Source organism: Mustela lutreola, chromosome 10, assembly GCF_030435805.1.
Source record: "Mustela lutreola isolate mMusLut2 chromosome 10, mMusLut2.pri, whole genome shotgun sequence".
Classification (NCBI taxonomy): domain Eukaryota; kingdom Metazoa; phylum Chordata; class Mammalia; order Carnivora; family Mustelidae; genus Mustela; species Mustela lutreola.
This window is the reverse complement of record NC_081299.1, coordinates 34980730-35269087: the sequence shown is the minus strand read 5'-3', so window position 1 is coordinate 35269087 and position 288358 is coordinate 34980730. Positions and strand designations below refer to the sequence as shown.

Sequence of the window (288358 nt, the reverse complement as noted above, 5' to 3'; positions counted from 1 at the left end):
ATTTTTTAAAAAGATTTATTTATTTGAGAGAAGGAGCAAGTAGGGGGAGGGGCAGAAGGATCTCACGACTCTGTAATCATGACCAGAGCTGAAACCAAGAGTTGGACGTTTAACTGACTGAGCCACCCATGTGCCCCAAGTATGAAGGATTTCTTTCTTTCTTTTTTTTTTTTTTAAAGATTGTATTTATTTATTTGACAGACAGATCACAAGTAGGCAGAGAGGCAGGCAGAGAGAGAGAGAGAGAGAGAGAGAGAGAGAGAGGAGGAAGCAGGCTCCCTGCTGAGGAGAGAGCCCGATGCGGGGCTCGATCCCAGGACCCTGGGATCATGACCTGAGCTGAAGGCAGAGGCTTTCACCCACTGCGACCCAGGTGCCTCTGAAGGATTTCTTAAACAAGACACAAGAAGAAAAGCACAAAACACGAAGAAAAAAGTTTATCTCATTTTGTGTTAAAAATCATGTACATCAATGACTTCATAAAGTGAAAAACTAAGTGGCAATTTGGAGGAAATTACTTGTGACTCAAATATCCAACAGAAGATATACATTTAGATAATGAAGAATTACCAATCAACACCTAAATGCTGACTGTGTTAGTTTCCTAGAACAGATTGCCATAAACCGAATAGCTTAAAAAACAGAAATTTAGTTTCTCACAGTCCTGGAGGCTAGAAGTTCAAAATCAAGGTGTCAGCAAGACTAATTCCTTTTAATGTCTCTAAGGGAGAATCCTTCCATGCCGCTCTCCTAGCTTCTGGTGGTGGCCATCAATCCTTGGCATTTCTTGGCTTGTAGTTGCATCACTCCAATCTCTGCCTCTGTCTTCACCTGGTCTTATTCCCTGCGTCTCTGTCTGTATCTTAACATGAGCTTCTTAGGACACCAGTCATAATATTTGGGGCCCATCCTAATCTAGTATGATGTCATCTTAAATTGATTACATTCTGCAGTCTGTACTTCCAAGTAAGGTCTCATTTTGAGGTCCTGGTGGGACAATAGTCAACCTCCTACAGTCTGCCATCTGAACCCTCAAATTCACATCCGTTCCATATGCAAAAAAAATTTATCCCATCTTAACATCCCCCAAAGTCTTAACGTATTCTCGTATCAACACTAAACCTCAAATTTCATAATATAAATAATCTAAATCAGGTTTTAGTGAGACTCTGGGTATGGTCTACTCTGGAACAGAATTCCTCTCCATCTATGGACCTGTGTACTTAGAAAATAAGTTGTCTGATTCCAAAATACAATGGTGAGCCAGACATAGGATAGATATTCCCATTCTGAAAGGGAGAAAATAGAAGGAATAAGAGAAACTAGTTGTCTCAAGCAAGTTCAAAACCTAGCAAGGAAATTCCATTTGGTTTCAAGACCTGAGAATCATTGTTTGTGGCTTGACCTGCCCTCTGGGCTGCAGGAGGCCTCTTTAGCCTGTGCCTCTGGGTCCATCTCTTTGTCCTCTGCCTCTGTGTCTACAGGACTGCACTTGGAGTCATTCTTCCTTTTACTTAAAGCATAGCACATATTTGCAGTTAAGTACAGCACATTTCCTGCTGGTGAAATCTTTGATGTCTGACAGCCTTTCTTCATTTAGTTCTGTCTCTGGCCCCTTCAGTCCAAACTGACAGCATTTCTGCTGATATACTATTCTCAAAAAACTGTGTTGATCTTCCATATATGTCAACGGGATCCACACCGTTACATAAGAGGGTTCTCCAAAGATTCTTCTCAGAGAATTCATTTCTATTCCTGGATTCTGCTGAGATGGTTGATTATATTCATAAGTCACAAATTTAATCTCCTCAGCAAAAGTTTATCCAGCTACACTCTTGGTTCTGTTTCCAGGACACACTATCTGGATAGGCTGAGAAATCTCCAAATCATCAAGTGCTTGTTCCTTTTTGTTTAATATTGCCTTCCTCAATTTATCTGTTTCCTCTCACATTTTACTATATAAGCAATAAGGAGAGCTCTGGCCGCACCTTCCATACTTTTTTGGAGATTGTTTGAATTAATATCTAAGTTCATTGCTTACAATTTCTACTTTCCACCCAACAGTAAAACATAATCTAGCCAAGTTATTTGCCATCTTATAACAAGGCTTGCTTTTCTTCCAGTGTCCAGTAACAGGTTCCTCATTTCCTCTGAGATCTCACCAGAAGCACCTTAGTCTCTAGATTTCCAAAACAGTCTCTTCAAGGCAATTTACCTTTTTTACCATGTGCCTCAAAATTCTTCTAGCCTCTACCCATTACCCAATTCCAAAACTACTTCTGCAATCTTAGGTATTTGCTATAGCAGCACTCTGCTTCCTAATACCAAAATCTGTATCAATCTGTATTAGTTAAGGTTCTCCAGAAGTATAGAACCAATATGGGAGATAGGGGAGAGGGGAGAGAGAGAAGCAGGCTGGAAACATAGGCAGGAGTTGATGCTGCAGTTTTGCATTCTTGAGACAGAATTTCTTCTCTGGGAAGCCTCAGATTTTGCTCTTAAAGACTTTCAGCTGATTAGATGATACTCACTACATTAATGGGGGTAATTGACTTAAAAAACTGATAGTTAATGTCAACCACATCTACAAAATATCTTCAGAACAATACCTAGATTAGTGTTTGATTAAAAATGTAGTACAGTACTCAAGTTGACATATAAAACTAGTCATTACAGCAACCACAGAATAATGGACAAATAATAACAATAGCTAATTCATAAAAGAAGAAACCCAAATAGTGAATAGCACAGTAAAGTTTTACAATCACTTAGAAATTTAGATATCTGGGGCTCCTGGGCAGCTCAGTCAGTTAAGCAACTGCCTTTGGCTCAGGTCATGATCCCAGGGTTCTGGGATTGAGCCCCACATTGGGCTCCCTGTTCAGAGGAGAGCCTGATTCTTTTCCACTCCCCCACCACTTGTGGTCCCCCCCATTCCATCAAATAAATAAATAAAATCTTAAAAAAAAAAGAAATTTAGATTTCTGTATAAGTAGGTGATGGATCAGAAAACAGGAACCATTTTATGTTTTCTAGGTATGAAAGGTTTAATATATGAATTAGGGCCTTATACAACCATTGGAAGAGCAGGAGAGTAAAGGTTGGAGAAACCACCATCAAAGATCAGGTCCTACCAAGAAATTAGTAGTTCTTAAGGGCTTGGTGAGAAGGTGCCATAATTCTCAAGAACCTGAGAGCCAATTGTCCTAGTCTGCAGAAGTGAAGCAGAAACAGGTAGCATTCAAGAGCTTTCTGGGAAGCTACTATGCTTTCATGCCTTCCCACATATCTGGCTGTAACTGACTTCAGAGAAGAATGGTATCTTCTTTGCTACTCTCCATTTCATCTTGGAGAATATATCTTTACATGCCTCAGATTACTAGACCCCTGGAAAATTCATCAATGCAACAGTTTCCTTAATTTTTATAATGTTTATTTTCTGCCCTCTGGCATGCATGTGTCTTACAAGGGCTTCTAAGGTAATTGCAAAACAATTTCCTGTTCATTAGGTATAGTCAGCAAGATGTTATCAAGGTAGTGAAACAACTACGTATGGAAGTTGGTTATATAATACAGAAAGATGATATGACCAAAGTCTTTATACAGTCTAGATTATGACGGAATTGGAGAGCTGACACAGACTTGAGACAAGATAATGAAGGTGTATTGTTTCTGCCAAGTAAAAGTGCCCTGCTCTGGTTATCTTTGCCCATGTGCACCCCCCAACCCCCATGCACACCAGAACAAAAGAGATGCCTGCCTTATCTCTTAACAGTGAAGAGCTCCATTTGGCCTCTAGCACTCTTATCACACATTGAATTCAGGAAGTGCATTGCAATGACAGCATTTCCCACTGTCTTGCAGAGAATGGCGATACCGTGCCTTTCAGGGATGCTAGTGCTTCCTTCTCAGTGCATTTTTCAGTCTGGTGAAAGGAGTGTATTTTTTTAAAAGATTTTATTTATTTATTTGAGAGAGAGGGAGAGAGAGCATGGGAGGGTGGTAGAAGGTCAGAGGGAGAAGCAGACTCCCCATGGAGCAGGGAGCCCAATGCAGGACCTGATCTTAGGACTCTGAGACCATGACTTGAGCGGAAGGCAGATGCCCAACCAACTGACCCACCCAGGCACCTAAAGGAGTGTATTTTTAAGACTGCTGTAACTGATCATTTTGCCATCTTCAAACCAGAAGTCCTATCCCTTGCCCTTTTCAAACCACTTAATCTGGCTTTCATTGCTATCATTCCAGTGCTCTTATTAGGATTACTAATAATCTCATGTTGCTAAATCCAAGGGACACTATAACCTTTAGCAGCGATAGCAGCGCTATAACCTTTAACAACTTCTTTTCTTGTCTTTAATATTGCCATTCTTTTTTGGAGTTCCCCGTACATCTCTGCTTCTCTGTCTTAAGCTTGGCTCTTCCGCCACCATTCATTCTTTAATGTTAGGGTGCTCTAGGACTATTTCCTCAGCTCTTTTCTTTTCTTGTCACATAAACTATTTTCCTTGGATCGTCTAATGCATCTCAGATTTTTTTTTTAAGTTTTATTCATTCGAGAGAGAGCGCACGCACAAGCAGGAAGAATGGCAGGCAGAGAGAGAGAGAAAGAAGCAGGCTTCCTGCCAAGCAAGGAGCCTGATGTGGGACTTGATCTCAGGACCTGGGATCATGACCTGAGCCAAAGGCAGCTGTTCAACCGACTGAGCCACCCAGGCGTCCCACATCTCAGGTCTTTACTTGGGTTGTACCCTCCTCCTAGAATACTCTTCATCCCCTTGCTGTCTAATTAATTTTTGCTAGTCTTTAGATGTCGACTTAAATGTCACCTCCTGACTCTAAGACTTCCTTGATGCCTTGTACAAGGTTAGGAACCCTTTTGAACACTCAGAATTTTCTCTTTACAATAACTACATTTCTAATGACTTATTCATGTCTTATTTCCCATTAAATTGTAAGCACCTTGAGAGCAGGAGCAGTGTTAATACCTAACACAATGCCAGACATGTAGGTGGTGCTCAATAAATATTTATAGATTGTTCATAGATGTATATGTAGCAGTAAGGGTCAAGTTGGATTTCTTTTTCTTTTTTTTTTTTTTTAAGATTTTATTTATTTATTTGACAGAGAGAGATCACAAGTAGGCAGAGAGAGAGGAAGGAAAGCAGTCTCCCCGCTTAGAAGAGAGCCTGATATGGGACTCGATCCCAGGATCCTGAGATCATGACCTGAGCCGAAGGCAGTGGCCAAAACCACTGAGCCACCCAGGCGCCCCGTCAAGTTGGATTTCATCTCAAATTGCTGAACAGCTGTGGTCCAACCTTATTTGTTGAATAATATATATATTACCCATAATTTATAATACCTTCTTTTTCTTATATTCTTATATACTAAGTCTATTTCTAGGCAATATCTTCAATCTCATTGCTCTATTTACATGTAAATATGCCAACATCATGCTATTTTTAAAAATAAACTTTTATAGGGTGCCTGGGTGGCTCAGTGGGTTAAATCCTCTGCCTTCAGCTCAGGTTGTGATCTCGGGGTCCTGGGATCGAGCCCCGCGTTGGGCTCTCTGCTCGGTGGGGAGCCTGCTTCCTCCTCTCTCTCTCTGCCTCTCTGCCTACTTGTGATCTCTGTCAAACAAATAAATAAAATATAAAAAAAAAATAAACTTTTATTTTAGAATAATTTTAGATTTTCAGAAAAATTATAAAGAGAGTACAGAGAGCTCCGATATAACCCTCACTCAGTTTCCCCCATTGTTAACATCTTATGTTAATTACCATGGTACATTTGTCAAAACTAAGAAACAAACATTGGTACATTATAATTAGCCAAATGCAAGACTTTGTGTTTCACCCATTTTCCTATTAATGTCCTCTTTCTGTTTCAATCTAGGGGATTTAGTTGCTATGACTTTTTTTTTTTTTTTTAAAGATTTTATTTATTTATTTGACAGAGAGAAATCACAAGTAGATGGAGAGGCAGGCAGAGAGAGAGAGAGAGGGAAACAGGCTCCCTGCTGAGCAGAGAGCCCGATGTGGGACTCGATCCCAGGACCCTGAGATCATGACCTGAGCCGAAGGCAGCGGCTTAACCCACTGAGCCACCCAGGCGCCCCATAGTTGCTATGACTTTTTAAAAATTTTATTTTTTATATATATTTTTTGACTTTTTAAAAAGATTTTATTTGGGGTGCCTGGGTGGCTCAGTGGGTTAAAGCCTCTGCTTTCGGCTCAGGTCATGATCTCAGGGTCCTGAGATCGAGCCCCACATCAGGCTCCCTGCTCAGCAGGGAGCCTATTTCCCCCCCTCTCTCTGCCTGCTGCTCTGCCTGCTTGTGATCTCTCTCTCTGTGTCAAATAAATAGACAAAATCTTTAAAAAATATATTTAAAAAAAAAGATTTTATTTATTTGACAGAGTGAGACACAGCAAGAGAGAGAACACAAGCATGGGGAGTGTGAGAGAGAGAATCAGGCTTCCGGCTGAACAGGGAACCCATGCGGGGCTTGATCCCAGGACCCTGGGATCAGGACTTGAGCCAAAGGCAGAGACTTAACTACTGAGTCACCCAGGAGACCCTATTTTTTTTTTAACTTTTTAAAAAAGATTTTTGTTTATCAGAGAGAGCGCATGAACATACACAAGCAGGGGGAACAGCAGGCAGAGGGAGAAGCAGGCTCCTTGCTCAGCAGGGAGACTGATGCGAGACTCTGTCCTAGGATCCTGGGATCCTGACCTGAGCCAAAGGCAGCTGCTTAACTGACTGAACCACCCAGGAGTCCCTAACTTCTATTAGTCTCTCTGGTCTATTGTAGTTTCTTAGTCTTTCCTTGTTTCTCATGACTTTGATAGTCTTGAGATGTACTGGCTAAATATTATGTAAAATGTCCCCAAATCTGAGTTTAATGTTTTTCTCATGATTAGACTGGGCTTATGAACTGTTGGAAAAAATATCACAGAGGTGAAATGCTCTTCTGCATATCCCATTGGGGTAAATGATAGACAATATCACTGATGATGTAAACTTTCATCACTTGGTTAAGGTCATGTTTGCCAAGTTTCTTCACTGCAAAGTTACTATTTTTTCCCTTTCCTTGCCCTACCCTTTCATAGAGAGTTAGTAAGTATAGCTGACACTTGTAAGGGAGAAGGCAGAAATTAAGTTATGCATCCTTGAGGTGGAATCTCTACATATATTATTTGGAATTCTTCCTGTTTTATAGTTTTTAAAACACTTAAAGTCTCTGTGAAGAGAGAATCATCACTCATTTTTTATTTTATATTCTTCCAGAAGATGCTCAAATTATCTTTAAATCATGTTATAATTAAAAACTTAATTTGATGATGATTAGAATTGCACTTAGAAATACATTAATTGGGAAAGGATTGACATCCAGGAATATGGTAATATCTCTGTTTAGTCAAATCTTCCTTTATATCTCTAGGAATTATTATATGCTGATAATAAGTTCTGGAAGCACATAAATAGATATGCAAGAATCTGCTTTGTAGTTAGACACTGCAATCCTGTGGCTTCAGAGTCTGTCTGAAGACCGAAATAATGTCCAGGTTGCCCCAGGGAAGAAACTTATCAGAGATAGAAACTTGAGGTTGTTACTCAATTTTGCTACATCAAAGTAAATTATACAGGGGTGCCTGGGTGGCTCAGTGGGTTAAAGCCTCTGCCTTCGGCTCAGGTCATGATCTCAGGGTCCTGGGATAGAGCTCCGAGTCGGGCTCTCTGCTCAGCGGGGAGCCTGCTTCCTCCTCTCTCTGCCTGCCTCTCTGTCTACCTGTGATCTCTGTCTGTCAAATAAATAAATAAAATCTTTAAAAAAAAAAAAAAGTAAATTATACAGAAAACACAATTATAAAACCTGAATGAGGTTTGGGGAAAAGACTGATAAAACCCATAACCCATATAGTCCTGAGGTCAGGGACAAGTTTTGATTAATCTTTTTATTCCCCACTGCTAGGACACACTGGCACACAAAAGTTCTTGTTGAATGTCTGTTGAATAAGCAAATAAATCAGTGAATAAGTATTCACTTAAAGTCTTGGCCTTGGGATGCCCGGGTGGCTGAGATGGTTTAGTACCTGCCTTTGGCTCAGGTCATGATCCCAGGGTCCTGGGATTGAGTCGCTTCTCCCACTGCATGCTGCTCCCCTTGCCTGTGCTCTCTCTCTCTCTGACAAATAAATACATAAAATCTTTAAAAAAAAAAAAGTCTTTGGGGTGCCTGGGTAGTTCAGTGTGTTAAGCCTCTGCCTTTGGCACGGGTCATGATCTCAGGGTCCTGGGATAGAGTCCTGTATCGGGCTCTCTGCAAAGCAGGGAGCTTGCTTCCCCCGCCTCCCCGCCCCCCCGGCCTGCTGCTCTGCCTACTTGTGATTTCTGTCTCTCTGTCAAATGAATAAATAAAATCTTAAAAAAAAAAAGTCTTACTCTTAAACTCTTGACCACAAAAGATGTGGTTTTTCTTTTTTTCAGCCTTAGCGATAACTGTTTTTTTTTTTTTTAACTTAACTTGTTTCTTTTAAAATTTCAGTATAGTTAACATTTAGTGTAATATTAGTTTCAGGTGTACAATATAGTGATTCAACATTTCTATACATTACTCAGGACTCATCATGGTAAGTGCACTCCTTAATCCCCACCAGCTATTTTACCCATCCCCCACTCACCTCCCCTCTGGTAAACATTATTTTGTTCTCTATAGTTAAGAGTCTGTTTTCTGGTTTATCTCTTTCTTTCTTTCTTTGTTCATTTGGTTTGTTTCTTAAATTCCACCTATGAGTGAAATAATATGTGTTTATCTTTCTCTGACTGACTTATTTTGGTAAGCATAATACTCTTTAGCTCCATCCATGTGGTGGCAAATGGCAAGACTTCATTCTTTTTTTATGGCTGAATAATAGTCTATCGTATATATACCACATCTTCCTTATCCATTCATCTATCCATGGATTCTTGGGTTGCTTCCATAATTTGGCTATTGTAAATAATGCCGCAATAAACACAAAGATGCATATATATTTTCAAATTAATTGTTTTCTTTCTTTTTTCTTTTTTTAAGATTTTATCTATTTATTTGACACACAGAGAGATAAAAAGCAGGGGGAGCAGCAGACAGAGGGAGAGGGAGAAGCAGGCTCCCTAAGCAGGGAGCCTGATGCAGGGCTCAATCCCAGAACCATGGGATCATGACCTAAGCCAAAGGTAGAGTGAGCCACCCAGGCATCCCCAAAGATGTATTTTGATCATTGTATGTATCATTTTGATCATTGTATGTATCATGATCATTGATTATTGATACAACAGCTTCCATGGATGATTAGTTTTACATGCTTATATTATTCGAATGATCTGTCACTAGCTTTTTCATTAATGTCAACAATATTTACATTCAAGTTGAAATGATGACAGAGTCACTAGAAATGGCATAAGTCTAACAGCATTGAAAGTATGCTTACTGGGGCTCCTGGGTGGCTCGGTGGGTTAAAGCCTCTGCCTTTGGCTCAGGACATGATACCAGGGTCCTGGGATCGAGCCCCGAGTTGGAGTTGGGCTCTCTGCTCAGCGGGGAGCCTGCTTCTCCCTCTCTCTCTGCCTGCTGCTCTGCCTGCTTGTGATCTCCATCTGTCAAATAAATAAATAAAAATATTTAAAAAAAAAAGAAATATAGGGGCACCTAGGTGGCTCAGGGGGTTAAAGCCTCTGCTTTCGGCTCAGGTCATGATCACAGGGTCCTGGGATGGAGCCCCGCATCGGGCTCTCTGCTCAGTGGGGAGCCTGCTTCCTCCTCTTTCTCTCTCTGCCTGCCTCTCTGACCACTTGTCATCTCTGTCTGTCGAATAAATAAATAAAATCTTAAAATATATATATATATATAATTCTGTAGAAGATTACATTTAGAAGGCAGAATATAAAATCACATTCAGGCTGTGATTATAACGATAAAACAAATTAAGCTTGCCCATGGTAACAGGCATATATTGTTTAGTAGCATCCTTTCTCTATTTTTCCTAAGAGCACTTTTTTTTTTTAAAAGAATTAGGTATTTATTTGAGAGAGAGTGCAAAAGCACATGCAGGGGTGGGGTGGAGGGAGGGACAGAGGGAGAGGGAGAAAGAGTGTCAAGCAGGGTCCATGTTGAGTGCAGAGCTCTACATGGGGCTCTATCTCACATTCCTGAGATCAGGACCTGAGCAAAACCAAGAGTTGGACACCTAACCAACTGTACCACCCAGGTGCCCCTCCTCTGTTTTGTTTTTAAAGAAAGCAGTTCTTACCAGTTCTCAGCCATGTAGTGGGTCCTGATAATTCAGGTCAACTGAACTTCATCTCCCTGGCCATAGTGGTTGGTTCATGGATGAGGAGGTAACCCAATCACAGCCTACTTGCTAGGGCTTGATGAGGTGTCAGGATGTAGGATCTAGACCTTTGCAGCTATTTTGCTATACTGGGAGGTACTAGAACTCCCTTACCATGTGGGACCTGAGGATAAAGCAACACAGTGGTAAGCACAACAGAGTAGATGAAAGAAACTTGGTACTTACTTGGTGATTTAGTTTGAGCTGCTAGGTCAAGCCTCATCTGAAGCAATACTTTTAATTCTTTTATCATTTAGTTATTTGCAAGTGAAATATCTAATAGATATAGAGACAGGACAGGAAATGTGGGAAATAAAAAGGGTTTTGGTTTGTTGCATTGGTGGAATTGAGAGTAATTTTTTCCTTTTTTTTGATTTCTGCTAATATTGTTTTTTTTCCCCCCTGCTACTAATATTGTTTTTATGACTCATACCTGACAAAGGTTCCTGGATGTTGGTAAAAACTCTCAGAAGACAAAAGTCTCAATAGGCATAGTATTAAATATTTACAACATAGCTATATATTTTCAAAGATTTTATTTATTTGACAGAGAGAGATATCACAAGTAGGCAGAGAGGCAGGAAGGTGGGGGGCGGAGAACCCGAGGCGGGGCTCAATACGGGTCTTGATCCCAGGACCCTGAGATCATGACCTGAGCAGAAGGCAGAGGCTTAACACACTGAGCCACCCAGGTGCCCCAATTCTCTTCTGTATTAAGCATGAATAAGTAGAGGGCTCAGTGTTGGACTACATGCCTTCAGAATGGAAGCAAGGCCACTTCACAAGTGCATTTGGTAAATATACAACTTACTGGTGGTCTAGTTTGTGGCACTTTTCAAATCTTTTTTTTTTTTTTTTAAGATTTTATTTATTTATTTGACAGAGAGAGAGAGATCACAAGTAGGCAGAGAGGCAGGCAGAGAGAGGGAGGTAAAGCAGGCTCCCCGCTGAGCAGAGAGCCCGATGTGGGGGGCTCAATCCCAGGACCCTGAGATCATGACCTGAGTCGAAGGCAGGGGCTTAACCCACTGAGCCACCCAGGAGCCCCTTTTCAAATCTTAACAGAAAAAAAATGGAGACTATAAAAATTAAATCTAGGTTGATTGATTTTACATAGTGTTGGTACACTAGGAGAACAGAATGAGACTGCACAATAGACATTTCATAAGGAATCGTACTTCTTCATTTTCCTCTCAGATCCCTGCATTGCTGCCAGCTCTGTGGAACACCAACCCTACCTCTTAGGAGTCAAGGCTGAGCCTCACTCTGTGGCATCCTCCTTTATAAAGTATGATGAAAGGTAGTACCTTACCTCCTTCAACTGTCAAAAAGCTGCATCTCAAAGATCCTTTGGTTTTTGATTACTCAGAGAAGAGGGGGAATACAAGACAGAAGAAAGACTCTAGGGACAGAGAGAGGAGTGATAGTGTCAAGAGCCACTTCAAGTAGAAATGCTTAAAGTGAAGGGAACTAAGAAATGACAAAAATGCGTTAAGCCTTCATAAAGACTGTTTACAGTTTGTAAAGGAAACACAAACATCTTTAAAACGTTATTGGAGGGGTGCCTGGGTGGCTCAGTGGGTTAAAGCCTCTGCCTTTGGCTCAAGTCATGATCCCAGGGTCCTGGGATCGAGCCCCACATCGGGCTCTCTGTTCAGCGGGGAGTCTGCTTCCCTCCTCTCACTCTGTCTGCCTGCCTCTCTGCCTACTTGTGATCTCTGTCTGTCAAATAAATAAATAAAATGTTTAAAAAAATAATAAAAAAAATAAAATGTTATTGGGGTATGTTTCCTAACTGGAATTTAAATAAAAGCTTGAAAAATGTTATTGCGTTTTGTTAATACTGTCCCCAAAATACAGTACAAATACATTCAACTAACAGAGTAACTATATGGGTGATGACAAGATAAGACCTTGTAATTTCAATTCCTCACTTTGTATGCGGACATTAATCAAGGTGCCTTTTGGGTGTGCTGAGGAGCAGAGCCACTCTACCCCCTCTAAGGGCTCTGTGTTCATCTTGTTTATAACCTTCATACTGGGCACTTTGAGGTTGTATCTTTGATTCAATCAGTTGATTCCATCACCAAAGCCTTTATCACTTCTCAGTGAATCACTATCTCTATTAATATTCATGTTTAAAACACTTAAATATGTAGGCTCTATATAGAGACCACAGAGCAAAAACCTGCATCTGCTTGAACTAAAACCCAATAAATAGTTTTAGTGAGTCACAGAATTTGTAGGTTCTGAAAATGTGAGGTTTCTCTTGGTTTGTTTACAGAACTTTCATGTTTTTAACAACATAAATTATGTCATTTATCTCATGCCTCCCTACTGCCCCTCCAGCACCCAGATTTTCCCTCTCAAAATAACATATAACAGCACTTTGATTTTATTTAGGTATGTGAAAAACATTTTTTGAGTGCTCCTTTTATTCAATCCCTGACTTCTAAGTCTTGAGCCTGCTGAAGGGTATGGATAGTAAACAGACAATTTCCATACAAAGTGACAGTGATAAAAACACTATGCTGTTTTAGCCCAGGAGAGGGAAAGGTTTCCAGGCCATAGGACAGGACAGAATAAACGGGAATTACTCAAGAAAGGAAAGGGCGGAGGGCCTTTTGAGGAAGCAGCTGTACAGACTTGAGAATTAAGTTCACAGAACTAGGTACTTGTTGTTAATTTAGCAAGGCTGTATCATAGCTGGGGAATGGAGTCGGGGTGGGTCAAGGAGTAGTGGAAAAAACATCACTTTACTCATTGTTTTTTCTTTCTTTTTTTTTTTTTTTAATAATTTTTTTATTTTTTATAAACATATATTTTTATCCCCAGGGGTACAGGTCTGTGAATCACCAGGTTTACACACTTCACAGCACTCACCAAATCACATGCCCTCCCCAATGTCCATAATCCCAACCCCTTCTCCCAAACCCCCTCCCCTCGGCAACCCTCAGTTTGTTTTGTGAGATTAAGAGTCACTTATGGTTTGTCTTACTCATTGTTTTTTAAACTGTACAAGACTCATGAACGAGTCATTAAGACAATGTATTTTCTGAAAAAGGAGAGAATAGAATAGAAAATACCAGAATGCTTCATAGGTAATAAGGCTAACTATTAGCATGTCAATCTGTTGTTTTATAGTTGCGTATATAGTATATAGTGTGTGTGCACCAAGTTACAATGTAAAATGCATTTCTTAGTGCAGGACACGGTGAAAAAATTGAAAGTCACTGTTAACAGTACAGAACATATTATTTATATCTGACAAGGTAGTTTTAGGCATTCTATGCTTATTACATGGTCCTGCCTCCATTTTTTTGTCATTTATTCATTCATCAAATATTTATCAAATACCTATTTTATACTCAGTGCTAGTAAATTCCCTGAGAGAAACTCACAGTCGATGGTAGACAAACAGCTACTGTTTTTTTTTTTAACTTTTAAATTTTTTTTTTAAAGATTTTATTTATTTGACAGAGATCACAAGTAGGCAGAGAGGCAGAGAGAGAGAGAGAGGAAAGCACGCTCCCCGCTGAGCAGAGAGCCCGATGCGGGGCTTGATCCCAGGACCCTGAGATCATGACCTGAGCTGAAAGCAGAGGCTTTAACCCACTGAGCCACCCAGGCGCCCCAAACAGCTACTGTTTATCACAATCCTTAAGGTGTGTGTTGTAAACCACCTACTTTGAAATCCTCAGGGGAAGTACTTATCAAAACACAGGTTAAGGGGCGCCTGGGTGGCTCAGTGGGTTGGGCCTCTGCCTTTGGCTCAGGTCATAGTCTTGCCGTCCTGGGATCGAGCCCCGTGTTGGGCTCTCTGCTCAGTGGTGAGCCTGCTTCCCCCTTCTTCTCTGCCTGCCTCTGCCTACTTGTGATCTCTCTCTCTCTGTCAAATAAATAAATAAAATTAAAAACAAAAACAAAAAACCCCACACCGGTTAGGACTCTGCACCAGACCAACTGCATCAGAATCTCTGTGTAGGACCCAGGGCCTACACAGGGCCTGCAATTTTAAAGGCCTGCAATTGTAAAGGTCCTGCAATTTTATTTTATTTTATTTATTTTTATTTTTTAATTTTATTATTTTTTAAAGATTTTATTTATTTATTTGTCAGAGAGAGAGAGAGAGCAAGAGCAAGCACAGGCAGAGTGGCAGGCAGAGTCAGAGGGAGAAGCAGGCTCCCTGCGGAGCAAGGAGCCCGACGTGGGACTCGATCCCAGGACGCTGGGATCATGACCTGAGCCGAAGGCAGCTGCTTAACCAACTGAGCCACCCAGGCGTCCCTATTTTTTTTATTTTTTTAAAGATTTTATTTATTCATTTGACAGAGAGAGATCACAGTAGACAGAGAGGCAGGCAGAGAGAGAGAGAGGGAAGCAGGCTCCCCGCTGAGCAGAGAGCCCGATGCAGGACTTGATCCCAGGACCCTGAGATCATGACCTGAGCCGAAGGCAGCGGCTTAATCCACTGAGCCACCCAGGCACCCAGGTCCTGCAATTTTAATTAGAAATCCCCCCAAAATCTTATATACATTCAGTTTGAAAAAGATGCATTTCTTGAGTGAATGATGGAACCAACATTGTGCTCAACACATTGTTCTCAGCCACATGGGTCCTTTTTCAGTTCCTTCAAGAATCCAACACCTTTGTTCCCACATATCGTTGTTCCTAGGACTGAAATACTCTCACTCTTCCCTGGTCCATTTTAATTTACCAAATAGGCCTCAGTTTAGGCGTTACTTCCTTAGGAAGTCTTCCCCCAAATCCTAGGCTTCAGAAGGGGCTATTGTTACATGCACCCTTGTGGGAGACAATGAAAATGGCTATTCCCCCTTCAAAAATAAGGGGCTATTAAGGGTCCCTTCCATGGACCTCCAGCTGTTAATGCCTTCAGTTCCACCTCAGCTTTTGAGAGGAGGTTATGCTCTTCTATAGCCTCAGCCAGTGACTAAGATTGTGGTTTAAGAGCCTGGCTATTTCTGTCTAATATGAAAGTCCTGTAATTCGCAGTCTTTGTTCTAGAGCTCCCCATTGGACTGGCAAAGAATTTGACAGATCTGTATTGCGATCTTCATGGCTCCTCTTGCCCAATCCTTATTTCTGCCTTTTCCTTTCGTAGGTCTTACTCCCAATAAGTGTTTTGCCTTTCTGACTCCATCGCAGCATTCCTTCTCAGGGGATTCAACTGCCATTCTTGTCTTGGTATTGTTGGAAGAAAGAGACTGAAGGAGAGAGGCATAAAACTAGGTTGTAGAGCTAGACAAAGCCACAATACACAGGACTTGATAGGCCATACTGAGCATTTTTCACTTTGTCATTAGGGCAGTTGGAAGTCAAAGCATATTTTTAAGCAGACTAGGGAAAAGTGGGGAAAGTGATCAAAAGTAAATGTAGGAAGACCGCTCTGGCTATTGTTAGTTAAAAAGGCTAGAGGCCTGTGGGACTGAAGACAAGAAGATCAATAGTCATGCTGTAACTGGAGTCTAAGAAGAGGGAATAGTGTCTTGGACAAGGATGAACCAGAGACAATGAAGATTTGGAAGATATTTAAAAGTAGAATTTCCAAAATTTGGTGATTTATTGGATATGGGTGGTGAGGGAAATGTAAAAGTCAAGGATCTCTGGTTTGAGTTATTGTGCGGAAAGTAGTGCCAGACACTCATACAGGGAGTCTTGTGGAAAGCAAGTATGGGAGTTCAATGTTGGACATGAAGAGTCTGAGATGCCCCTGGGATGTGAAAGCACCACAGAGAGTTAAATATATTGTTCTGGAGTATGAAGTGAAATTTAGCTGGAGAAATCTATTTGGGAGCCCTTAGCACATAGATGAGAGCGAATGAGATCACTCAGGAGAGGTACGATGTGTTGAGAGAGGTCCAAGACATTGACCTAGGAAAACTCCAGCATATGGGGTTCTGGTAGAAGATAAAAGGTTAGCAAATGAGATTTAGGCCAGGGAATATGGAGTCATAGAAACTTTGAGAAGCTTTTTGATAAGAAGGGGATATTAAATGCTACTTAGTGTCCAGGGAAGATAAGGACTGAAAACTATTCTTTTGTTTGTGATATGGAGGTCATTGGTGATCTTAGTTAAGAGCCGTTTCAAATGAAGTGGTGGAGGTGGAAGCCAGACTGGAGTGGCCAAAGAGTGAGGGAAATGGGAAGAAGGTGACAAAATTAGTGTCTTTTTTTTTTTTTTTTTAAGATTTTATTTATTTATTTGGCAAAGAGAGATCACAAGTATGCAGAGAGGCAGGCAGGGGTGGGGAAAGCAGACTTACCGCTGAGCAGAGAGCCGGATGTGGGGCTCTATCCCAGGACCCTGAGATCATGACCTCAGCAGGAGGCAGAGGCCTTAAATCACTGAGCCACCCAGGCACCCCTGGTGTCATAATTCTTCTAAGAAATTTGTTTCTGAAGGGGAGGGCAATAAGGCAGAGTTAGGGAAAATGTGTAATAAAGATTTTATATTTTTTTGTTTTTAGGACAAGAGATTTTAGTGCGGTAAGTTGATGTAAAGGAGCCAGCAGAGAAGATAGAAAAGAAAATGATAATCAAAGGCAAGGTGGGACCGTGGGGGTAGAGGGCAGGACTCTAGGACTCAGGCAGAGGGACTGACACTGGAGAGAAGAAATGCCACTTCTTTCTTTGGAACAGGAGGGAAGAGAAAGATGTGGATGTGGATAATAGCAGACCTGCAGGTTTAGTGGTGGGAGGAACTCTTTGTGATTAGGAGACAGGGAAGGTGGAAGGTTAGAGAGAGTGGAGAAGGAGGTTTTAAATAGTCTTTTAGGTAGTGGGGAAAATGAGTTTTTTGACAACAGAAAATGTGGTGGGCCCAGCTAATTTTTTAAACTTTAAAAACATGTTCTTTAGGGCACCTGGGTGGCTGAGTTGGTTAAGCGACTGCCTTCAGCTCAGGTCATGAACATGGAGTCTCAAGATCGAGTTCCGCACAGGGCTCTCAGCTCCATGGGGAGTCTGCTTCTCCCTCTGACCTTCTCCCCTCTCATGTTCTTTCTCACGGTCTCTCTCTCAAATAAATAAATAAAATCTTTTTAAAAATGTTATTTATTTATTTATTCTTGAGAGAGGGAGAGAGAGTAAGAGAACACATGTTTGGGAGAGCAACTGGGAGAAGGTGCAGGGAGAAAAGGAGAAAGAGAATCTTAAGCAGGATCCATGCCCAATGAAGGGCTCCATCTCACAACACTGAGATCATGACCTGAGCCCAGATCAAGAGTTGGACACTTAACTGACTGAGCCACCCAGGTGCCCCACCTGTTCTAGAACGTTTTATAAATGTAATCATACAACATGTAGTCTTTTGTGTATGGCTTCTTTTGCTTAGCAGTATAATCATGACATTTATCCATGTTGGTTTATGTATCAGGAGTTTGTTTCTTCATACTTCTTTCTTTTTTAAAAAAGATTTTATTTATTTATTTATTTATTTGAGAGAGAAAGAGAGAAAGAGACCTGGGGGAGCAACAGAGGGAGAAGGACAAGCTTGGCCTTTGTGCTGAGTGCAGAGCCCAATGTGGGGCTCGATCCCATGATCCCGAGATCACTACCTGAGCTTAAATCAAGAGTCAGACACTTAACTGAGCCAGGCATCCCTGTTTCTTCATATTTCTGAGTAATTATAGGAATATTCTATAATTTGTTGATTCATTCAATTGTTGAAGGCTATTTAGGTTGTTTGCTGCTTGATGCTATTATAAATAAAGACTCTATGAACATTTTGTACGGTCTTTTTGTTGCTATGTATTTTTCGTTCTTTTGGTTAAACACTTAGGAGTGAAACTTCTAAATAAAGAATAGGTTTATGTTTGAAATTGCCTAGCCTTTCCCCAAATTGTTCCATTTTTTATTCCCACCAACAATGAGAATTCTGTTTGCCCCACACTTTTCAATATTAAATGATGACAGTTTTAAAATTTTTAACCATTGTACTAGGTGTTAGTGGTATTTCATGGTGGTTTAGGTTGGCATTTTCTTGGTGAGAATGGTGTTGAATACTTTTTCTTGTGCATATTGGCCTTTCATATATCTTTCTGAATGGTCTGTGTCAAAAATTTTGCCTATTTATTAACTTTAGGAATCCTTTATATATTTTGAATATAAATCCTTTGTCAAATATATGTTGTATGAATATACTCTTTCATTATGCAGCTTGCCTATGATTGATTTAATGATATTTTTTGAAGAACAGAAGTTTTATATTTTGATGAAGTCCAATTTATCACTTGTTTTCTCTTCTGATTACTTCTTTCTGTGTCATGTCTAAGAAAATTTGTCTGCTCCCATGTCTCCTATCTTTTTCTAAAAGTTTTATAGTTTTATGGGGTGCCTAGGTGGCTCACTTGTTAAGCATCTGGCTTCGGCTCAGGTCATGATCCCGGGGTCCTGGGATGGAGCCCTGTGTTGGGCTCCCTGCTCCTCCGCGGGAAGCCTGCTTATCCCTCTCCCACTCCCCCTGCTTGTATTCCCTCTCTCGCTGTGTCTCTGTCAAATAAATAAATACAGAAAATCTTTAAAAAAATAAAATAAAAGTTTTATAGTTTTAGATTTTCCATTTAGTCTGTCATGAATAAATTTTTGTATATGGTATGAAATAGGGGTTGAGGTTTAGTTCCTTTATATGGATAATCACCTTTTTTGAGGACTATTTATTGAAGGGATTTCCTTTTCTTAATGGATTCTTTGGTACATTTGACTCATCATGTACATGTGAGTCTATTTATGGGTTTGCTATTCACTTCCATTGATTTATATGTCTTTATGTCAGCAACACACTGTCTTAGTACTCAAGTTTTTTTTTCTTTTAAAGATTTTATTTAAATGAGAAAGAGAGAGTGAGCAAGAGAGAATAGGAGTGAGAGACAGAGGGAGAAGCAGACTCTCCTCTGAGCGGGAGCCCAACATGGGGCTCCATCCTGGGACTCCAGGATCATGACCTAAACTGAAGGCAGGTGCTTAGCTAACTAAGTCACGCTGGTGCCCCAATACTGAAGTTTTATAGCAGGTATTGAAGTCAGGTAGTATAAGTCCTCCAACTTGTTTCCTTTCCCAGGATTGTTTGGCTCCTTCTAGGTCCTTTGCCTTTCCATAAACATTTATGAAACTGCTTGTCAGTTTCTAAAACCACCACCATCAACAACAAAAGACACCCTGTGTGAATTATTTGAACTAATTTGGGGAGAATTGTCATCTTAACAATATTGAGTCTTCTGATCCACAAATATGATGTATCCATTTATTTAAGTTTTCTTTAATTTTTCTAGTTTTTGTAGCTTCCAGTGTACAGGTTTTTCATACTTTGTTAAACTTATACTTAAATATCTGATGTTTTTTGATGTTACTGAAAAGTAAATTATTTCACATCTTATTTTTGACTTGTACATCATGCATGGCATTGATCAGACATTCTGAGTAACTATGGGACTCATACTATGGGGCTGTTCTAAGGTCCCATGGCTAAGTCCCAGTTTCAGGAAGGTGGCCTAGAGATTGGATACTCCCTAGTAATCAAGGTATTCTTTTTTTTTTTAGGATTTTATTTATTTATTTGAGAGAGAGAGAGAGAGAGCAGGAGCAGAGGGAAGGGCAGAGGGACAAGCAGACTCCCTGCTGAGTCTAGAGTACAAGGCAGTCTGATCCCAGGACCCCGAGATCATGACCTGAGCTGAAGGCAGATACTTAACTGACTGAGCCACCCAGGCGTCCCCCCAGTTTTTTTCTATACCTGAATTCTATAGGGGCAGCCCTGACTAGGACCGAGTTGTCCTTCTTCTTCTTCTTCTTCTTCTTTTTTTTTTTTTAAGATTTTATTTATTTCTTTGACAGGGACAGATCAGAAGTAGGCAGAGAGGAAGGCAGAGAGAGGAGGAAGCAGGCTCCCTGCCGAGCAGAGAGCCCGATGCGGGACTCGATCCCAGGACCCTGAGATCATGACCTGAGCCTAAGGCAGAGGCTTTAACCCACTGAGCCACCCAGGCGCCCCATGGGTTGTCCTTCTTAAAGGAGGAGAAAAATAGCATGTCAGAGGAGTTCTCTTCTCTCCTATGTGATATCATTCATTGGCAAGAACCACTACTCTGTATCTTTCTGAGACCCAAGACAAGGGTAGTTACTACCCTTTGTTCTCCACCACTATTTTCAGGGAAGCCTCTGAAACAGGTCATCATAGTAAAAGAATTTATTCCAATGTTACACTGCATCCTTGGTCAAAAATGTATCCCTTTTTTCTATTTAAGTACACATGATTATATGGCCAATATACATTTCAAGGAAGCTGATTCCTTACCCCCCGCAGCCTGCCGTCTGTTGCACTCATATATCTAAAGTGTGGTTAAGCCCTGTTGAGCTTTATTCTGACTGTGTCACATTAAACTTTGGAGATGTTTTAAGTCTGTGAAGTTGAGATGGGAACCATTATGAAAAGCTAATGTGAATGTTCTGTTTACTCATGGCTTTTATATAATTTATTCATGCTCTCTTAGGCTAGCAAAATAATTCCCATGTTATTTTAGTATTTCTAATTAACCAAAGTGAACATCACTGATGAATGACAGGGTCTCTCAACTGAAGGATGCCATTATGCTGAAATCAGCACCACTCTGGCAGCAAAGGAAAGACTCTAAGCCTCTTCTTGTACCCTGATGAGTAACTTTCCAGATTCTTAATCTGCTCGTAGTTTTTGTTCCTGGGAGAAAAAAAGATAGCAATTTTTTTTCTAATATGTCTTCAACCTATATTTTAAAATGTTTACTCTCAAAAAAACTGTTTACTCTTGTAAGAACTTGTGGCCTAAAAGGCAATTGCATTTGGTGTAACTACAAAGTGATTAGCTAGCTAGATAGTTTCCATAAGGAATCCTGAGGTCATCATGGACAACACTCTACTCACCATTTGAATAATTTGTTAAAAGGGGATCTGCATGGGCATCAATGGAAGACTTATGGTTTGAACTTAAAAAAAGATAACTAATTAATAATTTAGTTATAAATAGATGCGGAAAGCTGAATAGCATGGTTTAGGGGCCCCCAAAAGATTCACCTTCTAAAGTGTAAATCATAAAGTGTAACATTAGCCAAAACAAAGGTATGAACTTACTCAGTTCATTGATTCTAGATGTACCTTTTATGCCAAAAGTTTTTTTTTTTTTTTAAGATTTTATTTATTTATTTGACAGAGTCGGAGAGACAGAGCGAGAGAGGGAATACAAGCAGGGGGAGTGGGAGAGGAAGAAGCAGGCTCCCTGCCAAGCAGGGAGCCTGATGGGGGGCTCAATCCAAGGACCCTGGGATCATGACCTGAACAAAAGGCTGAGCCACCCAGGTGTCCCATAAAAGTTTTTGATATATTCTTTGATGAATATATTACTTGTCTATTTCTCTTTCTTCAGATCTTCCACTTTAAACCAAGAAGAATAAGCTTACTGTAAAAACATGATTTTTTTGAGAAACTTCCCATGATTTATGTGACTCAATCATGTTTCTAATGCTGCTTTTCTCATAGCACTATTTCTCCCTTTCTCTTTGGACCTAAAGTATCTATTATCACTAATAATGACTGCTAGTGAATTTTAATAGTTGTTATTTCATTAAAAATAGTTGTTTGTTCTTTAAACCCTCTCCTCAACATTTTCGCTTAGTCCAACATCAGTGTTTTTCCTAAATGGTTGGTAACTGAAACAAATTAAAACCTACTAGGTTCCCTCTTCTCAAATAAACTCCATGTCCCCTTTTATTTTCAGCATTTAAAAGTCATATTGACTTGAGAAAGTGTAACCTGACACTCGTGGAGACAACTGGTGAGTGAGGGTAGCATGTTTAAGTGACAGTGAGAGACTACTTTGTGCTGCCTACCTGGTTTAGGTGGTGGCAGCAACCCAGAAGGAAGGAGTAGAGGGGAGAATTTCCTGAGCAGTGGTAAACCTCTTACCATCCCTTTTTACCCTCTAGTAGAGGGATGGGCAAAACCTAAGACAATATAGTTCCTTTTTTTTCATTTAAAATTATATTTATTTTTAAAGAAGATTTTATTTATTTATTTGATAGAGTGAGAGTGAGAGAAAGAGAGAGAGAGGACAAGCAGGGGGCAGAGGCAGAGGGAGAAGCAGGCTCTCCACTGAGCAGGGAGCCCAATGCGAAGCAAAACTTGATCTCAGGACCCTAGGATCATAACCCGAGTTGAAGGTAGCTGCTTATTGACTGAGCCACCTAGGTGCCCTAAAATTTCTTTTTTTGAAGCTACATTATGGATTTCAAAAAGTGACTGACATACAAAAAGCTGTACATATTTAATGTATACAGCTTGATGAGTTTGTAGATAAGTATACATCAATGAAACAGTCATTATAGTTTATGCCATAAACCTATCCATCATGTCCAAAAGGCAGGACTTTGAGGAAACTAGCCTTGTTTTGCTTGAAAACCTGACAATAACCTGACTAATGATAGAGGCCTTGCAAGGGGTGTGCATCTTCTGTAAGAAACACCACAATCATACTTGGTTCCCACTAGAACCATAGGTAGGGTCAAATTTCAGTCTACTCTAGGGGATCTGATATACAATATGGCCTAGAAAGGAGTAGATAGCATATTAAATGAATTACCACAAGATTTATCTAATATATACATTGTTAGCAGAAACCTGGAAATGTATTGTAGTAGATTCTAAGGGTATCAGACCAAAGAAGATATAACATAACTAGATTAGGAAGAATTCATTGATATGGGGCTACTTACTAGAGAGTCCAGATTTAATGTATTAATTTATGCAAATAGAGTGGCTCTAACAGCTTAATGGGCTGGTTAACTAAAATTTTCGCTCACTGGTAGCCTGTTGAATGAGGTGGGTACCACAGCTTCACTGGCCTGGAGTAAAGATGGGTATCCAAGACTTAAGGTGACAGGAAGGTTAGAGTGGATTTATCTTATACAAATGAAATGCTCATCCTCCATATATAACTCCTGGGGAGGCCTGGATGGCACTTCTGCCACTAGGAGATTGAAAAATACATTAGTGAGAAGAGAAATACTAAGTATTGAGACATACATTAGAGAGGTTTGTGGTTGCTCTCCTTTGTGGGAAAGGTATGACCATGCAAGATGCTGCCATTGTGATGAACTCCCTGATTTCACTAGAAATGGTAGAATTCCAAGTAGCAGAGTTCGAGTGGCAGCACTTAGCCATAAAAGACAAGGTGGGTATGTTTACTTTAAAGGACAGGAGAGATGTGGTAGGAATAAGAATGCTCTGGCCCATAGTGACCTTTGGTTGTGGCTAATTGATCATGATATCCCTTGAAGTAAAATGAACAGCCTGGTCTTTACTGGGTGGCCAAAAATCTGACTTGAGTTACCACAATGGAGAGTCATGGCCTCTCACTCAGTTTCCAGACTTAAGTCAGTTCACAAATGTAGAATCCTTTGATTGAATGGGAGGTTTCCTTCCTATGAGGATTGATCTTGCAGCATTGCTGCATGAACACATCATAAATCTTCCTCCAGGCCTTTTCCAAAGGGATATTTACCCACTTGCTAGAGTGTCTATGCACTGGAAAAAAAGGAATATCTAGATCTTTCAGGTATTATTAATGTTAACCACAGGGGATCCAAAATGACACTGTGGCTCATAGTGGGGACTATGATTGGGAGGTGATGGATGAGAATCTTAGCATAAGTTAAGGTTGGACCAGTTTGTCCATAAACATATCCAATAGTTATTTCCCCAGTTCCTGAAAGTATAATTGGAATAAACCTGCTTATGAGAGCCATTGTGGTAGAAAGGCTAACGCTCTCTATCAAAACAACAAACCAGGTGTAATGCTGCATCCCTGTAGGAACTATAGACATTGGTATCACTGTCAAAGACTTGACATGTGCTGGGATGCTGATACCTATCACATCTACATTTAACATACCCGTTTGGCCTCTGCAGAGGTTGGATGAATCTTAAAGACTAGACTATCTGGTTAGGAGAGGACACCATGAGAGGATAGGATTTTGACTTACAGTATGCAGTGTATTGTTGAATCAGAGACCTTTATATGGTGCTGTCTCCTCCATATCCAGAATCTACAACCCAAGGGGAGGATGGTTCCTCTCACAATTAATACCTAGTAACAAACTCAGGATTTTTGCTTCCTCTTTCAGCTACTTTGAGTTCTGCTGGTTTGGAGATCTTTGTTTCTAACAGGAAATTCACACAATAATGTTTCCATTGAATTAGAAGATGAAACTCCATTTGGCTATTCAGACCTTTTATGACACTCAACCAGCAGGCAGATAAAAGAATTACTCTACTGAATGGTTATCCCTGATTACCCTGGGTAAATCAAGTTGTTGCCACATGCAGTAAAAGAGTGATTCTGGAACCCAGGGATCTCCTGGGGCTACTTTTAATACTCCCAAACACAAAGTAAAGGTTATAGGAAACTTTAGCAATCAAAGGCAGGACTATTGGAGGGTAATTCCAAAATGAAGGATCAGATCACCCTAATGTATAAAAGACCAGAATGGTTACCATGGTTAACAGAAGAAGGAAGTCACAGATATTAACTATGGCCTCAGGACCAATTGCCAAATTGAGGATTTGTGGTAGCTTTGCCTGTTTTCTCTTCACTGATTATGTGTAGTATATTTATTTGTATATTTAACTATTTTCTCTTTCCTTTTTCTCTTTAAATTTTCTATACAAACTGATGTTGGCTAACTTGTTAGGTAGAAAGAGTTATTTTATTGTTTTATGGAAGTTTGAATGTATGAAGAAGGGTGTATATGGAAATTAAAGGGATGAACTGGGTAGTTATTAATTTATTGTTTCTTAGTTCCAAATGCGCTCTTTGTTGTCACATTTTTGATAACAGAGCCTGTAAACTTTGTCAGTTAGCTTGATATTAGACTTTGTCAATAGAGTTCTGGAGGGACACTGTAATTCATAGGAGAAAGGTACTTGATTTCCCGATTCGAGTGAGCTGTTTTTTGACAACACGAAGGAAGCCTAGTAGTACTCACCTAGCAATCATCATGGACTAGCTGTGACCTGCACCCCCTCAGCATATTTCTTGTTCACCCAACAGATCTGTATCTGATTTGAAACTGATTTGTATCTGATTGATACAAAGGGAGTTAAATTCTTGTGCCCAAATTATCAGCTTGACATGAATTCCTCAGTCTTAGTTTAATGTAAGTTTTTGGGTTTTTTTTTTTTTTTTAAAGATTTTATTTATTTATTTGACAGAGAGAAATCACAAGTAGATGGAGAGGCAGGCAGAGAGAGAGAGAGAGGGAAGCAGGCTCTCTGCTGAGCAGAGAGCCCGATGCGGGACTCGATCCCAGGACTCTGAGATCATGACCTGAGCTGAAGGCAGCGGCTTAACCCACTGAGCCACCCAGGCGCCCGTTTTTGGGTTTTTTTAAAAGATTTTTAATTTATTTATTTGACGGACAGAGATCACAAGTAGGCAGAGAAGCAGGTAGAGAGAGAGGAAGGGAAGCAGGCTCCCCGCTGAGCAGAGAGCACGATGCGGGCCTCGATCCCAGGACCCTGGCATCATGACCTGAGCCGGAGGCAGAGGCTTTAGCCCACTGAGCCACCCAGGCGCTCTGTAAGTTTTTTTTTAATGTAAGATTTAAAATTGCTTGCCTCTATCATCATAACTGATGTTTGATTCTCTTTTTATAACTTGTTTTATGTATTTGGCTCTTATGCTTCCCTGATATTTCCTTTATTTACTTTTTTGTCCTTTTATTAAACCAGACTTCCAATTAAAAATGGATAATTGGGGCAGACACAATGCACTTGTGTTGTTTTTATTCAGTTTAATTCTTTGCCCTTAATCTAGCAAGAACTCTGGACTAATACTGCATAGGTTCAAATAGTATCTCTGCTATTTAACAACTACATTAGTTTGTTACTTTCTGAATCAGTTTCCTTACCTGTAAATATATATGAAGAATTTAGTTTAGTGTCTGATGCATAGTAAATGCTCAATTTATGTTAGTTATGAATATTTTTCTCCTTATCTCTTACCTATCTCCAGCCTTTTATTTGCCATGGGACTTTTGAAGATATTGAAAAATATTTCCAGTGAAATTCTGTGGTTTGCTTCAAGTACAGAAATCTGAGAAAGAACCTGAACTCGGCTCATGTTTGAATTCTGGCATATACATATTTGTTTGCAGGACAGGATTTGAGGGAGAGTTCATAGAGCACCTGAGAGAAAAACATCACGAATGAAGAAATCTGGTGCAGGGGCTAGACAACATGACAAGTCCCGGAGAATGGTGGCTGTAGGGTGCCCTGGGTGGCTCAGCTAATTAGTTGACTGCTTTCTGCTCAGGTTATGATCCTGGAGTCTCAGGATTGAGTCCGCATCAGGCTCCCTGATCAGCAGGGAGTCTGCTTCTCCATGTGACCCTCCCCCCTCTCCTGCTCTCTCTCTATCTCTCTCAAATAAATAAATAAAATCTTAAAAAAGAAAAGAAAAGAAAAAAAAACTCAAAAGAGAGAAAGAGAATGGTGGCTGTAGAAGTTGCAGGTGTGGGGAAATTGTATTGACCATAATTTCATCTAGCCCTTTCCACCCCCTTCTGGAGTGCCTGTGTGTTCTAGAAAGAAGAGAGCTGAATGGAAGAAAATCTTGAGTAGTAGGGGCCCATCAGTTCTGCTGAGCTGCTGGTTCTAGGAAGTGGAATGTGCTCTCCTGTTGGATCGGCAAGGGGAGGAGTATTAGAGGTTGGGGTAAGGCAGCATTGTCTGTGTAGTATGGAATCCAGCAGTCTGAAGGAAGGCAGCTACCATGTAGACAACAGACCATGGGCAGCAGACTACTACTAACAGAGTAGAAGAATATATGCTTATGTTCTTTTTTTTTTTTAATTTTAGTTATTTTAGAGATGGGCAGGGAGTAGAGGGAGAGGGACAAGCAAACTCCCCACTGAGTGCAGAGCCTAGTGTGGGGCTTGATCCCACGACCCCGAGATCATGACCTGAGATGAAATCAAGAGGGGAACACTTAACCAACTGAGCCAGGCATCCTTATATGTTTCCCTTCTAACATAATACACATACTGCCTTGTATTACGGTTTCTTATGTTTACATGTCCTCATTTCTTTCTCTCCTATTCAATCCTTAAGAAAAATCTGGTGTATGAACCACTACAATGTTAAAACTTAATCTCTTAATGGTCAAACACAATTTTTTCCCTATCTTCATTTTATTTTGCCTCTTCAATGTTTTTGTTTGTTTGTTTGTTTTTTAGATTTTATTTATTTATTTGATAGAGAGAGAGATCCCAAGTAGACAGAGAGGCAGGCAGAGAGAGAGGGGGAAGCAGGCTTCCCGCTGAGCGGAGAGCCCGATGTGGGGCTTGATCCTAGGACCCTGAGATCATGACCTGAGCGGAAGGCAGAGGCTTAACTCACTGGGCCACCCAGGCACCTTGTTTGTTTTGCCTTTCCTTTTTTTTTTTTTTTTAAGATTTTATTTATTTATTTAATAGACAGAGATCACAGGTAGGCAGAGAGGCAGGCAGAGAGAGAGAGACAGGAGGAAGCATACTCCCTGCCAAGCAGAGAGCCTGATGTGTGGCTCGATCCCAGGACTCCAGGATCATGACCTGAGCCTAAGGCAGAGGCTTCAACCCACTGAGCCACTCAGGCGCCCCTTGCCTTTCCTTCTTAACTTTCATTCTTCATTTGGCTTATATGATTTCATTCTCTGCTTCTTTTTCTCCACTCTCCTTTGTTCATTTCTTCCTGTGCGTCCACCTCTTAAATGTTCGTGATCATTTGATTTTTCTAGGTCTTTCCCGTCTGCCCCACTCCCTAACTATACATTTGCTCAGGGTGATCCCATTTCTTCCATAAGATTCCAACTCCCACCCTAAGCCGGACCAAATTCTCCCTTGTCCTAAGTTACTCTCTTGAGCTTCAGTCCATTTATACCTAGATGTTTCACAAGCACTTCAAGCCTAATATGTCCCAAAGTGAACTTGTAATCCTTTCCTTTAAATCTCTTAATCCTGAATCTTCTATTTTGGTTATAATTTTTACTATACCATACAAATTAGAAACCTGGAAAACATCTACTTTAATGTCTTTCAAATTTTCTTAATTGCTCCAAGTCTGCCTAGTCCACTTCCTAAATAGCACTTAAATCTGCTTCAACATTTTTCCTAACCATTTTAAATTGCTTTGGAACATTCTCTTTGCAATTATTTTCTCTCTTCTCCACACCATTGTTCATCCTATTGCTCTCCCACCAACCCCACCCAGCTCCTTACTATACAATCTAATCTGGTCATTCCCTGCTTAAAAATCTCTGCTGTGTCTACTGGATAAAATTTAAGCCCCTAGGAATGGCTTAAAAGGTCCTTTACCAAGTGGTCCTAACTTCCTCATGTTCTAGTCAGTTCAAACTTTTTGCCTTTTGGCTCTTTCAAATCTAGAAACCTCAATTCTGGGAAATTTTCTTGAAGTATTTCATTAATGATTCCCTCCCCTCTGCTTTTCCTAATTCTGATGTTGTAACATTTGGAGTGGTCATCTAATTTTTCATCTTTTCTCTCTTCTTTTCCACCTTTAACTCATTTTGCAGTACTTTTAAGGGATTTCTTCAAATTTATCTATTAACATTTGGATTTCTGCTATCCTGTATTTAATTTCCAAGAGTTTTTTAAAATTGTTTTTTTATTGAGGTATAATTGACATAATACATTATATTAGTTTTAGGTATACATGATTCATATTGCAAAATGATCACAATAAGTCTAGTTAGCATCTATCACCATACACAGTTACAGAGTTTTCCCGTATGTGATTGTTAAGATTTTGTTAAGAATTGTTAAGATTTACTCTCTTAGCAACTTCCAAGTGTGTAACAAAGTAGTAACTACAGTCAACAGGCTGTACATTACATCACTATGACTTATTTACTTTACAACCATAAGTTTATACCCTTTGATACCCTCAAACCCAAGAGGATTTTTTTTTCTTTCTGAATGCTCCTTTTATTGATTTATTAATGACATCCTATTCTTTTTTTATAGATGTGTTCTCTCTTTCTCTGAAGAATTCTCTTTTTTCTTTTTCTTTCTTTTTTAAGATTTTATTTATTTATTTGTCAGAGAGAGAGAGCATAAGCAGGGGGAGGAGGAGGCAGAGGGAAAAGCAGGCTCCCTGCTGAGCAAGGAGCCCACTGCAGAACTTGATCCCAGAACCCTGGGATCATGACCTGAGCTGTAGGCAGAAACTTAACTGACTGAGCCACCCAGGCATCCCGCCCTTGAGGAATTTTCTTCTCCATAAAGAGGCTTTATTTCCTCAGAATATTTTTCTTTTTTAAAAATTTAAATTCAAATAATTAACATATAATGGATTATTAGTTTCAGAGGTAGAGTTCAGTGATTCATCAGTCTTATATAATACCCAGCCCTCAATATAATATGTGCCGCCTTAACATCCATCACCTTGTGATCCTATCCCGCCACCCTCCTCCATGCCAGAGATTTTTGTTGTTGTTGTTTATTGTTTGGTTGTTTTGATCTATGTCTTTCATATCAGAGGCTTTCTTCAGAGAGATGATAATTTTTAGTTGTCTGTTCATGATTACATGTTAAAGAGCTCATTGGAAGCTTTAGCATGACTTTGAGTCTCCCTGTGGACAGACCTGGACAAGCTGTTTGTTAGGAAACCCCTGATGTTGTGTCTTTTGGTTCTTCTCTTAAAATAGTAGAATCCTCAGAAAGGAGTCTTGCATTTCCTGCCTGAGGAGTAGCGGTTAAGCTGCTTCCATTGCTCTGGAAGCAGTGTTGGGAATGAGTTAGAGACACCTCAGCGTTTCATATACATGGTCATTTGATCTCCCTGTTTTTGCAAGGCACCCCAAACCTTAACTTTACCTGGAATCCCCTAATCCAGAGGGCCTCATCACATCTCCAGAAAACCAGTTCCAGACTCCTGCGGTGATAACAGAAGGACAGTTATACAGCCGCATGGAATTTGGGAGAAGACCTAGGGAAGGAGTCACTTCTCAAACAGGTTTTTACACAATCTTTACTTCAGCCACTGTCCTTTATCCCTAGTTGGTGCTGCGGGTTTTCCTTAATAAATGGACTTCAGGGCATTAAGGATATAGTGGTGAGGAATGTATCACATTTTTCAAGAAGTGTGATAATGAAGAATGTGAAATAGAACAGAATTCAGGGATAACTGAGGAGTCAACTGGATGGATGCTCCTTTCCCCTCAGTGTGAGAGATTTTGTACATACTGGAAAGCAGAGTGCAAAGACCCAGTGGAGAGAGAGAAATTGAGAACACTTGAAAAACTGGGGATAATTGTGGCAGGAAGATCCTAAAGGACCTAGAGAGGTTAAGATTGAGGATATAGGCAAAGAGTTAATTTTGGTAGGAAGCAAGATGAAAAGAAGGCGGAAAGGAAGGTTGTGATTTTTAGAGATGGAAAGGAGGACAGATGAAGACTGGCCAATGGCTTATTGTTTTGTAGAACAGGCAGACAGCTTATCTAATGAGGACAGGTTGAGAGCTTTAAGTAATCTTTTTTTTTTTTTTTAAGATTTTATTCATTTATTTGACAGAGAGAGACACAGCGAGAGAGGGAACACAGGCAGGGGGAGTGGGAGAGGAAGACGCAGGCTTCCTGCCTAGCAGAGAGCCCCGTATGGGGCTTGTGCTCAACCCCAGAACCCTGGCACCACGACCAGAGCTCACGCCCAACGACTGAGCCGCCCAGGTGCCTCTTTAAGTAGAGTCCTGATGAAGATATGGAATACATACTGTGGGAAGTAGGTCAGAGAATTAACCAAGTTAAAAAATACTTTAAAGCAGAAATTAGGGATAAGAGATTTTGCTTAACATATCCGTGCAAACTTCCTTAACATATGGAGTATAAAAGAAATGCCACAAATTCCCAAGATTCCACAACAATTGCCATCTTTCAAGAAGACTCACTGTGATAACTATAGTGACAGTTCTTCCTGTTATCTCCTTGCGAGAAAGATTCTATTTGAGAAGTAACCAATTTAAAGACAAGATGGTTAGTTTAGCAGCAGCTACACTATAGTCCAAAGCAGGAACACAACCTATCTACTCCACAGGTATATATATTTTGGCTGAATGATTAGAAGAAAGAAGAAAGAAATTTGAGATCAAGTTCTTTGGCTCCTAATTATACCCTGTAGAATGGAAGAGGCAAGAAATGGCAAGAAGAAGCTGGCATCCTTGGCTTTATCCTGGATAAAGGACTAGTTCTGGGTTCTTTGCCTTTGATATGATTGCTCTTCCCTTGGATCCCTCCTTGACCTGCTTTCTATTCTTAATCTGCTGAACAGTATTCTCGGGCTGCCCTCTAGGCAGAGTCCTCACTATAATGTGATTTCTAAGGAAGCAATGCTGTGAAAAGCTGAACTTTTTCACAAAGCCTGTGGAAACTGAACTTGTAATGAATAGGTGAAAATTTGGCATAGTACTTCTTTTTTAAATTGTTTTGTTTGAGTATAGGTGACACATAATGTTACCTTAGTTTCAGGTGTACAACATAGTTATTCAATGTCTCCATACATTATGCTATGCTCACCACAAGTGTAGCTACCATCTTTCACCATTCAACACTATTACAATATCATTGACTACATTTCCTAGACTGTATCTTTTATTTGCATAACTTCCACATTCCCTAACTGGAAGCCTGTATCTCCCACTCCCCCTCTCCCATTCTGTCCCAGGACAGTATTTCTTTAATGATGTTGATTCTCATTTGGCTTCTAAAAAAGTCAGTGACCCATCACAGGCAAACTCTCAGTGGAATTTAAAATCACAGTGTGGTTGAAGTGATGTAAGTGCTGTTGCAAAGCAGAGGGAATTGAGTAAAAGTCTTTCAGATGCTCATCACAACAGTTTTTCACAGCATATTTTAGAGGGTGATTAAGAGCAAAGGCTTGAAGTGAGACGTGGTTTTGAATTTTAATGTACCTTAACTGTGTGTGATCTTGGGCAGGTCAACCTCTTCAAACCTGTTTCCTCATCTGTAATAGCTGAAATGTTGTGGAACCTGCAAGGTCAATAAGGTTAATAAGTGAGATAATATAGTGATTGCATAGTATATTGTGTGGCACATAAAAAGAACTCAACAAAAGCTAGTCAATATTATTATTTTAACCCTGTAGTAGAGTCTTAACTAAACTAGCTAACCTGACTTTAACAAGGTGACTTTCTGCTTGGTTCACTTCTTACACATCTACATGACAGGGGGCTCCTTTAATCCACCTGTAAGTTCACTTATGTTCCAGATCTTAAGACCTATCCAGTTCCTAGACATGGTCAGATCAGGAGCCCCAGGGCTAGGAGCTCAGTGACTCAGGTCTAGAAGTCTTGTTCTTGATCTCTTTTTGTGTATGGTTCTGGTGATTATTCTCTTTACTTTTCAGAAATAGGGGCAGATCTAAGTTTTGTGTGGCTAGGAATCTACAATCTTGGGGGTTCTTTTTATGAAAAAGCATACAGGGTGGCGCAGTCAATTAAGCGTCTGACTCTTGGTTTTGGCTCAGGTCCTGATCTAAGGGTTTTAAGATTGAGCCTCACACTTGGCTCTGTGTTCAGCACACAGTCTATTTGAAACTCTCTCTCCCTCTCCCTCTGCCCCTCCCTTCTGTGCACATGCTCTCTCTCTCAAATAAATAAATCTTAAAAAAAAAAAAAAAGAAAGAGAACATAAAATTACAAATAATAAAATTAAGTATAAAAACAAACTGAAGTCACTTCAATTAAAAGTAATGCACTTTAAAAAAAAGATAAATAATGATCTTTTGCCTTGTTTCTAGAGCTGAGCCAGTTTCCAGACCTGGAACCTATTGAATGAAAGATGACTGAATTCCCAGGGAGAAGGGCCCTACCACACCACAGCAAATCCATGTCATAACGATTTGCCCAAAAACCTCTGGCCATTTATTTGAATAGCTACATATTGAGGAAAGGGGACTATCCAGACATTTTGAGAACTTTTGGAGACAGGATTTGAATTGGTATTGATTGATACCCAGAGATCTGAGATGTCACATGATCCCCATGGTAGAGAGTAGGGGCACACGGAGGCCGGGTAATAAATGGAATCCTGGACAAGTTCTGAAGTACAGTGGGTCCACAAGAGACCATCTGGTCATTTCTAGTTACCTCCCTGGTCCTTAACATGCAGTTGGGTTAACTCCCACATTGAGTTCTTAGCCTGTGGGATAAATTTTCGTAGTGGGAAAGGCCAAGTGTAAGCCTCTGAAAATGCCCCACCTCTGTGCATCCTTAGAGTGGGAGTGCTGGGGGATAGAGATTAGGGTCACATTTAAAGATCAAAAGGATCAAAAGACGCACAGGATGGTGATCCCTAGTATAACTCCATGTAATTTGCCAGTGTGACCCTTCCAGAAACTAGAGGGATTTTACAGGATGCCTGTAGATTGCCACAAACCTAGGCTGGTTGTTAGATTACTCAACCAAGTAGCAGCCCCAATTGCAACTACTATACTCGACATGGTATCATCGCTAAATTGGATTAATAGAGGCTTAGGTTCATAGTATGTAGCCACTGAGTTGAGAAATGTATTCTTTTCTATTTTAATCAAGAAAAAGGATCAGAATATGGAACATAGTTCATGTATTAGGGTTCTTCAGAGAATGAGAACCATTAGGATATACATATATACACATTAGGAGACATATATACACACTCTGGTATTCCTTTTCCCCTGTAACTGTGAACAGACACATGAAAAAATTCTGGGATTACTAATTGCTCAGAACTCTAAGGGTTTGGGTCACACTATTTTTTTTTTTTATATTTCTTTTTTTTCTTTTCTTTTTTTTTTTTTTTAAATTAGGTTATTTACTTAAGGCCTTTTTTTTTTTTTCTTAAAGATTTTATTTATTTATTTGACAGAGAGAGATTACAAGTAGGCAGAGAGGCAGGCAGAGAGAGAGAGGAGGAAGCAGGCTCCCTGCTGAGCAGAGAGCCCGATGTGGTACTCGATCCCAGGACCCTGAGATCATGACCTGAGCCGAAGGCAGCGGCTTAACCCACTGAGCCACCCAGGCGCCCCATTGGGTCACACTATTAATCAAGTTCAAAGACCTCCTGAGGTGAGAGCTAAGAGTGAAGGGAATTCAAAATAGGTAAGTTGAGGATGAAGATGAGTATACTTTTGGCCCCAACACCAACTTCAGCAATGAGGGTTGTAGTTCACTCCACCAACCTTCCTCTTCTGAGTTTCCCCTCAATTACAGAACCACAGAGGGTCTGTTTCCTGATCCTGCATGGAGAAGTAAATCTGTGAGGTACAAGGATGGACTGTGGTAGTCATGAAAGTGTTCTTAGATCTCTGGCTATGGGTGTGTGAGTGTGTGAGTGTGTGAGTCTGTGATACTTTATTGGCCATCTTAGCTGCTATGCTCTAAAATCCATCCCTGTATTCACCCAGAGGCCATGGTTTCCACAGGTTGCTCCACTGACAAAATGTAGAAGGAGTACTAAGGCAGGCCTGTTCCTGAGAGATGCAAGACTCTTCTGATGGGTGACTTTGCTCTTGCCTAAGTTTCTTAGAACTGCACTGCGACCTAAGACCCTTTCACTCAACCTTCCTTCCTTTTCTTTCTCCTCCACCTGCAATGAGGCCTGATGGCTCTTACAGGATTCCCTAGTTCCTAACTACCTCTCCATGTTCCCCATCAAGCATAACCTCTAATAAATGCACATCTAATCTTAACTAACACACACACCAAATGTCCATCACAGAGAGAAGGGATAAGCAATGTGTGCTACATTTATGTAATGAAATACTACTGAGAATTAGAACAAACTGCTGATACACAGGAATAACAAAGATGATTTTCAAAGACATGCTTAGTGAAAAAAGCCATATATAAAAGAATTCATACTTTATGATTCCATTGAACAATGGTTCTCACTGGGGGAATGGATATTGACTAAGGAAGGCATATGAGGGAAACTTTGGAAATGATAGAAATGTTCTTTAAAAAAAAATGTTTTATTTATGAGAGAGAGAGAGTGAGTGAGCATGAGTTAGCAGGGGGAGGGGCAGAGGGAAGAGGCCGACTCGATGCTAAGCCGGGAGCCTGATGTGGGGCTTGATCCCAGGACCCTGAGATCATGACCTGAGCCTAAGGTGGACTCTTAGTGGACTGAGTGACCGAGGCGTCCCTGATAGAAATGTTCTATATCTTGATCTGTTTGTTGGCCCCATGAGTGTGTACATATGTAAAAAGTCATCAAGCTGTATGCTTAAGATTGGTTCATTTTAACACATATAAATTATATCTTAATAAAGTACTGAAAAAATAATAACGTGATTTATTAGCTCATATAACTGGATGTCAACAGGCATGGGGGCTTCAAGTAGGTTTGATTCAGCTGTTCAGCAGCGCCATCAGAAATCTAATTATTTTCTGTCTTTTCCATATGCCTTCTGGTATGTCAGCTCCAACCCATTTCTAGCTTTCTCTCTGTATACATGACATGCCACCAACGATCTCCTTTCCTATGGCAAGACACAAGAGAATTGCTTCTACAGGCTCTCATAAAAGAGTGAGAACAATTTTTTCTGGAAGTTGCTTGCAAGCCACATGTCTCATTGGCCCCAAAGAGTTACACTCATTCCTGAACCAATTTCTATGACCATGAAAATGCCATTCACTGATTAACTTGTATCTGCTTATCTCGGAGTGAATCCCTTTAAAGTGGGGTACGGGATTATTCCAATCATTTAGACAAGTTGGAGCTAACCCTTGGAGCTAAATTCCTCTAATTTTATGGCTGTTCCACAACTGAAGAGGGGTGTAATGGGTGAGGAGGACAACCACAACGTCTACTGTTGTGAAGAAGAAATATGGCAGAGTTGGGTAATAAGTCCAATCGGTTCAATATTGTTTTAATCATGGGTTTCCTTTCCATTTCCCAAATACCTTTCCCTAACCCCAGTCCATCCAGTATTGAATATATACCCTATCAAAGTTAACATTATTAGCAAGCACAGGTGTTTACTTCTACTTCTTAAATGGAAACTAGAATAAATTCCATTATTAAACAAATGACTCTGGATTGCTTACGGTTTGCTTGCTGGATGCCCCTCACCCTCATCTTAGCACTGATTTTTGTTCCATTCCTGAGGGGCTGAGGACGTTTCATAAATGCAACTTTAAAAGATTTGTTTTAAAGGTTGGCTCAAAATTTTCCTCACATCAAAAGAGCTGTTTTAAGATGTCATATATTCTTCTTGGTCATTGATTTTAATATTTTTGTTTTTACCCTGGACATTGCAATGCTGTAAAAGAAGTATTTTAGACTCTCACAGTCTCTTTGAAATGGGTCAATTCTCTCACTAGAGGAGAGATCAAACAGAGTAATACAGGCCTGGAGCCACTGCTTTATATGGCCCCTTGGTGAGAAATAGAAAAAGGCACCCAGATGCAACACTTTAGGTGCAGAGCTGGGCAAACGGACTGCAGGCTAGATTTCAGTCCCTAGGTCTAGATGCCATATGCCCTCTACAGGACTGTATCATCTTCATCTCACATATTACCATAGCCTCCTAACTTATCTTCTGCCTGCAGACTGTTAATTCTCTTCCCCATTCATCCTGCACACTTCTGTCTGATTAATTTTCCTCAAATACTGCTTTTATCATGTTACTCTCCTGCTTAAAACATCTTTTTTAATATCCTTCAGCCAACCTAAGAGAATTCAGATCCTTTTTTTTTGGTCTTTACCTTTTTTTAAAAAAGTTTTTACTTTTTTATTAAAATATAATGTATTATTAGCCCCAGGGGTACAGGTCTGTGAATCATCAGGTTTACACACTTCACAGCACTCACCATAGCATACACCCTCCCCAATGTCCATAACCCAACCACCCTCTCCCTGCCCCCCTCCCCCCAGCAACCCTCAGTTTGTTTTGTGAGATTAAGAGTCTCTTATGGTTTTTCTGCCCCCTGATCCCATCTTGTGTCATTTATTCCTTTCGTATCTCCCAAAGCCCCCATGTTACCTCTCAACTTCCTCATATCAGGGAGATCATGTGATAATTGACTTATTTCACTCAGCATAATACCCTCTAGTTCCATCCACATCATTGCAAATGGCAAGATTTTATTTCTTTTGATGGCTGGATAGTATTCCATTGTATATATATACCACATCTTCTTTATCCATTCATCTGTTGATGGACATCTAGGTTCTTTCCATAGTTTGGCTATTGTGGACATTGCTGCTATAAACATTCGGGGGCACATGCCCCTTCAGATTACTACATTTGTATCTTTAGGGTAAGTACCCAGGAGTGCGATTGCTGGGTTTTAGGGTAGCTCCATTTTCAACTTTTTGAGGAACCTCCATGCTGTTTTCCAGAGTGGTTGCACCAGCTTGCATTCCTACCAACAGTGTAGGAGGGTTCCTCTTTCTCTGCATCCTCGCCAGCATCTGTCATTTCCTGACTTGTTACTTTTAGCCAATCTGACTGGTATGAGGTGATATCTCGTTGTGGTTTTGATTTGTATTTTCCTGATGCCAAGTGATGAGGAGCACTTTTTCATGTGTCTGTTGGCCATCTAGATGTCTTCTTTGCAGAAATGTCTGTTTATGTCCTCTCCCCATTTCTTGATTAGATTATTTGTTCTTTGGGTGTTGAGTGTGGTAAATTCTTTACAGATTTTGGATACTAGCCTTTTATCTAATATGTCATTTGCAAATATTTTCTCCTATTCTGTCAGTTGTCTTTTGGTTTTGTTGACTGTTTCCTTTGCTGTGCAAAAGCTTTTGATCTTGATGAAGTCCCAATAGTTCATTTTTGCCCTTGCTTCCCTTGCCTTCGGCGATGTTCCTAGGAAGAAGTTGCTGCGGCTAAGGTCGAAGAGGTTGCTGCCTGTGTTCTTCTCAAGTATTTTGATGGATTCCTGTCTCACATTTAGGTCCTTTATCCATTTGGAGTCTATTTTCATGTATGGTGTAAGGAAATGGTCCAGTTTCATTTCTCTGAATGTGGCTGTCCAATTTTCCCAACACCATTTGTTGAAGAGACTCTTTTTTCCCATTGGACATTCTTTCCTGCTTTGTTGAAGATCAGTTGACCATAGAGTCAAGAGTCTATTTCTGGGCATTCTATTCTGTTCCATTGATCTATGTGTCTGTTTTTGTGCCAATACCATACTCTCTTGATGATGACAGCTTTGTAATAGAGCTTTAAGTCTGGAATTGTGATGCCACCAACTTTGGCTTTCTTTTTCAACATTCCTCTGGCTATTCGAGGTCTTTTCTGGTTCCATATAAATTTTAGGATTATTTGTTCCATTTCTTTGAAAAAAAAAAATGGATGGGATTTTGATAGGGATTGCATTAAACTTGTAGATTGCTTTAGGTAGCCTAGACATTTTTACAATATTTGTTCTTCCAATTCATGAGCATGGAACATTTTCCCATTTCTTTGTGTCTTCCTCAATGAGAATTCAGATTCTTTAATTAGCATTTTAAAGTTTTGTGTGATCTCTCTCAAGTCTCCTTTGCAGTCTTTTTCTGCTACTTCTCCCCACAGTCTTGGTGTTTCAATCAATATAGAGTACTTGCTGTTCCAAAACACATTTTACATATTCACAAATGTCTTATACACCTCATTATTACCACCTGCATTTATATATTTATGTGTTTGTTTAATGTCTGTTTCCCAAACTGGACTATAAACTCTACATTGACTTTTGTATTTAAGGCAAGAAAACAATAACGTTAACATACACAAACAAATATTGTTTTAATCTGAACCAGTGTTTAGACTGATCTTGAAAAGAACGGGCGGGTGTCAACAATGGCCTCATATAGCTGTCAAAAACACTACTGACCTCTCTTTACTCCACACAAGCCAAGTATCAACAAGGTCTTACTTTAGGTCTCACTATTATTCCACCTGCTGGTATTTCCAGTGTATTATCGTCTAAGTCACCGCTGTTTTCCCTTTTCCTTCTCACCTTCCCCATCTCCTTCATCTTATTCTTGGCCTCTTTTCCTTTCTTCCCCTTAAGTTTCACTATTTGACTATAGCCAATGGAATGGTTCTCATGCTTCACTGAGAAATCTGATTGCTTATTCCCTTTTAAGTAAATCAGTCTGAGAGCTCCTTTCTGACCAAATTTGAGTCCCTGTCCAGGAAACAGAATATATGTTCACTTTGATGCTATCCTTACAAAATCCTTTGGCTCTTGGTAAAGACAAGAATGTGTGGAAATGAAATTTTACTGGGCTCAGAATTCAACAACATGGATTTGAGTTCCATCACTCACTTGCTATAAAATTGATTAACATACAACTTTTTGAGCCTTTCTTCATAGGTAAAATGTGGATAAAGGTCCTAATGGGTTAGGGATGAATAATAGAGTTTACTAACCAGCATTTAGGGCTTTAATTTTGATTTGAAATAAGTATTAAATTAGTATTTTTGGTTAACACAACTCTGTGAATTTTCTTCAACACTGCTTTATTTCTCAGCTGAAAGTGTAAAGCACTGTATCCATTTTAAATATCATTATTATTAGATGTCCTTGCTTCCTTATCTTTTGGCAGCTTGCTCTGTCAATTTCCAGTCCCAAATCAGGGCCAGACTATCTTAACTAACTTAGTATGCTTTGTTACATTTAACTTCTAATGCCTCACAAATAATGGCTTATTCATTTTATTTGTTTCAAAATGGCAAAAATGTAAACAAAGATGTATCTTCATAGTTTGTCAAAAAGAAAATAATCTTGCTACTCTAAGGTATAGCGTTGATATTAATAAATATTCATTGTATCAATTTTCAGGAACAATATACAGGAAGAACTTTATTTATTTAGAAGCATTTTATTCAGCAAAATTTCTCTTTTCCTACTGTCATGTGAATTGAGGTCACTAACAACTAACTCATGATGAGATTATTGGAATAGGTTCCTGAGAATTTTCGATGTTTTCCATTTTCCCCCTTCAAATAGATTCTCTACATTATAGCCAGGTCATTCACTCATTCATTCATGGAATGTTTACTGACAATCTATTATGTACTAAGTACAAAGCACAGACTAATGGGAGGAAAGATGTGAAAAAACAGAAAATAAGTTATATTCAGTTTTATAATGTTATATAGATTATTTAAAAACCTTGGTTTCCCATTCCTCATTCTGTATACTCAACTTCAAACTCCTTACCTGGCATTTAAGATTATCCAAATTTGGCTTTCAAAGACCCTCTAATCTTTATTTTCCATTTTTATAGTCAAACATATTTTAAAAAACTTCTAAAAGCAAAACAAAACAAAACAAAAAAACCTGTTCCATTAGAATGTTTTGTATTGGGATGCCTGGGTGGCTCAGTGGGATAAAGCCTCTACCTTCAGCTCAGGTTGTGATCCCAGGGTCCTGGGATGGAGCCCCACATCGGGCTCTCTGCTAGGCAGGGAGCCTGCTTCCCTTCCTCTCTCTCTGCCTACTTGTGATCTCTCTCTTTCTGTCAAATAAATAAATAAAATCTTTAAAAAAAAAGAATACTATCACTTTCTAAAAAAAAGGAAGAAATGTTTTGTACTTTTCAAAGCTTTTGGGTTTCCGTTGAAGTAGTTCAACCCAATTTAAATTCCTTCTGTAAGTCTTTGGGCCTATTTGAATCCTACTTATTCTCCAAGATCAAGATGAAAGAAGACTCCAAGTGATCTCCTCAAAGTGATCCTTCTTCTGGTTCTCAAAATAATCACTCTTTCTTCAAGTCACCTGACAATCCTCTGAGGCTTATTGTACCTATTGCTTTTTTATAATCTTTTAGTCTTTACTGTTATTTGACTTTTCCTGTGTTTCACCTTATCTCACTAACTGGATGTTAAGGTACCAGAGTGAAATTATTTCTTGTTTAATGATATCTTGGAAAAGATCTAGCAATCACTAAGTCCATAAAATAAATATGAGTAATAGTAAAATATTTAGTTTTTAAAAAAAGATTGGCAAAGAAGACCCATATTAAATGAAGAGATTAGTACATTTATGAAGACTGAATTATAAAGACATTAGCTGTCCCCAAGTTAATCTAGAAATTCAATGTAATTCCAAGAAAAAAATCCCTTTAGGATTTTTTTGGAACATAGTAAAATTGATTATAACGTTCACAGGAAAGGATAAGAATGTGCATGGACAGCTAAGACAAATTTGAAAAATAAGGACAAAGAAGGGAGAGTCATCCTACCAGTTTTCTAAACATTTCCAAATTTATAAAGTTACATATTACCAAATTAAATTATTAATTAAAAATGTACTGTTGTAATAGGAAGGGGTAAAAAGGTAGTGAAACAGAAAAAAAAGGCCCAGAAACAAACCTATAAATATAAGATAATTTGGCACATCACAAATCAATTCAGGAAAGCCTGAACTATTTTGACAAATGGCTTTAGAGAAATTACCAACTCTCCCCATAGGAAAAAGAATTAACATTATATCCATAGTAAGAAAAAAAATTCTACATGGGAAAAAAGGTCAAAAAGTGAAAAAAATTTTAAAACTAGAAGAAAATATAGACTAGGTAAGGCTTTCTCAAATAATACAAAATACATGCAAAACTTAAAAGAAAAGTTAGGTAATTTGATGTGATCAAAATTTAAAACATCAGTATAGCAAAATATAATAAACATAATAAATTTAAAAGACAAAACACATACTGGAAGAAGATACTTGCCATACATATAATAAGGAATTTCTATCCAGAACATATAGAGTACTACAAATCAAAAAAGTATTAAACAATCTAATAGAAGAAAATGATCTAATTAGGCAATATACAGAAGGGGATGTATTATGGCCAAAAATACGTAAAACGATGCTCAACCTCACCAGTAACCACAAAAAATAGAGCAAAAACACTTTTTGTTAATGAAGCTGTTAAAAATTAAGTCTGACAATATTGTGTGCTGCATATCGGTGAGAATATAGGGAAATAGTATTCTTACTCAGTGCTGGTGGGAGTTGGTTGTGGTAGCTAATACACAACAGGCCTTTCAGTGATCCTTTCCTCTTCTTTGGTGTTCATGCTTTTGTAGAGTCTTCTCCCACACTGAGTCAGAAGTGTTCTGAGAGAATAGAATATGGTAGAAATGATGGTGTGTGACTTCTGAGATTAGGTCATAAAAAGCATTGCAGCTTCTAGCTTGCTCTCTTGCTTAATTGCTTTGGAGAAAACCAACCCTGTCAAAAGGATATTCAAGTAGCCCATTGCAGAGGCTCCCATGGAGAGGACCAAGGCTTTCTGCCAAGGGCCAGCACCAATTGCATACATCAAATGCATAAGAATCAAACTTAACTCTTTAAAAAATATTTATTTATTTATTTGAGATAGCGAGAGAGCGCGAGAGTAGGGTGGGGCAGAAGGAAAGGGAGATGGAAACTTTACCAGATTCCATGCTCAGCAGAGCCCCATGCATCACCCTGCGATCATGACCTGAGCCGAAACCAAGAGTCAGACACTTAACCAACTGCTCCTTCCAGGTGCCCCTCAAACTTAACTTTGTTAAAGTAAGTGTTTAAGTAATATTTCTTCCTATGTTCCAACTTCTATTAACCATCTTTATCAGCAGTTGATTAAATCAGAGTAACATATTCATTGATTCAAAAAGCAAGTACTTTTTGAGATCTTCTATGTATAAAGCATTATGGCAAGTGATAGAGATAGAGACAGAGATAGGCCCTTCCTTACAAAGAAATGGTTTCTGCCATTGCATGTCTCACACATGTACTCTAGTCAGGCATTTAAGATATACTCAGTGCTGTCCTCCCCCCAAAAAAACTGTAAGTTCTAGGAAGGAAAAGAATAAGTGCCATAGAAGTCTATAATTGTGGTACCAGATTTAAGGAGGAGTAGAGATTATGCTATTTCACAGCAACCAAATAAGGTATCTCTAGATGTAAATCCATTTACACATATAAATAGATAAGAGTACTACATATATACTCAATTTGGAATATTTGTAATTCTTACAAAAGTTAATATGGGCATTATTACTAGCTCCCTTTACAAATCATTTAAGTGAGTCATGACTAGGATCACACAAGTAGGAAGTGTAGGAAGTGCAGGAAGTGACTGACAGCCAATTCTGCCTCTCTAGCCTGTGCTCTTTCATTCTGAGGTTATAGCAAAACCAAACTACTTTGGCTCCTTTGTCTCCAATCATTTACTCTCTTCTTATTCTTACTTTATACCCTAGAACTCTTTCATTTTAAAGGGAGGTAGCAATTACAGGAACTCTTTTTTTTTTTTTAAAGATTTTATTTATTTATTTATTTGACGGAGAGAGAGATCACAAGTAGGCAGAGAGGCAGGCAGAGAGAGAGAGAGGAGGAAGCCGACTCCCCGCCGAGCAGAGAGCCCGATGCGGGACTCGATCCCAGGACCCTGAGATCATGACCCGAGCCGAAGGCAGCGGCTTAACCCACTGAGCCACCCAGGCGCCCCAGGAACTCTTAATATAGTTCTTGGAACATTTTAAAGTTGTAGAGATTAGTCTGTCAGCAAATCTGAAATGAGTTTTTCTTGCTGCTTACAACTCACCGTTGTTCATGGAGAAGTTAGCGATGAAGGTGCCATTCTTGAGCACCCACTTGAGGATACATTATAGTGAAGAAAATAGAAATGATCCTGGCTCTCATGGAGTTTACTCTCAGTTGGGCAGTCAGACATTACACAAATATATAAAAATATGTGTACAATTTGTTATAAGTAATATAAAGGTGTAAACAAAACAAAACAAAAACCGAGTCAGTGAGGGAACCATGCAAGACCTAATTTAGACTGGAGGCAGAGGACCAGAGAATTCTACCAAAGCCACGCAAAAAATTGTTTTGTTTCCTAGGACGCAAGGTGCTAAACCCGCCAAAACCTGGGAGGGAGCAGCCGCCTAGGCGGTGAGATCTTGGCGCCCCACTGTCCAGTCACCGGCTGGTGCAACTTTGCCCGGCTCTGGAGGGGACCGCCAACTTTATTCTACATTATTGTGGCATGAGGAAAGTTTCCATCATTCGAACACTTGCTAGTGTTTTCCTAGCATCTTTCTGCCGGCTCCTCGGCTCGGCCGTGACAGTCTCCTGTCTTGTTAATTCTACCATAGCAGCCTGATTTTGAACTTTCCCTCTGCCTGTGCCCGGTAAGCCTAGAACTTCACGGAGGCGGCTCCTCCGAGGGCTCGCGGCCTGGCCATTTCACTTGACCACACAGTGTACTCCTCTTTGGCCAGGCAGGTGGGTTAGAGGCGCGCGGGCCGGCGACTGTGCCCGGTGCTCCTCGCCCCTAGGTGGCCGTCGGCCCCGCGCAAGCGCTCCGCGCGCGTTCTGGACTGTCGGCGCCTGGCGCGCGCCGCCGGCCGGCGCTCGCTCCCGCCCCTTCTCGCGCCCGTGGCGGCCCGGACAGCGCGCGCCACCTTACGCTCGTTCTCAGGACGCCCTCGCCGGTCCTTGCGGCGCGCGCACGGGGCCGGCCCAGGCTCCCCACTCGGGGCGGCCGGCTCGCGGGTTTGCTCGCCCCGCCCCTCCCCCGGCGCCGCAGTTGGGCGCTTGCGCGGGGCGCGTGGCCGTGGCCGGGGTCTCCGCCGCAGCCGGTGCCGCCGCCGCTGCCGCCGCCGCCTCAGTCAGTCAGTTCCCAGCAATGGCGGAAGGAGGTGAGCGAGAGGAGCTGCTCTCTCCGTCGCCGGTCTCTCCGGCTAAGCGCCTATGCTCGTGGCCCAGCCCGCAGGCTCACCACCCTCGCGGTTCGCCCGGGGCGGCCAGCGGTGGGGTGGGGGGCGTCGGCGGCAGCTGCCTGGCCCCCGGGGCCCGCCCCCACCTGCAGCCCGAGTCCTTGCTGGACTGCGCCGCCAAGACGGTGGCGGAAAAGTGGGCGTACGAGAGGGTGGAGGAGCGCTTCGAGCGGATCCCGGAGCCCGTGCAGCGCCGCATCGTCTACTGGTCTTTCCCGCGGAATGAGCGGGAGATCTGCATGTACTCCAGTTTCCAGTACCGTGGCGGCCCCGGCGCCGGAGCGGCTGGCGGCGCCGCGGGGGCTTCGCCGGCCGAGGAGGGGCCGCCGCCGCCCCCCGGGGCCGCCGCTCCGACCGGCTCCGCCCCCGGGGCCGCCGCGGCGGGGGCGTCCGCCGGGCTGGGCACAGCGGCCGGAGCGGCGGGCGGCGGCGGCGAGGGGCTGCCGTTCCGCCGGGGCATCCGTCTGCTGGACAGCGGCTCGGTGGAGAACGTGCTGCAAGTCGGTAGGTAGTAGCCCGGCTCCTCTCTGGTGCCTGGCCTTCTTTTCCGCAGGTGCCTTCTCTCTGCAAGGAGCCCGGGGCCAAGATTCCAGCTTTCTGCCCAACTCTTGTTCCCCTGCTGAAGGACACACTAGTCACATAAAAAACTTTTCTCAGCATTTCATTCAGGTCCACTGCTGCTCTTTCCCCCACTCGCCCTCTACCCCATTTCTTTTTGTTCGAAGAGCGAATAGATCTCTTTTTTACTCTCACTTCTACACCCCACACCAAAGCAAAGGGATGGGGGAGGAATGCCTTTTTGGATGTAATGATTTCAGAAATGCGTTTTTCTAATTTAAGTTTAGAGAGAAGAGAATTCTTAGTGAATCTGGAGCAAGCAGTCTTACAGGCTGTTTGAGGGACAGGCTGTCAAAGGCAATCTGTAGTCTTTACAGATTGAAGCTGGGTATAATTAACTTTAAAATCGGAAAAACATCAACAAAATATTGTGCATTTCAAACAAGTAGAATTATACGCTTTAATTTTTTTCCCCCTTAGACCAGTGGTACTTGGGAATCTAGGCTGCGGACTTAACAATAACCGAAGATGGAAATGTGACAGCTCTCTTCTCCACACCCCCACCCAAGGAAAAAAAAAAAAAAAAAGCCACACAATCTGGAGTGGGGGTGGGGTCTGTCTTCCTTGTCAGACTAGGGTAAATCAAAAGCTGGTCACGTTGGGTTTTTCAAATGCTTCTCATTTAACAAGTCTTCGGATTTGCTTTTGTTTTATCTTTTTGTTGGTGGGAAAGTGAAAAATTATTTTTTTTCTTTTACTCCTCCAGATCTTCTAGTCAATTTGTTAATCTTACTAAATACATAAATACAGTAGTAGACCTGTTATGTGGAATGGTTAGGGAGAAAGGGGGGAAAATGACATTGTTTAACATTGAATTGCTGTGTGGAAAATTAAAACACTGATTTTTTTTTTCTATTCGGGTTATTGTAGCTTTCTGGACATGCACATTATGCATTTTATTGTACAGTATATGCTTATATTTATTGAAAAAATACTGATTTTTGAAAGGAGTTGGAGAAAGGTTGTTTTTAGAATTAAATAAGTACTGAACACATACACAGGCATGCCAAACATCTAGCTCTCTTTTCCCCAGGTAAAACTAATATATTTGAGATTTTTTTCTTTTAAAGAGTGGTGCATTGTGGTGTTTCATATAAAGTAATCTACTTATGGTTATTGAGAATCATTGAATCTTCTGTTTCTTTTTAAAACAACAGTGTACCACAATTTGTTTTGCAAATGTGAAATGTAAATTTATCTAAATTTATCTTGTGTCCGAATACAGTGACAATGGATTGAGAAAGTTTTATTTGGAAAGGCTAGCTAGTGCTTTGTGCATTCGTATTTTTGAAAGAATGAGTTGAATAATCAGATAATTAAAGTGTACAACTTGAGTACTGAAATACTGAAAACATGAAAATGAATGTAGACATTATTAATCTGCAAACTTTATTTTTATGAGTTTAGATAAGTTAACTTTTAAGATTCTTGTTTAAGATATCTTAAATTGAGAAGTGTCAATTTAAGTGGTTGTTTTATAGTAAGGGATGGATTTGAAAGAATTTTTAAACTTGAGGGGGCAAATGAGGGACAGGAAGAGTTTTAAAGAGGTATATATTTTGTAAATGACTATAATTGTCAAATTCCATATAAAATCAGATTTTGTGGGTGATGCAGGTCATGTTTAAATCAGATATTTTTCTTTCATGGTATGATAGTTGGCATGCTTATTGGGGTAATGAGCTCTTGTATGAGAGTTTTGGGGTCTGGAGAAAAGACACATAAGCACGTTTTCTGATTCTTACTGTGGATTTCATAGATGAAGATAGGAGAATTAATTACTTACTTTAGTAATGCTATTTGAGAACCATGAGCTGTGTAATCTTTATTTTTCTTACTTTAATTTATGCTAATGAGTGTGAAAAAGGATATTCCATTCCTCACATTTTGAGTTCTGTATCTTAGCATGAATCACCATTTATTATGTGAAATTAAGACTCATCCCTCATTCTTAAACTTAAAATATGAGTATGTGACTTAATGTACAGGATAGGTTTTATAAAAGTATTGCCAAGAGACTGGTGAGGAAATGATTTAGATATAGGAAGATAGTAATAGTGTTTTTCAGTTTATAACTTCAAACTCAGTTTAATTACTCAGTGGTCCTAATTTTAAAATGCTACATATTTCCTTGATGTTGGTAAGGCAGAGTTATAACCTCAGAATTGGGAAGTTACTGAAGTCTAATGGTTTAGAAAGGAAAGGAGTTTAGGGTATTTTTATAACAATACTCTTTTTAAAGGAAACGATTCATAAGGAGATTTAAATGGAAAACAAAAAGACCTCAAAATTAAAAAATGTAAATATTTAACAATGAAGAAAACAGCACAACACAAAACAAATTTTGAAGGAAAATAGACAATAACAAAAAGACCTGTGCAAAGAGTAGGTATACTACGTTCGGTAACTTCTGATTACTTTCTACATGGAATCCGGTAATGGGAAGTCATGGGCTTGTTGAAAAGCAAGTACTCTGTAGAAAACGTCAGATTTTGAATCAGAACTGAAACTTTCCCAGCTTGATGTAAACAAATTGGAGAACTATAGGCTATTATGCTCAAAGGATGCATTTCTTCTACATAACAGTACTGAATCAGAAGTATTGTTCCTTTTAAAAAGGGAAAATTGTAAATTAGTCTTTTCATGTACATCTGTAAATTTACGGCTGTGTGAAAGACAGTCTGATCTCTCAGTTATTATGAAGGCAATAGAGTTCAGATGTTTTAGGTATTTGCATTTTTAACCTGTTTAAGAAGTCCATGGAAATTATCAGTAGTATAGACTTTGGAAAAAAATACTTATTCAGGAGTCTGTAGATGGTATAAGAATGGGATGATTATAATTTACTAATAGTTTTAAGAAGTTGACCTTTTTTTTGCAATTCATCATATCTTAAGTAATTTATCTGCTTGGTAAAACTTAAGTAGGTTTGTGACTTCTCAGGGAAATCTGGATTGATTCAGGGGAAAAAATCATTAACATGACTAAGAGGAAGTATCCAGGGGTCTTTGGATGGTCTGACAATGCTCTATCACTGAACCTAGGTTGTAGCTGTTGGATATTCACCTTATACTAATTCTTTTTGCTGTTCCATTCCTTTTGTTCAGTACATTTTCTTATGTCTGTTATATCTCACAAATGCTGTTAAAAATAAATGCAACTGTGTTTTTTTTTAAAGCTTTTTTTAAAGCACTAACAGTTTTTCTCTCTTAAATGCAGAAATATTTATTTGGATGTTTAGATTTTAAAAAATTAGGTAAGAGCATTCAGTGACCTTCTGTGCTGGTATATCTTAATGATATAAATTCTTATATATTGTTATGTATATTCTTATGTTATATCTATTATATATTATAATTTACATATGTATCCAAAAATTTTCATAGATTATGACTGTTGATGTCAACAAAACCCCATATTTTTAGTCCCTACATTTTCTATAAGTATAATTTGCCCTTGGATAGTCTTCAAGACAAGAGCCACAATGCTATGTACTACCTTACATGGAAGAAGTATAATTACAAAGACAATAATAATTAGAAGATCCATTTCATAGCTTAGATATCAAATAATAAGTTTATAATTATGAGAACTTGTACATTATCAATAAACTATGAAATTTTTCTATAGTACAGCTTTTGTGAAGTACATTGTGACAAGTATTACAGTTGTTGATTTTTTTAAAAATTTATTTATTTGATAGACAGAGATCACAAGTAGGCGGAGAGAGAAGAAGGGAAGCAGGCTCCCCGCTGAGCAGAGAGCTTGATGCGGGACTCGATCCCAGGACCCCGGGATCATGACCTGAGCCAAAGGCAGAGGCTTTAACCCACTGAGCCACCCAGGCACCCCTAGTTGTTGATTTTCGTATATGATTTGTTTTGATCTGTATTTTGGGGGGGAACAAAAGATATTCTCATCTAAAAAGCTTTATAGCATTGTATGTAAGTTAAAGTAGTTGTAAAATCATAATAAAATTCATGTGAGGAAAAATGAATTTATGTTTAAGCTGTTTGAGCACAGAAGGTAGCTGCATACTTTAAGGGATATGTGGAAAAATTTTTTAGAGTAGAAACTTACCAAATTTTAAAATCACATTACTTTTTTTAAGCAATGAGTTCTCTCCTTTTACCTCCCCCTAACACATCACACAAACATCTTAATATTTAATAAATATTTGTTGAATAGGGAAGGTTAAGAACAGACGTCTCAGTGTTATAAGACTTAAAAAAAAGAGCGAAGCTTAAATTTTTAGTATTTGTGTGTTATTAGAGGATATGGGGAAACTTCATACCTGTGCATATTAATAAACTGATAGCATTAAGTAGTATCAATGTTACATTTGTGTGTCTTCTATGTTTACTGTTTTGTGTGAAGGCTATGACTTAGCATTTTCTTTAGTTGAAAGCTTTAGATGAATTATTATTGAAGGTAATTTTCTCAAAGAGCTTTAGATTTTCAAAATTTTTAAATTCTAGTTAATTAATATATAGTGCAGTATTGATTTCAGGAGTAGAATTCAGTGCTTAGAGCTTATAGATTTAAAAGATAATGAGTAAACTAAAAGATAGTGGATTTTATTTTAGAGGTTATCTATTTTAGAAATTAAAAAAATATATATTATTGAAGTATGAATACAAACTCTAAATTTTGAAGTGAAAATGCTAGAAATTTATTTATGCCTATGTGAAACAATTTCATTTCTCTTGTTTCAACAGTGGCTGTTAAAAATTAAGATGTTAACTGTCAGTGTTCTACTATGGTGATGGTTATATGAATATATGTAAATGTTAAAATATATAGAACTATTCCCAAAAAGTCAAGTTTACTATATTATACCTTAGAAAATCAAGGCATTAATGTATCTATAAATTAATGAATATATAAGAAAGACACTGAAAACGCTGTATTAGTATCCTGTGGCTGCTGTAACAAAGTGCCACAAACTGGGTGACTTAAAACAGCACAAATTTATTGGCTCACAATTCTGGAGGCCAGAAGTCTGAATCAACATATGGAAAGGCCATGCTCCCTCTGAAACCTATAGGGGAGTCCTTCCTTGCTTTTTCTGGCTTCTGGGGGTTTGGAACTCTAATCTTTGCCTTTGTTGTCATATGGCATTCTTCCTATGTGTCTCTGTCTTCACGTGGCCATTTTATAAGGATAGCAGTCATACTGGATTAGGGGCCCACCCTGCTGCAGTGTGACCGCATTTTAACTAATTACATGTGCAATGACCCTGTTTCCAACTAAGGTTACATTCTGAGGTACTGGGGGTTAGGAATTCAAACATACCATTCTTAGAGGGACACAATTCAACTCATAACAGCTTCTCACACTTACTTCTTGTTGCATAATAGTTTCATGTGAATTTTAAACTTTTTTTATATTGGCTATGGTTTTATATTGGCTATGGTTTAAATTAGAAATTACCACATTCATTTTATTAGGTAAGCATTATTTCAATTTAATTGATTAAGTTTGCATGATTGATATTATTTAATATTTTTAGTACACGTGAAACTTTTTTGTTGAGTAGGTGGTTATTTAAAGGTTAAACCTGTCATTTTTAAATAAAAAATGATGATTGTGCAGTACAGCAGTCAGGAAATACATGCAAGGATGAACAGATTACTGTGAGGGTTTTTTTTTTTTTTTTTTTTAATGTGTATCCTTTATAACTTGTCTTTGGAAATAGGTAACCCTCAAAGCATATGAACCTTTTCTTTTCTTTTTTTAAAGATTTTATTTATTTATAAGAAGCAGGCAGAGAGAGAGGGAAGCAGGCTCCCTGCTGAGCAGAGAGTCCAAAGTGGGGCTGATGGGGGCTTGATCCCAGGACCCTGAGGTCATGACCTGAGCTGAAGGCAGAAGCTTAACCCACTGAGCCACCCAGGTGCCCTGCCTATGAACCTTTACTTAACCTGTTTCCAGACCTCAAGTTAATATGGTTTAGAATTAGTGTTTGTTATTAGAAATAGACTACAATCCATTCCAGACCACTTTTTTTTTTAATTTTTATTTTTTAAAGATTTTATTTATTCATTTGACAGAGATAGATCACGAGTAGGCAGAGAGGCAGGCAGAGAGAGAGAGAGAGAGAGAGAGAGAGAAGCAGGCTCCCTGCTGAGCAGAGAGCCCGATGTGGGAATCGATCCCAGGACCCTGAGATCATGACCTGAGCCGAAGGCAGTGGCTTAACCCACTGAGCCACCCAGGTGCCCCTCCAGACCACTTTTTAAAAAAAAGATTTTATTTATTTATTTGACAGAGAAAGAGAGACGGAGAACACAAGCAGGCAGAGTAGAAGGCAGAGGGAGGAGGAGCAGGCTCCCAGCTGAGCAGGGAGCCTGACACACAACTTGATCCCAGGACCCTGGGATCATGACCTGAACTGAAGGCAGTTGCTTAACCAACTGAGCCACCCAGGCACCCCAGATCACTTTAAAAAAAAAAAAAAAGGTTTTATTTAATTCATTTGTCAGAGAGAGAGCGAGCAAGCGCGCGCGCAAACAAGGGTAGCGGCAGGCAGAGGGAGAAGCAGTCTCCACACTGATCAAGGAGCTCGATGCAGGACTTGATTCCAGGATCCTGGGATCATTACCTGAGCTGAAGGCAGACACTTAACTGACTGAGCCACCTGGGTGTCCCTTTCCATTCCAGATCACTTTTATGTGAATTTTCTACCTTGTAGTTTATTCATAGGCTTATTTCTTTCCTGATAGAGGCAGCATGCTTCTTGGCCACTTTTAACGTATCATTGAACTAGTATGCCAGGGAAATTATACTCATTTTAATACTAACTTTAGTATTGTATTATATTATGCTAAATTACTCTGGTATTTTTCATGATCATACATAGCCAACTGATTAATTTTTGGTTTTCAGTATTGAAAAAATTGTTTGTCCCCTTAATGTATAACGTGATATGCTGTAAGTTTGTGTTCGATAAATGTTTATTGAATAAATGAGTAAATTGCTATATGACTTTTTTATATTTATATTTTTTATATTTTTATATTTTATATTTTTAATGTATTTTATATTTTATACTTTTTTATATTTATGTAGTATGGACATCTCTCTTCATTGATTTGTATGTAATAGGAGCCTAGGCGATACATTGACAATTTATAATTTCTGATTTCTGAAACATTACATAGATTTAAAAAATGCCACTTATTAACTAATTCTTGATTCATTCATTGAATTTTTTGGTAACGATTATATTTAGTTTAGAGAGAGTATGTGTGTGAGAATAGGGGGAGGAATACAAGGAGAGAGAGAGAATTCCAAGCAGTCTCTGTGCTGAGGGTGGATCTTGATGTGGGGCTGAATCCCACAACCCCAAGATCACGACCTGAGCCAAATCAGAATCCCACACTTAACTGACTGAACCACCCAGGCGCCCCTCATTCATTGACTATTTAGTTACTTGTTTTGTGTAAGGCTCAATAAATAACCATTTTCCTGATTTTAGTGGACCTCATTCCAAAGTATTTTGTATTTTCCTGCCTTAGAATATAAACCCAAGTTGGACACTAAAGCCTAAGGGTCTAGGGACTACATTATGTTGACATTTATGTAGGTGGGGAGTAATAAACTGAGTGGGTACTTGACTCTAAGAGATTCTCTGAAACCTATTTTGAGGTTTTTTTTTTTAAACTTTTTTTTTAAAGATTTTATTTATTTGACACATAGAGATCACAAGTAGGCAGAGAGGTAGTCAGAGAGAGAGCAAGGGAAGCAGGCTCCCTGCTGAGCACGGGACTCGATCCCAGGATGCTGAGATCATGACTTGAGCCGAAGGCAGAGGCTTTAACCCACTGAGCCACCCAGGCGCCCTATTTTTGAAGTTTTATGTTTGTGGTTTTTTTGGTCATTTGCTTGTTTCCCATTGTAATGGAGTGACAAATGTGGTATGCAAGGCAGTATAACATTGTTACCCTCTTTGAAAATAGTTGAATCAAAAAATGAAATACCTGTTGGGGCACCTGGGTGGCTCAGTTGGTTAAGCGACTGCCTTCAGCTCAGGTCATGGTCCCAGAGTCCTGGGATCAAGTCCCATATTGGGCTCCCAGCTCCATGGGGAGTCTGCTTCACCCTCTGACCTCCCCTCTCATGCTCTCTCTCACTTTGTCTCTCTCTCTCAAAATAAATAAATAAAAATCTTAAAAAAAAAAAAAAAAAGAAATACCTTTAACCCTTGTGCTTTTCTTGCTTTAGAACAGTTATTTGTGTACTTATTTTCATTTAGTCCTCAGGGAAATGCAAATTATAACATAAGGAGATACTACTACTACCACTACTACTACTACTATTACTACACACACACACCCAGTAGTATGGCTAAAAATAAAAGACTGCCAATATCAGTGCTGGCAAGGATGTGGAGCAATTAAGAACTGTCTTACCGTATTTGTAAGTATGCAAAATGATACAGTCACTTTGAAAAACAAGTTCTTATAAAGTTAATCATACACTTAATCGTAAGATTCAGGAACCCTATTCCCCTTTTTTTTTTTTTTAAAGATTTTTATTTATTTATTTGACAGACATAGATCACAAGTAGGCAGAGAGGCAGGCAGAGAGAGAACGGGAATCAGGCTCCTTGCCGAGCAGAGAGCCCGACGTGGGGCTCAATCCCAGGACCCTGGGATTATGACCCGAGCCGAAGGCAGAGGCTTCAACCCACTGAGCCACCCAGGCGCCCAAAGGAACCCTATTCCTAGATATTACTTAGAGAATTGAAAACATCTGTTCATAAAAAGACTTGTACTTGAATATTCAGAGCAGCTTTATTCAGAATAGCCTTAAGCTGGAAACATCCCAAGTGCCTATCAGATGGGTAAATAAATAAATTGTACATCCATACAATAGAATACTATTCAGCAATAAAAAAGAATAGACTATTGATAGCCTAGAAGCATGGATGATTCTAAAAAGCATTAAGCTCGGAGCACCTGGGTGGCTCAGTCAGTTAAGTGTCTGCCTTCGGTCAGGTCATGTTTAGTCCCGTGTTGGGCTCCTTGCTCACAGGGAGCCTGCTTCTCTCTCTTCTTCCAGCTCAGTGTGTGTGTGCTCTCTCTCTCTCAAATAGTAAAATCTTTAAAAAAATAAAAAATAAAATAAAAAACATTATGCTAAATAGAAGAAGCTAGACCAAAAAGAGTACATGTGACACAGTTTCATGTATATGAAATTTTAGAAACCGCAAAGCTATAGTGACAGAAAGTAAGTCAGAGGTTGCTAGGGTACAGGGGAATGGGGTATGAGGAAACCTTTTTGGGTGATGGAAATGTTCCATATCACGATCATAGTAGTGGTTACATGACTGTACTTGCTTGTTGAAATGGTGAATTTCATACACTTAAAATTGGTAAATTTTATGGAATGTAAATTATACTTAAAAAATTTTTATTTTAAAGGAAAGAATAGTGGGTTTCAACCACAGTTTCACACTAAAATCACTGTGGCAGATTTTTTTTTTTTTTAAAGATTTTATTTATTTATTTGTCAGAGAGAAAGTGAGTGAGAGCGAGCACAGGCAGACAGAGTGGAAGGAAGAGTCAGAGGGAGAAGCAGGCTCCCTGCGGAGCAAGGAGCCCGATGTGGGACTCGATCCCAGGACGCTGGGATCATGACCTGAGCCGAAGGCAGCTGCTTAACCAACTGAGCCACCCAGGCGTCCCTGTGGCAGATTTTTTTTAAAGACAGTGTCCATCCAGGACTCACCCTAAATTAATTAAATGAGAATGAGGATTCAACTTCAGAGTTTTAAAAAAAGTTTTTAAACTTACTGTACGCAATCAAAACATTATGTCATATTTATTACACAAATGTTACGGACCACGTCATCTTTCTTTTCTACTTCAATCTATTCTGTTTTACCAATTTTTAGGTTTATTTATGGACTTCAAGGAAAATTATTCTCTTACCACTTAAAGAATTTGTGCCTGTATTTTGGAAAGGTCTCATGCAAAATTATATAAATTCTTTGTCATTATCACCATCAGAAGACACTTGTCTAAATGTAATGCCAATGTATAATTTTCTTCATGTTTGTTCACTTATTCATTTGTGAAACATATTTAACATTTTATTAGAAAGATTATTTATTTATTTATTTATTTGACAGAGAGAGAGATCACAAGTAGGCAGAGAGGCAGGCAGAGGGAGAGGGGGAAGCAGTCTCCCCGCTGAGCAGAGAGCCCGATGTGGGGCTCAATCCCAGGACCCTGAGACCATGACTGGAGCAGAAGGCAGAGGTCCAACCCACTGAGCCACCCAGGCGCCCCATATTTAACATTTTTTAATGTTCTGTGCCACATAGAACATAATTTCTAGATTTAAGGAGAACATTGTTTAATGTAGGATATACATGTGAAATGACATTTAACACATTTCATAATAATAGAGGTAGTTACTATGGAGGCAAAGAGTAGGAAGTGATTAACTGAAGAAGTGGGGACAGCTGGATGTATTGCTCTATTTTTTTTTTAAGATTTTATTTATTTATTCAACAGACAGAGATCACAAGTAGGCAGAGAGTCAGGCAGAGAGAGAGGAGGAAGCAGGCTTCCCACTGAGCAGAGCTCCTGATGCAGGGCTCAATTCTGGGACCCTGGGATCACAACCTGAGCCGAAGGCAGAGGCTTTAACCCACTCAGCCACCCAGGCACCACTATTGCTCTATTTTAATAGAATTCCAGTTATAAGAAACATTGAAATTATATCTTATATTACAAAAAAGTTTGAAAGCAGCATTTATTGCTTATAAGTTAGATTAACCCTTCACGAAATTTCCTCGGTATTGACATTTCTATGCCCTGTAATACTCTAGTCCATAGTGATTCAAAAGAGTAACATCGGCAGGAAGGAAGATGACAGAAAAATACCAGCTGTTAATCCTTTTTTCTCAGAATAATTTTACAGATTTCTGTCTTTAGAATAGCTTTGTTATCTTCATATAATCCCCCCTTTTCCTTTGTTTTTTAAAAAAAGTATTGCTTCCTTTAAGTATAACTATACGATAGAGCCAATCAGCAAAATGGATTTTGGTCTATCCATTCGTTATCGGTAGTCTGTAAGCAACAGAGAATGTATAATATCTTTGAAAGCCTTGGAGATAATTATGTTTTTTTCCCTATTCATTCATGGTTTTATTGAATGGAATCCCTCAGCATTAATACATTCAGGAAAAGCCAGCCTGTCAACACCTGATAAACTGACATGACTGGCAAGCATCATGTACACAGTTGATGTTAGCAATATAAAATTCTTTCTCACACTATTGTTCCCTATTGCAAAAAAAAAATTTTTGCTGGTTTTTTCTCTCACTCAATATTATGTTATTATATTCTTTGCTACCATATATATCTATCATATATATTATTATATATATTACCTAATATGATACAGGGTATATATTATATAACATGATAATATTATATATTATCACATATATGCAGGGTCTATGCAGTAGGTAGCCTCAGAATTCTGGCTTCTTGCTCTATCTGTTTCATTACCTGTAGATGGACAGAATGATGATACCAACCATTGTTTTGAGGATAAATTATCTTCTTTTTTTAAAGAGAATGCCGTGTGTGCACCTTAATCAAGGAAGAAGGTGAGGGGAGGTGGGTGGGGGAGAGGTAGAGAGAGAATCTTAAGCAGGCTCCATGCCCAGGGCTGAGCCTGAGGTGAGGCTCCATCTCACAACCCTGAGATCATGACCTGAGCCGAAATCAAGAGTCAGACATTGACCAAGTGACCCTCAGGATAAATTAATAGGTAAAATAATTAGAACAGGGCCTCGCACTTATTAGGTGCTATGTAAATATTTGGTATTATTAATATACTACAATTACTGAAAATATTCTGTATTTGTTACCTTTCCTTCTTCAACATTCCCCCGGCTTCTGAAGCCTTTTCAGTCTGACTTGTGCTTTCATTCAGTGTATTAAAATTGATCTCTTAAAGGTCACCAGTGACCTCATGATTGCCAAACACAGTATCCTTTTTCCAGTCTTCATCCTTCACTACCTCTGTGTAGAGTTTTCTGTAGTCTACTGGATCTTCTTCTTCTTCTTCTTCTTCTTTTTTTTAAAGATTTTATTTATTTATTTGACAGAAATCACAAGTAGACGGAGAGGCAGGCAGAGAGAGAGAGGGAACAGGCTCCCTGCTGAGCAGAGAGCCCAATGTGGGACTCGATCCCAGGACCCTGAGATCATGACCTGAGCCGAAGACAGCGGCTTAACCCACTGAGCCACCCAGGCGCCCCATGCATCTTCTTCTTGAAATACTTAGACTTCACTATTTTGGCTTTCTTTTCACCTTCCTTCTTTTTTCTCTTATCACACAAAATTGAGATGTATGTTGGGGTGCCTGGGTGGCTCAGTGGGTTAAAGCCTCTGCCTTGGGCTCAGGTCATGATCCCAGGGTCCTGGGATCAACCCACCATCACATTGGGCTCCTCTGCTCAGCAGGTTGCCTGCTTCCCCCCTTTCTCTCTGTCTGCCTCTCTGCCTACTTGTGATCTCTGTCAAATAAACAAACAAATAAAGAAACCAACAAACAAAAATCTTTAAAAAAATTGGGATGTATGTTTTGCCCTAAGCTTGCTTGCTTGCTTGCTTTTTTTTTTTTTTTTTTTTTTTTTTAAGATTTTATTTATTATTTGGGAGACAGAGAGTACGAGTGGGGGTTGGGGGAAGCAGGCTTCCCGCTGAGCAGGGAGCTCAATGCCGAGCTCAATCCCAGGATCCTGGGATCATGACCTGAGCTGAAAGCAGCCATGTAACCTCCTGAGCCACCCAGGTGCCCTGCCCCAAACTTTCTAATTTAGCAATTTATTTATTTCTATAGCTTTAATTACTGTTTTATGAATGCAAGATAGCATCATATAATGTAGTGGTTTAAATTTTGTTTAAAGTAACTCTACTACTCATTTTCAAAATTAAATCTTAGATGGTATTTCAGGTTTTGCAGCAGAAAATTTGAGCAGTTGGAGGATTGGGAAGGGACCCACAACTCAGTCAGCGAGGCCAGCTTCTTTTTGCCCCTGTGAAGCACTTCTAAATAATAGTGTTGGGATTTGAAGTTAGGAGATCTGCCTTGGTTTTCTTTTCTTTTCTTTTTTTTAAAAAAAGATTTTATTTATTTACTTGAGAGAGAGAGACACAGCAAGAGAGGAACACAAGCACACAAGCAGGGGGGTGGGGTGGGAGAGGGAGAAGCAGGCTTCGCATCAAGCAGGGAGTCCGATGTGGGCTGATCCCAGGACCCTGAGATCATGACCTGAGCTGAAGGCAGACACTTAACGACTGAGCCACCCAGGTGCCCCTCTGCCTTGGTTTTCTCAGATATAAAAGTGTCAGGATTTTTGTGAGATTTTAAAATAAAGTAATATATGCGGAAGCACTTTATAAATGTCATTGTGCAAATAATATAACTTTTAAATCTATGGTGTTTCTCCCTCTGGAATTCAAGATCAGCATATATATTTGCCTGTTAGATATTTCTAAATGATTACTCTACTAGCCACTGAAAATCAACATGTCTGGTAAAGGATTAACATCCAGAATATGTATATATATACACACATTTATGCATATGTATGTATACACACACACACGCGCGTATATATGTATATATCTATACACACACAATATACATATTATATATTTTAAGACTTTATTTATTTGAGAGAGAAAATGAGAGACAGCATGAGACGGGGGAAGGTCAGAGGGAGAAGGAGACTCCATGCGGAGCAGGGAGTCCAGTGCGGGACTTGTCACCACATTGAGTCACCCAAGCATCCCAAATGTTCAGAATATATTAAGAACTCCTACAACTCAACGACAAAAACAATGGGCAAAGGAGTTGAATAAATATTTCTCCAAAGAAAGTAAGCAAATGATCCATAAGCACATGCAAAGATACTTAACATCACTAGTCATTAGGGAAATGCAAATGAGAACCATAAGGGACATCCCTTCATATCCATTAGGATAGCATATATAAAGAAAACCAAAACACAGAAAATAACAAGTGTTAGTGAGCATATAGAGAAATGGAAATCTTGTGCATCACTATTAGGACTATAAAGGAGTGCAGCTGCTGTGGAAAGTGGTATGACTGTTTCTCAAAAAATTAAACATAAAATTATCATGTGATCCAACATTCCACTTCTGGGTATATACCAAAAGAACTGAATGCAAGAACTTGAATAGATGTTTGTACATTCATTTTTTTTTAAAAGATTTTATTTATTTATTTGACAGAGAGAGATCACAAGTAGGCAGAGAGGCAGGCAGAGAGAGAGGAAGGGATGCAGGCCCCCTGCTGAGCAGAGAGCCGGATGCGGGACTCGATTCCAGGACCCTCAGATCACGACCTGAGCTGAAGGCAGCGGCTTAACCCACTGAGTCACCCAGGCGCTCCTGTACACTCATGTTTGACAAAAGCATTAGTCTCAATAGCCAAAGGTGGAAGCAACCCAAGTGTCCATCAACAGATTAATGAATAAACAAAATGTGGCATAGACATAGTATGAATATTATGTAGCCTTAAAAAAGAAGAATCCTGATAGATACAACATGGGTGAACCTTGAAGACATTATGCTGCTTTTCAGATGTATAAACTTGGATGACAAGTTACTTAACCTCTTTGTGCTTCAGTTTCTTCATCTATAAAATGGAGATGCAATACTATCTCAGAAAATTTATATCACAGTTAAATGTGTTAGTGTATTCAAAGTCAGCTTGGAATTTCTTACACATTTTAGGGGTATTGTGAATCTTAGTTCTCTATCTTTTCTCCTTTCCTGCTTCCTAATAGTCTATACCTCTATTTTTTGTTTTAAAGATTTTATTTATTTGATAGAACAGAGAGACAGAGCATGAGCGGGGGTGAGGGAGAGAGGGAGAGGGAGAAACAGACTCTGTACCTCTGTTCTAAAAAGTGCCATTTCCGTATCTACTTAGTTGAAATTAAACATTCCTTCCACTTTAGTCCTATGCATTGATCAGCAGTTGTTTGAGTTCCTATTATATTCTAGGCTCTGGTGTAGCCATTGGAGACATGGCAGTGAATAAAACAAAGTTCCTGCTTTCATGGAGCATACATGTTAGTGAGGCGACAGACAACACTTTCCATTTTCAGTTTGTGTTTTAATTGTTACAAGGTGTTATCTTTCCTTCCAGTCTGCAGGTGTTTCCAGGTAAAGGACTGTATCCTGCAATATATTTAGCATCTAGCACCACGCCTAGTAGGTTTCAAAATGACCTTTTAAGAGGTCTTTGTGGAAATGAATTGCAAACATTATCTTGTTCATTTCTATGACTTCCTTTTTTTTCCCCTCAAGATTTTATCTATTCTTTTACTGAGAGAACGTGCATTTACATGCATTAGTCAGGGGAGGGGTAGAGGAAGAAGGAAAGGGAGAATCTCAAGCAGACTCCATACTGAGTGCAGAGCCCATTGTGGGGCTCAGTTGCACAACCCTGAGATCATGACCTGAATCAAATCAGGTTTGTTTCGTTTCTTTTTTTTTCTTTTCTTTTCTTTCTTTCTTTCTTTTTTATTTATTTGACAGAGAGAGAGAACACAAGCAGGAGTAGTGGGAGAGAGAGAAGCAGGCTTCCTGCTAGCAGGGAGCCTGAGGTGGGCCTTGATCCTAGGACCCTGGGATCATGACCTGAGCTGAAGGCAAACACTTAATGACTGAACCACCCAGGAGCCCCAAGAGTGGGTCGCTTAACTGACTGAGCCACCCAGGCACCCCCTATGGCTTTCATAATAGTGATTTCCAGCACTGGCTGCTTTACACTTTACTCAGGTCACTTGAGGAGCTTTGGTAAAATACAGATTTTGTGCTTCCACCCTTGGAAATTCTAGTTAAGTAAGATTGGAATGGGATCCAGGAATTTCTATTTTTGATAAGCTGTCCAGATTTAAATGTTTGGGAACCATTGCTCCATAGCATTTAGTACAGTGATTTACATAGAATGTGCTTAGTAGTGTTGTTTGAATTGATATATTGATTGACTTATACAGTAGCTTGTTTCAAATTATGTTTGAAACTTGTGGGTCAAATCGATTTAAACAGACTGGATTCAGGAAAGAGTTACATGAAAAGTCATTAAGCTCAGTAATACTACAATTTGCTGTTAGGAAAATCACCAGTATCTATCCTTTGTTGTTTTATTTTTTTTAATTATTTTTTATTTTTTTAAAAGCTTTATTCATTTATTTGAGAGTGGGCACAGGGCAAAGAGAGAGGGAGAGAGAAAATCTCAAGCAGCCTCCCCAACTGAGTGTGGAGCCCAGTACAGGGCTGGATCCCATGACTCTGAGATCTTGATCTAAGTCAAAATTAAGAGGATACTTAAGGGATTGAGCCACCTAGGCACCCCCTTTGTTGTTTTTAAATGCTAGTTCTCAACGTATTTACCCAAAATAATTCTCTACATTTTAATAGATATGTAAGTTTCTGAAAAGCATTGACAAATATAAAAGGATTTGAACAGTTGTCTTTCTCCGATTGACTTATTTCGTTAAGTATAAGTCAATTGGAGAAAGACAACTATCATATGATCTCCCTGATATGAGGAAGTGGAGATGCAACATGGGGGGTTAAGGGGGTAGGAGAAGAATAAATGAAACAATATGGGATTGGGAGGGAGACAAACCATAAGTGACTCTTAATCTCACAAAACAAACTGAGGGTTGCTGGGGGGAGGGGGGTGGGAAGAAGGGGGGTGGGGTTATGGACATTGGGGAGGGTATGTACTATGGTGAGTGCTGTGAAGTGTGTAAACCTGGCGATTCACAGACTTGTACCCCTGGGGATAAAAATACATTATGTTTATAAAAAATTAAAAGAAAAAAAAGGATTTGAACAGAACTGTTAAGTTATCTCTGTGAAGAGGAAGGGGAATGAGTGGTGACCAAGAGGAAACTTAGTTAATCTATATTGCTTGAATCATTTTATGATGACAACCTATTTGTATATTTCTTATATAATAATATAATTAAAATAAGTAATAGATAATATGATTTTTTCAGTTGCTTTTTTTTGTTAACCATTTTTAGACTTTTAAGTTTAATGATTTAGAGAAATGTTATCTTACTTTTATAAACGTCATTTAGGTCAGGGGGTTCTTAACTGGGCATCTATAAATAGCTTTCAGAGATCCATACATTTTCAAAATTCTTTTTAGATTTTACAAATGGTTATGAAAAATCCCCCCGCTTTTTAAAGTTTATTTATTTGGGACACCTGGGTGACTCAGTCAATTAAGTGTCTGTCTGCCTTCGGCTCAAGTCATATTCCCAGGGTCCTGGGATTGAGTCCCACATTGGGATCCTTGCTCAGAGGGGAGCCTGCTTCTTCCTTTGCCTGTTGCTCCTCCTGCTTGTGCCCTCTGCACCCTTGTCTCTCTGATAAATAAAATCTTAAAAAAAAAAAAAAGGTTGGGGCACCTGGGTGGCTCAGTTGGTTGGACGACTGCCTTCGGCTCAGGTCATGATCCTGGAGTCCCAGGATCGAGTCCCACATCGGGCTCCCAGCTCCATGGGGAGTCTGCTTCTCCCTCTGACTTTCTCCTCACTCATGTTCTCTCTCACTGTCTCTCTCTCAAATAAATAAAATCTTAAAAAAAAAAGTTTATTTATTTTTTTAGAGAGAGTGTGGGGATGGAAGGGCAGATGGAGAGGGAGAGAGAGAGACTATCAAGCAGACTACCCATTGAGCATGGAGCCCAAAGCAAGGCTGGCTCCCATGACCCTGAGATCACAACCTGAGCCAAAATCAAGTCAGATGCTTAACCGACTGAGCCACCCAGGTGCCCCTAGATATGAACATTTTTCGAAGAAGACAGTTCGTAACTTTCATTGTTCATAATATCCCTCAAGGGGATCCATGACTCAAGTAAGTTCAAGTGGTTCCAAAGTAAGGAACCACTAATTGTTTATGTAGAAGAATCTGCTTTATTTGATAAAAATTCTGTGATTAATTCTTCAGTTGCCTTTGAGTCCCGATGTATATAATATGGGTGAATGTGAGTTAATAACTTTTTTTTATTCTACCCATTTTCAGATTATGAATAGAATAGTTTATTTTCTTAAAAGATTAACATGGCTCTGCTGTTGCTACTTCTACTAGTTAAATATTTCAGTTTCCATATCTCTGACATTTCATCTTTTTCTACTCCTTTCTAATGCTGCTGTATTAAGTTACTTTTTTGTTTGTTCGTTTGTTTCAATAGGATGATGACTGGGCATTATTATACCACAGACAGCTGAAGTTTAATGATTTGCGCTTGCTGAAATGAAGTAATATCCTATGAGGTTACTGAACAGAGAGGCTATAGCTACTTTATGGAATTGGTTTTTTTAGATTATATTTCCTGGGAAGCAGACTCTGAGATGGAGATTGGCTTGCAGGAGGTTTACTGAGGAGCAACACTTGTAATGGAGTAAGGGATGCAAGATTTGGAGGGCAGAGAGACTGAACTAATGGAATTGCCTCAGAGACTTTAGTCAATCCTTTGGGGAACTCTGGAGCTAGTGTGATATTTAAGAGTTATTTGGAATTAGATGTGGGCTGACCTGAGGGGAGAGGGCATAACCTTCGGTGGGGCAGTTTCTGTGGTAAAGATGAGATGAAACTACAGTTTCCTTTCCAGCTTCGGGAAGTGCTTTCAGCAGATGGTTTCCAACTGTCACCTGGTTCAGATCTGTCTACAGTTACAGAGAGCTGCTTTACCTAAGATCACAGTTTTCTAGGGGCAGCTTGCAAATGCCAAACAAGGTTGGATAAAAAGGTCCAGTTAATTTAGTCTAAAATGAAGGGGTGCCTGGGTGGCTCAGTGGGTTAAAGCCTCTGCCTTCGGCTCAGGTCATGGTCTCGGGGTCCTGGGATCGAGCCCTGTATCGGGGCTCTCTGTTCAGCAGGGAGCCTGCTTCCCTTCCTCTCTCTCTGCCTGCCTCTCTGCCTACTTGTGATCTCTGTCTGTCAAATGAATAAATAAAATCTTTAAAAATAAATAAATAAAATGGAGCTCCCTGAGAAGCAGTACTTGCTGTAAGAGCTGTACCGGATGGTCAGGCCTGCATTGTAGTTTGACTTCTTCTTAGTCCTGCTTCTGCTGCCTTTCCTTCATAGGTAATTGATTTCTGTTAAGTGTCTTGCATCGTAAACTCCATCTCAGTGCCTGCTTTGAGAGAACTTAATCCCTGATGCTTTGGTTGAGGGCAGTTTATTGAGCAGGATTTAGTTGTGAGCTGCTAGGATCCTGGAGTTGGAGGAACACTCCAGGCAGTTAGAGGAATGAATGTCTTGGTCTTGAAGGGGGTGTCTGGTCACTGCACTCCTTGTACCTCTTGTATTCGTTTCATATAGCAAATTCACACCATGTGGAAACAGCTTCTTGGCATTCTGTTTGGCTTCTTTTTCTGAGAACTCACAATAGTAAGGTTAGTGGCTTAATGAATTACAACTGCTGCCACTACAGCTTGTCCCTAGATCACACTGATACTTACTGTCTCCCTCTAATCTCCATTCTGGATTCTTGGCCAATATCTCCACTTGTCTAGACGGCATACCAGATGGGTGACTATCATAATTGAAGAGTCTGAGCCTCGTTACCATGCCTCTTTAAGGCCTTGACCACTGTACTTGTTCATTTACTGTCACAGTTGGACAGGGAAATACCAAGAGATACCCCGGTGACAATCCAGGTGCTAAATGTCATCTGTTCCTTTATGCTACTTTTCTTTGTGTTGGTGACTCTATTTTATTTCACAAATACCATATGTTGCTAAGGTAGCATATTATGTGATTAAAATCAGGTCTGTTATTTTGGTTTTACAGATCAAATATTATGTTGAATTTACTTTATTAATGTTTCTTTGATATATTATCAGGGTGCTAATTGCAGAGGTTTATAGATTGTCAGCTCTTGTGTTGCCCCTTGCACATATTACTAATATATTGTCAGAATAATGAGCAACAAAAGAACTCACACAACCAAAATCTTAAGTTTTTATTTCTAGTATTGTAGCATAGTTTCATTTAGAACTTTATTTAGTAGTGAGTGGTTTTCTAGCACCTACTCCCCATTACCACTTAGAAGTTAGAATTGAAAAACTATGGAGGAGTTGGAGTATAATTTACTGCAGTTTTATAGCCTTATGATAAACATGCCATTTTTAGTGAACCATCAATACAAGATCATGTTGCTAACTTGTGATAGGGAAGGCAACTAGTAAGTAACAAGTAGCATTGCTAACCTTTTTTAGGAAGCTTTAAGCCCCATGGGTGCCTGATGAGGGCTTGAAGACAAGAGTGTCAGCAGTGTCCTTGAGAAGACTCAGTATGTTGGAACTGGGGGCTCTCACAGCAGGCTTTCTGTCTTTTTTTCCTTCACACTTTTAGTAAGATATAATTCACATAACCACATGACTAACCATTTATTTTATTTTAAAGCCTAAAAAAAAAATTTATTTATTTATTTTTAAAGATTTTATTTATTTATTTGACAGACAGAGATCACAAGTAGGCAGAGAGGCAGGTAGAGAGAGAGGAAGGGAAGCCGGCTCCCCACTGAGCAGAGAGCCAGATGCGGGGCTCGATCCCAGAACCCTGGGATCATGACCTGAGCTGAAGGCAGAGGCTTTAACCCACTGAGCCACCCAGGTGCCCCAAGAGATTTTATTTATTTATTTGTCTTTTTCTGTCTGACTTATTTTACCTAAAATAATGCCCTCATGGCCCATGTTGTCACACATGGTAGGATTTCCTTTATTTATGACTGAACGATACTCTTTTGTATATATGTACACAGACCACATTTTCTTTATCCATTCATACCTTGATGGACACTTAGGTTGTTTCTACATCTTGGCTACTGTAAAATGCTGCAGTGAACATGGGAGGGCAGACATTTCTTTCAGATAGTGATTTCATTCCTTTGAGTTCCAGAAGTAGGATTGCTGGGTCAGATGGTAGGTAGTTCAGTTTCTAATTTTTTGGTGAATCTTCATACTGTTCTCCTAGAAGCTGTACCAATTTACATTCTTACCAGTGGTGCACCAGAGTTTCCTTTTTCCATATCCTTGATAACATTTGTTATCTCTCTCTTTCTCTCTTTTAAATAATAGCCATTCTTTTATTTATTTATTTACTTATTTATAAAGATTTTATTTATTTGTTTGACAGAGAGAGAACACAAGTAGTCAGAGAAGTAGGCAGAGGGAGAGGGAGAAGCAGTCTCTCCACAGAGCTGGGAAGCCTGATGAGGGGCTTGATCCCCAAATCCTGAGACGATGACCTGAGCTGAAGGCAGCCACTTAACTGACTGAGCCACCCAGGCACTCCTTGATAATAGTGATTCTAACAGATGTGAGATGATATCTCATGGTGATTTTGATTTACATTTCCCTGATGAAGTTGAGCTCCTTTTCATGTACTTGCTGGTCATTTGTATGTCTTCATTGGAAAAATGTCTGTTCATTTCCTCTCTCCATTTTTTAAAAACTGGATTGTTTGTTTTTCTGCTATTCAGTTGTATGAGTTCCTTATATATTTTGGATATTAATAGCTTATATGATATATAGTTTGCAAATATTTTGTGCTATTCTATAGGTTGTCTTTTCATTTTGTTGATTTTCTTTTGCTGTGCAAAGCATTTTAGTTTACTTATTTTTGCTTTTGTGTTTGTATTTTTGGTATCCAAAAGATCATGCCAAGAACTATGTCAAAGAGCTTTTTCCATAAATAAATAAATATAATTTTTCTTTTTAAAAGTAGGCTCTATGCCCAGTGTGGAGCCCATTGTGGGGCTTGAACTCACGACCCAAGCCGAGATCAAGAGTCAGATGCTTAACTGACTGAACCACCCAGGTGACCTTCCCTGTATTTTCCTCTAGGAGTTTTATGGTTTTGGGTCTTATGTGTAATTTCTTTAATTCATTTTGAGTTAATTTTTGTAAGTGGTATAAGATAGGCGTCCAGATTTTCTTTTGCATGTGTATATCCAGTTTTCCTAACACCATTATTAAAGAGACTGTCCTTTCCCCATTGAATATGTTTGGCTCCCTTGTCAAATATTAGTTGACCATATATGCATGGGTTTATTTCTGGCTTATCGATTCAGTTCCATTGGTCTATTTTTATGTAATACCGTACTGTTTTGGTTACTGTTGTTCCTGTTTTTCAAGATTGTTTCGATGTTCTGGTTCCCTTAAGTTTTCTTATGAATATTAGGATTAACTTGCCAATTTTTGCAAAAAAAAAAAAAAAAAAAACCAGTCAGCTGGGATTTTGCTAGGGATTGCGTTGAATCTGTAGATATATTTGTGTAAGTGTTATTGTCATTTGTATTAGTTGTTTGTTGCTGCTTAACAAATACCACAAACTTAGTGGCTTAAGGCAACACAGTTTTAATATTTTATAGTTCTGGAGGTTAGAAATATGAAATTTGTCTTGTTGGGCAAAAATCAAGTTGTTGATCAAGTGTCCATTGATAGATAAATGGATAAAAAAATGTAGTAAATATATAAAATAGAATATTATTCATCCATAAAAAATGCAATCTTTCCTTTTGCAACATGGACGGACCGAGAGGATGTTATGTTACGTGAAATAAGTCAAAGAAAAATACCAAATGGGGGTGCCTGGGTGGCTCAATGGGTTAAAGCCTCCACCTTCAGCTCAGGTCATGATCCCAGGGTCCTGGGATCAAGCCCCATGTCGGGCTGTCTGCTCAGCAGGAAGCCTGCTTCTTCCTCTCTCTCTGCCTGCCTCTCTGCCTACTTGTGATCTCTGTCTGTCAAATAAATAAATAAATAAATCTTAAAAAATAAGAAAAATACTAAATGATTTCACTTATATTTGGAATCTAAAAAACAAAGCAAACGACATACTGAACAGATTCTTAAATACAGAGAACAAATTGGTAGTTGCCAGAGGGGAGGTTTATTGGGGGGGGGTGGGTAGGCAAAATAGATAAAGGGATTAAGAGTTACAAACTTCCAGTTATAAAATAAATAAATCATGGAGATGAAAATTATAGCATAGGGAACATAGTAATACTGTAATAATATTATACGGTGACAGACGGTGACTATACTTAATGTAGTGAACTTTGAGTAATGTATAGAATTGTTGAATCAATATGTTGTGTACCTGAAACTAATATAACATTGTATGTTAATTATACTTCAATTAGAAGAAAAAAGATGTTAGCAGAGTTGTGTCCCATCTGGAGGCTCTAGGGGGAAATCTCTTTCCATGGCTTTTTCCAGCTTCTAAAAGCCACCTACATTCCTTGGCTCATGGCTCTTTCCTCCATTTTCATAGCATATCACTGCAACCTCTGCTTCCATTGTCACACTTGGCCTCTGACTTTAAGCCTCTTGCCTCCCTATTATAAGGACTCTGTGATTACATTGGGCCCACTCAGATAATCTGCACATAAAAAAAAAAACCAAAGGGAGGGAGCGGGGAAGAGAGAGAGAGAGCGAGCAAGTGTCTGCACACACAAGAGCAAGGAGAGGGAGAGAAGCAGGCTCTCCGCTGAGCAAGGAGCCTGATGCAGGGCTTGATCCCGGGACACTGGGATCATGACCTTAGCTGAAGGCAGACACTTAACCAACTGAGCCACCCAGACACCTGGATAATCTGCACATTTTAAGAACCTTAGTTTAATCATATCTGCATAGTTCCTTTTACCAGATTCTGGGGATTAGGACGTGGACATGGATATATTTGAGTGGAGGGCATTATTCTGTCTACCATACTATTTTAACAGTGTCTGGTCTCTGATTCATGAACATTGGATCTTTTCCCATTTACTTGGGTCCTCTAACTTCTTTCAAAAATGTTTTATACTCAGAACAATACAAGTCCCATACTTTCTTGGTTGAATTTATTCCTCAGTGTTTTATTCTTTTTAATGCTATTATAAATGGAATTATTTTTTAAAAATATTTTTTATTTATTTGAGAAAGAGAGCACATGGGCTGGGGTAGGGGGAGGCAGAGGGAGAAGGACAAGCGGGCTCCCCACTGGGCAGGGAAGTCCCATGCGGGGCTCAATCCCAGGATCCCAGGATCATGACTTGAGCCAAAGGCAGACGCTTAACTGACTGAACTACCTAGGCGCCCCAGTGGAATTGTTTTCTTGATTTCATTTCTAGGTTATTCATTGCTAGTGTGTTTAAATGTAATTGATTTTTATATAAATAGATCTTGTACCAACCTTGTTGAACTCATTTATTAGTTCTGTCAGTAGAGATCATTTTTTTTCTTTCCAATCTGGAATGTGTGGTCCTTATTTTTGCAGGTCACAAAACTCAGTGTTGTTATTTCCATAGAATGCATTGGACTAAGGGAGATTTCTTGCTTTTCAGTGAACTTGGAAATGCTTCTTTTTTTAAAAAATTAACATATAATGTGTTATTTGCCCCAGGGGTACAGGTCTGTGAATCATTAGGCTTCCACATTTCACAGCACTCACCATAGCATAATCCCTCCCCAATGTCCATCACCCAGCCGCCCTATCCCTACCCCTCACCCCCCAGCAACCCTCAGTCTGTTTCATGAGATTAGGAGACTCTTATGGTTTGTCTCCCTCCCAATCTCATCTTGTTTCATTTTTTCCCTCCCTACCCCCCAGACCCCCCACCCTGCCTCTCAAGTTCCTCATATCAGAGAGATCGTATGATAATTGTCTTTCTCTGATTGACTTATTTTGCTGAGCACAACACCCTCTAGTTCTATCCACATTGTTGCAAATGGCAAGATTTCATTTCTTTTGATGGCTGCATAGTATTCTATTGTATATATATATACCACATCTTCTTTATCCATTCATCTGTTGATTGGCATCTAAGTTCTTTGGCTAGTTTGGCTAGTGTGGACGTTACTGCTATAAACTTTCGGGCTCACGGCCCCCTTTGGATCACTACATTTTTATCTTTAGGGTAAATATCCAGTAGTGCGATTGCTGGGTTGTAGGGTAGCTATATTTTCAACATTTTGAGGAACATCCATACTGTTTTCCAGAGTGGCTGCACTAGCTTGCATTCCCGCCAACAGTGTTGAAAGGATCCCCTTTCTCCACGTCCTCGCCAGCATCTGTCATTCCCTGACTTGTTAATTTTAGCCAATCTGACTGGGTGAGGTGGTATCTCATTGTGGTTTTGATTTGTATTTCCCTGAGGCCAAGTGATGTTGAGCACTTTTTCATGTGTCTTTTGGCCATCTGGATGTCTTCTTTGCAGAAATGTCTGTTCATGTCTTCTGCCCATTTCTGGATTGGAGTATTTGTTCTTTGGGTGTTGAGTGTGGTAAGTTGTTTATAGATTTTGGATACTAGCCCTTTCTCTGATGTGTCATTTGCAAATATCTTCTCCCATTCTGTCAATTGCCTTTTGGTTTTGTTGACTGTTTCCTTTGCTGTGCAGAAGCTTTTGATCTTGATGAAGTTCCAGTAGTTCCTTTTTGCCCTTGCTTCCCTTGCCTTTGGTGATGTTCCTAGGAAAAAGTTGCTGCAGCTGAGGTTGAAGAGGTTGCTGCCTGTGTTATCCTCAAAGAGTTTGATGGATTCCTGTCTCACATTGAGGTCCTTTATCCCTTTCGAATCTAATTTTCATGTGTGGTGTAAGGAAATGGTCCAGTTTCGTTTTTCTGCATGTGGCTGTCTAATTTTCCCAGTGCCATTTGTTGAAGAGACTTGTCTTTTTTCCATTGGACATTCTTTCCTGCTTTGTCGAAGATTAGTTGACCATAGAGTTGAGGGTCTATTTCTGGGCTTTCTATTCTGTTCCATTGATGTATGTGTCTGTTTTTGTGCTAGTACCATACTGTCTTGATGATGACAGCTTTGTAATAGAGCTTGAAGTCTGGAATGGTCTTAAGTGTTCTTACCCCTCATATACATGTATACAAATGGTAATTATATGATGTGATGAATATATTATTTAACTTGATAATGGCAAGCATTTCACAATGTATATATGTATAAAATCATATTGTACATCTTAAAAAATCACATTTTATGCAGCTTAAATATATAGAATTTTTATTTGTCAATCATATTTTAATAAAGCTGGGGAAAAAGTGTTCCTCCCTTCAAAGAATTATTTGAAATGTACTTGCAACTTTTATGCAAGTGTGATATTGTTTCAAAATAAAAAGAAATATGATAATTAATCTTGTATGAATTTTATTTAATAGTAAGTGCTTCCCCATTATCTATTTACTTTGAGCTGCTCATGAGAATATTTTTTGTAGTCATGGAGATAAAAAATACAGCATGAGGAACATAGTCAGAGGTATTGCAGTAATGTTGTATGGGGACAGATGGCAGATATGCTTGTGCTAAGCATAGCATGATGTATAGACTTAATCAAATTACTGTGTTATACACCTGAAATGAATGTAACATTGTGTGTCAACTATAGTTGATTCAATTTTTAAAAAAAGAATATTTTTTTTTGTTTCTTAGCTTATAATTCAAATTTCCAAAGTTATTTGAAGAAGAATTACTCTTTAATGTTTTAGTTTCATTTCATGTTCATTTTATTTTTATTTTTATTTATTTATTTATTACATAAATTAACCCATTTATTATAGGCTAGCAATGTTTCAAATGGTGGCGCTTCTACTGGTTTTTAAACTCCTTCAGTCTTCTGATGGCAGACTTTACTGTGACAGCAGAAGTGGTGTTAAAGGTCCAGGCGCCACCAGTGATGGTTTTCATGCAGGAGCCACAATGCCATATCCCCACAGTTTGTCTTTTCATCTTGGTTTTGCCACAGAAGGAGCAAGCGTACTTGACATGCTGGCTTATCTCAATCTTCTTCACCATCTTTCTGAGGGAGGCACCATAATGGGTCCCATATTTGCCCACGATTCCGACCTTCTTGGTGCATTTAGCCGTGTTGCTGCAAACTAGGTCTGAGAGCTCATGTTCATTTTAAAGGTTAAATTATCAACAGTATGAACTTATCATTCATTTTAAGTAATAGTTGGTTATTTCTTATTCAAATTATAATCTAAATTTTTAAAAGATTTTGTTTATTTGGCAGAGAGAGAGCATACAAGCATAAGCAGGGGCAATGACAGAGGGAGAGGGAGAAGCAGGCTCCCCACTGAGTAGAGAGCACGATGTGGGGCTTGATCTCAGGACTCTGGGATCATGATCTGAGCCAAAGGCAGGCACTTAACTGACTGAGCCACCCAGGCGTCCCTAAATTTTAAGTTTTTGTGTCTTTCCTGAATGTATGAATTTATAGTCTTCTAACTTTACATATGTATCTATTTTCCCCTCCCTCTCTAGAGAGAGAGCACAAGAGTGTGTGAGCCGGAAGGAGGGGCTGAGGGAGGGGGATAGAGAGAATCCTAAGCAGGCTCCACACCCAGCATGGAGCCCAACACGGGGCTCAATCTCATGACCCTAAGATTATGACCTGAGACAAAATAAAGAGTCAGGCAGATGACTGAGCCACCCAGGCACCCCAGTCTTCTAATTTTTTAGTTTTGTGAATATTGGCATTTAATGTAATCTCACTTTTTTGCATAACAGTGGCAATAACAAGAATATTAATAGCTAATACACAGTAAACATTTACTGTGTACTAGCACTGTGCTAGGTCTTTAAGATGTTTTGCGTTAACTTAACTTTTTTTTTTTTTTGAGAGAGAGAATGCATGCAGGGACCACATGGGGGGTTGGGGGGCAGAGAGAGAATCTTAAGTAGGCTCCAGGACCAGTGTGTAGAGCCCATGTGGTGCTTGATCATGACTTGAGCCAAAATCAAGAGTCAGATGCTTGACCAACTGTGCCAGCCAGGTGCCCCTTAATTTAACTCTTAAAACAATCTTCTGAGGTATGTACTGGTATGATCCCAATTTTACAGATGAGGATATAATGCCAGCATAAGCAGCTCATGAAAGTTCCCATAACTGGTTAAGTGGTGGAACTGAGGTTAGAATTCAGGCATTCTGATGCCTGGGTTTAAGATCTTAATCATTATGTTATATTCAATTATATATATAGTGAAAAGTAAAACAACCAGTTTAAATCCAAAGAGTGATTGCGAAGGGGGAAAAAGTCAGTCAAATGAAGACAGTATATATTGAACTTGTTTTCTTTGCTGTCCATAAAGAAGAAAATTCAGGCATAGATTTTATATAGTGCATTGCAAATCTTTATTACCTTTAATAACACACAATCTTGCCTTTTGTATTATATCACATATTTAATGTGCAGACCTTTTAAAAAAAACTAGGTGGTGTTGTACTAGAACCGTAACTCTACTGTTGAGCCCAATATATTAAATTCGTATAATCACAGACCTATTATGTATTCATTTAAATTGGATGTTTATAATTTTAATACAAGGAAATAATTCACTTTGTAGTATAGATAGAACAATCAAACAGGTAACTTCATAAATGGAGAATATGTTATTGATTTTATTCACTTTATCTTTATTTGGCTTTATGATTTACCCATAGCAATTTAAATATTCTCAGTCTTTCTTGTGTTACAGAATTTGTTAGAAAGCAGTAGGTTTTTACAGAGAACAAGAAGAGGCAGAACATTTGGAAGTTTTACTGAAGAGTGGTTTATAAAACTAACTTTAAAAAAAAAAGATTTTATTTATTTGACACAGAGAGAGAGACAGACAGACAGACAGTGAGAGAGGGAACACAAGCAGGGTGAGTGGGAGAGGGAGAAGCAGGCTTCCTGTAGAACAGGGAGCCTGATGGGGGGGCTTGATCCCAGGATCATGACCTGAGCCGAAGGCAGGTGCTTAACCAACTGAGTCAAACAGGCGCCCCTATAAAACTAACTTTAAGAATGATTTGGATGGCGGTTGTAATCTAAATATGTGGCTCATTTGCTAATGGCTCCAAACCCTGTGATTCTAGGAAGATTATAAGGTCACATTGTGGGAGAAAAAATGTAAACCAGTTTTTGTAGCTCCTTTTGTGGGATGATAGTTTCCCCCAGAGTTCAGCTGTAGGAGATAATGTACCTGAAGGTGGTTGTTAAAATATACAGTTCTGTACTGATATAAATAGTGAATTTTCTAAGATCATATGTGGTGAATTTGCTGCAGAACTGTACATTAGCATTTTTTTTCAGTTTTCTGAATAGTAAAATATTTCTTTTTTTTTTTTTTATTTTTTTTTTATTTATTTTTTTTTTTTTAAAGATTTTATTTATTTATCTGACAGAGAGAAACCACAAGTACACTGAGAGGCAGGCAGAGAGAGAGAGAAGGAAGCAGGCTCCCTGCTCAGCAGGGAGCCCGATGCGGGACTCGATCCCAGGACCCTGAGATCATGACCCGAGCCGAAGGCAGTGGCTTAACCCACTGAGCCACCCAGGCGCCCCAAAATATTTCATTTTTTAATAATATATTTTGGTTTTAGCTCACTGCTCTAAGAGTGTATTTGGAGTACTAATTTGGCACTCACTTCTTCAGATATATTCTGTTCCCTTTAGCCAACATATATGCTATTTATTTTCAACTGTATTTTATCTTCTTTTTTTGAACAGATTAATTTTGGGGGAGGGAAAATACAACTATTAATATCTGTCAACAAATATGGTCAAAATAAAATATATGAGCACAACCTGAACAGGATCCTGTTGATCCAGCGTCACAACCATTGAGCTACATTTTGGCTCAGTCATTGAATGGATCATCTTTTCTTTCTTTCTTTCTTTCTTTCTTTCTTTTTTTTTTTTTTTTTTTTTTGATCATTATATCTAAGTCCACACCTATGAGCATTCTTACAATATGATTTGGTTTCCTTCTGAATTTTGGATATTATGGATTGGGAGGATTTTAGAAGAATCTTTAGGCTGAAAAACTGGTATAGTAAAATTTTTGATTCTTTAAAGCAGCATGTGAGTGGAAAAGGTGAACTGTTACTTGAATACCTTCATTTATTTATTTTTTTAAATAGCTCCATTTAAATCTCTAATATCTTTTGCCTTTATAAAAAGGTTATAGATACCATTGGATTTCCAAATAATTGTGTAAGATTTTGCTAAAATAATTGCTAGCCAGTAGGTTAAATAACTTTTGAAGTGTATTTGTTGAATTACTCTTAATAACTGAAAAGTGGTTACAGGGATGTAATGCTCCATGCAGTATTCCCTCAGCTTTTTCTAGATAGAGTATAGGTTAATGTTCATTCTCACAAAGCCCCTTAGATCATGCTTTATATCTTTTTAATTATACGTTTGTGCGTTTGTGATTCTTTTGGGGTTATGGAATATAATAATATGAAATATCCTTTCATCATATGAGAACAGACTGAACTATTTCTGTAAGAAGTGTAGCAGTCAGCAGAGCTGCAGCCAGAGAGGCTTTCACACTTCTGATAGGCTGTGAAACTGCTCAGTGGATTTTGGTTTGAGAGACAATATCCGTTTTAAGTTAATCTTTGTGAGATACATGTTATTGTAGACAATTCAAATTCAATTGACTTTCTACCCTTAGAACAAAGAAATACCACACATTAATTTTTTCAACATAAAATTAAATGTTTTTTTAAAGGGATTTTTATAAGCCAGGAGGAGAGGCAGAGGGAGAGCAGACTCCTCACTAAGCAGGGATCCCGATGCGGGGCATGATCCCAGGACCCAGGGATCATGACCTGAGCTGAAGGCAGATGCTTAACCGACTGAGCCACCCAGGCGCCCAAACATAAAATTAATTTTTGAGTCTTAGCTGCTGTGGTATAATTCTGAAGCTTGTTGAAAAAGCAACAGAGGAGGGTATTTGGTATTTTATTAAAAAAATTTTTTTTTAACAAAGCTTGATTATAGGGAATTAAAAATGTATATGCAGGAACATGGGACATTCTAGAAGCCAACATGAAGTAGTTGTGTTCCATTGGCAGAATTTTTCAGTAAATGATATAACGGTTAATTGAATAAATCCTTGTGTTGTAATTTCTTAGTTCTACACTACACTGTTAAGTGATTTTCCCCCCCAAAATTACATTTAGAGTAGATATGACAAATGAGTGATTTCTAAATAAAACCCAGATTGCTATGTTGTAAGTTAAATTAAATACTTTTTAATAATCATGTGAAATAGGGGCGCCTGGGTGGCTCAGTGGGTTAAGCCGCTGCCTTCGGCTCAGGTCATGAAGGTCCTGGGATCGAGTCCCGCATTGGGCTCTCTGCTCAGCAGGGAGCCTGCTTCCCTCTCTCTCTCTGCCTGCCTCTCCGTCTACTTGTGATTTCTCTCTGTCAAATAAATAAATAAAATCTTTAAAAAAAAAATCATGTGAAATAATGTAAATTTGATACTATGCTAAATATTGGTAGTTCTCCAATCATTTTTTAAATAATTTTTTATTTTTTATAAACATATAATATATTTTTATCCCCCGGGGTACAGGTCTGTGAATCACCAGGTTTACACACTTCACAGCACTCACCATAGCACATACCCTCCCCAATGTCCATAACCCCACCCCCCTTCCCCCAAACCCCCTCCCCCCAGCAACCCTCAGTTTGTTTTGTGAGATTAAGAGTCACTTATGGTTTGTCTCCCTCCCAATCCCATCTTGTTTTATTTATTCTTCTCCTACCCCCTTAACCCCCCCTGTTGCAACTCCACTTCCTCATATCAGGGAGATCATGCTTAGTGAAATAAGTCAAGTGGAGAAAGACAACTATCCAATCACTTTTTTAAAAAAATATTTATTTATTTGACAGAGATCACAAGTAGGCAGAGAGGCAGGCAGAGAGAGAGGGGGAGGCAGGCTCCTTGCTGAGCAGAGAGCCCAATGCAGGACTCCATCCCAGGACCCTGAGATCATGACCTGAGCCAAAGGCAGAGGCTTAACCCACTGAGCCCCCCAGGCACCCCTCTCCAATCATTTTTAATTTAATAAGTTATTTCATGTCCTTTGTTTGAGTGTATAAGATGCATTTCTTTCTTTCTTTTTTTAAGATTTTATTTATTTATTTGACAGGCAGAGATTACAAGTAGGCAGAGAAGCAGGCAGAGAGAGAGAGAGGAGGAAGCAGGCTCCCTGCTGAGCAGAGATCCCTCGATCCCAGGACCCTGGGATCATGACCCGAGCCGAAGGCAGAGGCTTTAACCCACTGAGCCACCCAGGCACCCCAATAAGATGCATTTCTAAAATTAAAACTGTCTTCTAATTTATGTATCTGCCTATTCTTACTTAGGACTTCAATATTTACTTCCCAAATGTGATTCACTGTGTTTCTGAATGAGGTGGGAGGGATTATGATTAATTCCATTACTGCTGAGGATGCAAAAAGAGTTATTTTTCAAAGTAGTTTAAACAGCTTGGTTTCATTTTAAAAATTACATACTAATTAATTACAACAATATATCAAAGTTCAGAGGAAAAGGTAAAAATCATCTGAACATTTATCCAGACAGCCTTATCAGTAAACAGGCGCAGAAATATATGCATATAATTTTATCTAAATAGGCTCATAATAGTATGTACAACCTTTGTGTTGTTTTAGATCATTTGTTTAAAATGAAATAAATAGTTTACATACACATACACATAGATATTGCTGAGTTTTAGTATTTCATCATTTTAGAGGAATAATGTTATCTTTAGGAAGATTTAAAAATTTCTAGTGCTTATATGTATTACAGGTTTTAAGTTTTTTTTATTCACTACATACCGTGCATTAAGATTTGTGTTGTGGGGGCACCTGGGTGGCTCAGTGGGTGAAGCCTCTGCCTTTGGCTCAGGTCATGATCCTAGGGTCCTGGGATCCAGCCCCACGTCAGGCTCTCTGCTCAGCGGGAAGCCTGCTTCCTCCTCTCTCACTGCCTGCCTTTCTGCCTACTTGTGATCTCTGTCAAATAAATAAATAAAATCTTAAAAAAAAAAAAGATTTGTGTTGTGGGAAATGCTTAAAGTATTCAGTTCCTATCATTTAATATGGATTATCAGTACAGTAGAACTTTTCTCATTCATTTATTCATTCAGTAATAGGAGTTGAATTAGTTGAAACTATATATTAAGTTTGTAATGTGGGCTGAACTATGATAGGCAATAGGGATATAAAAAGAGAATGTCTTGGATTTGTTGATGGTAGGGAACAATTGGAGGTACCTGATGAGAAAAGTTACACAAAATATATGAGGAAAGAATCCGGCAGTTCTGTGTCATTAGAGTCAAATAAAAGAAGACAGTGTAGCCTGGTGATAAGATTAGGGCTCACATTCCAACTGTTTGTGTCACTTACTAGTTCCTTGGTTTTGAGTAACTAACTCCTTTAGGTGACAACATTCTTTTCTCTAGTATGAGGCTATAATACCAACTTTTTCCAGTTGTTAGGACATTGAAAGTTACTATATGCTAGGCTCTGTGCTAACTGCTCTCATTTATATGTTTTCCTACTTACTTGTATGGTTGGATTTGAAGGAGATGTAGAGAAATTCTTCAGATGCTGGTGGGGTGGGGAAGTGAATGTAAGAAGAACATTCCAACCAAAAGGAACTAGATGTTCAGCTTGCAAGTGTAAAAGGATGTGTAAAAGAACATCATGTTTGAGAAATGATGAGCATGTGTGTGAAGGCAAAGCATAGAGAGATGAGAGTTGAAAGTGGAAATTTAACTTGTGATGATCGAGGGTCTGTCTTTCTAAGCAGTTTGGGCCTTCTCCTGTAAGGCAGTTTGTGCAAATTCAGTTGTTCATGGGGAACCAAGCAGCTAAGGTAAATGAGTCAATTGGACTGGGTAAGGACTCCAGTAAACTCTGGGAAATCTCAGATCATATATGCGCTGTCCTACCTAGGTGTCCTCTCTCCTGCTCCAGCTGAGTTTTGCTATGTGCAGATATGGGCCCAGTGTTGCTAAATTTTCTAATTTTTTGAAGTGAAACCAGATATCTATGTTTTTAGCGTGAAATCTTCCTGTGTTCAAAACACCTGTGTATGGGGGAAAACCCTACAATTTATGGGTTCTGCTATAGAAAGCTGGGAAGCCATACTAGCTTTTTAAAATAAAAAGGGTAATTGGGGGGCACCTGGGTGGCTTAGTCTTTAAGCATCTACCTTTGGCTTAGGTCATGATTTCAGGGTCCTGGGATCGAGCCCCGCATTAGGCTCCCTGCTCAGCGGGAAGCCTTACTTCTCCCTCTCCTAGTGTTCCCTCTCTCACTGTGTCTCCCTCTGTCAAAGAAATAAATAAAAATCTTTTAAAAAGGGGAGGGGGTAATTGACATGGCCAGATTTGATTTTGAAATAGATTATTCTCATCTCAGTGTGGAGGGAGATTGGGTTATAATGAATGAACACAGAATGGCACAGAATGTAACAGAAAATGTGAGAGAAAAGAAGGGGCTAACCTAAGGCAGTGGCATTAGGGCTAGAAGAAGAGATGAATCAAAGTCAGAATTTCAGTGCAGTGCTTCCCTGTATTGTCCCTTTCATGGACTATTGTGGATTTACCATTTGGAAAGGTTTATGTCTTACAAGCAAACTGTATTTATTAGCAATCATATTACCATAAAATTTAATTGTCACTTACAGGTTCCTATAGGCACAAGATGACTAGTGCATACAACATTGAGTTGTGCAATCCTAGTTCATAGTAAAAAAAACAAAATGAAACAAAAACAAAACAAAACCCCGAAATGTAAAAAATCCAAACCCTGAAATTGTAATTAGCTTTTGTAGCCTTACTGTAAGTATGAGCACAATAGGGAAAAGTGAATGTGTACAATTCCTAATTACTACTCAAATTAAATCTAGCTAAAAAGGAAATATAAATGAGTTTGACAGGCGGTGTTACACTCTGAATGAGAATACACATCTTCTAAACAATTCATTGTATCAGTCTCAAACATTTTGGTCTCATGAGCCCTTTACACTGTTAAAAATTACTGAGGACTCCCACAGAACATTTGCTCATGTGGGTCATTACTATCAATATTTGCCATATTAGAAATGAAAATTTAAATAAGGGGTCTGCTTTGGAGTTAGATCTCTCCAAGAAAGTGTCATTTATTTATTTATTTGAGAATTTACTTATTTATTTGATGGACAGAACACAAGTAGGGAGAGAGGCAGACAGAGGGAGAGGGAGAAACAGGCTCACCGCTGAGCAGAGAGCCCGATGTGGGGCTTGATCCCAGGACCCTGGGATCATGACCTGAGCTGAAGACAGCCGCTTAACTGACTGAGCCACTCAGGTGCCCCAGAAGGTATCATTTAAGCTGAGATCTGAACTTGATTAGCATACTTTAGCAACAACAGTAATAACTAATATTTACTGATGACTTACTATATTTAAAACTGGCAATGATAGCAGTGATATCAGCTACATAATATGATTATTATTTTACAAATGAAGGAAGTGATATTTGAAAAGTTAACTAACTTGACTATTAAATTATGGGAACAGAACTTGGATCCACAACCTGAAATTTTATAACAATAAATAAAATAGGAATGGCAAACAATAAAGCAAGTTCTGCACTATATAATAAGTCTTATTTTTAGTAAATAAGTAAATAGGTAAATAAGTAAATAGTAAATAAGTGAATAATAATAATAAATAATAAATGCACTAACTTATTTATACTAAGTTATTAGTATAACTCAGAGTATTATTGACATGTTGAAATTATTCCTAAAAATGCTTTTGTGTTAAACCTTTTTTTTTTTTTTTTAAGATTTTATTCATTTGAGAGATGGGGGAAAGAGAATACACGCACAGTGGGAGAGGGCAGAGAGGAGCAGAGGGAGGTGGGAAATAGAGAGAGGGAGATAATTTCCGGCGTACTCCATGCTGAGCACGAGCCCAATGTGTGGCTTGATCCCACAACCTGAGATCGTGACCTGAGCCCAAACCAAGAGTCCAATGTTTAATGGACTAAGTCACCCAGGTGCCCCTGGGTTAAATCTGTTTTTATGTGAATTTTTATAAGAGATGAAATACTACTAACTGGCATAGATAGGAGTCAGTACAATTGTATTTGCAATGCCATGTCATTTAAATATTCCATGTAGTACAGCAGATACTGTTAGCACAACACAATTTGGATTTTTCACCTTTTTCTTTACAGTTTCACTTCCAGATGAATTTCATTTGATTCGACTACTTTTAGATTAAGTTTTATTTTGAATATGTTACTGAACTCAAATAAAAGAAAAATACATTATTCTTTTCGCAGGAGCCCTTATTCTCTATGTCTTCCACTATTACCATGATTTTTACTGATGTGAAAATTCAAATTTTAACAGTTTTGCAGTGTAAAAATTGCCACTCAGCTCTTTAAGGCAGCAACTGCCATATTATCATAGAACTTAAGTCAGAAAAGGATTTTAATTTTTTTGAAGGATTTATTTATTTATTTGTCAGAGAGACACAGCACGAGAGGGAACGCAAGCAGGGGGAATAGGAGAGGGAGAAGCAGTCTCCTTGCTGAGTAGAGAGCCCGATGCAGGGCTGGATCCTAGGGCCCTGGAATCATGACCTAAGCCAAAGGCAGATGCTTAAGGACTGAGCCACCCAGGCACCCTGAAAACCTTTTATATGCCAGATACAACATTAAAGCCCATTGTCTAAATCACCATAACAACCCTGTAAAGGTATTTTATAGATGGGAAAAAATGCCCCCCTAAATTAAATACCTCATTCACATTCCAACAACTAGTTTTAGATAGAGCCAGGATTTAAACCCAAGCGTATTTGATTTCAAAGTTCTGTCACATTAGTTAAAAACTGTAAGCAGTTTGGTCAATAAATACTTGTCACTTGGGAGATAACATTTGCCAAATATGTTTGACAAAAGATTGGTTTTAAGATAAATAAAGAACTTTTGCAGCTCTATAATAACAAGACCCAACATGATACGGGCAAAAGGTGTAAATAAACACATCCTGAAAGTTTATATACAAATGGCTAATGAACCGGGTTACCTGGGTGGCACAGTGAGTTAAGTGTCCGACTCTTGGTTTCAGCTCAGGCTGTGATCTCAGCCTTGTGAGATCATGTTGGCTCCATGTTCAGTGCCTAGTTTGCTTGAGATTCTCTCCCTTTCCCTCTGCCCCTGCCCCTGCTCGTGCTCCTCTCTTTTTCTCACTCTTTCTTGCAAATAAAATAAAATCTTTTTAAAAAACCCAAATGACTAATGAAGACATTAAAAAACACTCAACATCATTAATCATCAATGAAATGTAAGCTAAAACCACAGTGAGACGTTACCGAATTCTTGTCAGCATGGCTAAAATTAAAAAGCCAAATATTGGCAAGGATGTGGAACAATCCCAAGTCTTATACATTGTTTTTGGGAATATAAAATGTTATACCTGTTTTGGGAAAAGGTCTACACATTCATCTATGCGATCATCCAGAAATTCTACTCACGTATTTACTTAAGATAAATGAAAGCACATTTCAACAGTATCAACAAAAAACCTTGTACAAGGATGTTTATAGCAACTTCAGTCATAATAACCCCCAAATGGAAACAGCCTAGTTGTACATGAACAGAAGAATGGCTAAATAAACCTGATATTTATATATGGACTACTCAGCGGTACAAAGGAGCAAACACCTGGGACATCTGTGTGGCTCAGTTGGTTAAACGTCTGCCTTCGGCTCAGTTCATGGTCCCAGGGTCCTGGGATTCTGTTTTGCATCTATCTCTTGATCGGTAGGGAGGCTGCTTCTCCCTCTGCCTGCCCTGTACTTCCTGTTTGTACTCTCTCTCTCACTCTCCCCCTCTCTCTGTGACTAATAAATAAAATCTTAGAAAACAAAACAAAATACATGATACATGCAGAAGCATGAATACACCTTAAAAATATTAAGCTGAGTAAAAAAAGCCTCACTTAAAAGAGTATATGTTTGTTTGATTTTATTATAGGAAGTTCTGTAACAGGCAAAACTAATCAGTAGTTTAATAAAATCAGGACACTGGTTGCCTATGGAGGGGATTGGCTGGTAGGAGGCATGAGAACATTTTCTAGGGTAATGGTAAGGTTCTGTGTCTTGATTTTTTTTTTTTAATTAGTTTTTGGATTACTCATTGCAAATGCATGTAAGTACAATTAATTTTGGGATGTTGATCTTATAACCTTATTTTTTTTTAAAGATTATTTATTTATTTATTTGACAGAGAGAAATCACAGTTAATCGGAGAGGCAGGCAGAGAGAGAGAGAGGGAAGCAGGCTCCCTGCTGAGCAGAGAGCCCAATGCGGGACTCGATCCCAGGACCCTGAGATCATGACCTGAGCTGAAGGCAGCGGCTTAACCCACTGAGCCACCCAGGCGCCCTGATCTTATAACCTTATTGACCTTGGTTATTACCTCTCAGTAGTTTCTGTGTAGATTCCATAGGGTTTTCCCTGCATAAGCTCATGCCACCTATGAATAGTCTCAGATCTTCTTTTGCTCTTCTTTGCTCACCTAACTCCTACCTATTCTTCAGTCTTGACTTAAATAGAATTCCTCAGAATCTAACTTGGAGTCCCTCTTCCCATTTCTCTAGGTGAGGTCTCCCTATTATATACCCTATACTTCAGAGCATTTCTCATAATTATGTAAAAGTATGTAATAATACTTGTTTAATGTCATCTTTTCCCCTAGACTGTAGGCTTCATGAGGATAGGGACCATGCCTTTCTTGTTCACAAATATATGCTAGGGATATATTATAGGCACATATCATATTAACAAAAAAATATGTATCCATCTTGGACAGCCACATGCAGAAAAATGAAACTGGACCATTTCCTTACACCACACACAAAAATAGACTCGACATGGATGAAAGACCTCAGTGTGAGATAGGAATCCATCAGACTCTTTGAGGATAACACAGGCAGCAACCTCTTCAACCTCAGCTGCAGCAACTTCTTCCTAGGAACATCACCAAAGGCAAGGGAAGCAAGGGAAAAAGTGAACTATTGGGACTTCATCAAGATCAAAAGCTTCTGCACAGCAAAGGAAACAGTCAACAAAACCAAAAGACAACTGACAGAATGGGAGAAGATATTTGCAAATGACATATCAGATAAAGGGCTAGTATCCAAAAGCTATAAAGAACTTACCACACTCAACACCAAAGAACAAATACTCCAATCCAGAAATGGGCAGAAGACATGAACAGACATTTCTGCAAAGAAGACATCCAGATGGCCAAAAGACATGAAAAAGAGCTCAACATCACTTAAGCTCAGGGAAATACAAATCAAAACCACAGCGAGATACCACCCATACCAGTCAGAATGGCTAAAAATAACAAGACAGGAAATGACAGATGCTGGCGAGGATGCGGAGAAAGGGGATCCTTTCAACACTGTTGGTGGGAATGCAAGCTAGTGCAGCCACTCTGGAAAACAGCATGGAGGTTCCTCAAAAGGTTGAAAATACAGCTACCCTATGACCCAGCAATCGCACAACTGGGTATTTACCCTAAAGATACCAATGTAGTGATCTGAAGGGGCACATGCACCCAAATGTTTATAGCAGCAATGTCCACAATAGCCAAACTATGGAAAGAGCCTAGATGTCCATCAACAGATGAATGGATAAAGAAGATGTGGTGTGTGTGTGTGTGTGTGTGTGTGTGTGTGTGTGTGATGGAATACTATGCAGCCATCAAAAGAAATGAAAACTGGCCATTTGCAACGAATGCAAATCTTCTAGTTTGTGGATGGAACTAGAGGGTATTATACTGAGCGAAGTAAGTCAATCAGAGAAAGACAATCATCATATGATCTCTCAGATATGAGGAATTTGAGAGACAGGGCAGGGGGTTTGTGGGGGATAGGGAAGGAAAAAATGAAACAAGATGGGATTGGGAGGGAGAGAAACCATAAGGGACTCTTAATCTCATGAAACAGACTGAGGGTTGCTGGGGGTTGGGGGTAGGGATAGGGTGGCTGGGTGATGGACATTGGGGAGGGATTGTGCTATGGTGAGTGCTGTGAAATGTGTAAGCCTGATGATTCACAGTCCTGTACCCCTGGGACAAATAATACATTATATGTTAATAGAAATAATTAAAAAATATGTATCCATTTATTCTGTAGATATCCATTGAGCTTTGCCATGAACCAGGTACTCTTTTTAGTTATGGAGTTACAGTAGTGAACAAAACAGGAATAAAAAAATCTCTGCACTCGTGGAATTTATATTTAAGAGCTGAGACACAGACAATTAAATAGTCAGGTGGTGGTAAATGCAATGGAGAAAAATGAAGTGGGGGAAAGGAAGATGAATAAGTAGTGCTGAGGCATATAGTGAATTTGTCTCTTTGCCCATAGAGACATAACAGGGATTTAGAGTCTGGGCATTGAGGGATAGCCTAGGAGCTCTAGACTCCTTGGACAGGTGGGGCATAAAGGATATTACGAGATTAGTCCTGAAAGTTTCAAGGCAATTAGTGAAGCTATATGAGTGTTGAGCAAGGGAAGGATGGGGAATCTTGCTAGGATCACACAGAATCCTGGGTTCCTTCTGTTTCTCTTGCAGATGGTGGTATGGAAGTTTTTTTTTTTTTTTTTTTTTCCCTGCTGTTGTTGTTGTTGAAGATTATATTTACTTATTTGATAGACAGCCAGAAAGGGAACACAAACAGGGGGAGTGGGAGAGGGAGAAGCAGGCTTCCCGCTTAGCAGGGAGCCCTTTTTGGGGCTCAGTCCCCATGACCTGAGCCAAAGGCAGACACTTAAGGACTGAACCACTTTGGCAACTGGGTGGTATGAAAGTTAAACTGATTTTTAGATAGAGCACATAGAGCTCTGGGTGTTTTTATTGATTGCTGCTGATAGATTTAAAGTACGAACCGTCAGCAAAATCCTACGGGACAGTCTGCTTAGCTTTAATCTCTCTCTGCTCTTGAGAAACTCACAATCTGGTTGACAAGACATATATGGGAAAAATAATTGTGATATAAAACAATGTAATAAAAGTGATAGAAATGTCAATTGCTACAGGATGGAAGAAAGTGAGAATAATTGCAAGAAGGTGTGGGGGCAGAAAGGAAGCTGGAAGGTGAAACAGGGTAGAGGAAGGTAAGATTTCAACTAGCAAAAGTGGTAGAAAGTACATTTTTTTTAAAGATTTTATTTATTTATTTGACAGGCAGAGATTACAAGCAGGCTGAGAGGCAGGCAGAAAGAGAGGAGGAAGTAGGCTCTCCGCTGAGCAGAGAGCCCAATGCCGGGCTCGATCCCAGGACCCTGGGATCATGACCTGAGCCGAAGGCAGAGGCTTTAACCCACTGAGCCACTCAGGCGCCCCTAGAAAGTGCATTTTTTAAAAAAAAGATTTTATTTATTTATTTGACAGAGATCACAAGCAGGCAGAGGCAGGCAGAGAGGAGGAAGCAGGCTCCCCGCTGAGCAGAGAGCCAGATGTGGGGCTCGATCCCAGGACCCTGAGATCATGACCTGAGCTGAAGGCAGAGGCTTAACCCACTGAGCCACCCAGGCGCCCCTAGAAAGTGCATTTTTAAGCAAATGAACATTTCTATTTGAATGCCTTTCTTCTACCTCAAACTTAGCATGTGTAAAGCAGATGTTTTCCACAAACTCAGATCTCCCCCCCATTTCCTTACTTGTAATTATTCTCTCCAGAGAATAATTTAAACTGTGAGCCTTGTGACAGCTCTCTCCTTCTAAAATAATAAAAGACTACCATTTATTTATTCATTGCAATATCCAGACTTCGTACTAAATGGTTTACATTATGCAATTTGTATGGTCTGCTTTACAAAACTCTAAGTGAAAATGCAGTTCATCTCTTGTTTCCCTAATTTAAATTATGACCAGCCCAAGTCCCTATATACTGTACTTAATAGAAAGATCAATAGCATCCTTTCCCATAATGTCTGAAATACAGACACTTCCCTTTCCTCTGTATTGTCTGAAAGCATCAAAGTGTTTTTTCACTCCAAACAGAAGGTATAACTGATTTCCACTTCTAAATAGGGAGGAATCTTTGTGACTCTCATTTGGCTATTACAGATGGTACAGATGTCAGGTACCTCCATAATCTGGTGCTGCCTATCCCCACACAGCAAAATTTCTTTGGGACAGCTTTTGGTGAAGTCCTTTCAAATGAGGATGATTTCATGGACAAGTTTACTCTCTTAGTTTTCCAGTTGACTCAGGGTGTTCCTTTCTATACACTTTTAATTCCTAGTCTATTTGGGCATAAAACACAAACTCTTCTTTTATAAGGCCCTGTTGTAACAGAGAGGTTGTACTCAGGTAAGTTCAGGTATCCTCTCACTGTAGAGCCCGCAACCAATGTCTCTTGATGAGAATCCCCCAAGAACAAGGCAGTTTTTTTTCTACTACCAAAATGCAAAATGTGTCATATTGTGTCGCTCCCAGAGTCTTTGTTTGTTTGACAATTAATCCTCCCTGGTAACCGGGAATGGAGGGATCTAGAGTGTCGTATCTATTCTTTTCTTTTTTCTTTTTTTGAAAGAGAGAGTGTGAGCACGCATGTGCAGTTGGGGAGGGGGTAGGGAGAGAGAGAATCTTTTTTTTTTTTTTTAAGAGATTTTATTCATTCATTTGAGAGAGAGCACAAGCAGTGGGAGCTGCAGGCAGAGTGAAAGGGAGAAGCAGGCTCCCCACTGAGCAGGGAGCCTGGGATCATGACCTGAGCTAAAGGCAGACACTTAACTTCTTAAATGCCTGAGCCACCCATGCGCCCCCAGGGAGAGAGAGAGAATCCTAACCAGGTTCCATTCCTAGTGTGGAGACTGTTGCATCAGGCTCCATCTCATTACCCTGAGATCATGACCTGAGCTAAAATCAAGATTAGGCACTTAACTGAGTGCCCAGGCAGCTCAAGACTGTGGGATCTATTCTTTCTTTCTTTCTTTTTTTTTAAAAGATTATTTACTTATTTATTTGAGAGCGAGCAGAGCAAGCAAGAGAGAACACAAGTGTGGGGGGTGGTGCAGAGGGAATGGGAGGAGCAGGGAGTCTGATGCTGGGCTCTATCCCAGGACCCTGGGATCATGACCTAAGCCAAAAGCAGACGATTAACCGATTGAGCCACCCAGCATTCCATATGGTATCTATTATTGACACATAATGTTGTGAGCCCAAATAAAATTGGTGAACCTAAACTTTTAGTAGTACCAGTCAGCCTGATTATGTGATATTTAACAGTGTCTTGTCTGGTCTGTATAGCAAGATGGATGAATCTCAAAAACACTATGCTTAGTAAAAGAAATTCTAACCAGAAGAATATACACAGTATGGTTCCATTCAAATGAAGTTCTAGAATGGGCAAGGCTAACCTATGGCAAATAAATAAATAATAAATAAAATTAGTATAGTTATTGTCACTGAAGCAGTTAGGGTGGTAGAGATTGACTAGGAAGTGGCCTGAGGGAACTTTCTGAGATGTGTTTATGGTACCCCTTTGAAATACTGTTAGGGTCATTTGTTCCTGTTTGCATTCAATTTTATAGAATCTACCCCCCCATCTTTGTTGATTCAATTTTATTTTATTTTATTTTTTAAAAGATTTTTAAAATTTATTTGACAGAGAGAGAGAAAGAAATCACAGGTAGGCAGAGAGGCAGGCAGAGAGAGGAGGAAGCAGGCTCCCTGCTGAGCAGAGAACCTGATTCGAGGCTCAATCCCATGACCCTGGGATCCTGACCTGAGCCGAAGGCAGAGGCTTTAACCTCCTGAGCCACCCAGGCACCCCAATTCAATTTTATTTTTTGAGGTTGTAGAACATTATGAACATGTTTGTGTAGTCAAAACTATGCAAACATGCTCAAGGGTTGTTACTTTCCATCATATCTCTCTACCATTGTAGTTAATTTCACTGTTCTTTTTTTTTTTTTTTTTTTTTTTTTTTTAAATTAAAATTTTATTTTATTTTTTTTTTTTTGTTTGCCCCCTGAGTTTTTTTTTTTTTTTTTTTTTTATAAACATATATTTTTTATATACATATATTTTTATCCCCAGGTCTGTGAATCACCAGGTTTACACACTTCACAGCACTCACCAAATCACATACCCTCCCCAATGTCCATAATCCCACCCCCTTCTCCCCAACCCCCTCCCCCCGGCAACCCTCAGTTTGTTTTGTGAGATTAAGAGTCACTTATGGTTTGTCTCCCTCCCAATCCCATCTTGTTTCATTTATTCTTCTACCCACTTAAGCCTCCATGTTGCATCACCACTTCCTCATATCAGGGAGATCATATGATAGTTGTCTTTCTCTGCTTGACTTATTTCGCTAAGCATGATACGCTCTAGTTCCATCCATGTTGTTGCAAATGGCAAGATTTCATTTCTTTTGATGGCTGCATAGTATTCCATTGTGTATATATACCACATCTTCTTGATCCATTCATCTGTTGATGGACATCTAGGTTCTTTCCATAGTTTGGCTATTGTGGACATTGCTGCTATAAACATTCGGGTGCATGTGTCCCTTTGGATCACTACATTTGTATCTTTAGGGTAAATACCCAATAGTGCAATTGCTGGGTCATAGGGCAGTTCTATTTTCAACATTTTGAGGAACCTCCATGCTGTTTTCCAGAGTGGCTGCACCAGCTTGCATTCCCACCAACAGTGTAGGAGGGTTCCCCTTTCTCCGCATCCTCGCCAGCATCTGTCATTTCCTGACTTGTTGATTTTAGCCATTCTGACTGGTGTGAGGTGATATCTCATTGTGGTTTTGATTTGTATTTCCCTGATGCCAAGTGATATGGAGCACTTTTTCATGTGTCTGTTGGCCATCTGGATGTCTTCTTTGCAGAAATGTCTGTTCATGTCTTCTGCCCATTTCTTGATTGGATTATTTGTTCTTTGGGTGTTGAGTTTGCTAAGTTCTTTATAGATTCTGGACACTAGTCCTTTATCTGATATGTCGTTTGCAAATATCTTCTCCCATTCTGTCAGTTGTCTTTTGATTTTGTTAACTGTTTCCTTTGCTGTGCAAAAGCTTTTGATCTTGATGAAATCCCAGTAGTTCATTTTTGCCCTTGCTTCCCTTGCCTTTTGCGTTGTTCCTAGGAAGATGTTGCTGCGGCAGAGGTCGAAGAGGTTGCTGCCCGTGTTCTCCTCAAGGATTTTGATGGATTCCTTTCGTACATTGAGGTCCTTCATCCATTTTGAGTCTATTTTTGTGTGTGGTGTAAGGAAATGGTCCAATTTCATTTTTCTGCATGTGGCTGTCCAATTTTCCCAGCACCATTTATTGAAAAGGCTGTCTTTTTTCCATTGGACATTCTTTCCTGCTTTGTCGAAGATTAGTTGACCATAGAGTTGAGGGTCTATTTCTGGGCTCTCTATTCTGTTCCATTGATCTATGTGTCTGTTTTTGTGCCAGTACCATGCTGTCTTGATGATGACAGCTTTGTAATAGAGCTTGAAGTCCGGAATTGTGATGCCACCAACGTTGGCTTTCTTTTTCAATATCCCTTTGGCTATTCGAGGTCTTTTCTGGTTCCATATAAATTTTAGAATTATTTGTTCCATTTCTTTGAAAAAGATGGATGGTACTTTGATAGGAATTGCATTAAATGTGTAGATTGCTTTAGGTAGCATAGACATTTTCACAATATTTATTCTTCCAATCCAGGAGCATGGAACATTTTTCCATTTCTTTGTGTCTTCCTCAATTTCTTTCATGAGTACTTTATAGTTTTCTGAGTATAGATTCTGTGTCTCTTTGGTTAGGTTTATTCCTAGGTATCTTATGGTTTTGGATGCAATTGTAAATGGGATTGACTCCTTAATATCTCTTTCTTCTGTCTTGCTGTTGGTGTAGAGAAATGCAACTGATTTCTGTGCATTGATTTTATATCCTGACACTTTACTGAATTCCTGTATAAGTTCTAGCAGTTTTGGAGTGGAGTCTTTTGGGTTTTCCACATATAGTATCATATCATCTGCGAAGAGTGATAATTTGACTTCTTCTTTGCCGATTTGGATGCCTTTAATTTCCTTTTGTTGTCTGATTGCTGAGGCTAGGACCTCTAGTACGATGTTGAATAGCAGTGGTGATAATGGACATCCCTGCCGTGTTCCTGACCTTAGCGGAAAAGCTTTCAGTTTTTCTCCATTGAGAATGATATTTGCGGTGGGTTTTTCATAGATGGCTTTGATGATATTGAGGTATGTGCCCTCTATCCCTACACTTTGAAGAGTTTTGATCAGGAAGGGATGTTGTACTTTGTCAAATGCTTTTTCAGCATCTATTGAGAGTATCATATGGTTCTTGTTCTTACTTTTATTGATGTGTTGTATCACATTGACTGATTTGCGGATGTTGAACCAACCTTGCAGCCCTGGAATAAATCCCACTTGGTCGTGGTGAATAATCTTTTTAATGTACTGTTGAATCCGATTGGCTAGTATTTTGTTGAGTATTTTCGCATCTGTGTTCATCAAGGATATCGGTCTATAGCTCTCTTTTTTGGTGGGATCCTTGTCTGGTTTTGGGATCAAGGTGATGCTGGCCTCATAAAATGAGTTTGGAAGTTTTCCTTCCATTTCTATTTTTTGGAACAGTTTCAGGAGAATAGGAATTAGTTCTTCTTTAAATGTTTGGTAGAATTCCCCCGGGAAGCCGTCTGGCCCTGGGCTTTTGTTTGTTTGGAGATTTTTAATGACTGTTTCAATCTCCTTACTGGTTATGGGTCTGTTCAGGCTTTCTATTTCTTCATGGTTCAGTTGTGGTAGTTTATATGTTTCTAGGAATGCATCCATTTCTTCCAGATTGTCAAATTTATTGCCGTAGAGTTGCTCATAGTATGTTCTTATAATAGTTTGTATTTCCTTGGTGTTAGTTGTGATCTCTCCTCTTTCATTCATGATTTTATTTATTTGGGTCCTTTCTCTTTTCTTTTTGATAAGTCGGGCCAGGGGTTTATCAATTTTATTAATTCTTTCAAAGAACCAGCTCCTAGTTTCGTTGATTTGTTCTATTGTTTTTTTGGTTTCTATTTCATTGATTTCTGCTCTGATCTTTATGATTTCTCTTCTCCTGCTGGGCTTAGGGTTTCTTTCTTGTTCCTTCTCCAGCTCCTTTAGGTGTAGGGTTAGGTTGTGTACCTGAGACCTTTCTTGTTTCTTGAGAAAGGCTTGTACCGCTATATATTTTCCTCTCAGGACTGCCTTTGTTGTGTCCCACAGATTTTGAACCGTTGTATTTTCATTATCATTTGTTTCCATGATTTTTTTCAATTCTTCTTTAATTTCCCGGTTGACCCATTCATTCTTTAGAAGGATACTCTTTAGTCTCCATGTATTTGGGTTCTTTCCAAACTTCCTTTTGTGGTTGAGTTCTAGCTTTAGAGCATTGTGGTCTGAAAATATGCAGGGAATGATCCCAATCTTTTGATACCGGTTGAGTCCTGATTTAGGACCGAGGATGTGATCTATTCTGGAGAATGTACCATGTGCACTAGAGAAGAATGTGTATTCTGTTGCTTTGGGATGAAATATTCTGAATATATCTGTGATGTCCATCTGGTCCAGTGTGTCATTTAAGGCCTTTATTTCCTTGCTGATCTTTTGCTTGGATGACCTGTCCATTTCAGTGAGGGGAATATTAAAGTCCCCTACTATTATTGTATTGTTGTTTATGTGTTTCTTTGATTTTGTTATTAATTGGTTTATATAGTTGGCTGCTCCCACGTTGGGGGCATAGATATTTAAAATTGTTAAATCTTCTTGTTGGACAGACCCTTTGAGTATGATATAGTGTCCTTCCTCATCTCTTATTACAGTCTTTGGCTTAAAATCTAATTGATCTGATATAAGGATTGCCACTCCTGCTTTCTTCTGATGTCCATTAGCATGGTAAATTCTTTTCCACCCCCTCACTTTAAATCTGGAGGTGTCTTCGGGCTTAAAATGTGTTTCTTGGAGGCAACATATAGATGGGTTTTGTTTTTTTATCCATTCTGATACCCTGTGTCTTTTGACAGGGGCATTTAGCCCATTCACATTCAGGGTAACTATTGAGAGATATGAATTTAGTGCCATTGTATTGCCTGTAAGGTGACTGTTACTGTATATGGTCTCTGTTCCTTTCTGATCTACCACTTGTAGGCTCTCTCTTTGCTTAGAGGACCCCTTTCAATATTTCCTGTAGAGCTGGTTTGGTATTTGCAAATTCTTTCAGTTGTTGTTTGTCCTGGAAGCTTTTAATCTCTCCTTCTATTTTCAATGATAGCCTAGCTGGATATAGTATTCTTGGCTGCATGTTTTTCTCGTTTAGTGCTCTGAAAATATCATGCCAGCTCTTTCTGGCCTGCCAGGTCTCTGTGGATAAGTCAGCTGCCAATCTAATATTTTTACCATTGTATGTTACAGACTTCTTTTCCCGGGCTGCTTTCAGGATTTTCTCTTTGTCATTGAGACTTGTAAATTTTACTATTATGTGACGGGGTGTGGGCCTATTCTTATTTATTTTGAGGGGCATTCTCTGAACCTCCTGAATTTTGATGCTTGTTCCCTTTGCCATATTGGGGAAATTCTCCCCAATAATTCTCTCCAGTATACCTTCTGCTCCCCTCTCACTTTCTTCTTCTTCTGGAATCCCAATTATTCTAATGTTGTTTCGTCTTATGGTGTCACTTATTTCTCGAATTCTCCCCTCGTGGTCCAGTAGCTGTTTGTCCCTCTTTTGATCAGCTTCTTTATTCTCTGTCATTTGGTCTTCTATATCACTAATTCTTTCTTCTGCCTCATTTATCCTAGCAGTGAGAGCCTCCATTTTTGATTGCACCTCATTAATAGCTTTTTTGATTTCAACTTGGTTAGATTTTAGTTCTTTTATTTCTCCAGAAAGGGCTTTTATATCTCTCGAGAGGGTTTCTCTAATATCTTCCATGCCTTTTTCGAGCCCGGCTAGAACCTTGAGAATTGTCATTCTGAACTCTAGATCTGACATATTACCGATGTCTGTATTGATTAGGTCCCTAGCCTTCGGTACTGCCTCTTGTTCTTTTTTTTGTGGTGAATTTTTACGTCTTGTCATTTTGTCCAGATAAGAGTAAATGAAGGGGCAAGTAAAATACTAAAAGGGTGGCAACAACCCCAGGAAAATATGCTTTAGCCAAATTAGAAGAGATCCAAAATCGTGAGTGGGGAGAAAGGGGATAAAAAGAGGTTCAAAAAGGAAGAAAGAAAAAAGAAAAAAGAAAAAAAAAAAAAAAAAAAAAAAAAAAAGAAAAGAATTTTTTTTTAAAAAAGAAAACACCTAAGAAAAATGTAAAAAAAAATATATATATATTAGATAAACTAGTAAAAAATCGTTAAAAAAGAAAAAGGTAACAGTTAAAAAAAAAAAAAAATTTTACCCGAAGGCGAGAAAAAGAAAAAAAAAAAAAATGAAAAAGAAAAAATTAAATTAACTGCAAGACTAAAAAAAATCACAGGAAAAAAGCCATGAGTTCCGTGCTTGGCTTTCTCCTCCTCTGGAATTCTGCTGCTCTCCTTGGTATTGAAACCGCACTCCTTGGTAGGTGAGCTTGGTCTAGGCTGGATTTCTTGTTGATCTTCTGGGGGAGGGGCCTGTTGTAGTGATTTTCAAGTGTCTTTGCCCCAGGCGGAATTACACCGCCCTTACCCGGGGCCGGGGTGAGTAATCCGCTCGGGTTTGCTTTCAGGAGCTTTTGTTCCCTGAGCGCTTTCCGTAGAGTTCCAGAGGACGGGAATACAAATGGCGGCCTCCTGGTCTCCGGCCCGGAGGAGCCGAGAGCCCAGGGCCCCACTCCTCAGTGCGCCCTCAGAGAACAGCGCCCAGTTACTCCCGTCTGCCTGACCTCCGGCCGCGCTCCGAGCTCACCGAGCCTGCGACCGGTTCAAGGTAACACGGAGCTGCGAGCTTACTGTCGGCTCTGTCTCTGTAGCCGGCTTTCCCGTTCCAATACCCGCAAGCTCTGCGACACTCAGACACCCCCGATCCTTCTGTGACCCTGCGGGACCTGAGGCCACGCTGACCCCGCGTGGGCTTCGCTCCGGTTTAGCCTCTGGAGCGATGTCCCTCCGCGGAACAGACTTTTAAAAGTCCTGATTTTGTGCGCGGTTGCTCCGCCGCTTGCCGGGAGCCGGCCCCTCCCCCCGGGGTCTATCTTCCCGTCGCTTTGGATTCACTTCTCCGCCGGTCCTACCTTTCAGAAAGTGGTTGTTTTTCTGTTTCCAGAATTGCTGTTCTTCTTCTCTTCGATCTGCCGATGGATTTTCAGGTGTTTGCAATCTTTAGATAAGCTATCTAGCTGATCTCCGGCTAGCTGAAGCAGTCTCAGCTTGCTACTTCTCCGCCATCTTGACTCCTCCCACTGTTCTTTTTTTTTTTAAGATTTTATTTTTTTATTTGACAGACAGAGATCACAAATAGGCAGAAAGACAGGCAGAGAGAGAGGGGGAAGCAGGCTCCCTGCTGAGCAGAGAGCCTGATGGGGGCTTGATCCCAGGACCCTGGGATCATGACCTGAGCCGAAGGCAGAGGCTTTAACCCACTGAGCCACCCAGGCGCCCCTAATTTCACTGGTTTCTGGTTTGGTCTTCCTCTATTTCTTTTATCAAAAATAAGCAGCTACATTTATGTAGTTTTATTTCCCAATTCTTTATCACATTTTTATGTGATTTTTATTTTATTTTTCTGAGTAGCATGCTTTATTTTCATTAAAAAATTTTTGCTATAGAAATATGGTGGACATACAATGTTAGTTTCGGGTGTATGGCATATCATTTGGACAATTCTGTACATTATTTAGTGCTCACCATAAGGGTAGTCACCATCTGTCAACATGCAATGTAATTACAATAATATTGACTATAATCTTTATGTTGTATTTTCATCTCTGTGACTTACTTATTTTATAACTGGAAGTTTGTACCTCTTAATCCCCTTCACCTATTTTGCTCACCTTCCTCACACTCCTGTTTGGCAACTATCATTGTTCTGTGTTTATGACTCCGTTTCGATTTGTTTATTTATTTTGTTTTTTAGATTCCACATGTAAGCGAAATCCTATGGTAGTTGTTTTTCTTTACCTGACTTATTTCACTTAGCGTATACCTTCTAGGTCCATTCATGTTGCCACAAGTAAAAAAATAACATAGTTTATGTACTCTTTGGAAATTTGCTTGCTCCCCCCTTAATATATGCTGGAAATCATGCCCTATCAGTTAATAGAGATTTTTTTAAAAAATAACTGCACAGTTCCTTAAGGAATGTACACATTATAGTGCTGTGGTTTATTCAGTCAACCTCCTATGTTTGGGTATTTTTTGCTGCAGTGCATAACCTTGCACATGCTTATGTAGGTATTGTTGTAGAATACATTCTTACTAGTAGAATTGCTGGGTCAAAGGATAAAACTGCATATGTAGCTTTGTAGTTATTGCCAAATTTTCCTTCAAAAGGGTTATACCAGTTTCCATTTATATTGACTAAATACTCAGGACTAAATACTCGGAATAATAGCAGCAGTTAATGAGTGCCTATTTCCACATGGACTCACCAAGAGAATGAGTTGTCTTACTTCTAAATTTTCACTCATCTAATGGGTGAGAAATGGTAGTCAGTATTTTTTTAATTTGTATTTTTTAAATGAGTAGAGTTGAACATCTTTTCATATATTTAAAGATCATTTAAAAATTGAACACATTTTTATATCTTTCTTTGTAAATTTTCTGTTCATGTCTTTTCCCATTTTTTCCTCAGTATTTCAAAGGGCTTGTGAGGGACATTTGCTTCAAATTTTAGAAGGGTTTTTGTTTTTTCTCTCAGTTTTAATTTTTTTTAATTTTTAAAAATTTTAAAAAAGATTTTTATTTATTTATTTGACAGAGATCACAAGTAGACAGAGAGGCAGGCAGAGAGAGGAAGAAGCAGACTCCCTGCTGAGCACATTGGTCCTCCCAATGTGGGGCTCGATCCCAGGACCCTGGGATCATGACCTGAGCCAAAGGCAGAGGCTTTAACCCACTGAGCCACCCAGGCGCCCCTCCATATGAATTTTAATACAACTTGTCTAGCTCCAGAAAAAAAAAGTTCATTGGTATTCATTAATTTAGGGCAATTGTGGGATTGGGCATACTAATTTAGGGCATACTAAAATTTTGATGATGTTGAAACATCCTAACCAAGAGGGAGAAGCAGACTTCCCACTGAACAGGGAGCCTGATGTGGGGTTCTATCCCAGGACCCTGGGATCATGACCTAAGCTGAAGGCAGGCTCTTAACCAACTGAGCCACCCAGGCGTCTCTGTTTAATGGGTTCCTTTATATAGACTCGAACATTTCTTAAGTTTATTCTGAGTATTTAGTACTTTTTGCTGCTGTTGTAAAGGGAGTTTTATATTGTCTTATTTTGTTGACTTTTTTCAGAGAGCCAGAATTTTAATTTATTAATTTCATCAACTAATTTCTGTTCTCTTCCTCATTAATTTCTGCTTTCATCATTATCTGTTTACTTTTTGTTCTTTTTCTAGATTTTTGATATAGAAATTTAATTAATTTTCATTATTTTCTTTTTATTGGTATAGATATTTAATGCTATGAATTTTTTCTTTTGATCACTGCTTTAAGGGGATGCCATAGATTCTGCTATATAGTGTTTTTGTTGTTATTTTTCAGAAATCCCATCATTTCTGTTTGTATTTCTTTCCCATGTCACTCAAGAGTTATTTAATAGAAGACTTTTTCCATTTTTAGGTCAAAGGGTCTTTTTGTTTCTTTAATTTTGTTGCTTTATAATCATAGCATGCTGTTTTAACACTCCTGCTTTCTGGAATTTACTGGTGTTTTCTGATCAGTTTTTGTGAACATTCTATGTGCACTTGAGAAAAAGGTATTATTTCTATTACAAGAGTGTTTTATTTACACTGATATATCTGTATCTATCTTTGTGGGCTCTCATTGATAGATCTTCCTATATGCTCCTTCTTTTTTTAAGATTTTCATTTTTTTATTTTTTCATTTGCTAGTGGGAGAGAGCACAAGCACCTAGGAGGGTGTGAGTCAGAGGGAGAAGGAGAAGCAGACTCACCGCTGAGTAGAGAGCCAGACACGGGGCTCAATCCCAAGACCCTGGGACCATGACCAGAGCTAAAGGCAGATGCTTAACTGACTGAATCACCCAGATGCCCCTCTATATGCATTCTTTTTTTAAATTAATTAAAATTTTTTTTCTATTAACATATATTATTTGTTTCAGGGGTATAGGTCTGTGATTCATCATTCTTACACAATTCACAGCACTCACCATAGCACATACCCTCCCCAGTGTCCATCACCCAGCCACTCCATCCCTCCCAACCCCTTTCCCTCCAGCAACCCTCAGTTTGTTTCCCGAGATTAAGAGTCTCTTATGGTTTGTCTCCCTCTCTGGTTTCGTCTTGTTTCATTTTTCCTTCCTTTCCCCTATAATGCTCTGTCTTGTTTCTCCAATTCCTCATATCAGTGAGATCATATGATAATCGTATTTCTCTGATTGACTTATTTCACTTAGCATCATACCCTCTAGTTCCATCTATGTCATTGCAAATGGTAAATTTCATTTTTTTGATGGATTCATCATATTCCATTGTATATATGTACCACATCTTCTTTATCCATTCATCTGTTGATGGACATCTAAGTTCTTTGGCTAGTTTGGCTAGTGTGGACATTGCTGCTATAAACATTCGGGTGCATGTGCTTCTTCAGATCACTACATTGGTATCTTTAGGGTAAATACCCAGTCATGTGATTACTGAGTCATAAGGTAGCTGTATTTTCAACTTTTTGAGGAACCTCCATGCTGTCTTCCAGAGTGGCTGCACCAGCTTGCATTCCCACCAGCAGTGTAGGAGGGTTCCCCTTTCTCTGCATCCTTGCCAGCATCTGTCATTTCCTGTCTTGTTAATTTTAGCCATTCTGACTGGTGTGAGATGGTATCTCATTGTGGTTTTGATTTGTATTTCCCTGAGGCCAAGTGATGTTGAGCACTTTTTCATGTGTCTTTTGGCCATCTGGATGTCTTCTTTGCAGAAATGTCTGTTCATGTCTTCTGCCCATTTCTGGATTGGAGTATTTGTTCTTTCGGTGTTGAGTGTGGTAAGTTCTTTATAGCTTTTGGATACTAGCCCTCTATCTGATATGTCATTTGCAAACATCTTCTCCCATTCTGTCAGTTGTCTTTTGGTTTTGTTGATGTTTCCTTTGCTGTGCAAAAGCTTTTGATCTTGATGAAGTCCCAATAGTTCATTTTTACCCTTGCTTCCCTTGCCTTCGGCAATGTTTCTAGGAAGAAGTTGCTGCGACTGAGGTTGAAGAGGTTGCTGCCTATGTTCTCAAGGATTTTGATGGATTCCTGTCTCACATTGAGGTCTTTCATCCATTTTGAGTGTATATGTATTCTGTTGTTGGTCGGCTTCACCTTTTATTCTTATTATTGGTCTCCTTCACCTATCTTTTATTAAGAGTGGTATGTTAAAGCATTCTACTACTAGTGTTTCTATCGATTTCTTATTTTTTTCTTTTGGTGTTTTGCTTTATATGGATGGGTTTTGTCTTCATTTTAATTTTGGCTTTTAACATTGTAAAATATCTTCCTTTGTTATATTTAATAATTTTGGCCTAATTCTGCTTTGATAACAGAATTGCTTTGTTATTGTTTCCATTTCCTCATTAGTTCTTTGCTTCTTCTTCTTTTTTTTTTAAAGTATTTCTAAATCTTGTTTTAGATGTATACTTATATGCAACATAGATTTAGATTTTCTTATGAGGCCGTTGAAAATCTCTTTCAATAAGCAAATTAAGCCCGTTTTCAAAAAAATTTTTATTTAAATTCAATTAACATATAAGGTATTGTTGGTCTCAGAAGTAGAGGTCAGTGATCATCAATCTTAAATAATACCCAGTGCTCATTACATCATATCCCTCCTTAATGTCCATCACCCAGTTACCCCATTCCACCACCCCTCTCCCCCGAGCAACCTTCAGTTTGTTTCCTATGCTTAAGAGTCTCTTATGATTTGTCTCTCACTCTGCTTTTGGCTTGTTTTATTTTTTTTCTCTCTTCCCTTATGACACTCTGTTTTGTTTCTTAAATTCCACATATCAGCAAGATCATATGATAATTATCTTTCTCTGACTGGCTTATTTTGTTTAACATAACACCCTCTAGTTCCATCCACCTTGTTGTAAATGGCAAAATTTCAATTTTTAATGGCTACATAATATTTCAGTGTGTGTATAAATACCACATTTTCTGTATCCATTTATCTGTCGATGGACATCTGGGCTCTTTCTATACTTTGGCTATTGTGGATGTTGCTGCTATAATCATTGGGGTGCACATGGTCCTCTGGATCACTACATTTGTATCTTTGGGGTAAATACTCAGCAGTGCAATTGCTGGGTCATAGGGTAGCTCCATTTTCAACCCTTTGAGGACCCTCCATACTGTTTCCAGAGTGCCTTCACTAGCTTGCAGCTTCTCCTTTCTCTGTATCCATACCAATATCAGTCATTTCTGGAGTGGTAATTTTATTTATTCTGAGGTACCACCATGTGAGGTGGTACCTCATTATGGTTTTTTGGGTTTTTTTATTAACATATAATGTATTATTTGTTTCAGGGGTACAGGTTTGTGGTTCATGAGTCTTACATAATTCACAGCACTCACCATAGCACATACCCTCCCCAGTATCCATCACCCAGCCACCCCATCTTTCCTAACCCCCACTCCTCCAGCAACCCTCAGTTTGTTTCCTGAGATTAAGAATCTCTTACGGTTTTTCTCTCTCTCATTGAGGTTTTGGTTTATATTTCCCTGATGCTGAGAGATGAGGAGCACTTTTTCATATGTCTGTTAACCATTTGTTTGTCTTCTTTGGAGAAATGTCTGTTTATGTCTTCTGCCCATCTCTGGTTTATTTGTTCCTTGGGTGTTGAGTTTGGTAAGTTCTTTATAGATTTTGGATACTAGGCCTTTATCTGGTATGTCATTTGCAAATATCTTCTCCCATTCTGTCAGTTATCTTTTTGGTTTTTGTTGACTGTTTCTTTTGCTGTGCAAAAGCTTTTGATCTTGATGAAGTCCCAGTAGTTCATTTTTGCCTTTGTTTTGTTTGCCTTTGGAGATGTGTCTAGCAAGAAGTTGCTGTGGCCTGTGTTCTCCTCTAGGATTTTGATGGATTCCCGTCTCACATTTAGATCTTTAATCCATTTTGAGTCTATTTTTGTGCCTGCCATAAGAAAATGGTCCAGTTTCATTCTTTTGCATGTGGCTGTCCAATTTACCCAACGCTATTTGTGAAGAGACTTTCTTTTTTCCATTGGCTATTCTTTCCTGTTTTGTCAAAGATTAGTTGACCTAATTGCTGAGGTCCATTTCTCGGTTCTTTATTCTGTTCCATTGATCTATATGTCTGTTTTTGTGATAGTACCATATTGTCTTGGTGATTATAGCTTTAACCCACTGAGCCACCCAGGCACCCCGGTGATTATAGCTTTGTAAGAGAGCCTTGAAGTCTAGGATTGTAATGCCACCAGCTTTGGTTTTCTTTTTCAACATTCCTTTGGGTGTCCGGGGTCGTTTCTTGTTCCATACAAATTTTAGGATTATTTGTTCCAGCTCTGTGAAAAAAGTTGATGGTATTTTCATAGGGATTTCTTTGAATATGTAGATTGCTCTAGGTAGCATAGATATTTTAACAATATTTGTTCTTCCAATCCACGAGCATGGAACATTTTTCCATTTCTCTATGTCTTCCTCAGTTTCTTTTCTGAGTATTCTGTAGTTTTCTAAATACATATCCTTTGCCTCTTTCCTTAGGTTTATTCCTGCATATCTTATGGTTTTGGGTACAGTTGTAAATGAGATCAACTCCTTAATTTCTCTTTCTTCTGTCTCATTGTTAGTGTATAGAAATGTAGCTGATTTCTGTGCATCAATTTTATATCCTGCCACTTTGCTAAATTCCTGTTTGAGTTCCAGCAATTTGGGGAGTCTTTTGGGTTTTCCACATAGAGTATCCTGTCATCTGCAAAAAGTGAGAGTTTGACTTCTTTGTTGATTCACATGCCTTTTACTTCTTTTTGTTGTGTGATTTCTGAGGCTCAGACTTCAGGTACTGTGTCGAACAGCACTGGTGATAGTGGACATCCCTGCCATGTTCCTGACCTTAGGGGAAAAGTTTTCAGTTTTTCCCCACTGAGAATGATATTTGCTGTGGATTTTTCATATATATTGAGCCCATTTCCACTTACTGATGTTACTGACACATTTAATCTCAAAGCTATTGTATTATTATTTATGTTTTAATTTGCTGTATTATATACTGGGAGCTTTTCTTTTTTCTATGCCTTTGTTCTGTTAAGATTTCTGGCATGTGAAAATGTCTGTTTTTTTATATTCTAGTGGTTATCGTTATATTTATACTTTTTTTTTTAAAAGATTTTTGTTTATTTAACAGAGAGAGATCACAAGTAAGCAGAAAGAGAGGCAGGAGAAGCAGGCTCCCTGCTGAGCTGAGAGCCCGATGCGGGACTCAATCCCAGGACCCTGAGACCATGACCTGAGCCAAAGGCAGAGGCTTTAACCCACTGAGCCACCCAGGAGCCCCTGTATATTTATACTTTTTATCATGCCTACAATGTTGTTTTAACTTAGTCTTCTACTTTTTGGTTTGTCAGTTTTTTAATTTTTTAAAAGACTTTATTGTTTTTAGTTTATTTTTTAGTTTTTATATTTATTATGTTACGTTAGTAACCATACAGTACATCATTAATTTTTGATATAATGTCCCATGATTTATTGTTTGCATATAACACCTAGTGCTCCATGCAATATGTGCCCTCCTTAATACTGACCACCAGGACTACCCAAACCCCCATCCCCCTTCCCTGTGAAACCTTTAGTTTGTTTCCCAGAGTTCATAGTCTCTCATGGTTTGTCTTCCCCTCTGATTCCCCCACTCTTCATTTTTCCCTTCCTTCTCCTAATGTACTCCATACTATCCCTATGTTCCACAGAGGAGTAAAACCATATGATAATTATCTTTCTCTGCTTGAGTTAGTTTACTTAGCATAATGTTCTGCAGTTTGATCCATGTTGATGCAAATGTTGGGTATTCATCCTTTCTGATGGCTGAGTAAAATATTCCATTGTATGTATGGACCACATCTTCTTTATCCATTTGTATGTTGAAGGGCATCTCCGCTCGTCCACAGTTTGACTGTTGTGGACATTATTGCTATGAGCATTGGGGTGCATGTGGCCCTTCTTTTCATTACATCTCTATCTTTGGGGTAAACACCCAGTAATGCAATTGCTAGGTCATAAGGTAGCTCTATTTTAATTTTTTGAGGAACTTCCACACTGTTTTCCAAAGTGGCTGGACCAACTTGCATTCCCACCGACAGTATAGGAGGATTCCCTTTTCTCTACAACCTCTCCAACATTTGTTGTTTCTTGCTTGTCAATTTTTGTCATTCTGACTGGTGTAAGGTAGTATCTCAATGTGGTTTTGATTTGAATTTCCCTGATGCTGAACGTTTTTTTCATGTGTTTGTTAGCCATTTGTTTGTCTTCTTAAAGACTTTATTTGAAATAATCTCTACAACCAATGTGGGGCTTGAACCCCCCACAACCCTGAGATCTAGAGTCACATGCTCCACTGACTGAGCCAACCAGGCACCCCTGTGGTTTGTCGGTTTTAAATACCCTTTGAATTTCAGTGTTACCTTTACCATAGTTAATAATCTTATTTTACTTTCCACTTTATCTCTTTTTCCTCCTAGAGCATAAAGTGTATTACATTTTTATACCATTTTGTCCTAACTTTTAAAAATATAAAAACTTTTACTTATTTTTATTAAGATGAAATTCATACAGCACAATCATTTTATTACTTATTTATTTATTTTTAAAGATTTTATTTATTTATTTGACAGATCACAAGTAGGCAGAAGCAGGCAGAGGAGGGTGGAGGGAAGCAGGCTCCCTGCCGAGTGGAGAGCCCAATGCAGAGCTTGATTCCAGGACTGTGAGATCATGACCTGAGTCGAAGGCAGAGGCTTAACCCACTGAGCCACTCAGGCACCTCAACACAATTGTTTGAAAATATACAACTTAACGGGAATTTGATACATTCACAGACTTGTGCACCACTGCCTTTCTCATATTATAATACTTCTTTATCACCAAAGGAGAATACCGTGTATTTATTAAATTATCATTCCTATTCTCTGGAACCCTCTAATTTGCTTTGTATCTATGGATTTGCTTATTCTGGGTATTTCATGTAAATGAATCATCCCATATGTGACCTTTTGTGTCTGGCTTCTTTCTCTTAATATTTTCAAGTTTACCCAAGTTGTAGCATCATACCTTTTATTTTATGATTGAATAATATTCCATTGTATGGAATACCACAATTTTATTATCCATTCATCAGCTGCTGAATATTAGGTTATTTCTACCCTTTGGCTGTTATGAATAACGCTTCTATAAATATTTGTATACAAATTTCTGGGTGGTCATATATTTTTATTTTTCTTGGACATATACCTAGGAGTGTAGTTACTGGGTCATATGGTAATTTTGTGTTCAACTTTTAAAGGAGCTGCCAAATTGTTTTCTACACTGGCTGCACCATTTTATATTCTAACCAGCAATGTAAAAATGTTTCTCTTTCTTTACATTGTTGTCAACACTCCTTATTTTCTGTTGTTTTGATTATGGCCATTATAGGGGGTGTGAACACTGTGGTTTTGATTTACATCTTCTTAATTATCAATGATGTTAAATGTCTTTTAATGAGGGGCACCTGGGTGGCATAGTCAGTTAAGTGTCCAACTCTCGGTTTCAGTTTGGGTCGTGGGATCGAGCCCTGCATTGGGGTCTGCACTCAAGTGTGGAGTCTGCTTTGGACTCTCTCCCCCTATCCCTCTGCTCCCCCATCCCCCCCCCCACTAGCTCGTGTATGTGCTCTCTCTCTCTCTGTGGAATAAAGAAATAAATCTTTAAAAAAATATTCCAGTTTTTTAAGATTTTATTTACTTATGTGACAGAGAGATAGAGCCCAAGAGCACAACTGGGGGGAATGACAGAAGGAAAGGGAGAAGCAGGCAGGGAGCCCCAGGCAGGGCTTGACCCCAGGGCCCTGGGATCATGACCTGAGCAAAAAGCAGATGCTTAATGGACTGAGCCACCCAGGTGCCCCAACCCAAACATTTTTTAATGAGTTTCTTTATAGCCGCTTTTTTTTTATGGTAGTCTAAAAATATCATTAATTTGTGTTTTTACATGATTATTTTTTACAGATTTTATTCATTTATTTGACAGAGAGAGACACACAGTGAGAAAGGGAACATAAGCAGGGGGAGGGGGAGTGGAAGAAGCAGGCCTCCTCCCAGATGCGGGGCTCGATCCCAGGACCCTGGGATCATGACCTGAGCCTAAGGCAGATGCTTAACAACTGAGCCATCCAGGTGCCCCTTTCACATGATTTTAAGGGGGGAAATGGACAGAATATTGTTTTGTAAAAAAATGTAATAAACTTTAAATAGATTTATTACAATAATACATGTGATTTTTGGGGGCACCTGGGTGGCTCAGTTGGTTAGGCGGCTGCTTTTGGCTTGGGTCATAATCCTGGAGTCCTGGGATCAAACCCCACATCAGGCTCCTAGGTTAGCAGTCAGCCTGCTTCTCTCCCCTCTCTGCCTGCCACTCCCCTGCTTGTGTGCTTTCTTTCTCTCAAATAAATAAAACCTTTAAAAAAAAAAACATGCAATTTTTCAAGATAATTTGTGTTCTGTACTCCCATGTGGGTGTCCTGGGTGATGCACCTGTCACTGATAAATGAAAGGAAGATTGAACTCATGTAATATTATTAATGTATGTTCTTTCAGCTTACATCTTTGATTTAAGTTGGTTACCTTAGTGAATTTTGTTGTAAAGATCTTAAAAGTTTATATGTTCAGTCTTATACTTACGTAGATAATACTATATAATGTGTACCAATATGTAACATTACTTTCACCTATAAATCATAAATTTAATGGTGTGGTATAGGGTTTATATATACTGTATGTTGGCATAAAGATCTATGCTAAATTGTATATTCAGTTGATGGCATTTATCATTAAGTCTGATAAGGTAGTATTATTATCTTTCAGTTAGTACTTCTAGATTACTGCGTTTTTAACGCTTAGGTATTTTGAAGAGTTGGTTTGCTTTTGTCACTCTCCTAAGCAGCTATGATCTTGTGGTATGCTGGTACAAAGTGACAGGAGAAAAAGCTAATATAAATATTATAGAACAAGTATTGTAAGTATTAAAAGTGTCTATTTGGTGTATCATAAAAGGTTTCAGTGTCTACCTTTGAGAAAGGAGGGGCCACTGAACATTAGCTGTCCAAGGGAGGCTATCACTGTATATAGCTTTGTCTGCTTCTTTTAGAGAAACTTCATATGCTCTAGAATATGCAGTTACCAAAGCTTTGGATCTCACAAAAGGCTGAATACATCTTTGATTGGTTATATATTAAAGGAAATAGCCCACAGCATGGTGCCAGACAAGTGTAGAGCCCAACCAATTTGATCCTTAAGCAGGGAGAAGAATTCTATTCATCATTAAGAGGTTGGATTGTAAAATGTTGTAATTATTTCAGCCAAATTGGTTTAAAGCTGTTTTTTTTTTTTTTTTTCAATAAAACTTCTCTTCAAATTGCAAGGCAAGAAGACAGTTTTCATTTTGACGACCTTTCCTGCATTGTGTTTTTCTTCAAGTCTTCCCACCCTACCCTGTGGCCTACTCTGTTTACTGTTCAAAGCTGAATCATAATGTGCATCTGGAGGGATCCTGAATCATGTGACTGACTGAAGTGTCTCTTGTCATTTATTAACATTCTTTGAATATCTAATTTTGACATACTATTTGGTCATATCATGAAGAAACTTGCTCCTGCTCTTGACTGTTTCAGAGGTGGGTGCATATGTAAAATTATTTTTTCTCTTTTTTATTTATATACCATTTTTTTTGGTTTTTGTTTTTAAATTATAAAATGGAACAAAGAGTGACATCACATTAGGCCTTGACAGAGATCTTTTTACTTGAATGACTACTCCTATAATGAATGATTTTTTATTCAAGTGAATATTCATATATTTCTCTGACTCTAATTTGTATGAAATGACAGCCTGCAGACCATTTTGTTTGATTACAGTCCCTTCACCTTCATTATCTTTTATGTCTATTTAAACTCTGGACTTGCCATATCCATCTTGACCCTCCCCCACATCTCTCTGTTTGTATTTTCTTTCATTGCAATTTTCCTCTTTTCTCTTCTGTGGGCATTCACAGATTGTTTTTGGAGTTCATTAAAAAGGGAGTGTGTTGTCTGGGTAGAAAATTACATTTGCATGCCTGAGAGAGGCCTAAGGGTTTTTGTGGGGTTTGGCAAGGGTCCTGGTCCCCCCCCCCCCTCCCTTTAGGGAGGGAGGAATGAGAAAAGGGTAATAATAAGAAGGGATTTTTGGAAAGGAGAAAAGTAAGAGTTGTTAAGGTGATTTTTTTCTGTCCCCATTTTTTTCTTTCCGTATTATATACATCTAACTGATTTTCCTTTCTCTTTTTCTGCATGTATAAACCACTTGACTAACAATGGAACAGATTAGAGGCCTTTCTTGGAACTATTTTGAATGCACATAGAGTTCTGCAAAGCAGAGACCTTTCCTATGATGGTAATTGTACATTTAGTAGTGAAGCTGGCAAGTTGCTATATATATATATATATATATATATATATATATATTTTTTTTTTTTTTTTTTTTTTTAATCCTCTTTTCTTTGTAGTAATTGGAGTGGGCTTTATATAGGAAGATTATTTCTTCAATATGACATTTCATCTAAACTGGCCGGTATTTACATAAAAAGTTTAGCCATTTTTTTAATTTTTATTTTTTAAAAGATTTTATTTATTTATTTGACAGACAGAGGTCTCAAGTAGGCAGAGAGGCAGGCAGAGAGAGAGGAAGGGAAGCAGGCTCCCTGCTGAGCAGAAAGCCTGATGGAGGACTTGATCCCAGACCCTGAGATCATGACCTGAGCCCAAGGCAGAGGCTTTAACCCACTGAGACATCCAGGCGCCCCTGGCCACGTTTTAAATTAGGATTTCTCACAGAATTTAGGGTTTTAGGTATATTTAACTCTTTCTGAAGTTGGTAATGTTCATCTTTTTAAATTAAAGGTAATAAAACCTTTATTAATTAAAAAAAGACATCATCTTATCCAAAACTTTTCATTTATGCCCAAGGACTCTATATTACAGCAGTGGAAACTCAGAACAAACAGTTCAGCAAGGTTGATCGTTAATACCAGAAATTGGGTGGTGTAAGACCAAAGATGATCATATTATGGGTCAGGAGTGGGCAGAGAAATCAGGGAATTAATTTGGGCTATATCAGATATTCAAGGGAAAGTAAGTTGATTTATAATAGGGCTGGCCAGTAGAGCTAATTCCCTTTTTTTTTTTTTTTAGTCTGACTGACTGACTACATACTTTATCCATTTAGCAAATATTTTTAATTGAATTCTGACTGTTCCATATACTCCCCTAGCTACAAGGACTACGGAGATAAGTAAGACATAATAGCTGTCCTTAGGGAGCTTATAGTCAGTATGAGTATGTAAGTATGAGTATGTAAGAGTATGTAATGCCCATGAAGTCTGGAAATAGATATTTTTAGGTATATTTAAAATCGAAGAAGTCCTTGGGGCGCTTGGGTGGCTCAGTGGGTTAAAGCTTCTGCCTTCGGCTCAGGTCATGATCTCAAGGTCCTGGGATCGATCCCCACATTGAGCTCTCTGCTCAGCAGGAAGCCTGCTCCACCCCCACCCCCACCCCGCCTCTCTGCCTACTTGTGATTTCTCTCTCTCTGTCAAATAAATTAATAAAATCTTAAAAAAAAAATTGAAGAAGTCCTTGATGACAGGTATATTTGCCTGTGTTTCCAGACTTTTTGGTTACCATATGGTATGTGGGTGTGTGTACAAAATTAATAGTGTAAGTGCTTATTAGAAAAACTGTATGCCAATGGACTACCATGCAGCCATCAAGAGAAATGAAATATTGCCATTTTCAGTGACTTGGATGGAACTAGAGGGTATTATGCTGAGCGAAATAAGTCAATCAGAGAAAGACAATTATCATGATTTCTCTGATAGGAGGAATTTGAGAGGCAGGGTGGGAGGGTTGTGGGGGATAGGGAAGGAAAAAATGAAACAAGATGGGATTGGGAGGGAGACAAACCATAAGAGACTCGTTATCTCGTGAAACAGACTGAGGGCTGCTGAGGGTTGAAGGGTAGAGATAGGGTGGCTAGGTTATGGACATTGGAGAGGGATTGTGCTATGGTGAGTGCTGTGAAATGTGTAAGCCTGATGATTCACAAACCTGTACCCCTGGGGTGAATAATACATTATATGTTAACTAAAATAAGAAAAGCGGTATGCAGAATAATTTGGACTGCATCATCGACTTCATTCTTTGTTGGATGTTCACATTATCGGATAAACATACTTTTATTTCTTGCCTCTTAAAAATATCTTTTTTAAACTCTGTTAACTTCTGTCAGCTATTGTTCTATTTCTTTATTATCTATAGCAAAGCTTTAAGAGCTTTCTCTACTTGTTAATTCCTAGTTTCTCTCCTCCTATTTTCTCTTAAACCCATTTCCGCCAGTGTTAACTATACTATTCCTGATCTGTCCTCATTGAAGTCACCAATGACCTCCACATTGCTAATTGGCATTTCTTAGTCCTTGTCTAATTGCACTGTCAGTGGTACTGATAACTGCTATCAGTAGTAGTGTTTGATCACTCCCTCATCCTTGATTTATTTGCTTCACAAGGTTTCCAGGATATGATGTTCTTTTACTTTTTTTCTTACCTCACTGGCACCTACTTCTTAGTCTCTTTCACTTACTTTACTCTTCTCTTTTCCTCTTAACTTTTACTGACTTTACTTTACTCTTCTCTTTTTCCCCTTAACTTAAAACTTTTTTTTAGAAAATATCACAGTAAAAAAGGTGGCTGTTTTTCTTTTGATGCACAGTTCTGTGAATTTTAACATGTAAATAGATTTGTGTAACTGGTACCAAAATCAAGATATAGAACAATTCCATCACCTCCAAAGCATCCTTCATGTTATCCCTTGTATAATCACAACTTAGAAGTCACCTGGAACTACTGTTCTCCATCATTATAATTTTGTCTTTTTGAGAACATTATGCGGTGTGTAACCTTTCTAGACTGGCTTCTTTTATTCAACATAATGTATTTTCTCTGAAATGTTACATGTATCTATTGTTTGTTTCTTCTTATTGCTGACTAGTATCGTTTGTGTGGATGTACCACAATTTGTTTATCCATTTGCCTGTTAAAGGACATTTAGGTTGTTTCCAGTTTGCGTTGTTTTTGGCAATTATGAGCAGAACTGTTATATATGTTGATAACCAGGTTTTCATTTCCCTAGGGAGAAATCCCAGGAGGAGGACTGCTCAGTAATACATTAAGTATATATTTAGCTTTGTAAGAAACTGCAAAATACTTTTCCAGAGTGCCTGTACCATTTGGCATTCCCACCATCAACACATGAAAGTCCCACTTGTTATATATCCTCACCAGCACTTAGTATTGTTAATATTTTTAAATTTTATCCATTCTCATTAGTATGTGGTAATATCTCATCATAGTTTTAATTTATATTTCCCTAAGGGCTAATAAAGTCAGCATCTTTACTTGTGGTTACTTGCTATTTGCATATTTTCTTAGAGAGGTATCCAAATCTTTTGCCTATTTTTGAATTGAGTTGTTTTTTCATTGTGGTTTTGAGAGTTCATTATGTATTCTGCATGTAGGTCCTTTGTTGGATATGTGTTTTGCAAATATTTTCTCCCTCTCTGTGTCTTGTTTTTGCATCTTTTTAGTGACATCTTTGGTAGACCAAAGATTTTTTTTTTTAAAGATTTTTATTTATTTGACAGACAGAGATCACAATTAGGCAGAGAGAGAGGAAGGGAAGCAGGCTCCCTGCTGAGCAGAGAACCCGATGCAGGGCTCCATCCCAGGACCCTGGGATCCTGACCTGAGCCGAAGGCAGAGGCTTTAACCCATTGAGCCACCCAGGCCCCCACAACAGAGATTTTTTTTTAACATTAATGAAATCCAACTTATTGGTTTCTTTTTATGTATTGTGCTTTTGGTGACATATCTAAAAACTCTCTGTGTAACTCCAGGTCACAAAGATTTTTAATGTTTCATTCTAAAAATTTTATACTTCCACATTTTACATTTAGTCTATAATCCATTTTGAATTATTTTTTGTACAAAAAGTGAAGTTTAGGTCAATATTCTTTTTTTTTCTTTCATATAGATGTTCAGTATCTAACCCTGTATGTTGAAAATACTATTCTTTTTTTTTTTTTTAAGATTTTATTTATTTATTTGGCAGACAGAGATCACAAGTAGGCTGAGAGGCAGGCAGAGAGAGAGAGGGAAGCAGGGTCCCTGCTGAGCAGAGAGCCCAATGTGGGGCTCGATTCCAGGACCCTGGGATCATGACCTGAGCTGAAGGCAGAGGCTTTGACCCACTGAGCCACCCAGATGCCCCGAAAATACTATTCTTATTTCATTGAATTCCTTTCGCATATTTGTCAAAATTCAATTGACTGTATTTGCGTGGATCTATTTCCAGATTCTCTGTTCTGTTTCATTGATTTATAGGTTTATCCCATTACCTTGCTGTCTTGATTACTGTATTTATAGGAAGTCTTTTTTTTTTTTTTTAAGGTTTTATCTATTAGAGAGGGGGAGAGAGAGAGCATGCGCACGCATGAGCAGAGGGGAGGGGCAAAGGGAGAGGGAGAAGCAGATTCCCCACTGAGCAAGGAACCTGATGTGGAACTTAGTCCCAAGACTCTGGGATAAGGACCTGAGCTGAAGCAGACACTTAACTGACTGAGCCACCCAGGCACTCTATTTATAGTAAGTCTTCAAATCAGTTAGTTTGATTTTTCTAACTTTATTATCTTTCAGAATTATTTTGGCTTTTCTGGTTCCTTTTAGAATTGGATTGTCTAAATTAAAAAAAAATTCTGCTGAATTTGACTGGTATTATATTAAACCTATATATCAATTTTGGGAAAATTGAAGTCTTTTCTATGTTGAGTCTTCTGTCTATGAATAGAATAGGTATGTCTATTTAGGTCTTTTTGAATTTCTTCATCACTCTTTTGTAATTTCCAGCATATAGATCCTGTATATGTTTTGTTAGACTCATATTTATATATTTTACCTTTTTTGAAGTTTTTATAATTGGTTATTTTTAAAAATTTCAGTTTCCATTTATACATTGCTAGTATAAGGAAATATTTAATTATGTATGTTCACCTGTAACCAACTCCTTGCTATATGCAGTTATTAGTTCTAGGAGATTTTTGTATATTCCTTGGGACTTTCTATATAGACAGTCGTGTAATCTTTGAGAAGTGATAATTGTATTTCCTCCTTTTCAATATGTAGGCCTTATATTACTTTTTCTTGCCATTGTGGCACCAGCTAAGATTTCCAGGGTGATACTGAGTAGCAGTGGTGAAAGTGTATACTTGCTTTATTCTGGGTCTTAGGGAAGACATTGAATCCTTGATCAGCTAGGATGATATTGGCTGGAGAGTTTCTGTAGATAATACCTTTTATCAGGTTGAGGAAATTTCCTTCTATTCCTAGTTTGCTAAGAGTATTTTTTGTAACTTTTCTTTCCCATTTTTAAAAAAGATTTTATTTATTTGTCAGAGAGAGAGCACAAGCAGAGGCAGTGGCAGGCAGAGAGAGAAGCAGGCTACTCACTGAGCAAGGAGCCTGAGTGGGATTCAATTTCAGGACCTGGGGATCATGACCTGAGCTGAAGGCAGACTTCTTCTTCTTTTCTTTTCTTTTTTTTAAAAAAATTTTTATTTATCTATTTGACAGAGAGAGAGAGAGAGAGAGAGAGAGAGCAAGAGAGGGAATACAAGCAGAGGGAGTGGGAAAGGGAGAAGCAGGGTTCCTGCCAAACATGGAGCCCGATGACATGCGGGGCTCCATCCCAGGACCCTGGGATCATGACCCTAGCTGAAGGCAGATGCTTAACAACTGAGCCACCCAGGCGCTCCTAAAGGCAGACTCTTAACCAGCTGAGCCACTCAAACTCTTGAGTCCTAAGAGTTTCTTTTTAACTTATTTTTTAAAATCACAAATGGATGTTAATGTTTTGTCAAGATGTTTTTTCTGTATCTGTTCATAGGATCATATTTTAATATATAGATCATTAATATGGTAGATTACATAGATTGATTTTCAAATATTGAGCCAGCTTCACATTTGTAGGACAAAGCCAACTTTGTCGTCGTGTGTTATTCTGGATTCAGTATGCAGACACTTTGATGAGAATTCTTGTGTTTGTGATCATGAGGAATATTAGCCTCTTGTTTTCTTCTCTCCTTCTTTTCCTTCTCTTTCCTTATTTTGTTTATCTGTTTTTGTCTTGTTTTAGTACCAGGGGAGTGCTGGCCTCATAACAAGAACTTGGAATTGTTTCTTCTACTTCTCTTTTCTGGAAGAGCCCTAAAAAAACTGGCATTATTTTTTTCTTTAAATGTTTGGAAGATTTTGCCTGTGAAACCATCTGTTCTTGGGAGATTCATTTTTCAGAAGAATTTTATTTATTTATTTTTTGGGTGGGTGTGAGGAATAGAGGGCAGAGGGAGAGAGAGGGAGAATCTTAGGCAGTCTCCATGCTCAGCACAGGGCCCGTGTTGGGGCTTGTTCTCAGAATTGTGAGATCATCACCTGAGCTGAAATCTAGGCAGCTGCTTAACTGACTGATCCACCCAGGTGCCCCCAGAAGAATTTTTTTTTTAATTTTTTATTTTTTATAAACATATATTTTTATCCCCAGGGGTACAGGTCTGTGAATCACCAGGTTTACACACTTCACAGCACTCACCAAATCACATACCCTCCCCAATGTCATTAATCCCACCCCCTTCTCCCAAACCCCCTCCCCCCGGCAACCCTCAGTTTGTTTTGTGAGATTAAGAGTCACTTATGGTTTGTCTCCCTCCCAATCCCATCTTGTTTCATTTATTCTTCTTCTACCCACTTAAGCCTCCATGTTGCATCACCACTTCCTCATATCAGGGAGATCATATGATAGTTGTCTTTCTCTGCTTGACTTATTTCGCTAAGCATGATACGCTCTAGTTCCATCCATGTTGTTGCAAATGGCAAGATTTCATTTCTTTTGATGGCTGCATAGTATTCCATTGTGTATATATACCACATCTTCTTGATCCATTCATCTGTTGATGGACATCTAGGTTCTTTCCATAGTTTGGCTATTGTGGACATTGCTGCTATAAACATTCGGGTGCATGTGCCCCTTTGGATCACTACATTTGTATCTTTAGGGTAAATACCCAATGGTGCAATTGCTGGGTCATAGGGCAGTTCTATTTTCAACATTTTGAGGAACCTCCATGCTGTTTTCCAGAGTGGCTGCACCAGCTTGCATTCCCACCAACAGTGTAGGAGGTTTCCCCTTTCTCCGCATCCTCGCCAGCATCTGTCATTTCCTGACTTGTTTATTTTAGCCATTCTGACTGGTGTGAGGTGATATCTCATTGTGGTTTTGATTTGTATTTCCCTGATGCCGAGTGATATGGAGCACTTTTTCATGTGTCTGTTCGCCATCTGGATGTCTTCTTTGCAGAAATGTCTGTTCATGTCCTCTGCCCATTTCTTGATTGGATTATTTGTTCTTTGGGTGTTGAGTTTGCTAAGTTCTTTATAGATTCTGGACACTAGTCCTTTATCTGATATGTCGTTTGCAAATATCTTCTCCCATTCTGTCAGTTGTCTTTTGATTTTGTTAACTGTTTCCTTTGCTGTGCAAAAGCTTTTGATCTTGATGAAATCCCAGTAGTTCATTTTTGCCCTTGCTTCCCTTGCCTTTTGCGTTGTTCCTAGGAAGATGTTGCTGCGGCAGAGGTCGAAGAGGTTGCTGCCCGTGTTCTCCTCAAGGATTTTGATGGATTCCTTTCGTACATTGAGGTCCTTCATCCATTTTGAGTCTATTTTTGTGTGTGGTGTAAGGAAATGGTCCAGTTTCATTTTCTGCATGTGGCTGTCCAATTTTCCCAGCACCATTTATTGAAAAGGCTGTCTTTTTTCCATTGGACATTCTTTCCTGCTTTGTCGAAGATTAGTTGACCATAGATTTGAGGGTCTATTTCTGGGCTCTCTATTCTGTTCCATTGATCTATGGGTCTGTTTTTGTGCCAGTACCATGCTGTCTTGATGATGACAGCTTTGTAATAGAGCCTGAAGACCGGAATTGTGATGCCACCAACGTTGGCTTTCTTTTTCAGTATCCCTTTGGCTATTCGAGGTCTTTTCTGGTTCCATATAAATTTTAGCATTATTTGTTCCATTTCTTTGAAAAAGATGGATGGTACTTTGATAGGAATTGCATTAAATGTGTAGATTGCTTTAGGTAGCAAGTGGGATTTATTCCAGGGCTGCAAGGTTGGTTCAACATCCGCAAATCAGTCAATGTGATACAACACATCAATAAAAGAAAGAACAAGAACCATATGATACTCTCAATAGATGCTGAAAAAGCATTTGACAAAGTACAACATCCCTTCCTGATCAAAACTCTTCAAAGTGTAGGGATAGAGGGCACATACCTCAATATCATCAAAGCCATCTATGAAAAACCCACCGCAAATATCATTCTCAATGGAGAAAAACTGAAAGCTTTTCCGCTAAGGTCAGGAACACGGCAGGGATGTCCATTATCACCACTGCTATTCAACATCGTACTAGAGGTCCTAGCCTCAGCAATCAGACAACAAAAGGAAATTAAAGGCATCCAAATCGGCAAAGAAGAAGTCAAATTATCACTCTTCGCAGATGATATGATACTATATGTGGAAAACCCAAAAGACTCCACTCCAAAACTGCTAGAACTTATACAGGAATTCAGTAAAGTGTCAGGATATAAAATCAATGCACAGAAATCAGTTGCATTTCTCTACACCAACAGCAAGACAGAAGAAAGAGATATTAAGGAGTCAATCCCATTTACAATTGCATCCAAAACCATAAGATACCTAGGAATAAACCTAACCAAAGAGACACAGAATCTATACTCAGAAAACTATAAAGTACTCATGAAAGAAATTGAGGAAGACACAAAGAAATGGAAAAATGTTCCATGCTCCTGGATTGGAAGAATAAATATTGTGAAAATGTCTATGCTACCTAAAGCAATCTACACATTTAATGCAATTCCTATCAAAGTACCATCCATCTTTTTCAAAGAAATGGAACAAATAATTCTAAAATTTATATGGAACCAGAAAAGACCTCGAATAGCCAAAGGGATATTGAAAAAGAAAGCCAACGTTGGTGGCATCACAATTCCGGACTTCAAGCTCTATTACAAAGCTGTCATCATCAAGACAGCATGGTACTGGCACAAAAACAGACACATAGATCAATGGAACAGAATAGAGAGCCCAGAAATAGACCCTCAAATCTATGGTCAACTAATCTTCGACAAAGCAGGAAAGAATGTCCAATGGAAAAAAGACAGCCTTTTCAATAAATGGTGCTGGGAAAATTGGACAGCCACATGCAGAAAAATGAAATTGGACCATTTCCTTACACCACACACAAAAATAGACTCAAAATGGATGAAGGACCTCAATGTACGAAAGGAATCCATCAAAATCCTTGAGGAGAACACGGGCAGCAACCTCTTCGACCTCTGCCGCAGCAACATCTTCCTAGGAACAACGCAAAAGGCAAGGGAAGCAAGGGCAAAAATGAACTACTGGGATTTCATCAAGATCAAAAGCTTTTGCACAGCAAAGGAAACAGTTAACAAAATCAAAAGACAACTGACAGAATGGGAGAAGATATTTGCAAACGACATATCAGATAAAGGACTAGTGTCCAGAATCTATAAAGAACTTAGCAAACTCAACACCCAAAGAACAAATAATCCAATCAAGAAATGGGCAGAGGACATGAACAGACATTTCTGCAAAGAAGACATCCAGATGGCGAACAGACACATGAAAAAGTGCTCCATATCACTCGGCATCAGGGAAATACAAATCAAAACCACAATGAGATATCACCTCACACCAGTCAGAATGGCTAAAATAAACAAGTCAGGAAATGACAGATGCTGGCGAGGATGCGGAGAAAGGGGAAACCTCCTACACTGTTGGTGGGAATGCAAGCTGGTGCAGCCACTCTGGAAAACAGCATGGAGGTTCCTCAAAATGTTGAAAATAGAACTGCCCTATGACCCAGCAATTGCACCATTGGGTATTTACCCTAAAGATACAAATGTAGTGATCCAAAGGGGCACATGCACCCGAATGTTTATAGCAGCAATGTCCACAATAGCCAAACTATGGAAAGAACCTAGATGTCCATCAACAGATGAATGGATCAAGAAGATGTGGTATATATACACAATGGAATACTATGCAGCCATCAAAAGAAATGAAATCTTGCCATTTGCAACAACATGGATGGAACTAGAGCGTATCATGCTTAGCGAAATAAGTCAAGCAGAGAAAGACAACTATCATATGATCTCCCTGATATGAGGAAGTGGTGATGCAACATGGAGGCTTAAGTGGGTAGAAGAAGAATAAATGAAACAAGATGGGATTGGGAGGGAGACAAACCATAAGTGACTCTTAATCTCACAAAACAAACTGAGGGTTGCCGGGGGGAGGGGTTTTGGGAGAAGGGGGTGGGATTAATGACATTGGGGAGGGTATGTGATTTGGTGAGTGCTGTGAAGTGTGTAAACCTGGTGATTCACAGACCTGTACCCCTGGGGATAAAAATATATGTTTATAAAAAATAAAAAAAAATTTAATAAAAAAAAAATAAAGGAAATAATGAAAAAAAAAAAAGTCAAAATTTAAAAAAAAAAAAAAAAGGGCAGTCCCTTACTAGTAAGGGACTTCTTGACTTAAGGGATAAAATATTGATGCAGCCAGTCCAGAAAAAGGGTTTTCCTGTCCAGCCTTCTTGTTGAATAACCAAAAGACTGGCAGCTGGTGTTTATCTTTTCCAACTTCAAGGCCTAGGGGTTAGCGATTTTATAGGTAAGGACAGTTCTGATCATAAACCCAACTGCATTTGTGCAAAATTGTGGAGTTAGCCTATCTCTTCCTGCCTTAAATCCTGGTGCTTGCTTCTCTTTCTAACTTATAAATGTCCTTTGTGGCATTTTTTTCCCCCAGAAAAGGAATGTTGTCTGCATTAAAAACCTTTTCAGGCAGATATCTTTTCTCCTTTGTGATTATTTTAGTGGTGTCTGGGAACTTGTTGCTGCTTCTGTTATCTTGACATTTTTTAGGTAAAACCTCTTTCTAAAATCAAACCATCCTTTGCTGACAATAAATTCTCCGGGTTTAGATCCTTCACTTTCCTTTTGCTTTAGGTTGTCCTATAACGACTTTACTTTTCTGGAATCATGTTAGAGACAGTAGGTATGCCTTTCTTATAGCAGTCCTGCACTCACATAAAAGCTGCATTTTCAGTAGGAGATAAAAAGATATTTTGCAAGAAGTGCAATGTTTTCGTCCCTGCTGGTATAGCTGCAGCTACAGCTTCATGAATTTCCTTTTCTTTTTTCTACCATGGTCCTTACACTGGATTCATTTACCTTGAAGTGAAAGATAATTGCAGCTGCTGGCCTCAGTCTATGTACATATTAAGCAATTCAACTTTTTCTTAAAACGTCATGACTTTTCTCTGCTTCTTGGTAGCACTTCCAGCATCACTAGTGTTAACTCAAGTTTTATGATACTGCACTAAACACAATGAAAAATATGTTGAGAACCACAAGAAATCACTTTTTACTGCAATACATGCAATTTACTAGAGAAACTGTCACATGTTGTTTTAAGTAGGTGCTTGCAACACCTGAGCTCACCACAAAAGCAACAGGAGGTGGCTATGAAATTATTACAGTAGCACATATGCACTATAGTTAATTTTATGCAGTTATGATGTAATACCATATCTTTACAGTTGCTTACATTTCTCTAGACTGCAAATGGCACCATGTATAGTCTGTAAGTGTGTGCTTAAGGTTTGATAGGTTTTAACTTTCTTTCCTTTTAAAAGGTTTTTATTTATTTATTTGGGAGAGAGAGAGTGTACAAGTTTGGAGGGAGGGGCGGAGGGAGAAGGAGGAACAGACTTCCCACTGAGCAGGGAGCCCAACCCAGGGCTCTATCCCAGGACCCCAGGATCTGTAAGCAGATCTGAGCTGAAAGCAGACACCTATTACTTGACTGAGCCACCAAGGTGCCCCAGCTTTGATGATTCTTATCACCACTGCTTATTACCACTTACTGCTGCTGTTCCCTTCAGTACTGCCACTGTAGGATTGCCTGGGGGTCTGGGTATGAGAGAATGGAGGAAAGAAAGAAAACATGAGGGATTTTCACACTTCTTGAGTATTAGGAGTTACTGTTCCTGCTCTGAGCCAGAAAAGGGGCTTCTCTTCGAGCTGTCTCTAGGTATACCCCATTTTTCACATCGGGATTTTTTTGATGTATTAAATTCAGGCTTTAGGATCCTCGAGGGAGGGAAAACCCAGATATGATGGAATTCGGGTCTTCCCCTGTCCACCTGCTAACAAGGACTTTTCAGAGTCCTCAAATACTACTCCTAGCATTCTGTCCAAGGTTTTGTAGTTGCATTCAATAGGAGTGATAGAATGAACTATGCTTACAGCTCCAGAATCCCTATCATTTTGTTTTAACCTATTTCTGTCTATATTTTTTGTGGATTTCTTAAAGGTAGCATATGGTTGGGTCTTACTTTCTTTTTTTTTTAAATTTTTTATTTTTTATAAACATATATTTTTATCCCCAGGGGTACAGGTCTGTGAATCACCAGGTTTACACACTTCACAGCACTCACCAAAGCACATACCCTCCCCAATGTCTATAACCCCACCCTCCTTCTCCCAATCCCCCTCCCCCCAGCAACCCTCAGTTTGTTTTGTGAGATTAAGAGTCACTTATGGTTTGTCTCCCTCCCAATTCCATCTTGTTTCATTGATTCTTTTTCTACCCACTTAAGCCCCCATGTTGCATCACCACTTCCTCATATCAGGGAGATCATATGATAGTTGTCTTTCTCTGCTTGACTTATTTCGCTAAGCATGATACGCTCTAGTTCCATCCATGTTGTCACAAATGGCAAGATTTCTTTTCTTTTGATGGCTGCATAGTATTCCATTGTGTATATATACCACATCTTCTTGATCCATTCATCTGTTGATGGACATCTAGGTTCTTTCCATAGTTTGGCTATTGTGGACATTGCTGCTATAAACATTCGGGTGCACGTGTCCCTTTGGATCACTACGTTTGTATCTTTAGGGTAAGTACCCAGTAGTGCAATTGCTGGGTCATAGGGCAGTGGGTCTTACTTTCTTATCCAACCTGATAATCTTTGCCTATTTAGTAGGATATTTAGACCACTTATTCAAGATTATTGATATAGTTGTGATCAAATCTACCAAGTACTATTTGTCCCATCTATTATTTGTTCTCTTTTTCTTATTTTCCTGCCTTCTTTTGGATTAAATATCTTTTATGTTTCCATTTTATCTCCTTTTTTGGTTTATGAGCTATAATTTCTTGTGTGCCTGTCTGAGGGTTTATAGTATACATGAGAGACCAGCAAACTTTTTCCATAAGACCCATATAGTAAATATTTTAGATTTGTTGCACTATACTATCTTTCTCATAACTATTTGACTCTGCCATTGTCATACAAAAGCAGCTAGACACAATATGTAAATGAATGACTCTGGCTTTGTTCCAATAAAACTTTATTTTAAAGATTTTATTTATTTATTTGACAGAGATCACAAGTAGACAGAGGGGCAGGCAGAGAGAGAGAGAGAGGGAAGCAGGCTTCCTGCTGAGAGAAAGCCTGATGAGGAGCTCGATCCCAGGACCCTGAGATGATGACCTGAGCTGAAGGAAGGGGCTTAACCCACTGAGCCACCCAAGCACCCCATAACTTTATTTATTTATTTTTTAAGATTGTATTTATTTGTTTGTCAGAGAGAGAGAGAGCACAAGCAGGGGGAGCGGCAGGCAGAGCAGGCAAATGAGAAGCAGGCAGTCTGAGCAAGAAGCCCAATAGGGACTTGATCCCAGGACCCTGGGATCATGACCTGAGCTGAAGGCAGACAACTTAACCAACTGAGCTACCCAGGTGTCCCTCCAATAAAACTTTATTTTTGAAAATGAGGAGTTGGCCAGATTTGGCCTGCAAATTATAGTTTGCCAACATCTGGTCATATCTTTAATTTTAACACAATCTACTTTCAAGTGATATTATGCTACTTTGCTTGTATAACCTTTCCACAATACACTTCCATTTCTGGGGCGCCTGGGTGTTTTGGTCTATTAAGTTTATGCCTTTGGCTCAGGTCAATCTCTGGGTGCTGGAATCAAAACCCATGTCCTTAGGCTCTCTGCTTAGCAGGGAATCTGCTTCTTCCTCTCCCTCTATCCCGCCCCCCCCTCCCGCCATGCTTGCTCTCTCTCTCAAATAAATAAATTAAATCTTTAAAAGAAATACACTTCCATTTCTTCCCTACCAGCCTTTGCAGTATTGTTTTCTTGCTTTTTATATGTGATATAAATTTTATAGAATATGTATAAGTAATATTGCTATTGTTTTTACTTTGAGTAGTCAGTTATATTTTCTGGGATCATGGGATCCCTGGGATCATGACCTGAGCCAAAGGCAGATGCTTAACTGACTGAACCACCCAGGTGCCCCTATTTTCAGGAGATTAAAATAAAAAATGAAGGAAGAGATTATGCTGAGTGAAATAAGTCAAGCGGAGAAAGTCAATTATCATATGGTTTTACTTACTTGTGGAGCTTAAGAAATAACATGGGGGGCATTAGGAGAAGGAAATAATAGTGAGATTGGGGGAAATAGGAGGGGGAGACGAACCATGAGAGACTGTGGACTCTGAGAAACAAACTGAGGGTTTTGGAAGGGAAGGGGCTGGGGGGATAGGTGAGCCTGGTGGTGGGTATTAAGAAGGGCACATATTGCATGGAGCACCGGGTAAAAATAAAAAAAAAATGTAAACTATCTTATCACCCTAAAAATAAATAAATAAATTTATCTACATTGTTACAGTTTCCAGTGCACTTCTGTTTTCGTGTGTGTGTAAATGCAGATTTCCATCTGCTATAATTTTCCTTCTGCCTGAAGGAGTTCATTTAAAACTTTTGCTGCTGCTGAATTCTTTCAGTATTTTTAAGGGTGTGTGAAAGTATTTCACTTTTATTTATTTTTAAAGATTTCATTTAGTCTTTAGAGAGAGAATGCATGAGTGGGGAGAAGGAGAGGGAGAAAGAGAGAATCCCAAGCAGGCTCCATGCTCAGTGTGGAGCCTGATGCAGAACTTAATCCCATAATCTGAGATCATGACTTGAGCCAAAATTAAGAATTGGATGCTCAACCAACTGAGCCACCAGGCGCTCCTCACTCTTATTTGTGAAAGATATATTTTTTTTGGGTGTGGAATCCAAGTTGACAGGCCCACCCAATTTCAGTACTCTAAAGATGTTTCTCCATCCTTTTCTGGCATGCATAGTTTCTGTCAAGAAAGCTGCTGTCATTTTTCTCTTTATTTTTCTGTATATAATATTTCTTTATTTCTCTGACTCATGTTAAGATTCTCTCAGTTAAAGTAACAGCTTTTTTGAGATATAATTGAAATACCATAAAATTCACCTTTTTACTTTTATTTTTTAAAAAATTTTGTTTATTTATTTGACAGACAGAGATCACAAGTAGGCAGAGAGGCAGACAGAGAGAGAGAGGGGGAGGCAGGCTCCCTGCTGACCAGAGAGCCCAATGTGGGGCTTGATCCCAGGACCTTGGGATCATGACCTGAGCTGAAGGCAGAGCCTTTAACCTACTGAGCCACCCAGGTGCTCCAAATTCACCTTTTTAAAATGTATACTGCCTGCCTCTCTGCCTACTTATGATCTCTGTCTGTCAAATAAATAAATAAAATCTTTTAAAAAATAAATAAAATGTATAATTTATTGGGTTTAAGTGTATTCACAAAGGTATACAACCGTCATCACTAATTTTAGAATTTCGTCTCTCAAAAATGAAACCCAGTGCCTATTAGCTGTTACTCTCAGTATTCCCCCACTGGCAACCACTAATCTAATTTCTGTCTCTGTGCATTTTCTTTTCTAGACATGTGATGTTTACGGAGTGATACAGTCTGTGTAGTCTTCTGTGATGGACTTTTTCTTGGCACAGTGTTTTTAAGGCTCATTCATATTATAGCAGTACTTTATTCCTTTTTTGTGTCAAATAATATTCCATTGTATGAATAGATCACATTTGTTTATTCATTCATCAGTTGATGGACATTTAGCTTGTAGCCATTTCTTGGCTTTTATGAATGATTATGCTGTGAACACTTGTATGTAAGTTTTCTTATGGACATGTGTTTTCATTTCTCTTGGGTGGATACCTAGGAGTAGAATTGCTGGGTGAATATGGTAATTCTGTGCTTAACATTTTCAGAAGTTGCCTATATTTAGAAGCAACTACAGCATTTTAGATTTCCATCAGCATTGTATGAAGTTCCAGTTTCTCCCCATCCTTGTCGATACTCATTATTGTCTGTCTTTTAGTATTTGTCATCCTAGAAAAAAATTAGTCATCCTTCTGGGTGTCAAGTGACTGTGATTTTGATTTCTAATGACTAATGATGTTCAGCATCTTCCCATGTACTTATTTCTCCAAAGATACACAAATATCTGATGTCTATTCAAATCTTATGCTCATTTTTAACATTGACTTGTCTTTTTTTTTTTTTTTTTTTTTAAGATTTTACTTATTTTAGAGAGAGAGAGAAAGCACAAGCAGGGGGAGGGCCAAGGAAGAGGAGAGATAGAATCTCAAGCAGTCTACACCCAGCATAGAGCCCAAGCAGGGTCTGAGATCATGACCTGAGACAAAAATCAAGAGTAGGACATTAACCGACTGAGTTGCCCAGCTCTTACCTTTTTACTGTTGAGCTGTAAAAGTTCTTTACATATTCTTGGTACATTTTCCTATCAGATATATGATTTACAAAAAATTCTTCCATTCTGAGCCTTGTCTTTTCACTTTCTCAGTGGTATCCTTTGAAGCCAAAAGGGTTTTGATTTTGATGAAGTCCATTTACTTTTTTTTTTTTTTCATTGTTTTTGCTCTTGGTGTTATACCTAAAATATTATTGCCTAACCCAAGGTCACAGAGACTCTTTTGTTTTCCTTTAAGAGTGGTATAGTTTTAGTTCTTGCATTTAAGTCTATGGTCCATTTTGAGTTAATTTTTGTGTATGGCATGAGGATGTAGTTTATAACTTTTTTTTCTTTTGCATGTGACTATCCCATATTCCCAGTATCATTTGTAGAAAAAGATGCTTTTTTCCCCACATTGAATGGTCTTGGCATCCTTGTTGGAGATCAGTTTAGCATAAATATAGAGAGTTGATTTCTATGTTCTCAATTCTGTGCCATTTATATATATGCCTTTATATATTTATATATTCTGTCTTCATGTCAGTATTATACTGTCTTGATTACTATAGCTATATAGTAAATTTTGAATTTGAGAAGTGTGAGTTTTCTAATTTTGTTAGTTTTCAAGATTGTTTTGGCTATTGGGGTGCTTTGCATTTCTGTATGAATTTTAGGATCAGCTTGTTAGTTTCTCCAAAAATGATAGCCAGGATTTTGACAAGTATTACAATGAATATATAGATCAATTTAGGTAGTATTGCCATCTTAACAATACAGGAGATAAGCAAAAATCTATTTATACTGCCTTTTGTATTTATCTATATATTTACCTTTATCACTGCTCTTTTTCTTTGGTTCATTTGAATTAATATCTAGTGTTCTTTCATTTTAGTTCGAAGGACTCCCTCTGCTAGTCTTAACAGATTTGCTAGCAGTGAGTTCTGTTTTTTTGTTTTTTTGTTTGTTTGTTTTTTATCCATGACTGTCTTAATTTCTCCTTCCTTTTTTTATTTTAAAAATTTTTGTTGTGGTAAAATACACATAACATGAAATTTACCAAGGAATTATTTTTAAGTATACAGTTCATTGGTATTAAATACATCCATAATGTTGTATAACTGCCACTACCATACATGTCCATAAATTTTTTCAACTTGTAAAACTGAAACCCTATAATATAATTATGTATTATATATTTATAACATAAACAAAGTTTATATATTATATAATTATAATATAAACAAAGTCCACCATTTCCACCCATCTTTCTAGCTCCTAGCCACTAGTTTTCTTTTCTTTTTTTTTTATTTTTATTTTTAAGATTTTATTTATTTATTTAATAGATAGAGAGCACAAGTAGGCAGAGTGGCAGGTAGAGGGAGAGAGAGAAGCAGGCTCTCCATTGAGCAGGGAGCCCAACGTGGGTCTTAATTCCAGGACTCTGGGATCATGGCCCAAGCTGAAGGCAGCTGCTTAATTGACTGAGCCACCCTTTTTTCTTTCTTTAAAGATTTTATTTATTTATTTGAGAGACAGAGAGAGAGAGAGAGAGAATGGGGAGGAGCAGAGGGAAAGGGGGGAAGGGGACTCTGCTGAGTTGGGAGCTTGGGAGGGAGACAAACCATAAATGACTCTTAATCTCCCAATTTGCATCTTAATCCTGGGACTCTGAGAACACAATCTCAGCTGAAGGCAGAACTTAACTGACTGAACCACCTAGGAAACCCCCCACAGTTTTATTTTCTGTCTCTGATTTTGAGTACTTTTAGTATTCCTATTAGTGAAATCATACAGTATTTGTCTTTTTGTCACTGGTTTACTTTGTTTAGCACAATGTCTTCAAGCTTCATCTATTTTGTAGCATATCGCAGACTTTAATTCCTTCTTAAGACTGGTTAATATCCCATTGTATGTATATCTACGTTTTGCTTGGTGATTTTTTGCTTGATGGACTCATGGATCATTTCCATATTTTAGTTATCATGAATAATACTGCTATGAACATGAGTATACAGATACCCTTTGAGAAGTGCTGGATCATGTGGTATTTTTTTTTTTTTTTTTTTTGCTCTCTATAAAAGACTCTCTATTTGAGACAGAACTGTTATATAATATGCTAGTTTTGTTTTTAATTTCTTAATTTTTATTTTTTATATTCCAGGTTTTTATTTAAATTCTAGTTAGGTTAAATACAGTGCAATGTTTTTCAGTAGTAGACCTCAGTTGATTCATCACTTACATATAACACCAGTGTTCATTACAAGTGCCCTCCTTAATACCCATTACCCATTCCCCATCCACCACTCCTCCAGCAACCCTCAGTTTATTCTCCATAGTTAAGAGTCTTGGGAGAAAGACTCTTTTCTTTCCATCCATTGTCAGCCATCAGCTCAAAGGTAAGCCAAGATGGACACTTACAAGTACATCCAGGAGCAGTGGAGGAAGAGGCCATCTGATGTAATTTGCTTTCCTCTCAGGGTGTGCTGCTGATAGTACCCCAGTTTTCTGTGCTCCACAGGCCCACCTGCCCAACCAAGCCTGATAGAGCACGCAGACTGGGTTACAAGGCCAAGCAAGGTTATGTCATACGTCGGATTCATGTGCGACATGATGACCACAAATGCTGAGTTTTAAGGGTGCTACCTATGGCAATCCTGTCCATCATGGTGTTAACCAGCTGAAGTTTGCCCCAAGCCTTCATCTGTTGTAGAGGAGTGAGCTGGACACCACTGTGGGACTATGAGAGTCTTGAATTTTTACTGCATTGGTGTAGATTGCATGTACAAATTCTTTGAGGTTATCCTTATTGCTCCATTCCATAAAGCTATCAGAAAAATCCTGACACCCAGTGGATCACCAGACCAGTCCACAAGCACAGGGAGATATGAGGGCTGACATCTGTAGGCTGCAAGAGCCATGGCCTTGGAAAGGGTCACAAGTTCCACCACACTACTGGTGGTTCTCACTGTGAGATATAAGAGAAGACACAATACTTTCCAGCTCTACCGTTACCACTAATATAAGTAATGTTTGTAAAATCCTTACCTAATAAACAATTTAGGATAGTTATGGCTGCTTAAAACTGTTCTTTAATTTGTCTCTTAAAATTTGTCTCTTAAAAGTTATTTGCAGGGGGCGCCTGGGTGCCTCAGTGGGTTAGGCCTCTGCCTTCAGCTCAGGCCATGATCTCAGAGTCCTGGGACCGAGCCCCACATCAGGTTCTCTGCTCAGCTTGGAGCCTGCTTCCCTCTCTCTCTCTGCCTGCCTCTCTACCTACTTGTGATCTCTGTCTGTCAAATAAATAAATAAAATCTTTATAAAAAATTAGTTATCAGCAGATTGTTCCATGAATGCATTGTCAAATTATTAAAGTTAAAGTAAAATAATGTTTAAAGACTATAATTGAGGGGTACCTGTGTGGCTCAGTGGGTTAAAGCCTCTGCCTTCAGCCTGGGGCATGATCCCAGGGTCCTGGGATTGAGCCCCACATTGGGCTCTCTGCTCAGCAGGGAGCCTGCTTTCCTCACTCTCTCTGCCTACTTGTGATCTCTGTCTGTCAAATAAATAAATAAAATCTTTAAAAAAAAATACTAAGCGATAGTGTATCTTGTTTCTAATAAGATAAATGCTTTTGTCTTTGCTTTATCTTATTAAGGAGTTTATATGTCAGTGTTTATAAACATATATTTTTTATATACATATATTTTTATCCCCAGGTCTGTGAATCACCAGGTTTACACACTTCACAGCACTCACCAAATCACATACCCTCCCCAATGTCCATAATCCCACCCCCTTCTCCCCAACCCCCTCCCCCCGGCAACCCTCAGTTTGTTTTGTGAGATTAAGAGTCACTTATGGTTTGTCTCCCTCCCAATCCCATCTTGTTTCATTTATTCTTCTACCCACTTAAGCCTCCATGTTGCATCACCACTTCCTCATATCAGGGAGATCATATGATAGTTGTCTTTCTCTGCTTGACTTATTTCGCTAAGCATGATACGCTCTAGTTCCATCCATGTTGTTGCAAATGGCAAGATTTCATTTCTTTTGATGGCTGCATAGTATTCCATTGTGTATATATACCACATCTTCTTGATCCATTCATCTGTTGATGGACATCTAGGTTCTTTCCATAGTTTGGCTATTGTGGACATTGCTGCTATAAACATTCGGGTGCATGTGTCCCTTTGGATCACTACATTTGTATCTTTAGGGTAAATACCCAATAGTGCAATTGCTGGGTCATATATGTCAGTGTTTAAAATGCCTTTTGGTACAGGAGATATAAAATAAATTCTGTAAAAGTAGAATGCAGAAACTGGCCGTGTAGATTTGTTGGTACGTATAATAAAAACTATAACTTTTGGGGGGGTGATGCAATGCCCCGTTTTACTCCCAAATTGTTCTTTTTAGGAGTTTGGTAAGAACAGGCTTTTAAAATTGGATTTTCTTGCAAATGTGAAGACCATCCTAATCTTTTATCATTATGGTATGCAGAATAATGTTACCTTGGAACCACATTTATAGGTTGAATCCAGTATTTTTCAGTATTTTTTAAGCTCAGTTAAATGATTTTCAGAAAACAGTATACTGAAAGCCTCTTGAGACCTAAGTTTCCTTCCACTCAAAAAGATCCTAAACCATATATATTTTGTGTGTATAGGTTGTTCAACTAAAGGAGTAAGTGTTTATTAAATTTTAAAAAAAAAAGAGTCCTTTATGGTTTCCCTCCCTCCCTTTTTAAATTTTTTCTTAAAGATTTGTTTATTTGGGAGAGAGAGCGCACATGTAAGCATGGGGAGGGGCAGAGGGCGAGGGAGAGAGAGAATCTCAAGCAGACTCCCTGCCCATCACGGAACCCAACACAGGGTTCAATTTCAGAACCCTAAGATCATGACCTGAGTCAAAATCAGGAATCAGATGCTTAACCAGCTGAGCCACCAGGGTGCCCCAACCTCTTCTTTCTCTTTTTTTCCCCTTCCCATATGTTTATCTGTTTTGTTTATTTTATTTTATTTTAGTCTGTTTCAATTTTTTTAAGATTTTATTTATTTGGGAGAGTGAGAGCACGAGAGGGGGGTGGGTCAGAGGGAGAAGCAGACTCCTTATTGAGCAGGGAGCCCAATGCAGGGCTCGATCCCCCAACTCTGGGATCATGACCTGAGCTGAAGGCAAACACCAACTGACTGAGCCACCTAAGTGCCCCTCAAGTTTTTATTTAAATTCTAGTTAGTTAAAATGCAGTGAAATCTGATTTCAGGAGTAGGACTCAATGATTCATCACTTACAACACCCAGTGCTTATCCCAACAAGTGCCCTCCATAATACCCAACACCCATTTAGGTCATTTCCTTCCCTCCTCCCTTCCATTATCTCTCAGTTTGTTCTCTGTAGTTAAGAGTCCCTTATGGTTTGCCTCCCTCTATTTTCTTTTTTCCCCTATGTTCATCTGTTTTGTTTCTTAAATTCCACATGAGTGAAATCATATGGTATTTATCTTTCGGACTAACTTATTTTACTGAGCATAATACACTCTAGCTCCATCCATGTAGTTGCAAATGAAGTTTCATTCTTTTTGATGTCTGAGTAATATTCAATTGTGTATATATACCACAGCTTCTTTATCTATTCATCAGTTGATGGACTTTTGGGCTCTTTCCATAATTTGGCTGTTGTTGATAATGGTGCTATAAGCATTAGGGTGCATATGTGCCTTCAAATCAGTACTTTTGTATCCTCTGGATAAATACCTAGTAGTGTAATTGCTAGGTTATAGGGTAGTTCTGGTTTTAACTTTTTGAGGAACCTCCATACCGTTTTCTAGAGTGGCTGCACCAGTTTGGACTTCCACCAACAGTTCCCATTCTCTGCATTCTCACCAATATCTGTTGTTTCCTGTGTGTGTGTGTGTGTTTTGTTTTGTTTTTTTTTAAAGATTTTATTTATTTGAGAGAGAGTGAACAGTGGGAAGGAGTAGAGGGAGAAAAGCAGACTCCCTGCTGAGCCAGAAGCCTGATTTGGGGCTTAGTCCCTAGACCCCGAGATCATGACCTGAGCCGAAGGCTTAACCTACTGAGCCACACAGGCACCCCTCCTGTGTTGTTGATTTTAGCCATCCTGACAGGTGTGAGGTGGTTTCTTATTGTAGTTTTGATTTGTATTTCCCTAATGATGAGTGATGTTAAGCATCTTTTCATGTGTCTGTTGGCCATTTGTATGCCTTCTTTGGAAAAATGTCTGTTCAGGTCCTCTGTCCATTTCTTAACTGGATTGTTTATTATTTGGGTATTGGGTTTGATAAGTTCTTTATAGATTTTGAATTCTAACCCTTTATCAGATATGTTATTTGTAGATATCTTCTCCCATTATGAAGGCTGCCTTTTAGGCTTTTTGTTTGTTTGTTTGTTTCCTTTGTTGAACAGAAATTTTTAGTTTTATATAGTCCCATTTATTTAGTTTTGCTTTTGTTACCTTTACTTTTGGTGTCATATCTGATAAACCTTTGCTGAAACTGGTATCTACCGACAACTAGGGACTCACCTTCATGTTTTCTTGTAGGATCTTTATGATTTCAAGTCATACATTAAAGTCTTCATTTCATTTGAGTTAGTATTTGTGCATGGGATATGATAGTGGTCCAGTTTCCTTTTTTTCCATGTGGCTGTTCAGTTTTCCCAGCACAGGTTTTCACCTTCCTCTCTGATATGAATGCCTTTTATTCCTTTTTCTTGACTGTTTACTGTGGCTCTGACTACCAGTGCTAGAACAATAGGAGTAGCAAAAGTTGGGTATACTTAGGTTGTTCCTGATCTTAGAGGAAAATCTTTTAGTTTTTCGCTTTTGAGGATGATGTTAGCTGTGGACTTACCATAGATAGCCTTTATTTTCTTGAGATACAGTCTTTCTAAATCGATTCTGCTGAGAGTTTTTATCAGGGATGGTTGTTGAATTTTGTCAAATGCTTTTGCTGCATCCATTGCAATGAAGTTGGTTAAGCAACTGCCTTCAGCTTAGGCCATGATCCCAGAGTCCCAGGATTCAGTCCTACCCACATCAGGCTCCCTGCTCAGCGGGGAGTCTACTTCTCCCCCTGCCCCCCACCCTGCTCTTGTGCTTTCTCTCCTTTCTCTCTCATCTCAAATAAATAAATAAATAAATCATAAGCGACTCTTAATCTCACAAAACAAACTGAAGGTTGCTGGGGGGAGGGGGGTTGGGAGAAGGGGGGTGGGGTTATGGATGTTGGGGAGGGTATGTGCTATAGTGAGTGCTGTGAAGTGTGTAAACCTGGCGATTCACAGACCTGTACCCCTGGGGATAAAAATACATTATATGTTTATAAAAAAATAAAAAATAAATAAATAAATAAAAGTAAATGTTTGGTAGAATTCACTTTTGAAGCCATCTGGACTTTTGTTTGTTGGGAGTTTTTTTTGGTTCAGCTTTGTTTCAGTTTTATTACCAGTAATTTGTTTGTTTAGGTTTTCCATTTCTTCCTGATTTATTCTTGGAAGATACTATGTTTGTTGGAAGTTTTCATTCTTCTATTTTGTCTAATTTGTTGGCATATTGTTTTTTATAGTAGGCTTTTTTTTTTTGAAGATTTTATTTATTTATTTGACAGAGAGAGAAATCACAAGTAGGCAGAGAGGCAGGCAGAGAGAGAGGAGGAAGCAGGCTCGCTACTGAGCAGAGCGCCCGATGTGGGATCCCAGGACCCTGGGATCATGACCTGAGCCGAAGGCAGAGGCTTTAACCAACACTGAGCCACCCAGGTGCCCCTTATAGTAAGCTCTTATAATCCTTTGTATTCTGTGGTATTGGCTCTTTTTGTGGAAGAAAGCTGTGCTAGGAGTCGTGGTAAGAGAAGGCAGAGGTTGAGATCAGTAGTACAGATAAGTTTAGTATGGTACGAGACATCTAAGTGGAAACAATCTAGTAGGCAGTTGAATCTAAGAATTTCAAATAAAAAAAAAACAATTTCAACTGTAAAAACTAAGTCCTAAACTATAAATTAAACCACAAATTTGGTATAGTCTGTATACAACCTTCAGTTTAGATTTTGGGTAGTAACCCTTTTTCCAATATGTCATTTACAAATATCCTCTCCCATTCCATCAGCTGCCTTTTAGTTTCGTTGATTGTTTCCTTTTCTGTGCCCAGGCTTTTTATCTTGATGAACCCCAGTAGTTCATTTTTGCTTTTGTTTCCCTTGCCTCAGGAGATGTGTCTAGTAAGAAGTTCCTGCGGCCAACATCAAAGAGGTTGCTGCCTATTTTCTCCTCCAGGATTTTGATGGTTTCCTATCTTACATTTAGGTCTTTCACCCATTTTCAGTTTATTTTTGTGTATGGTCTAAGAAAGTGGTCCAGTTTCATTCTTCCTGCATGTCCAGTTTTCCCAACACCATTTGTCAAAGAGACTCTTTTTATATTTTTTCCTGCTTTGTGGAAGGTTAGTTAGCCATACATTTGTGGGTCCAGTTCTCTATTCTGTTACATTTATCTGTGTGTCTGTTTTTGCTTGCAGCTTCAGTATAAAACACATAATGGAGAGCACAATTGAATAAGATACTCCAACATAGTTGTGTACTTCATGATAAGAAAACTTCCACTGTTGTGATTCGACCTTGGGTTTACTTGGGCAGAACAAGAATTCTAACTTTTCTTCTCACTGGTAGGGATGAAAAGCTAAGAGAAAGCACTGCTCTTAGTTGTTGTTATACTACTGAGTCCCACTAGAAGCTGTATCTGTTCCACCATCGTTGCTCAGGTTTTGCTTCCTTCCTAGCATCTTTCAACTCCTGCTTTTTTTCCAATCTAAACCAGAAAGAAAGGAAATGATTCTGTTTACATATGCACAATTTTCCTAGGATTATCCTCAACTGCTTTTTTCCAGTCTGGATGGAAATTCTTTCTTGAATTCTTCTCTGCCGCTTCCTGTTCTTTGAGCCTGGAACTGTTATAAAAGCTAATTGGCATCAGACACAAAAGATTATTCATTAACTTTTCTCTAAGACCCACAGCTCCTTCCAAGCCTGATTCTAATTTTTTAAAGAACTATCTCTTTCTTTTCTTCTGAGCTGACATATTAGAATACATTTGAACAGACTGCACAATTTTCAAACAATTGCTTTATATGCCATATTTAGTTTGAAAGTTATTTTCCCATAGAAACAATAATATAAATGATGGTTTTGTTTCCCCAGCTAACTCCCAACGCCTTTTAAACTCGTGTTAAGTGGTATTTCATTTATAATTGACAACAGCTATACTCTTGTTTCTTGGACACACAGACACATTGCCCGTAAGTTATTCTAGTACAGCATGGAGACAAGAGACAAGGACCGTACTTACAGTGTCCCAGTAATTTAACTTTCTACATTAATAGCATAAAATCACAGACTCTAGGAGTTAGGAGGGACATTAGAGATAGCATCATCCAAGCTACTTCTCTTATGAGGGAGAAGACTGAGAGCCAGGGAACTTAAATGACTTTTCCTTAGTGGCATTTTCTTACCTCACATCACTGAAATTTGTATATATTGATTCACCTGTTTAAATGTCCAGATAAACTCCTTAATATCTAACAAGATTCAGTTCTTCTGTAAAACTTTTTATATTCACCCTTGACTTTGGATATAGTTGGGCACTCCAGGTACAGGTTGTGTGACCTTGTACAAGTCACTGAACATCTCAGTACTTCAATTCTTTTCCATCCATAAAATAATAATAATAATAATGCCTACTTCATAGGTGTGTGGTGAAAATGAAATGAGTTAATGTAAGTAAAGAGCTTATGACAGTGTCTAGTACATAGTAAACTATATAATTATGAGATATTATCATAATGAATTATGATTTTTGACTTGAATACTTGTTTTCCCTACAAGTCTGTGAGCTTATTAGCTCACCAAGGCCAAAAACATTATATACCACTCATCTTTGGGACCATTATGTAAGTTTTTAATGAAAATTTTTCTTTTGAGGTGTGCCTGGGTGGCTCAGTTCAGCATCTGCCTTCAGCACAGGTCGTGATCTCAGGGTCCTGGGATCGAGCCCCACTTTGGGGTCCTTGCTCAGTGGGGAACCTGCTTTTTCCTCTCTCTCTGCTCCTTCCCCCACTCTTGCTCTCTCTCAAATAAATAAAATCTTTAAAAAAAAGAAAATTTTTACTTTTAAAATCATTATAAATTTACATGCAGTTGAAATAATACAGAGATCCCCTGTATGAGATACCTCATTTCCCCCAGTAATAACACCTTGCAAAACTAGAGTACAGTATCACAACCAGGATATTGATATTGATACAGGCAAGATTCAAACCAGTTCCATTACCACAGGGATTCTACATATTGACCTTTTACAGCCACACTGATTTCTTTCTCATATTCTTCCTCCATCCAGCATGTTTAATTCCTGGCAACCATGAATCTAGTCTATAGATTATTTTATATATATATCTTTATATAATATCTATATACAATATAAAGAATATTATATAAATGGGGTAACATAATATATAACTTTTGCTGATTGTCTCTTTTCACTCAGCATAATTCTCTGGAGATTTATTTCAAGTTGTGTGTATCATTTTTTAAAAGATTTTATTTATTTATTTGAGAGTGAGAGAGAACATGAGAGGAAAGAAGGTCAGAGAGAGAAGCAGACTTCCTATGGAGCTGGGAGCCTGATGTGGGACTTGATCCCAGGACTCTGTGATCATGACCTGAGCCAAAGGCAGTCACTTAACAAACTAAGCCACCAAGGTGCCCTGTTCATATCATTTTAAAAAATTATTGTTGAATAGCATTCATGGTATGAGTGTACATACTAAAGTTTAAGTGTTCACCCATTGAAAGACATCTGAATTGTTTCCAGTTTTTAGCGATTATGAGTACAGCTGCTTTGAACATTCATGTACAGGTTTTTGCGTAAATATATGTTTTCATTTCCCTGGGATAAATGCCTAGGAGAGCAGTTGCTGGATCATATGGTAGTTCCATGTTCAGTTTTTGAAGAAATTGCCAAACTGTTTTCTATAGTGCTATACCATTTTACAAAATGTAAAATTTTACATTTTACAACTACTTACAAGTGATCCAGTTTCTCCCCATCCTCACCAGTATTTGGTGTTATTGCTAATTAAAAAAAAATTGTATCTGCTCTGATAGGTGGATAGTGAGATCTCATTATGGTTTTAATTTGCATATACAGTATTGAACATCTTTTCATGTGCTTATTTGCTGTTTTTGTATCCTTTCTGATAAAATATCTTTCCATGTTCTTTGCCCATTTGCTGATATATTGTTTTTGAACTGGTGAGGTTTTTTTTGGTTTTGTTTTGTTTTGTTTTCTCTTTTCTTTTTAAAAAAATTAATTAATTATTTTTTTAAAATAAACATATAATGTATTTTTATCCCCAGGGGTACAGGTCTGTGAATCGCCAGGTTTACACATTTCATAGCACTCATCATAGCACATACCCTCCCCAATGTCCATATCCCCACCACCCTCTCTAAACTGGTGAGTTTTAAGAATTCTTTATATATTCTAAAAACTAGTGCTCATTGGCAGTGTCGTTTGCATATATTTTCTCCTAGTCTAGATTGTCTTTTCATTTTATTAACAAGTTCTTCCACAGAGCAAGAGTTTTTAATTTTCATTAAGAACTCTATGCCTAATTCTCAATCCTGAAGATTTTAATATATTTTTTCTAAAAGTTGTATAGTTTTACATTTTGCATTTAAGTCCATGACCCATTTTAAGTTAATATTTATCTAAGACATGAGGTTTAACTCGAAGTTTATCATTATTACTATCTTTTGCCTATGGATGTTCACTTGTATCATTTGTTAAAAAGATGTGCTTTCTGATGAGGAGGGGAAGATGATGGTGAGTAGGACTCTAGGTTTGCCTTGTCCCATGAATACAGCTACATAACTATCAGATCATCCTAAATACTGCAAAAATCTATCTGAAGAGTAGAAGAAGAAACTCTACAACTAAAAGTAGAGAAGAGGCCACATTGAGGAAGGTAGGAGGTGCAGAGAGGTGGCTTTGGAGAGAAGCAGATCCTGGGTGCTGTGTTGAGGAGGAAGCCACAATCATGGAGAAGGGTGAAAGACAGATTGGCATGCAGGGGAGCACACAGGGAAAACAAATCCCCATAATAACTGGCTTGGAAAGTGAAAGGTCCAAATTTCATGAGTTCTTGCAACCAGCAGGGCTTAGAGTTTTATAGGTCAGTGTGCTTGGCACTGGGGCTACTCTTGGAGAAAAGGTGGCACAAATAGCTTGCAGACATACATGGAAATAGCAATATGAAGAGCCACTGGGGCCCACAGTGGGGAGGTTAGTGGTTCATCTTAGAATTTGTCCCAGAGAAGCAATGTTCACAGAGAGAAACCTCTGGGAACAAAAGGAAGTGGCCATTTCCTTCTCCTACCCTTTAGTATAAACACAGAGCCACCTGTAGAAACCAGTACAGCACCAGCACTCCCTACTTAACTTATTTACACCAAGTCCTACCTCCCTATTCTCTGGAAGAACTGCCCTTTCCAGTCACTCTTGCTTCAGTCCCAGTGCAGTGTACCCCCCCCACCCCCACCAAAAGACTGGCTCAAACCCCTGCCAACATGGCGTCTCCCAACCCTGGAGTTTGTAAGGCCTCCATTCAAGTCATAGCAGAGATAGGTCTCAACAAGCAGACCAGAGCACACCTAGTTAAAATGTGCCAAATCCAGGCCAGGAACCAAACACAGCCCACAACAGGCAAAGAGAGCCTCTGCAGATAACTGGTCTAAAGGATAAAGTGACCAGGACACCATAGCAGAGCACATGTAACACACTCTGGAGACACTCCCAGAAGCACCAGGCCCAGGGCACCTCTGTTTGGTCACTACACTGCAGGGCACTACAGGACCTCTCCTTCATAAGGCTGTTACCCTTGAGATCAGAAGATGTAGCTGACTTTTCTAACACAGAGAAACAAGCACAGCAACTTAGATAAAATGAAAAGACAGAGAAATTTATCCCAAATGAAGGAACAGGATAAGGCTCTGGACAGGGATCTAAGTAAAACAGATATAAGTAACATACCTGATGGACAGTTTAAAGCAATGATCATAATGATACTCACTGGACTTGAGAACAGAGTGGGGGACATCAATGACACCCTTAACAGAGAGATAAGGAATAACAGCAGAAACAAAGGACTCAATAACCACGATGAGCAGAATGCTTGATAGAATGAACAGCAGGGGGCGCCTGGGTGGCTCAGTGGGTTAAGCCGCTGCCTTCGGCTCAGGTCATGATCTCAGGGTCCTGGGATCGAGTCCCACATCGGGCTCTCTGCTCAGCAGGGAGCCTGCTTCCCTCTCTCTCTCTCTGCCTGCCTCTCAGTGTACTTGTGATTTCTCTCTGTCAAATAAATAAATAAATATCTTTAAAAAAAAAAAAAAAAAAAAAAAAAGAATGAACAGCAGGCTGGAAGAAACAGAGGAATGAATTAGTGACCTAGAAGACAGAGTAGGGAAAGTAATCAAGCTGAACAAAGGAGAAAAAGAAAAAGAATTATGCAAAACAAGAATATACTTAGGGAACTCAGTGAATCCATCAAACATAAACAAATTCATATTTTGGAGTCCCAGAAGTAGAAGAGAGAGAAAAGGAGGTAGCAAATTTATCTGAAGAAATGATAGCTGAAAACTTGACTAACATGGGGAGGAAACAGATATCCAGATACAGGAAGCATAGAGAACTCCCATCAAAACCAACAAAAGAACATCCACATTAAGACATATTATAATTAAATTGGAAGAATATAGTGATAAAAAATTTAAAGAGCAACAAGATAAAAGAAGACAGTTACATACAAAGGAAATCCCATAAAGCTGTTAGCAGCTTTTTTAGCAGAAACTTCACAAGCTAGAAAGGAGGCATGATACCCTCAAAGTGTTGAATGGGAAAAACCTCCAGCCAAGAATACCCTATCCAGCAAGGCTCTCATTCAGAATAGAAGGAGAGATAAAGAGTTTCCCAGACAAAACTAAAGGAGTTCATGACCTCTAAAGCAGCCCTGCAAGAAATATTAAAGGGAAGTCTTTGACTGGGAAGGAAATACCACAAATGACAGTATGAAGGCAGGAAACACAAAAGACGTAAAAGTGAGTATTTCTGTAAAAAAGAATTAGTCAAGGAACTCACAAAAGAAAAGGAAAATATATACCTAAAACGTGGGGAGGAGAGAGAAGTAAAGAATGGGTTCAAACTTAAATGACTCAATTTAGTATATACTGCTATATGCAGAAGAGGTTATATACAAACTGGATGGTAACCATTTATCAAAAACCACTAAGAAATATGGAAAGAATAAAGAGAAAGAAATTCAAATATGTCACTGAAGAAAACCCAACAAACCATGAAAGACAGAAAGGATTGGAGAAAATCTTCAGACCAACCGCAAAGAAAATAACAAAATAGCAATAAATACCTATCTATTAATACCTATCAGTACCTATCCTTATTTTTTTAAGTAGGCTTCAAGTCTGGCATGGAGCCTAATAGAGGACCCAAACTCAAACCCCAAGATCAAGATCTGAGCTGAGATCAAGAGTCAGATGCTTAACCTACTGGGCCACCCAGGCACCCCAATCAGTAATTACTCTGAGTGTAAATGGACTAAACGCTCCAGTCAAAAGATATAGGGTGACAGAATGGATAAAAAAACCCACCCCCCCCCAAAAAAAAACCCAAGACCCATCTATACACTGGCTACAAGAGGCTCATTTTAGACCTTAAAACAGCTGCAGATTGAGAGTGAGGAATGGAGAAACATCTGTCATGCAAATGGATGTCAAAAGAAAGCCAGAGTGGCAATACTTCTATTGGACAAAATAGACTTTAAAGCAGAAACTGTAACAAGAGTCAAGAAGGACACTATCATAATAAAGGGGACAATCCAACAAAACTATATAACAGTTATAAATATTTATGGGCCCCACATGGGAGCACCCATATATGCAAAACAGTTAAGAACAAACATAAAGGAGCTAATCGATAATAATACCATACCAGTGGCAGACTTTAACACCCTACTTACACCAATGGACAGGTCATTTAAACAGAAAATCAACATGGAAACAATGACTTTGAATGACACCGTGAACCAGATGGATTTAACAGAATACTTAGAACGTTCTAGCCCCAAACAGCAGAATACACATTCTTTTCAAGTACACCTGGAACTTCCTCCACAATAGATCACCTATTAGGTCACAAAACTAGCTTCAGCAAATTCAAAAAGATCGAAGTCATACCATGTATCTTTTCTCACCACAGTGTTAGGAAACTACAAGTCAACCACAAGCAAAAATTAGGAAAGACCACAAGTAACATGCTGCTGAACGATGAATAGGTCAACCAGGAAATATTAGAAGAAACTAAAAAGTACATGGAAACAAATGAAAATGAAAACACAACAGTTCCAAACCTTTGGGACGCAGCAAAAGTGGTTCTCAGAGGGAAGTTTATAGCAATATAGGCCTGCCTCAAGAAGCAAGAAAAACCTCAAATAAAGAACCTAGCCTTGCATCAAAAGGAGCTAAAAAGAGAGTAACGAATGAAACAGAAGGTTTCATTTGAAGAAAGGAAATAGTAAAGATTAGAGCAGAAATAAGTGATACAGAAACTAAAAAGCAATAGAAGAGATCAGTGAAACCAGGAGCTTTGGAAGAAATCAATAAAATTGACAAACCTCTAGCCAGACTTAATCACAATAAAAAAAGAAAGGGCCCAAATAAATAAGAGCAGAAATGAGAGAGGAGAAATAACAACAAACACCATGAAAAGAAAATTATAAGAGAGTATTATGAAAAAATACATGCCAACAAATAGGACAACCTAAAAGAAATGATAAATTCCAGAAACATAATCTAATGAAAGTGAAACAGGAAGAAATAGAAAATTTGTACAGGCTGATAACAAGCAAAGAAATTGAATCAGTAATCCAGAAACTCCCAACAAACCAAAGTCCAGGACCAAATGGTTCCACAGGCAAATCCTATCAAATATGTAAGGGGCACCTGGGTGGCTTAGTCAGTTAAGTCTCTGCCTTCAGCTCATGTCATGATCCCAGGGTTCTAGGATCAAGCCCCACATCCACATCGGGCCTCCTCCTCAGTGGGAAGTCTGCTTCTCCTACTGGCCCAGCCCCCTCACTCATGAGTTCTTTCTCTTTCTCTCTCTCTAAATAAGTAAATAAAATCTTTTCAAAGAGCAACAAGGACAAAAAAAATTTAAAGAAGAGCTAATGCCTTTTCTTCTCAAACTATTCCAAAAAGTAGAAAAGGAAAGAAAACTTCCAAGTTCATTCTGTGAGGCCAGCATTATCCTGATAATCAAGACCTGTTAAAGACACCATGAGACAGCGGGGTGCCTAGGTGGATCAGTGGGTTAAATCTCTGCCTTCAGCTCAGGTCATGATCTCAGGGTCCTGGGATCGAGCCCCACATCAGGCTCTCTGCTCAACAGGGAGCCTGCTTCCCCCCTCTTTCTGCCTGTCTCTTTGCCTATTTGTGATCTCTCTCTCTCTCTCTTTGTCAAATAAATAAATAAAATCTTTAAGAAAAAAGACACAAAAGAACTACAGAGCAATATCCTTAATGAACATAGATGCAAAAATCCTCAACAAAATACTAGCAGACAAAATCCAACAATGCGTTAAAAACATCATTCCCGGGGCGCCTGGGTGGCTCAGTGGGTTAAGCCGCTGCCTTCAGCTCAGGTCATGATCTCGGGGTCTTGGGATCGAGTCCCGTGTCGGGCTCTCTGCTCGGCAGGGAGCCTGCTTCCTCCTCTCTCTCTCTGCCTGCCTCTCTGCCTGCTTGTGATCTCTGTCTGTCAAATAAATAAATAAAATCTTTAAAAAAAAAAAATCATTCCCCACAATCCAGTGGGATTTCCTCCAGGGTTGCAAAGGTGGTTCAGTATTCACAAATCAATCAACGTGATAAATCACATCAATAAGAGAAAGGATAGAAACCATATGATCTTTTCAGTAGATGCAGAAAATGCACATGACAGAATACAACATTAATTCATGATGATGCCCTCTACTGACTAGGTTTAGAGGGAACATACCTCAGCATAATAGTTCACTACATGGAAAACCCATAGATAACATCACCCTCAATGGGGAAAATTATGAACCTTTCCCCTAAGGTCAGGAACAAGACAGGGATGTTCACTCACCATTTCTATTCAACATCATACTGGAAGTCCTAGCTATAGCAATCAGACAATAAAAAGAGAGAAGAGGCATCCAAATCAGTAAAAGGGAGGTGAAATATTCACTATTTGCAGATGACATGATAGTCTTCTACATTGAAAATCTCAAAGACTTGCCTCCCACCACAGCCAAACTTCTGGAACTGATAAAAAGATTCAGTAGAGTTGCAGGATACCAAATCAGTGTACAGAAATCTATTGCATTTGTGTACACTAATAAGGAAGCAGAGAAAGAGAAATTAAGAAAACAGTCCTGGGGCGCCTGGGTGGCTCAGTGGGTTAAAGCCTCCTCCTTCGGCTCAGGTCCTGATCTCAGGGTCCTGGGATCGAGCCCCGCATCAGGCTCTCTGCTCAGTAGGGAGCCTATTCCCCCTCTCTCTCTCTGCCTGCCTCTCTGCCTACTTGTGATCTCTCTCTCTGTCAAATAAATAAATAAAATCTTTAAAAAAGAAAGAAAGAAAGAAAGAACAGTCTTTTCAACAAATTGTGCTGGAAGAACTGGATATTCTGATGTAGGAAATGGATATAGACTTCGATGTTACACCCTCCGCAAAAATTAACTCAAAGTGGATAATGGTAAAATGCAGAACTATAAAACTTCTAGAAGCTACAGAGTAGAAAACCTAGGTGAACTTGGGTGTGGCAATGACTTTTGAGATAGAACACCAAACGCCTAATCTATGAACGAAAATAAATAAATAGATAGATAGATATGGTGGACCTTTTTTGTTTAAATCAATCATTCTGTGAAAGACAGTTTTAAGAGAATGAAAAGACAAGTCACATACTTGAAGAAAATATTTACAAAAGGTATATATGATAAAGGACCAACACCCCCCAAATACAAAGAAGTCTTAAAAGTCAAAATTAAGAAAACAGTAACCCAATTAAAAAATGGGCAGAAGAAAAAAAATGGGCAAAAGACTTAATTTACTCCAAAATGAATCATGTACTGTATGTTGGCTAATTGAATTTAAATTTTAGGACAAAAGATCTGGACACTGTGTTAAGAAGATATACAGATGGCAGATAATCATATGAAAGCATGTTCAACATCCTTTGCTATTATGGAATTGCAAATTTTAATAACAATTAGATTCCACTACACACCTGTTAGAATGGCTAAAATCCAGAACTCTGACAACACCAAATGCTGACAAGTTTGTGAAACAAGAACTCTTATTCATACTTACTGGGAATGCACTTCCAACCACTTTGGAAGATAGTCTGGAAAGTATTTTTTTGTTTTGTTTTTTGTTTTTGTCTACAATGCAAAACACAATTTTACTCTACAATCCAGCAATTGTGCTTCTAGGTATTTAATGAGTTGAAAACTTACTTCCACATAAAAACTAGCATGGGGATGTTTATAGCAGGTTTTTTTCCCCCCATAGTTGCCAAATTTTGGAAGCAAACAAAATGTACTTCAGAAGGCGAGTGGTTAAATAAACTGTGGTACATCCATACCACAGAATACTATTTACTATAAAAATGAAATGAAGTTTTGAAGGTTGGAAAGACCTGGAGGAACCTTAAAATGGTCATCATTAAGTAAAAAGCCAGTCTGGAAAAGCTTAAACTATATGGTTCCAAGTATATGACATTTTGGAAAAGGCAACTCTGATAGAGACAGTAAAAGATATTAGTGGTTGCTAGGGGATTGGGAATGGTGGTGCTGGGAAGGGGGAATTACTAGAGAACAGGGGATATTTATAGCAGTGAAATGACTCTTTATGATGCTATGATAGTAGCTACATGACATTATGTGTTTGTCAAATTTAGAGTGAATCCTAAACTATGAACTTTAAAACAAATATCATCTGGGCATATTTGCATAGGTCTATGTTTGGGTTCTCTATTCTTTTCCAATGATTTTTGTGTCTATCCCCTAGTAACACATAGTCTTGATTACTACAGCTATATAATTCCTAACAGTGGGCAGACTGTTTCCTCCCAATTTATCCTTTTTTAAAGAACATTTATTTGACAGAGGGACTGTACACTTGTGCACATTGTTGAGGGGAGCAGAGGGCAAGAGAAACTGAAGCAGATTCCTCACTCAGCATGGAGCCAGACGTGGGGCTTGATCTCACAACCCTGAGATCATGACCTGAGCCAAAACCAAGAGTTGGACGCTTAACTGACAGTGCTGCCCAGGTACCCCTCCCAGTTTATCCTTCTTAAAAAAAAAATGTTTTAGCCCTCCAGTTCCTTTTCTTTACATATAAAGTTTAGAATAATCTTGTCAGTAACCATAAAACATCTTGCTGGGATTTTAATTTTAGTTCCAGTATAGTTAATATACAGTGTTAAATTAGTTTCAAGTGTTTCAACAATTCTATATATGACTTGGTGCACATCATGATATATGTACTCTACCTTCACCTATTTCACTAAACCCTTCCCCACCTAACCGCCCCCGCCAATAGTCTGGTAACCATCAGTTTGTTCTCCGTAGATAAGAGTCTGGTTTTGGGGGGGGCGCCTGGGTGGCTCAGTGGGTTAAAGCCTCTGCCTTCGGCTCAGGTCATGATCCCAGGGTCCTGGGATCGAGCCCCACGTCAGGCTCTCTGCTCAGCAGGAAGCCTGCTTCCTCCTCTCTCTCTCTGCCTGCCTCTCTGCCTGCTTGTGATCTCTCTCTCTGTCAAATAAATAAATAAAATAAAATAAAATAAAGAGTCTGTTTTTTTTGTTTGTTTGGGGTATTTTTGTTTTGTTTATTTGATCTCTCTCTCTCTCTTTAGAAAATCTTGCTGGGATTTTGATAGGAGTTGCATTAATTGCATTTGGGGAGAATTGACATCTTTACTCTGCTATATTTTCCAATCTATGAATAATGGGATCTCCATTTATTTAGATCTTCTATGTTTTCTTTCATTAGTGTTTTGTAGTGTTCAGCATACAAGTCCTGCATATATTTTATTAGATTTACACCTAAGTGGGTTTTTTTGTGTGTGTGATTATAAGTAATATTGTGTTTTAAGTTTTAGCTTCTAATTGTTCATTGCTAGTATATAGAAATACAGTTGATTTTTGTATGCTCACCAGGTGTAGTATGTGAACTTACTTAGTACCATTATTTTATTGAATTCGAGTTATGAAAGCTGACATCTTGCATTGTTTCCTGTCATAGGGGAAAGCATTCAGTCTGTCCCCTTTAAGTGTAATGCTAGCTGTAGGTTTTCAGTTGATTATTACATTGAAGATGTTCTCCTTTATTCCTACCTTTTTTTCTAAGAGTTTTATCATGAATGTATGTTGAATTTTGCCAAATGCATTTTCTATATCAATTGAGGATTGTCATTGTTTTTTAGCCTGTTATATGGTGGATTATACTGATTGATTTTCAAATACTGAATTGTTTTCAAATACTGAATCAGTTTGCATTGCTGAAATGAGCTCTACTTGTTCATGGTGTATAACTCTTATCATATATTGCCAAAATCTGTGTGCTCATGTTTTGTTAAGCATTTTTGTGTCATATTTATAAGGGATAATGGTCTTTAGTTTCCTTTTTTGTTACGGTCTTTGGTATAATGATATTATTAGTTTAGTAAAATTTTTTGAAAATTGTTTCCTTTACATTTTCTGTAAGAGATTATATAGAATTTATGTTAATTCATTTTTAAACATTCAGTAGAATTCTCCAGAAAAACTGTCTGGGCATAAGTATTGCTCCTTTGGAGCTTTAAAATTATGAACTCATTTTCATTAACAGGTTATGGATATTTCAGTTATCTATTTCATATTGGATGAGTTGGGTTAGTTCGTGCTTTTTGAGGAATTAGTTTATGTCATCCATCTTGTCAATATTATGTGTAGAGTTTTTCTTTCCTTTTTTTTTTTTTAAGATTTTTAAATTTTATTTATTTGCCAGAGAAAGAAAGAGACAGCAAGAGAGGGAACATGAGCAGGGGGAGTGGGAGAGGGAGAATCAGGTTTCCCACTGAGGAGAGAGCGCATTGTGGGGTTCAATCCCAGGACTCTGGGATCATGACCTGAGCTGAAGGTAGAGTCTTAACGACTGAGCCACACAAGTGCCCCATGTGTAGAGTTTTTTCATAGTATTCCCTTATTATCCTTTTGTTGTTTGCAGGTTTTGTGTAATATCCTGTTTCCATTTTCATATTGATATTGTGTCTTCTCTGTTTTTTTGTTGTCAGTCTTGCTGGAGAGTTGTCAATTTTATTGAACTTTTCATGAATCACATTTTTATTTCATTGATTTTTCTTTATTGTTTTTCTGTTTTCAGTTTCATTGATTCCTGTTTTTATTTCCTTCCTTCTGCTTCTTTTGGTTTTATTTTGCTCTGTGTTTCTTAGATTCTTGAGATTGAAGCTTAGGTTATTAATTTGAGATTTTTCCTCTTTTAAAAAAATGTAAACATTTCATGCTATAAATTTCCTTCTCAGCATTGTTTTCACTGCATACCACAAATTTCTGTATGTCATATTTTCATTTTTTAAAGTATTTTATTTATTTATTTATTTTAGAGAGATAGATAGTGAGAGAGCAGTTGGGGCAGAGGAAGAGAGTCTTAAGCACACCCCATACCCAGCACAGAGCCCAACTTGGGGCTTGATCTCACAACTCTGAAATCACGACCTGAGTCAAAACCAAGAGTCAGATGCTCAACTGACTGAGGCCCTCAGGCATCCCTGTTATATTTTTATTTTTTTTAAGTTTGGTGTATTTATAATTTTCCCTTGAGACTTCCTTTTTTACTCACAGATTGTTTAGAAATATGTTGTTTAGTATTGTTTGGTGATTTTCCTATTATCTTTCTATTTGCTTTCCAGCTATTTATTTCATTGCAGTGATAGAGTACACTGTTGCAATCATTTTAAATTTGCTTTATGGCCTAGATAGGGTCTATTTTGGCATATGTTTCATGGGCATTTGAAACAAAAGTTTATTCTGCTTTCTTTGGGTATTTTACATTGATTATATTCTGTTGATTGGTGGTGTTACTATTTTTCTAGATTCTTGTTTATTTTCTTACTCGTTCTATCAGTTCCTGGGATAGGGGTGTTGACTGTAATTGTGGATTTCTCTGTTTGTTCTTTCTATTCAGTCAGGGATTGCTTTACATATTTTGCATTAGTTTGTTTGGTTCATTCAAATTAAGGATTGCTATGTGTTATGGATGGATTTACCCCTTTATCATTAGGGGTATCATTGCTCTTTGGTTCTGATAATTTTCTTGGTTATGAAGTCTATCTGATACTAATATAGCTACTCCTGCTTTCTTTTGATTAGAATTTGCATGGTATATCTTTTTCCATCCTTTTATAGTCAACTTACTTGTTGTAAGTGAGTTCCTTTTACAGGACTTTTCCAGGGGCGCCTGGGTGCCTCTGTTGGTTGAGCATCTGACTCTTGGTTTTGGCTCAGGTCATGATTTCAGGGTTGTGAGATCAAGACCCAAGGGTATACTTGGGTCCTGTTTTTTAAAAAATACACTACCTATTTCTGTCTTTTAATTAACTTATTTAGATAATTTATATTTAATGTAATTATTGGTATGTTATGACTTCATCCTTTCATTTTATTTTTGTCTTTTGTTTTTTTCTTACTGTTTTTTATTTCTGTTTTTCTGAACATTGAACATTTTTTAGAATTCAGTTTTTATAGTGTTTTTGAGTTTCTCTCTTTGTGTAGTTTAATAGTAATTGCTCTAGGTTTTGTATTATAACTAATAACTTGTTATAGTTTACTGATGTTGACATTTTATCACTTCAAGTGAAATGTGGAAACTGGGGCACCTGGGTGGCTCAGTTGGTTGGGCGTCTGCCTTCAGCTCAGGTTATGATCCCAGTGTCCTGGGATAGAGCCTCACATCGGGCTCCCCACTCAGTGGAGAGCCTGCTTCTCCCTCTCGCTCTGCCTGCTGCTCTGTCTACTTGTGTTCTCTCCTTGTCTCTCTCTTAAATAAATAAATAAATAAATAAATAAATAAAATCTTAAAGAAATAAAGAAAGAAAGAAATGGAGAAACCTTATTCTTCTTTACATTTCTTACTTTTCCTCATTTATATTACAAATTGTCTTAAATATTCCCCCTATACATGTAGAAGCACATCAGTGTTATAATTTCTTTCTTTCTTTTTAAAGATTTTGCTTATTTATTTAAGAGACAGAGCACAGAGGAAGGGTGAGAGGGAGAAGTAACTCCCTGTTGAGCAGAAAGCCTGTTGTGGGGCTTGATCCCAGGATGTTGAGATCATGACCTGAGCCAAAGGCAGACACTTAATGAACTGAATCACCCAGGTACCCAATAATTTTTTTTTCTTTAAGCAGCAGACATAATTTAGAAAATTCAACAGAAGAAGGAAAGTCTTTTGCTTACCCATATTTTTGCTTACTGCCTTCTTCATAGTGTTCCAAGATTTCTCCTGTTGTCATTTTCTTTCTATTTAGAGAACTTCCTTTAGGTATTCTTTATAAGTAAATATGCAGGCAATAGATTTCTTTTGGTTTTGCTTCATCGGACAGTATCCTGATTTCTCCTTCATTATTGAAGGATATTTTTACTGAATATAGAAGTCTAGGTTTACCAATAGAACAAACAGAAAAAAAATAGAACAAGTTTTCTCAACAATGGAAAAATGTGCCACTTTCTGCTGACCTTCATGATTTCTGATGATAAATCTGCTATTATTTGAATTGTTTTCCCCTATAAATAATGTGTTGTTTTTCTTGCTTCTTTTGTTTTTGTTTTTGTTTTAAGAACTTTGAAGTATCTTGTGGATTTTTGGGGGCATATTGTTGTTTGGAGTTTGTTCAGCTTCTTGAATATAGGTTTATGTCTTTTGCCAAATTTAAGACATTTTCAGACATTATTTTTTCAGGCCTTACCTTCTTATCTCTCCCTATGGGGCCCCAATGATGTAAGACTTTTTGTTACAGTCCAACAGTTCCCTGAGGCTGTTTGGTGTGTTGGGGTTTGTTTTGTTTTGATTTGTCTTTGATAGGTTGGGTGATTTCTATTATTCTGTCTTCGGGTTTACTGGTTGTTTGCTCTGTCCCCTTTATTCTGCTGTTATGTCCGTCAGTTGATTTCATTTCAATTTTGTATTTTCTAGTTCAAAAATTTCTGCTCAATTCTACTCTATGTCTTCTATTTCTTTCCTGAGAGTTTTTATTTTATAAATTTGCTTCAAGGGTGTTTGTTATGGCTCACTGAAGCATTTTTATGTTGGTTTGTTTAAGATTGTCAAATAAGTTTAATATTTCTTATTTTGGTGTTGGTGTGTAATGGTTGACATTTTTCATTCAAATTGAGGTTTTCTTGGTTCTTGGTATGAGTAATTTTCAGTTGAAACCTGGACGTTTGAAATGTTATGTTTTATGACATTACATTTTTTTTAAGTCTTGTAGCAGGTTTCTTCTGACACTGCTGTGGCAGTGGTAGGAAGGAAGCTGCCTCATTACTGCCAGGTGTGAATATGATTAATAAATAAGACAGAATGTAATTTATCTATTGTATAATATAGATAATAAATGTCAGACAAGTTAGCAGAGGGAGAAATCAATATAATTTGATATCATCAAAAAAGATACCTTAGAATTAGTGGAATTTGAACTTGTCAAAATGGATAGAGAGGAAGACAGTGATTATTTTAGTATGATCAAGGGCACAAAAATAGCAATGAGCTAGTCTGTGTTTAAGGGGAGCAGAAGGATACTAAAAAGATAATAACCATATTTTCCTAACTTGACCACTTAGACCACTATCTGACAAAAAATTAAAAATTACAAAAAATTAACTCAAAGTATATTAAAGACATGAACATAAGACCTGAAATTGTAAAACTCCTTGAAGAAAACATAGGTGTTAAGATTTTGACATCAGTCTTGATGATAATTTTTTGGATTTGACACCAAAAGCAGAGGCAACAAAAGCAAATAAAAGTAAGTGGGACTACTAACAGACCAAAAAGTCTCTGGATAGCAAAAGAAACCATCAACAAAATGAAAAAGCAGCTTACTAAATGGGAGAAAATATTTGCAAATCATATATCAGATAATTGTTAATATCCACAATATATAAAGAATTCATACAACTCAATAGCAAAAACAAACAAAAACTCAATTTGATTTAAAAATGGACAAAGGATCTGAATAGACATTTTTCCAGAGAAGACATACAGATAGCCAACAGACACATGGAAAGATGTTCAGCATCCCTTATCATCAGGGAATTGCAAATCAAAACCACAATGTGATACCACCGTATGCCTGCTAGAATGGTTGTTATCAAAAGTACAAGAAATAACAAGGTTGGCAAGGATGTGGAGAAAGGGGAACTCTTGTGCTCTGTTGGTGGTAATGTAAATTGATATAGCCACTGTAGAAAACAATATGGAAGTTTCTCAAAAAATTAAAAATTGAAATACAATACAATTCAGTAATTTTATTACTAGCTATTTACCCAAAGAAAACAAAACATTAATACACTAATTCAAAAAAGTTTATGCACCCTTATGTTTATTGTAACATTATTTATAATAGCCAAGTTATGGAAATTAAGAAAGTTAAGGAAGACCTAAGTATCCACAGATAGATGAATGGATAAAGAAAATATGTGTGTATCTATATCTATCTATTTATATATTTATATATATATAAATAATTAAAATGGACCATTACTCAACCATAAAAAAGAATGAAATCTTGCCATTTACAACAACATGGCTGGACCTGGAAGATATTATGCAAAAAGAAATAAGTCAGATGGAGAAAGACAAATACCTTATGATTTCACTTATATATAGAATCTAAAAAACAAAACAAATGAACAAACAAAAAATAGAAACAGACTTATAGCTACAGAGAACAAACTGGTAGTTGCAGAGGGGAACAGGTGGGAGCAAAGGCAAAATAAGGTGAATGGGATTAAAAGGTACAAAATTCCAGTTATGAAATAAATAAGTCACGGGGATGAAAAGTATAGCATAGGAAATATAGTTAATAATATTGTAATAACATATAGTGACAGATAGCAACTATACTTATCATGATGTACATAGTATAATATATATAATTGTTGAGTCATTATGTTTTACACTTAAAATTAATATCACATTGTATGTCAACAATACACGAATTTAAAGAAAAATCTGATTACCATAAAAATAGCTCAAGTGCCAGGTGCTAATTATATCTTCTTTGTGCTCTTGGAGAAAAATCTGAGCAATTGAAACTAGTTCCTTATTTTTAATTTTCTATGTCATGAAAGAAATAAAACTCATTGCTATCGTATGGAGAAGTTCATTGAACACAGTGATATAGGATTAATATGTTTGGCTACAAAAAAGAAAGCATGGAATACAAACTGTCAGTTCAAAAGAGCAGAACTTTATATACATTCTTGTTCTATCAGTTATTGATAAAAGAGCATAGAAATCTCTAACTCTTAACTCTAAATTAATTGTTAATTTACCTTTATCTTTTCACTTCATTCAGCTCCGGCTTCATATACTTTGGAGTACTGTTATTAGGTGCATCTACAGTTCTAACTTTTTTATCGTCCTATTGTATTGATTCTTTATATCATTATAAAATTTCCTTCTTCTGATCCTCTGAACTTTCTTGATTCTGGGCTTTCTCCTCATTGCAACCAAGATAGCATAGAGACACAGGCTTTCCTACACTCCCCCGAGGGAGTGTAGTTGATGTCAGTCAGGGGAAATCCCAGTCCTGGAGTGCCAACACTCCATTTGTATCCTTACTTTTAAGGATGTATAGTGGCTTTTGAATATTTCTTCACTGTTGATGTGAAATTTTTCCATAATTAATACCACCCTTGACTTGACTGACCTCTCGAAAACAAGGTTTGAATTCTTTTGGATACCCTATAACATATCTTTAAGGTACTGATGGTCGTTATTACTTCTTCCTCTCAACTTTTCCTGTCCTAGAATACCTGAAGATATTTGTAGATGGATATTTTTAGAATTCCAGGAACAGCAACTCTTTCAGAGGACTTCCAGAGCAATGACCTACTGCCCCTTGTATACTCCTCTCACTGATATGACTGAAGTCATTTATTCTCAATCTATCAGATCTAATATTCTCCTTTTAAACAAGTTTTTATAAGGTTCCCTTTACTCTCCTATAATGAAATTCATAGAAACTCATAACCTGCTCAACATATAATGTCTAAAAAAATAAATATATCCTAATAATGTGTAAAACAAAAAGGAATAATTTATGAGATGACATTTTATATGCGAATGCATGAGCATTTGAAATGCATTAGAAAACATGATAATGTGTCACATATTTGTACCTATTTATAATTTAATTCATCAGTATATTAAGCACTGTGTGCCATGCTGCCAAGCACTAAGTGCTAACAATACAGCCGAGAACAAAACAGATTTTCTTAAAAAAAAGAAAGAAAGAAAGAAAGAAAAAGACAAAACAACTTTATACTCATGGATCACATGTTCTACTGGGGGTAGATAAAATAAGCAAGAAATAGGAGGTGGTAAGTGCTAAAGAAGCCATAATAAAGAAATCATTCTACTAAAAAATGCCAGGCTCAGATGGCTTCACTGGTGAATTTCAGAAAACATTTAAGGAAGAAAGAATACTAACTCTACACAACAATTCCAAAAATTTGAAAAGGAAGGAATACATTCCAGTGCATTTTGTGAAGCCAGCATTACACTGCTATCAAAACCAAAGCATCATAAGAAAACTATAGATCAATATCCCCCATAACTAAAGATGCAAAAATTATAAACAGTATTTTAACAAACCCAGCAATATATGAGGATAATGATTCTCTACCAAGTGAGATTTTTCTCACTCAAGAATGCAAGTTTAACATTCAAAAATTAATAAAGTTAATTCATAGTAACAAAATTTAATGATGCAAATAAAGCACTTAACAAAATCCAACATCTTTTCTTGATAAAAAATAAAGAGGCACCTGGGTGGCTCAGTTAGGTGTCTGAGTCCTGGTTTTGAGTCAGGTCACCGCCTCAGGGTCATGAGACCCATGCTGGGCATGGAGCCTATTTAAGATTCTCTCTTTCTCTCTCTCTCTTTCTCCCTCTCCCTCTGGCCCCCCAACCCCTGATGGGGCATGCTGTCTGTCTCTCTCAGGGGAAAAAAAAGGCTATTAACAAAAGACAAGAAAAAAGTGTTGTAAAGATGTGGAGAAAAGGAGCTCTTGTGCACTGTTGGTGGGGATGTAAATTGGTACAGGCACTGTGGAAAACAGTATGGAGGCTTGATCCTCAAAGAATTAAAAATAGAACTACCATAAGACTGAGTTCTAGGGAGGATAGTAGAGTAAGAGGACCCTAAGCTCACTTCATTTCAGAGATATAACTAAATAACAGTTTCATCAGTGTAAATAACCCAGAAAATGACCCCAAGGACTGAAGAACAAACTCTCCACAGCTAAATGTAGAGAAGAGGCCACATCAAAGAGGGTAGGAAGGGTGGAAGCAGGGTAGGGAACTATACGGACCTGTGGGACTGTAGCAGGAAGTAGGGCCACTGAAGGCACAGAGAGGGGAGAAAAACAGACTCTCACACAAGGCAGTCTGCATGGGGAAGATGAATCTCTGTAAACATTTGGTTTTAAAAACAAGAGGGGTTGAATTTCAAAAGTTCTTATACTCAGTGGAGGTTAAGATCTAGAACTTTAAAAATAGGCTCATGGGAGAGCAGGGAAAACCAGAAGAAACAGAGTCCCTGCCCTTAAAGAGTCAGCTCAGCAGCCCATGGCAATATAGCATAGAAACAGGAGTTTGAAAAAAGCTTTGGGTATACATAAGGGGGATTTGTTTACTAATTGCAGAGCGTGCTCTGGAGGGGCAGGAATTTTGGGGCAAGTTCTCCAGGAACAGAAGAGCTGGAACTCAGCACTTCCTTCTCCAGCCCCAGCCTCGACACATAGGCACCTGCAGGAACCAGCCCAACTTACTAACAGCGTGCCCACCCCTGAGTTCTCCTGTGGACACACCCCCTCCCACCAGGCCTGAGCTCCAAATCCCCTCCTAGTGACAACATCAAGCATAATAACATTCACATTATAGAGATCTCAGAAGGAGAAGAAAGAGAAAAGAAAATATATTTGAAGAAATAATAGCTGAAAACTTCCCAAATCTGGGGAAGGAAACAGAAATCCAGATCCAGAACTCAGAGAGAACCCCTAACAAAATCAACTGAAGGAGGTCTACACCAAGAAATATAGTAATTAAAATGTAAAAAGCACTGATAGAATTTTATGAGACTGAAGGAGCCAAGTTGTCCTTTTATAAAGAAGAATGGATAAAGAAGATGTCATTCATATATATGGTGAAATATTACTCAGCCATCAGAAAGAATGCATACCCACCATTTGCATCAACATGGATGGAGCTGGAAGGGATTATTCTAAGTGAAATAAGTCAAGCAGAGAAAGACAGTTATCCTGTGGTTTCACTCATGTGGAACATAAGTAGTAGTGTGGAGGACCACAGGGGAAGGGAGGGAATGGGAAGAAATGGGAAGAAATCAGAAAGGGAGACAAACCATGAGAGAGACTCTGGACTCTAGAAACCAAATTGAAGGCTACAGAAGGGTAAGGGGTGGGCAGACAGGGTAATGGGGTGATGAGCACTGGATGCAATACACAACTAATGAATCAATGATCCCTACATCAAAAACTAATGAGGGTACTATATGCTGGCTAATTGAACATAAGAATAATAATAAAAAATCACACAGAGGTCTCATTGGCTAAAATCAATACATCAACAGGGCTGCACTAGAGGAGAATTTCTTTCTGGAAGCACTAGAGGAGAATCTCTTTTCTTACCTTGTTCAGCTCATAGAGGCTGCTGATATTCCTTGCCTCACAGCTTACCTGCTCCACCGTTGGAACCAGCAACATTGCACGGCTATGACCTTTCTTCCATAGTCAGGTGCTCTCTTTATTCTCTTCTGATACAGTCTTCAACTTTTTTTTTTTTAAGATTTTTATTTATTTATTTGACACAGAGAGAGAGAGATCACAAGTAGGCAGAGAGGCAGAGAGAGAGGAGGAAGCAGGTTCCCTGCTGAGCAGAGAGCCGGATGGAGGACTCGATCCCAGGACCTTGAGATCATGACCTGAGCCGAAGGCAGAGGCTTTAACCCACTTAGCCACTCAAGCGCCCCTACACTCTTTAACTTTGAAGGACCTTTGTGATTCCATTGTGCCCACCTGGATAATCTCCCCATTTCCAAGAGAGTCCCTTGTGTACCATGTAAGGCATATTCACAGGTTTCAGGGATTAAGAGATAGACATTATGGGAGGGGAGCATTGTTTTTCCTACTATAACATTTGTCACTATCCTTTCTCTTTTTAATGTCTTAGACACCACCTACTTTCACCTCTAATTCATTGCATTTCAGCCACCCACTTCCATATCCATATCTCAACTTTTCCTCTGAAATCTTAAAATTTTAATAATTGTGCTTTCTAGGGGCATCTGGGTGGCTCAGTGGGTTAAAGCCTCTGCCTTTGGCTCAGGTAATGATCCCAGGATCCTGGGATCTCTGCTGAGCAGGGAACCTGCTTCCCCCTCTCTGTCTGCCTCTCTGCCTACTTGTGATCTCTGTCTATCAAATAAATAAACAGAATCTTTAAAAAAAAATTGTGCTTTCTAGCTATTACCCCTTTTGTCTTTTCTATTGTTCCTTCCCACTATATATGTTGTGTATTTGGTTAGAGGCACAGAGTTGTGGGGAAATCACAGGGTTATGGTTTCCAGGGCTCTGAAAGAAGAGATTCCTTTGCAGAATTTTGAAAAGTTGCTTCAGGTTTGATCCAAGCTCTACTACTAATGAATTATGTAGGAAAGTCACTTCCTAAGTGAAATTAAGGAGTTAACTTCTCAGGGCACCTGGGTGGCTCAGTCAGTTGGGCATCTGCCTTTGGCTCAGGTTGTGATCCCAGGGTCCTGGGAACAAGCCCCACATTGGGCTCCCTGCACAGTGGGAAGCCTGCTTCTTCCTCTGCTACTCCCTCTGCTTGTGTGCACTCTCTCTGTGTCAAATAAATAAATAACATTTTTAAAAAAGAGTTAACTTCTCTGAGCCTCAAGTTATTAATGTGAAAAATGACATTAATTATCATGAAGTTGTTGTAAAAAAATATATAAAAGGTGTCCTCTTGAAGGGCACTCAATATAAGGGAGCTCTTACTATTTTTTTTACCTTATCAAGTGCTCCATTTTATCTCTATTGTAAGGATGTGCTGTCCCATTAAGATATGTGGTTTTCTGAGAAAATACTGGATCAATCAGATGATAACATGGTTTTATAATCATTCCTTTAGAGTCCCAATATTTGGTATATTTTACTTTGTATTAGAACCACCTGATAGGCTTATTTAAAATGCAGATTATAGGCCATTGTAGCCAATGAGACTGTATGTGGAATGGAGCTTAGAAATATGCATTTTGACAAGCACCACATTCTTGAAACTCTTAGTAATGGTTTTCAGCAAAACAGCCTATTTGGGGGGGGGGGGGGCGCCTGGGTGGCTCAGTGGGTTAAGCCTCTGCCTTCAGCTCAGGTCATGGTCTCAGGATCCTGGGATTGAGCCCCCCATCTGGCTCTCTGCTCAGCAGGGAGCCTGCTTCCCTTCCTCTCTCTCTGCCTGCCTCTCTGCCTACTTGTGATCTCTATCTGTCAAATAAATAATTAAAATCTTAAAAAAAAAAAAGCCTATTTGGGGAACTTGGATGTGGTCATTGATTTTCTTAAATGAAGTATTCTGATTTTTTTTTTATCCTAATCAAATAAATTGTTAGCTAAGGTGGGGAAAGATTAGTAAATTTTGGTCACAGATAGGAGGAAGCTAAATTGAGACTGGTCTTAAGTTGGAGTAAATCTGGCTGAACAAGAATAAAGCTGCCTTAATTGAGACCCAGAGTAGAATCTATTTGATGGGCAGCATGCCAGTTCTTTAACAAGAGCTTGAGTTTCATTCTACTTCTGAATGGCCATTTATCATCCAGAGCTCCCTCTAGCCTGCTTTCCCTAATGTCCTTCTTTCCCCCTTTAGTTTTTTTTTTTTTTTTTTTTTGTATTTGCAAGATGAAGAAGAAACAGTGCTAACCTGCTAAGTTCACATTCTGGCTCTGCTTTTTACTAACTGTAAAGTTAGTAAAGTTAGTAAGGACCCCAGGAAAGTTCTTTAATCTCTATAAACTTCAAATATTTTATTTATAAGATGAAAAGAAAAATAACTTTGCAAGTGTTTATTATATTAGTCCCCTTCTTTTATTTCTGCCTTGCCTCCCCCCCCCACCTTTCCTTTTCTATATACTTCCTAACCTCTTCCCAATCTGTAGTTGTGGGTCACAGCCATCAGTTTAGTCTCCAGCTTGACATGTCATATATTACATCTTGACTTGTGGAGAAACAAAAGAACCCCATATTTAGAAGAAATCTTGGAGGTTGTCTCTACCAACTCCATCGGCATCACTACTACTACTAATTTTTATGCTCCATAAGAGTAGAAGTTGTTTCTGTCTTCTTTACAGTTATATTCCCATGGTGCCTGGCACAGATTAGGCAGTCAATAATGTAATTTAAATGAATGAATGAATGAATGAATGAAAAAATGAACCTTATCATGTGATTCAATAATCTTTATAGGTGTACCCCCTTCAACTATTAGATACTGAGATCAATGTTAGGGATTATACCTTACTCATTACTATATTTTTAATACTTTCCATGGGATCTTGCATGCAAATGGATGATTAAAATGAATAAAATAGGTGGTCGTATTTTCTTTATTATTTCCAATGACAGAGAACTTTTTAAATGTAATCAGATAAAAGGCAACCAACTATTTCATTCATTTAGTCTGGCATTTCAAACGGTGATATAGTGATGCATGAGTGTCTGAGTGAAATATTATGAGGTTTATCCATCATCATACAATTTCAAGAGCCCTAGTCCTCTCCTTGTACCTCAGAGTTGATCCTGGTGCGTTCCACAGGTTATGCAGAAAACAAGTTAAAGTAAATAAAAAGTCAGTGTAGCAATTGATCATAGGCCAAAAATGGAATTGGCCAACTAGTCATCTGCTGCCGCAGAAATGAGGTGCTTCATTAAGGCTCTTGGTCAAGAGCTGCCACTAGGCCTAGAATTATGATGATTATTAAAAATTTAGAGAATGCTTGGGGTGCCTGGCTGGCTTAGTCAGTCATGAGGTTTGGGGGTCATGAGTTCAAGCCCCACATTGGGTATAGAGGCTACTTAAATGTTTTAGAAAATGCTTAATAATGATATAAAGTAGAAGACATCTCTGACTTTTAAGGGCTTAGTATTAAATTGGGTTTTAGAATAGAAAGATGAGAAATTGTAGGAAGAATGGAACTAAAATAGCACCTATAACTCTTGATTGCTTTTATTTCCCCACAGTAGACTGTGCCCTCCTTAAAGGCTGAACTGGCTGGCCAAGTGCCAGGCACAGCATAAGCACTTAGTGGATGTATAGATGATTAAGCAAAGCACCTTGATAAGATGACGAATTTAAGGGGCGCCTGGGTGGTTCAGTGGGTTAAGCCTCTGCCTTCAGCTCAGGTCATGATCCCCAGGGTCCTGGAATCAAGCCTCAGATCACATCGGGCTCTCTGCTCAGGTTGTGATCCCAGGTTCCTGGGATCGAGCCCCACTTCGGGCTCTTTACTGAGCAGGGAGCCTGCTTCCCCCTCTCTCTCTGCCTACTTGTGATCTCTCTCTCTGTCAAATAAATAACTAAATTCTTAAAAAAAAAAAAGATGAGTGAAGCAAGCCACCCTGCAGTTCTTATTCTTTGTTGTGTCTCACCAAGTGTTAAGTGCTGTGATACAATTGCAATAATGAGGAATACTTTGCCTCAATTAATAATAATAACAGAAACAACAACAATAGCTAACATTTCTGTAATGCTTACTATAAGCTAGGCCCTCCTCTAAGTGTTTTTATATGCATTAAAACTGTTTTAATACGTATTACAACTCTGTGAGATAATTATTACTTATCCCTGTTTTACAAGTGAAGAAACTGAAGCAACAGAAGCATAAATAATTTGCTTAGGGTCTCACAGCTAGCAAGTAGCATGGAATAAATACAATTTAGCCTTCCTTATTCCAGAGTCTGTCCCTTAATCACCCTTAACTACTACTTTATACTTCCCTCCAGTTGTGCTCTTTGCCTGTCCAGCATACTTTCCCTTACCTCTTTTGGAAATGCTGTCCTTTGTTCTTGTGAGGAAATCATTTCATGTGATTCAGGTAGGTTTGACCACTCTCTTAGCTCCACATGAAGGTACATGAGAGGCCTCGCTGACTCAATACACGACCTCTTCACTAGGATGATTGATTCAGGATTCAATCAAATACATGTGCTTTTGGCTGATGATATTAATGATAAGGGTGCCATGAGCTTAACATAAACAGTAATAATCATTTTACATTTCATAAGTACTAACTGAATGCGAAACATTCTAGGCACATGAGATACATCAATGAGCAAAGCAAAGATCACTGAGCTTTTACTGTAGCAAAAGAAAGCAATGATAAACATAATAAGCAAATACATTACATAATGTGTTAGTAAGTGTTATTGAAAAGGGGAATGAGAGAATAGGGTTTGAAGGAATTTAGAATGCAGGAATGGCAGTAGGGAGATAGAACAGTTTCAGTATTTAATGGGGTGATCTGGGTAGACCTTAGGGAGATCTACTGAGACTTACTTAAAGGCGGGAAGGGTGTACCAAGAAGATATTTGGAAGAAACAGCTAGACCAGAAGCTCTAAGGTTGGACTCTGCCTGGTATATCTGAAGAGCAACAAAAACTGTAAGGGACAGAGTAATAAGAAAAAGAAGGCAGGGAAGTAAGTGGGAGCCAATGCATAGCCTATTTAGGCCATTCTAAGACTCTCAGCTTTGAATGAAATGGGAAACCACTGGAAGTATTGAGTAGAGGAGTGTCAAGATCCGACAGATTTTTAAAAGCTCACTCTGACTGCTGTGTGGAGAATAGATAGAAGAAGGAGTAGAAAGAGAGCAGGTATATCTGTTAGTGAAATAATTCACGCTTGGATCAGAGTTGAAATAGTGGAAATGTTGAGAAATTGTTTTGGAAGTATTTTATAAGTAGGGCAAGTACAATTTCCTGATGGATTGGATATAGGATATGGAATCAAGGATGATTGCATGGTTTGGGGTCTGAGCAACTGAAAGGATGAGATGGGGAAGGCTACAGGTGAAACAGGTTTGGGGTTTGTTAAGTTTGAGATATTTATCAAGACCTCCAAGTGTTTCTATAAACACTTGGAGGGAGTTGGATGTGTGAGTCTGGTTTTTGGAAGAGAGATCTTTATCTGAGATCTAAATTTGAGGTTCATTGGCATAAAGATGTTATTTAAAGCAAAGGCACCTGGACATTGGGGAGGGTATGTGCTTTGGTGAGTGCTGTGAAGTGTATAAACCTGGTGATTCACAGACCTGTACCCCTGGGGATAAAAATATATGTTTATAAAAAATAAAAAATAAATAAAAAAAAATAAAGCAAAGGCACCAGTTGAAATAACAAAGGGAGTTAAGTAGTATAGAAAAGGATCAAGGACTGAGCCCTGGGGTATTCTGAGCTTGAGAAATGGCAATAGGAAGAGGAGCCAACAAAGAAAACTAAAAAAGGGGAGTCCAGTAAGATAAAATGAAAACCAAGACAGTGTGTTGTCCTGGAAGCCAATGAAGATAGTATCAAAGATGTAGGAGTTGTTAACTGTGTGAAATGTAAGATAAGGACTGAGAAATGGTGATTGAATTTAGCAATACTAGACTTCTTGTAAAAAAATAATAATTTGCAGTTTTACAAATTGAAAATAAAATTGTAATAGAGAAACCTGGAAAATTAGCTTCTATCCACTTTTTAGTTAAAACGTGCTATTTTTACCATGGCTTTATTTTGTATAACTCAGTGTTTTATTACAAAGCAAACCACTCACTTAACCACCTCCAGAACAAGAAATAGACCAATGCCAACACCCTTTAACACTTATTCATGCTGCATCACAATCACTGTGTGTGTCCTCCTTGCAAATATAACTACTGCCCTAACTTGATGGTAATCTAATTCTTGCTTTTCTTTCTTGTTCCTCTTAAGTATATATCTCTAAATACTATACCTTAAAGTTGCATGTTTCTTAACTTCATATAATCATGAATTAAGTATATTTTTTATCTGATATATTTTATTCAACATTACATTTATGATGTTCATCTATGTTGCTAAGTATTGTAATACTGTAATACTGTAGCGTAATCCACAATTACATGATATAGAGCATTTTCTCCAAAAATTTATTTCAGGCAGCTTCTTGTGGCAATCCCCAACCTGCAAGAGGTAACCACACTTTTAATATTTTCCACCTTAGAGTGGTTTTCCTGTTGGAGAATATCATATAAGTGAGATTATTTTTAGTATATATCTATGCTGGGCATTATGGTTATGAGAGTCATTGTATTATTAGGTGTATCAGTAGTTCATTCCTTTTTTTTTTGGACTATTATAAAAGTTTGTTTAACAAAAAAGTTCAATATGAAAATGCACACGACCTGATTTTTATATTTGTAGTGAAACAGGCACTATGGAGAGGGGACATGTGGAAGCAGTTGCTTTCTTCTGATGAACACGCCCATTGTTTATACTCATTCCAGGGCTTCTAACATGATACTATTTCCTCATATTACCACCATTCCAATATTGTTCTATTGCCCACTAGTTGCTCTCTCCACACATTCATCTATCACAAGATTCATAAACAGATCGAACCCCCACAATATTCCTTGGACATGTCTGCCACCATTTCATTTCAATGATAATTTCTTGTCCATAAATTTTTTCAACTTGGGAGGTTGAGCTTTGCTCTTGGTGTCTACTCAGTGAGCTCAAAGATGCCTCCAAATGGAATTCGTCCAGTAGTTCATTACTTTTTAATGCATACAGTAGTATTTCATTGTATGAATATACCACTTTGTCCACTCTTCTTTGAATAATATTTGAGTTTTTCCAATTTTTTGCTATTGTGACTACATATGTTATAAATATTCTTTGTAAGACTTTGTGTGGGCTTTTTTTTTTCCATTTCTCTCAGCTAAATACATAGGGGTGGCATTTTTTTTAATATTTTTTTTTTAGTTTTTTAAAGATTTTTATTTATTTGGCAGACAGAGATTACAAGTAGGCAGAGAGGCAAGCAGAGAGAGGAGGAGGCAGGCAGGCTCTCTGCTGAGAAAGCCCAATGTGGGGGGCTCGATCCTAGGACCCTGGGATCATGACCTGAGCCGAAGGCAGAGGCTTTAACTCACTGAGCCACCCAGGTGCCCCAGGGATGGCATTTTTGTGTCAAAGTGTACCTATATGTAAATGATTGTGTGATTTTGGAATTCATCACCTGATTTATGGGATTCTCACTAGCAGTATATGAAAGTTCTGGTTGCTCCACTTTTTGGCCAACATTTGGTGGTATCGTTCTTTTAAATTTTAGCCATTTCAGTACATATGTAATGTATCTCATTTTGGTTTTAACTTACATTTCTATAGTGATTAAAGTTGTTGAACACTTTTAATCAGTTCATTAATCAGTTGTATATCTTCCTTTGTGAAGTATGTTCAGTTTTTCCCCCCCTCATTTAAAAAATTGGCCTGGGTGGGTTTTTAAATTTTTTTATTATTTAAAAAAAATTTTTTTAAAAGATTTTATTTATTTATTTGACACAGAAAGACAGAGCACAAGCAGGGGGAGCAGCAGGCAGAGGGAGAAGCAGGCTCCCTGATGAGCAAGGAGCCTGATACTGGACTTGATCCCAGGACTCTGGGATCATGACCTGAGCCAAAGGCAGATGCTTAACCGACTGAGCCACCCAGGTTCCCAAATTTTTTTTAGTTTTATTTAAATTCAAGTTAGCATACTATTAATAGCATACAATTAATTTTGGGGTCAAATGTAGTGTTTCATCAGTTGCTTTTTTTTTTTTTAAGATTTTATTTATTTGACACAGAGAGACAGCAAGAGCGGGAATACAAGCAGGGGGAATAGGAGAGGGAGAAGCAGGTTTTCTGTGCCCTCATCAGTTGCGTTTAACATCCAATGCTCATTACATCAAGTGCCCTTCTTATTGCCCATCACTCTATTACCACATCCCCCTACTAACTTCCCCTCCAGCAGCCCTCAGTTTGTGGTCTATAGTTAAGAGTCTCTTATGGTTTGTCTTCTTCTCTGTTTTTATCCAATTAATTTTTCCTTCCCTTCCCATATGTTCATCAGTTTTGTTTCTGAAATTCCACATAAGAGTGAAATCATATGGTATTTCTTTCTCTGACTTACTTCACTTAGCCTGATACCCTCCAGTTCCATCCACATAGTTGCAAATGGCAAGATTTGGGGCTTTTTTGATGGCTGTATAGTATTCCATTACACAGATAAATATATATCTATATATTGATATTGATATCTCTCTCTCTCTCTCTCTATATATATATATATATATATATATCATAGATATCGATATCGATATACAGATATCACATCTTCTTTACCCATTCATTCATCCGTTGATAGATATTTGGGCTCTTTCCATAGGTCAACTATTGTGGACATTGCTGCTATAAACATAGGGGTGTATGTGCCCATTTGAATCAGTATTTTTGTATCCTTTCTATAAATACCTAGTTGTGCCATTTCCTGGGTCATAAGGTAGTCTCTTTTTAACATTCTGAAGAACCTCCATACTGTTTTCCAGAGTGGCTGCACTGCTTGCATTCCCACCAACAACCCCATTTCTCTGCATCCTCACCAACATCTGTTATTTTGTGTTGTTAATTCTATTTATGTATTCATTTATTCTGTGTTGTTAATTTTAGCCATTCTGACAGGTGTGAAGTGGTATCATTGTAGTTTTGATTTGTATTTCCCTGATGATGAGTGATGTTGAGCATTTTTTCATGTGGCTCTTAGCCATTTGTATGTCTTCTTTGGAGAAATGTCTGCTCATGTCTTCTGCCAATTTCTTAACTGGGTTATTTATTTTTTGGATCTTGAGTTTGATAAGTTCTTTATAGATTTTGGATACTAGCCCTTTATCTGATATGTCATTTGCAAATACCTTCTCCCATTCTGTCAGTCTCCCATTTTAGTTTTGTTGATTGCTTACTTTGCTATGCAGAAGCTTTTTATCTTGATTAAGCTTTTTATCTAGCTTTTTATCCCAATAGTTCATTTTTGCTTTTGTTTCCCTTGCCTCTGGAGACAGGTCTAGTAAAAAGTTGCTGTGGCTGAGGTAAAAGAGGCTGCTGCCTGTGTTCTAGTCTAGGATTTTGATGTTTTCCTGTCTGACATTTAGGTTTTTCATCCATTTTGAATTTACTTTTGTATATAGAGTAAGAAGGTGGTCCAGCTTCAGTCTTCTGCATGTTGCTGTCCAGTTTTCCTGACACTATTTGTTGAAAGAGACTGTCTTTTTTTCTATTGGATATTCTTTCCGCTTTGTCAAAGATTAGTTGACCACAGGGTTGAGGGTCCATTTCTGGGTTATCTGTTCTGTTCCATTGATGTATATGTCTGTTCTTATGCCAGTACCATACTGTCTTGATGATTACAGCTTCATAATACAGCTAGAAGTCTGGAATTGTGATGCTTCCAGCTTTAGTTTTCTTTTGCAACACTACTTTGGCTATTTGGAGTCTTTTCTGGTTCCATACAAATTTTAGAATTGTTTGTATCAGCTCTGTGAAAAATGCTGGTGTTACTTTGATAGGGATTCTGTTAAATCTGTAAAATGCTTTGGGTAGTATAGTATTAACAGTATTTGGGTACTATAGTATTGACAATATTTGTTCTTCTAATCCATGAACATGGAATATTCTCCCATTTCTTTGGGTCTTCCTGAATTTCTTTCATAAGCATTTTATAGTTTTCAGAGTACAGATCTTTTACCTCTTTGGTTGGGTTTTCTCCCCAACAGAAAGGTCAGGAAGATATTACACTTTCACTCTATTTAAGCCTCATTGTAATCCAGTAAATAGATACAAAAGATAGAATACAAGTAAACAGATTAATATCCTTAAAGAGGATGATGATGTGATGTAAAGACCAGCTCTCTGATTTGGGCTCGCCTAAGATAACCCAGCTAATGAGTGTCAGGACCCAGATTTATATATTTTTATTTAAAGTGTAATGTATTCTTCATTATACCCTAGCTACTTCTACTTGTGCCTGAGTGTTGGTTAGTTTGGTGAAAAGAGACTAGCTTATAGACCATTGTAGGAATGAGATCCTGAACTAAAAAGCAGGGGTAAGAATGAAATAGGACATAGCATGCAAATTGTATTTGCCATTCTCTTTGTTATTTTTCTTCTTTTAATATTTTACTTGATTTTTATATTATTATTTTTTAAAGATGTTATTTATTTAAAAGAGAGAGACAGCATGAGCTGCCAGGGCCGGGGCAGGATGGGGTGAGAGAAAGGAGAAGGAGAAGCAGGCGTCCTGCTGAGCAAGGAGCCTGATGGGGGTTGGAGCCCAATACCCAGGACTCTGGGATCATGACCTGAGCTGAAGGCAGATGCTTAACCAGCTGAGCCACCCAGGCTTTTTGCTATTTTTCTATAAGTCTGCTATTTTTCTATAAGTTTTACTCAGTTCTATCACAGGAGTTCTTTGCCCATCACGTATCATAACTACCTATTTACATGTCTCTCTTTCTCTTCAGATTATAAAATAGTCAGGGGCTGTGTCTTTATAATAATCTTCAATATTAGCACTTAATTCAAAGATGTTATTTGATTGCTTGCTTTGCTGAGTGAATAAATAGATTATAGAACCATTTTTAGAGAAGGTTCAACATTGAATGACTAGGATGTTTTCCTTAATAGGGTCTGGGAAATCAGGAGGAGCATAATTTTTAGGGGGAGATTGATGAGTTCAGTTTGGAACATGTTAAGTTTAAGTGACTTCCTTAGGAGATGTCCAGCATGTAGTTGGAAATGTAGATCTGGAACCTAGAAGACTTTTAGAGGGGTGTGTGTGTGTGTGTGTGTGTGTGTGTGTGTTGTGTGTGTGTATTGCCAGCAAAAAGTAGTCTTTGAAATTACTTGAAACTATCCTACTTGTCACCGTCATTTCTCTCCTATGAATAACTTTAACAGCCTCCTAGCTAATCTCTGTGCTTCTGTTCCAGCCTCTCTCATTCAATCCATTCTCCACATTCCTATCAGAATGATCTTTCTAAGATATAGAATCTAATCATGATATTACCTTATTTAAAATAATGTTAATGATTTTTTCTTGTTTTAAAAAAAGAATTAGAGCTCTTTATCTTTTTCCTTATAATCTCAAGTCTTCCTACATCTTCAGGCACATATCTACCATTATCTTCTTTATACTGTACCTTTCAGCCATACAGGATTACTTGCAGTGCTCTCTATAGGCCGCCATCATAGTGGTAGTGGAGGTGGAGGTGGTGGTGATACTGATACTAATACCAGTATTTTTCCAATAAATGTTAGGATTGTGCCAGCCCTTCTTGTATGCAATTTATATGTAATAGGAATAGCTAACAGTTAATATAGCACATACTGTGTAACAACACCTTCCTAAGAGCTTAACACTTTGCCACACCCAGCAGGGAAAGGTGTCTTCTTAGGTTCAATTAAACATTCAGGCTCACAAGACTATGTAGTAGGCCACACTTGACAGTAGTCTACTCAAAATTAAGTAGGACATTTTAAAATCTGCTGTAAAACTACAGTAATCAAACCCATGTGGGGGCGCCTGGGTGGCTCAGTGGGTTAAAGCCTCTGCCTTCAGCTCAGGTCATGATCTCAGAGTCCTGGGATCGAGCCCCACATCGGGCTCTCTGCTCAGCGGGGAGCCTGCTTCCTCCTCTCTCTCTCTGCCTGCCTCTCTGCCTACTTGTGATCTCTGTCTGTCAAATAAATAAATAAAATCTTTAAAAAAAAAAAAAAACCATGTGGTACTAGCATAAAGACAGACATATAGACTAGTTGGAGTGGAACAGAAAGCCCTGAAATAGGCCCTTGCATGCATATATATATATATATATATATATATATATATATATATATATTCATTCCCCCACCACCACCACCACCAAGTGATTTTGGACAAAAGTACCAAGACCACACAATGGGGAAGGGATAGTCTTTTTAACAGGTGGTTCTGAGAAAACTGGATATTCCCATGCAAAAAAATGAAGTTATTAGACTCTTACCTGACACCATATGCAAAAATTATCTCAAAAGAATCAAGAACCTAAATGTAAGACTTAAAACAATAAAACTCTTAGAAGACAGCACAGGACGAATCTTTATAACATTGGATTTGACAGTGATTTCTTAGATATGATGCCAAAGGCAGAGGTAACAAAAGAAATTGGATGTCATGAAAACTAAAAATTTTTGTACATCAAAGATACTGTCTACAGAGTAAGAAGTTAACCCATAGAATGGCTGAAAATATTTGCAAATCATAAATCTAATAAGATATTAATATTCAAAATATGTAAAGAACTCTTGCATGTCAACTACAAAACCAAAGAATTTGATTCAAAAATGGTCTTAGGACTTTAATAGACATTTCTCCCAAAAAGATAAATAAATGTCCAATAAGTACATAAAAGATACTCAACCTCACTAATCACTAAGGAAATGCATGTCAAAATGATAATGAGAAACCAACTCATATTTATTAGAATGCCTATAATCAAAAAACCAGAAAACAAGTGTTGAGAAGGATGTGGAGAAATTGGAAGCCTGTGCACTGTTTGTAGGAATGTAAAATGGTACAGTCACTATGAAAAACAGTGAGGAGTTTCCTCAAAAAATTAAAAATAAAATGACCATATGACCCAGATATTCCACTTGTGGTTATGTGCCTTAAAGAACTAAAAGCCTTCAAAGAAATTGTACCCATGTTCATAGCAGCATTATTCACAAAGCTAAAACATGGAAGTAACCCACGTGTCCACTGATAAATGAATGGGTAAGCAGCATCTGATATGTATATATAATAGAATATTATTCAGCCTTTAAAAGGAAAGAATTTCTGTAATAAACTACAACATGCATAAACCTTGAGGACATTACACTAAGTGAAGTAAGCCAATGACAAAAAGACAAACATTGTATGATCCCACTTATATGAGGTAATTAGAGTAGTTAAAATTACAGAAACAGAAAGTTAGGATGTGGTTGCCAGGGAGTAGAGGAGGAAAGAATGGGGAGTTATTGTTTAATATGCATAGACTTTCAGTTTTACAAGATGAAATGAGTTATGGGGATGGCTCGTGGTGTTGGCTGCACAACAATATGAATGTGTTTAATACCACCGGACTGCACACTTAAAAATTACTGTGATGGGGCGCCTGGGTGGCTCAGTGGGTTAAGCCACTGCCTTCAGCTTGGGTCGTGATCTCGGGATCCTGGGATTGAGTCCCTCGTTGGGCTCTCTGCTCAGCGGGGAGCCTGCTTCCTCCTCTCTCTCTCTCTGTCTGCCTCTCTGCCTACTTGTGATCTCTCTCTGTCAAATAAATAAATAAAATCTTTAAAAAAAAATTACTGTGATGGTCAGACCTGTATCTCTGGGGCAAATAATATATTATATGCTAATTTTAAAATTAATTTTAAAAGTTAATGTGATGGTAAATTTTATGTTATGTGTATTTTAACACAATAAAAAAAGAAAAGGAAATAGAACAGGAACCAAAGATTGTTAGCAAGACATCAGGCATTCTTCTTCAGTGAGAGCTTGTAGCAGTTCATAGAGTCATCTGTGCAACTGCTCAGGAACTACTCTTTGCCTCCATTTCCCCTAGGTGATTCTCAGGTATAAAGAAATGAGATCCACATTGGACATGTGTAGGAGTTGCCCTGACTTAATGGGCTTATGTCTCACAGGAGTCAATATCTCTTATAGCAATTATATAGGCATAGTATCCAGAGTCCCCAAAAGGGTCGTGCCAAGTTACATGAGTCATCAACACTCAGGGCAGCCTGAAGATTTGGCTTACAACTGGTATTTACACTTCTTCCCATTATTACCAGTCAGGTGTTATTTTTAACATAACACTGCTTAAGAATATAGTTGACAGGGATGCCTGGGTGGCTCAGTTGGTTAAGCAGCTGCCTTCGGTTTGGGTCATGATCCCGGCGTCCTGGGATCGAGTCCCACATCGGGCTCCTTGCTCGGCAGGGAGCCTGCTTCTCCCTCTGTCTCTGCCTGCCATTCTGTCTGCCTGTGCTTGCTCTCTCTCCCTCTCTCTCTGACAAATAAATAAATAAAATCTTAAAAAAAAAAAAAAAGAATATAGTTGACATTTTACCTTTATCAGGTTTTCAGGGAAACATAGTTAAAAATTTAATCAAAAAATAAAATTAAATTAAAAAAATAAAAATTTAATCAAAGGCCAAAGTCAAAGAAACAAAAACAAAAAAAACCACAAAAGGCCAGAGTCTCATGAAGAAAGGGAAAGAATTTTGTTAACCCTTTACCCACTCACACACATATTAAATTATTTATTCCTCACTGCAACAGAATGAGGTAGTTATTATTATCCCATTTTACAGATAAGGAAACTGAGGTACAGAGAAGTTATGTTACTTCTTCAGGGTCACACAACTATTAAATAAGATGGTAAATATGAATCCAAGCAGTGTGATACCAGCATGTGCACTCTAAATCACTATGTTAGCCAGAGATGTCCACATACTGATCCCTGGAACCTGTGACAAAGTTATGTTAACAGTGGCAAGGAGGAGGGATGCTTGGGTGGCTCATTCAATTAAGCATCTGCCTTCGGCTCAGGTCATGATTCCAGGGTTCTGGGATTGAGTGCCAACCAGTCTCCTAGCTCGTCATAGAGCCTTATTCTCTGTCTGCCTGCCGCTCCCCCACTGCTTGTGTGCACAAGTAAGTAAGTAAATAAGTAATAAATAAATAAATTCATCTTTAAAGGAAAAAAAAAAAACAATGGCAAGGAAGAATTAATGTAGCAGCGGGAATTTACTAATCAGCTGACCTTGACATAGCAAGATTATCCTGGATTATTCAGATGGTCCCAATGCAACTGCAAGGGTCTTTATAAGTGAAAGAGAGATAAATGAGTTTCAGTGTCAGATTGATACAGTGGAGATTTAGCCATTATTAGTGCTAAATGGGAAAGGGCCACAAGCCAAGGAATACAGGTGAGCACTTAAAGTTGGATAGGGGTGCCTGGGTGGCCTTGTTCGTTAAGTGTCTGCCTTTGGCTCAGGTCATGGTCTTAGGGTCCTGGGATCGAGCCCCGTGTCTAGCCCCTTGTTCGGCTCCCTGCTCAGTGGGGAATCTGCTTCTCTCTCCCCCTTTGCCCCTCCCCGCTGCTTGTGTTCTCTCTCTCTCTCTTGCGCTCTCTCTCAAATAAATAAATAAAATCTTTGGGAAAAAATATAATAACTGCTGAATAAAGCAAGGAAATGGATTGTCCCTTAGAACCTCTTGAAGGAGTGCAGACTTGCCAGCACTTTAATTTTAGCCCAAAGCCATTTTGGACTTCCAACTTTTGGAACTGTCATATAAATTCGTGTTGTTTTAAACCACCAAATTTGTAGTAATTTGTTACAGTAGCAATAGGAAACTAATACAATCACTATACTCTATTGCATGTCATATTGTACTACATGCTGCAAGGCCTTGCTTTTGCTTGTGACATTCTGCCTCCTTTCCCTACTTCTGGCTCCTTCTTCGGCTTAGATTGGTTGTTTCGCCTGTGTTTTCATCTTCCTGTATCGCACCTCTCATATTACATGTCTCATAATGTAGATTTTTTGTTCACCTCCTACTCACCTTTCAAAATTTAACTCAAATATCACTACTTGCCAGAAGTCTTTCCTGACCTGCAGACCCTCAGCCTGAACTAGGTGTTCTTGGCTCTGTCCTCCTATAATACCACTTGCTAATCTTTGTTATAACATTTATTTCCTCAACTATCAGTGTTTACTTATCTGTCTCTCCCAGTAGACACTGCTCCTTCTCCATTTAGTATCCTTGATATTTAGCTTAGTATCTAATACACAGTCAAGGCTTAAATTATGTATGATAAATGAATTAGTCAGTGATTCTATCACTTAGAATTGCGGTTGGGATATTATATTCATTCTGAAGTTGAAAATCACTTTTTGTTCTCCAGCACAGTACAAAAAATGAGAGAAAGGATTCACTGTGGCCACTATCAAAAATATGGTAACCCTGATAATCTGTGGTGTATCCATTTCAGCGTTCATTTTCTCAATTGATCATTAAATTTTAACACCATTTCCTTAGATAATAGCCTGATTATTGTTCTTTTTCCCTCTAATTTTGCATCAGAAAAAAAAATATTTTACCTGACATAATGTTTTGGTGCAGAGACTGGGATTCCACTGTGTGGTCCTAGATTTGTTTGTTTTTTAAGATTTTATTTATTTATTTGAGAGAGCGAGCACAAGCACAGGAGCAGCAGGCAGAGGGAGAGGGAAAAGTCGGCTCCCTGCTTAGACGACAGCCTGGTGTAGGGTTTGATTCTAGGACCCCGGGATCATGACCTGAGCCAAAGGCAGACGCTTAACTGACTGAGCCACCCAGGTGCCCCATGTCTTAGATCTTTGAGACAAAGAAAGCAACATCTTTGGCTCTCAACTATATGGACTTTGTAGATTTTTATCTTTAAGCAACCTCTCCAGTAAGAGTATTTCTGTTCCCCCTTCAGGACACTGCACTTTTTTACCTATAAAAACAGCCTTCTTCACCAGCATTCTTGATCTTGAGAATCCCTACATGACCACAGAAGAACTCCTCAATCTAGATCTGGATTATATGGGAGAAAGCGTCATAGCTGTTTTTTCCTACAGGCTACTCAAAAAGCAAGTTTGCTTTTTAGGACTGACAGAAGGAAGCTTGTCTTTGATATATATATATATATATATATATATCTTTTTTTTTTTTTTTCCCCTGAGTTCTAGTCTGCTGTAATTCTGAGACCAGGCCAGGATAAATCGAGCTTTGGTTCAGTTGATGACTATTTTTTTTTTAAATATTTTCTTTATTTATCAGAGAGAGAATGCACACACACACAAGCAGGCAGAGTGGCAGGCAGAAGTGGAGAAAGAAGCAGGCTCCCTGGTGAGCAAAGTGCCTGATGGGGGACTCGATCCCAGGACCCTGGGATCATGACCTGAGCTGAAGGCAGCAGCTTAACCGACTGAGCCACCCAAGCTTCCCATGACTTTTGTTTTATACACAAATTTTAAGTCAATTTAGAGAAGAGAAAAATAATTATATCACACAGCATGAGAACCTATAAATATATAATTCAGTTTAGATAATCTAAAGATTTTCAGGGAGTCTTTCTAAACAGGATGTATACAAGGTGAGAAATATTCTGTTTAGCATATTTATCTCCTGCCTTTGGGGTTAGAGGAGCAAAGAAGTTAAAAGCCATATAAGAACAGTGTGCACAAGGAGTTGCTGGCCAATTAATGGAATGGTACAGTAAGAATGTAATTTTGATTCAGAAGAGTTGCTGACCCTAGAAATTTTTCCTCTGAAGAACTACTCAGATCCAGGGGATGATGTGGATACATTTAGAACCCTGACTGAAGATATAATGAGAATGTCTTCTATTTTATTGGTGTTTGTATGGAATCAGGTTACTCTAGAATGTGGAAAAATGGTTTTGCTCCAGTTTCTAAACAAAATGAAAAGCATTGTCCTAATTGAATTTGTTTTGACATTCTTGCTGCCCCACACAGGTCAAGTTGCCAGACAGAACAAAAGAATAAAGCTAGAGGGTAATATGAGGCCTTGTCCAAAATGCTGTAAATGTTAGGAATGGCGTTCTTACTAGTGTATGAAACCTTTAAATAAAGAATATTATGTGGAATATGCATTTATCTCCATATTAAAAAGGCCATGTTGGAAATAAAATGTCATGGAGTTAAGAAAAGATGAGGATTAAGATTGCCTGAAAATGAGTCTTTTGATTGCTATAAGAATTTGATTACAGTTCATTTGATATTTATGCAGAAGCATAAATATAGCATTTTTCTTTAGCCCATTTGAGGTTAGACTTTGCTTTAAATGAGGGTTCTTTAGATATTGGAATGAGAGAGCTAGCCACAGCTGTAGTCAGAATCCTAATAACATGGTACACAGACACTAATATATATATTAACTCATTGAAGTATAATTTCAAATAGTCTGCTGACTCAAGTCAGTATACACAGTCTTGGAGAAGTAGCCAGGAAATCTTTTTCTTCTAGGAAAAAGGTTATCTGGGTAATATTTTAATGTTTTAAAATGAATGCTATTTTGAGGACTCTTAAAAATTAACATTGGATCACACAATACCATGGTTGATCAAAAATAGCTATGTGTGTCCTTTTCCTCTGAAAAACAGTTTATTATTTAGTTTTTATTTCCTCCCATTGATGTAGTCTACTAACTGGAATAGGGTATTTTCTGAAGTCATTTTACAATTACGTGGTTTTTTTTTTTAAGATTTTATTTATTTATTTGACACAGAGACAGTGAGAGAGGGAACACAAGCAGGGGGGAGTGAGAGAGGAAGAAGCAGACTCCCCATTGAGCAGGCAGCCTGGTGTGGGGCTCGATCCCAGGACCCTGGGATGCTGACCTGAGCCAAAGGCAGATGCTTAATGACAAGCCACCCAGGTGCCCCTGTTGTTAGGCTGTAACATCCATTTTGGCAACATGTGTACCTTGTATGTATGCACATTGTTTCTGCTGACTAGTGCTTAAGGAGTGTGGTATTTTTTTTCTCAGTCTGTGTTCAAATCTCTGAACTGAGGAGCAGGCATCAGATCTGTAGTTCTGTATAGATTGGTTATCCATCAATGTACAAGACAACTTGTGCTCTAAGTCTTAAACTCCAGAGAATGGTTCAGGGAGAAATGAAATTACTGTTTTTAAATTGATTATATTTTATGCATATTAGATTTTTAAGTGAATTTTCCAGAGAGATTCTTGCCATTTTATTTTTTCTACATAAATTTTTTCTAAAATAACAGAAGAAAAATAACTCAGTCATCTAAACTATATACCTAATCCCCTTATAAAGATCCAAGTAAAAGAGTACTGGAAAATAGGTAATAGAAGAGTTATATCTGTAAGTGAATGAATACTTGGGTTTGGGAAGCCTCATTGTTCTTTAACTTTGGTTGCTGGCACAGATGGAGAGCAGAGGCCATTGCCTGCTGAAGCTGGTGCTGAGAAGGCCTGTGGCTGCTCTTCAGAGGTTAATATAAGAAAAACCTCTTGATTTGCGGGAGGAGTCTGGGAGGGGAGCAGATGGCCACAAGAAGGGCCCCCCAGCTTACTCAGCTGCTCCAAGAAGCTTAGACTGACCTCTCTAATACAAACAAACCAAGTAGCTCTCAGAGTAACTGGGCGTCATCATTTGTATTCCTGAATAACAATACTGCTCCTCACTTTGCAGTCTCTCGCACCCTCACCCAGTGTGCAGGTGCCATCTGCTTCTTGTGAACTTATGTAGGCCCTGGTCCTGGCCAGTTGGGATTGCTATTGAATGATATCTCTGGGAAATGTGTTCTTTACAAGTTACTTTCACATGAGTCTGACAGGCATGTAAGTATTACTATGTCCATTTGCGTCATTAAGAAACTGAGGCAGAGGAATTGAATACTGGAATTAGAACTCAAGTACCCAGATTCCTGAGCTCCTTATATCCTAATATGTGTCCACAAAGCCATCCCAGTGCTCTTGGTTTGGCAGTAGTTATCCAGCTTTTGAATAAGACTTTCTGGAAAGGAAAGTAGTTATTTTGAGGATGTCACTTTCACTGTTTTAAGCCTTCTTGTGGCTACCGTTTTGTTAGATCACAGAAAGGAGAAAGAGTGGCTGCTGATACATTGTTATGGGCATCCAGGAGACAGGAATTAAGTGAGAAGGTCTAATTTACACTATACAGTTTCAACAAAACCACATTTATTCAAGAGGAAAGTATTGTCATTCAAAGGAGCTTCGTAGTTTATATATACATACTCAAAATGACTATAAGAAAATTTATTCTTTTTATAAACCACAGCTCTCCTTTTCTCTGCCATTGGCTGAAACTACATTCATTTTCATGCATTAGCACCTGCTCACGGATCTTGTGAATCAAAAGAGCAATGAGCAAAGTGGTTTTAATTGCCCAGGCTTTACTAGAGCCTTTCTTGCACTCAAAAACACAAAGACTTTGAGTGGTGTCAGAGGGCTGTACTGAGAAGTGTTTTCCTTTAGAACTCTCAGCAGATAATTCACTCACTGTGCAGAAACATTGTCTTGTATAGATGAGTTCACGAGTCCATCTTCATTCCAACTGTGAAAGCATTGCAGACCACTTGTCAGTTTTAGTTGCCTTGAACAATTGCCCAGGAAACAGGGAAACAGAGTTTACTGACTTATCATCAGTGTATCTTTGTAGAATTGTACTTGCTGATAACTTTTATAAAGTTTTGTATATATAATTTAAACTGCATAGTCATATTGATGTATGTAGTAGTTAAAAGCACATGTATTATAGTAGTTAAAAGCTTTAAAGCCAGACTACCTGTGTTCAAATCCCGACCCTACCTCTTAGAGGCTGTGTGATTTTAGACAAGTTTCCTTGTCTGAGCCTCAGTTTCTTCATCTGCAAAGAGGATAATAAATGAACCTATCTTTTAGGGTTGTTTTGAGGATTTAGTTAATACATGGAAAGTAACTAGAACACTGATACACAGTAAGTATTCATTTAGCTAATAAAACTGCTCATATTTTATATTTTGGGTTAAGAATTGGCAGAAGCATAAAAGCTATCCATTTGGACTATAAATATGAATTATGGAAAATAATATTGGAGCTTTACTATTTTTAGCATTATGTAAAAATTATTGTTACTATGCTCAGCATCCCAGTAAAATTGTTTAATTCTTCACTGATTTCACTTTAATCATAAAATCAGGAATTTTATCATTTTATAATTTATAATTTTATAAGCATGCTTTTTATGATTTTTATTAATTTTATAAATTTACAAATATAATTTTATAAATCATAATTATAATAAATTATATATTTTATATAAATATATTATATATTTATAAATTTATAAATGCAATTTTATAATAAATTATATATAATTTATAATTGTAATAAATTATAAAATTTATGAATTTATCAATATAATTTTATAAACATGCTTAATTCTCTATTAATCACGGATATGGATATGTAAATCAAAGATTCAATTTAGTGTTCATTTATTCATTCACATATCAACAAACACTTACTAAGCCTTAGTAGTATGCCGTGTGTGTGCCCTTAGTGGGCCTGAGATGAAAATATAAAGATGAAAAAGACATAACCCCTGCTTTCAAGGAGTTTACAATCTAAAAAGAAAAGACAAATATACAATCTGTTAATTACACTGATGTCAAGGGCTATAAGAGAGATAGCACTGATTTAAAAATGAGAGCTAATGAAAAAACACTTAATTCTCCAAAGAGATCAGGGATCAGCAAAGACTTCCTGAAATAGGTATCATTTGAGTGGAGAATTACGGATGAGAAAGTGAGAATGTGCTAGTCTTCTCTTCTGTTTTTTTAATATTCCATCTTCCTCTCATCCTTAGTACTACTAGCCTTAGCATAGCCTTTTTCTTCCTCCTGCCTCAGCACCTCTGTGTATATGCTTTTTTGCCATCTGGAGTACTCTTTACCACTATTCTTTCATCTAATTAATTCTTATTTATTCTATAAAACTTTGCTCAAATTCCATTTTCTATCAGTTTGATAATTATCATAGTAGCTGACTATATGTAAACAAAAGATGAAAATTGAATTAGGATGATTTTGCAGTGTCTTAGTTAAAAAAAAAAATTAAGAGGCAATACCAAACATTACTCTGATTTTCCTGAACTAGGAATATAAGGTTGATGTTTGGGCAACATTCTAAAATAAGTAAAATATAGTTCTTAGGAGCTTAGACTCAGAAGCCAGACTACCTAGGTTCAGTTCTTAACTCTGCCACTTACTGGTTCTGTAAACCTAGGCAAATGAACTACCCTAAGCCTCAGTTTTTTTGCCTACAAAAAATGGAGGTAATAATAGTGCTAAACACATAACATTGTGGTTAGAATTAAATGAAATAGTGCTTACAAGAGGTCTTAGTGTCTAGCATACGGTAAGTGCCAAAAAAATATAATTAAAATTATTTTCTTTTTTGATAAAAGAAGCAATTTGCCTGTATTTAGGAAGTATATTAACTTAAAGGAGACTTTTACCAATTTATTTTTTATAGTTTTTAAAGCCCAAGATGTTTCAGAATGTGAATTTATGGTCATTTTAAATTCTGTTTTCGTGACTGTAATCACTCAATGAATTAGGGTCAAATTGTGTAACTTTTCTGGCCCCGTTCTTCATCTGTGAAATGAGTCTCTCTTATTATCTAATTCTGGGTAAAATCTCTTCTCTTGTGAACAAGATTATAAGCTCCATAAGCATAAATGTTAAAGCATCTTCATTTAATATGACTGAATCAGGATAAGGGCAGCAGGTAGAATTTCATATGAAGGTGATATTTGAGCTAAGCCATGAAGAACATAGGATTTTCTTACTTGGGGAAGGAAAATTTTATTTATATTTCCCACAAGTGCAAAACTGATCTTTGGTACTTTCTGATTAGTCCAAGTTGGGGTCCAGCCCATGCCCTGAATTCTCCCACCTTGATTCTGGGCAAAGAAAATTACTAAGTAAACAATTTCAGACATTTCCATTTCCTCTGGGTCATTATTTAGTTTAGAAGGCAGGAGAATAAGAACTCTTAATCCATGAGCCATTCATGGGTTATTCCTGGCGAATCATGAGGTTCTTAGAGCTCTTGCTGCACATTTAAGCATGGCAGGCTCTAGCAAGGACCACGTGCAAATTATTTGGTTGTTAGGAGCCTATGAGGCCATTTCTGCACAGTGTTTGAGTCTTGCCCCATTCCTCAGTGGTAATTGGAGCATGTTGGAGGCAAGGAAAACATGGCATACTATTAGGATAACATGCTGGTAGGGGCTTACTTCATAGGAGGTGTTTATAGAAGGCCAGAGATTTTCCTGGAAACAGATGTCAGAGCCATTGTGATATGTAATGGAGAAGGGACTGTGATTCAATTTTATTGTTAAATTTCTAAACAATGTGAAGACTATGTGTGGAGGCTATCTCAGGCCTAGAACAGAAAGTTGAAATGAAGTCTCTCTTTTCTCAAGGCAAAGCTCACTTTATGATTTAGGGATGGGTCGAGGTGGGGATGTAATGTTTGCAAAACGAAACAGAACTCCTTAAAAGTATTTGGTACATTTTCAGGGCTTGCTTGTGTTAAAGCACTTGAGGTTTCTTTGTTTTTGTTTTTGTTTCTCCTGTATGAAGTGATAGGGCCATCAGGGGAACACCTGCCTGATGGACTCTTTCCTTCAAAAAGCTAGGTCTCCACCATACCCACTGTCCCTGACGGCTTTGCATCAAAAAGATATGCTGTATGAAGGAAGGAAGTACTGGGACTTGGATCATTATGGCCTGCTGGAGCCACTATTGAAGCAAACATACATTGATTGCTTTCCTGTGTGTCTGCCTATGCCTTTTCCCACCAGCCCATCCATTATCTTAATCATTTCAAGACCTATAATTGACAAAAGAGACTGTTTTTAAAAGCCAGTAGTTCTTGCACATTTGAATATTGATAAGCTGGATGGTTTCATAATATATGCATTTTCTTTTTGCATTTTAGGAAAATGTGATTGATGGATCATCACAAAGATGATGTTCTATAAAGTAGTTGTTTTTCCCATGAATTTTAAGCAGTTTTTGTGTTTGTCATTTCTGTCACTTTTTTTGTTAAAAGCCTACCGTGTTCTAAATGCTGAATTGGGCACTTTACACGATTCTTTCCTCATTTTACAAATGAGGGTGTTAGGAGCCAGAGAAGGTAAGAGAGTCAAAATTGAAATAAAAAAATAGAGCCATTCTAAATGAAATAATTGATTGAGGCAGTGATCATCAATGACTGTAAAACTATTTTAGGTAGAAAGTTTATAGGGAACTTAAAAATGAATGAATCAATTGTGAGTGCTGTGAAGTGTGTAAACCTGGAGATTCACAGACCTGTACCCCTGGGGATAAAAATACATTATATGTTTATAAAAAAATTAAAATGGACGAATCAGGCTCACAACACTTGAACACACTGACCAATCCTAAAAGCACAAAAAGAAAAACCATCAGGCATTATGTATCTCCTGATGTGATGTATTAGAAAATATGCAATACAGCCTGTGAAGTAATTTTACCAGAAAACCTGAATCTGATCAAGTGCATTTAGAGCTACCTTACTATTTTTCAGTAAATAATAGGGGGTGGAGGCAGGAGAGGAACTTAGAGCTTAAGAGACAAATCAACCAAATGTAATGGCTGGACTTTGTATCCTGATTTGAATAAACCTCCTGTTTTTGTTTGTTTGTTGTTTTGGGGGCTTTTTAAAATATTATTAATGGCAATCTGAACACTGGATTTTTGATTTTGAGGAATTATTATTAATTTTAAATTCTTATCTTTAGATAGGTATACAGAGGTATACAGCAATGAAATTTTATTTCTGGGATTTACTTCAAAATAATCTATTGGAGAGGCTAGAGAAGGAGTTGGGAAAGGGTGAAGATTAACCAGTGTATGTCTCTTGAAAATTATTGAAGCTGAGTGAAGGAAACATGGGGTCTCATTATACTAAGCTCTGTCTAATTATTTGTTTGAAAATGTCCGAATAAAAGAGTTAAAAAGTAAAAACTCAGCATACAGTGGCTATTCCATAAATACATGTTGGATTCAGTAGAGATTTTGAGGCTTCTACAAATCAATGGACATGTTTATGGCAGTTAGGTTTGCAAGGTGAAAGAAATTGATGGACATGTTTATGGCAGTTAGGTTTGCAAGGTGAAAGAAACACTATATTGAACCTATTCTACATAGTTTTATTCTCAGGAGTAATTAAACGTTGAAAAATGTTACTATATTACAATAAGGCAAGAGGAACAAACATGTGAAACTGGCTTTCAATTTACATTCTAAGATACATGAAAGGAAAAAGGAACTCACAGCAAGGAAACTTCCAGAGAGCCACGGACAGACTTCTGCCTTTCAGATGGGCCTAGGTCTGGAGCATGAACTATGCCAGTGGAGACAAAAGATTTACCAAGTTCAAATAAACATGTTCTCGAGAGCATCATGGGTCTTAGCTAAAGCCTCTAGAGAGTCATGCTTGACTAGCTTTAAAAAAATATTTTGTAGAAAGTTTCTCAGTTATTCAGCTTGACCTATTGTGGAATCTAAATTGATCGTCAACATTTGTCTCTAATTCCAGATTAACAAAGAGGGTTCAAACCATTACTAGTGCTATAAAAACTGAAATTTTAGAATTTTTTTTAAAGATTTTTATTTTTTTTTATTTTTTTTTTATTTGACAGAGATCAGAGGCAGGCAGAGAGAGAGGAGGAAGCAGGCTCCCCGTGGAGCTGAGAGCTGATGCAGGGCTCGATCCCAGGACCCCGGGATCATGACCTGAGCCAAAGGTAGAGGCTTTAATCCACTGAGCCACCCAGGCGCCCTGAAATTTTAGAATTTTGATAACCTGAGTAAGGGTTTTTGAGCCATACTGCCTGGGTGTAAATCTTGGCTTTGCCACTTACTAACAGAACGAACTTGAACAAGTTACTTAACCTTTCTGTGCTTCTTTCCTCATACATAAAATGGGGATAATAATAGTAATCAGGGTTTTCCAGAACAGAATCAGTAGGATATATGTATATACACACCCATAATGTTTATATGTATCTATGTGTATATATTATTTCTTTCAAGGTAAGGGTCTACGCAGTTATGGGAGCTGGCAAGTCTGAAATCTGTAGGGCAGGCCAGCAGGCTGGAAATTCTGGGGCAGAATCTGATTCTACAGTTCTGGGGCAGAATTTCTTCTTTCTAAGAGAAACCTTAGTTTTGCTCATAAGGCCTTTTAACTGATTGGATGAGATATACCCACATTATTGAGGATAATTCCCTTTAGTTAGAGCCAGATGACTCTATATGTTAACCACATATATAAACTACCTCTGCAGCAACATCTAGATTAGTGTTTGAATGATGGGGTTCTATAGCCTAATCAAATTGATACATAAAACTTAGATCACACCTATATCAGATTCATAAGAACTGTGAAAATGTAATGAGTTAATGGCATATAAAGCACTTAGAACAGAGCCCAACACATGGGAGGCACTCATAAAGGTTATCTATTACTACACATTCTTTAAATCCCAAAAGTAACCTGGTTTAAGAAAAAGAATAATAAATTCTGTGATAGTCACCATATAGTCAATTAATATTCTTGCTAGAATGAACTTTGGAGGTCTTTTAGACCAGCCTCTCATTTTAAAAACCTGGAAGCTGAGGTCCAATCTCTTATTCATATAGCCAGAGTGAGTATGGTTTTTATAGTGATAAACACACACAAATAAAGCACTGCCCTACTGGGGCTTACATCTTAATAAGATACCCATTGCTTCTGCCCCAAATCTCACCAATATTCTTACTCATTTTCATGCAGGAAAGGAATTAGAGATTTGGGTTCAGAGACTGTGCTGTAGGCCAGGTATCCCAAAGCATTCAACTGATGAAGTAAAAATGTTTATATTCAGCTTCCAGATTCAGAACCTAAGCTCTTCCTACATTGACATTACTATAATATTTGAAATTTTAAAGTTACCCTTCCATGGGGTCTCTTTTCATTAGGACTTAAGTCATTTGTCACGATTGTTCTAAATGCTTCTGAGTAGCCTAAGTGAAATTAAGAGTGTACTTTCTTAACACCTGTCTTTTAAATTTTTTTTCTTTTCTTTTCTTTTTTTTTTTTTTTTTTTTTTTGAAGATTTTTATTTATTTATTTGTCAGGAGAAAATATGCAGGAAATGATCCCAATCTTTTGATACCGGTTGAGTCCTGATTTAGGACCGAGGATGTGATCTATTCTGGAGAATGTTCCATGTGCTCTAGAGAAGAATGTGTATTCTGTTGCTTTGGGATGAAATGTTCTGAATATATCTGTGATGTCCATCTGGTCCAGTGTGTCCTTTAAGGCCTTTATTTCCCTACTGATCTTTTGCTTGGATGATCTGTCCATTTCAGTGAGGGGAGTGTTAAAGTCCCCTACTATTATTGTATTATTGTTGATGTGTTTCTTTGATTTTTGTTATTAATTGGTTTATATAGTTGGCTGCTCCCACATTGGGGGCATAGATATTTAAAATTGTTAAATCTTCTTGTTGGACAGACCCTTTGAGTATGATATAGTGTCCTTCCTCATCTCTTATTATAGTCTTTGGCTTAAAATCTAATTGATCTGATATAAGGATTGTCACTCCTGCTTTCTTCTGATGTCCATTAGCATGGTAAATACTTTTCCACCCCCTCACTTTAAATCTGGAGGTGTCTTCAGGCTTAAAATGAGTTTCTTGGAGGCAACATATAGATGGGTTTTGTTTTTTTATCCATTCTGATAGCCTGTGTCTTTTGATTGGGGCATTTAGCCCATTAACATTCAGGGTAACTATTGAGAGATAGGAATTTAGTGCCACTTTATTGCCTGTAAGGTGACTGTTACTGTATATTGTCTCTGCTCCTTACTGATCTACCACTTGTAGGCTCTCTCTTTGCTTAGAGGACCCCTTTCAATATTTCCTATAGAGCTGGTTTGGTGTTTGCAAATTCTTTCAGTTTTTGTTTGTCCTGGAAGCTTTTAATCTCTCCTTCTATTTTCAATGATAGCCTAGCTGAATATAGTATTCTTGGCTGCATGTTTTTCTTGTTTAGTGCTCTGAAAATATCATGCCAGCTCTTTCTGGCCTGCCAGGTCTCTGTGGATAAGTCAGCTGCCAATCTAATATTTTTACCATTGTATGTTACAGACTTCTTTTCCCGGGCTGCTTTCAGGATTTTCTCTTTGTCACTGAGACTTGTAAATTTTACTATTAGGTGATGGGGTGTGGGCCTATTCTTATTGATTTTGAGGGGCTTTCTCTGAACCTCATGAATTTTGATGTTTGTTCCTTTTGCCATATTGAGGAAATTTTTCCCAATAATTCTCTCCAGTATACCTTCTGCTCCCCTCTCTCTTTCTTCTTCTTCTGGAATCCCAATTATTCTAATATTGTTTCGTCTTATGGTGTCATTTATCTCTCGAATTCTCCCCTCGTGGTCCAGTAGCTGTTTGTCCCTCTTTTGCTCAGCTTCTTTATTCTCTGTCATACGGTCTTCTATATTGCTAATTCTTTCTTCTGCCTCATTTATCCAAGCAGTGAGGGCCTCCATTTTTTATTGCATCTCATTAATAGCTTTTTTTATTTCAACTTGGTTAGATTTTAGTTCTTTTATTTCTCCAGAAAGGGCTTTTATATCTCCTGAGAGGGTTTCTCTAATGTCTTCCATGCTAGAACCTTGAGAATTGTCATTCTGAACTCTATATATGACATATTACCAATGTCTGTATTGATTAGGTCCCTAGCCTTCAGTACTGCCTCTTGTTCTTTTTTTTGTGGTGAATTTTTCCACCTTGTCATTTTGTCCAGATAAGAGTATATGAAGGAGCAAGTAAAATACTAAAAGGGTGGCAATAACCCCAGGAAAATATGCTTTAACCAAATCAGAAGAGATCCCAAATCGTGAGGGGGGAGAAAGGGGGTAAAAAGAGGTTCAAAAAGAAAGAAAGAAAAAAAAAGAAAAGAAAAGAATTTAAAAAAAGAAAACGAATATAGAAAAATATAAAAAAGAAAATATATATATATTAGATAAACTAGTTAAAAAACGTTAAAAAAGAAAAGGGTAAAAGTTAAAAAATTTTAGCAGAAGAAGAGAAAAAAAATGAAAAAGAAAAAAATTATATTAACTGCAAGACTAAAAAAAATCACAGGGAGAAAGCCCTGAGTTCCGTACTTTGCTTTCTCCTTCTCTGGAATTCTGCTGCTCTCCTTGGTATTGAAACTGCACTCCTTGGTAGGTGAACTTGGTCTTGCCTGGATTTCTTGTTGATCTTCTGGGGGAGGGGCCTGGTGTAGTGATTCCCAAGTGTCTTTGCTCCAGGCGGAATTGCACCGCCCTTACCAGGGGCTGGGCTTAGTAATCCGCTCGGGTTTGCTTTCAGGGGCTTTTGTTCCCTGAGTGCTTTCCGGGTTTGCTTTCAGGGGCTTTTGTTCCCTGAGTGCTTTCCGTAGAGTTCCGGAGGACGGGAATACAAATGGCGGCCTCCTGGTCTCCGGCCTGGAAGAGCCGAGAGCCCGGGGCCCCACTCCTCAGTGCGCCCTCAGAGAACAGCGCCCAGTTACTCCCGTCTGCCTGACCTCCGGTCACGCTCTGAGCTCACCGAGCCTGAGACGGGTTCAAGGTAACACCGAGCTGTGATCTTACTGTCGGCTCTGTCTCTGTAGCCAGCTTTCCCGTTCCAATACCCTCAAGCTCTGCGACACTCAGACACCCCCGATCCTTCTGTGACCCTGCGGGACCTGAGGCCACGCTGACCCTGCGTGGGCTTCACTCCGGTTTAGCTTCTGGAGCTATGTCCCTCAGCGGAACAGACTTTTAAATGTCCTGATTTTGTGCTCCGTTGCTCTTCCGCTTGCCATGAGCCGGCCCCTCCCCCCGGGGTCTATCTTCCCGTTGCTTTGGATTCATGTCTCCGCCAGTCCTACCTTTCAGAAAGTGGTCGTTTTTCTGTTTCCAGAATTTGTTCTTCTTCTCTTCGATCTGCCGATGGATTTGCAGGTGTTTGCAATCTTTAGATAAGCTATCTAGCTGATCTCCTGCTAGCTGAAGTAGTCTCAGCCTGCTACTTCTCCGCCATCTTGACTCCTCCCCCCTATTTATTTGTCAGGAGAGCAAGAGAGTGAGCACAAGCAGAAAGAACAACAGACAGAGGAAGAAGCAGGCTCCCTACTGGGCAGGGAGCCCAATGTGGCACTTGATCCCAGGACCCTAATATCATGACCTGAGCAAAGGCAAACTCTTAATCAGCTGAGCCACCCAGGCATCCCATTAGCACCTGGTTTTCAACCACTCTTAAACTTGGCCATTGGAGAAGTTCTCTCTGATGCCCTTGACATGGAAACTCATTTGAAAAATAGCATAAAAGTATGACATTTTACAGTTTTATAAACCACTTTTGAGAGAAGGGCAAGTATTATTATCCCCACTTTACTGGGGAGGAACCTGAAGCTCAAAGTTCTAAAGTGAATCTCCCAAGACTACATAGTTAATAACAGATCCTCATTGCTTAATCCCAGTATAATATATGCTCTTCTGTATAACCCTGCTGTCTATATCCTATGGATGTAGATTGGAAAATAGCTGCTTTTCAACTCTGCAGTTCTTTTCCTTAGTTCTAAAGTGAAGGCTATCTTGGAGACACTCCCAGAAGAGTCAGGTCCTGGGAATAGGAGACACTAATTGGCAGGGCTCTACAAGGCCTCTTCTGTGTACAGCCATTACCTTCAAGAACAGGAGACCTAGCTGACTTTCCTAACACATAGAAACAGGCACAGAGACTAAGACAAAATGAAAAGACAGAGAAATTTATTCTAAGTGAAAGAACAAGACAAGGTCATGGACAGGGGTCTAAGGAAAAAAGATAAAAATAACATTCCTGATAGAGAATTTACAATAATGATCATAAAGATACTCATTAACCTTGAGAAAACAGTGGAAGACATCAGTGAAAACCTTAACACAGAGATAAGGAATAACATAGCAGAGAGAAACACACTTAATGGCATAAACAGGAGGCTGGAAGAAGCAGAGAAATAAATTAATGGTCTAGAAGGCAGAGTAAAGGAAAATAATCAAGCTGAATGAAGAAGAGAAAAAAGAATTATGCAAAACAAGAATACGCCTCGGGAACTTGGTTACTCCTTCAAACATAAACACATTCCTATTATAAGAGTCCTAGAAGAAGAAGAGAGATGAAAGGTGGCAGAAAATTTACTTGAAGAAATAAGAGGTGAACTTTCCTAACATGGGGAAGGAAACAGATATTCAGATGCAGGAATAACAGAACTCTCATCAAAATCAATAAAAGTAGATCTACACCAAGACATATTACAATTAAATTGGCAAAATATAATGATAAAACAATATTAAAAAATAGCAAGATAGGGGCACCTGGGTAGCTCAGTCAGTTAAACATCTTACTCTTGATTTCATCTAAGTCATGATCTCAGGGTCATGGGATCAAGCCCCATGTCAGACTCCATGCTCAGGATGCAGTGTGTTTATCCGTCTCCCTCTGCTCCTCCTTGCTCCCTACCATGTTCCCTTGTTCTCACTCTCTCTCTAAAATAAGTAAAATATTTAAAAACAATAAGTAAATAAATAGCAAGATAAAAGAAGACTGTTACATACAAAGAAACCCCAGAAAGCTAGCAGTAGATTTTTTAGCAAAAAAACTTTCCAAACCAGAAAGGAGTGGCATAATGTATTCAAAGTGCTGAATGGGAAGAACTTGAAGCCAAGAATACCCTATCCAGAAAGGCTGTCATTCAGAATGCAAGGAGACATAAAGAGTTTCTCAGACAAAAACTAAAGGAGTTCATGACCTCTAAACCACCCCTGCAAGAAATACTAAAGGGAACTCTTTGAGTGGAAAGGAAAGACCACAAACAACAGTATTAAAGTAAGAAACACAAAAGAAGTAAAAAGTGAATATTTCTGTAAAAAGAATCAGTCAAAGAATTCACAAAAGAAAAGGAAGTATATACGTAAAACATAGGGAGGAGAGGAGTAAAGAATGGGTTCAAACTTAAATGACCATCAATTTAGCATAGACTGCTGTATGCAAAAGAGGTTATACACAAACATTATGGTAACCATTTATCAAAAACCACTAAGAAATATGGAAAGAATAAAGAGAAAGAAATTGAAATATGTCACTGAAGAAACCAAACCATGAAAGAGAGAAAGACAAGAAAGGATTAGAGAAAATCTTCAGAACAAAAAAACAAATAACAAAATGGGATGGAGCCTAATGGAGGACCTGAACTCATACCCCAAGATCAAGATCTGAGCTGAGATTAAGAGTCAGATGCTTAACCTACTGAGCCACCCAGGCACCCCAGTCTGTAATTACTCTGAATGTAAATGAACTAAACGCTCCAATCAAAAGATATAAGGTGACAGAATGAATGAAAATAACAACAACAAAAAAAAACAAGACCCATCTATACACTGGCTACAGGAGGCTCATTTTAGACCTAAAAACAGCTGCAGATTGAGAGTGAGGAGTGGAGAAACATCTGTCATGCAAATGGATGTCAAAAGAAAGCCAGAGTAGCAATACTTCTATCAGACAAAATAGACTTTAAAGCAGAGACTGTAACAAGAGTCAAGAAGGACACTATCATAATAAAGGGGACAATCCAACAAGAATATATATATATAACAGTTGTAAATAGTTATGGGCCCCACATGGGAGCACCCAAATACCCAAAACAGTTAAGAACAAACATGAAGGAACTAATCGATAATAATACCATACCAGTGGCGACTTTAACATCCTACTTACACCAATGGACAGATCATTTAAACAGAAAATCAACATGGAAACAATGACTTTGAATGACACCATGAACCAGATGGATTTAACAGAATACTCAGAACATTCCAGCCCCAAACAGCAGAATACACATTCTTTTCAAGTACACCTGGAACTTCCTCCACAATAGATCACCTATTAGGCCACAAAACTAGCTTCAGCAAATTCAAAAAGATAGAAGTCATACCATGCATCTTTTCTCACCACAGGGTTATGAAATTTGGAAAGACCATAAGTAACATGCTGCTGAACGATGAATAGGTCAACCAGGAAGTAAAAGAAGAAATTAAAAAGTACACGGAAACAAATGAAAATGAAAACCTTTGGGATGCAGCAAAAGCGGTTCTCAGAGGGAAGTTAATAACAATACAGGCCTGCCTCAAGAAGCAAGAAAAAACTCAAATAAAGAACCTAGCCTTGCATCAAAAGGAGCTAAAAAGAGAGTAACAAATGAAACTTAAAAGGTTTCATTTGAAGGGACGCCTGGGTGACTCAGTTGGTTAAGCAGCTGCCTGGTGAGCAAGGAGCCCTTTGGGAAGCTAATAAGCTTAAAAATGCTTCCCATTGGGATGCCTGGGTGGCTCAGTTGGTTAAGCAGCTGCCTTCGGCTTAGGTCATGATCCCAGCGTCCTGGGATCAAGTCCCACATCGGGCTCCTTGCTCAGCAGGGAGCCTGCTTCTCCCTCCAGAAACTTCCAAAAAACCAAAGTCCAGGACCAGATGGTTCCACGGGCAAATCCTATCAAATATTTAAGGAGCACCTGGGTGGCTCAGTTGGTTAAGCCTCTGCCTTCATTCAGCTCAGTTCATGATCCCAAGGTCCTAGGATCAAGCCCCACATTGGGCTTCCTACTCAGTGGGAAGTCTGCTTCTCCCTCTGCCCCTCCCCCTCATTCATGAGCGCACTCTCTTTTTCTCTCTCTTTCTCAAAATAAACAAAATCTTTTTAAAGAACAACAAAAAAATATTTAAAGAAGAGCTAATGTCTTTTCTTCTCAAACTATTCCAAAAAATAGAAAAGGAAGGAAAACTTCCAAGTTTATTCTGTGAAGCCAGCATTATCCTGGTATCAAAGCCTGTTAAAGACACCTTGAGATGGCGGGATGCCTAGATTGGGCTCAGTGGGTTAAGTCTCTGCCTTTAGCTCAGGTCCTGGAATTGAGCCCCACATTGGGCTCTCTGCTCAACAGGGAGCCTGCTTCCCCCCCACCCCCCCGCCTGCTTCTCTGCCTACTTGTGATATCTCTCTCTCTCGCTCTCTCTCTCTCTCTGTGTGTGTCAAATAAATAAATAAATAAAATCTTTAAAAAAAAAAAAAACTACAGGAAAAGAACTACAGGGCAATATCCTTGATGAACATAGATGCAAAAATCCTCAACAAAATACTAGCAGACAAAATCCAACGATGCGTTAAAAACCTCATTCCCCACAATCCAGTGGGATTTCCTTCAGGGTTGCAAAGGTGGTTCAGTATTCACAAATCAATCAACGTGATACATCACATCAACAAGAGAAAGGATAGAAACCATGTGATCCTTTCAGTAGATGCAGAAAAAGCATATGACAGAGTATAACATCCATTCATGATGATGCTCTCAACAGAGTAAGTTTAGAGGGAACATACCTCAACATAATAAATAGCCCACTATATGGAAAACCCATAGCTAATGTCACCCTCAGTGGGGAAAACTGAGAGCCTTTCCTCTAGGGTCAGGAACAAGACAGGGATGTTCACTCTCACCATTTCTATTCAACATCATACTGGAAGTCCTAGCCATAATGATCAGACAATAAAAAGAAATAAGAGGCTTCCAAATCAGTAAGGGGGAGGTGAAATATTTGCAGATGACATGATACTCTTCTACACAGGAAATCTGGAAGAATCGCACCCCCACCACAGCCCAAACTTCTGGAACTGATAAACAGATTCAGTAGAGTTGCAGGATACCAAATCAGTGTACAGAAATCTGTTGCATTTGTGTATGCCAATAAGGAAGCAGCAGAAAGAGAAACTAAAAACACAATCCCATTTACAATTGCACCAAAAATAATAAGATACCAAGGAACAAACCTAACCAAAGAGGTGAAAGACCTGTACTCTGAAAACTGTAGAGCACTTATGAAAGAAACTAAAGATGACACAAAGAAATGGAAGGACATTCCATGCTCATGGATTAGAACAAATGTTGTTAAAATGTCTATACCGCCCAAAGCAATCACACATTTAATGCAATTCCTATCAAAATACCACCAGCATTTTACACAGGACTGGAACAAATAGTCCTAAAACTTGTATAGAACCACAAAAGACCCTGAATAGCTAAACAGTCCTGAAAAAGAAAAGGAAATCTGGAAGCATGATTTAAGACTTCAAGTGATATTACAAAGCTGTAGTCATCAACACAGTGTGGTGCTCACACAAAAACAGACAGATAAATGGAACAAAAAAGAAATCCAGAAATGGGCCCACAACTATATGGTAACTAATCTTCAACATATTAGGAAAGAATATTCAATGGAAAAAAAAAAAAAACAGTTTCTTCAAATTGTGTTGGGAAAACAGGACAGCAATATGTAGAATGAAACTGGACTACTTTCCTACACCATACACAAAAATAAATTCAAAATTGATGAAAGACCCAAATGGGAGACAGGAAATCATCATAATCCTAGAGGAGAACATAGGCAGCAACCTCTTCTACCATGGCCATACCAATTTCTTACTTCACACATCTTTAGAGGCAAGGGGAACTAAAGCAAATACAAACTGTTGGTATTTCATCAAGATTGAAAGCTTCTGCACAGCAAAGAAAGCAATCAACAAAAACTTAAAGGCAGCCTACAGAATGGGAGAAGATATTTGCAAATGATGTATACGATAAAGGATTAGTATCCAAAATCAATAAAGAACTTATCAAACTCAACACCCAAAGAACAAATCATCTAATCAAGAAATGGGCAAAAGATATGAATAGACATTTTCCCAAAGATGACGAACAGATGGCTAACAGACACATGAAAAAACGTCCAACACCACTCATTATCAGGGAGATACAAATGAAAACCATGATAAGACACCACCTCACACCAGTCAGAATGGTTCAAATTAATGCCAGAAATAACAGGTGTTGGTGAAGTTGGGGAGAAAGGGGAACCCTCTTGCACTGTTGGTAGAAATGCAAACTGGTGCAGCCACTCTGGAAAACAGTATAGAGTTAAAAGGAAAACTACCCTATAGCTCAGCTATTGTGCACTACTAGGTATTTATCCAAAGGGTACAAAAATACAGATTCAGAGTGGTACATGAACCCCAGTGTTTATTGCAGCATTATCAACAATAGCCAAAAAAAAAAAAAAAAAAAAATATATATATATATATATATATATATATATATATATATATATATACACACACACAAAACATATGATGGGATATTAGCTATCAGAAAGAATGAAATCTTCTCATTTGTAGCTGCATGGATGGAGCCAGAATGTATAATGCTAAGCAAAATAAGTCAGCCAGAGAAAGACAAATACCATATGATGTCATTCATATGTGGAATTTAAGAAACACAACAGATGAGCATATGGGAAGGGGAGGGAAAAAAAGATAGAGAGAGAAGGAAACAAACCATAAGAGACTTTTAATGATAGAGAACAAAGCGAGGGTTGATGGGGGGAGGTGGGTGGGCAATGGGCTAGATAGATGATGGGTATTAAGGAGGGCACTTGTTGTGATGAGCACTGGGCGTTGTTTATAAATTCTACGCCTGAAACCTGTATTGTACAGTATGTTAACGAAATAGAATTTAAATAAAAACTTGAAAAGTCAGTCAGAGAAAGATAATTATCATATAATCTCACTGATATGAGGAATTTAGAAACAAGACAGAGGATCATAGGGGACGAGACTGAAAAATGAAACAAGATGAAACCAGAGAGGGAGACAAACCATAAGAGACTCTTAATCTCAGGAAACAAACGGAGGGTTGCTGGAGGGGAGGGGCTTGCGAGGGAAGGGGTGACTGGGTGATGGACATTGGGGAGGGTATGTGCTATGGTGAGTGTTGTGAATTGTGTAAGACTGATGAATCACAGACATGTACCCCTGGAACAAATTATACATTGTATGTTAATTAAAAAAAAAAGAAAACAAGGAAAATAATACCAACTTCATCATGTTGTGATAAATTATTAAAAGCACCAATTCCAATCCTGCTACATGATAGATGCCTTACAGATATTTGATATTCTTCTCCTGTTTCTTTTAATAATATTCCTAGGCCTAGCAGAGTGATATTTAAGGTCTCATTAAACTTTGGTTTGAATGACTGAATTATTCTCCTTACATTTCAAAATTATCAGTGCTATGTGCTAGTAAATAGATGCGTAACACTGCTAATCTCACTACAGCAAGCTGTGCTTTCCATATTTTATGAAGTTTCTTGCCTTTTATGTGTTCCACATGGCCACCATTTTGGAATTGTATGCTTTGAGGAATAAATGTTGTCATAGTCTCCTTGTTCTTACTCCTGTCCTTTTTCATGGCATTCTTTTGGTTTCTCTTGCATTTATAGCACTCACCTTAATCTAGATTGTACTGATGTTATTTGTAGACTTGTCTTTGCCCCCAAAGAGCTTAAAATCTACCTGAGTTTCTTAACTTATTTGGGATTCTTTGATAACCTTTTGAGACTATAATGAAAGCTTTGAACCATCTCCATCCTCAGCAAAAGTACACATATAGAAACAAAAGTTTTCAGAATTAGTTCAGGTTTGTGGACTCCAGAGTAAGGACTTTTTTTCTAGATATTGTGTTCCTTATGAGCTATATCTGAGTTTCATTGACCTGTGTATTATGGCAGAGCCTACTACAAAGATAGAGATACTCAGCAAAAATTTCTGAATTGATTAATTGAAATGCAAAATGAAAATATTCAAGATTCTTACTACAGAATCTCTAAACACACTTTCTTTGTTTCCTTAGGCTTCCATCTCAGTGGCACAGTAACTGAGGCAGCTACTCCTTCTGAACCAGCAGTGACTTACAAAGTTGCAATCAGTTTTGATCGATGTAAAATCACTTCAGTGACATGTGGCTGTGGGAACAAAGACATATTCTACTGTGCTCATGTGGTAGCGCTCTCACTCTACAGGATCCGTAAACCAGACCAAGTCAAATTGCGTCTTCCTATCTCAGAAACCCTTTTCCAGATGAATAGGGACCAGCTACAAAAGTTTATTCAATATTTAATCACGGCCCACCACACTGAAGTTCTTCCTACTGCACAGAAACTGGCAGATGAGATTCTATCCTCCAACTCCGAAATCAACCAAGTGCATGGTAATTATACAGATTTTTACAAAAGCCTACTTTGTTGCTTCGTTGCATATTTGGAGGTTCAAATTTGGGGGGGGATATTTTTGCAGTTGTAATCACTTATACCTTAATGAGTTCATTCTATCTAAACAACTATTTAACTCTTAGTTTCTTAAAGCAGTCCAATTGTCTACCTTATAAAGGTTTTGGCAAAAAGGACAGAGAATGTTAGTTATATATTGATCTAGTTTATGGACTTTATTTGTCTATATAATCCCTGTGCCCAGGAGCCTGGAATATTCAGGAGTGTGTGAATGCCTGAAATAGTTTGTGTCATTCAGTGAAATTAGATGGATATGAGAATTTTCTTAATATTTTAGGATCCCACGTAACATCAGGGTTATTCTAAAGAGCATCTATTAGCCTTGTGCTTAATGGGAGGGTGCATGGATGAAGAAAGATACAATGTTCACTTTTTCTTTGGTTATATATTGAATACCTGCTGTGTGCAAGAAATAGTGCTGATTATTGAAGGCATAAAACAGACATGGTTCCTGCCTTCAAGTAGCTTAAAATCTAGTAGAAAAGATAGCTAAGTTGAAACAGATGCTAACGAAGCCAGATTGTAAGGACTTTATCATAGGAAAGAATTTTGAGAAGGCATTTTGTTTGTTAGATTCTACTATGTTCCAGGCACTACCCAAGGGACTCTATATATGTCAATTCATTTAGCTTTCAAAACTAGTCTGTGAAATAGGTGTTTTAACCACTTCCATTTCATAAAATAGGAAATTATTTATAACCCAGGCTCACCTGACTTCAGAACTCAAGGTTTTTATGCTTCTTTATAGTACTTCTTTATTTTTAGAAGATAATTGTGGTGCCAGCATAAAAGAGGCAAGGAGACCAGGTGGATGGCCTGTATAATACTGTAGTCTGTGTGCTAGAGGGTCTGCCTTTCCCATTTGTCCAATAGAACTAATCAAGTCCTACACACAACCTCAGCACTCCTCAGAAACAAAGATACTCAGACGAGCTTCCAGGAACTCTTGCTACCTAGCAGAAATAATCTTCTGTTGCTTTATACAGAAAGTTGTGGTGTATATGTAGTAACTGAGCTCTCTCTATTTATAAAGAGTAGCTTCACCTATCTCTTATCCCACACAGGGAGGCTGTTCTACTTATGTGGCCTCCTTAAATCCAGAGCTCTTAGAGACCTGAGTTCTGCCTCATCGCAATGTCTATAGCATTAAAGGGAAGTACTGCTCTGTACCCCAATAACTAGGTTATGATCTCTTATGCTTTATTCCCATTAGCTCTTTCTCAGAATTGTTGCTTATTTCCAAACTCTCTTGCCTTTTTTCTTTTAATGACCACCTTGGTTAAGGAGGTATATTATACCTGTCTTGTTTATACCACTGCTGTCACCAAAACAGCCCTCTTCCCTCTTTACCACTGGGCTAAAGCAATTTTTATCTTTCCTTGACCCTCCCATCTCAGTATCCTATTATGTATTTGTCTGAAATTGGGCTTACATTACCACATTGACCTTGAGATATGATTCTTAACCTTCCCCAGGAACTACTACTTCCATACTTGTGTTTATTCCATACTAATATTACTTTTCTACACCCAGCTTCCTAGTATTCCACAAGGCCTTTCCTAATCTGTTTCTAATAAGCAATGTTGATAATCAACAATGATACTGCAAAAAGGGGGACAGAGAATAAAGAAATCTTAGAGGTAACCTGGACTCGTCAGCATTCAGGTGTATAGGTTGTATCAGGAGTAAAGAAAAGAATAGAAAGATGGGAGAAAACTGAATTCTAGAATGTTTAGCTAGGATGGTATTGATGAATTTGATGATAATGTTGCTGTTCACTGAGGGAACATAGGAGGAGGAATAAATTTGGGAAGATGATAAATTAGAGGGGCTTATAGAACATTTAGGAAAAGATCTGTGATGGATAGTTGGATATGTGGATCTGGAACTGAGGACAAAATTCAGAATTTTGGAGTTATTAGCATAGTCACATTTCTTTTCCCTGCTAAATCTTTAAACACTTAGACCATCTTCCTAATTCCCTTTCCCAAACCCTCTTCCCCACCAAAACAGACTTAAAAAGCAGAAATAAGATTTCTAAAACTGGTAGCTGCCTGCTTTTAATCCCAAGAATGGATCCAGGCATTGCTGGGCTCTTCACTTCCTTGAAACCCCTTTATTTCTCTTCTGTGTTTTTCTCCTAGGAAGTAGAAGCTAGGTTTTGCCTTGTCGCCTTTGGTAGACTGTTTTTCTACCTCGATCACTGCTCAATGCTCTGTGATTTGTTTTTCATTTTGTTTTATTTTGTTTAAGATTTTATTTATTTATTTGCCAGAGAGACAGTGAGAGAGGGTACATAAGCAGGGAGAGTGGGAGAGGGAGAAGCAGGCTTCCCGTAGAGCAGGGAGCCTGATGCAGGGCTCCATCCAGGGATGCTGGGATCATAACCCAAGCTGAAGGCAGACGCCCAACGACTAAACCACCCAGGCGCCATCCCCCCTTTCCCCGCCAATGCTCAGTGATTTGATTTGGTAACTCTATACCCTGAGATTCTCTGGTATAGAATCTAATTAGGGATTCAGTTGCTACTTACCCATGAAGAGAGATTGGATACCTTGAGAAAAGCGAGGTAATTGAGGAGTAGGGTCAGGAACCATGTTTTACTAATTTCTGAGTCTCTGTCACCCAGCATGGTACCTGGAAATTAATAAGGGTTTATTGAATGAATACAGCCATGCATATACAGTGATGAAAACAGAAGTCATTGTAGGAATGAGAAAGGTAGAATGAGAAGTGAGAAAAAGATAGCTAGAAATTATCAAAGTCATTATAGAACTGAGGGAACAACTGAGTTGTTTCAACAAGGGAATGGTCAACAACATTGAATATTGTGGAAGATACACACCAAAGTTAACAAACATAGAAAGGCAATTTGGGGGAAATAGAAACTATCCAGAGAGAAGAAAACCTTGAGAAATTATTAATAACATTATCATTAGATTAGAAGAAGATATTGCAACCATGAAATGAGAACGGGATGCTATAAAAACAAATTCACACAACAGGAAGAACTAATGAAAATTACAAATATAATGGCAATTTTTTTAAAAACTAAGTGATGGAAAATAAGGGTAAGGAAATTTCCTGTAGAACAGAGCAAAGTATATTTCATCCAAAGTATGTATTTCATCATTTTCTCCTTCTTTCTATTGATACTACAATCACCCTAAATCAAACTACTATAATCTCCCACCTCGAGGTCTAATTTATCTTTCTTTTTCCATTATTGCTCCCTTCTATTCCAGTCTCCACACAGTTATCCAGAGTTACTTTTCTATAACTACAGATTTTGTCATGGGTAAAGTCCAGATTTCATATGGCCTATAAAACCTGTATCATCTGGCTTTTGCTTACATTTTCATGTGATTTTCCCTCTGGAAATACTCTTCTTACTCTTCTTATGCTTTGCACCTTATTATGACTGTACTTAATTACCACCGTAATTTATGACTTCCTGCTTCTTTGAGCAAAAAATACACACAGTATTTCCTCCACTCTTTGCTAGACTAACTCCTAATTCATTCCTTGGGTGTTCACTTAAATGCCACTTTCTCAGGGAAGACTTTGACCTATCTTTCCGCCCACACAAATATGTCCATATGTAATTATTTGTTTAACGTCTCTTTCCTCAACTGGTCTACCGGCTCCATGAGGATAAGAACTATATCTGCTTTGTTTACCACTGTACATTAAATATTTGGCACATATCCTGACACATAGTAGGCTCTCAATATTGGTTGAGTAAATGAAAATATCTTAGAAAATCCTCCTTGGGGCCTCATGCTCTCCCAGGTGACTTTAATTCCTTCAACAGTCACACCAACTCCTTATAGTAGTGTTACCTGGATGCCTCAAATATTGACTCTCCCCTTTTTTTTGCTGCAACCAGCCATTTTGGCAGCCCTCTTTCTCATCTCCTACATTCATTATAGATCAGCAAACATTTACATGGTTTACCTTCCTTTTTTGCCTATCAAATAAGTGAACCCTTCTAAAGTTCTAGTTGAAATTTTAATGTTAGTAACTTCCAAGGCTTTGCCTTATCCAAACCCTTCCCAGCAGTTTTCTATGGTTCGTATACTGTGCATTTATAAACTGTGCCTTATATAAACTGCCACTACCACCTCCTAGGCCCAAATGATTCTCCAGTTTTCTCCATACCCCTTTGAACTTTTTTTTTTTTTAAGATTTTATTTATTTATTTGGCAGAGAGAAATCACAAGTAGATGGAGAGGCAGGCAGAGAGAGAGAGAGGAGGAAGCAGGCTCCCTGCCAAGCAGAGAGCCCGATGCGGGACTCGATCCCAGGACCCTGAGATCATGACCTGAGCCGAAGGCAGCGGCTTAACCCACTGAGCCACCCAGGCACCCCCCACTTTGAACCTTTATGGGGGTTTATCACTCCCACTTCCAGCCAGTTAATTAAGGCCATTTCCCCTGGGAGATTGGGTCCTGTTCCTGCTTTTTTACATCCTAATCAAACCACCCAAGAGTCAGAATTGGTATTCAAACCATCTCTGCTTGTTTTTGGAGCACCATTTCTGTTCTTCCCTCATCCCCATCCTTGGCAACAAGGTACTCAAAGGCCCAGTCCTTGGTTTATACCTAATATACCTCATTTTATCTCTGTTATGTCTTTATTGAACTACTGACAACTAGAATCATTAGAGGTGAGACTATAATCTGCATTTTTAACACAAATCCCAGATGATTATTCTATGTATTAACATTTGAGAATCACTGTACTGGTGAGAACTCTATCATCTTCACTAAGTGGAAAATGCCTAATCCTATATTCTATATAGTGGAATAGGCCAAGAAAGGATTTGACTATCTTCATAAACACAATCCAACTTTATGTTCCAGGGCCTGAAACCAGCTTGTGGCTCTCCATGCTCAGGCCTATGAGGCTAGAGGCTGAAGTTCAGTGTTGTAGTGAAAAAACAGACTTTGAGGGGTGCCTGGGTGGCTCAGTGGGTTAAGCCTCTGCCTTCGGCTCAGGTCATGGTCTCAGGGTCCTGGGATCGAGCCCCGCATCGGGCTTTCTGCTCAGCAGGGAGCCTGCTTCCCTTCCTCTCTCTCCCTGCCTGCCTCTCTGCCTACTTGTGATCTCTGTCAAATAAATAAAATCTTTAAAAAAAAAAAAAAAAAAAAACAGACTTTGAAGAGAGGCCAGCATATAGATACTGGCTGATATTATATATGTTATATTACTTATATTACATATGTTATATGTATGTATATGTATATCATATATGTTATACTTATAGTACATATTATTATATATGTTATATTACTTACCTGTATAAGCTTTAGGTTTTTTTCATTTTAAAATTAGAATAATAATACTACCTTATGGAGTTATAAAATTTCATTGGAATTTACTTACCAAATAATCATTGAGCACCTACTGTGTGCCAAGTATTGTTCTACAGGTTGCAAATATACCAACAAATAAAACCAGTTATGCCCTCAAGGAGAGTATGTTCTAGTGAGGATATATGTAAAAAGTTCTTAGACTCTGGTATACAGGAAGCACTAAAAATATGGCTCTTATTAACCAATATTTAAGAATAAGTAGTATACTTGTTCTGCTTTGCCCCTTTAGGGATACAAAAGAAGTATAAGATATATTATTTGCCCACCTGGAGCTTAAATCTGGACGGTCAGTGAGACATGTATTTGTTTATTCTATAAATGCTAACTCAGTGCTGTAATAAGCCAGGCACTGCGTGGTACAAAACTGAACACTTACTCTTTAAAAACTTCAATTTGAGGAATATATGAGAAATTCACAATTCTGATGCAGAATAAAATGCAACAGGTCTTTAAGAAAACTAATAATAAAGTGCTAAGAGTATTACTCCTTTTATATGTATTTTGAGCATAAAATGGACATACTTTTGACAGGTGGCAATGGGTTATATAGCTAATTTAGTGAGGGGGTAAAAAGAGCCTCTCCTGCCAAGTGAACTAAGCAGTGCATGAAGCATGCCAGTGTTGGCCTTTCTCTATACTTATTTCATGGTTTCCATTGCTCATTGCAGCCCTGACTCTAGAGCCCAGGCAATGCTGTCAATAAGAAGTATCATTTGTTTGGCTGAAGAATGGGTTGCAGGAGAGGGAGGGAAAAAAAGGAAAAAGCAGAGGTGAAGTCATAAGGAAATGTGGTTGATTTCTGAGATCACTAAGTTCCTAGCTGAAACATAGCATAAATACAGGGTAGACAAGACTATAAAAAAAAGATAAGGCCTGAGCTTGGAGAACCTTGAATACTAAGCTAAGGCATATGGACTTAATTTAATAAAAATGGTGCATCACTGAAGACTTCTAATCAGAACTATCTAGAACAATACATTCGAAGAAAAGTAGTATATGGTAGATAAGCATAAACTGGACAGTCATATGTATTAATTAGTACTTATAGAATAACAGAATGTGTGAACCCTCCTGATTTCTTGGAGAAAAAGATAGATGCACTACAAAAGCTTAACTAAAGAGCATCTTCTGGGTAGACCTGAATTTCATTTAATCAGGGCTTTGATACAGGAAGACAAGAGAAAAAGTAGACTGACAGATGAAACATGACATGAATTTCTTATTTTTTTCCTCCTTCCGAGAAACTTTATTTATTTATTTTTATTTTATTAACATATCATATATTATTTGCTTCAGGGGTATAGGTCTGTGAATCATCTTTCTTACACAATTCACAGCGCTCACCATAGCACATACCCTCCCCAATGTCCATCACCCAGCCACCCCATCCTTACCCCCCACCAGAAACCTTCGGTTTATTTTCTGAGATTAAGAGTCTCTTACGGTTTCATGACATGAATTTCTGATCTATTGCATGGCCACACCTGGAGAGCGTTTGATTTTTAGCCTTTTAACACTTGGAGGCGGGTTTCTAAAAACTTAACACAGGACTCTGTCTTTGAGAAAGTGAGAGAAGATTCAGTTTTCATTCCATAAATATTCCCTAGGTGCCTGTCACATTACCAGCACAGTGCTGTGGCTGATTCAGCTGTGAGCAAGCAGCTAACAGGGCATGAGGGGAGAGAGGTGTGTAAATAACCAAAACTGTTTGAAGGTGGTGTGGTGAGTCCAGATATGAAAGATATTTTGAGTATAAGTTTATAAAATTTTTCACCTTGCATGCAACTCTGACTTTGCCTTAAGGGGCAAGTTTCTAGAGATTTAGAAGTGTTGACTCTGCTGAGAAGCTACAATTGCATAATGACACAGAATTTTGTGATCTGTACTTTAAGGTTTATTTGAATGTCATAGGATGGCAAATTGAAGGGGAAAAAAAAAAGTCACCCTCCTAGGGAAAAAATAAATCACTTTTTCATGTTTGTGCATTTCTTCTGGGATTTTTTGCCCCCCCCCCCCCCCCGGAATGGTATTTATAGACCTTGGAAGGAGATAAGACTGAGACATAAGTGAGTATGAAACTAGCATTAGCCCTCTTACATTTATTTAGGACCACACAGTTGACAAAGCTCCCAAATAAGGCAGAATAAGCCATCCATTTTTGAATATACTCACAAAGTACCCCTTCTGCCAAATGTGTAGCATATGAATTCAGGGGACTCATTTCACCATTGCCATCCCTCACAGGTGCCCCTGACCCCACAGCTGGGGCCAGCATTGATGATGAGAACTGCTGGCATTTGGATGAGGAACAGGTGAAAGAACAAGTGAAACTCTTCCTCTCCCAGGGTGGTTACTATGGCTCTGGGAAGCAACTCAATTCAATGTTTGCCAAGGTAAGATATGAAGGGTATTTTTTTTTTCTTTAAGTAAACTGGGCTCACCATACTTCTGGCTTCATGCATTGGATCTAGCTCACTTGACCTATCTGTACTGAATCCTCGAAAACTAATGGGAAGGCTGATCAGAGCAGATCTGGTAAGAGCAGGTGGCATCCAGGGATCCTTACTGCCTCACCCTGGTAGTCCTCTTCCTTCTGCTCCATTCTAAATCAATTAACATTGCTGGGGTTTTCGTCAGGAAGACACCATCCGTCTGCTTGGAACTCAAGGCTGCCAGATAAAGCCTTGAAGAGATGTAGTACTTTAGAACTCTGGGCTCTCACAGCAGGTTTTCTTTCTTTCTTTTTTTCTTAACGCCTTTAGTGTCAGATGATTCACCCATTTAAAGTGTGCATTTCAGTGGTTTTTAATTTTTCACAGATATATGTACCCGTCACCATAGTCAATTTTAGACCAATTTCATCACCCTAAAAAGAAACCCCATACCCTTTACCTGTCACTTCCCTTATTCCTCACTCCCCCTCCTCCAGCCCTAAGCAATCACTAATCTACTTTCTGTCTCTATAGATTTCCCTATTCTGGGCTTTCCTAGGAGTAGAATAATATCGTATATAATCTTTTGTGACTGGCTTCTTTCATTTAATATAGTATTTTCAAGGATCACCCATGTTGTGCATGTATCCATACTTAATTCCTTTTTATGGTTGACTAATACTCTGTTGTATGGCTAGACCACTTTTGTTTATCCATTCTCTGTTAGTGGATATTTGGATTATTTCCACCTTTTGGTTATTATGCATAATGCTTTTATAAACATTCTCATACAAGTTTCTGTGTGGACATGTGTTTTCATTCTCTCTACGATAGGAATTGATAGGTCATGTAATTCTACATTGAATCATTTGAGGAACTACTATACTGATTTCTAAAGTAGCTGCATCATTTTACATTCCCACGTCAGTGTGTCAGAGATCTGATTTCTCTATATCCTCGCCAACACCTGTTGTTATCTGACTTTTGATTCTAGCCATCCTAGTGGATGTGAAGTGGTATCTCATTGTGCACAGCATGCTTTCTTGATATATGCAGAGAACTTGCTTATAGAACAAGAAACCTTCTTTTTGGCTCTTTGGGTGTGTTATGTTTAGATACTTCATCTTCTCCTCCCCTTCCTTCTCCTGCTTTTTTATGATGTGCAGTCACCAACCCCTGGCCCCTCCTTATGTGTCAGGTTCGAGAGATGCTGCGGATGAGGGATTCCAATGGAGCCAGGATGCTGACGCTGATAACTGAGCAGTTTATGGCTGACCCACGACTCACACTCTGGAGGCAGCAAGGAACAAGCATGACAGATAAATGCAGGCAACTCTGGGATGAGTTAGGTAAGTCCCCATATCTCAGAGAAGTGCTCTGTCTGTCCTTCCAGTCTGCCCCCACCCCCCGCAGAAGTGTTAGCGAACGCTTGCTGTCAGTCATTATGAGGGTCTTGCTAAATGAACTTTAGCCTAGCTGTGAAAGATGTAGGCTCTACGCAGGCCACCCAGAGTATTCTGAGCTCATTTGTGTTGCTTCTTCAACATTGTACATTGCTACTGACATCAATATTCTGTTCCAGATATTACCTCATAGAAGCCTTTGCTGAGGGAAAATGTCTTCCCTTGGCTTCTTCTGCCTGGCACTAACCTGGCTTTCCAGATACTTATCAACCTTACTTTTCTTGCTTTCCCTGGGTTTGCTCTTCTGTATCACTACTAGACATACCTCTTAGACATAGGGCAGTTTCCAAGACGTGGGCCTTGGACTTCTTCTTCCTCTATAGCTCCCCCACTGAGAACTTTTTTTTTTTTAATGTCATGGCTCCAGAGCTTACCTTTCTGTTGATCTCAGCCTCATCTTCTTTCCATTAATCTGAGTTCCAGTCCTGTATCAATATTGCGCTATAACCACTTCCACTGAAAAATCCTCTGATCACCTCAAGTTTGAGAAATCCAAAAATGAATTCGGACCTTCAACCGAAACATGTTCCCGTAACTCTGGCAGTGGCACCACCATTCCTCACTCTACCGAACTGTCAGGCACTCATTTTTCTTTCATTCCCAACATTCAGTCACCAACTTTATTTGATGCCTTGACCTTTAAAATGCAATTCAGTGTCCACTCACACTTTTTAATTTCCTATCACCACTGCTCTGGTTGAGGGCATTGGGAACTTCTAGATTAAATTAGACCTGTGGCCTTCCGAATGGCCTCTCTGTTCTAGATTCTCCTTATCAAGGCCATCATCTTTGGTCATCATTTCTCTGTATCATTCCAGTGCTCCAAGGCCAGTTTTGCAGTGCTAATACTCAGCTTCTCTTCTTATTTTCAGAATCTTCCATACCCTGAATCCAATCATAGCCCCACTTTCAGTTATACCGGAAAAGTTCTGTGTAACATATTCTAAAATTTCTAATATAGCTCCTCCATAGTCCCTCCATGCCAGAAAGCAACAACAAACTTTCCACTCATACAGAGTAATACAAGAGAAAGCTGCAGGTTAGGAGTTCAGTGAGTTCTTCTAGACTAAAGCCCCAGGAGCATATATTTTATAGCCTCAGAGCTAAAAGCCTTGCAGAGTGAGGCTTCATGACTCTGCAACTATACTCATTTACTTTGGGGTTTTGTTTTGGATGCTGAGACTTTTTGATCTCACCTGTGACACTAATGGCTTTGGAGCTCTCATTACTATGAAGAACTACATTTTTTAGTTTTATGTGCCAGACTCTGTGTTATAGATTATACTCACATTTTTTCACTTAATTCTCAAAACAACCCTATAAAGTTATTGTGTGTTTACTGCAAAGAAACAGACAGCTCTGGTTACTTCTGGATACAAAATAAAATTATAGAAAACTGTCTCTGCCATGACATAACCACATTTTCTGAAGTATAGGAATGTTACACTATTGGTCTAAATCTACTGGTCCAAACTGTTGTGACCAGGGTCACATGATACAATACATGGAAACTTGGGCACTACTTCTAGACTCTTTACTCAGACAGGATTGTAGTGACGGACTCCCTTCCAAGGTAAGATTTTGGCACCTTCATATTTTTTAGATGAGAAAACTGAGCTCAGAGAAGTTAAGTATTTTATTCAGGATCACACATGGTGGTTCTGCCCATGGAACAGCAATATGTTTGACTCCAAATCAAGCATCCCTCTGCGACACCTCCTTCAATTCTATCTTGTTACGTACTTTTTTCCTCTACAGTGCATGTTTTTAAATTTAAAATCAGCCTTCCTCAGTGAGTCAGTTTCATCTGAGGCCTGAATCTCATGGAGTAATTTCTATCATACTCATGGGATTATGCTGTGGACCTGGCCTTGGCCTTTGAGGCAAAGGTATGTGTAAAGAAGTTAACACAGCTGACTGCCAGTACTTTTAAAGCGTTTGTCATATACTTAGTTTCATTATGAAAAGCTCTTGCTGCTGACATTTTTGTATCTGAGAAATTGCTATTTCAGTCTTCCAAGAAACCCTCCGCATTCTGCAAAGACAGTGGTTCTCAAACTTCTCAAAATCACCGAGAGTACTTATTTAAACTTGTTGCTGGGCCCTGTCCCCAGAGTTTCTAATCCAGTAGGTTGGATTAGGGCCTGATAATTTGCATTCCTAACAAATGTCTAAAGAATGATGTTACATCTGTTCCAGAGACCACAATTTGAGAACCACTACACTAAGAGAAGCCTTATTAGGTCGAACACTAGACTATGGTGCATGCTTCCCCTTACTGCTGTGAGGGCTCCTTACTGTTCACCAGGCCTGCTCACTTGGAAGGGCCTGGGGAGGGTTTATAGGAATTCAGAGGAGTGGACTCACTGCTTTCAGATCCTGAACCAGAGAAAACAGAAGTGGTCAGACGAAGTTTGCTCATCTCCCCGTATCTGCACACATATGCTTTGCTTTATATTATGTTAATATCTATAAGTATCTCTGTTCCTGTAACAGGGCAGTTCTTACATATTTGTTCTGGGCCTATACTATCTCCTTTTCTCAAGAACTTTGCTTCTGCAGTTACCTCCTTTCTTTGGCCTTTTAGTTTCTCCCTCTCTACTGGACCAATCCCATCAGCTACAATGGACTAATACTGTCCATCTCAAAAAAAAAGTGCCTTTGATATTCCCATCCCCCTCCAATTATTACTGCATTTCTCTTCTCTTCAAAACAATATTTCTTTATTTTTAGGTTTTTTAATTTAAATTTTATTTAGATTTATTTATATTTATATTATAGCTATTAAAATTATAATTTATTTAAAATTATTACATTTTATTAAAATTTTTTAAATTTATTGAAATTTAAACCTGTTGGTTAATATTAGTGTAATATTAGTTTCAGATGTGCAATATAGTAATTCAGCGCTTCCATATAGCTCCTGGCGCGCATCACAAGTGCACTCCTTAAACCCTATCACCTATTTAATCCTTCCCCCCACCCACCTCCATTCTGTTAACCATCAGTTTGTTCTCTATAGTAAAGTGTCTGTTACTTGGTTTGCCTCTGTCTCTTTTTCTCCCCTTGCTTGTTTGTTTTGTTTCTTAAATTCCGCATCTGAGTGAACTCATATGGTATTTGTCTTTCTTGACTTCTTTCACTAAACATTACACTCTCTAGCTCCATCCATGTCATTGCAAATGGCAAGGTTTCATTCTTTTTTGTGGCTGAGTACTATTCTGTTGTATATATATGCCACATCTTCTTTGTTCCTTTCATCAGTCAATGGACATTTGGGCTCTTTCCGTAGTTTGGCTATTGTTGCTAATCCTGCTGTAAACATTGGGGCGCATGGTTCCCATTGAATTAGTATTCTTGTATTCTTTGGCTAAATACCTTGTAGTACAATTACTGGATTGTAGGGTAGTTCTATTTTATTTTTTTAATATTCTTTTTTTAAAAGATTTTTTTTTGTAGTCTTTTTTTTTTTTTAAGATTTTATTTATTTATTTGACAGAGAGAAATCACAAGTAGATGGAGAGGCAGGCAGAGAGAGAGAGAGAGAGGGAAGCAGGCTCCCGGCTGAGCAGAGAGCCCGATGCGGGACTCGATCCCAGGACCCTGAGATCATGACCTGAGCCGAAGGCAGTGGCTTAACCCACTGAGCCACCCAGGCGCCCTTTAAAAGATTTTTTTATTTATTTATGTGACAGAGAGATCACAAGTAGGCAGAGAGGAAGGCAGAGAGAGGGGGGAGGCAGGCTCCCTGCTGAGCGGAGAGCCTGATGCAGGGCTTGATCCCAGGACCCTGGGATCATGACCTAAGCCGAAGGCAGAGGCTTAACCCACTGAGCCACCCAGGCGCCCCAGGTAGCTCTACTTTTAACTTTTTGAGGAATCTCCATACTGTTTCCCATAGTGGCTACACCAGTTTGCATTCCTACCAACAGTGTAAGAGGGTTCTCTTTTCTCTGCATTCTCACCGTGTCTTGTTTCTTGGATTTTTTATTTAAGCCATTCTGACAGGTATGAGATATCTCATTTTAGTTTTGATTTGCATTTCCCTGATAATGAGTAATGTGGAACAGCTTTTCATATTTTTTTGGCCCTCTGTATGTCTGTTTTAGAAAATGTCTATGTCTTCTGCCCATTTTTTAACTGGATTATTCAGATGTTGGGTGTTGAGTTTTATAAGTTCTTTATATATTTTGGATACTAATACTTTATCAGATATGTCATTTGCAAATATCTTCTCCCATTCTGTAGGTTGCTTTTAAATTTTGTTGATTGTTTGCTTCACTATGCAGAAGTCAGAGCAATATTTCTTTGAAAAATTTGTCTGTAGTCACCTTTTCCCCTGTGTTCACCTCCATTATGTCTTGAGTCCACTATAATTGAGCTTCCATTGCTCATTTCTGCCACTTTATTGAAGTTGCTCTTGTCAAAATCACCAGTGATTTCAGTATTGTTAAATACAATGGTTACTTCTCTGTTGTTATCTCATTTGACCTCTTAGCAATTTTCAATAAAATTGACTATGCCCTTCTTGACACTTATTCTCTTGGCCCCTATAACCCCATCTTCCTGTTTTTCCTCCTGTATTCCTGGCTGCTTTCTCTCAGTCTGTTTTGCAGGCCCTTCTGCCTTTCTGCAACCCTTTTGAATATTGAGTACTCCATAGCACCCACTGCCCTGTCTACATTCTCTACCTAAGTGATCGCATTCAGTCCCATGGTTTTGTTTTGTTTTTAAGATTTACTTATTTGAGCGGGGGGGGGGGGGGGGGGGGCAGAGGGAATCTTCAAGCAGACTCCCCACTGAGCACAGAGTCCAATGAGAGTCCAGTGATCCAGTCCACAACCCATGAGGTCATGACCTGAGCCGAAACCAAGAGTCAGACACCCAACTTACTGAGCCACCCAGGTGCCCCTAAGTGCCATGGTTTTAAATAGCATCTAGATATAGGTAAGTCACAAATTTATATCTCTAGCCCTGACCTTCCTTCTGAGCTCTAGGCTCAGTGCCCACCTACCTACCACTTCTAAGAAACATCTCAAATTTAATAAGACCGTTATTGAACTCTTAATTTTCCTGCCAGAGTCTGATTTTTCCCTTGTTGTCCCCATCTCGGTATCAACACCAAGATGTATCTAATGGCTCAAGAAGAAAATCTGAGTCATACTTAGTTCCATTTTCTACCATCTATAGCCAACCCAAGACCTGCTGATGCCCAAAGTTGGAAGACTAAATGAGATAATGTATATAAAATGTTGAACATAATGCCTGGCCCATTAAAAAATAAATTGTAGCTATTATTTTACTATTGTATTTACTATATAATAATTATATGTGATTTTTAATTTTCCATGCTAGCTAACCTTTGGTTAGAGTTTGTGACACTTTTTTTAAGTTGCTGGAAAATATGCTTTTGGATACTGGTAACACAGTCCCATGAATGCTATTATATGCAGAATTTTTTGCTTTGGCTCTTTCTTAGAGATGTGATCGTCCCTGAATGTTTTTGAAACAACTTCATAAGGACTTAATTAGACCAAAAACTTCTTTTTAACTTTCCAGGGAAGATACATGTACTCACTTTCTAGCGATCCCCTTTTTAATATCTAAATGCCTAGGAAACAGGAACTCTTTGATGACTTGAATGAGCACCCTGTTTCTTTACCTCTTGAGCCTCTCTCAACTCACCTGATCCATTTTCCATTCCTATTACTTATTGATCTTTGCCATTCATAATGTCCTTAGAGTCCCTTAGTTGCTAAGTTTAATGGCTTTTTTGGGTTTCTTACTTTACTTGTAAAGGTTAAATGTGAAAAATCTTTGACTTCACTATAAATGAAAAAACACTTTGTAAACTGTAAAGTAGATGTGTGTTACTAATATTGACATTCTACTGCATTAGACATTGCTAATTGGCTTGTGTGTCACAGATTTCTCCTGGTTTTTTCTCTTTTCTCTTTCTCTTTCACTTATTCCTCCTTCTCCTCTGCTCATGACTTAAATGTTTCCTCAATTCTGTTTTGAGCACTCCTCTCATCCTAAATGATCACATCTTCATCTTTATTCCTTGGTAGGTGGGGCCATATCACTCCCTACATCAGTTTTAGAAGAACCAGCAAATAGTGTAACACAGATACCATTGGGGAGCTACAGTGTAAAGAAAAAATTCTTTCTTGTTATATTTATACAGGCCTTTAGGATTCTTAAATCCTAAAAGTAGAGAGGGGCATGTGGGTGGCTCAGTCGGTTAAGCATCTGCCTTAGCTCACGTCATGATCCTGGGGTCCTAGGATTGAGCCACACATCTGGCTCCCTGTTCATTGGGGAACCTTCTTCTCCCTCTACTGCTCCCCCTGCTTGTACTCTCTCTCTTTCAAATAAATAAATAAAATCTATGGGAAAAAATGTAGGGATAGTAACTCTTTTATGACTTGAATATTTGTGCATCTTTTTTTTTTTCATTTATTTCTTTTTTTTTTAATTTTTTATTTTTTATAAACATATATTTTTATCCCCAGGGGTACAGGTCTGTGAATCACCAGGTTTACACACTTCACAGCACTCACCAAAGCACATACCCTCCCCAATGTCCATAATCCCACCCCCTTCTCCCAACCCCCCTCCCCGCAGCAACCCTCAGTTTATTTTGTGAGATCACTTATGGTTTGTCTCCCTCCCAATCCCATCTTGTTTCATTGATTCTTCTCGTACCCACTTAAGCCCCCATATTGCATCACCACTTCCTCATATCAGGGAGATCATATGATAGTTGTCTTTCTCTGCTTGACTTATTTCGCTAAGCATGATACACTCTAGTTCCATCCATGTTGTCGCAAATGGCAAGATTTCATTTCTTTTGATGGCTGCATAGTATTCCATTGTGTATATATACCACATCTTCTTGATCCATTCATCTGTTGATGGACATCTAGGTTCTTTCCATAGTTTGGCTATTGTGGACATTGCTGCTATAAACATTCGGGTGCACGTGCCCCTTTGGATCACTACGTTTGTATCTTTAGGGTAAATACCCAGTAGTGCAATTGCTGGGTCATAGGGCAGTTCTATTTTCAACATTTTGAGGAACCTCCATGCTGTTTTCCAGAGTGGCTGCATCTTTCTTAATGCACACTGTTCCAAATTTTTTACCTGCTGCACTTACATATTAAGGATTTCCTATCACCTGGTGTTCATAAAGGACTCTGTAATTGGTAGGAGCTCACAGTCCCTGGAGAAGGAAAAAACATCCAATAGACTAAATATCCAAAGGGACTAAAATGACTCCAGAGAGCATCTTTGCCTTAGCTTATATCCTTCCCCTTGTTTGGGATACACCCTTCTTCCATCTCTGTGCCCAAAGAACTCCTATTTATCACTTATTCTCCTTAAAAATTAAATAATACATGTATACAGATTAAAATGTCAAATACTGCTACAAACTTTAAAATAAAAAACAGTATTCCCTTGCCCCATTCCTTCACATTGCCAATTACCACTTCATACAGTTTTAAATGCAATTTTAAATCCTTTAGGTGTTTTTTCTAATATGCCTTCATATTTCAGAATGACTATTCTTTCTTGATTTTTACATTCTAGATATTATCTTTTATCTTCCTACAGTAAAATCTCTCTAAGGATCAAACCCTTAGTATTCTTTCCCAGATAGGGCTTCTTTTTCTTTTCAATATGTATAGGCTGAGAATGTTGCAAATATTTAAGTTCTGCTTCATTTTAAACAATCCCATCTTTAAATTATTTCTCTCTTATCACATTTTACTTTAAGTAGTCAAGAAGAACCAAGCTACTCTTTCAATACTTCACTTTCATATTTCCTCAGCTAATTTAATCACTCAAAAGTTCTACCTTCCACAAAATGCTAGGGCATAAACACAATTTAGCGAAGTGCTTTGCCCCTATATAACAAGGGGCACCTTTCCTACAGTTTCCACTAACATGTTCCACATTTCCATCTGAGACCTCATCAGAATGGTCTTTACCTTCCATATTCCTACCAAAACTCTGTTCAGGATTACTAAGGAGATTAAAACTTTACAAGTCTCCTCTTCTTTCTGAGCCCTCACCAAAATCATCTTTAAAGATCTGTTCACAGCAGCATAGGCTTTTTTAGCATGCAACTTAAAATTCTTCCAGCCTTTAGCCAGTTCCAAAACTGCTCTCACACTTCCACATATTTGTTATAGTAGCACCCCACTTCTTGTACTAGTTTCTGTCTTGGTCTGTTTGGGGTGCTACAACAGAATACCCACCAGGTGACTTAAAAGCAAAAGAAATTTCTCAGGGTTCTAGAGGCTGAAAAGTCCAAGACAAGTGACCGGTAGATTTGGTATCAAGCGAGGACCCACTTCCAGGTTTATGGGGAGCCATCTTTTCACTATATCTTCCCACAGCAGAAAGAACAAGGGTTCTCATGAGAGATCTTATTCTCGTTGAGTCTATAACTCCCAATTCATACACACATACATACATACATACATACATACCATGAACCTTTCCCTCATTCTCTCAAATAATGATATTATGAGGTTAGATCAAAATTAAATGTTTACATTATTATCACTAAATAAATATTTGTAGCACAGTCATGTAGTATACTAATTCTGCATTTACTTTCTTATACAACTTTTCTTCCCCTTCAGGAATTAATACTTTCATTTGTTTTCTGTTTGATTTTTAGGGAGGTTGCAGATTTTTCTGTTGTGATCATTAATTTACACCCAAATTGTCTAGCAGTAATTTAAAATCTTCATATAATATATTTGGTCACAACAAATAATCTGTCAATTTTATTATCTTGTTAGAGACATTTCTTCTGGAACCATCTATTTTTCTATCCCTGTTTTAGATTGTTTCCTTTCTTTTTTTTTTATTTTTATTTTTTATTTTTTATAAACATATATTTTTATCCCCAGGGGTACAGGTATGTGAATCGCCAGGTTTACAGACTTCACAGCACTCACCAAAGCACATACCCTCCCCAATGTCCATAACCTCACCCCCCTTCTCCCCACCCCCCTCAGTTTGTTTTGTGAGATTAAGAGTCACTTATGGTTTGTCTCCCTCCCAATCCCATCTTGTTTCATTTATTCTTCTCCTACCCACTTAAGCCCCCATGTTGCATCACCACTTCCTCATATCAGGGAGATCATATGATAGTTGTCTTTCTAGATTGTTTCCTTTCTAAACCTGCTGCAGAGTAGTCAGGTACATACTGCCCTTCACTATCATTCTAGGACTTCTCTTTTTCTTTCTCCAGTGTGTATTCCCTGTTTTCTGAATGCAACACCTTCCTCTCTGTGAATTTACTTTCTTGCCTTGGTGGAGTACACTTTCCAGTAGCTTCCTCAGATAGGAATTTTCCATAGTTGATAAACTTTGTATTGCTGAATGTCTGGATTTTACCCTCATTTTGATTGATACTTTGATTGGTGTATATTCTAGGTTGGAAATCATGTCCTTTCCCCTTAGAACTTTGAAGACATTTCTCCAATGTCCTGCAGCTTCCACTTGCCATTGTGAAGTACCAGGTCATTCTGGCTCAGAAGAATGTCTTATCTTTTCTTGGCGGAACCATATGTTTTATCTTTGTCATCATTAATCTGAAGTTTCACACTGATATCGCTTACTGTTCTAAATTTTTTTCCAATCTAAGCTGCTTGAAGGAATTAAGATGGAAGAGTGGTAGGGGGACCTTTTTGAACAACTGGGAAATTTATCAGAGGATTAAGAAGACAGTCTGGGGAGCCTGGGTGGCTCAGTGGGTTAAGCCGCTGCCTTCGACTCAGGTCATGATCTCGGGGTCCTGGGATCGAGTCCCGCATCAGGCTCTCTGCTCGGCAGGGAGACTGCTTCTCTCTGTCTCTGCCTGCCTCTCCATCTACTTGTGATTTCTCTCTGTCAAATAAATAAATACAATCTTTAAAAAAAAAAAAAAAGACAGTCTGCACAATTGCAAGGTTTGGAAACTTGAATTGAGGGAGAGAAAAGCTACAGTGCTGTGGTGGGGAGGGAGACTTTTCAGGGAGAGAGGCTGTGAGCGGGAAAGAGACCAATGAGTTGGGTTACTGCAAGACAACAAGATGCCGTGGTGTGGGGATCTCCAGGGTTTCACTGGGAGATAATGTTCCCCTTCCTGAAGTACATTTGGAAAAGGGTATATTGCCTCTCTAAAGACAAAAGACCTGCCGGGCACGTTGGAACAGCCATTCAACAGCAGAGGACAGAGATGGGTGCGGAGGGCAGGTGACCTGGTTGTAGCTTTTGGCGGTGCTTCACAGTAGACTCCAGGCACCTGCACAGCTGTGGGACTGCTTTTCTGGGAGAGAACAGTGCTGGCCACAGCTCTGTGAGGCTCTCCTCTGAGGGAGGGGAGTGCTCTGCACTTTGCCGAGTCCTTTAAGGTCTGAAGTTTTGAATGCCAGCCTCCAGTGAGAAATGAAACACAAGAGAACTGTAGTGCTGGGAGTTCCTTTTCTTTTCTTTCTTTCTTTCTTTTTTAATTTATTTTTTAAATTTCTTTTCAGTGTTCTAGAATTCATTGTTTATGCACCATACCCAGTGCTCCATGCAATACATGCCCTCCATAATACCCACCACCAGACTCATCCAACCTCCCACTCCCTGCCCCTCCAAAACCCTCAGATTGTTTTTCAGAGTCCATAGTCTCTCATGGTTCGTCTCCCCCTCCAATTTCCCCCAACCCCCTTCTCCTTTCCATCTCCCCACGTCCTCCGTATTATTTCTTATGCTCCACAAATAAATGAAACCATTTGATGATTGACTCTCTCTGCTTGACTTATTTCACTCAGCATAATCTCTTCCAGACCTATCCATGTTGATACAAAAGTTGGATATTCATCCTTTCTGACGGAGGCATAAAGAAAAACAAAACTGGGGGCATCACGTTGCCAGATTTCAAGCTTTACTACAAAGCTGTGATCACTAAGCATGGTACTGGCATAAAAACAGACACATAGGGGCACCTGGGTGGCTCAGTGAGTTAAAGCCTCTGCCTTCAGCTCAGGTCATGATCCCAGGGTCCTGGGATTGAGTCCCGTATCCCACTCTTTGCTCAGCAGGGAGCCTGCTTCCCCCCTCCCCGCCTGCCTCTCTGCCTACTTGTGATCTCTGTCTGTCAAATAAATAAATAAAATCTTAAAAAAAAAAAAAAAAAAAAAAAAAAAAGACATAGACCAGACAAAGCAGGTGCTGGGAGTTCTAATAGCCCCAGGCACAAACAAGTTGAGGGGAGGGATCTGACAAAAGCCTGGAATACAGGAGAGGAGATTGTTAGCTTTTCTTTGAGGGCCTCCTCAACTGTGGTGGCCTCAAGTTCACTCCCTGGGGAATAAGAGGGCAGGGAGACACCATCTCCCATCCTCACTGCCAGCCCTCTCTCACGAGCTCCATTAGACTTCAGAGAGAAACACAGGGCCCCCAGGGGAAGCTGGAGTTTCTGACACCAAACTCCTCCACCCTCTGCCTGGCAGGGGCATCTTTACTAGGACAGGTCTGACTGTGAGCCAGCACAGTGGGCCTCTCCCCCAGGGGACCAACACAGGTATACCAAGTCTATTGAACATAGAGTGCTCCAGAGTGTCAGCTTCAGTTCTGATAGAAATAGGACAAGGCCATTTATTCATTTATTTATCATTTGTTGGTTGGTTGGTTTCTTTTTCTCATTTTTTGGATCAGGCTTCTTTTTCTTTTCTCTTTCTTCTTCTTCTTCTTCTTTTCCTTTTCATTTCTTTTTCTTTTTTTTTTTTTAGAGAGGAGGAGGGAGGAAGTATAGAGGGGGAAGTAGAGAGAGAATCCTAAGTAGGTCCCATGCACAGCCCAACACTGAGGCTTGATCTCATGACCCTGAGAGCATAACTTGAACCGAAATCAAGAACCCAATATTCAACCGACTGAGCCATTCAGGTACCCCTCCTTCTTTCTTTCTTTATCTTTGGAATCAGGGTTATAGTTTTTTGTTTGTCTCTTTGTTTGCTTTTTTGTTCCTTTTCCTTTTCTCTTTTCTTGGATCAGGCTTTTTTTCTTTCTTTATTTTTTCAGGCTTTTCTTAAGAAACAAATCAAAGCATATCTAATTAAAGGTCCAGACACTCTCCACTGCAAGCAGGGAAGAACTCTGTGGAGGACTGGTCTATGCAAAAGAGAACAAAACACAACAGCAGAGTGCATATAGCATACACCAGAAACACTTCCTGAAGTGTCAGGCCTCGGACAATGTGTGACCCCTTAATACTTTTACTCTTAATAAAGTATTACTCTCAGGAGCAAGAAACTTAACATGCTTTCATAATATACAAAAGACAGACACCTAGACATAATGACAAGCGGGAGGAATTCTCCCCAAAAGAAAGATCAAGAAGAAATCACAGCCAGGGATTTGCTCAAAACAGATATAAGCAATGTATCTGAATAAGAATTTAGAAAAACAGTCATGGGAATACTAGCTGGGCTTGAGAGAACCATAGAAAACACCAGAGAAACCCTTGCTTCAGAGATAAAAGACTTAAAAACTAATCAGGCCAAAATAAAAATTGGTATAACTGAGATGCAAAACCAACAAGATATAAAAGACAAAATTATGAAAAATAATGAAGCTGAAAAGAGGAGGGAAAGGAAACTATTAGAGCACAAATATAAATGTAGGGAATTCAGTGATTCCACAAAGCACAGTAATATCCATACCATAGGAGTCCCAGAAGACAAAGAGCCGGAAAGGGAGCAGAAGGTTTATTTGAACAAGTTAGAGCTGAGAACACCCCTAATCTGGAAAGGAAACAGGCATTCAAGTCAAGAGGCACAGAGAACTTCCCTGAAAATCAACACAAATAGGTCAACACCAAGCCATATCAGAGTGAAACTTGCAAAATGCAAAGATACAGAGAGAATTCTGAAAGCAGCTAGGGACAAAAGGTCCTTAACTTACAAGGTAGATGCATAACGCTGGCAGCAGACCTGCCTGCATAAACTTGGCAGGCAGGAAGAGAATGGCATGATATATTCAACATGCAAGGTGGGAAAAATATGCAGCCAAGAATACTTTATCCAGGAAGGCTGTCATTGAGAATAGGAGAGAAAGAGTTTCCAAGTCAAGGAAAAACTAAAGGAGCTTATGAACACTAAATCAGTTCTGCAAGAAATATTAAAGTGGGTTCCCTTTGAGCAGGAAAGAGAGACCAAAAGCAAAAAAGACTAAAAAGCACCAATCTACAGGAACAGTGCCCTTACAGGAAATATAATGGCACCAAATTCAGAATTTGGTGAATAATTACTATAATAATTACTGTCAATGTAATGGACTATATGCTCTAAACAAAAAAAAATAGTATCAGAATGGATTAAAAAATTTTTTAATTAAAAAAGAAGACCCATCGATTTGCTGCTTATAAGAGACTCATTTTATTCTATTATTTATTTATTTATTTTATGTTCAGTTAGCAAGAGTCTCATTTTAGACCCAAAGACACCTCTAAGTTGAAAGTGAATTGGTGGAGAACAATCTATCATGCTAATGGATGTGAAAAGAAATCTGGAGTAGCCATCCTTATATCAGACAAATAAGATGTTATAACAAAGAGATAGAGAGGGGCACTATAATAATAAAGGGTCTGACATCCAACAAGAAGATGGAACAATTTTAAATATTTATGCCCCCAATTTGGAAGCATATGTATAAATCAATTAATAACAAACTTAAACTCATTGATAATAATACAATAATTGGGATTCCTGGGTGGTTCAGTCAGTTCAGTATCTGCCTTCAGCTCAGGTCATGATCCCAGGGTCTTGGGATCTAGTCCTGCATCAGACTCCTTGCTTGGGAGGGAGTCTACTCCCTCTGCCTGCTGCTGCCCCTGCTTGTGCTCTCTCTCTCTCTTTCAGACAAATAAATAAATAAAACCTTTTTTAAAAAAAAATTTTTTTTAAAGATAATGATACAATAATAGTGGGAACTTTAATACCCCACTCACAGCAGAATGCACATTCTTTTCAAGTGCACATGGAACATTCTCCAGAATAAATCACATACTGGGTCACAAATCAGGCCTGAACTGGTACAAAAAGACTGAAATCACACCATGCATATTTTCAGACCACAACAATGTGAAACTTGAAGTCAATCACAAGAAAAAATTTGGGAGGACCACAGAATACATGGAGATTAAAGAATACCCCACTAAAGAATGAATGGATTAACCAGGAAATTAAAGAAATTTAAAAATACATGGAAGCAAATGAAAATAAAAATATGACAGTCCAAAACAGTTAGGATGCAGCAAAGGCTGTCCTAAGAGGGAAATATATAGCAATAGAGGCCTTCCTCAAAAAGCAAGAAAAGTCTCAAATACACAACTTAACCTTAAACCTACAGGAACTGGAAAAAGAACAACAAATAAAGCCTAAAACCAGCAGAAGAAGGGAAATAAGAGAGAAGAATTAAACAATATAGAAAATTAAAAAACAACAACAACAACAGATCAACAAGAGCTGGTTCTTTGAAAGAATTAACAAGATTAATAAACCCCTAACCAGACTTATCAAAAGGAAAAGCAAAAGGACCCACATAATCATGAATGAAAGAGATTACAGCCAACACTGCAGAAATACCAACAACTGTAAGAGAATATTATGAACAATTACATGCCAACAAATTAGGCAATCTGGAAGAAATGGATAAATTCCTAGAAACATAAACTACAAAACTGAAACAGGAAGAAAGAAAAAATATGAACAGACCCATAACCAGCAAAGAAATTGAATCAGTAATCAAAAACCTCCCAACAAACAAACAGTCCAGGACTGGCTGGCTTCCCAGGAGAGTTTTACCAAACATTTAAAGAAGTCATATTTATTCTTCTGAAACTATTCCCAAAAATAGAGGAAGGAAAACTTCCAAATGCATTCTATGAGGCCAGGATTACCTTAATTCCAAAACCAGACAAAGACCCTAGTAAAAGGGAGAATTATCAACCAATATCCTTGATGAACATGGATGCAAAAATTCTCAACAAGATACTAGCTAGTCGAATCCAAAATTACATTAAAAGGATTATTCACCAAGATCAAGTGGGATTTATTCCGGGGCTATGGGGTGGTTCAACACCTGCAAATCAAGCAATGTGATATACCACATTGATCAAAGAAAGGATAAGAACCATATGGTCCTCTTAAGAGATGCAGAAAAAGCATTTGACAAAATATAGCATCCTTTCTTGATTAAAAAAAAAAATCCTCAAGAAAGTAGGGATAGAGGGAACGTACCTCAACATCATAGAGGCCATATATGAAGAGCCACAGCTAATACCATCCGCAATAGGGAAAAACTGAGAACTTTTCCCCTAAGGTTAGAAACACAACAGGGATGTCCACTCTCACCACTGTTGTTCAACATAGTACTGGAAGTCCTAGCCTCAGCAATAAAACAACAAAAAGCAATAAAAGGCATTGAGATCAGCAAGGAAGAAGTCAGACTTTGGTTATTTGGAGACAACATGAAGCTCTATGTAGAAAACCCAAAAGACTCCACCAAAAAATTGCTAGAACTGATACAGGAATTCAGCAGAGTTGCAGAATATAAAATCAATGTTCAGAAATCTGTTGTGTTTCTGTACATGCATAATAAAGCAGCAGAAGGAGAAATCAGGGAATCAATCCCATTATAGTTGCACCAAAACCCATAAGATACCTAGGAATAAACTTTACCAAAGGGGCAAAAGATCTGTACTCTGAAAACTATAGAACACTTATGAAAGCAGTTCAAGAACATGGAATAACAAGGATGTCTGGGTGGCTCAATCATTTAAAAGTCTCCTTTCAGCTCAGGTCATGATTCCAGGGTCCTGGGAGTGAGTCCCTCATTGGACTCCTTGCTCAGCGGGGAAACTGCTTCTCCCTCTCTGCCTTCCAGTTCCCTTTCTTGTGTGCTCTCTCTCTCTAACAAATAAATAAATAAAATATTTTTTTAAAAATGGTAAAACATTCCATGCTCATGGATTGGAAGAACAAACATTGTTAAAATGTCTATACTACCCAAAGCAATCTACACATTCAGTGCAATCCCTATGAAAATACTGCCCACATTTTTCACAGAGCTGATACAAACAATTCCAAAATTTGTATGGAACCAGAAAAGACCCCAAATAGCCAAAACAGTGTTGAAAAGAAAACCAAAGCTGGAGGTATCACAATTCTAGACTTCAAGCTGTATTACAAAGCTGTAATCATCAAGACAGTATGGTAATGGAACAAAAACAGAAACATAAACCAGAGGAACAGAATAGAGAACCCAGAAATGGACACTCAACTCCGTGGTCAACTTATATTTGACAAAGCAAGAAAGAATATCCAATGGGAAAAAAGTCTCTTCAACAAATTGTGTCGAGAAAACTGAACAGCAATATGCAGAATAATGAAACTGACCACAATCTTACTCCATGTGCAAAAGTGAGTTCAGAATGGATGAAAGACCTAAATGTGAGACAGGAAAACATCGAATTCCTAGAGGAGAACACAGGCAACAGTCTCTTTGACCTCAGCCACAGCAACTTCTTACTAGACTCGTCTCCAGAGGCAAGGGAAACAAAAGCAAAAATGAACTACTGGGACTTCAAGATGAAAAGCTTCTGCACAGCAAAGCAAGCAGTCAACAAAACTAAAAGGCAATTCATGGAATGGGAGAAGATATTTGCAAATGGCATATCTGTCATGGATACTAGGTAAAGGGCTAGTATCCAAAATCTATAAAAAACTTAACAAACTCAAAACCCAAAAAATAAGTAACCCAGTTAAGAAATTGGCAGAAGACATGAGCAGACATTTCTCCAAAGAAGACATACAAATGGCTAAGAGACACATGAAAAAATGCTCAACATCACTCATCACCAGGGAAATACAAATCAAAACTTCAATGAGATACCACTTCACACCTGTCAGAATGGCTAAAATTAACAACACAGGAAACAACAGATATTGGTGAGGATGCAGAGAAGGGGGACTGTTGGTGGGAATGCAAGCTGGTGTAGACACTCTGGAAAATGTATGGAGGTTCCTCAAAAAGTTAAAAATAGAATATGCTATGATCCAGCAATTGACACTACTAGGTATTTATCCAAAGGATAAAAAAATACTGATTCAAAGGGGCACATATACCTCAGTGTTTATAGCAGCATTATCTGGAAGGAACCCAAATATCCATTGACTGATAAATGGAAAAAGAAGATATGGTGTGTATACACACACACACACACACACACACACACACACGAATATTATTACTCAGCCACCAAAAAGAATGAAATCTTGCCATTGACAATGGCATGGGTGGAGCTAGAGTGTGTTATGCTAAATGAAATAAGTCTCTCAGGGGGTGCCTGGGTGGCTCAGTTGGTTAAGCGTCTACCTTTGACTCAGGTCATGATCCCAGGGTCCTCAGCAGGGACCATGCTTCTCCCTCTCTCTCTCCCTCTGTGCTCTCTCTCTCTCTCTCTGTCAAAGAAATGAATAAAAGTCTTAAAATTAAAAAAAAAAAAAGTCTGAGAAAGACAAATGCCATATGATTTGACTCATATGTGGAATTTAAGAAAACAGATGAACACAGGGGAGGAGGAAAAATAAAATAAGACGAAAACAGAGGGGGGCAATCCATAAGAAATTCTTAACTATAGAAAACAAACTGAGGGTTGCTGGAGGGGGGGATGGATGGGTGATGGGCTAAATGGGTGATGGGCAATAAGGAGGGCATGTGTAGTGATGAGCACTGGGTATTACATGTATGTGATGAATACATAAATTTCTACTCCTAAAACCAAAAAATAATACTAATAATAATCTACTTGGGCATCTGGCTGGCTCAGTCAGTAGAGCATGTGACTCTTGGTCTCAGGGTTGCATGTTTGAACCTCACATTAGGTGTATAGATTACTAAAAATAAGTAAATAAATAAATTTTTAAAAATCTAATTTGCTTAACACTCAGTAGGCCTTCTCAAATGGGAAACTTCTATCTTTTAATTTGAGACATTTTCTTGAACTTCTTTTTCTTTTTCATTTCCTCACCTTTATTTTCTCTTTTTGTCTGTAACTACTTCTGTTATTTGGATATTAGTTTCTAGGTTACTATGCTGCAGGCTTAGAGGAGGGTCTGTAACAGGAATAAGAAAATAGAGGGTTCCAGAGGGATGTCTCTAACAACATAGTAAAATTGTTAGATTATTTTATGTGACTGAACATACTAAATGGAGATTGAGTCTCTAATTTTACTATTTTTTCTCTCATTGTTTTGTTGTTTTTGTTTTTTGTCTTTTATCTTCCAGGTTTCTCAGTTTTATCTTTTAACCATCTTATTAATCTTTTAATAAAGATTTTATTTATTTAAGAGAGAATGAGATGGGGCATCTGAGTTGCTCATTTGGTTAGGCCACTGCCTTCAGCTCAGGTCATGACCCAGGAGTCTCAGGATCAAGTACTGCATCAGGCTCCCAGCTCCACAGGGAATCTGCTTCTCCCTCTGAACTTTTCCCCTCTCGTGCTCTCTCTCTCTCTCTCTCTCTCAAATAAATAAATAAAATCTTTAAAAATATATATAGAGAGAGAATGAGGTGGATAGAGCAGGAGCAGGAAGGACAGAGGGAGAGGGAGAAGCAGATTCCTCATTGATCAGGGAGCCCGACGTGGGGCTAAATCCCAGAACCCCAGGATCACAACCTGAACCAAAGCAGACACTTAACCAACTGAGCCATCCAGGCGCCCCATCCACCATTTTGTTAATTTTCAATAAATTTTCTTGTCATCATGTTTTTAATTTCCAAGAGCCCATTTTTGTTGTTGTTGCATCCTGCTCTTCATAGATGCAGGATTTTCTCACTTTGAGAATATCAATTGGAAATGTTTTTCTCTTTAAGTTTTTTTTGTGACCTGTGCCTTTTTGGTATTCCCTTAAGGTTTTCCTTCTGTTTGCTTTGTTCTTTGCCCTTTATGTAAGATGCTTTTCTTATATATCTAATGTTTCTTAGCTACCCAATCCTATTTAAGAATAATACTTAAGAGCTAGATGGAAGCTCTGTGTGTATGTGTGCATGTGTGTGTTTGAGAGAGAGAGAGAGAGAGAGAGAGAGACCTTGTTAATTAGTCAGTTTAACTGAGGATGATCTAACTGGGTTTTTCTTCAGTGGAGAGCCCAAACTACAGTATGTGCTATATGTTTTTCCCCCCAGCGTGATTTCCAGAGATGAATCCTCCAGTCTCTTGTCTCTGAGTTATAAACTTGTCACAGTCTTCTTAGAATCAAATGGAGAAAGAGGGTTGGGTTGGGAGGTATCCATTTGTTCAATATATATATCTTCCCTAATCCCTCAGTTTTTAGGAAGGACACCCTACATAATATTTCCAATCCAGAGCCTGTCTGAATCAACCTTCCCAGTGAGTAAAACTCTGGTCTTCATCCAGGCAAGGAAAGGAGCAGGCACTCTGATACTCTGAACAGAGAAGGAATTCTGCAAACCTGAGCACTTTGACAAATTTCTAACCAATTTTACTAAATTCATCTCCACTTTCAGCAGGGTTCTGCAGCCTGAATCAGTTGTGCTTCTGGGTTTTCCTAACTGCTGGTGGAGGTTTCAACTTTGTTTTTCTAAGTCAGCTACAAATTCTAAAATTCTGTGGCTGTTCTGTTTTATCTCTGCCATTCCCTGTAACTGTGTGAGTTTATGCCTATTTTTATCCCTTTATTTTCATTTTAGTGAGGTTTCAGAAGGAAGTAGTGGTTAGGTATCTTTTTTTTTTAATAAATAATTGTGTTCCTTTTATTTTCATTTTACAAACATTCATTGAGTACCAAGTTGTGCCAGACACTGGGAACACAAAAATAAGTACAATGTCCCTGTCCTCAAAGAGTGAACACTCTAGAGAAGGATATAAACATGTAAACACATTTTTAAAAACCCCTTATGCTAGTTAAGTGCTAGTAATATGTGTACATGTCTTTTTTAAATAATTTTTTATATTTTATAAACATATAATGTATTATTAGCCCCAGGGGTACAGGTATGTGAATCGCCAGGTTTACACACTTTACAGCACTCACCATAGCACATACCCTCCCCAATGTCCATAACCCCACCACCCTCTCCCTCTCCCACTCCCCCCAACCCCCCTCAGTTTCTTTTGTGACATTAAGAGTCTCTTTTGGTTTGTCTCCCTCCTGATCCCATCTTGTTTCATTTATTCTTTTACTACCTCCCTAACCTGCACCCCACCCCCCGTTGCATCTCCACTTCCTCATATCAGGGAGATCATATGATAGTTGTCTTTCTCTGATTGACTTATTTCGCTCAGCATAATACCCTCTAGTTCCATCCACGTCATCGCAAATGGCAAGATTTCATTTCTTTTGATGCTGCATAGTATTCCATTGTGTATGTGTGTGTGTATAGATAGATAGATATAGATATAGATATACCATATCTTCTTTATCCATTCATCTGTTGATGGACATCTAGGTTCTTTCCGTAGTTTGGCTATTGTGGCCATTGCTGCTATAAGTCGTTAGGTATCTTTAACCAGAATTAATTCATGTTTATTCTTCAGGCTCATATGTCATATCCTTTCTATAGCTTCTTCTGACCCCATATGCAGAATTCATTGCTCCAACATATATTGTCATAGGATTTTATGTATGTCTGTGATAGCATTTGCCATGCTTTAATTATTATTTGGGTGACTCCTAACTATAATTCTCTTGAGAGTCATCATAATATAATATATTTTATTACATAGTATAGTTTATATTTCATGGTAGATTTTTAAAACTGAGTCAATAGAAATGAATCTTCACCATTTTCAAGTAGTATCTGATATTTCAAGTAGTATCTGATACTGAGGCTAAAAATATCCTTTAAAACATTCCTATTTGAGCTTAACAGGCTTGAAATAGTTTTTGAAAGTACCTCTGTCCAAAGATGTAGCTTCTTCCCAAAGGATTTTAAACTTAAGATATTCTGCAGCCAGGCTTTTTGCAGATTTGAGATTGAGAATACATCTGGCGCAGTCACATAGCCAACCTTGAAAAGAGGCAGCTTTGCTTTAAAAGAAAGGTGAGATGGTAAGAGAAACAGTAGCTATTGGTTACATGGAAAATGTGATATTCACCTATAGTGACAGAGAAGATGGAAGAATGTGATAGTTTTAAGGCATCATGGTTGATCAGCAATATCAAAATCCAAGTTGAAATAAGTTTTCTTGGAAAAAGGAAATACTAAAATTCTGCTATGTGCCAAGTAATATGCTAGGCCTTTTACAAATGTTATTTCATTTAATTGTCACACTATTGCTACAGAGTAGTTTTTCTATGCTGTCAGTTTTACAGTTGAGGGATTTGAAGTTCAAAAAATCCAAGGTCAACTAATCAAAAATTGATGTTTTCTGAGCACCTCCTTTATGACCTTTGTCCTTCTGCTTAGTGTCCTTCCTATATGCTGCTATTATACCCTGAACATGCCTTCTTTTTTTTAAGATTTTATTTATTTATTTGATGGAGAGAGAGTAAGCAAGAAAGAGAGCACAAGCAGGGTAGGAGAGGCAGAGGGAGAAGCAGACTCCCCTGCTGAGCAAGGAGCCCAAAGCGGGACTCAATCCTGGGACTCCAGGATCATGACCTGAGCCAAAGGCAGACACTTAACCCACTGAGCCACCCAGGCACTCCACCATGAATATATCTTTATCTTTTGTTTTTTTTAAGATTTTATTTACTTGACAGAGAAAGATCACAAGTAGGCAGAGAGGCAGGCAGAGAGAGACAGGGAAGCAGGCTCCCTGCTGAGCAGAGAGCCCGATGCGGGGCTCAATCCCAGGACTCTGAGATCATTACCTGAGCTGAAGGCAGAGGCTTTAACCCACTGAGCCACCCAGGCACCCCAACATATCTTTATCTTAACACTCATTTTATTCAATTGACTTTATATTTATTAATCTATCTCCCTCATTGGGCAGCTCCTCAGGGGTTGGAACAGTGTCTTATTCTCCAGTAGGAGAATAGGCCTTGAACATAGAAAGCTCTTAATAAATAGTATGTTGGACTACAAATCTGAGATCAGAATTCAAGTCCAAATCTGTCTTATTCATCATTACAGGCACACATCCAGATATCCAGATAATCACTGCTTTAAGAAAGCTTTAGGGAGGAAAAATAAGCCATTTCTGAAAACTTTAGCAGATTTTATTTTTTTATATTGAGAAAAGCTGATGTTTTGGAGACTCTTCCTACCAACCAGAAATGGAAGAAAAGAGTAGCCTGAAAAATTAAAGCTGACATAGATCAGAGGAAAGATATCAAGATTGTTGGTTGTTTTATTTCCAGGGGCCTTATGGGTATGCATCATTTTAAATCCACATTGCAAACTGGAGGAAAAGTCCTGTTGGCTACAGCAGCTGCAGAAGTGGAGTGACCTGGATGTCTGTCCCCTGGAGGATGGGAACTATGGGCATGAGCTGCCCAACATCACCAATGCACTTCCCCAGAATGCCAGTCACAGCCCAGGTGAGCCATATATCCTTCTGGGGTCTCTGTGCCAGAACTCCAAAAGGTGGGAGGGTAAAGCTCTAGAACAAAGGTGGCCAGACAGTTGGCTGTCAGTATTGCCATTCTCAGTAAGAAAAGCCTGTCCTTTTATTTATCTTGAATAAGGGTAAGCTTTTTACCTTTGACATTTTGGAGGTGCTGTGTCTTTTTCCATATCTGAGTGTTCTTATAGTGCCCACCGTAAATTCCTAGAGCCTTCTGCATGAATCCTCTTTACCTTTCAAGTTCTGCATGACTAATGGATCCTCAGTTGGGGTTGGTTTTAGCTTAGAAGGCCTACCTCAAGGGAAGGATGGAAGGCCTGCAAAAAACAGTATTTATTTACTTACTTATTTATTTATTTTTAAAAACAGCTTTTAAAAATGTCCTGTCAATTGCTTTTCTTCCTTTTCTCTGTTTTCCTCAAATTTTTTTATACAGCAGATACCTAGGTTGGATTATCTTCCCAAATTACTGCTAGGACCCTTGGCCCATTTTAAGACAAATCTAGTACAGTGATACTATACACTCTGCCTTTTGAGCCTCTGCCTTTTGAGCCCCTGGCCTGCAGGTAACACTGAGCATCACTATTCACGTCAGTTTTAATTCATCTAACTCAGGCTGTTTGCTATTGGCAACTGATTGCTCTTTAGCCCATTGGGAACCTTTACTGGTAGGAGATTTTTTGTCAGATATTGATTTTACATGTGGTCCTTCTAGTTTAAGTGATAAATCTGGGATTTTTAATCTCAAGGAGAAAATCACTTAAATTATTGTTCCGGCCAGGTCTTCATCTACTGTACCATAACTGATTGTCAGTATACCTAAAGCAACAAAAGTAACAGTAGTTTGAAAAGTTATAGTTTTGCCACTTCTTTAAGCTACACTTTACGGGCATTCCTCTAATCTCCACAACACATCATCCCTTTAGTATTGGTTTGGGATTGGCATAGAGAGTCAAAAGCATATAAAGACATGCCTCTAGTTTGGTAGTTTCTTCCTTATCATACTGGTTGCTTGTGTTACTGGTTCTCATTTGAGGATGTTGTTTCTTCTGCAACATCTTGCTTCAAGTTGTGGCTGATTTAGCTCTCAGGTCTCTATACCTAATGGAGCAATGGGGTCCCACTTATTCTTCATTGCCATTTCTATATCATTATCCTTTCCTCCTTCCTAAAACACCCCCCAGCTTTAAAGTTCATGCTGTCAAAATATACTATCTGCTACTCTTCTGGTTGTGATATTTGTAGATCTCTGTATCAACCCCGCTCTTTCCTTGAAGATTTTGGCTATTGGCTGAGTGATACTGCTTTCTGTTACTGCTTCTATCATAATTCTTGATAATTTCAGTAGCCACACAGATGATCATTCCAAAACCTAGCCTCTCAGTTCTTTGACTTCCTCTCTTTTAATAGTCTCATCTTCCCACATAATTGAGCCATACAATCCCAAGACCATACCCTAAACCTTATCATTGCCAATAACTATACCTTCTTCATAATCTCAATTTCAGGCAGCTGTCAATACCATCATCAGTCTTGCTAACCTATTTTCTCTAGTATCCTGGTTCCAATAATTCTTTGATCCACTAGGACTTTTGATCCTACCACTTTTTCATTCTCCTGGTAGCCTTGTTTTCCTCCTGATTTCTTGGTGAATCATTATAATCATTCCCTCACATACATGCTCAAACTTCTCTTTCCCTTCATTTCACACAGATAGCAAAACACTAAACTTAGTAGTTCATTGTCATTCTCTGATTCCTCAGTGCATGCCCACACTGCTGAACATGAAGAAAAGAAACATAAGCATGGTAACTAGTCTTATTTTAAGTTTATGACCACTGATTTTAAATGGGTCCATAGTGTTGTCCAGACATTTCCTTAATCTGTGCATTCTTTTACTCTTCGAAATTACTGTTTCATGAATCTTTCTCTGAAAACTTTATTCCTCCCCTTCCTCACTTCCAGCTGATAACCTTGCTTCCTATTCACTGAGAATATAGAAGCAATCACAAGAGAATTTCCATGACTCTCTCACTACATCTTCTTCTGTCTGTATCCATCCAGTCTTCCTCTCCCCGTTTTTTTTTTTTTTTTAAGATTTATTTATTTATTTATTTGACAGAGATCACAAGTAGGCAGAGAGGCAGGCAGAGAGAGAGAGAGAAGCAGGCTTACCGTCAAGCAGAGAGCCCGATGCGGAGCTTGACCCCAGGACCCTGGGATCATGACCTGAGCCAAAGGCAGAGGCTTTAACCCACTGAACCACCCAGGCACCCCTTCCTCTCCCCGTTTCTACTTGTGCTTCTAAGCCCAAGCCCTCTACCTATTCTCAAGATCCTATTCCTTCTCTTTTATCCAGGATAGAACTCCGGGAATTATCTTTTCTCTCCCCTGTTTTACAAATTTGTTTGTAAAACAAATTCCTATGAGTATATAAGTACATTGCTTTCTCTCTCATCACAAAACAAAACACAGTCATGTTGTTCCCATATGCCTCTCTGGCTACTACCCTATTTCCCTGAGGTAGTAGAAATAAGTGGTAGAATTAAGAAAAATAATTTAAAAGAATAGTACGTATTTATCATCTCTACTTCTGCTCATATTCTCCACTCTAGTCAGCTTTCATCCCTCTGCTATTGAAATTGCTCTTATATGGGTCACTGATGCTAAACATGGTCAAATGTAGTGGCTCATTAGCACTATTTGTTAGAATTATTTACTTTCTTCTTGAAACACATTTTTCATCTTATTTCCAAGACACTGCTCTCTTGGTTCTGTTCTTACTTTCTTCATTGGTTCCTCCTCCTTAGCCTCCTTTACTGTCCCCTTCCTTCTTCCTAACCAAAAATGTTAGAGTGCCTAGGGCTCTGTCATCAAACACTTCTCTCTATATAGAAACTCCCTTGGTGATTGCATTGTTTTGATAATCATCTGTATACTAACTACTCCCAAATTTATATTGTCTTAAATCCCAACTCCAGACTTATATGCTCAACTCCCTTTTCAATATTTCCATTTAGATTTCTTATCTGTCAAGCCCCACCTAAACCTGCTCCTCCTACAGTATTCCTATGTCCACATATGGCAAGTGTGTCTTAAAAACCATGGAGTCTGGGGCACCTGGGTGGCTCAGTGGTTAAGTCTTTGCCTTTGGCTCAGGTCATCATCTCAGGGTCTTGGGTTGGAGCCCGAATCAGGCTCTCTGCTCAGCGGGGAGCCTGCTTCCTCCTCTCTCTCTGCCTGCCTCTCTGACTACTTGTGATCTCTCTCTCTGACAAATAAATAAATAAATAAAATATTTAAAACAACAAAAAAGCAAAAACCATGGGGTCATTCTTGATTCTTTTTCTCCCTCACTTGAGATCCAAACCATGAGCAAATCCTATTGGCTTTACCTTCAGAATATATCCAGAATCCATATATTTTTTCTTTTTTTGGGATTTTTATTTAAATCTACTTAGCTAACATACAGTGCAATATTGGTTTCAGGAATAGAATTCAGTGATTTATCACTTACATACAACATCCAGTGCTCATCCTAACAAGTGCCCTCCTTAATACCCATCACCCTTCTGGCCCATCCCCTACCCACATCTCTCGATTACCCCTCAGTTTGTTCTCTATATTTAAAAGTCTGTTATGGTTTGTTTCCCTCTCTCTTTTTTTGTTTTCCCCCTCCTCCCATATGTTCATTTGTTTTGTTTCTTTTTTTTTTATAATTTTTTCAATTTATTTATTTTCAGAAAAACAATATTCATTATTTTTTCACCACACCCAGTGCTCCATGCAATCCATGCCCTCTATAATACCCACCACCTGGTACCCCAACCTCCCACCCCCCCACCACTTCAAACCCCTCAGATTGTTTTTCAGAGTCCATAGTCTCTCGTGATTCATCTCCCCTTCCAATTTACCCCAAGTCCCTTCTCTTCTCTAACACCCCTTGTCCTCCATGATATTTGTTATGCTCCACAAATAAGTGAAACCATATGATAATTGACTCTCTCTACTTGACTGATTTCACTCAGCATAATCTCTTCCAGTCCCGTCCATGTTGCTACAAAAGTTGGGTATTCATCCTTTCTGATGGAGGCATAATACTCCATAGTGTATATGGACCACATCTTCCTTATCCATTCGTCCGTTGAAGGGCATCTTGGTTCTTTCCACAGTTTGGCGACCGTGGTCATTGCTGCTATAAACATTGGGGTACAGATGGCCCTTCTTTTCACGACATCTGTATCCTTGGGGGTAAATACCCAGGAGTGCAATTGCAAGGTCATAGGGAAGCTCTATTTTTAATTTCTTGAGGAATCTCCACACTGTTCTCCAAAGAGGCTGCACCAACTTGCATTCCCACCAACAGTGTAAGAGGGTTCCCCTTTCTCCACATCCTCTCCAACACATGTTGTTTCCTGTTTTGTTTCTTAAATTCCATATATAACTGAAATCATATGGTATTTGTCTTTCTCTAACTGACTTATTTCACTTAGCATAATACCCTCTAGTTCCATCCATATCATTGCCAACAGCAACATTTCATTCTTTTTGATGGCTGTTTGTGTGTGTGTGTGTGTGTGTGTGTGTATACAGATCTTTATCCATTCATCAGTCAATGGACATTTGTGCTCTCTCCATAGTTTGGCTGTTGTTGATAGTGCTGCTATATATAAGCATCAGGGTGCATGTACCCCTTTGTTATCTGTATTTTTGTATCCTTTGGGTAAATACCTAGTAGTGCAATTGCTGAGACATAGAGTAGCTCTATTTTTAACTTTTTGAGGAACCTCCAAACTGTTCTCCAGAGTGGCTGTACCAATTTGCATTCCCACCAACAGTGCAAGAGGATTCCCCTTTCCCTGCATCCTCGCCAACACCTTCTGTTTCTTGTATTATTACTTTTAGCTATTTTGACAAGTGTGAGATGGTATCTCATTGTGGTTTTGATTTGTATTTCTCTGATGATGAGTGACATTGAGCATTTTTTCATGTGCCTATTAGCCATCTAGATATTTTCTTTGGAAAATTATCCTTTCATGTCTTCTGTCCATCAGAATCCATATATTCTTATGACCTCTACTGCTTATTACTCTGGCCAAATTGCCATCATTTTCACAAATTATTGCAGTGACCTCCTAACTGCCCATCCTGCTTTTGCCCTTCAACCTCATGGTCTAGTCTCAATACTGTTGCCAGTTAACCTTTTAAAAAGCAGGTCGCATCATACACCTTTAACAGCTAAAAGCCCTCCAGTGGCTTCTCATCTTTTACTCATGGCCTGTAAGGTCCTCAATGATCTGGCTTTCTAGAATCTCTCTGACCTTATCTCCTATAATTTTCCTGCTTGCTCATTCCACTCTCAGTACACTGACCTCCTTGCTACGTTCCAATACTCCAAATATGTACCCACCTTAGGATTTTAGCATTTGCTATTCCTTTTTGCCTAGAATGCTCTTCCCTTAGTTATCTTAGTTATCAGGCTTAAAGTCTCTGTTCAAATGTTACCTTATTAGATACCATTCTATATAAAACAATAACCCCCACCCAACACCAGCTTGCCTTTCTCCCTAATTTTGCTTTAGTCTTTTCTAAAGCACTCAAAACCATCTCATATACCTGGTATACTGTAGATTTATTGAACTATCTCTGCCCATTTACATGTAAAGTTCCATGAGGCAGTGACTTTATATATCCTCAGCACCTAGAACAAGTACCTGCCATGTGTAGGTGCTCGTTATTTACGGACTTGTTGAATATTGGGAGCCTAATCCCTACTGTGGGTTGAGAAGACCCAAGGTAGAGTCTCAGTTCAGCAAGAGAGGGGTTTAGACTGCAGCCAGTAGGAGGTACATTGTGCTTCTACTGAGGGACAACTTGAAGAAGACATTTCAGTAAATATTGTCATGCTGTTCTTTTTTTTTTTTTTTAAGATTTAATTTATTTATTTGACAGATGGAGATCACAAGTAGGCAGAGAAGCAGGCAGAGAGAGAGGGAAAAGCAGGCTCCCTGTTGAGCAGAGAGCCCGACGCGGGGCTCGATCCCAGGACCCTGGAATCATGACCTGAGCCGAAGGCAGAGGCTTTAACCCACTGAGCCACCCAGGCACCCCTGTCATGCTATTCTTATTTAACCCTCTAAACCCACACTCTATGGAATATATCAAATTCTGAAGAGATGAACATATTCTAAGGACTTTTGCCTAATGAATGAATATGTTCATTTCTTCATTTCTTTCATGTTCATTTTGAATCCTCTGGCTTTCCCTCCCAGTTTTTTTTGCACAGACTCAGTGGATGTATAGCTCATTTGGGCATCTCTGGAAACATCTGTGTAGTATTTTAGTACTTGATCCCAGACCACTTGTCCTTAATCTGGCAGAGAGTCAATTAAATAATCCTTTATGGTTGATTGGTTGGTTTGTTTGTTAGTTTTTAATTTCCTTAAATGTAGTTTCCATGAGGCCTTCTGTCTCCAGAGTTTTTGATGACATATCTTTCATTTGATCTTCCTCCATACCGCCCTTAAAAGTTGAGGCTATTTTGTCTAAACTGTTTTGGTTTCCTTGCAGACTTTTTCCTGAAGAGAGATGGCATGGTAAGAGTCTATGTTAATTAAATTAGTCTTTGTCAGTATCAGTTTTTCATATTCAAGAACAAGACTGTAAGCCTGTAGATATCTGTGTGATAAAGGGACCAGAATACATAGGACTTGCACCCTTTTTCAGCTTTTAATATAAATTACATGAAGTCTTTAGTCTGATAAGAGTCAGGCTGTAAATGAGACAGGTTATGGATTGTCCAGGGGACTTATCTAGCTACTTCTCTCTTCCTCTGACTTCTATAGAAGCGGTTGGTGTCCTCATAATTGAGCAGCTGAGCACCACTGTCTCTCTTCTTTTTCATGTGGCTCTCAATCCTAGGAGAAATTGGTCTTCTGTAGACTGGAAAGGCAGCCATAGGTCTCTGTAGAAAGGATCTTGCCATAGAGGGCACAGCCACATTAAGGGCTAGCCGATAAAGAGGCAGCACAACAAGCACCCAGACAGATGGCAGAGTGGCTGCTCTCACGAAGCCACATACTACTCTTCTCATCCTCCCACTCTGAAGAAGACATAAGCGTTAGAGCTTCAGATTACCTGTCACTGAACTGCTACATGTCTTTCTTTCCCCAGACTCCTTATCCAGACCAAGACGAACAGTGTTCACTAGAGCCATCGAGGGCCGTGAATTACATTGGCAGGACAGCCACTTACAGCGAATAATAAGCAGCGATATATATACAGCTCCTGCCTGCCAGCAGGAAAGTGAGAGACTACTGTTTAATTCCCAAGGCCAGCCGCTGTGGCTTGGTAAGTGTACCTCTCCTCTCCTCTAAGAATTTCAGAGCTCAGTCTTACCTTGTGCCAGGCCAGAACTACATAGGGGCTGGCAACACAATTCCAATTTGGACAGATCTTTTGGGGCCTTAACTAGGGACTCGGCGTATTTATGTGAAGCTTCAGCTACTTCCATGTGTATTTAGCTGAAGTATAATAACCTCAAACAGAGGAATTTGTGTTGTTTCCTGAGTTTTAGAAGGGGAAAGGAGTTAGTAAATCTCAAAGAGTAGTCATAAAACCATTAAACATCAGTTCATAGTTAGTCAGCAGTTACAGAGCAATGTTATAATCCACTCTGAAATTAATATATTTTACAAAAAGGCACTAACTCCGAAACTTAAATTACCCTGTGCTAGTAGCTAGAGCACTATCTGCATTTGTCACCAAACTGTCTTCTTTCCTCCTCTCCACCTTTCCTTCCTTCCTTCATTATAAAGGAACAGAGCTCTTCCATTGTGGGTTTAAATATTCCTCTGGCTGTATGTCAATCTCTTCTTTGCTTTATCACAGGATGCTCATTCCAAAACAGACACTTTTAAAAAATACTCATTTTCTGAGTCTTACAACAATGTATGTATGTCAACAATGACATTTATTTTTATATCTTCTCCCAATTCCTTACCTTCATCCTTCACTACATTTCTTTGTCTTTCTCAAGATCTTGCTGAATATGCAGGGACACCCACATGACTCAGTTGGTTAAGCGTCAGTCTTCGGTTCAGGTCATGATCCCAGGGTCCTGGGATTGAACCCCGCATCAGGCTCCCTGCTCAGTAAGGAGACTGCGTCTCCCTCTCCTGCACCCCCTGATTGTGTTCTTGTGGCCTCTCTCTCTGTGTCAAATAAATATAACAGAATCTTTAAAAAAAAAAACAAACAAAAAAAAAACTTGCTGACTATGCATATGTCCCTGTCTCTCTTAAAAGCCTTGCCCAAACTCACTGTGGGCCACTACCCGAAGTCTCCTTTCGTCACCTTGCCTCTTCCCATATCTAACACGTCCAAAACATAAATCTAACAAGTGTGTGAAATCATATGCATCTCGTCAGCAATCAAAGGTGAAAATGTGAAAATCAAAACAACACTGAATTGGGGCACCTGGGTGGGTCAGTGGGTTAAAGCCTCTGCCTTTAGCTCAGGTCATGATCTCAGAGCCCTGGGATTGAGCCGCACATCAGGCTGTCTGCTCAGCAGGGAGCCTACCTCCCTCTCTGCCTGCCTGCCTCTCTGCCTACTTGTGATCTCTCTTTCTGTGTCAAATAAATAAATAAAATCTTTAAAAAAACAACAACACTGAATTACCATTTTTTGATTGTCAAATGGTCAGAGATTTTTGAAGTAAAGATAATTAGTTTATGGTGTGGGAAAAGTTACATGGAGATAGTTATTCTCATTTACTACTAGTAGGAATGTAAGTGCTTATACCCTGTCAATAATGCTTATCAAAAGCTGTTAAAATACATTCATACCATTTGACCCAGGAATTCTACATCTAGGAATTTATCCTGTGCTATAATTAACTAAGAATATGTATAAAGCTAGGGGCTTTATTAGAGCATGGATGTAAGTAATGTACAGATGAGAAAGATTGGAAATAGTCTTAATGTCCAACAGTAGGGGATTGACTGACTCAGTGGATTATATCCATATTTTCAGAGGAATGGTGTATCAGCATTTTTAATGTTGTAGAAGTATATTTAATGATATAAAAAAAAAACTTTATAATACATTATTCAGAGAAAAAACCCAGTTACAAAACAATTATTGTATTATCCCATGGGGGCACCTGGTGGCTCAGTTTGTTAAGAGTCTCAAGGTCGTAAGATAGGGCCCCACGTTGCGCTCTCTCCAACGTGGAGGGGAGTCTGCTTCTCTCCATCTCTCCCTTTCTCTCTCTCTCCTCCTTCTGCCTGCCCCTCCCCCTGCTCATGCTCTCTCTCTAAAATAAATAAGTCTTTAAAAAATAATAATAAGGGGGGGGCGCCTGGGTGGCTCAGTGGGTTAAGCCGCTGCCTTCGGCTCAGGCCATGATCTCAAGGTCGTGGGATCGAGCCCCGCATCGGGCTCTCTGCTCAGCAGGGAGCCTGCTTCCTCCTCTCTCTCTGCCTGCTTGTCATCTCTCTCTGTCAAATAAATAAATAAAATCTTAAAAAATAATAATAATAATAAGGGATGCATGGGTGGCTCAGTCGGTTAAGCAGCTGCCTTTGGCTCAGGTCATGATCCCAGGGTCCTGGGATCGAGCCCCACATCAGGCTCTCTGTTCAGCGGGGAGCCTGCTTCTCTCTCTGCCTTTGCTCGCTTGTGCTCCCTCTCCCTGACAAATAAGTAAATAACATCTTAAAAAAATAATGATCATATCATTCCATGTATATATATATACATAATCAGAATATATATACACACACATACTTAATGCATACATACACACAATACTGGAAATAATGGTTATCTTCTGATTTTTATTTTATATTTTGCTTATCTGTATTTTCAAATTTTCTGCAGTTATTTCTGACTTTTAATGTTATCTTTATTTTTATTTTTTTTCAAAGATTTTATTTATTTATTTGACAGACAGAGATCACAAGTAGGCAGAGAGGCAGGCAGAGAGAGAGAGAGGGAAGCAGGCTCCCTGCTGAGCAGAGAGCCCGATGCGGGACTCGATCCCAGGACCCTGAGATCATGACCTGAGCTGAAGGCAGCGGCTTAACCCACTGAGCCACCCAGGCGCCCTTAATGTTATCTTTAAAATAAATCACAAAATGGTGGCACCTGCTCTGCTCACTTGGTTGTGTCCAACTCTTGATCTCAGCTCAGGTCTTGATCTCAGGGTCATGAGTTTGAGCTCTGCATTGAGCTCTACACTGGGCATGGAACCTATTTAAATTTTTTAAAAATCGCCCAATGAACCATTAATCTCATTATAATCACTTGCCCATTTTTAAGCTTTTGAGGCCCTCCATTATCCTTAAGTTAAATCCAGTCTCCTTAGTATGGCATATCATACTCTACATTTCTAGGCAGTCTCTGGTGACATAACTTTCTCTGCACAGAACTATTTGTTATACTCAAAAGATGCTTTATAGAATACTTCTTATGTTTTATTTATATGCCGTTGCTTATATGTTCTTTTTTGCTGGCAATGCCTTTTCCTGTTTGTCTACCTAATTAAAATCTTGCTAGTTCTACAAAGTGCTGCTCAAATATTATTTTTGCTCTGTATATATTACTATCATGTTGTTTACTTTTAACTGTTTTATAATGATCTATTTATGTATCATTTGTGAGGTCTTTGAGCAAGTGGTCATTTCTTATTTACGTTTGTACTTCCCTTGCCTGTCAAGCAAACTGGCATAAAATAGGTTCTCAGGAATGTAGGATTAATAAATGAGGCCTTTCTCTGTAGGCAGTTAGCTGCTACCTCCACTGAGTTCTCATAGTCCAAGGTCACAAAGAGGTACTATATTTTATTATCCTAGTTGTGTGTTCCTTTCTACACCATTCCACTCTACAGAGGCCACATGGTGGCTCCTTGAAGGTAGTGCCTGTGACTTATTCAACTCTGTATTCTTTTTTTTTTTTATTTTTTTTTTAATAAACATATATTTTTATCCCCACGGGTACAGGTCTGTGAATCACCAGGTTTACACACTTCACAGCACTCACCAAAGCACATACCTTCCCCAATGCCCATAATCCCTCAACTCTGTATTCTTAAAAGATAAAACATGGGTCTTGGTACACAGTAGATATCAGCTGAATTTTAGGAACTGAGCAAAACACAAACCCCCTTTGTCAAACATGAATTTTCCTCATTGGAAAATCTAACCCAACCAAAATACTTTCTTCTCATCTGGTAGAGCATGTGCCTACAGCCTGCGCTCGGGTCGATGCTCTGCGCTCCCATGGTTATCCAAAAGAGGCCCTCAGACTCACGGTGGCCATTATCAATACTCTGAGGTTGCAGCAGCAACGGCAGCTGGAAATCTACAAGCACCAGAAGAAAGGTATAGTGATAAGGAGCCATCTTAACTTCTCAGGCTGGGGCTGATGAGGATCTTCAGAGGCTATAAGTTTCATGGATGGCAGGAGGGAAGGAATTTCAGGGTTTTCTACCTGATGTGTGGAATACCTCACTTTACCTCTATAAATCTCAGGGTTTTTTTAATCTACAAAATGGGAATAATAATGCTGGTCTGCATCCCTCACAGGCAGTTGGAAGACCCAGAAAGATCTGGTATAAGACCCTCTTTAAACTGTAAAACTGTATTTACGTTATGTGTGCTGCGAGCAAGAAGTCTAAATGCAGACTTCAAGACCTTATAGCTAATAAACTTGTGACCACCCAAGGCGAGACAATGGGGGAAGATTTTTTTTTAAGTTGCTAATGAGAAGACTCAGACAGGGACAGAGAGCAATGTGTCCCTATCAATTTCTAAAATTTGGATCTGTTGTTTCCAGAACTGTTACAGAGAGGAACCACAACCATCACAAACCTGGAAGGCTGGGTGGGCCACCCCCTGGATCCCATTGGCTGCCTGTTTCTCACTCTGACTGAGGCCTGTCGTCTGAATGATGATGGCTATCTGGAAGTGTCAGGTACAGGGGTCAGCCTGAGAAGAACCAGAACTGTCCTTAGTAGCTCTCCCTTCCCTGTCTGACTCTGTCTACATTTCCTGCAGCCTTTGTCCTCTTATCCAAATTGGACCTACCCTGAGGGGTTTCCTTGGGCTTCATCTCTTTCTCACCTTCCTTTCCCACCCCGTAGACTGGCCCCATCCTATTCTCCTATTTCCCCTTGCCAGCTTTCCTTTGCTCCTCTCACTTCCATACCATGAATACCTAACGAGTGTGATCCAAAGTGAGTATGAAGAGCGATAGTGTTCAGGAGGCAGAGGCCAAGTCTTGGAGCAGTCTTGAAGTGGAAAAAAACTTCCGAAAAAAAGAATGTGTGTAACCCTTACAATTGCATAATACTCTCATATTTTCTTTGAACCTTCTTCCTCATGATGGTTATATTCTGATTTTACCAGTGATAATAGAACTAGAAAGGAAGAATCTTAGTAGTCTCAGTGTAGTAAGGACTAGAGACAGAATTTTATGCCATCACTATATTTTATACATACATCTATTATGGTATTTAGCCCACTGCAGCACAATTTGTTTACAAGTGATTAACTTACTAGACTTCAGTTCCTTGAAAGTAGAAATTATGACTTACTTATCTTTGTGATCCCAGCACTTAGTGCAATACCGCTCATTTAATAGTTTTCCATAAATATTTAACCAGATAAGTGAAGAAGAAAGAAAAGAAACAAGACTCTAAACCCCTGTAAGACTTTAAACCTGTGCTCGTTTTCTAAAACTTTGAACCCAAGAGGTAGAACATAGAAAGTAATAATTACAAAGAAGTTGCAAGTGTTACAAAGTAATAGTTTAAATGGATGGATTTGGATCTCTCTGGGTAGAGATACAGTGGGTGTCCCCAATCTGAGCTAGAGCTGCCCTTATCTTCCCTCTAATCACCTGAAAAGAAATCATCATCTTTGGTCTGTTTCCTCTGCACAGTGACACTTACGTCTCAAAAACCTGAGACTGTACTTGAAATATATTCATCAAGGACGTACACTTAGCTCTTTTCACATACCAGACTCTGGAGATGCACAGGGCAATAAGATAATGTCTCTTCCCTTTACATGCTCATACTCTAGTGAAATAGACAAAAAACAAACAAACAAACAAACAAACAAACAAAACCCAACAGATAATCATGTATTACATAATGTGTTAGCAAAAGTTTAATATAAGATCCACTTCTTCCCCAACTGGTCTAGCCAGTTCACATATTGGGAAGGAGTTGGGAATCTCTGTGGCTCTGTGTAATCTTTTTTCAGTATATTTTCCTTACTGCTCTGGGGTTTTGACTCAGCTTCCCTGTGGCATCTCCTGACCTAACTGTTTTCCAAAGTGGGAGGGAGAGAGGAGCAAAAGAATCCATAGAACTGACCTAAAGAATCTGGTCCCATGTTGCCCTCAGATATGAATGAAAGCAGGCCCCCTGTATACCAGCATGTACCTGTGGCTACAGGCTGCCCAAACAGCCATGAGTCCTACCTGTCACTGGCCCTGGAAGTTGCTCTGATGGGGATGGGTCAGCAGAGAGTGATGCCTGAAGGCCTCTACACACAGGACAAGGTGTGCCGTAATGAGGAACAGCTCCTGAGTCGACTTCAGGAGCTGCAGCTGGACGATGAGCTAGTGCGAACACTGCAGAAACAGTGCATCTTACTCCTGGAGGGTAAGTAGAGAAGGGTTTTGTCGTAGTACCTTAGGCTTATAACTCTGAGTTCCTCTCTGTAACAGAGTACTGTACAGAATCATTTTTTACATTAAAGTATAGTTCAAGTTCCCAGGGCTAGCAAACATGTGAAGGATCCTATAGCTCAAGTCCAGATTGGCAAATAGAAGCATGTAGATAAATAACTGGCTGTCCTATCTTCTTCCTGCAGGAGGCCCCTTCAGTGGTCTAGGAGAAGTCATTCACCGAGAGAGTGTTCCCATGCATACCTTTGCCAAGTATTTGTTCTCAGCTCTGCTGCCTCATGATCCAGACCTGTCCTATAAATTAGCCTTACGTGCCATGAGGTGGGTAGCCCTTTCCCAGCCTAGCTGCTTCCATCAAAGTAGAAATCTCCACTGCTCTTTTTCTTTATCTCACTTTCTTCTCTTTCCCTCTTTGTCTCTTCTATTAGACCTGAAAATACTGGACCAAGCACACCCTAAAATTACTCAGGCATATTCCTATTATCTAGGATTCCTGTCTGGAATGACTTGCTGGTGACTCACTTGGCTCCCTGGTTGTACTCCTGGTGGGTCACCTGAAAAAGCCCCTAAGTTTTTAGTAGATATGGAGCACCCAAGACCTGAGTATCTTTGTCTCTGGGGCCCATTAGGCAGCATGAGAATGGGTTTGAGCCCTTTTGTAGCTCAAATGAGTCATGGCTCCTAGGCAGAGGTCACCAGATGCATCTAGAAGAAATAAAAATAAGTCTTTCTATACCAGAACTTGAGAACAATAAGCTATGAGGATCTTGTTTTCAAACTAGAATAGGATCCTTAGGCAGGTGGACTTCTAGGATGCAGTAGACCATACAGAAGAATTTTAGTTAGATCAGAAGGCTGAGAGAGCTCTTCACTTCAACCAGAAAAAGACTGCAGAGGATTCCTTAGCATATGTTTCTTATACTTTAAAAAATAATTGTAGGGCTTTTGAACTGCCTTTCAAATCTATTTGCAGTAAAAAGTATTCAGCTTGAGTTCTACAAGTACCCAGACATTCACCTCACATACAGTATAGTATTCTAAGTTTTAAAACCTTTAAGGCTCAGGGTGCCTAGGTTCCTCAGTCAGTTAGGTGTCCAATTCTTGATCTCAGCTCAGATCTTGATCTCAGGGTCATGAATCCAAGCCCTGCATTAGGCTCCATCCTGAGCATGGAGCCTACATTAAAAAACAGAGAAACAATCTTTAAAGCTCTTAGTTAACCCTTTCTTGCACAGTTCTTCCCCAGCAAAGAACAAACTTCTCTAAGGTGGCTCAGAATGTAAAGGGTCTGGATGGTGGCTGATGACTCTCCCTGGGTCTTCTAGGTTACCTGTTCTAGAAAACTCAACTTCTACAGGCGACACTTCTCACCCTCACCATGTGGTGTCTGTGGTGCCCAGCCGTTATCCTCGCTGGTTCACGCTTGGACACTTGGAATCACAGCAATGTGAACTGGCCTCCACCATGTTGACCGCTGCCAAAGGTGAGCATAGATAGAACTTAGGCTCCAGCACCCCCACTATGCTGGCCCATTCATGGTCTATCAAGCACTTGGTCTGTGGTCTCCTAAAGAAGAAAAGCTATTCTTGACTTCTTAGAGTGATAGGGATCCCCACTTTGATTGCTGTCATTAGAATGAGCACCCAGGTCCAAGACAGAGTTTTGCCTTTGTTACTAATTGTGGGATGCCGAGTATGTAGAATGAAATCATCTTTAAGATAACTTCTAAATTTAACCTTCCATATGATGTAGTCACTTCGTCTTTGCAAGCCTCAGGTTCAAAATCTATAAAATGGGATTCATTGTCAGTGAACCTATCAGCCTCCCCAGGGCCGTTGGAAGATCCAGTGAAGTCATGACTAAGAATTATAAATCTCTATAGATATGAGAGTCTGTGATATTTCCAGGGCTCCTTGTCCGAAGGCAGCTAAGATGGACTCTCACATTTTCAAACTCACATACTACCTCCCTGTTAGCTAGGTAGGTTTCACCACAAAAAGAAATGAAAACAAGCCCCTGAGAAGCTATAATGAAATACTAGCTTGTGTGGGTTGCAAATATTTTTCTGATACTAGGAAACTATGGATATTTTAAGGTACTTTTTATTAAAAAATAATTTCAGGTTGTGTCTTATTGCCCAAAAAATATATGTTCATTATGGAAAAGGTAAAAGATACAGATAAATAAATATGAAAATGATCAATACACCAACACAAAACTTGAACAAAGGATATGATCAGACAGTCAAAGGATATGATTGGACAGTTCACAGAAAAGAAGATATGAATAACTTTTGAACAATTAAATACCTGGACTTCCTTGAGAAATGCAAATTAAAATTACCCTGAGATAACATTATTCACCAATCTTATAGGCAAAAATCAATAAACTTATTAATAGGCATCCATGTGGGGGTGATGTTGGCAGTGGTGTGGCATGGAGTATCAGATTCCAAGCAGGATCAGATGACTACAGATCTAGGACGTTCAATTAACCTCAAGCACTAGAAACCCAAAGAAAACTTTATCAAGGGGCATCATAATCAAATTGTTTAAAACCAGTATTAAAAGAGAAAATCTTACTTAAAAGTAATTAGAGAAAAAAGACATATTATATACAAAAGATTAAATGTGAGAGCAAGTTTCTCACTTGAAACAGTATAAACCAGAAAAAAAGTGGAGGAAATTCTATAAAGTACTTTTAAAAAACCGTCAACCTAGAATTCTACACCATTGAAAATATCTTTCAAAAACAAAGGTGAAATAAACGTTTTCAGACAACCTTAATTGAATTAGAAGTCAACAATAAAAAGATATCTGGAAGATCCACCAAATTGGGGGGAATTATACCACATACTTTCATATAACTCACTGGACCAAGGGAAAAAACCCAAGATTAGAAAATGTTTAAACTGAAGGAAAATGAAAGAAAAGCATATTATAGTTTTTGGAATATAGCTAAAGCTTTACTTAGAAGGAAATTTTTAGCATTAACTGCTGTATCTGAAAAGAAGAAATGTTTCGGATCAATGATTTCTGTTTCCACCTTAACCGGAAACCAGAAAAAGAAGATGAAATGAAATTCAAAGCAAAGGAAAGGAAATAATAAAGATAAGAGCATAAATCAATAAACAGAATATAGAAAAAAAAAACAGTAGATAAAAATCAATGAAACAAAACACTGTTTGAAAAGAAGAGTAGGGCGCCTGGGTGGCTCAGTGGGTTAGGCCGCTGCCTTCGGCTCAGGTCATGATCTCAGGGTCCTGGGATCGAGTCCCGCATTGGGCTCTCTGCTCAGCAGGGAGCCGGTTTCCTCCTCTCTCTCTCTCTGCCTGCCTCTCTGCCTACTTGTGATCTCTCTCTGTCAAATAAATAAATAAAATCTTTAAAAAAAAAATTGAAAAGAAGAGTAAAATTGAAATCTCTATTCAGACTGATCAAGAAAAAAAGAAGACAAAAAAATCACCAATCCCAAGAATGAGAAAGGTGACATCACAACAAATTCTAAAGACATAAAAATGATAATAAAGGAATATTGTGAACAATTTTATGTCAATAAATTAAACAACAGAAATGAAGTGGACTAATTTCTTGAAATATACAAACTACCAAAGCTCACTCAAGAATAAAGATGATCGGGGCACCTGGGTGGCTCAGTGGTTAAAGCCTCTGCCTTCGGCTCAGGTCATGATCCCAGGGTCCTGGGATGGAGCCTCACATTGGGCTCTCTGCTCAGCAGGGAGCCTGCCTCCTTCTCTTCTCTCTCTCTCTGCCTGCCTCTCTGCCTACTTGTGATCTGTCTGTCAAATAAATTTAAAAAAAAAATCTTAAAAAAAAAAAAAAAGAATAAAGATGATCTAGGTATATACCCAAAAGAAACAAAAACTTGGACTCGGATACTTGTACATCAGTGTTCATGGCAGCATTATTCACAGTAGCAAAAAGTTGGAAATGCATCTATAAACAGATGGAGAGATAAACAAAATGTGATCTATGCATTCAATGGAATATTAATTTGGCAATAAAAAAGAATAGAATTCTGATACATACTACAACATGGATGAGCCTTGAAAACATGCTAAGTGAAATAAAACAGACACAAAAGGAGAAATATTATATGATTCTGCTTATATGAGGTACCTAGAACTGCCACAGCAGGGAAACATCAGTGGTTGCTAAACTAGAGGGCATTTTATTAGGAAGGGGATATCTATGTAGTCCCAAAGTATCTCTCTACAAAGCACTTAATCAATCACAAAGGAAAAAAAGTACAAGTCTACTATAGAGCAACCTGGTAGACATCACTTGAGTAAAGTGGCCACAGTTAATATCATAAATTCAAAGGGACAGAAAGCAAAACAGAGGAGAAATTCATAGAGACAGAAAGTAGGACACAGAGCCTGGGGAAGTTAGTTATTATTTAATGAGTACAGAGTTTCTATTTGGGATGATCAAAGTTCTGGAAATGCATAGTGGCCATAATGTACAACATTGTGAATGGATTTAATGTCATTGAATTGTACCCTTAAATGGTTAGAATGGTGAATTTTATGTTATATATATTTTATCACAAAAATAATAAATAGAATTGAACATCAAAAAGAACTGAATTGTAGTTAAAAACCTTTCTACAAAAAAAAATCCAGGCCTATATGGTTTCACTGGTAACTTCTACCAACTATTTAAGGAAAACATAACAATTCCATACAAACTTTTCCAGAAAATTGAAGAGGAGGAAATATTTCCCAGCTAAATCTATGAAGCCAACATTACTCTGATACCAAAACCAGTCAAAAATCCTAAGAAGACTACAAACTAATAATATCCTTATGGTCATAGGTATAAAAATTCTTTTTTTTTTTTTTTTGAGATTTTATTTATTTATTTGATAGAGATTACAAGTAGTCAGAGAGGCAGGCAGGGAGAGAGGAGGAAGCAGGCTCCCGCTGAGCAGAGAGCCAGATGTGGGGCTCGATCCCAGGACCCTGAGACCATGACCTGAGCCGAAGGTAGAGGCTTTAGCCCACTGAGCTACTCAGGCACCCCAGGTATAAAAATTCTTTTTTTTTTTTTTTAAGATTTTATTTATTTATTTGACAAACAGATAACAAGTAGGCAGAGAGGCAGGTAAAGAGAGAGAGAGGGAAGCAGGCTCCCCGCTGAGCAGAGAGCCTGATGCGGTACTCCATCCCAGGACCCTGGGAACATGACCTGAGCTGAAGGCAGAGGCTTAACCCACTGAGCCACCCAGGCGACCCCAGGTATAAAAATTCTTAATAAAAATGTTACAGCTTAATCCAATAATATATTTTAAAAAGATAAAACATCACAACAAAGTAGGATTTATCTCAAGAATGTAAGGTTAGTTTAATATTCAAAAATCAATCATTGTGATTCACCGTACTAATAGAGTAAAAACGAAAACCCATGGGTTATTTTATCATTTTAATAATACAGAAAAAGGATTTTTAAAAATCTAACATTAATCCCTAATAAGAACATTAAAAACTCTTAAACTAGGAAAAGAAATAAACTTCCTCAACATGATAAAGGATATCTAAGATACAACTACTCTTATACTTAATGGTAAATGATTGAATCCTTTCTTCCTAACATCAGGAACAAGGCAAAGATATTGTTCATTCAATATCAAACTGGTGGTTCTATCCAGTACAATAAGACAATAAAAGATAATAATAAAAGATACCCAGATTAGAAAGGAAGAAGTAGGGGTGCCTGGCTGGCTCAGTTGATGGAGCATGCTATTCTTGATCTCTGGGTTGTGGGTTCAAGCCCCACATTGGGTGTAGTTATTACTTTAAAATAAAATATTTTGTAAAAAGAAAAGGAAGAAGTAAAACTGTCTTTATTCTCAGATGACATGCTCATCTATGTAGAAAAATCCTATGAAATCTCTAAGAAGCTATTAGAATTAATAATGAATTTAGCAAGGTTGCAGGATACAAGATCAATATATAGAAATCAATATGCCAGCAATGAACAATCAGAAATTGAAATTTTAAAAATTACTATTAAAATAGTGTAAAGAAAATATGAAATACTTGAAAATAAACTTGACAAAAGATGTCTAAAACCTATACAATGAAAATCATAAAATACTGCTGAGAGAAATGAAAGAAGACCTAAGTAAATGGAAAGACATACTACATTTAATGGATTAGAAGACTCAACATTATTAAATGTTGATTTTTTTACAAATTGATGTATAGATTCAATGCAATTCCAGTCAAAATCCCAACAGCCTTTGGGATAGATACTGGCTATCCGATTGTAAAATTTGTATGAAAATGCAGAGGACCTAGAATAGCCAAAAACAACTTCTCAGGGGCGCCTGGGTGGCTCAGTGGCTTAAAGCTTCTGCCTTCGGCTCAGGTCATGATCCCAGGGTCCTGGGATCGAGCCCCGCATCGGGCTCTCTGCTCAGCGGGGAGACTGCTTCCTCCTCTCTCTCTCTCTGCCTGTCTCTCTGCCTACTTGTGATCTCTCTCTCTGAAATAAATTAAAAAATCTAAAAAAAATTTAAAAAATAAAAAAATAAAAAATAAAAACAACTTCTCAAAAGAAAAATAAAAGTATTAAGACTAACACTACCTGATTTCAAGACTTATTATAAAGCTGTAGTATTCAAAATAGGATTATTGGTGTTAAGCTAGACAACAAATCAATGAAAAAGGATAGTCCCAAAGTAGACTCATATATATGTGGTCAGGTTTTTTCAATAAAGGGCAAAGCCAATTCTGTTGAGAAAAATGATGGTCTTTTCAACAGATATTACAACATATACAAAAATTAACTTATGATGGATCAAGGATCTAAATGTAAAAAACTAAAACTATAAAACTTTTAGAAGAAAATATTAGGAAAATCATTTTCCTTTTTTGGTAAGCAAAGATTTTGGAGATAAAACATTAAAAGTACAATCCATAAAAGAAAAAATTGATAAATTGGACTTAACCAAAATTAAGAACTTTTGCTTTATGAAGTCTCTATTGAGAAAGAAAAGATAAGCCACAGATGGGAGAAATATTTACAAATCATATATCTCATAAAAGACTTGCCTCCAGGGGCGCCTGGGTGGCTCAGTGGGTTAAGCCTCGCCTTCGGCTCAGGTCATGGTCTCAGGGTCCTGGGATCGAGCCCCGCATCAGGCTCTCTGCTCAGCAGGGAGCCTGCTTCCTCCTCTCTCTCTGCTTGCCTCTCTGCCTACTTGTGATCTCTGTCTGTCAAATAAATAAACAAAATCTTTAAAAAAAAAAAAGAAAAAAAAGACTTGCCTCCAGAATATGTAAAGAATTCTCAAAACTCCGTAATAAGAAAATGAATAACCCACTTTTTAAATGAGCAAAGATATGAAGAGATACTCTGCCAAAGAAGATACTCTGATGGAAAATAAACACATGAAAAAATGTTCAATATTGTTAGTTCTTAGGGAAATGCAATAGAATCACAATAAGAAAATGGCTAAATAAAAACAAAAAACAAAAACCTATAGCAAGGACTAGCAAGGATGTGGAGCAAGTGGAGCCTTCATATACTAACTTGCAGGAACTTAAGTGGCAAAACCACTTTGAGAAACCATTTCATAATTTCCTAAAAGTTAAATGAACTCTTATACATACAGTCCAGCCATTGCATTCCTAGATATTATGCAAAGAAAGGAAAGTACATATCTGTACAAATTATTTAATATGAATGTTCATGGCAGCTTTCCTTTTAATAACCAGTAACTGGAAACAATCCAAATACACATCCATAGGTGAACAGATAAACAAACTGTGATATAACCATACGGTGGAATACTACAAATATTCAAATGAAAAGGAATAAAAGTTGATACACACTACAACATGGGTGAATCTCAAAATAATTATTGCTAAGTGAAAGGAGCTAGACCAAAGTAAAAACTACATATTGTTTTATTCCATTTATATAAAATTCTAGAAAATGCACACAATAGTGACAGAAAGAAGATCAGGAGTCTCACAGGAATGGGAGCTGGGGCAAGCTATGTTGGAAGGGAAAAAGGGATCACCAAAGGTGACAAGGAAACTTTGGGGGTGATGTGTATGTTCATTATCTTGACTGTAGTGATAGTTTCTTGGGGGTATACATATGTCAAAATTTATCAAGTTTTACATTTTAAAATATGTGATGATTATATGTCAGTTATACCTCAATAAAGCTATAAATAAATGCATAGTTAAGTAATGATGACAACTTATTATAACTCATTGAATAAAATAGTTTTATCCATGAGTTTTATACTGGTTTGAGCAAATAAGAATAGAGTAGAATGCCAGCTGATGATTGTGGAAAGAATGATGAAATGAGAATATAGCATTTAGAGGGGGAGAGAGAGAGAGACTGTATTTATATATAATACTTAGTTCAGCCTAGAAACATCAATGGATGCTAAAACTAGTGGGTGAACATTTGATTAAGGATATTTACATTATCTCAAAGTATGTTTCCACAAAATACTTGTCAATCACAAAGGGATAATGTGTAACTTTACAGTAGAGAAAGTTGGCAGACATCACTTTAATCAAATGATCACAGTTAAGACCATCAGAAATGGGTCAAGTCAAAATTATATATCACCAGTTAGGAAGCTATAAGAACTTCAGGAAACATCAGACATACCCAGATTGAAGGGCATACTTACAAAATAACTAATTTAATCTGCAGAGTGTCAAGGTCATTAATGTCAAGGGAAGACTGAAGAATTTTTCCAAAATGACAAAGACTAAAGAGATAGGAAAAATTAAATACAACATATGATCTTGTTTGAAATCTCTTTGCTATAAAGTACATTATTGGAACAATTGGTGAAACTTGAATAGGATCTGTGGTAGATGGTAGTAATATATCAATATTAATTTCCTTATTTTGATGGTTGTATTATGGGTATGTAGAAGAGTTTCCTTGCTTGCCAGAAGTGTAGACTATTCAGGAGTGATAGGGTATCATTACTTTTGAATTCTTCAGGGGTAAGAAAAGATCTCTCTGTACTATTCTTGAAACATTTCTGTAAGCTTGAAATTATTTCAAAATAAAAGAAAACATTTTGATAAAACATTGTGTTTGCAAAGGTGTGGACTGGGAATATAGATTGGTAATCCTTTGTGGAGGGCAATTTGGCATATATATGAAAATTACAGTGCCCATATCCTTTGTGCAATTCATTTCCAGGATTTTATCTTACAAATGTATTTATACCCAAACGTGAAATGATGTTTGCACTAGGTTATTTGGTCCAGTGTTGTTTTTAATTGTGAAATATTTGAAATATTCTAAGTATTCATCAATAGGAGGCTGATTAAGTATATTATGTCCAAAATCTCTAACATGGAATTCCAAAATCTGAAAAACTTTGAAAATCCAAACTTTTTTTAAGATTCACAGCAAAACCTCACCTCCACTGACATTAGGCATTAGTTGTTCCTCAGCACTCTTAGTCACATATATCTTTGCTGTTCACCAGTAATGTGTTGCCTTCTTTGTTTGTGTTGTTGTCATTTTGTCCATTTGAGTTTAATTGTCCTGTAAAAATGTCCAGAAAATTGAAGATAAGAATAAGAAGAAATGGAAGCATCCATCATTTTCAGTAGCACAGAACATAGAGTTAGTGTAGAAGCTTAACCAGGTATGTCTGTGAGGCATCTTACTAAAGAATAGGGTGTGAGAATTAACACAACATATGACTTGAAAAATATAGTGTTGAAGTTTCACCAATTTGACCAGAACTAATGAAGAACAGATTTCAGAGGGGGAAAAATGAAGATGCTGAAATGACCATGATTGTATAGATTCAACAATGAAGTAGTGTGACTATGCCCCTGATTGGGTTTTGGTCATGAAAAAAGCTAGACTATGTCATGAAGGACTGAACATATTTAAGGTGAGTATAAAATATCAGAATTGGCTGTGGAAATTTAAGAAGCATCATAGTATAAAATATCTGAATATCTATGATGAAGAAGCTTCTACCTACCATGAAGTCAACAAAAAAGTAGACACTAGAATTTTATTGACTAGAAATCTAAATAAGTCAGAACTTTGCTACTGAAAGTGTAGTCAGTGGACAAACAACATTGATAACAACTGGAAGCTTGTTAGAAATGTGAATTCCCAGACCTACTGAATTAGAATCTCTGTGGGTGAAGCCCAAAAATCTATATTTAAACAAATTCTCAAGATGACTTTTATGTTCACTAAGGTTGTAGAATCACTGAGATAGAGCAATCAGATATCAAAAAAATACTGAATAAAGTATGTGCCTATTGTACATTTCTTGCAAGATAGAAAAATTGCTAAAATGGTGTTAATCCAAAGAAGCATGAGACTAGTAGTAGTGAGATATAACAGATGGAAAAAATCTCCATAGGTAATACGGGGGAAATGTATGAGCATTTACTTGGCCTTGAATAATATGCATTTAGCAGTGAAGATCTTAAATCTGCTTACTTAATTAAGCAGACTGCTTATCTAGAAAACCATATTAGATACATTACCCTAGAACTACACATTTTTAAAGGACATCTATTATAGTGTAGTATTGCTTTATCATTAAAGAACCCCATTCCTGGCCCATCATTAAATACCTAATTCTAATCTTTGGTGACAATAATAACAAACCTGATGAAACCTTTTGTCCAAGATCCTCGAGAAACCAAATGTAGCAAATATTTAGGCATGTGTATGTAGAAATATTTAGTTTGGTTTTAGGTTTTAGGTTTTATTGAATGTTTTCTTAGAAATAAAGAATACCAAGTATTTATGGTCTATATCACACCATTTCATTTCTCAGTTTAAAGCTGTTATTGATAAATAGCAATACTTATTTTGCTCTTCATCCCAACTAGTGTGAATATTTATTCATTCACAGTGTGTTTAATTATGGGATCTTGCCCCAAGCCCACTGCAAAGATTATGTATAATGCATACATAAATTATCTTTCTGTAAAAAAAATTCTGAATTCCAAAACACATTCAAAGGGTTTTGAATAAGGAGTTGTGAATCTGTACATCCATAAATGGAATATTATGCAGCCATTTAATAGGAAAGAAGAGCTTTATATACTGATGTGGAAGAATCTCCAAGATATGTTGATATGTGGAGGGTGGGGGGAAACATGCAAATCTTTGTATACTAGGCTACCATTTGTGGGGTTTTTTGTTTGTTTGTTTGTTTTTAAGGAGAGGAACTAGATAATGTATTTTCTTATTATCCGTAGAGTATTCTGGAAGGTAATTCAAGAACTCATAATATTGACTGCATATAGGGTTAGAAGTAGGTGAATGAGCATCAGAGGTGAGGGGAAGAAAGAACTTTTAATTATTTACCTTTTGTGTCATTTTAACATTGAACCATGTGAATATTTCCAAATTCTTAAATTATAAATGTCAATAGAAACTGCTTAAATCAAAATGCAAAGATTTTTTAAAATGATGGGATGGGGTACCTAAGAATAGAATATCTGAGAACTGTAGGACAATTAGAAAAGATACCCGGGGCGCCTGGGTGGCTCAGTGGGTTAAGCTGCTGCCTTCGGCTGGGGTCATGATCTCAGGGTCCCGCATCGGGCTCTCTGCTCAGCAGGGAGCCTGCTTCCTCCTCTCTCTCTGCCTGCCTCTCTGCCTACTTGTGATCTCTCTCTGTCAAATAAATAAATAAAATCTTTAAAAAAAAAAAAAAAGAGGGACGCCTGGGTGGCTCAGTTGGTTAAGCAGCTGCCTTTGGCTCAGGTCATGATCCCAACGTCCTGGGATCGAGTCCCGCATCGGGCTCCTTGCTCGACCGGGAGCCTGCTTCTCCCTCTGCCTCTGCCTGCCATTATGTCTGCCTGTGCTTGCTCTCTCGCCCACTCTCTCTGATAAATAAATAAAATCTAAAAAAAAAAGAAAGAAAGAAAAAAGAAAAGATACCCAACATATACATGATGGGAATACTAGGAGAAGAACTAAAGGAGCAAAAGAAATATTTGAAGTAATAATGGCTCAGAATTTTCCAGTTAGTGACAGACACCAGAACACAGATCCAGGAAGCTCAGAGAAAACCAAGTATGAACACCAAACAATTTTCTCCTAAACATCATACTCAAACTGCAGAAAACCAAAGACCAAGAAATCTTGAAAGAAGCCAGAGAACAAAACTACCTTACCTATAGAGAAACAAGGATAAGAATTACATCACTTCACAAACCCACGTAAGCAAGAAGAGAATGAAGTGAAATATGTAAGGTGTTGAAAAAAAAAAAAAAAAACAGAATTTTGTATCCAAATAAACTATCCTCCAGAAATAAAAGAGAAATACTTTCTCAGACAAAAACTGAGAAGTTTATTGCTGATAGACCTTCTTTGCAAGAAGTCCTTCAGAGAGGGGCGCCTGGGTGGCTCAGTGGGTTAAAGCCTCTGCCTTTGGCTCAGGTCATGGTCTCAGGGTCCTGGGATCAAGCCCCGCATTGGGGTCTCTGCTCAGCAGGGAACCTGCTTCCTCCTCTCTCTCTCTCTGCCTGCCTTTCTGACTACTGGTGATCTCTGTCTATCAAATAAATAAATAAAATCTTTAAAGAAAAAAAAAACTTATAAACAAAAAAGAAGTCCTTCAGAGAAAAGGAAAATAATAGAGATGTAAAACTCAGATCTACATAAAGAAAGGAAGAATGTTAGAAAAGAGACAAATAAAGGTAAAATAAAACCTTTGGGCTTTTTTTTTTAAATTCTTACTTAAACTAATAGAAAACTGCTTGTTTAAAGTAAAATAATAATAGCAGGGGCACCTGGCTGGCTCAGTTGATACATGTGACTCTTGATCTCGGGTTTGTAAGTTTGAGCCCTATGTTGGGTGTAGAGATTACATAAAAATAAAATTTTAGGGGCACATGGTTAGCTCAGTTAAGCATCCAACTCTTGATTTCAGCTTGGGTCATGATCTCAAGGTTGTGAGGTCGAGTGCTGCTTCTGGCTCCATGATGGACGTGGAACCTGCTTAAGATATTCTCTCTCTCTTCCTCCCTATAAAAAACAAACAAACAAACTTTTAAGAAATTTTAAATAATAGTAGCAATATATTGAGTAATTATAGCCTAAAGATAAGTGAAATGAATGACAGCAATGATGTTACAGAAGGAAAGGAAAAAATTGAGAATACTATTATAAGGCATCTTATGATTTAAAACAGTTATTTAAAACTGAACTTAGATTCATTGTAAATGTATACTGCAACTCTAGGGCAAATGCTAAAAGAATTTTTGAGAGAAGTATAATTGATAAGAGAGAAAATTAAATAAAAAGAGATCAGTGTAAGCCAGAGATGGCCAAAAAGGGAGCAGATTTTTTAAAAAAGGGGGTACCTGGGTGGCTTAGTTGGTTAAAGTGGCTGCCTTGGCTCAGGTCATGATCTCAGAGTCCTGGGATAGAGCCCTGCATGGGGCTCCCCACTCAGTGGGAAGCCTGCTTCTCCCTTCCACCTTCCTCTCTGCCTACTTGTGCTCTCTCTCTATCTCTCTGTCGAGTAAATAAATAAAATCTTAAAAAAAGACAAAAATGAAAAAAAAAAAGAACAAGTATGAATAGAAAATAGTTAATAAATATGGTAGATATTATTCCAACTATATCAGTAATCACTTTAAATGTTATGGTCTAAATATGCCAATTAAAAGATAGAGACTGGAGTGGTGCCTAGGCCTCTGCCTTCAATTCAGGTCATGATCCCTCCCAGGGTCCTGGGATCAAGCCCTGCATTGGGCTCTCTGCTCGGTGGGGCCTGCTCCCCCCCACCCCACCCCCCGCTGCTTCTCTGCCCACTTGTGCACTCTCTCTCTGTCAAATAAATAAATAAAATCTTTTTATAAATAAATAAAAGATAGAGACTGGAGCTCCTGGGTGGCTCAGTCAGTTGAGCATCCAACTCTTGATTTCCACTTGGGTCATGATCTCAGTGTGCTAGGATCCAGCCCTGGGTCAGGCTCCATGCTCAGCAGGGAGCCTGCTTGAGAGTTCTCTCCCTTTCTCTCTGTCCCTACCTTTCCCCATGGATAAGTCTTATTTATTTATTTATTTATTATATTTGACAGACAGAGATCACAAGTAGGCAGAGAAGCAGACAGAGAGAGGGGAGGAAGCAGGCTCCCTGCTGAGCAGAGAGCCCGATGCAGGGTTCAATCCCAAGATCCTGGGATCATGATCTGAGCTGAAGACAGAAGCTTTAAGCCACTGAGCCACCCAGGCTCCCCATTTTTTTCCCCATGGATAAATCTTAAAAAATATATAAAAATCTTTAATAGAAACTGTTGTCTGCAAGAAACCGGTTTAAATATAAAGACACAGGATCAGAGTCACGCATTGGGCTCTCTGCTCAGCGGGGAGCCTGCTTCCCCCTCTCTCTCTGACTGCCTCTCTGCCTACTTGTGATCTGTCTCTTTGTCAAATAAATTAAAAACTTTAAATATATATATATATATATATATATAGACACAGAGGGAGGAGTCAAGATGGCAGAGAAGTAGCAGGCTGAGACTACATCGGCTAGCAGGAGATCAGCTAGATAGCTTATCTAAAGATTGCAAACACCTGCAAATCCATCGGCAGATCGAAGAGAAGAAGAACAGCAATTCTGGAAACAGAAAAACAACCACTTTCTGAAAGGTAGGACCGGCGGAGAAGTGAATCCAAAGCGACGGGAAGATAGACCCCGGGGGGAGGGGCCGGCTCCCGGCAAGCGGCGGAGCAACGGAGCACAAAATCAGGACTTTTTTTTTTTTTTTTTTTTTTTTTTTTATGGGGCAACTTCATTTTCTGACTTTATTTTTTTATTAATACCCATCCTTGTTGTATTATTTTCAGAGAATGAAATCTGTATTATTTATACTTCTCGAATTTATCAAAGTTCACTTTTCATCCATTGATAAAGTCAATTTTCGTGACTGTTAGATGGCACTGGTAAAAATGGCATATTCTACTAATACATATTGAATTTGGTGTGTATTTGTCGGATCTACCACTGTACTGATTATGTAGTATGGGTCTTCTTTACTTCATTTTTATTTTCTTTCTTTCTTTCTTTCTTTTTTTTTTTTTTTTTTTGGTCCATATAATTTGCCTTAGGCTGAGAGAATTGAATTAGTCTCCTAGTATTAAGGTACTTCTACATATTTCTCCATGTAGCTCTTGTTTTTTGCTTTAAGAAAGATGCTATTATGTTATTAGGTACAATATTTATTCATAACTGTCATAACTTCCTTGAGAATTAGTCTTTAGGATTAGAAAGTGCATTTCTTTGTCTTGCTTATGTTTTCTGCTTTGAATTGTACCTTGTTTTTTTTTTTTTTAATTTTTTATTTTTTATAAACATATATTTTTTATAAACATATATTTTTATCCCCAGGTCTGTGAATCACCAGGTTTACACACTTCACAGCACTCACCAAATCACATACCCTCCCCAATGTCCATAATCCCACCCCCTTCTCCCCAACCCCCTCCCCCCGGCAACCCTCAGTTTGTTTTGTGAGATTAAGAGTCACTTATGGTTTGTCTCCCTCCCAATCCCATCTTGTTTCATTTATTCTTCTACCCATTTAAGCCTCCATGTTGCATCACCACTTCCTCATATCAGGGAGATCATATGATAGTTGTCTTTCTCTGCTTGACTTATTTCGCTAAGCATGATACGCTCTAGTTCCATCCACGTTGTTGCAAATGGCAAGATTTCATTTCTTTTGATGGCTGCATAGTATTCCATTGTGTATATATACCACATCTTCTTGATCCATTCATCTGTTGATGGACATCTAGGTTCTTTCCATAGTTTGGCTATTGTGGACATTGCTGCTATAACAAAATCAGGACTTTTAAAAGTCTGTTCCGCTGAGGGACATCGCTCCAGAGGCTAAACGGGGGCGAAGCCCACGCGGGGTCAGCGTGGCCTCAGGTCCCGCAGGGTCACAGAAGGATCGGGGGTGTCTGAGTGTCGCAGAGCTTGAGGGTATTGGAACGAGAAAGCCGGCTACAGAGACAGAGCCGACAGTAAGATCACAGCTCGGTATTACCTTGAACCGGTCGCAGTCTCGGTGAGCTCAGAGCGCAGCCGGAGGTCAGGCAGACAGGAGTAACTGGGCGCTGTTCTCTGAGGGCGCACTGAGGAGTGGGGCTCCAAGCTCTCGGGTCCTCCGGGCCGGACACAAGGAGGCCGCCATTTGTATTCCCGTCCTCCGAAACTCTACGGAAAGCGCTCAGGGAACAAAAGCTCCTGAGAGCAAACCCAAGCGGCCCCTGGTAAGGGCGGTGCAATTCCGCCCGGGGCAAAGACACTTGAGAATCACTACACCAGAAGATCAACAAGAAATCCAGGCAAGACCAAGTTCACCTACCAAGGAGTGCGGTTTCAATACCAAGGAGAACAGCAGAATTCCAGAGGAGGAGAAAGCAAAGCACGGAACTCATGGCTTTCTCCCTGTGATTTTTTCAGTCTTGCAGTTAATTTAATTTTTTTCTTTTTCATTTTTTTTCTCTCTTCTTCTGCTAAAATTTTTTTGAACTTTTACCCTTTTCTTTTTTAACGTTTTTTAACTAGTTTATCTAATATATGTATTTTTTCTTTTTTATATATTTTTTATTCGTTTTCTTTTTTTTTAATTCTTTTTTTTTTCTTTTTTTCTTTCTTTATTTTTGAACCTCTTTTTATCCCCTTTCTCCCCCCCTCACGATTTGGGATCTCTTCTTATTTGGTTAAAGCATATTTTCCTGGGGTTGTTACCACCCTTTTAGTATTTTACTTGCTCCTTCATATACTCTTATCTGGACAAAATGACAAGGCGGAAAAATTCACCACAAAAAAAAAAGAACAAGAGGCAGTACCGAAGGCTAGAGACCTAATCAATACAGACATTGGTAATATGTCAGATCTAGAGTTCAGAATGACAATTCTCAAGGTTCTAGCCGGGCTCGAAAAAGGCATGGGAGATATTAGAGAAAACCTCTTGGGAGATATAAAAGCCCTTTCTGGAGAAATAAAAGAACTAAAATCTAACCAAGTTGAAATTTTTAAAAAGCTATTAATGAGGTGCAATAAAAAATGGAGGCTCTCACTGCTAGGATAAATGAGGCAGAAGAAAGAATTAGTGATAAAGAAGACCAAATGACAGAGAATAAAGAAGCTGAGCAAAAGAGGGGCAAACAGCTACTGGACCACGAGGGGAGAATTTGAGAGATAAGTAACACCATAAGACAAAACAACATTAGAATAATTGGGATTCCAGAAGAAGAAGAAAGAGAGAGGGGAGCAGAAGGTATACTGGAGAGAATTATTGGGAAGAATTTCCTCAATATGGCAAAGGGAACGAACATAAAAATTCATGAGGTTCAGAGAAAGCCCCTCAAAATCAATAAGAATAGGCCCACACCCCGTCACCTAATAGTAAAATTTACAAGTCTCAGTGACAAAGAGAAAATCCTGAAAGCAGCCCGGGAAAAGAAGTCTGTAACATACAATGGTAAAAATATTAGATTGGCAGCTGACTTATCCACAGAGACCTGGCAGGCCAGAAAGAGCTGGCATGATATTTTCAGAGCACTAAACGAGAAAAACATGCAGCCAAGAATACTATATCCAGCTAGGCTATCATTGAAAATAGAAGGAAAGATTAAAAGCTTCCAGGACAAATAAAAACTGAAAGAATTTGCAAACACCAAACCAGCTCTACAGGAAATATTGAAAGGGGTCCTCTAAGCAAAGAGAGAGCCTACAAGTGGTAGATCAGTAAGGAGCAGAGACAATATACAGTAACAGTCACCTTACAGGCAATAAAGTGGCACTAAATTCCTATCTCTCAATAGTTACCCTGAATGTTAATGGGCTAAATGCCACAATCAAAAGACATAGGGTATCAGAATGGATAAAAAAACAAAACCCATCTATATGTTGCCTCCAAGAAACTCATTTTAAGCCCGAAGACACCTCCAGATTTAAAGTGAGGGGGTGGAAAAGAATTTACCATGCTAATGGACATCATAAGAAAGCAGGAGTGGCAATCCTTATATCAGATCAATTAGATTTTAAGCCAAAGACTATAATAAGAGATGAGGAAGGACACTATATCATACTCAAAGGGTCTGTCCAACAAGAAGATCTAACAATTTTAAATATCTATGCCCCCAGCGTGGGAGCAGCCAACTATATAAACCAATTAATAACAAAATCAAAGAAACACATCAACAATAATACAATAATAGTAGGGGACTTTAACACTCCCCTCACTGAAATGGACAGATCATCCAAGCAAAAGATCAGCAAGGAAATAAAAGCCTTAAATGACACACTGGACCAGATGGACCTCACAGATATATTCAGAACATTTCATCCCAAAGCAACAGAATACACATTCTTCTCTAGTGCACATGGAACATTCTCCAGAATAGATCACATCCTCGGTCCTAAATCAGGACTCAACCGGTATCAAAAGATTGGGATCATTCCCTGCATATTTTTAGACCACAATGCTCTGAAGCTAGAACTCAACCACAAGAGGAAGTTTGGAAAGAACCCAAATACATGGAGACTAAACAGCATCCTTCTAAAGAATGAATGGGTCAACTGGGAAATTAAAGAAGAATTGAAAAAAATCATGGAAACAAATGATAATGAAAGTATATATATAGACACAGACTAAAAGTAAAGGGAAGGACCTAAGTAAAAGAGCTAAAGCCATAAACTTCATAGAAGAAAATATAGGGATAAATCTTTATGACCTCAGACTTGTCAGTGAATTCTTAAATATGACACCAAAGGATGAACAGCAAAGGAAAAAAATAAGTTCTACCTCACCAAAATTAAAAGCTTTTGGGGGTGTCTGACTGCCTTGATTGGTGGAGCATGTGACTCGATCTCAGGGTTATAAGTTCGAGCCCCACCTTGTATGTCGAGGTGACTTAAAAGTAAAGTGTTGAAAAAAATTAAAAGCTTTTAATGAATATTGTCAGGAAACTAAAAAGACAACCTACAGGATGGAAGAAAATATATGTAAATCATATACCTGATAAGGGCTTAATATACAAATCTATAAAGAACTACAACTCAACAACAGAAAGACAACCCATTTTTAAATGGGCAAAAGATTTGAAAAAACATTTCTCCAAAGGAGATATATAAGTAATAAGCAAATGAAAAGGTACTCAACATCATTAGTCATTAAGGAAATGCAAATCAATACCACAGTGAGATACTACTTCATGCCCACTAGGATGGCTTTTATAAAAAAATAATAATAATAAAGTGTTGGCAAGGATGTGGAGAAATTGAATTGTACATTGCCAGTGAGAATGTAAAGTGGTACAGCTGTTGTGGAAAATAGTTTGTTCCTGGAAATTTTACCTTTTTTTTTTTTTTTTAAGATTTTATTTATTTATTTGAGAGAGCAAGAGAGCATTGAATGGGGGGGGGGGGCGGTTGGGAGGGAGAGAGGGAAAACAGGCTTCCCACAAACAGGGAGCCCAATGCAGGGATCAATCCCAGAACCCTGAGATCACGACCTGTGTCGGAGGCAGATGCTTAACCAACTGAGTCACCCAGGCGCCTCTAATTTTTTTTTCTTTAATGTAAGCTCTTCACCCAGTGTGGGGCCTGAACTCATGACCCCAAGAGCAGGAGTCACAGGCTCCAGTGACCAAGTCAGCCAGGTACACATGTTCCTGAAAATTTTAGATAGAATTACCATATAACCCAGTTATTCCATTTCTAGGTATATACCCGAAGGAATGAAAAAGAGGGACTCAAACAGATATTTACACATCAGTGTTCATTGCAACATTATTCGTAACAGCCAAAAAATTGGAAACAACCCAAGTGTCTGTCAGCTTACAAACAGATAAATAAAATGTGGTATATACACACAATGGAATATTAAGTCATGAAAAGAAATGACATTCTGATAATATGCTACAACCTGGGGGATGTCTGAAGACATGCTAAGTCAAATAATACAGATACAAAATTTTAAATATATGATTACATGAAAATAGTTAAAACAGGCAAATTAATAAAGACAGAAAGTAGATTAGAGTTTTACAGGGGCTTCTGTTTGGGGTGATTAAAAAATTTTACAGGGGTGCCTGGGTGGCTCAGTGGGTTGAGCCTCTGCCTTCAGCTCAAGTCATGATCTCAGGGTCTTGGGATCGAATCCCGCATCAGGCTCTCTGCTTGGTGGAGAGCCTGCTTCCCCCTTTCTCTCTGCCTGCCTCTCTGCCTACTTGCGAGATATCTCTCTCTCTCTCTGTCAAAAAGAAAAAATTAAAAATTTTACAAATAGTGGTAATATTTACACAACATTTTGAATATGATGAGCACCATTCAGTTGTACACTTAAAAATGGTTAAAATGGCAATTTGACTATATATGTTAACCACAAATTAGATAGCTAGATAGATAGTTAAATGAATTAGCACTCCCTAAGAAAGAGTGCTAGAACAAGCAAAAAGACTCAAACAAAAGTACAAACAGTGAACATCACTGGGCTTCATTTTTATCTCAGTACCTTTAGGAATATATTTCTCTATGACTGAGCCTATATGCTTTACTTTTCAAATATTTCTCACTAAAAACAAAGGCCACAGGTGCCTGGATGCCTCAGTCAGTTAAGCGTCTGTCTCTTGATTTTGGCTCCAGTTAGGATCTCATCGTCATGGGATCAAGACCTACATCAGGCTCTGTGCTGAGCATAGAACTTACTGGAGATTTTCTTCCTCTCCCCCTCCGCCTACTTCTGTGCTGTCTCTCTTTAAAAAAAAAAAAAAAAAATAGAGGCCAGGGCTTTAAACCAACAGAATATCAACACTCTGGCCCTCAATTTCCACACCCTATAGTCTCACTGCCAGACTAGCCACACTGAAAGCAGGAAGAGTCTGGAAAAGATACTCTCCCAGGAAAGCATGCCAGTTTGTTATTTTCACCTTTAAAAATATTTCTTAAATATTTCTTAAACACAATTTCTTCAACAACAACAAAATGTGGAGAAAGGTATACCATGCTAACACAAATCAAAAGAAAGCTGGAGTATATGCATATGTATAAATTTCAAAACATGGAAAATTACAGGGATGAAGAGGGTTATTCCAAGAAGACAAAATAATCCTTAATGAATATGCATTTAACAACAGAACACCAAAATATGTGAAACAAAAACTGATATAGTCAAGAGAAATAGACAAATCCACTATTATAGTTGGAGAATTCAACATTCTTCTATTAGTAATTGATAAATCTAGCAGGCAGAAAATCAGGATATACTTGAACTAAATTGCAATATTAATGAACTGGGTCCAATTAACATTTATAGTATACTTCATCAAAGAACAGAATATACATTCTTCTCAAACTCACATGGAACACTCACCAAGACAGACCACATTCTGGACCATAAAACACACCTAAGTAATTTAAAAGAAATCATACAAAGTATGCTCTCAGCCCACAGTGGAATTAAACTAGAAATCAATAACAGGAAGAATACTGGATTGTTTCCAGGAAACAGTCTGAGGGTCTTAGAGGGGAGGGAGGTGGGGGAATAGGTTAGCCCGTGAGGGCACGTATTGCATGGAGCACTGGGTGTTTTATGCAAACAATGACTCATGAAACACTAATTACATCAAGAACTAATGATGTACTGTATTGTGACTAACATAATAATAATAAAAAGAAATAACTGGAAAATTCCTAAGTACATGGAGCTCAAACAGCATACTTCTAAACTGCACATAGGTCAAAGAAGAAATCTTGGGAAATTTTTTAATATTTTGAACTAAATGAAAATTAAAATAACAAATGATCAGAATGTAGGGGATGGGGCTCCTGGGTGGCTCAGTTGGTTAAGCGACTGCCTTCAGCTCAGGTCATGATCCTGGAGTCCCGGAATTGAGTCCCGCATCAGGCTCCCAGCTCCATGGGAAGTCTGCTTCTCCCTCTGTTCTCCTCCCTCATGCTCTCTCTCATTGTCTCTCTCAAATAAATAAAATATATATATATATATATTTTTTTTAATGTAGGGGATAGGGGCGCCTGGGTGGCTCAGTGGATTAGGCCGCTGCCTTCGGCTCAGGTCATGATCTCAGGGTCCTGGGATCGAGTCCCGCATCGGGTTCTCTGCTCAGCAGGGGGCCTGCTTCATGTTGCACATAATTTTAATCTGCTTCCATAAAACATCCTAATTTGTGGCCCATACATTATTCACCTTAAGAATTAAAGATTCTATGCAAAATTTAAAATCTGTACAAACAAAAATCTACCATATGATTTCACTTATATGTGGAGTCTAAACAACAAATGAATAAACAAAAAGCAGAAACAGACCTATAAATACAGAAAACAAACTGGTGATTGCCAGAGAGGAGGGAAGTAAGGGGATGAGCAAAATGGGTAGAGGGAAATGGGAGGTACATGCCTCCAGTTACAGAATGAACATAACACAGGGATGAAAGGTACAGCATAAGGAGCTGCAGTGAGAGGCAGACAGTGGAATTAGCATATTTCTTGATAATAATGTGGCTTCCTGTGTCCTGTATAAGTAACTCTCAAAAATCAGGTGTTCATAAAAATTATTTCTGGCACTTAAGGAGTTAAGGGGAAGAAGGTGAAGAGTAGAGGCAGATGAACAGGTGGTGAGAAGTGAATTCATGTGGGTGCCTGGTGAAGTAGTCTTCATTGGGTTTAGTGGAGACAGAGATTGTCTACCCAAAAGGGATGGTAGCATTCAGAATTATTCAGTGAATTGATAGCAGCCAGTTCAGCCAGTATCTATGTGATCAGTAGACTATTCAGGGAGACTTTAAAGAAGACCTGTCACTGCCCCTTCTCTCTGCACCTATAGGGGATACTCTGAGGCTCCGAACAATTCTGGAAGCAATACAGAAGCACATCCATTCTTCCTCTCTCATCTTCAAACTGGCCCAAGATGCATTCAAGATTGCCACTCCCACAGATAGTAGTACCGACAGCACCCTGCTCAACGTGGCCCTGGAGCTGGGGTTACAGGTATGGAGGAGGAATAGGTTATCCTTGCTTTAGGCTTCTGGCGTAGTGATCATCGGTAGAAGATAAGAGGCACTGGGCATGAACCAGCTAAGCCCGGTTCTTTCTGTGTCCCCAGAACACAACTTTTCGACTAGGCTTCTAGGTAAGGATCTCCAAATTGAGCTCCATTTTGAAGTGAAGGCCAGAAGCAATGTAGCTTTAGGTTCCATCGGGTCCCCATTTTCTCTCCACCCCTCCCCATTCCTCCCAAGTCAAGTCAATAATAAGGTGTGACAGTCAGGACTTCGTTACAGGTCATCAGAGAAGTCTTCTATCTGATTGGTGGGAGGGGTGGGCAGAAATTAAACAAACCTGTCTGTACTTATCAGAGATGGCTGTTTAAAGCACCAATAGACACTTGTTGCATAAATGGATGGTAAGGGAATGTGGGGATGTAGAAGTCCAACAGTTACGCTTAGCCAAGTGGAAATGCCTCTTTTTTGCTCAGGTGATGAGGATGACCTTATCAACTCTTAACTGGAGGCGCCGGGAGATGGTGCGGTGGTTGGTGACATGTGCTACAGAAGTGGGTGAGTCTCCCACTTCCCTCTAATCCCCAGGGAAAGGAGTTCTTAGGCCCTACTCTTGGAACAAGACAGTGAATCCTTAGAGCTCTCATATTCCATTTACTGATGGCCTGGGAAAGCATGGCGCTGCTGACAGGAAAGATGGCCTTTATTTACCTAGCCCAAGCTCTGCCCTTACTGCTTGGACCATACCCTGATGTCAGCAGCACTTTGACCCTCCAATCAGAGACACATTTGAGAGATTGAGTTTTCGGCCACCAGTATACAAGTGCACCCTTGGGAGGTAGTTGGCCCAGTGGTTTGGTCCCAGTCCCTGCCTGTGCTTCTAAAAAAAACCCCAAACGACTTGGAGTCTCAGGACCCCAACTAAAACCCAAAGTCCCAGCATGAGACTCTACCCTAAGAGGTCCCACTTCAGTTAGAACCCCCAGGCAGATCTATGACTACCATAGGCTCTGCTGCTCCATCCTTGTGAGGGGCTAAGAGCACCTGCAGAAATCTTTGACCCTCTGACTTGGGGAAGGAAGGGGAAGGAAGAGACCCCAAACAAGGTCTGGCCATCCGGGATGCTCCTTGGTTTGCCTCAGATCATCTCAAAGCTGCTGAGGAGGAGGGATAACTCATCTCTGCAGGCCAAGTTCTGACCCCCAAAGGGTCAGTCATCTGGGCAGACCTGGATTGGGACCCGGATGGCCACAGCTGAGCTCAGGCTCTCCCTGACAGGTGTGCGGGCCCTGGTGAGCATTTTGCAGAGCTGGTACACACTCTTCACCCCCACCGAAGCTACTAGCATTGTGGCTGCCACAGCTGTATCCCACACCACTATCCTGCGCCTCAGTCTTGACTATCCACAGCGGGAGGAGCTGGCTAGCTGTGCTCGCACGCTGGCCCTACAGTGTGCCATGAAGGATCCCCAGAGCTGTGCCCTGTCAGCCCTTACACTCTGTGAGAAAGACCACATCGCCTTTGAGGCAGCCTACCAGATCGCCATTGATGCTGCCACCAGCGGCATGACACATTCACAACTGTTCACCATTGCCCGCTACATGGAGCTCCGTGGCTACCCGCTACGTGCCTTCAAGTTGGCCTCCCTGGCCATGAGCCATCTCAACCTGGCCTACAACCAGGATACCCATCCAGCCATCAATGATGTGCTCTGGGCGTGTGCCCTGAGCCACTCTCTGGGCAAGAACGAGCTGGCAGCCCTCATCCCCCTGGTGGTGAAGAGTGTGCACTGCGCCACAGTGCTTTCAGACATCTTGCGGCGCTGTACAGTGACGGCCCCCGGCCTGGCGGGCATCCCAGGCCGCCGCAGCTCTGGAAAGCTCATGTCAACTGACAAAGCTCCACTGCGCCAGTTGCTGGATGCCACCATCAATGCCTATATCAACACTACACACTCACGCCTGACACACATCAGCCCTCGCCACTACGGAGAGTTCATCGAGTTTCTGAGCAAGGCTCGGGAGACCTTCCTGCTGCCCCAGGACGGTCACCTGCAGTTTGCCCAGTTCATCGACAACCTCAAACAAATCTACAAGGGCAAGAAGAAGCTGATGCTGCTGGTTCGAGAGCGCTTTGGCTGAGAAAGCAAACAACTCACTGCCAGGGCAGCCTGGGCTCCCAGGTACCACAGGTCAGGCCAAGGACACTGAAACATTTGACCACCCTGAGAGGACTCTGAGCGCCTGTGGCTGAAGCCAAAGCACCACAGGGCTAAGCATGGGAGAGTCCAACTCTAGCCAATATGCCTTCCTTGGCAGAGTTCTCACTACAGCCCACTCTTCCTGAAGGAGCTGGGCCCTGCAGATCGATCAGAAACCCCACAACATGCCACCTCACGCCCCTATATCCTGCGTGTCCTGGGCATTGGCCCGCTCTCCCTTGGCAAACACAGAACACTGTTCCGTCTCAGGGATCGCTTAACCAGAGAAACAGAAGCATTTATGGTACTGTAAATACTATAGTATATGTGTTGCCAATTACACTGTAAAGTTGTAACTATTTATAATTCTGGTTCTAATTTGATGGGTACTTGAAGTAGCTGTGGGTGGGAAGATAGGCTTGTTTTCTGAGGAGACACAACCATTTCTCAGGTTTCCCTTGCAGAATATATACAGTTTGCAGTGGAAGAGTGGGGGTGGTGGGGAATACAATGACCGGTTAGAATAAATCCCAGGTCTAGTCTATGCAGAAACCCCAGCCTGCAGACACAGGGCATCTATATAGCCCAGTGGTGGGAGAGGGCCAGGGCCAGGACTGGACTTAGACTCTTGCCTCATGAAGCCTCAAGGACAGTGAAGCTCTCACTCCTGCCACACACAGCCTCTCTAAGAACCTGTTGAGCTCCTGAGAAGTAAGTGCAGGGGGAGGTAAAGGTCTGGGAGGCCACTGAGCTCATTAACGTTAATCTACTCTGGTCACCTTTGTGTTAGAGAGTGTCTGGTTTTATCTCAAACTATGTATGTGTGTATACATATCTGTATGGCTAAGCACGTGTGTCTCTGTGCATAGATCTGTGCATACCTGTCTTGCACATGTACTTATGTGTGTCTGTCGGGTTTGTGTGTCAGTACATTGTCTGTGTGCTGGACTGTGAGTTGTGTGTGAGGGTATACACATTTGTGAACATGTACACATACATACCTGTGTGTGTACGCCTGTCTGTCAATGCATGTTCAGTGGGGGGGGCGCGCACAGATGCATGTGTATGAACGTGTGTGTGTGTGTGTGTATGCTTGCTCTCCTTTGGTCTGTCTTTATATGTGTAACTGGATATTTTGACATATAAGTATGTGTGAATTTATGTTTCAGAATCTGCATGAATGTGTCCCTTTCTTTTTTTGCCAGATCTCTCTTCCCCATTCCTCATCTCACTCACTCGCTGGACACGTTCCCCATCTCTTTGCCTCCCTTACTCACCGCTTTCTCAGCAAGCTCTTAAGCACTAGTCTCCGTCTGCCCTAAGAGTGACTCCTTCAGCTCCAGTTCTCTTCTTGCCCTGTACTTGCTTTCTTCCCTTGCCTTTCTACCTCAAGCTTCCTCTGCCTGCCCACTGGTCACTGTTTTGGAGGCTGGGGCTGGAATGCATTTGGCCTTTCCCTTTCTGAGTAGTTTCTACCCCTAGTAGGCAATGCCTGTCTTAGCCCTAGCTGACCTCCACAGTGTATTCTATTCCTGCTACCTTCCTGACCCCTGTGCTCAGCCTGGAATTGTTATAGCAGGTAGCATGGGCTTTCAGAAGAGTCATCTGGATGCCAGTGTGTCTTGGTGTTTACTGTTTCATGTTTTAGTTCCCAAGTGGGGGGTGGGGTGTGATAGGGAAGGGGTGGTATAGCTAGAGTGTTAACTAAGGACCTCTCTGCTTTATGTTCCTTTCTTTGACAAAATGTCACTTTTTTCGCCCCTTCACACTAACCAGTAAGTCGTTTTTGCTGTCTGTGGCTACTTAAATCTTACTATCCAGCCATGGGCCCCTACAACCTCTCAGCCCAATAGGTTGGTTAGAAAGAAAGAAAAAAGAAGCCACTCCCATTTCTGTATCACGATTGCCGTTTTTTAGCAAGTATGTGAACTCACAGTGCTTTTCTATGAATAAATCATGGATCACAGAAAATACCATTTTTCTAAAATCAGAATTGTGTTCTCTCAATAAATGGGGCTCTTCTTTCTCTTCTGCATTGCCCTAGGCTGGAACAAGGAATTGGTTGCGCCTCTAGTACAGTGGGTCCCTAGTGGTCTAAGGAGATGTGGAATGACAAATGAAGAATTTCCTGACACACCACTCCCCTCTCCAGAGCTCACAGGCACTTCAGACCTTGTCCCAGGAAGTAGGTACCACTACGATGGGCAGAAACACCAAGGTCCTGAGAAAATTGGAGGGTATACTCAGAAAAGAATGCAGAGCAACCCTGAGTGCAATAAGGCCTTTTTGCTTCAAAGGCCTTCTCCCCTCAAAGATGCAAGTCTGTCTCTACTCCTAAGCACCCTAACCCTGAGTCTTTATGTCCACACCCTCTTCCCCCACCATCTTTTGGTGTCAAAGCTGAAGTCCTCTCAAGCTTCTCCCTGCTCACCTAGATTCCATCTTCCTCAAGGGGACTCTCTAAAATATTCTAGCAATTTCTGTGTCCCTCTCTGACCTACACCCCCTTCCATCCCCAGACACAAAGCTCTGTCAATTTGGCCTCGTATGCTGTGGGGACCCCATTACTCTGCAAATGTCACAGCTTCAGCTGCTAAGAAGCTTTACCCAATCCTACCTAGCCCTCAGGCTCGGAGAGGTGAGAGCAAAATGGTAGTGAGGGCCCTGACATTGGGTCCTACAGTACATATTCACTGATATCTGAGCTCTTAAGACTTGGAGAAGATGCAGAAAGGGGCCCCAGGGAAGAAGCAGAAGCTAAGAAGGAACTGAAGATAAGAGCAAAGATCTTCCACAGATGAAACCGTATGTCAGACTCCACCTCTGGAACTTTTATTCTCCTGGAAACAATCAATCATCTTTGTTAGTGGTAGCTGAGAGAAAAGGTGTGTGCTCAGTTCTGTCGAAGAAGACGTGAGTGTCTATGCACAGCATCCACAAAGGCCCCCACGTGTTCTGGGTCCATGTCAGGGTAAAGTCCATGTCCCAGGTTGGCAATGTAGCGCTGCGGCCCAAAGTCATCCAGCATCTGCTGCACCAGCCGTCCGATCTCCTCCTGGAGGACCAACAGGGCACTGGCTACAGGGGGGCCAGCACTCCCCTGTACTCCCTATGCATAACCATGACAGCACGTAGGCATGCTTCTACTCCATGTTATTCATTCAGTCATTAATTCAAAACAGTTTACTGGATGCTTAGTATGGGCCAGACAACTATAAAAAGAAATTCCTGCTTTCCTAGAGCTCACACGAAACGAACAGTGGGACAAACATGCAATAAAGACACACACAGTAATACAACCATGTTCACAGCCATGGGAGTATATACACACACATGTAGGGACCCTGGTTACCTTAGATGCATACAGAGCACAGGGGTCCAGGTTGCCCTGCAAGGTCACCGTCTTCCCCACGCGTTCCCTGAAAGCAAAGTCAGTACCATGTCCTGGTGACTGCTCTTGTGGCAGCTGCTCCCTCTCCACCTCATCCTCTGTCACTCACCGGGCTTTCTTTGGGGCCACTGTCCAGTCAAGCCCAACCACCTCGTAGCCAGCATGGGCCAGCTCTTCCAGGGCAAAATGTCCATCTTTAGCAAAGATGATCTGAGGGAAAGGACAGATTTCTGAGGCAACAAAAGGCCTGCCTTTGCCCACTAACTTATCTTGGCTGCGCCTCTGCTGCCCTCCAGTGGTCACTTCAGTCCCTGACCATTCCCCAGGCCCACCTTCACTTACTCCATCCCCATCCTTACCATGGGCACTGGTGCCAGGCCTGCCTCCTGCAGCCTGGCCTTCACCTGCTTGGCCACATCACGGATGTAGGGCAGTGCAAACTTACTGAAGAGCTGTGGGCCAAGATGCCCTGCATGGGACTCAAAGAGCTGCAGTGCCTACAGTTGGAGGGGAGGAGGGGATGGTAAAGACAAATACATAACACACAAAGTATCTCACACCCCACACACACGACGTGTCTCAATTTCTCCCGAGTAACTTCAGACCCTCATACTGCCTAAGCCTATAAATCCAGTTCCATTCAAAAAGTTCTGCTTTCTCCACATACCAGTGCGAGCTTTGGTCTTTGAATGCATATTAGCACTGCCAATGTCAATGACAAGTTTGGACCTAGGTACTCCAGTCAGATCGTCGTAGGCCAAGCTTCTTTCCTGCTGGGCATTATGCTGCCGGTAGGACCCCCGACAACCTCTCAGGTGTAGGGAACCATACTGCTTCTCATTCTTCTAGACCCCAAGTCTATTCCTCTCCCTCAGGACCCACCTGGGCACCAGCAGCCACTTGTCCCACAAGATATGGGACCAGAGCATCAGTGAGGATGCGAAGCAGCTGGTGACTAGCCTGTGGTTTCTGGTAAAGCCAACGCTTGGCCTGAGCCATGGTGCTTGAGCCGCCACCCTCAATCATGTATGTCATCAGAGTCCACTGCAAAAAGGATACAAAGAGAATGTCGTAGGTGTAGAAGCCAGACTGATACCTACTTCCCTTGTCTACACCAGACCCACCAGAATGATCTCCCCATGCCCAAGTCCCTGCCTTGTTCCACATTACCGGGGCACCAGCAAAGCCAATCAGCGGCACACGCCCAGCCAGCTGTTGTCGGGTAAGGGTGATGGCCTGGAACACATAGCTCAGTTCGGAGGTCACTGTTGCTGGATCCCAGAGACGTTCTAGGTCCCGTTCTTCTCTTAATGGCTCTGGGAAGCTGGGCCCTTTGCCAGGTACCATAGTCACCTCCATGCCCAGTGCCTGGCAAGGAAGAAAATACCTGGATTTCCTACCTATAACTCTAGGAGAAAAGGCTCTGTTCAGCCCATGTCAAGAAGGAAGAAAAGGAAAATGAAACTTGGTCAAACTCCATCTCTTTCAGCCCAGTTTTTCCATCTGTCCAGTGTAGATAAGTGCTTATCTTGAGCCTTGGCTACCTTTACTCTTTCTTACCCATCAGGTTTGAATGGGTACCTGGGGTACAACAAGGATGTCAGAGAAGATGATGGCAGCATCCAGAGGGAAGCGACGCAGTGGCTGTAGGGAATAGAAGACAGGTTACTAGAAGGCAAACTGAGGGCATAAATACCTCCCTTTTTCATAGAGGCCTCACCTGCAAAGTCAGTTCACAGCAGGCCTCTGGGGAGCGACAGGTGCTGAAAAAGTCCTGGGCAGCCCGAGTTTCCCTAAACTCTGCAGACAGAATAGGGAAAGCTGGGCCCAACTCTGAGGAACCTCTGGATCCCTCCCCTGCCCCTCAAAAATCTTTTCACTCTCCAGAGTTTCACTTGGATTCCTGGGCCCGACCCTCACCTGGTAAATAGCGGCCTGCCTGCCGCATGCACCAAACGGGAGTATAGTCTGTGTCTTCTCCCCAGGCTGCTCGCAGGAACGTGTCATTCTTCAGCTCTGGAAAACCCTGGGATCTGGAGATCAGGAGGGGGAAGGGGTAGGTGTCAGTAAGCTTGGACAAGAGTTGGGAAAGGCCCGGGTTCTTAAGGCGGATTCATTCTGACACCACTATCTGCCTTCTCCAGCCAGTTCCTAAGCTGTGGCTCCCCGCCCATTCCATTTCTTCTTTGCCTATCAGATGGTGCACAAGACTAGAAGGGCCCGCGCTGGGGCCTCTATCTTCCACACAGCCCCAACTCCCCCAAGTTCAAAGCCACTGGAGAAACTGGGGGAAGGGCGTAATGAAAGCCCAGTAGGAACTGATCAGGGTCTTTGGACCAGAAAATCTCAGGAACAGGGCTACCAGTTGGCTGGTTCGGAAGCTGGTGGATCCCAGGCTAGGGTACACTGAGAAATCAGAGAAGACGGTCCCAAAATACGGATCCTAACTGAGGATTAGAAAATCCTGGAGGCATCCCCTAAACGAGTCTCAGGAATCCATGTGTAGAGGATTAGGGATTCCAGAGACAGGAATCGGGTTGGGAACTCTCCAAGGTCGGGAAAGAGGGGTATAGGGACAGATTCCTGAGTTGGAAGAGTCAGGTCAGAAACCACGCCGGCCATACCAAGTGGTGCAGAGAACTCACCCCGACCCGTTCGCCTCCATGATAAGCCTTGGGTAACTGCGAGCAGAGTCTCCACCGTAACGTCAACCAGAGTCTGTGAGATCAGGCTCCACCCCTTCCTGGAGGGAGCCAGGGTCGGCGCCATGTTGAAAGTCACATGATCAGACACTGGCATTAGCTCCGGGGCTGCCCTGGGTGCTGCCGGTAGGACCCCCCGACAACCTTTCTCCACCGTAAAATCCGCTGTAGCGTCGCAGCAACAAACGCCCCCACGCTTCTCCTACCCTCCCCACCGCCAAGAACTCCGCAAATAACTACACCTTACCGTGGCATCAGGAATCTCCTCTCCTCTGATGGCCTGGAAATCCGAGAGTTTCAGCCGAGACTCACTTTTACTCCCATGCTCCATGATTCTAACAATCTTAGGCCTGGCGACCAGGCAGGCACACAGTGGATTAAAGAACCAAGCTCTACAGGGAAATGAAATAATTAAATATTTACGTTACCGGGGCACCTGGGTGGCTCAGTTGGTTAAGTGTGCGGCTTGGGATTTCGGCTCAGGTCATGATATCATGGGTCCTGAGACTGAGTCCTCAGTGGGACCCCACACTCCTCTGGGAGTCGGCTTGGGATTCTCTACCTCTGCCGCTACCCGGAACTCAAGTGTGCGCAGGCACAGTCCGGTATCTCTCTCTCACTCTCCTTAGAATAAGTCTTTTTAAAATATATATTTATATTACCTACTAAGAGGCGGGCACTATATATAGTAGATGCAGAAGTTAACAGTGGTCACCAAGACAGCCCTTTCCTTTAAGGAGCTACAGACTGGTGGATCAGCGATCATAATAGTAAATGTTTCAAGAGGAAAAAACTAGAAGTAGCTAGCAAGGGCTCTTCCTGGAACCAGGGAAAGCAGTAGGGGTGTTCCAAATAGAGGGAACAGCAGGTGCAAAAAGAAGAGGCAAAAGAACAAATGGCTATTGTGGGAACCAGAAGACCCATCTGCTGGAATTAAAGAGGCTAGAGGTGTCTTCAGAGTCCAGGTCATGCATGCCCTTATGAGATTCACTTATCCACTTTATTCTGTAGTAGCACCGTAGCATACAAACAGCTTGGAGAAAAGGGAAGAGGGGCACTATGTTCCCAGCTTTCTAAGGAGAAAATAAAAGGAAAATCGTCAGAATTACACGGGATCAAAAATGATTTCTTTCTTGATAACTTTGACTATTTGAAAACTAAATCAAAACAAAGTTTCCATCCAAATGTCCATCAACGGATGAATGGATAAACGATATGTAGTGTATACATAAAACACAGTATTAGTCGACCCATAAAAAGAAATTAAGTTCTATTCATGCTATGATATTGTTGCAATATTATTCTAAGTGAAATAAGACAGACCCAAAAGGAAAATATTATATGGTTCCATTTATGAAATATCTAGAATAGGCTAATTCATAGAGACAGAAAGTAGATTAGAGTTTATCGAGTAGGCCATGAGGAGTTATTGCTTAAAGAGAAAGCCCTGCTGTTTGGAATGATGAAAAAGTTTTGGAAATAGGTAATTGTACTCGTAAAGTGGTTAACTCAGCAAATTTACACTTATTTTACTATTTTAAAAAAATATAAAAAACCATCATACATTTTAAATGGGTGACTTATATGGAATATGAATTATATCTCAAAAAAACTTTTTAAAAAACTGTTTGCCAGGGAGGGTGGGAGACAAAGTTTCCTTATACTTCACCAACAGCTCCTTTTTTTTTTTTTTTTTTTTTTTTTTGCCTCCATCCTATCTACCCACCTTGGACCTATCTTCCCGCATTGGACCTTTCCTCTCATCTGGTTCAGAATTACTGGGAGAAACTGGATAATGATCACCAGTGTCCTAGGATTAGGAGTAACAACCAGGATGAGCGCTGAACAACTCAAGGCTCCTATCAGTGGCAGGGCTAAGGAGGGGATTATTCTCCCAAATATTTTAGCAATACTGCCCCTAGGATGAGGAGCTAAGAGGATGTCTGTTAGATTTTTAGAGTCTTCTGGTTGTGTGTGACTCGTCAGGGTGGGAATGCAAAAACGGGCCAGAGAACCAGAAAAATGTCTGTTCCCATGATCCAGCCTAGATAGGATAGCGGTTCAATGAGGGTATAAAATGGTGGAAGCAAAGAGGACAGACAGGGAGAGATGGATCAGGTAAAGACAACTGAACTTGGGTCTGGTTGGCTCAGCACGAGGTACATTGGTTTGTAGTAAGTATAAGTATCTGAGTACACAGGGAAATACGGCAGGCGCTCTGGGTGCCCTTAGTCCAGAACTTACGGCGAAGGCTGGCCGAAGGCGGGGCCGAGCGTGGTGGGAAGCTTGGTCAGCTTTCGCGGCTGCGGCTCCGGGAGCCGAACCGCCGCTCCTGGGCTCTCCTTTGCCACTTAACCATGGCAGGCCCAGGACCGGGCGCGGCTCTAGAGTCCCCGCGGCAGTTGCTGGGCCGCGTGCGCTTCCTGGCAGAGGCAGCGCAGAGCCTCCGCGCTGGACGGCCGCTGCCGGCGGCGCTGGCCTTCGTGCCACGCGAGGTGCTCTACAAGCTTTACAAGGACCCAGCGGGTCCGTCGCGCGTGTTGCTGCCCGTGTGGGAGGCGGAGGGCCTGGGGCTGCGTGTGGGAGCGGCGGGCTCCGCCCCTGGTACCGGCTCCGGGCCCCTCCGTGCGGCCCGAGACAGCATTGAGCTCCGGCGCGGCGCCTGCGTGCGAACTACCGGCGAGGAACTGTGCAACGGCCAGGGGCTCTGGGTGAAGCTGACCAAGGTACTCCCTGGCCTGCCCTGGGCCCCGCAGAAGACCCCTGGCGCCAGGGCAGCTCCAGGCCGTTCCCTTCCCATCCCCCACCTTGAGGGAGCACTGCGTTCCGTGTCCTTTGCCTTGGGCTGGGCTGGGCAGGGCGCTGGGCAGTTCCCAGACGGCTGTCCCCGTCTTGCGCGTCCCGGCAGGAGCAGCTGGCAGAACACCTGGGTGACTGCGGGCTGAACGAAGGCTGGCTGCTGGTGTGCCGACCGGCGGAGGGCGGGGCCCGCCTCGTACCTATCGACACTCCAGACCACCTCCAACGGCAGCAGCAGCTTTTCGGCGTGGACTACCGACCCGTGCTCAGGTCCTGCACTTGAAAGGGCGGGGCTTGCTGCGGGATTGCTCGGCCCGGAAGGGTTGGGAACTAAGCTGACACAGGCGGGGAGGTGGGATAGGGAGTGAAGGCAGGGTTAAAGGCAGGAAGGGGCGGGACCTGAGTGGAAATGGGGTGGAGCTTCTGGAAGCCCAGTATGGTGAGATGGAGCTCCGGAGAAAGCTCCCTGGGGTTACCCCGCTGCCCACTGATGTCTCCCCGTCCCCCACTCCGTGCCCACAGATGGGAACAGGTGGTGGACCTGGCATACTCTCATCGCCTTGGATCAAAGCCCCAGCCAGCGGAGGCATATACGGAAGCTGTACAGAGATTACTGTGAGTGAGCTGGGGTGGGATAGGGAGGAAGAATCTCCAGGTCTGGGCCTGGCCTAATTAGGGACTTGGGGTTGCTTAGCTATGTGCCCCCGACGTGGACCTACGAGTGCGACGAGGACCTGATCCACTTCTTGTACGACCACCTGGGCAAGGAGGATGAGAACCTGGGTAGCGTGAAGCAGTATGTGGAGAGCATAGACGTTTCCTCCTACACGGTGGGTTCTGGGACTCCTCCCACCCCAAGCAAGAGGTCATTTCTTGCTAGATCCAGAACCCTCACCTTTAGGCCAGGGCCAAACCTGAATTCCCACAGGCCAGACTCATTCCAGCACCCCATTTTGGAAGTCTTGTGGGAATGCCTAGACACTTCTACCCATACCAGCTGTGCTTTTAAGCCTCCATGTTCAGGGAGTGGGGTAAACACTGTCTCCACTTCTCTGCCCCTCCCCAGGAAGAGTTCAATGTGTCCTGCCTGACAGACAGCAATGCAGACACCTACTGGGAGAGCGATGGGTCCCAGTGCCAGCACTGGGTACGGCTTACCATGAAAAAGGGCACCATTGTCAAGTGAGTGGGCTCTGAGGTAGGACAGAGTGGGCGGGCCCCATGCCTGTAAGTGTACAGACACCCATGTGCATCCTCTGACCACTCAGGAAGCTACTGCTCACAGTGGATACCACAGATGACAACTTTATGCCTAAGCGAGTAGTGATCTATGGGGGCGAAGGGGACAACCTGAAGAAGCTGAGTGACGTGAGCATTGACGAGTGAGTGAACAGGCTGGTCTGGGAGGGAGAATGGGGCATGATCCTAGCAATGGGGCCTGGCCCCATTTGGAAGCAGAAAGTCAAGTGAGAGCCCAGCAATCCCTGAAGGCAAGGGGTACTCAGAGTGCCTCTCATCCATCTCGTCAGGACCCTGATCGGGGATGTGTGTGTCCTGGAGGACATGACCGTTCACCTCCCAGTCATCGAGATCCGCATCGTCGAGTGCCGAGGTGGGGCTTCAGGCTCTAAGGAGGGAAAGGGAGCCCCAGTGTATAGACAGTGGCTAGTTGGCAGCAAGTGTGGAGAAGCAATGGGCTTGGAGTTGGGATGGGGGGAATAGCTGAACTCTCTCTGGGAGGTGAAGCTTTGGGTCTGAGCCATGTGGGAGGCGCCAGGTGTAGGCCTGCCTTAAAGCTGCCAGGTGGTTGGGCTTACCTGGAAGAGGAACTGAGTTGGGATCCTCAGGCCTTGCAATATAGTGAGGGATGGAGAAACCCACAAAGAATATAATAATCAAAGTCAGATAAGTAGAAAGGCGTCTCAAAGGCTCCAAGTTTCTGAAAGCCTGAGCATTCAGGGGCCACTCTCAGGTCTAAGGGCCGAGGAGGCAGCAGGTGCCCTAAATAACTTCTTCCCCCAGATGATGGGATTGATGTGCGTCTTCGAGGGATCAAGATCAAGTCGTCTAGACAGCGGGAACTAGGGCTGAATGCAGACCTGTTCCAGCCAACCAGTCTGGTGCGATACCCACGTCTGGAAGGCACGGACCCTGAAATTCTGTACCGCAGAGCTGTTCTCCTGCAGAGGTGGCTGTGGTCCTGTGCCTGCCCAGCCCTTCCTTTCCCCTAGTCCTGAGCCTCATTCGTCAGTAGGAAGGAGGTTCCCCAGGCCCTATACTGTAAGCTCTTCCACTTTGAGCAGCCCCTGGGCCCCACCTTCTCCTGTCCTTGTGTGTTGGGGAGTGAGGGAGTCTTAAATCCATGCCATCCTCTTTAGTTGCACCATCTTTATTTACCCACTCACCCCAGATTCATAAAGATCCTGGACAGTGTCCTGCACCACCTGGTACCTGCCTGGGACCACACGCTGGGCACCTTCAGTGAGATTAAGGTAAGCCTGGCCCGCCTAGTAGTGGTGTCAGCAGTGGGCTCCTCCCTTCTGCTCATGCAAGTGCTCTCTCTTCTACAGGGTTCTTAAAAGCTACTCTAGGCCTGGACCTTTGTTGGGCTCTAGGATTGTAGGAAGAAAGCCAGACACAGATCATTAAAATGTAGTGTTTGGGATGCCGTTCTCCCAGACAGTGTGTGAAATGTACAAGAACTGGGGGAGGAGAAGTAACAGCATAGACAGGGAAGCTGCATGGAAGGTGAACACTGGGAGTTATTAGCTGCCAAAGATGACGAGAGAAGCGCCCCAGGTAGATATGTGAATAACTTGGGGATGAGGCTGTGTAGGCAAATAGGAGGCCCTGATCGCAGAGGGCAGTTTGGGCCAGGCTGTGAAGGAGGGACTATGTCCTAGGTCCCTGGAGCCATTGGAAGGGTTTTAAGTAGGTGATGACCAGGTTTGATTGGGGGGGCATTTAAAAAGCTCCCCCGGGTGGCTGGACTAAGGAGGGACTGAAAACAAGGAAGGAGAGGGTGTTGGGGATGGACTAGGCATGGACTAGAGTTAGGAATCAGGTCCAGGCATGGAGGAAGGTTCCAGAGCCTGGACAGACACTGACTGCCTGCCAGTCTTGCTCTGGCCACATCTCCTCATCAGCAAGTGAAGCAATTCCTGCTGCTGTCACGCCAGAGGCCAGGCCTGGTGGCCCAGTGCCTGCGGGACTCAGAAAGCAGCAAGCCCAGCTTTATGCCACGCCTATACATCAACCGGCGCCTCGCCATGGAGCACCGTGCCTGCCCCTTAAGGGACCCTGCCTGCAAGAATGCGGTCTTCACCCAGGTCTGGACCACATGGGGTCGATCTAAGGGAGGGTCAGTAAAGGGTCTGGGGTGGGGGCTGGGCCTAAGTAAGGCCTTTGGGCCAGAGTAGGACAAGATCTTGACAGAGACTTTCCTACAGCTCCCTTCCCTTTCCCTGCCCCCAGGTTTATGAAGGCCTTAAGCCCTCTGACAAGTACGAAAAGCCCTTGGACTACAGGTATGGCATGAGGGTTGAGGGACTTGGACTGGGCACACATAAACTATACATCTCCGCACACTGCCTCTAAAACCCCTTCTCATTACTTCTGTGGCCCCTGTCCCTCACTGGTGAAATATCCTGAGCCCCGACCCAGTATGGAAACAAAGATCCACCCCTTCTTACAGGTGGCCCATGCGCTATGACCAGTGGTGGGAGTGTAAATTCATTGCAGAAGGTATCATTGACCAAGGTGAGGCCCTGGGGAAGGATAATGATGATCCTGCCCTATGTAGAGTGGTAGAGGCTTCTGGGGTCACAGCTAATCAGGATAGAGGACCAGTTTATTACCTCTTTATGGGGGCTGGAGCTCTTGAATGCTCCAGCTGAGAGCATCTGTGTGTCATTTCAGGGGGTGGTTTTCGGGATAGCCTGGCAGACATGTCAGAAGAGTTGTGCCCTAGCTCAGCAGACACCCCTGTGCCTCTGCCCTTCTTTGTGCGCACAGCCAACCAGGTAATCTCCTATCCCTACTTCTCCAGTTGTTTTTGCTGTTCATCTCTTCAAACCTCCCAGGTTCTGAACTAGAGAGGGGGCAGAGGAGGGACCAGGTTGCCTAGGGCGGCCTCTGGACATACAGGGAAGGAGTAGCCATTGTACAATCAGAGGGACCACTCAGGGCTTCCGGTGGAAGGTGTGCAGGCAAGTCTTTGGAGCATCTGGGGCAATAAAGTAGGGTCCATTCCATGCCATGCTAATAGCTCTTGTCTTGGGAGCAGGGCAATGGCACTGGGGAGGCCCGGGACATGTACGTGCCCAACCCCTCCTGCCGAGACTTTGCCAAATACGAGTGGATCGGACAGCTGATGGGGGCTGCCCTGCGGGGTAAGGAGTTCCTGGTGAGTAGCCAAATCTGTGCCTCCATTGGATCAGCCCGGCCCCTAGAAGGAAGAAGGGCTAGCTAAACCTGGGCAGCCCAAGATGAGGATACGATGGTATTTGTCCCATAGGTCCTGGCTCTGCCCGGTTTTGTGTGGAAGCAGCTGTCTGGGGAGGAGGTGAGCTGGAGCAAGGATTTCCCAGCTGTGGACTCCGTGCTGGTAAGTAGGGCCTGGACTCAGTGTTTCCTCTGCACAGCCCCTAAATGTCGCTGTTCCCCAAGGGTGTCCTGAACCTTCTCTACTCTCACACATGCTCCTTTACTGATTCCTTCTATTCCCATGGCTTCAACCACTGTCTTTATTCTGGCGGCCCCCAAATCCTTATCTCCAACTCCAGCTTCTTTCCTAAGCTTGGACCCTTATGTGCACCTGCCTGCTGGACATCTGCCCCAAGATGGCACTTCCGCCTCAGCCCAGTCCTCCTCACCTCCCCGCTCTTCTGCCCTCCAGGGCTCCTGTCTCCAAATAGCACCACTATCCACCCCTTTTCCATGCCAGGGCCCTCAGTGCCACCCGCTACTTCTCCTCCCTTACCTCCTACTTTCTATCACATCTCCCTCTGGCATCTGTCCACTTCTTCCATCTCACTACTATCCTCCTGCTTCAGGCCACCTTCCCTTGTGACACAACCACTGACTGCAAACCTAGCGTTCCTGTCTCCATTCTTAACCCATCTGATTCTTGCAGCCAGAGTAATTCATTTCCTTCCCCTTGTTTAAACCCTTCAGTGGCTCTGCCCCAGGCTTAGGGTAAAATGCAGAACCTGACAAGCCTTATGTGACCTCTGTGTCTCTGGCCACTTGGCTCCAGCCAAACAGTTTCCACAGGCCTTTTGCTCTTTCTACCTTTTTTCATGTTGTTCTCTTTCCTGACTTCCTTGTGGCCAGGCAAATTCCCAACCATCATTTAGGTCTCAGCTTAGATGCCATTTCTTCCAGGACACCTTCTCTGGCAGCCAAGACTGGCAAGGTGTTGTCTTGATGCTTTCATAGTCCTTGTTCCAACCCCCCTCACTGCCCTCATTGGCTGCATGGGGACTTCCTTGTCTAGCTGCCTCTCCTGTTTCCCTGTGAGCATCTTGAGAGAAAACAAGGACTGTCTCCACAATGAAAGGCCGACCTCGTTCCCTCTCTCCAACTGCCAGGTGAAGCTCTTAGAAGTGATGGAAGGAATGGACAAAGAGACATTTGAGTTCAAATTTGGAAAGGAGCTAACATTCACCACCGTTTTGAGTGACCAGCAAGTAGTAGAGTTGATCCCCGGGGGTGCAGGCATCGTGGTGGGATATGAGGACCGTTCCCGCTTCATCCAGCTGGTGCAGAAGACCCGGCTAGAAGAGAGCAAGGAGCAGGTACCACCCAGAGGCCAGCAGAACAAGAGCTTTGTGCAGCTCCTAACAGGCAGAGCCTAGCCTGATAGGCCCCCAGTACCCAGTCGCAAGAACTCTGGGCCCCACCATTCCCCTGCCCCATGTTCCTGCTTATCAGTGGGGTTCAGAGATGGCCCCCAATGCTGAACAGAGATCATGCCCCCACGATCTCTGTGAGTGGAGGCCAAGTACCCCACCACACACTGACTTGGGAGTTGGACCCTCTTCCCTAGCCAGGCCTCTCCCTCCTTCCCCAGGTGGCAGCCATGCAGGCAGGGCTGCTGAAGGTGGTGCCGCAGGCCGTGCTGGACTTGCTGACCTGGCAGGAACTGGAGAAGAAAGTGTGCGGGGACCCAGAGGTCACCGTGGATGCTCTGCGCAAGCTCAGTGAGTATGGGGGTCCAGCAGTGTGGGGGCGGGGGCCTTACGGACGAGGCAGGTTGGGACCTAAGCTCGATTTCCGACCTGGTCCCCAGCCCGGTTTGAGGACTTCGAGCCATCTGACACTCGGGTGCAGTACTTCTGGGAAGCGCTGAACAATTTCACCAACGGTGAGTGGCAAAGGAGAGCGTGGTGCCTGGGTTCGGATTCCACCTGTGGGATACCGAGGCAGGGGAGGAGTTGTAGAGCCTTCCCCGCCATCAGTGCGGATGCTGACCTTCTCCATGCAGAGGATCGGAGCCGCTTCCTGCGCTTTGTCACTGGCCGCAGCCGGCTGCCTGCGCGGATCTACATCTACCCGGACAAACTGGGGTGAGTGTGGCTGGAGCGGGTCGGGGCTTGCTTTCCGAAGGTACTGGGGCTGTGTCCCTACCCTGTGTCCCTACAGTTCTTCCTAATCTGTGGCCCGTCCGCACCCACAGCTACGAAACCACAGACGCGCTGCCGGAATCTTCCACGTGTTCCAGCACCCTCTTCCTACCACACTATGCCAGGTGGGTCTGCTGGCCGCGGGGGAGCCTACAGAGTGGGGAGCAGGGTAGGGGCGTCACCCTAGGATGGAGGAGGATGGCCAATCATGAAGAGCACTAACTGGGGCCCCGGCGCCCATAGGCCCCCCTGCACTGGCCCTTGCGGTGCCCCTGGCGCCAACCGCGTTCCTCTCTCCCTCAGTGCCAAGGTGTGCGAGGAGAAGCTCCGCTATGCCGCGTACAACTGCGTGGCTATTGACACCGACATGAGCCCTTGGGAAGAGTGAGGCGGCGCCAGGGGGCAGCCTCGGGCCAGCAGGACTGCGCCTGCGCGGGTCCCACCAGGCGGCGCGTGGGGTGAAGACGCAGCCCCTGGCCAGGTTGGCGTCTATGCTCCTGACCTGAGCCCACAAGCTCGGAAAGACAGCACGCCCCTGTGTCTGGTTGCAGTGGGGGCGGTTGATTGACCCTGGTGGCCCAGCCCCTCACACCCACAAGCCCTCCGCGAGCTCGGGCTTGCTTCCCGAGTTAGTTCGCCTCTGTGGGAGGGAGTCTTCCCGCAAGCCCAGCACAAGCTGCCAGGCCTGAGCTACTTGAAGGGGGCCTTCAAGCTCCCCACACCATGGACTTTACTTCAGGGTTTTTATGGTTGTTGGGGTTTTTTTGGGTTTTGTTTTGGCCTTTTTCTCCTTTTTTCTCCTTATTTTTCTCTGGCTTCAGCCGGGACCCAAAGCTAAAACCTCTGGGGAGAGTGGAGGCTCCTCCCCAGACAAGGCATCAGGTAGATAGAGAGTAATGGCCCTCCTTTTTGGACACCTGACCCAAGAAAGAAGCAGCAGCTGTGTTTTCCTCCTCTCCCTCTGTACCCAAAGTGTGAGCTCTGCCCTTCAACGCAATCTTAACTGAAGGTTCTACCACCTTCCCTGGCTCAGAGCCTCTATCTACTCCACATTACATCTTTACTACCCCCACCATCACACCATTTCCAATACTTATGCATCACTTGATTTCCCATCTGCTGTGTTAGCCCCAAGATGGTGCAAGATTAAGGCCAGTTATGTCCTCTCTGAAATCTGCAATAGCTCCCTTTCACCCAACTCAAAGCCTAGACTTTAAACCTGCCCTTAAGTCTTAACCGCAAGTCCCTGCCCCAGTCCTCCCTCAAGGGCCTCCATGACACTCCATCAAAGAAGGTCTTGCACACGGGAAAGTTAAATAAATGGATGTATTCATTCCTTCAGAATGTGTTTATTGGGCTACTGAGGGTTGGAGGGAAGGTTCTTCTAAGACTTCAGGGACCTGGGCTGGAAGGCAGGGAGATTGTGTGTCACATGGGAGTGGTGGGTCTACAAATTGACAAGCATTATATCTGAAGCTGAGCAGGGAACTACAATGGTGCTACTATGGGCAGGAGCGGGGGTGGGCTGCATAGATCCTGGCCCGGCATCTTCTGGGATGGGTGTGGTGATTTGGAGGATGGGAGCCCACCTTCAGGAACCAGGTGGGCAGAAGAACTTGACATCGTAAAAGGCAAAGCCTGAGATGGCTGATAAACCAGACAAGTCAAATTTTTGACAAAAGAGGCAGCAGCATAGCTACCCATCCACATCTGACACTGCCTCCAGTTACCACACAGCTAAAAGGCATCTTTAAGAACAAAGAACAAGTACCCAATGAGAAATTTCCTGACCATAGAGACCAGCCCCATCCCCCAGCCAAAGGAGTCAACATCAGTTTCAAGTGAAGTGGCACTCCTCTCCCAAGGCTTCTCCACGCTGCCCTCTAGGGCGAGTCCTGACGCTACCCTGCCTTGGCCTTGAGCCCTGCCACCTGGGGCTGTGTGCAACCCAAGGCCTATCACCCCATAACTCTGAGTCTGACACCCGAGCTGAGCCTTCCAGGCAGCCCTCATCTTATGGCTCCCCAGTGCCTGTGCGTTGGGTGGTCCACGGAAGACATAGTTTCCTCTTCCAGCAGCCTCTTCTTGCCTGGGGAGCTGGAAGAATAGGAGCCCCAGAGGCCACCACTCCCATCAGCTCTGCTCTTCCCAGCAAGCTCCCGCCCTCTTGTGCAGCCTGCCCTGCAGAGAGGACATTCCCCTTCTGTTCTCAGGGAAGAGCCTGGCCAGCATGCATCTGCTGGAGGTAGTCTGTTTCTGTGTCTAGTACTGGCCACTTAAGTCTTTGGTCCCTCTTATACCAAACTGGGCTCATACTGTATTTTGTAGCTTGTTCTTCATCCATTCATTCAGTAAACACATCAAACACCTATGTCAGGCACTGTACTAAGTACAATGGGGAAAATATTGGTTAAACAGATAATTTTTGCTTTCTTGGAATTTAAACTCTAATGCAAGAGGAAACAGTATATTAAACAAATAATTGCATAAACATTTAATAGCCTTTATGTAAGAGCTCCAAAGAAGTAGTGCAAGGTATTGTTAGAAGACAGAGCAGGGTGATACTAACCCAATGGGGCTCAATGGAATGCTGAATCAGGGAGAATGACTGGGCACAGAGTCCAGCAAAGAAGCACGTTGAGTCCTGTGTTACCGGACTATAACGGGAAGAGAGAGAAGAGATTAGAGCTTTTGAGGCTTGTTTTAGGATTTTGTATTGACCAGCCATGAGGGGGTCAAGCAAGGGATTGACATGATTAGATTTGCCTTTGGCATCTGTGTAGAGAATGAGTTGAGGAGAGCTTGGAAGCAGGAAATAATCCAAGTAGGAAATGATGGTCACTGGAACAAGGGGAATACTCACTGTAACTATTATTTATATTGGCTGCATTTTGTTACATTTTGAGTTTTCATAACTTGTATTCCTCTAAAACCCTCCACTGGGGCGCCTGGCTGGCTCAGCCTGCAGAGTCATGAGTTCAAGCCCCACGTTGGACACAGAGCTTAGTTTAAAAAAAAAAAAAAAAAAAAAGCCACCTCTATAGATGAACATTAAGGTTGTTAAATTTTTTTATATTGAAAACTATATTATAATAAACATCCTCATGTTTTATAGCCTTTTATACCTATTTCATTATTTCCTTAGAATAACATCCTAAACTCACCATCAAACTGTCAAATTGCCAGGATGTATCAGTTTTGTTCCCATTAGTGTCTATTTCCTAAATTCTGACCACCCTTTGGCATTAACACTTAAAAATATTTTTGATAATTTAATATGCTGAAGAATGGTGATTGTTACATTAATTTGTACTGCTTTTATTATGTACTGAGCAATTGTTTTTCTTCTTTACGAACTGCTCTTTTTGTGTTTTTGTCTATTGGTGTTATACTTTTCATACTGATTTATAACAATCTCTACACAGTACTAAAGTAATAAGCACAGCAAGGCACTGTGCTAACAGCTGTACATCTATTATCTTTGTTTTATCTTCTTAGCTCTATGAAGTAAATACTCTTATTGTCCCCATTTCCAGATGAGAAATTTAGAACAAAAATGAATTAAATAACTTGCCCGGTGTCATGCAGGTAGTCAATAAATAATGAAGCTAGGATTTGGATGGTGGTCTGCCAGCGCCAAAGCCTGCTGTCTTGGTAGCTAAAGTATTAAGTCCTGTAAATTAATGACTTTGTCATGTCAGATGTTATAATACCTTGGTTTTCCCTGTGTGTCCTTTGCCATTAAATTCATGTATGTTCTTTCCTAATGTACAAAATTTTTAATTCTTTATGAATTCAAAATCCTTATGAAAGAAACCATATATTGGATGTATACCACGAGAAGGCACTATAGTATACTTGTTAAGAGCACATTCTGGGAGTGTCTGGGTGCCTCAGCGGGTTAAGCCTCTGCCTTTGGCTCAGGTCATGATCTCAGGGTCCTGGCATCGAGCCCCGTATTGGGCTCTCTGCTCAGCGGGGAGCCTGCTTCCCCCTCTGTCTGCCTGCCTCTGTCTACTTGTGATCTCTCTCTCCGTCAAATAAGTAAATAAAATCTTAAAAAAATAAAAGAGCCCGGGGCGCCTGGGTGGCTCAATGGGTGGAAGCCTCTGCCTTCAGCTCAGGTCATGACCCCAGGGTCCTGGAATCGAGCCCCGCATCCGGCTCTCTGCTCAGCGGGGAGCCTGCTTCCCTTCCTCTCTCTCTCTGTCTGTCAAATAAATAAATAAAATCTCTTTAAAAATAAAAAAAATAAAAGAGCCCACTCTGTAGAGCTAGCTGCCCATATTCATATCCAGGTTTTTCCACATACTAGCTGTTGGCCATAGCCAACATAGCCAACATGGCTTCCTTTTCAGAAGCATCTACCCTTTTACTGTTGATTTGAAATGTTATCGAGGTGCCTCAGTGGCATAGTCAGTTAAATCTGCCTTTGGCTCAGGTCATGATCCGCAGGTCCTGGGATCATGCCCCATGTTGGTGGGGTGGGGGGTGGAGAATCTCTGCTCAGCGGGGAGTCTGCTTCTCCCTCTCCCTCTGCCCAGCCCTCCACTTGTGCTCTCTCTCAAATAAATAAAATCTTTAAAAAAAAGAATTCTCCCAAAAAATTAAATTAAAAAAAAATCTTCATTTTTCACCATACTACAAGAATGTGACACTGCAAGTTGAAACCAAACAAAAATCTTAATCATTAATGGGAGGAATTACCCTTGTTCTGTGACCTTTAAAAGTTTTTGTCAAAGCATCAAAAAATTTCTTAGCATCAGTTATAAATGTGTAGGGAAATGAAAACATAGTAAAACTAATATTTATTTAGTACTTTGTAATCTCAAGCATTTAGAGAAATTGAGAATTAAATTGTTTTCTTTGCAAAAAAAAAAAAAAAAATCTTACCAAAATAGTTTAAACAATGCTTGCCTCTTTTTTCTCTTTTTCCTTTTTTTAAGATTTTACATATGTATGTATGTACATACGTATGTATGTATATATGTATTCAGAGCTCAAGCAAGGTGAGGAGAGGGGAAAAGGAGCAAGAATCTCAAGCAGACTCCACGCTCAATGCAGAGCCAGACGTGGGGCTTGACCCGGGGCTCGATGGGGGCTTGATCCCTCAATGCTAAGATGATGACCTGAACCAAAATCAAGCATTAGACGCTTAAGCAACTGACCTAGCCAGGCACTGGCCTCTAATTTCTTATAATACAGAACAAGTATCTTCACTATGCCTTGAAGAATTGTCATACTCCTCTTTACTTCCGACATTATATCCTTTTTACGTACAATCTCATGAAGTATCTCTAAGAATGCCGTGAAGGCAAAGTGGTTTTTTGCTGGCATCAGTTTTTGTGAGACATCTTCATCCCTTTTGTCACAGCCACTTTCCTCCTTTTGGAAATGAAGTAGCCTTCACTCGATTCATACGGATCTACACTTTGTCTTGGTGACAGTGTTAACATTCCCATGATCACCTATTTCTTCTCTAACTCCATTTATGTTCAATTTGAATTTCACTTCCAGCCCTATCATTTTTCATTTCTTTGCTGCACTTTCATCTTTTGGCCAATTCTGTAATTTTTTTTTAATTTTTTATTTATTTAAAATAAATATTTTAAATATTTTTTTAAATATTTTAAAATATTTTTATATATTTTTTAAATATTTTATTTAAATATTTTTAAATATTTTTTAATATTTTTTAAATATTTAAAAAATATTTTTTAAAAATATTTTATTTATTTTTTCAACAGAGAGAGATCACAAGTAGAGAGAGAGGCAGGCAGAGAGAGAGAGGAGGAAGCAGGCTCCCCGCCAAGGGGAGAGCTCAATGTGGGGCTCGATCCCAGGACCCTGGGATCATGACCTGAGCCGAAGGCAGAGGCTTTAACCGTCTGAGCCACCCAGGGGCCCCTGTAATCTTTTTTTTTTTTTTTTTTTAATATCACACAGGCTTATCACTGGGGAGACAAGGAATTGACACAACGACATTCTTGCTGTGTGTCTGTGAACCAAATACACAGAATATTAATTACCAACATACTGAAAGAAGCGATGTGATTGTTTCACTGCTCATGGTATACATTCAAAAAAGTTGATTCTGACAGTTTTTTTTTTTTTTTTACAGTATTCTCATTCCTTTTATGGAGGAAAGAATTTTTGGAGGAACTTTCCTCACCATTTTTACTGATTTCACCACTTCATTTTGTATTTGCTTATAAATGTATTATATAGAAAGAGATTTAAATGAGACACAAGTCCCAAATTTCAATTACCTCCATAAAACTGTAAGACTTTGTAGCTGCCAATGTGGTATTCTCCTTCTCTCTGTCCCTCCTCCCTACCTACTTTTTTCTTACTCCCAAAGTACTTAATCACCCTTTAATATTCTGTACAGTTTACTCATTTATTATTTAATAGAGTATATTTATTTATTTGACAGAGAGCACAAGTAGGCAGAGCAGCAGGGAGAGGGAGAGGGAGAAGCAGGCTCCTCAATGAGCAGGGAGCCTGATGCAGGACTCAAACCCAGGACTCCAGGATCTTGACCTGAGCTGAAGGCAGAGGCTCAACCGACTGAGCGACCCAGGTGCCCCTACTCATTTATTATTTAAATTGATTTAAAATGTATGCTGCCTCTGCCTATTAGGATGAGGGTTGGATCCTTTTTTTTTTTTTTTTTTTGGTTCACTAATATACCTTAAGGGTCTAAAACTCCCCTTGGTACATAGTAGTCACTCAGTAAATAGCTGTTCAATAAATAAATAAACTGTGGCTCATCAACCATACTTTCCAATTCAAAAATGAGGAAAATCAGCCATTTGCAAAGTTTTGTTTTCAGTAAAGGAGGAAAAGAATTACCAAAGTGACTAAGTCACGTATTTTTTTTTTAAGATTTTATTTATTTATGGGGCTCCTGGGTGGCTCAGTGGTTTGGGCTGCTGCCTTCGGCTCCGGTCATGATCTCAGGGTCCTGGGATCGAGCCCCGCATCGGGCTCTCTGCTCTGCAGGGAGCCTGCTTCCCTCTCTCTCTCTCTCTCTCTCTCTCTGCCTGCCTCTCTGCCTACTTGTGATGTCTGTCTGTCAAATAAATAAATAAAATCTTTAAAAAAAAAAAGATTTTATTTATTTATTTGACAAAGATCACAAGTCTGCAGAGAGACAGGCAGGGGGCGGGGGAAGGGAAGCAGACTCTCTGCAGAGCAGAGAGCCTGATGTGGGGCTCCATCCCAGAACCCTGAGATCATGACCTGAGCCGAAGGCAGAGGCTTTAACCCCCTGAGCCACCCACGCGCCCCATAAATCACATATTTTTTTAATTGACCCATCCATTTGTATGCTTGTTTGTTTAAAGCAGGCTCCACCATGGAGCCCAACACGGAGCTTGAACTCACGACCCTGAGATCAAAACCTGAGCTGAGATCGGGAGTCAGACACTTAACCGATGGAGTCACCCAGATGCTCCCTGACCCATCAGTTTAAAGCATAAATGTCCAGATTCATACTTTTAAAACCACCAACAATGAAAATTCTGTGTGCTTGAAAGGAAATAGTTGAAGTCCCAATTAATGAAGTTATTTTCCAAGCTCTTTATAGAAACACTATAGCATCATTTGCTCTCTAAGTTATCACGAATCTATTAGGTAACTGGTGGGCTCATGTACAAAAATAAAACACAAATATTTTGGGACCTGCAACTGGTTGCCAAAGTAGAGTTTCTCTTTTCATTTTTATCTTTCACTCAGTACTCTAAAAATAATAATTTCCTGCCCCACTGACAAGTCCACAGCCAAATGGAGTAGATGAATATTATGATGTGGCCAGCAAATTCCCAAAGAGAGAGCTCTTGCAGACCGTGGGAAGAGTATTTCTGAGCCAAGGCCCAACTTTTGAAAGGTTTCTTTTGTCTCCCACAGTTCAAAGAGAACTTTGGAGCTTGACCTTCTTAAACTAGTCCCCACCACATATAAAAACATAAATATAAATATCCCTTGGGGAAGAAATGTGAACAGGAAACATTATAAGGAACAGCCCGTATTAATATGCCTTTATTAAATACTTCCCACATAATTAGTAAATAAAAAGTAAATAATAAGCATGAGGCTAGGCATAAGAGATAGTAATATAGATTGACTTAGTGAGAAGGAACGTTCAGGAAAAGAGATGTTGTCAGTGACCTAGGCCCTCAGCTCAGTTTTTCTACCACCAAATGGGAGGTCAAGGGAAAATTTATGAGAAATTTTAATTTATTCATATTACTTACTTAGCATGAGAGAGAAGCAAATAACATATAGCCTTTGTCCTCCAAGGGCTCCCATTGTGATAGAGAAAACATGAAAAAGGGGATGAAAATCCTTTGTGATGAGTACCATAACGTAAATACTAGAAGCAATGAGAACCAGAAAGAAGGAATCCATGAGGCAGCAGTTCTTCAAGTATGCTCCGTGGACCTCTGGGAGTCCTCAGGACCCTTTCAAGGTATCTCTCAAGTTAAAAACCATTTTTATAATA

The 288358-nt window shown here is 39.5% G+C and overlaps 4 protein-coding genes and 2 pseudogenes across 7 annotated transcripts; 3 read left to right on the top strand and 3 right to left on the bottom strand.

The window, feature by feature from the left end:
• Positions 1 to 45013: 45013 nt before the first annotated feature.
• ZSWIM5 (zinc finger SWIM-type containing 5) lies at positions 45014 to 266307 on the top strand. The gene is made up of 14 exons (XM_059135338.1): positions 45014 to 45700; positions 193083 to 193439; positions 201141 to 201289; positions 202527 to 202677; positions 225171 to 225350; positions 232550 to 232726; positions 236617 to 236763; positions 237218 to 237355; positions 238794 to 239054; positions 239266 to 239401; positions 240406 to 240563; positions 261960 to 262123; positions 262611 to 262692; positions 263413 to 266307. Exons 1-14 carry the CDS (start codon positions 45106 to 45108, stop codon positions 264273 to 264275), a joined length of 3558 nt encoding a protein of 1185 aa, XP_058991321.1. The 5' UTR covers positions 45014 to 45105; the 3' UTR covers positions 264276 to 266307.
• Positions 72440 to 127384, bottom strand: LOC131809818 (large ribosomal subunit protein eL43-like). The gene is made up of 2 exons (XM_059137241.1): positions 127337 to 127384; positions 72440 to 72795 (listed from the first exon to the last, which is right to left on the bottom strand). Exons 1-2 carry the CDS (start codon positions 127382 to 127384, stop codon positions 72493 to 72495), a joined length of 351 nt encoding a protein of 116 aa, XP_058993224.1. The 3' UTR covers positions 72440 to 72492.
• On the top strand, positions 127457 to 128068 carry LOC131809816 (large ribosomal subunit protein eL15-like; annotated as a pseudogene).
• LOC131808966 (small nuclear ribonucleoprotein G-like) lies at positions 162045 to 162257 on the bottom strand (annotated as a pseudogene).
• An 837-nt stretch (positions 266308 to 267144) lies between the features above and the next one.
• UROD (uroporphyrinogen decarboxylase) lies at positions 267145 to 270791 on the bottom strand. 3 transcript variants are annotated; one of them, XM_059135342.1, is made up of 11 exons: positions 270675 to 270791; positions 270371 to 270468; positions 269646 to 269758; positions 269446 to 269525; positions 269307 to 269369; positions 268896 to 269093; positions 268608 to 268769; positions 268085 to 268222; positions 267835 to 267935; positions 267687 to 267753; positions 267145 to 267389 (listed from the first exon to the last, which is right to left on the bottom strand). In XM_059135342.1, the coding sequence occupies exons 2-11, from the start codon at positions 270388 to 270390 to the stop codon at positions 267228 to 267230; spliced, it is 1104 nt and encodes a 367-aa protein (XP_058991325.1). In that variant the 5' UTR covers positions 270391 to 270468; positions 270675 to 270791; the 3' UTR covers positions 267145 to 267227. The 3 variants fall into 3 exon arrangements, with proteins under 3 accessions (XP_058991325.1, XP_058991326.1, XP_058991327.1); XM_059135343.1 differs by lacking the exon at positions 270675 to 270791 and having other exon boundaries at positions 270371 to 270487; XM_059135344.1 differs by lacking the exons at positions 269446 to 269525; positions 270675 to 270791 and having other exon boundaries at positions 270371 to 270487.
• Positions 270792 to 272676: 1885 nt separating this feature from the next.
• HECTD3 (HECT domain E3 ubiquitin protein ligase 3) lies at positions 272677 to 281188 on the top strand. 2 transcript variants are annotated; one of them, XM_059135339.1, is made up of 21 exons: positions 272677 to 273153; positions 273336 to 273496; positions 273749 to 273841; positions 273921 to 274056; positions 274293 to 274408; positions 274495 to 274608; positions 274756 to 274838; positions 275249 to 275414; positions 275637 to 275718; positions 276373 to 276555; positions 276701 to 276753; positions 276921 to 276985; positions 277145 to 277248; positions 277512 to 277631; positions 277743 to 277832; positions 278818 to 279024; positions 279300 to 279429; positions 279519 to 279593; positions 279688 to 279795; positions 279906 to 279977; positions 280156 to 281188. In XM_059135339.1, exons 1-21 carry the CDS (start codon positions 272785 to 272787, stop codon positions 280221 to 280223), a joined length of 2595 nt encoding a protein of 864 aa, XP_058991322.1. In that variant the 5' UTR covers positions 272677 to 272784; the 3' UTR covers positions 280224 to 281188. The 2 variants fall into 2 exon arrangements, with proteins under 2 accessions (XP_058991322.1, XP_058991323.1); XM_059135340.1 differs by having other exon boundaries at positions 272678 to 273153; positions 279714 to 279795.
• Positions 281189 to 288358: the final 7170 nt, after the last annotated feature.

Bases quoted from the DNA above. Each gene is read 5' to 3' on its own strand.
- ZSWIM5 (XM_059135338.1), top strand. From the start codon at position 45,106: ATGGCGGAAGGAGGTGAGCGAGAGGAGCTGCTCTCTCCGTCGCCGGTC. The intron at 201,290-202,526 runs GTAAGATATGAA...CTTATGTGTCAG, and splicing joins TCAATTCAATGTTTGCCAAG to GTTCGAGAGATGCTGCGGAT. The intron at 237,356-238,793 runs GTACAGGGGTCA...TGTTGCCCTCAG, and splicing joins TGGCTATCTGGAAGTGTCAG to ATATGAATGAAAGCAGGCCC.
- LOC131809818 (XM_059137241.1), bottom strand. From the start codon at position 127,384: ATGGAGAATAAACTGAGGGTTGCTGGAGGAGTGGTGGATGGGGAATGG. The intron at 72,796-127,336 runs GTAATGGGTATT...AATGAACATGAG, and splicing joins GAGTGGTGGATGGGGAATGG to CTCTCAGACCTAGTTTGCAG.
- UROD (XM_059135342.1), bottom strand. From the start codon at position 270,390: ATGGAGGCGAACGGGTCGGG. The intron at 269,370-269,445 runs GTGAGGCCTCTA...TATTCCCTACAG, and splicing joins GCTGTGAACTGACTTTGCAG to CCACTGCGTCGCTTCCCTCT. The intron at 268,223-268,607 runs GTGGGTCCTGAG...CTCCAACTGTAG, and splicing joins AAGTGGCTGCTGGTGCCCAG to GCACTGCAGCTCTTTGAGTC.
- HECTD3 (XM_059135339.1), top strand. From the start codon at position 272,785: ATGGCAGGCCCAGGACCGGGCGCGGCTCTAGAGTCCCCGCGGCAGTTG. The intron at 279,594-279,687 runs GTGAGTGGCAAA...CCCCGCCATCAG, and splicing joins GCTGAACAATTTCACCAACG to TGCGGATGCTGACCTTCTCC. The intron at 279,978-280,155 runs GTGGGTCTGCTG...TCTCTCCCTCAG, and splicing joins TTCCTACCACACTATGCCAG to TGCCAAGGTGTGCGAGGAGA.